Source organism: Lepidochelys kempii, chromosome 7 (genome assembly GCF_965140285.1).
Source record: "Lepidochelys kempii isolate rLepKem1 chromosome 7, rLepKem1.hap1, whole genome shotgun sequence".
NCBI classification, from domain to species: domain Eukaryota; kingdom Metazoa; phylum Chordata; order Testudines; family Cheloniidae; genus Lepidochelys; species Lepidochelys kempii.
The window spans coordinates 95,636,608-95,924,965 of record NC_136386.1 but is presented as its reverse complement, the minus strand read 5'-3'; the positions used below and the strand labels follow the sequence as shown (position 1 = coordinate 95,924,965).

The 288,358-nt window shown below is 42.4% G+C and overlaps 3 protein-coding genes across 3 annotated transcripts; 2 read left to right on the top strand and 1 right to left on the bottom strand.

Annotated features, from left to right (window-relative positions):
• Positions 1 to 54,012: 54,012 nt before the first annotated feature.
• On the top strand, positions 54,013 to 182,730 carry KNDC1 (kinase non-catalytic C-lobe domain containing 1). Its single transcript, XM_073353950.2, has 30 exons — positions 54,013 to 54,226; positions 58,134 to 58,332; positions 64,474 to 64,532; positions 90,899 to 91,045; positions 93,347 to 93,464; positions 94,707 to 95,719; positions 104,757 to 104,871; positions 112,030 to 112,101; positions 112,200 to 112,261; positions 126,693 to 126,851; positions 127,196 to 127,273; positions 130,407 to 130,500; positions 130,698 to 130,860; positions 130,953 to 131,830; positions 131,917 to 132,061; positions 134,705 to 134,796; positions 138,248 to 138,642; positions 161,460 to 161,553; positions 161,665 to 161,762; positions 162,065 to 162,276; positions 165,134 to 165,247; positions 165,972 to 166,119; positions 166,400 to 166,579; positions 173,872 to 174,084; positions 174,388 to 174,470; positions 175,598 to 175,748; positions 178,009 to 178,131; positions 178,252 to 178,311; positions 179,834 to 179,991; positions 180,207 to 182,730. Exons 1-30 carry the CDS (start codon positions 54,137 to 54,139, stop codon positions 180,436 to 180,438), a joined length of 5,745 nt encoding a protein of 1,914 aa, XP_073210051.2. The 5' UTR covers positions 54,013 to 54,136; the 3' UTR covers positions 180,439 to 182,730.
• A 35,350-nt stretch (positions 182,731 to 218,080) lies between these two features.
• LOC140915358 (homeobox protein vent1) lies at positions 218,081 to 220,101 on the top strand. The gene is made up of 3 exons (XM_073354946.1): positions 218,081 to 218,336; positions 218,564 to 218,796; positions 219,742 to 220,101. Exons 1-3 carry the CDS (start codon positions 218,081 to 218,083, stop codon positions 220,099 to 220,101), a joined length of 849 nt encoding a protein of 282 aa, XP_073211047.1.
• A 5,533-nt stretch (positions 220,102 to 225,634) lies between these two features.
• Positions 225,635 to 229,707, bottom strand: LOC140915357 (uncharacterized). Its single transcript, XM_073354945.1, has 3 exons — positions 229,347 to 229,707; positions 228,581 to 228,828; positions 225,635 to 226,006 (listed from the first exon to the last, which is right to left on the bottom strand). Exons 1-3 carry the CDS (start codon positions 229,705 to 229,707, stop codon positions 225,635 to 225,637), a joined length of 981 nt encoding a protein of 326 aa, XP_073211046.1.
• Positions 229,708 to 288,358: the final 58,651 nt, after the last annotated feature.

Sequence of the window (288,358 nt, the reverse complement as noted above, 5' to 3'; positions counted from 1 at the left end):
ATATGAACATGCAGCTTGCAAACACAGAAGAATACATAGGTGGTGCATTGTCAGGACACCTCGGTGAAGTTTTGATAAGATGTAACAACGTCCTGTACGTTAGAGGAGTCGGAGAAGAAGATGGAGAAATGAGAGAATAAGTTTGTATATTTCTAGAAAATAAAGATTCGTTTTTCACAACTTCAAAAAAAAAATAAAAAAGGTCAGCGGCTCATTGAATTCAATGGGAGCTGCCGTTGCGTTGCACCTCACAGGAAGTGTTCAGACCTTTGTAGAATGAGTACCTATGTTTTGACAGAATAAATCCAACAGAGCCCCAGGTCAAGTCTCTGAGAAGAAAGGGTGCTGTCATGCTGCCTGGAGTTGCTTTCCCTCTTCCAGCATTCAAACCGATGGGACAAAGCCTTCTGCATGTTTTCCCCATGGGTGGATAGTGCAATTAACAAATCTGTTGTCCTATGATGGCCCACTTAATTTTGATAAGTGACCAGATAGCAAATGTGAAAAATCGGGACAGGGTAGGGGATAATAGGTGCGTATATAAGAAAAAGTCCCATATATTGGGACTGTCCCTATAAAATCAGGACATCTGGTCACCCTACCTCCAAGGTAGGCAAGGGGGAGTCACCTTTCCTGTCTGAGTTCACAAGTTCAGAGCAGGCATTTTTATAAAACAAACTCATATTTTACCATGTAGCATGTAATACAGACATTACATGAGGTTAATGCATGCAGCAACTTACAAGCATTTTATAGAGTCTAAGCATTTGTAAGCATCCTTACAAATCTAACACTTATTTTGAACAATGTTAGCATATAGGTGAGCTGGTCTGGTTTCCAGCTATGAATTTGTCAGCTCAGCTGATGCCTACAGGCTTGGCAAGGCCTGGCACCTGATTTACCAGAGTCAAAAGTACGTAACTCTAACTGCTTGACAATATTGTGCACCTTCAAATGGAGCTAAAATGAAAGGAAGCCCTTCCTCTGAAAAGAGGGGTAAATTCTAAAACAGATCTAAACTATGCTAAAGTCAAAGGTAAAACAGTACAAACGAGGTTTCCCTGCCTCTTCTTTTTCTGTCATGACTAGAAGTAAGTCAACATAGCAGATTTTAATCATTAAGAAGCAAAGCCAGATCTGTCTGTTGAACAAAATATTGCCAGCCATAACAGTATCTCTCTCTTTTTAATCCCATAAACCCAGTTCAGGAATACACGGAACAAGTTCTTAAATCCATCCCCTATTCAGGAAAGCACTTAAAACCCCTCCAAATGCCACAAAAGTAACCTCAGTTAGATTTCAGCACATGCTTAAAGTTAAACACATGCTTAAGTACTTTCCTGACTATGAATACTGTCTTGAATCAGACCTTAATTCTGAAAAGCTAGTAACATGACACATTTTTCCTAAGGTTGCCAATGATTAAGGCATGGCAGGGAGATGGGCTGTGGATTGGGAAGGTTATTTTTGAGTTATGTTCTGTGTGTTATGATGAGTGTGTACTTTGATCATTCAGAGATGAGTCAGCAAGTCATCATCACTGAGAGTCTAGATGTAAGGTGGGTATGATATCCAGCCCCTTGCTAGTCACGACTCTGAAGCTAAAGTCCTTTATCAGAGTAGTGAGAAAACACATTCAGCTTAGGAATCAGATTTGGGCTCTAAGGCAATCAAACGAGCAGCTCAGCCAAGGCTCTGGGGAAGGAAAGTAAATGCTGGCCTGAAAAATTATGAAATATAAATAACAAAAACACTTCATGTTGGATAAACATCCCATATGAGCATATGCTGAATGGCATGTGAAAAATACACCCTATAAAAGCAAAAGGATATATTTCCCTAAGGCAAAGCCATTTATGACTGTTTGAGACCTATCTTGTCTTTCACAAGACTCTGAAATACTTGTAAATGCTATCTTTGCTGACAAACATTCATTGCGTTAGTGCTGCCAGGACAGAGGGACATGGTTGTCCAGCCTATTTGTTTAGTCAGCAGCTTTTAGTTTTATTTTTCAGTAAATATCAACCTACATTACCATCACTAGGGATGATAGTAATGCAAATTTTATAACTGAACTGAGATATCAGCTAAAGACTGACTTGTTTACAGTTCTTCTAGGTTCTACAGAGCCATCATTTCACTGTAAAGGAGCTTTCCACAGCAATCTGCGGACTTTGCAAACATACCCTGCAAGATGTTTTGTGGGGGAAATCATGTTTTAGCTGCTGGGATCGTAAGGGAATCCCTGCAGTGTTACCTAACCTACAATCATTGGTCCGGTTAATATTTCAGAGGCAGAAGTTTTTTCTCAGTGAAAACAATAGTATTGTGACAAACTGTCATGAGTGCCATGACTGAGGCATTGCAGAGAAGAACGGGAGTACTTGTGGCACCTTAGAGACTAACAAATTTATTTGAGCATAAGCTTTCATGAGCTACAGCTCACTTCATCGGATGCTGTAGCTCACGAAAGCTTATGCACAAATAAATTTGTTAGTCTCTAAGGTACCACAAGTACTCCTTTCCTTTTCGTGAATACAGACTAACACGGCTGCTACTCTGAAACATTGCAGAAAAGGAATCCCACTGAAGCCAGAGCAGCTGTAGCTGAGTAAGGATTACAAGACTGTAGGATATTATATACAGAGTGAAAATATTGTATTTTACGAAAACCAGAAGAATACTTTTAAATACTGTAAACTTAAAAGGGGTCCAGTTATAGAAATTATGAATTTACAGATAGTTTTATTTTAATTATATTCCAGGGGTGCGAGGAAGACTTCTGTGACTGATATGAGATACTGTACATGGAAAACCTACAAATCTCATTTGCTTACAAAAGGTCTGACACTGCAAGAAAAACTCCCATGGAGTTCTGTCTGTGAAAAGTCCTCCAGGTTGACTTCAGTGAGAGACCTGTCTGTATGAAGATTCCAGGAGCTGCATCTTGAAATTTTTAGATTGTATATATGCATATATAGATGACCTTTTTGCAAGATTGGGATTCTATTCTGTATTATTTAAATGCGTAAAAGGTACCTTCACTCTGATTACAGCATATTAAAACAAATGGCAGTATGGTAAAACAGTGTTGAGGGTCTGATGCAAATCTTCACACCCGTGGAAAGTCACAGTTAAGGATAAAATCTGTGCTGATGCTCAATCCTTAACCCTGGCCAAGACAGTACATGAGATAGTATTTAAACAAAATAAATCAGTTTGAGTAAATGACAGTGTCACATGAATTTTTCTGGTTTCTTTATCAAGGTAGTTGGAGTAACACCAAGCACAAACAGCCACAAATGTACATGCACAATTATTGGGATCCAAGCAGCAGTAATGATCATTCTTTCAACACAGCATAAATCTGCGAAGTCAAAATCTAAATAAATCTAAAAAGTAAGCATGGATTTTTAAACAAATATTTGACTATTTTTGCTTTGGGAAGTATTGGGAGATTATAAACATTACTTTAACCTAATTTTTATTTGGTTTAATGTGCTTTGTTCCATGAGGTTCTTTAAAAATTTCTGTTTATGCAGAAAAAAAATGGAAAATTGGTTTTACAACTACATAACAGTTGATAATAACTGATTTGGAATTTCTAAAGCATAGCTTATTTACTCTGTAGTATAAATCAAACAATTCTGATTCTCATGCATAGTAAATATATAATAATAGCCATTTTAATTAATAGTTTCTTAGGGCTAGATCTTGGTCCTTGCTAAGGCTGCTTTGTTCCACTCCAGTGGCACAGAGTAGCCCTATTACTTATTTTAATTCTAGCCCTGGCAAAACTCTCTGAATAAGAAGCAGAGAAGCCTGAATAAGGATGGTCAGATTTGGCCAATTCATTCTCTACCAAAACAGCATGTCTTGTTTCCCTGTCTGCACAGAGAACAGTAAATCCTCCCAGGGTTATTCTCACCATCATTTACAGCTTCGCTTTACTTGACTTCCAATTCTTCTCTTTTGCCTGTTTAATTAAACAAAATAAAATAAAAATTCTACTCCCCACGTCAATCTTCCAGTTTTCCTATGCACAATTATCAACCTAGCAACTTGTCTTCAGCACAGTACTTAATGCCTACTCTTTCTCCCATTGATATCATAAAGAGGTTTGTCATTGACTTCTGTCAGATCAAGAGGAACTCCCTGACCCTAGCACACCTTCAGGGCGTATATAGATGTATCTCACAACCTACTTGTAGTACATAGAAATCTAGAAGCTGTATATGAAAAAGACCTGTTTTCTCATCTAGCCCAGCACCCTGCCACTGCAGGATTGTCCCCTATGGCCAGAGAGCTGGGTCCTAAAGTGGCACATTAGACCTAAATTATGAGGTAGGGACCCTGGAACTATATAGTATTATCCTTCCTCAACCCTCCCACTTCCTTCCCTACCTTCAGTTCTATCCAGTACAATCAGAACACTATCCCTTGAGTTAATTCATTTGCTATTAAATTCAGTTTATTTTACTCTTTCCCCCAAATGATCAGTGTGCCACAAACAGTTGTACAACACTACATAAGTGCAGTATAGAAGCTGTCGAAGGAAAGCTGTAGGTTTTGGCAGCTGGGATAGCTGATATTTAAGGCTTTTGGCATCCAGGAAGCATGGGATGGTAATGAAAGCTGCGATTCTGGAGTACAGTTATCTGGCAATTTGCAAAAAATGGGGAATTAAGTATGTATGTAGCCACATAACTGCATTTTAGACGTTATTGAGTGCAGATGCCAGTGATCCTTGAGGCACTAAAGTGTCCTAGGATTCATTAGTGTAAACAATGCAATACAAAAAATAACTTCTACTATGTTATATGGCAAGGGCTATAAATGGTGATAAACCTTTAATGGCCTGTACCTGGATTAGCTCTGCTATTAGAGTCTGTCAGGTTAGTGGTAGAGATGGGCAAACCAATTTAGGCAAAATAATAACCTAACCACTCTTTCCATGTACAAGCTTGGTACTTATTTATCCCAGTGCAAGTTCTTTGGTATGCAACCTGGTGACCTTATAACCTCCTTTCTTGAAAAATCATGTAGGTATAGGAAAGGTTTCTGGTTTCCTCCACCCCATTTTGCAGGTCTTCCCCAGTCCAGGATCAGGACCCATAACCCTTCTGCCATGGCTTCATTCACTCTCTCTGCACCATTGGGGTTTTCCAGTATTTATACCACGAGAGTGCACCACACTTCTCAAACCCCAGAGCTAACTGTGTCAGCTCCCAACTGGGCTTCCCTGCTTTGAGAGCCCACCTTCATCTTCCAAAAGCCAGGCATTCAGAATTCATTGGGAAAGTTTCAAAACTAAGAAATTGATGGCCGGAGAGAAAAGTTATATTTCTTGGACACCCACCAGTAAATCATCAGCGAAAGCTGACCTCCACAAACAGAAGCTATTGTGCTGTGTTTTGGAAGGTTGTTTTCTGCTACGCACATAAAATAGATTCAGTGTTGTGACCTTAAGGGATTATCTATTACAGCATATGTGGTATGGGCTCTGCATTGCTGTGGCATGCCACACGGAAGACAAAATATTTTTTTCAAATTTGGGGATCTTAAATCTTACTCTGTCATTTCGTAGGGATTTATTTGCCAAGAAATTCTAATCCAGGTTGTGTTGATAGCGAAACTAAAAAGAGATGCCTTTTCTAAATTGCCCCAGCTGAATAGTAAGATATAATTTAATATGCAGAAACATCTGTTTCATGAAACTACAGGGAGGGTTGTATGTGTGCTTTTATTGATGCCTTAGTAGTGATGTGATCAATGGTATTTTGTTAAGTGCAAAGTGGTAGAGAATAATTAACATTATGTGTTCAACTTCTCTCTCTCTCTCCCCTCTCCTTCCCACTTTAAATCTAATTTAATAGTCTAGCTACTAAAGGAAAAAAGAGAGATCCCTTTTCTGGTGCCCTGGATGTGCAGATTTTTTTTTCTTTGTTTCCTGGATGTGAATTTGGATGTGCAGAAACGGTGTTTTGGCAGAATTGTTTTCAATATTTGGTTTAAACTACAAACACCAGAAGGGGAATGTAATAACAACATGGCTCACAAGACTGCAGCTGAGAGGCAATGGAACTTTATGTCCTGGTTTCAGTTACCTGATCTGGGTCAGGATTACTAAGGCCAATGGCCCTGTAATATGACAGAGGTCCGTATCCACTAGCACCACTGGTTACTGTTACAGGGAATAATGCACGAGGGTGTGGAGTGTGATAAGTAAAATACCTAACAACATTGTATATTAATTTGTTCCTACTTAATCATTTTGTAAAATGGCTGGCATTGGCCAATTTTTGGCTGTCTTTCATCTACTAGGATCATCTCTGTAAGTCACCCAACCCCTATCTTGCGGCTTGTTGGTATTCTGCAGTAGGCTGCTGCCATTTTCGTCTTCATCTCCCATTGCTCCAGGAACTAAGGGCTTGTATATGCTTAAACCATTAGAGTCGTGCCACTGCAGTTGTGTGGCTATAGCATTTCTGTGTAGACTCTACCTATGCCAATGGAAGGAGGTCTCTCATCAGTGTAGCTAATCCGCCTCCCCAAGAGGCAGTAACTAGATTGATGGAAGAATTCTTCCATCGACCTAACACTGTCTACACAAGTACTCAGGGGGATTTTTCACACCTCTGACTGATGTAGTTAAACCAATCTTATTTTCTAGTGTAGACCAAGCCTCAGTAAGAAAAATCCAGGAAGTGGTTAATAATAAAGGAGGCCAGTGCTGCAACGCTAATGCAGGCAAAACTACCATTGTCTGCAATAGGGACGTGTCTTTGCAAGGATTGAAGTATTGGGTTCATTGGTGAACAGTTAACCCTGTCATAAATGATCTGGAAAAAGGGTAAACAGTGAGGTGGCAAAATTTGCACATGATACAAAACTACTCAAGATAGTTAAGTCCCAGGCAGACTGCAAAGAGCTACAAAAGGATCTCTCAAAACTGGGTGACTGGGCAACAAAATGGCAGATGAAATTCACTGTTGATAAATGCAAAGTAATGCACATTGGAAAACATAATCCCAACTATCCATGTAAATTGATAGGGTCTAAATTAGCTGTTACCACTCAAGAAAGAGATCTTGGAGTCATTGTGGATAGTTGTCTGAAAACATCCACTCAATGTGCAGCGGCAGTCAAAAAAGTGAACAGAATGTTGGGAATCATTAAGAAAGAGATACATAATAAGACAGAAAATATCATATTGTCTCTATATAAATCCATGGTACGTCCATATCTTGAGTACTGCATGCAGATGTGGTCGCCCCATCTCAAAAACAATATGTTGGAATTGGAAAAGGTTCAGAAAAGGGCAACAAAAATAACTGGGGTATGGAACAGCTGCCATACGAGGAGAGATTAATAAGACTGGGACTTTTCAGCTTGGAAAAGAGACTACTAAGGGGGCATATGATAGAGATCTATAAAATTTTGACTGGTGTAGAGAAAGTAAATAAGGACGTGTTATTTACTCCTTCTCATAACACAAGAACTAAGGGTCACCAAATGAAATTAATAGGCAGCAGGTTTAAAACAAAGAAAAGGAAGTATTTTTTCACAAAATGCACAGTTAACCTGTGTAACTTCTTGCCAGAGGATGTTGTGAAGGTGAAGACTATAATGGGGTTCAAAAAAGAACTAGATAAATTCATGGAGGATAGATCCATCAATGACTATTAGCCAGGATGGGCAGGGATGGTGTCCCTAGCCTGTTTGCCAGAAGCTGGGAATGAGCAACAAGGAATGGATTACATGATTACATGTTCTGTTCATTCCCTCTGGGGCACCTGGCATTGGCCACTATTGGAAGACAAGATACTGGGCTAGATGGACCTTAGGTCTGACCCAGTATGGCCATTCTTATGTTTTGCAGTAGAGAGATGAAGGACTTATAGTCATTTGTAACACACTGGAAGCTCACATCTATGGCAATGCACAAAAAGTTCAAACTTTTGACAGGAAGCTTCAGAACATGGTGGGCAGAGTTTAGAAAAAAAGTGGCTTTCTGGGGTTGGCTGAAAGGTTCTAGTGTAGCAGCCAGGAGGCTGGGTCATTTAGAAAGTGGAGTGAATTTCAAGAAGGACACTGCGCTGCTGGCTCACAGAGACTTGGTTACATGTGTGGAAGATCTTGTTCCTAAAGCTGCTATAGTTACCCCAAGTTCCTCTTGCACTTATCTTTTCTAGATCTCAGTTTAGAGAAACAGGGTGGACAAGTTTGATTCAAATGGGACAGTTATGTAACTAATGTCTGGGACCTCCCATATTAAGAACTCTATGTAAGAAAAAAGAGAGAATTTTCTTATGACAATAGCAGATATTTCTCCCACTTTCCCCAATGTGCACAGGCTCACACCTGACAACTCAGAGGCAAAAACAGGATGAAGAAAGTTTTTGGAAGGACAGGCTAATGATTTGCATATTTCAGCCAAAAGAAGACTTTAAGTAATGGCACAACTTTAATCCTTCAGCACTGTAAATAATTTCCCCAAGAATGTCAAGTGAGATAAATTGTACAGGGAATCAGATACAATATGGACAGAAATATGGACACCAGAAGGAGAGATATTTTCTAACTTGTTTACACTTTAAACTTGATCCATACCATTAAGTGGGAGATTTATTCTGTAGTTTTCCCACTGATATAATAAATAGCGCTGGTCAAAACTTCATAAAAAAAATTCCGAATAAAAAGTGACTTTTTGACAAAATGGAAATTTTTGCCCCAAAAAAGGGAATGTGTTTTGGTACTAGGGTTTTCAATGAAAACTCAATGAGTTTAGAAGAAAAATTTTCATTTTCACCGTAATTTTTCACAGAAAAAATATCATTTCCATGCAGCTCTACTTCTGAAAGATATGGGACACTCCTCTCTCATTGAAGTTTGTAATTATTATAAGATCATTTTTATAGAGCATAAAAGAGGTTTTGCATCAAGAAAGACATTGTTCTATGAATAATTAAATCTCTGGTTGATTGAAGGTAAATGTGGGCTACTGTGTCGGTACAATGGTGCCCCCTTTTAGCCAGGCAGAACGTAGCACCTGAGTCCACTCAGTCTGGTGGGCCTGTCCATCAGTTCCTGATGCCAAGAGAGATCTGAAATCCCTCTCTGTTCTTAAGTCCCTCAATGGGTTGGTAGGCAAAGCCAGGTCCACCCACTCCACTGAGTTTTTTCCAGTTCAGTTCATTATTGTTCCTCATATTTTCAAAGATCCTAGGAAGGCCCTAAATTTAGCTTATTATGGGCCTAATATTCAGAGATTCTGAGCAAAACCAACTCCAGATGAAGTCAATAGGCATTGTATCTGCTGAACCCTTCTGAAAATCAAGCCCTCTGTTTTCCAGCATTAAAAGAGGCCTCCATTCTGTTGGTCCATGTTTCTTAAAGGTGGGCAGAATCCTTGCTGGAGTGGCACATAATATAAATGCTATGGTCCAATTATTTTGACTGACATAGAAAGGTGCAAATTGTCCTCATTGCTTCCTTAAATTACAAACCCAGGATGATTTTTTAATCAGAGGAGTAAAAGAAATAATGTAAAACAAATTTTGGAAATCAAATATAGAAACTTTCACTAAATGGCACCTGCCCCCTCAAAAAAGCGTAACCACGTTCTGCTTACTCTTCGTTTAACACTATGTGTGCTGTACAGTTAAAAAATAGTCATCAGGCTTTTCCAAATATCTTGTGGATAACAGCATTTACATTGAGGCTCAGAGCATTTTATGATCAATCTTAGCAAACTGTGAACTACTTGTACAGACCAATTGTTACTTCCTGAGAACAAAAATTTATAATGGCATGTGATCTCATTGCAATCTAAATCCCAGTTTCTCCATCATCCAAACAATCAAATGGCTTGGTAAAGATTTGATTTGTAGAACTTCCAGACAGTTTCTTGTAGGCATTTCGGCTGTTTTAGGCAGTTCTGTCAACGCTAGTTGCAGAATACAAAACCAGGACATCTGTTATAATTTGAACACACAGTCTGAAATAACATATTTCTGGGAGAGCCATGTACAGCTTGGATTTTCTTATTTGCAATTTGTCTTCATTTTTCAATGAGATAGGGAGACGCTTTTGATACTAGGGTGGGGACTCAGAAAAAGACTGATGGTAGATAAACAGCTGAACATAAGCTCCCAATGCAATGCAGTGGCCCAAAAGGCCAATAAGATCTTTGGCTGTATAAACAGGGATATATCAAATAGGAAAGAGAGGGAGGGTTATTGTTGCTTCCTTTTGCCCAAGAGGCTAGTCCAGGCGTGACCAATCTATGGCTCTGGAGCCACATGCGGTTCTTTAGAAGTTAATATGCGGCTCCTTGTATAGGCACCGACTCCAGGGCTGGAGCTATAGGTGCCAACTTTCCAGTGTGCCGGGGGGTGCTCACTGCTCAACCCCTGGCTCTGCTACAGGCCCTGCCCCCACTCCACCCCTTCCCCTGAGCCTGCTGTGCCCTCGCTCCTCCCCCTGCCCCCCGCCCCGCCGAGCCTCCTGCACACCATGAAACAGCTGATCGGGAGGAGTGGGGAGGCAGGAGGAGGCTCTGATCATTAGGGCTGCTGGTGTGGGGAGGCCCTGGGAGCTGATGGGGGGCTGCTGACGTATTACTGTGACTCTTTGGCAATGTACACTGGTAAATTCTGGCGCCTTCTCAGGCTCAGGTTGGCCACCCCTGGGCTAGTCAAAGTTCGAGGGCCTGGGATGTGCCAATTGCAAGGAGAGATGGATAGAGTCTGGGGTTTTTTAATGCAGTTTTGTTTATTTACAAAGAAAGGACGAAGTCCTGCTCCTTTGAATGCAGGAGGAACCAAGGATAAAAGGAACAGTTTCCTAGGGTACAATGCTAGAGCAGCACAACTGCAGCGCTGCTGCTGTAGCACCTCTATGTAGATGCTCACTATAGCGACAGGAAGGGCTCTCCCGTCACTGTAGTTAAGCCACCCCTGTGAGAGGTGGTAGCTACATCAACGGAAGAATTCTTCCATCAAACTAGCACAGTCTACACTAGGGGTTAGGTTGGCATGGCTTCGGCTCTCAGGCATGTGGATTTTTCGCATGCCCGAGACACACAGTTTTGCCGAGGTACATTCCCAGTGTAGACCATCCCTTAGCTTACGCCCCCAAGCCTCTTTAGTCTACAGAACAAAAGCTTTCTCTCAAACTTTTTCCAGGGTAACACTGGGCTCACTGCCTACCACCATCTTTCTTGCTTTTTGCCTCTGCCTCTGTTCTGGCGACACACACACACACACCCCTGTCCAAAACAATACTCAGCAAAAACTCTTGAGTGGCATAACAGAGCTCCCTTCTCCACTCTTTGAACTCCACAAACAGGTTGAATGCTTCTGAATTTATAAACACCAGTGTGTTATTTACGGGGCTCCCCCACAGTTCAGCAGTACAGCCTTGTGCAGTCATATACAATTGGAGGTAAACTTCCCCCTGAGCCTATTCTCTGGGAAGGCAGAGGGCAAGCTCTCTTTGTGATGTTGCACTGCATATGATTTTATGAAAATATGCTAATGAGTGTGAATATAATGTAACTGGAATATGCTTCATGCAAAAAGTCTCTTGTAAGGTATCATTACAAAGCTTATAATCTACTGAGTGTGGTCATCCTATTTGTATATGTGTATCATTCTTGTATCTGAAACTAGAAATATGAAATATAGCTCTGAGGTCCTATTGTAATTATGCAAAGTGTGGGCCATTAATGGTGGTTTGGAATCTTGATGACTCCAATCAACTAGGACAATTGCTTGTAAATGGCTCTGTTTACTTGGAAGCCTTCCTGTGAGTCAGGCCAGGAAGAATGAAGGTTTGGGGTGTCACAGGACATGTGACCATGTCACCTGGAACTGGAATCCATCTTAAACCTGGTGCTTTTCCATTAGAAGGAGGGGTGGGGACCCAGAGAGACAAAAGATTCCCGCCTTGTGCCAAAGCTATATAAGGGGGTGGAACAGAACAAAAGATGTTCCAGTCATGAGAAATCCCCTAGTTGCCACCTGAGCTGGAGCGAACAAAAACTGTACCAGGGGAAAGAATTGGACCCAGACTAGGAAGGAGCCCAGTTTGTAAAAGAAGCTTATTGGAACATCTCTGAGGGTGAGATTTTATCTGTAATCAGTTTCTTAATTTATTAGTCTTAGACTTGCTTGTTTTGTTTTATTTTGCTTGGTAACTTACTTTGTTCTATCTGTTATTACTTGGAACCACTTAAATCCTACCTTTTATACTTAATAAAATCAATTTTGTTTATTAATTAACCCAGAGTCAGTAATTAATACCTGGGGGAGCAAACAGCTGTGCATATCTCTCTATCAGTGTTATAGAGGGTGGACAATTTATGAGTTTACCCTGTATAAGCTTTATACATAATAAAACGGATTCATTTGTGGTTTGGATCCCTTTGGGAGCTGGGTGTCTGGGTGCTGGAGACAGGAGCACTTCTTAAGCTGTTTTCAGTTAAGTTTGCAGCTTTGGGGCATGTGGTTCAGACCCTGGGTCTGTGCTGGAGCAAACTGGCATGTCTGGCTCTACAAGGCGGGGTTCTGGAGACCCAAACTGGCAGAAAAAATGGGCTCAGAGGTAGTCTCAGCAAATCAGGTGATGGTCCCAAGGGAGTTTCTGTGATCGGACACGTCACACTCTTCATCTTGAGACTCTGTATCCCCTGGTCCCTGCTAGCCTCCCCTGTGTATCTCCTTCCTGTCCTTTAACTGTTCCCAGAAGATGGATTGATTGCTTTCATTAGCTCATCAGCCTGCTGCCTAATTAAGGCATTAAGAACCATCCCCCAGTTATGTCCACTCTAGGGTGGAAATAGTTCAGTACCTTATTGACCATGACCTGAGTACTGGGTGAGCTCTAGGCTCCTAGCACTCTGTCACAGATGGGATCACTTACTCTTTTTTCACTTAGATGGGGGCTTATCTTTAAAATTATGTTAATTAAGGTGAGTTCACATGGCTCAGTCTCAATAAAGTTTTACCATAACCCATAACAAGGTTTCACCCAGCTCATAGCACTATATTACCTCTGCATTTGGTATTTGAATACCTGTGTCCAGTTCTGGTGTCCACAATTCAAAATGGATGTTGACAAATTGGAGAGGGTTCTGAGAATAGCCAAAAGAATGATTAGAGGATTGTAAAACATGCCTCATAGTGAAAAATTCAAAGAACTCAATTTATTTCGCTTATCAAAGAAAAGATGACGGGGTGACTTGATCACAATCTATAAAGATCTACATGGAAAACAGGTATTTGATAAATAGAGAGCTCTTCAATCTAGCAGACAAGATCCAAGGATTGGAAGTTGAAGCTAAACAATTTAGAATAGAAATTAGATATTATTTTTTAACAGTGAGGGTAAATAACCATTGGAACAACTTACCAAGTATTGAGGTTGATTCTTCATCAGTGGAAATTTTTAAATCTAGACTGGATGTTTTTCTAAAATATATGTTCTTGTTCAAACAGGAATTAATTCAGGGAAATCTTACGGCCTCCATTATGCTGGAGATCAGACTCGATGATCACAGTGGTCTTTTCTGGCTTTTTAATCTATGCACCTTCTCCTTTCCTCCCCTGTTTGAGTAAAGGTGGAGATAACATCACATTTGGAGGGGAGTGGGGTTGAATTCTTCATTTCATACCCTAATTATAACTCAGATCAACTAGCTACCCCATTGCACCTCACCCCTATATCTGCCCCATCAAACAACAGTATATGGGCATATTCAAATAATACTTCTGCTAAAATTATTACTAGTGAAATGGTTAACGATGCTAATAATTGCATTTCATTTTCAGGTTTCACAGTTAACACTCCATTACGATGAATTGGAGCAAGTCACTCCTCTCTCAGAGCTGTTTTTCCAATCTGCCTGCATGCTCAGCAGCTATAAGTGAATCAATTATGTTTTGGATCAATTCCATTTGCAAGGTTATCTTCACAACAATAAAGACTTGAGACCTTTTTAAATGAAAGCTTAGATACCGGAGAGTAATTAAGCAGCAGTTTCCAAATATCAGGAATTACATTGACGATTATATGGCCATATAATTATGTCGCATAAAGCCATGATGATTTATTACTACTTGTTACATAGAATTATATTTCTAAATGTTAAATATACAAAGACACTTGTGGCCAGATTTTCAGAAGGGCTGATTCTCAGAGTCCTGTACAAAAACGAGGGTGCATTTCTGTGCCCAATTTACGCACTCCAGTCATTGCGTGTGCAGACTGGATACTTCAGTATGCAAGTGGGCCTGCAGAAACCTAACTGGGCACTTGCATGCATTAAATGCATGCATTAAATACTTGTATTGTATGCACAGTTGTTATCCCTGAACAAATTAGACACTTATTTTACATGAGGCCCAGATCCTCTTTTCTTTTTAAAATCTGGACCTTCAAAAGTTATTGCATATATGGCAATAATTAACACTAATAACACTTGCACATGTTTGAATATTGAGCATTTTTCTTTTTCATACACATTACATCTCTCCCCACTATATCTTTATATATAGATACACACATTCACTGTATTTTTTTAAAAAATAAACATTCTGAGCTCTGCTGTGTCAAGTATTTTTGCTCTTATATCTATTTCTGACCTTCATGGGATTGTTTTTTGTTTTTGTTTTTTTTTTGCTAATTTTATGGTGTTCAGAGAAAAGAAAAAAAATCTAAATTATTCCACTTCATACTTTTCAAAGGCAAAAATTCTGTCCTCGGTTAAAGCCTTTGGCTCTTGGTGTATTTTGTCAACATAATTGCCTTTTAACTTTTACTCTTTTCAGAGGGGATCTGGAACAAATACATGCTGATACACATTTGAAATTCTTCTAATCAAAATAAACACATCTAATATTTGATCTTGCACTTCAGACATTACATTTTTTGAGTTTGCAAACTTTTTTTGCCAAAATTAAATGTTTCAGCCTATTAGGTGCTCACTTCAGTTTGACCCACCTTTAACTGGATTGAAAATTATGCTAATGAGCTATATGGGAAATGGCCTTCAGTAGAATGAGCAATTTGATGATCTCTACTAATTTACTATAGGACAATGGACACATTAGGGAGATTTATTTATTTTGCCTGAGAAAAGACTCGAGGCTAGCTGGTAATCATTTTTTTTAAAATGGAACTGATTGTTGTTCCTACTTGAGATCTTTCATCCAACTATGTTGCTAAAACATGTGAGGGAAGTTCTTCATGGGCACAAAAGTTACTCACCATATTGATTTATATCACATACACATATCTCTGATCTCTCGGTCTCCAGCTTTCTAGCTACTTATTGCTGTAGGACAGAGGTGGGCAAACTTTTTGGCCCGAGGGCCAAATCTGGGAATAGAAACTGTATGGCACGCCATGAATGCTTACAAAATTGGGGTTAGGGTGCGGGAGGGGATGATGGCTCTGGTTGGAGGTGCGGGCTCCAAGGTGGGACCAGAAATGAGGAGTTCAGAGCGTGGGAGGAGGCTCCGGGCTGGGGCGGGGGAGTACGGTGTGTGGGGGGGTGAGGGCTCCGTCTGGGGGTGCGGGCTCTGGGAAGGGGCTGGGGATGAGAGGTTTGGGGTGCTGGGATTAACGGATTCTGAGGGAGGGAGGGGGATCAGGGCTGGGGCAGGGAGTTGGGGCACGGGGAAAGGCTCAGGGGTGCAAACTCTGGGCAGTGCTTACCCTAAGCAGCTACGGAACGCAGTGGCCATGTCCCCACTCCGATGCTCACTCGGAGCTGTGGCCAGGTGGCTCTGTGTGTTGCCCCCTCTTAGGCGCCGCCCCTGCAGCTCCTGGCCAATTGGAGCTGAGGGGGCAATGCTTGGCACAGGGGCAGCATGCAGAGTGGAGCCCCCTGGCTGCCCCTACACATAGAAGCCAGAGCGGGACCATGCCAATGCTTCCGGGAGCAGCGTAAAGTGGCCCCAACCCTGGTCCCTGGCTGGAGCACTGGAGCACTGGAGCAGGGCAAGTGCCAGACCCTGCTCTGTAGCGGGAGCTTGAGGGCCAGCTTAAAACAGTTGATGGGTTAGATCCGGCCTGTGGGCCACAGTTTGCCCACCCCTGCCATAGGAGAACCTGCACATTAGATTTTCATTTCAAAATCTCCTTTGGAAAATTAAATTTTAGAACCATCTCTCTAATATTCTGACCCTGCCAGAGCTGCACATGTGTCTGTGCAACAACAGTACTTGGCCAGGAACACTCCGGCTGCCTCACAGTAGTACAGGCTCCTTAGGCTTCCAGCCTGCTCGTGATCCAGTTCTTCCCCAAACCTTGTTCCAGCCTTGCCTGAGCCCTACTCTGACCATACTCCAGCCCAGCACTTGCTTCCTGACACCCAGAGCCTTGGACTGACTCCCACCAGCTTTGACCTGCATCTGGACTCCAGCTATGATCCTGATTTGGCTTGTCTATGAACACAGACCCACAGCTTGTCACCGACCTCAGTTTGTGCTGCCCTTGGCCTGGTCCTGACTCTACAGCCAGCTTTGACCCTTGTACCTGTTTTTGACTATGGCTCAAACCACCAGGCCTTACATCAACTGTCACAAAGCAGAACTAGACAGCACAGTGATTAAAATGCTGCTGCCGTAGGCAGCTCCCCTATCACTGATGAAGCTACACCAGTTGATAGCAACAGTAGGAAATGTTAGGAGAAAAGTCTAGTGTGGACAACGCTCCAAGTGACTTTACCCCAAAATACTCCCAACAGGCTCCTAGTAACAATCATAGAATCATAGAATAAGATGGTTGGAAGGGACCTTAGGAGGTCATCTAATCCAACCCCCTGCTCAAAGCAGGACCAATCCCCAACTAAATCATCCCAGCCAGGGCTTTGTCAAGCCTGATCTTAAAAATTTCTAAGGAAGGAGATTCCACCACCTCCCTAGGTAATGCATTCCAGTGTTTCACCACCTTCCTAGTGAAAAAGTTTTTCCTAATATCCAAGCTCAACCTCCCTCACTACAACTTGAGACCATCACTCCTTGTTCTGTCATCAGCTACCTCTAAGAACAGTCTAGATCCATCCTTTTTGGAACCCCCTTTCAGGTAGTTGAAAGCAGCTATCAAATCCCCCCTCATTCTTCTCTTCCGCAGACTAAACAATCCCAGTTTTCTCAGCCTCGCCTCATAAGTCATGTGTTCCAGTCCCCTAATCATTTTTCTTGCCCTCCGCTGGAGTCTTTCCAATTTTTCCACATCCGTCTTGTAGTGTGGGGCCCAAAACTGGACACAGTACTCCAGATGAGGCCTCACCAATGTCGAATAGAGGGGAACGATCACGTCCCTCAATCTGCTGGCAATGCCCCTACGTATACATCCCAAAATGCCATTGGCCTTCTTGGCAACAAGATCACACTGTTGACTCATATCCAGCTTCTCGTCCACTGTAACCCCTAGATCCTTTTCTGCAGAACTGCTGCCGAACAATTCAGTCCCTAACAAACAGATTTTCAGTAACACCCTCCCTACACAGAAAGCTCCTAGTAACTGAATATGCCTCCCTGTCCCCCACTAACATGCTCAGCACAACTCCCCATGACACTCAAAGACCCCTTACATTTGGGATTTATTTGTGGAGATTAGCATCAATGTCAGCAAGATTAATTAAATTGTCATGCATCTGAAGGCATCCCTTGATGGAATGCTTTGCAATTCTGGACCCACAAGCGTTCTAGTCATTGGCATTCATACCCAGCAGAGTGTCTGACATTGCCATCAACAAATAATTGGCGATGATGGGGAGTGGAGGAAAGGGACTCTTGAGAGGGGCACTACACTTACCCAGATTCATCTGGACCATTACAAAAAGTTTGGTTCAGCTTAGATCAGGGTTGAACTGATAGGGAAGAAAGGGGAATGCAGTTCTACTTAAATAAAATCAATACATTAGTGTAATCTGGTGATAGGATAGAAGATATGGGATATTCCCCTTATTTGAGCGCTGGGATTGAGCAGGTGCCTGAACTGGTTTTTATCTGGTTCATGCTGCCATTGCTTGTAGCTATAAGATTATGGAATAATCTTCTAAGAAAAGTGGTAGAAGCCCCATCCCTGGAGATATTTGTAAAGGAGAATGGACAAAGCATTCAAAAATGTTTGATAGGGACAATCCTGCACTGGCAGGGTGATGGACTAGAGGACCCCACAACAGGTCTTTTCCTCTATCTCTAATGTCTATGAGTCTATATCAACCAAGAACTTTTGAAATCTTTACTGTTAAATAGTCTTTATTTGCTTTTTTCTTAACTACATTTCACATGTGAATCACAATGTAGTGCTTTGGTGAATGCAACCAGAGCAATTAGGGCTAATTTGTCCCTCTCATATAGGCTCATAAATCCACACATAAATAGGAGTCATGAATTGGTGAAGGAAAATCAAGTCACTCCTTATTGTGTCTTGGTTAACTTAACAATTCAAGAATTTAACAACACATTTCTAACTTGCCTATAGCCTAGTTTTATAGGCACAGTATCACTTTTTTCAGGAATGAACTCTTCTTTTTCTAATTTAGATTTTTTTAAAAATTCTGGAATGTTTGGGGGTCAGATTTTCATTTTTGAAAAATTGAAGCTCTAGCTGCTGGTATTTTGGTAGAAAATATTTCAAATGAATTTTAAAAAAATAACCAAGTGGAAGTTACAAAATATCTGAGCACATTTTCCTTAGATTCCATATTTTTATTCAGCAAACCATAAATGTGACTAGGATATTTTTTAAGCACAGTTGTTTTCACTCTTCCTAATTCTAGCTGATGTTTAGACCAGTGTTTCTTCATTCTCAGGACCACATCACACCAAAGAGATCCTCCCACAGACATACCTTCTTCCATTTTATAGAAACAACAGTTGTAAACTTCTGTGGCTTTTCCTCTGAGCCATGTTGTCCCACAATGCTGCCTTAGAGATTTAATTGTGAAAGTGCATTTCTCTTCTGGGTGCTCTACTCTCACTGTGACACTGCTGTATTCAGGAGGCAGCCATGTTGCAGCTTTCTATGTTATGTAGCATTTCAAGTTACACAGCTGTTCGATATTTAGCAAAGCACTTGAGTGGAGTCAGATTGGTTGGCGAGAAGGCCCTCCACTTGATTAATGGCATGACTACCAGGAGCAATCTTACTCTGCTCAAGCGTCGAGAAATGTCTAATTTACAGAAGATAATGCTCAGAGGCATGATGCAGGTATTAGCATAGTTATCGCCACAGAAACATGCCATTATTTGCATTGCCACTTCCATGCTAATGGTAACATTATACCCATCTTTACGACAAGTCACCACTAGCATGAGCCTTTGTTTTAAAACATTAGACGATTGATTTATATCACTGATATATCATTAACTAGACTAATGGACATACTGTATTTGAACTCTATTTCCCTAATTGGCTTACCCATTTTTAAAATGTTTTCCTCATCATTCTCAGTAATGATGTTGATTCCTATTTGTGACTAAAAAGGTCACTTTTAGAATTCCCTGTACTGTTAACCAAAGTCTTTTAGCCTATTGAATGCCATGTTTGTCTTATATTTCAAAGCCATTTTCTTATCCCTTTGGAGCTGTGCTTGGAGTTGACATTTAAGCTTTGCAAAGTCCCAGAGGTTGCACATTGGAACTGCCAGGAATGGGATCACCTCTTAGCTCTTCTCCCCATTTCACTAAGAAATTGAGGTTGCACATGTTTAAACTGGAGCTCATGGTCTTCCTCATCTGTTCTATTTATTTATTATTGCACTGCTGCACTAACACCTGTGGGACAGGCTCCATTTGTTGTGTGTTTTCTGGCATTTTTGTGGCGCGGCTTTCCTCTCTCACAGATGCTAATGTAAATTTTCTGCATTACCGGTAAAGTATTTAGACACACAGTTCTTCATAGCTTTTTTCCCCCCTCTCTGCCAACTGCATCATAATATTTCAACAACAGCTCGTTTGCTCCTGTAAACAGTTTTAGTTAGTCTGTGTCTTTGTCAAAGCAACTGTTGCCACTGAGCAGTTTGGATCAAATGAGAGCTTTTTGGGGTGCCTAATTTCAGCTTTATAATGTCTCATCACTTTTGCTTATGTTGTGTCTTCATTTTAAAAAGTTCTGTTAACTTTTTCCCCTCATTGTTGCTGTTATCGATTATCACTTTTCTGGGGCAAAAGCAAATCTCTGATTTTTTTTTAAATTCAAGTATAAAAGTCATGACCCCTAATGCTTCTCTCTCCTGGTGTTAGCTGAGCTGCAAATGATGGGAATGGGGAAGACAAAAGAGGGAATGGTGCTTCCATACCATGCTTACCACTTCCCAGACCCCATGGAACTTCTCCTGTGGGTGCTCCCTGATGGGTGCAGCAGGTGTGAAAGGTACGGGGAGGAGCAGACTGGCAGATGTCCACTGTGCTCTTTCCTCCTCTCAAGCCTGCAGGGATATATGCACTGCTTCCCCTTCCATGTCATGAACTTCAGTCCATGGGTTCCTATAGTAGCTATATTAGGGAATCCTGGCACTGTGGCTCTGTGATGGGGTATACAAACCCCACCCTGGAAAGGAAGGGCCCTACTCCGGGCCCTAGTGGCCTCGTCCCACTGCACCAGAAAAGCCTGCACAAGCTGGAGGAGATTCTTAAAAATGGGACCAGAGTAGCTCAGTGGAAGGCAGACAGTGGAGGTGAGCTGACCTACACTCTAAGCTCCTGAGGAGGAACGCAACAGTAGCTCTTGATGCCTGAAGCCTGGCTACAGTGACCTGACCAAGCCTAACCTATGACTTTCTGAAGGTTAGAGACTTTACCTTATGTTTTAGTTGTTTATTTCACCTGGTGGGAGGAGAGGGAATTGGTATGAAGTGATCCAGGGAAGCAGCTGTATAGTACCCCAGGATGCAGGCCACTGGGCCCTGGACTGGACCTCGTGGAGTGGCGGGGACAGGGTTCCTTATCAACCCCTAAACATGGACAGCTATAGAGGCCTATCCCTGATGCAGAGAATGTAGTTGAGGAGAGAAGATAAAAAGGTCTGGGCTGTGAGATCTTGACCCAAAGGGAGAGTGCTGCCCTCTAGCCTCCTGCTTAATCCCAAAGGCTCCCCCATTGTTGGACTCTTGATACATCCCCTGAAAGGGATAGACTTGAACATGTGACCTGGCTGGAGGGCAGAAGCATTGGAAAGACAGACCATTGTAAGGCAGAGTGACAGTAAGAAAAGGGCGATGCTTCAGAAGACAACCCGTCACACCCTCACCGCCACTAGATGGTGCCAGTGGTGAGCATCGCCCTTCACAGGCTCCTACAGCAGTTGTGCTGTCAACAGGCTGCAGGGAGGGCAGTGGCCAGGGAGCATCTGTGAAGGATGGGCAGGGTGTTGGACCTCACACCCAGTTGGAAGAATCAGAAGGGAACTCTGCGAGTTGATATTTGCACTACACCATCTCTTCCTCCCATGTTTGGCAGTTGGGAGAGCTTGCATGGTAAGTTTCACCTTTTTGTGATGTCACCCTCACGGTCTCCCAAAGATCATGCCAGGGACTCTGAGAAAAGGGGTGGGGAAAGGTGAAAAACCTGCAGCCCTCTTACTACGTCTTGTAGAAGCATGGAAGGGTGAAAACAATGTTTTTGCTTTCCATTTCACCTTTAATGCAATGTGTGAGCGATGTGGTACCTAGATTAGCTCCAAAGTGAACATCATAGAGCCTGCATTGATGACAATGGGGTAATGGCCAATATGGGAGCCTGTCCTGCTGAATATCTCCCCTTCAGCCTGGACCCTGGCATTCAGCACATGCCCTTTTCCCGGTGTCCACAATGTAGACTGAACAGGGGTTGAACAAATCATATAGCACCTTGAATTGCTCCTGTTCCACTGGATGGCCACTGGACTGCCAGAAGCAGTGAGCAAGGAATCTGTTGCTGGGAACTTGCATATGGTACCACTGCATATACCAGATGAGGCCTTAAGGGACAGTGATAATTTTCCCTTAGTAAATGGGTTCAGAGAATCCACATGTTTGGATCAAGGCCCAGCCCTCAAGTACTATGTGAAATAAAGTATTTTAACTTTGCTTAAGAAATAAATGTCAGAACATCATGATACTTGTGTGGTCATCTAGTTTATCTTTATCTTCCCTACACTACACTGATCAGTGAATGCCTTGTATAGTTTATCTGAAATGCTCAGGAAATGTTTGGAGAGAATTCTGAATGGAGAGTTTGACAGGAGAAGGCCTCTTAGGGTAGGAGGGAAAGAAATGGAGACTGAAGTATCACACAGGAGTATGTATGCTTCCTATGTCTGCATAAAATGACATAGACTCAGGTAGAGAGACCCAAAATGTGTTTGTCTGTTTCTATGTATTTGAGGTGGCAGGCACTGTTAAAAGGAGCATAGCTGATCTCTGGGTACGACTGTGAAAAAGCTAAGTACTATATATTTCTGCATCCTCTGTCTTGCAAGATTTCCTGCCTTAGGTTTTAGACCAAATTGAATATAATAGTGTGCGTTAAACATTCTTTACTTTATTCAAATATTTCTCTTTGCATCTTATTGCTTGGTTCTTTGACAATCTTTGTAAATGTTCAAATATTGCATTTGAAAAGCTAGTTCATGATTTTGACCATGTGCTCCAAATTGAGACCTGACCCCTTATTCACCTCTAAAGAGCTAGCCACAAATGTCCAAGGGCTAAGAGTTAGCATTTCACTCTTCCATGAAATAAAAGACCTTTTGAATTCTGGTACTTGAAAGTTAAGAAACTAGAGTGTGAAGGGACACACCCTCATTCTGATGGAGAGACTAACAAGCTCTTCTGGGCCTGTTCACCTCTAACATGGCACACGTAGCTTGTTCTGTTGGGATGGGGGAGGAGCTTAAAAGGGGAAAATCTGCCACAGGAATGGGTGGTAAACAGGAGGAGAGTTACTCCACCTCAGAGGCTGCTGCCAACAGATGGGTCAGCTGAGAAGGACACAGTTGCAGGCCTCACTGCCAGTGCTTAATTTGTAATGAGAGGTGTGCTGGGGATCGATCAATTTTTTTACTTTCATAACTGATGTGATAAGACCAGAGGTGCTGGGGCTATAAACTGCCAAGCTTAAAAGTTCCAGTGCTCAGCCTCAGCAAATCCTGGCACAAATTAAACACTGCTCCCAAAGCTGCATGGCCCATCAGCAAAGAACTATTTCTCCAAGAGGAGGGTAGACCCCACTCAGGGGCAATAGACCTTGATTGACCAAGCTCAAAGAACTGAATCCAGAAAGACTGCCTGAGAGACAAGCCACCTTTGCCTTTCTTTGTTTTCATTCAGATTCCCCTCTCATAAGAAAAGAAAGGTTGTCTCCGCTCTCTTGGAGAACCCCTCATATGCTAAGAACTGGAGGAAAGGACAATATAAAGGACTAGCAGTGAGGTCTGGAGGAGGTTTGAGGGAGTCCCTGTCCCCCACAAAGTGTGAAATTCATCCTTGTGCAGTGGGCTAGCTCGAGGCACAACTTAAATCCACTTACACACTATTCTGAAGTTTTAGGTAAGACTTAAATGGTGCATAGGTCTTCAGCTGGATTTTCCCCTCAGAGAGGAATTCTATATTCAGAGAAGAGAGTAGGGGTTTGCTTATTTATTTAAAATAAAGCTTGAATGAGAAATATTTTCCTCTATATTTTGTGACTTGAACCACCTATAATGCAATCAGAAACAGGGTAGATTGATTTAAATCGATTTAATCATCATTTAAATTGGCAAGCAGGAAATCTTGATTTAAATCATTGTGGGTTTTTTTTTCCTAAAAAAAGATTGATTCTCATTGGTTTGGTAACTATTGAAACATGTTGAGTTGCATCTAAATATAGCCTTTGTGCTAAGTTGGTGCCTCTTTTTTTCCAACCGGAAGGATATATGAGATCTTTAAACTTATTTAAGCAATTATATAGCTTAACTTACATTTATTCTTATTCTTAATTTTCATATTTTTATGTTAGAAAATGGTGAATGATGCATTTCTTTTTTAATAGATGATTAATTTTTTACTTGTAACTTATCTCAAGCTCCATTTAGAAGTATATTAAGTTAAGAATGTAGAAACAACATTTCAAAGAAATTAAATAAAACTATGTTAGATGTGCTGGACACATAAGGGAAAAAAAATCAAAATGTGCATATAAAACTAACTGATTTATTGAACAAAGGAAGTATTATCTGTAGGCATAGGCGGTGAGTCCTATGGGCCCATGGTGCCGGGGCACCAGGAATATTCCTGGCCCAGGACCTGGCTCCAGCAATGTTTGGGGCTGGATCTCCCCCTCAGCCCCACCTTCCGCTCCCGGGCCCCACATGTCCCCCAGGCCATTTAAAACAGCCCAGGGCCCCCACTCACCACTGGCAGCGGAGCTGAGCGACTTCCTCCCTGCTCACTCCACATGGCTGCTGCCCCCTCCCTGCAGCCCCTGGGCTGGGTGGGTCTGTGTCCCTCCCCAAGTGCCCCTGCAGCCAATGGGAAGCTGGGGGGGGGGCAGTGCCTGGGGGGTAGCAGCACATGGAGACTCCCAGCCTGCCCTGCCTAGGAGCCCCAGGTAAGTGCTGCACCCCCCCTTTGGACCCAAACTCCCTCCCAGAGCCTGCACCCCCTCCCTCTGCCCCCCTCTGGCCCCCAAACTCCTTCCCAGAGCCTGCACCCTCAGCCTGCACCCAAACTCAATCCCAGCACTTGCACTCCTCATTCCCTCCTGCACCCCAGCCCCTGTCCCAGCCCGGAGCCTGCACACAGCACCCAAACTCCATCCCAGAGCCTGCACCCCTCCCCCTCTCCTACACACCCACCCCTTGCCCAAGCCTAGAGCCTACACCCTAACTCCCTTCCAGAGCCTGCACCCCCTCCCTCTACACTCCCTGTCCCCAAACTCCCTCCCAGAACCTGCACCCCCAGCCCAGAGCCAGCACCCAAACTCTGTCCCAGAGCCTGCACCCCTCACCCCCGCCTGCACACCCACCCCCTACTCTAGCCTGGAGCCTACGCCTAGCATCCAAACTCCATCCCAGAGCCTCTTCCCACACACCCTCTCCTGCCCTCCCAGAGCCTACACCCCAGCTCTCCACACTCCCTCCCAGAGCCGGCACCCAAACTCACTTCCAGAGCCTGCACCCCCATCCCCAGCTCAGAGCCAGCACCCAAACTCTATCCCAGAGCCTGCACCCCTCACCCCCTCTTACACCCCTACCCCTTGCCCAAGCCCAGAGCCTACACCCAAACTCCATCCCAGAGCCTGCACCCCTCCCTCCTCCCCAGAGTCCATATACTCCCTCACAGAGTCCAACCTCTCCCGTATCCTGCACCCCAATCCCCTGCCCCAGCCCAGGGCCTGCACTCCAGACCTCCTTCCCTGATCCAAACTCCCTCCCAGAGCCTTAGGTGGGGGGAGGGCAAGTTTGGGGGGAGAGTTTGAGGGGGGGTGGGTTCTGGGCAGCACCAACATTTCTACAAACCTGCCACCCCTGTCTGTAAGTGGTGGATTGAACTGGTTGTTTCCAGTTGCCATGTCTTTCCAGATTTTAGAGCTAGTAGACTTCATCCTCAGTTACCTAGTTTTTATTCATAGATTAGAAGAACACAAGCTTTCCTGCTTTTCAGCTCCCAATAGGCATACTTAACTTTGAATAAACTAGCCATCGAAGTGAACTAGCTGAATAAAGTGAAATGAAGAAACTACTACATCAAAAGCTGGTTTAACACTTCAACAAATTCTGGGTCCAGGTGCTTAGCCAGTGATTTCCACCAGTTCAGTGGTCTGATTATATTTAAAATTTGGCAGCAAACATGTACTGCTTAATATTATTTTTATATTTAATTTTCAAGATTTTTTTATAGACTATATCAAGTTTAGGCCTTAATGTAGATTGTCAATTTCAAAATTAATTTTAAATACATTTTTAAAAATAAATCTGAATTAAATTTAATTTTTTTTTAAAATCAGACTTTTTAAAAATCAACTTTTTAAGTTTTCTTTTTAAACTTTTTTCTCCACCTGATCAGAAACCACAGTCAGTAATTGAGGGTGCCATCTCCACTCCTGCGGATGAAGGTAATGCTCTGTGACACTAATGCATCTGCTTTTGTAGACAATCACCCTCTACAGGAAAGTTGTTCCTTTCAGAATTCATTCATTTTGTATGTTTATACTTTTCATGGAAAATATATAGATATTCTAACTTGTTTCTCTAGGATAACATCAAGGAAATTATATATTTTCATTTACAAACAAGCTTAGATTCATTTTTTAATAACGATCAATGAGGTCAAAGCATTATATCCAAATGGAGATGTTTTAGTTTTGCAGAATAATTTTTAAGTAGACTTTTCCACATTATAAGTTATTCCTGATATATACAAATCCTTTTTTTTTTCTCTTTTTTTAAGGTATTACATTATTCAATATGTTTTTCTGGTAACATTTTGACAAGAGGTTAGAAAGTGCTCAATGTTCCTATTTCTGGGAATTTCATAATGAAGTAAAAGAGCAGGATGGGCTGACAAAAATAATCAAAGCAGTCTCTTTTTTTTTTTAGGTCTGGAATATTGACTTCTGAACTGTAACCTAATGTTGAAAGAGCTATTCTGATAAGAGCCCATGTAGTTGGAGAGGACTAAAGAGTTATTCAAGGAGATGTTAACTTTTCAGTTATACAACGTTAGAACGCCTAAGTTTTGTGTCACCTGCCAGTTGTCTTTTGAAACAAAAACAAGCACCAAGTCCTTTTTAAATGTATTAACATAATCTTATATTAGCAGGGGCCATGGAAGATTGCTTTCTTCCTCCACCTGTTCCTGACAGGAAGAGTGTGCAGTCTTTTCTCACCAAGGTGGGTCTTGCCAGTTATCCTTTTGTCACATGAGGTTATGCTAATGTAAAGTGCTCCACATGATGCCATGCATTGAAACCACTCCAAAACTGAAACCAGTGCAGAATGCTGCAGCCCTGTGTAAGTGGATTTTCATGTTGGAACTCTATTAAGATAGTTATTATGAATAGTAAATTATGTAGGTGCTCCCAGAACATTGGTGCAGGCACTTATTTATGAATCTCAATGAATAAATAACTACTGGAACATCTAGTAACTGTTTATACATCTGCACATATGTTTAATCTATGCCACTGCAACACTGAGCCTTGGGAAATGTCCTGTGTACAGATCTGAATGTATCCGAGGGAATGCATTTTGCATGGTAAAGTTTAAGAAAGACACCAGAGGAGCTACTGTGTAATGTAAACAGACAGAGCAAAAAGGCTACATGATAGTCCAGGGAGAGAGATTTCAGAGTAGCAGCCATGTTAGTCTGTATCCGCAAAAACAAAAGGCGTACTTATGCTCAAATAAATTTGTTAGTCTCTAAGGTTCCACAAGTACTCCTTTTCTTTTTTCAGGGGGAGAGAGAGAGAGAGACCTGTCAGACAAGATGTAAAGGTGGAGCAGTCACAGAATTTTGGATTGTGTTTAACTCTATTGGTGCCATAGCCAGTGAAGCTTGAGGGCTTACACCTGGTTTACTGCAATGTGCAACCACGGTTATGATATTATACTAACTTTTGTTCATAAAAGTACTGCTCACAGGACCACAGAGGTAGCCTTTCTAGGAGTATATACTTTATATACATATGCAATCGGCATTAAAGTAGAGAGACAAAAAAAAAACTATGGAGAGGGAGGAAATAGGATGTGTATTGTGTCTTTATATCAACCATCTTTTCCAGAAGACAGAGATTAAACATTCATTAAAAGGGTGTGTTATAAATTGCACTCTGTTTCTGTGCTGTCCTCTATTTCACAAGCTACATTTAAAGCTTTTCCTGCTGAGAAATACTCATGAAGAGGGCATGTTAATGAAATATGTTTTGGAATTCTTGATCTCGTGTGTAGCTAACACCCTTGCTGATCTTTATCAAACTATGATAGGAAATTGGCAAGTGGACTGCCCAAAGGGAGATGAAAAAGCACTACAGAGATTGCAGAGTATGGTAGCTGCAATCTAAACCCAGCCACAATTATATTGTTGTTTAATTATTATTTCTTACATGCTGAGGTGTGCCTAGCACTTTGCAAGACAAGACAGAAGATACTATTTGTATCCTGAATGCATTTTGCTATGAAGCACACACACACTGCAGCTGTGCCTTTTTGAAAAACAGAAAGAGGCTGTCTCTTGTTTCTGTGTTCCAGAATTGCAGGGATGTTACCTGGAAGACAGATGATTTACTTTCTAGGGCTGGGTGAAGATTTTCTGTCAGTACTGTTTGACAGAGAACTGGATTTTCAATAAAACAATTTTTTGCAAAAAGTGTCCGCTTTCCATGGAAAATTTCGACTTGTTGTAGCAGGGGCTATGGGTGAGCGTGCTTCCCCCAGTGCTCTGGAGATTAATTTCTTCTGCTGCTCTATGCAGCTAGAGACTACTTCAGCTCTAGCGCTGCATTTTTTCTTCCTCTTCTTCACTATATGTAATTCTTGGAGCCATAATTAGCGCCCTACCAATTTCACAGTCCATTGTGGTCAATTTCACAGTCGTGAGATTTTAAAAAATCGTAAACTTCATGATTTCACCGATTGAAATCTGAAATCTCACGGTGTTGTAATTTTAGGGGTCCTGACCAATAAAGGGGTGTGTGTGGGGGGGGGTTGGGTTTGCAAGATTATTGTAGGGGGGATTGCGGTACTGCTACCCTTACTTCTGTGCTGCTGCTGGCAGCGGCGCTGCCTTCAGAGCTGGGCAGCTGGAGAGCGGTGTCTGTTGGCCAGGAGCCCAACTCTGAAGGCAGAGCCATCTCCAGCACCACTGCAGAAGCAAGGATGGCCTGGTATGGTATTGCCACCCTTACTTCTGCGCTGCTGCCTGCAGAACTGGGCCCTCAGTCAGCAGCTGCCACTCTCCAGCCACCCAGCTCTGAAGGCCGCAGTGCAGAAGTAAGGGTGGCATGGGATGGTATTGCCAACCTCACTTCTGCGCTGTTGCTGGCAGGGCGCTGCCTTCAGAGCTGGGTGCTGGACTAACAGCCACCACTCTCCAGCTGCCCAGATCTGAAAGCAGTGCAGAAGTAATGGAGGCAATACCATGAACCCCCCTAAAATAACCTTGTGACCCCTGTGCAACTCCGTTTTGGGTCCGGCCCCTCAATTTGAAAAATGCTAGTCTCCCCTGTGAAATCTATATGGTATAGGGTAAAAGCACACAAAAGACCAGATTTTAGGGGGGGAGACCAGATTTTATGATCCGTGACGCATTTTTCATGGCTGTAAATTTGGTAGGGTCCTAGCCATGACAGAGTCTTTAAGTCCTGATTTTCACCCTCTATCCAGACTTGTTTTATTTAAGTAATCTTCTCACTAATTAACAAAGATGGGCCAAATAGAGTAGGCCTTAAAAGAAGGACATTTTACTACTCTGATGCCAGGAACAGGTCCTAAATGGAGAGCACTTTATGACTCTAAAGAGTACCAGACTCTAATCCAGGGTATTTTATGGCCCTCTGTTGTGCCTGCCCTATCTGATGAGTGACTATTTTTCAAAAGCTGCGATTACTCCACAGTCCAGGTGAGAGTATATTGGTATTTATTTAGTATGCAAACAGGCCTCTGGTGAATCAGCTGTTCAGAAAACAATTATAACACTGGACTCAGAAGCTCCATAGAGGTCGGGGGGGAGGCGCATTGGTGCTCAAATCATGGCCCCGCCCTCTCTCTGCCCTTTCCATGAGGTCCCGCCCTCTCTCCATCCCTTCCCCCACCTACCACTCGCTCCTCTCCTCCCACTTCCCCCAATTGCTCACCCTTAAGGCAGGTAAAAAGTGATGGGGCCATGGCCCCGCAGACCTCCTTGTTCTGGTGCCCCTGACTGGACTCTTCCTAAATACTGAAATACCTCCATACACCATCTTTCTGCTAGAATAGAAATCAATAGAATCATATTGATTCCCCTCTGTTTTGAGGTTTTGCACAAATTAAGGTACTGGAGTAATAAGAAAGCTATATGATTATATGCCATCTTAAATTCTCCTCTTGACATGTCTCAATAGAATATTTACATTAATACAGTACTTTTAGTATTAGATCCATTTACAGGGCTAATTGATAAAAGCTGATAAGCTCATCAGCCTAACAGCTTCTCTAGTCAAGTGCCTCATTCATATGTCCCACTGGTTATTTTCCAACTACTTAACTACTAACTACTAAAGAACTACTCTTGTACTCGATTGTCTTGTTTCTGTTTCTTCTTGAAATTAAGCCAGGCTGAAATGCTGCATATCTCTCCAGAACTTTAAACTTTCTTTCAGAATGGAATTATTAGGAACAGTATCCTGCTCAAGGATACTCAGAATACTGACATCCATCTGAACTTGTCCCGATATTTGTTCCTAAATGGAATTTCACCTTGAGAACATGCTTTAGTTTTGCTTTACAGTCAAGGAAACACTTGATATTGTGGTGCCTGGCTGCTAAATCTCTCTGTAATGAGGTGTATTAGCCCCACACTGGAAATGAAGGGGTTAAGGAGCAACTCTGAACATTGTTGCCTCTTACAGGGCCCTGGGCTGGAGCCTGGTGGAGTGGGAGAAGCCAGACACCCCTACTAAGCACCCTTGTTATGAAGAGCATGAAAATCCTCATTCACACACACACACACACACACACACACACACACACACCCTTTACAGAAGCAATGTGAGGGTAGACTTTGGAAACTCTGTGCCAGGGATTAGACACCCTCAGCATTGATAGATGGATGGAGGGCCCCCCAAATCATGAGAGTGGGGGACCCAATATCTTCCTTGAGCCTCTGTTACCCCAGAGAGGGATAAGGCTAATTGATGACTTAACGGGAAGGTTGAGTTAACACCTACCAAAAGGCAGACCACCATGGTTGGTAGGGCAGTAACCCAGGAGACATTGGAGGTGGGATGATTGGAGACCTAGGGTCCTAACCACTAGCTGATACCACTAATAAACATCACACTTTCCAACGGGATGAAAGAAGACCAGTCTGTATTATTTCCTAAATTGACATATATCTTTCCTTTTGATGTTTCTAAATACTTGGAAAAATGCTTTCGGGAGTACAACTGCCCTTGAGTGTGGATAAAAATACTCACAATTTCACCAACTTATGTAGGCTGACACTAAAAATTCTCTTTGAAGTGAACAGATGTTTTATAAAGGGTATGTGTATGCAGAAGGAACCTGAGAACTATTCATAATCCACCCACCATCAACTGATAATTTCAGCACAGGAAATCACATAAAGCTAGTAAGATTAACAGTGAGGTATGAATAATGGCCTGGAATTAATCTTCTGTTAGCCCTTGAAAATGCTTTTGGGACAAGTCTGCTTCCTTTTTCATTTAAAGGAATTATGAACCTTTCACCCCTTTCATGAAAATTGCATTTTTTTCCCGTCACTGCTACTTATTTTTGCTTTGTACATCACTCACCAGACTTCTGGGTTAGCTGCAGCCTTTCTCTAAAGTTTGCAAACAAATCCTTGTCAGATCACACCACCAATCAAATTTTCCCCCTACTTCTTTACTTAGCTATGCCAAAGACATTGCTCATTGTTCTGAAAACCCCAACTGCCTTGAAAACAGGTTGTGTTGCTGAACCTGATCCTGGGTATAAACCAGGTCCAATTAAAATAAATGGAAAGATTTCCATTTATGACTTCAGTTGGAGTTGGCCTGGGATATCTTACAGATCCAGAGCTCAACAGACTAACTAACTGACGAGCACTTTACCCCTCATAGCTTCATTGATTTCAACGTGAGTGAAGGTGTCATGTTAGGACCCTGCACAAATTATGTACATTCAAATGGTTAATAAGAGGATGGTGCCCTGATAGGTATGAGAACCAAAGTGTTCTTTAAAACATCATCTTTCTCCCAAGAACATCTTACTGAGTCTTTCTTACCAATGGCTCTGTCAAAGTAGCATGTAATAACAGTCCTTGGAAATGTAAAGTAACTGTCTTTTATTCAGTTGGTTGCTTAAACCAAAGACTTTTAGGCTGCAGCTTTCAAAGGAGTTTAAGGGAGTTAGGTGCCTAACTTCCATTTAAATTCAATGGGATTTAGGCACCTAGCAGTCTAAGAGTATTTCCACACTGTAATTGGGGTGTGTGATTGCAGCATGTGTAAACATACCGGAGCTCACTTTAGTTTAGCTAGCTTGGGTACCAATAGCATTGAGGTGATGGCAGCATAGTCTCTGGCACAGGCTAGCCGCCCAAGTGATTACCCAGGGGCCCAGCACTGAAGCCCATGCTGCTGTGGCTTTGCGGCTATTGGTAACTGAGAAGCTAGTTTATAACGAGCTTGGGTAGGTCTACATATGCTGTAGTCACCTCTGAATGCAGTGTACATGTACCCTTACTCTCTTAAAAAAAACATTAATCTTATTTATATTTCCTTTAAGTGGTCAGTGTTGCTATAATTGTAGCTGGCAGTATCACATAGACAATGACACTGCGTTCACTAATCATGGGTGGACTTTCTTTTCAGCATGCCTCCAGAAGCCCGGGTTTTAGCCTTGTTTCTATATTTTATATATATATATTCACAGGTAAAGTAATACGCCACAGCTTTATAGGTCTTTTTTTCCCCCCTTCAAGAATCCCTAATGCTCCATGTATGATGTTTAATCAGGCTGGTGAATGGGTTTCAAAAAATTCATCACTTATTATTCAGGACAGGGTTTTTTTGGGCTTTTGTTTGTTTGTTTGTGTGTTTAGTTACATGTATTAGTAGGATTGCCATGTTCTACCATGTATCATACAGGGCAGTATCACTGAATGCTGTATTAACTCTCTTAACTGTAATACACTGTATTAACATGTATGCTGTACGTTAATCTTATTGCTTATGATGATTCCTTGTGATGAATTACACTATTTGGTGGACAGAGAGTATAATCAGTACTCTCAATACAATCAGTATTTTAAACCCACTTCTAGGTAGCAAAAAACCTCTTCTACTAAAATGCCCAAGCTTAGTGTCACTAGTTTCACTGTATGAAATGAAGTACAGCTTGTGACAGATAGGCAGTATCTGCACTGGAGAGGGTGGAACCTGGAGCTGTATTGCTCCAGAGGAAGTTCCAGGTTCCAATGCGCTTCGCTTTGCGTGCCTAAGATGTTCTGAATACCCTTATTCCCTCAGCATCTCTCCTGGAGGCATCGCAAGAACTACATACTTAAGAAAACAGAATAAATAATGGAAAACATGGCCCTTTCACATTGACTTGATGCTCTTTTTAATTTGTATGTATGGTGCCCTGTAACTGTGGTGCTGGGCAGCGCCCCTGGTGGCCCTTAGGTCACAATGCACCCAACTGTAGGTCTTAGCCTCTCTCTGAGGTCGGTATAGTGGGACTTTGGCCCTCCAGCTGGCTGGTCTGTGTCGGCTGGCTTGGGATGTGGGGCTGTAAAATTGTGCTGTAGATGTTTGGGCTTGATCTGTAGCCCAAGCTCTGGGATGCTGTGAGGGGAAGGGGGAGCATCTCAGAGCCTGGTCTCCAGTCTACACTGCAGTTCTACAGTCCTGCAGCTTGAGCCTCGCAAGCCCAAATCAGCTGACGCAGACCAGACACAGCAGTTTATTTGTAGCATAGACATACTCTCAGACAGCCTGTGCTCCTGCAAATTCCATCCCACCTTCACTGCTTGTACCTTCTTGGAGGGCTAATCTAGCTGCTAAGCGAGCCGCATCTCAGGGCTGCAATCTAGCTTCTCTCCTATCCCAAGTCAGTACCTCCCTTACCTCTGCTCTTCACAGCTGACATTGGTTGCAAATGTAGTGGAGTGGGGTCAACTGGCTTTCCTTAGCCCTTTCATTGCCAGTGGAGACCCTATCAGTCTCTCTAATCTCCTGGTTGCCAGTGTGGGGCCTTTCTGCCCCATCATGTGCCTTGATACCACTGTGATGGCACAGTAAATATACCTAGATCTTTAGATTATAAGGCCAGAAGGGACCACTATAGTCATCCAGTCTGACCTCCTGTATAACACAGGCCTTAGGACTGAATTAATTTGTGTGTGAACTAGAGCATATCTTTTAGAAAAACATCCAATCTTGATTTTAAAATGTCCAGTGATGGAAAATCCACCACAACCCTTGGTAAATTGTTCCAGTGGTTAATTACCCTTGCTGTTAAAAATGTGCTCCTTATTTCTAGTCTGAATTTGTCTAGGTAACTTATTTTGGAGCAAAATTAATCTGAATTGCAATAAAATGACAAAATAAGTCACCTAAAGTGAGATAAATTTACTTACATGTAATCTTTTCAATTCAGGATTGTCTTTTTGTTGCTTTTACAGTACCTTGCACAATGAAACCCTGATTCTTGGCTGGGGCCCTACCTGCTACTGCAATACAAATAAATAAGGTAACTTATGGCAGTGACACTTATTAATGGTTTTTGAGTGATGAAATAAAATCATGAGCCACACAGGCTATGATTAATGTGCCTTTGAAACCCATTAACATTAAATATCACCTGAAAAGCAAATGGTCCCTGCTGAGAAAACACTTAAGTAGGTAAATTAGTAAGTAGGCCCAGACACGGAAGGAAGCACCAGGCACAGCGAAAGAAGCACCTGTAGCATGACCCTCAGAGAGAACCTAAAGTGTGTGTTTTGGGGCACAGTGTTGGCTGAAAGAGGCTTGGAACTGTGAACAAAGAAACTGCTTCCTGCTTGATTCTTAATGTGTTCAGGAAAACATGATTTTGTTTATTTTTTGTAAATAAACAGTATTACAGCAAAGAAATACCTGAATCCATCATCAATTTTTTTATCCTTTTGGAAACAACCCACAAGACCCCAAAATATTGGCTAACTGCTTGGGTCAAAAAGGAGTAACAAGGCATTAAGATAAGTGAAAAATTTGAAAGGAAACTTAGTGAGTAGTGAACCTTGAAAAAAGCCTTCATGAGTTTTTTCAAAGATCATTTTTAAGTGATGGCTAAACCTCTCGCTTAGAGGCAGACTGACTAATGGTATGTATTTATATTAACGCCTCATATGAGACTATTGCTATGATTCCCCAATCCTGCTGTTACATGCTAATATTTGGGATTGTTCAAAGAAAGGCTCTGTTAAATAGATGCACTAAGTTAAGCACTGAACAGCTAGCATCACATTGTTAAATGATCTATCTTTATAAATATATTATGTCTTTTAAGATAGATGTGAGGATTCAAAGTTTTGTTGATATTAAGAGTCATCAGATTACATTCTAGGGAATCACAGCCAAACAGCAATATTCCGCATATCCAGATAAGAATTAGCTGAATCCTGAGGTTTAGTGGGAAGAAATGAAAGAGTGGCAACTTATTTATCTTCCCAGGTTCCTGTTATGATATTTGAACCATCACTTTCTCTCGGAGCGAGATATCTTTAACTTGCAGCTGTGACTCCATAGCAGATTTGCTGGTGGAGGGTGCCGACTGGATGTGCTGAGTCATTGCATCCCAAGGAGCCCTGGCCAGGACCTCTTCTTGGCAAGTACTACCCCTCCTCACTTTTTTTAATTGCAATGGGGGGAAATGCACCCAAAGGCCTTTCTTGATTCAGTTTTACCCTGTTCCACCTCCTTCATCAAGATGATTTCAGTGACAGTAAAACCTGACATAAAGATAATACTTTCTTGTTCCTATTTGCGAAGATGAGCCTCTTACCATTATTAATGTTGCTTGTTTGTCTCTTTCATAAAGATAAGAGGGGTTGTTAATCTTAGAGATTGTATGCAGTAAACAGTGTACTTTGGAGACACCACTGGGTTCATTCCACTCTTTAAAAAACATTTGAAGGCTAATTCATAAGGTCCAATTTGGCCCTCAGTTACACCAGTGTAAATACAAAGAAGCCAATAGTTTAGGTTCTCACTTGGTATAAATCAGCTTAGTTTCATTGGTTTCAGTGGAGCTACAAGAAGTTACAAGAACTGAAGATCTGGCCCATGAAAATGAGTTAATTTTGGTGTTAATGAGAGCAGAGGTTGTCCATCAGACATGGTGTAGGCAGGCGCCATAGAGATGTCCTGACCTGCAATGTTCTAGTCCACTCCTGGATCCCTTCTGTGCAGACTGATAATCATGTAGTGATTTTGTGACATATGAAAGGGGATGAGAATGAGACCTCCAAACTTATTTATAATGCAACTTGGTACTTTGATGGCTTTTCTATATTTGCAGACCTTAAGGTGCTATAAAGAAGGTAGGTAAACATTATCCATTTTACAGATGGGGTAACTGATAATCATGGTCTTTTGACTACCAGCTCCATGCTTGATGAACTACATCCTAGCTGTCTAATGTGCACTGGGGACTTAGGATCTGGTCCTACTCCCATTGAAATCAATGACAAAACTCCTATTGACTTCAGTAGGGCAGGATCAAGCCCATAGTGAACATGTAAAATCAAGTTTCTAGAAAAGAATGTGGTTGCTCTGCTCCACTATTTATGTGAATTTTGCCAGGAGACTGCTAGACAACCACTCTGAAATTGAGACTGCTGTACTGTATGCCTTCTTGTTCTAGTCTTCTGGATCTTATCTGATTCTACTATGCTTAAATTTTCTCTTCTGTATCTCAGTTTTTATTGATTGTTGCTTATGATTGCCCAAGTCATAATTTGGCTCTCAGAAAATTTGTTGATATATTAGGATACTGACCTTTTCTATGTGTTAAATGTGGCTTGTCTGGATTTTTTATATTCACAAGAATTTAATGTTATACTGAGAGGTACTAGTGACCGCATCAATCACAAGACTCTTTGAGATTGGCTATGAACACACATTTCAATTAACATAACTGTCTGGATAAGTTAATCACAAGCCCCTCACTTATGATAAAAGGGGTTGTGAACTGACCCAAGAGTTTTGGACTGAATGAGTGGAGGGTGGGTTTTGCTGAGCGGTGGGGTGTGGAGGCGCAGAACACACAGAACAAAGGAGACTCAGGACCAGAGTGAGAGAGCCAAGCCACAACCTGTGCACATGGTGTGACCTCAGAGAAGCCTAGAGAGAGGTGAGTCAGGAGTGCAGGCTGAACAAAGCTTGGGGTTATAAGCTAAGAAACTGCACTTTTGGGTTTTGGTCCCTCCTGCATTCAGAGGAACAGGACTATGGTGTGGCGGTGCCCCACCCCCTGAGAAGAAGGGCTGAACCAGGCCAGAGAGGCTATGCAGACCTGCAGCAGCCAATCAGAGAAGGCCTGGGGAGAGCCAATTGGGGCTGGCCTACGCCCTATATAAAGGCTCCCTGGTGGTCAAGGGAGGAGGAATGGCTCCTGAGCTGAAAGGTAGCACCTTGGACAGAGCAGTGCTGGGGAAGGGCAAAAGGAGATGGGGAGCTCCGGCCAAGGAAAACCCCAGGCTGCTGGCCTAGCTACCAAGGGCTGGGCAGGTGCATAGGGCTGAAGGGGAAGTGGCCCAGGGACAATAACAGGGCAAGGGGAGAGAACGAGGGCAGAGAGGCTGCCGCTAGAGGGTCCCTGTGTCAGGACCCAGAGTAGCAGGTGGGCCTGGGTCCCCTTCCCCCTTGTACTACACCTGGCTGAAGAGCAGTGTGGTCTGGTCCAGGCTGTGGCTGGCCCCTGCGATGAAGGGGCTAGACTCTGAGGCTACAGCCAGCCACTACAGCAGGTGCAGATGGTGAACTGCTGATAACACCAAACCCCCAACAGGGGGCTAGACCGGAGCAGAGAGCAGTGTCCTGAAGAGGACACTGCCGAGCGAGGAGCAACGCGGGTCCATATGCCAGCAGGGCGAGAGATGGATGGGACACCACCAGCAGAGGGCGCCCTGCAGAGGACAGAGCTAATTCCCAGATGTGCCAGCGGGAGGCGCTGCAGTGGTGAGTCCCAACCCCTGTCACAAGGACCTTGTATATTCCTTATAAATAAAGAAGGTTGCAGGGAGGTATAGCTTATTTTGCAATAGCTGTTCAGGTCAATTTGCCCTTGTAAGACAAGCCAAGGTTTACAGGAATTTTTGCCCTACATTAATATTCTTATTTCAGTAAGAAGTTATTTTCCCTCACACTTCTCAAGCAATGTTTTTTTGCATAGAACCCTGCTGTATGGCTTTGATTATATGTCCAGGGCCTTTGCTCCTTTTTTAAAGAGAAAATTTGTACTAAGTGGTGTAGTTTATGAATAAAAATTATTTCACATTCTCTGAAACAACTGATGTAAACTCTCTAACTTTTTGAAGAGCAGAAAGAAAGTAATAGAATACACATGTATTAAGGCTGATGTGGCAAATTTATAACTAGATAAAATGTAGTTTTGTAAGTAATAAAACACACATTTTTCATAACCTTGAAGATGCCAGAAGGTTTTTAGAAGCAAATTTATCACCATATCAAGCAGCAGCCAGTACAGAAGAGGACAGCCTATTAGGTGATAAAGCAAAAAAAGAACTCCATTATATGAGATGTCTAAGATCTTTGCAAAAGATTTGACTTGGCGGGGAGTCTGATTGGAATTTCTGATTAACATTTTTTTCTTATTTTAAGCTTTAAAACTTTAAATACAAAAAGAACATTTGATTAAATTCATGGAAAGTTGCCAACTCCCTATTTCATATTCCACATCAGTGAATAAAATTATTGATGGATAATATGTAATTTGTTGGTGTATATCAAGAAACTCATGCATGTTTTCTCTACTTATATACATGATTCATTGAATAAATTAATTTTCTTTATTTAATAATGCAATGAAGAGGAAAAATGGAGGACTGAATACAAATAGACAAAAAGGAGCTATAGTATTTGCAGGGTAATATTTATATTTTCTAGCTTTTGAACAGAAGTGATGTAATTATATAAAATTGATAGAAAAATGTGATAGAAAACTACAATGAAACAAGAGAGCATGCTAACTGATTCAAAATAACTTCTCCAAAATAGAAGCATGATGAATAATGTGTCCAAAACATAAGCATGGAATACCTTAGAGGTTACTGAAATCAATTTGCAAATAAAGAACAACTCATCCATCTTTTCACCTTAGTAAGAAGAAACAGAATGTACACTGTACCTTTATTAGATGCTATAGAGCAGTTTTAGAAGTAACAAACTTTAAGAAAAGTTTTGTGTCTCAAATCAATTCTAAATTACCAGCACTGCAGTCTGTACTGTAAACATTATGGTTTGGGAGGTTGTATTAACAATAATTTTTTACTGGGCTTTTGTATGTATGTCATTTTGGTTGTTCACTATTGCAGTAATCAACTTTTATTTACTTTGATTAAAACATAAACTGGAGAGAATGACCTTAAACTAAGATAACACCTAAACTATTAAGTATCCTTGCAATTCCTATTCTATATAAATGTCTGTGGATAATATATTTCAAACCTCAATAATTGTAAGTTGTAGTTGAGATACTTCAGGCAGCTCTAAGCTGCTTTTCATAGAACATATTTCTCTTATTGGTGATGCCAAGGTTTCATGGGTGATGCTTTGTTTCAGCTGAATGTATAACAAACGAGTTGGAGCTGAGCTGTTAAGTTTGAAATTGTTCAGATTCAAGGGTTTGGTTCTGAAGAGGGAGGACTGCTGTAAAGTTTGGATGCCAGGCTGAATCCAGTTCCAACATCTCCAAAGTTTGGGGTTGGTAAAAATCTGAGGGTTTAGCTCATATTTTTAAAAATACAGTATTCTAACAAGTGAGAAGGTGACGCATTATGCTATCAGCCCATCCTAAAAAAAACCCCCACAATAATAACATATAATCCATAATGATACTTTGCCTTGCTTTAGCATATTTACAGCCATAGATCTTTAGTGCTGTGAAAAGATTGGAGCATTTTCATACCATTTTACAACTGAGGCACAGAGTGCATGACTTGCCCAAGATTACATCGCAATTCAAAGATACAGTCCCTCATAGAATCACTCTGGTCAGTTCACAAGACAACAATGAGGGGTAGGGTGACCATACATCCCATTTTGGCCAGGACAGTCCCTTTTTTAAGCCCCGTCCCGGCCATCCCAACTGTTTTTGCAAAAGCGGGCATTTGTCCCATTTGCTTTTGCCAACTGAATCAGTTGGCAAGAGCAAATGGGTCAAATATCCACTTTTACCAAAAAAGTGGTGTGCAGTGCAGAGGAACGCTGTGGAGTGCGGGGGCCGGCATGGTTGGAGCGACAGCCTCGAGTAGAGGCTTACAGGGCTTGGGCGGGCGGGTGGGGACAGCTCTGCTGGGTGTGGGGGATGACTGCAGGTGGCTGGAAGGAGGGGCTTGGGCCAGCCCCACGTGGTGTCCTGTTTTCCCTTTGGGAAATATGGTCACCCTAAAAGGGGGTCTTTTGTAACCACACTTAAAAGTGAGACAGGTGAAGTGAGACCCAATAAAACTAGGTGGGAAATGGTTTTGCCTCCCACAAACACTTAAAAAATTCTGTTCCACAACAGGATGAAACTGATGTGCTCTTTTTTGGATGGAAGAGGGAGAGAGGGGGTTGGATGAAAGTGTCCACCTCAAAATAGTCAATAGCCTGCTGGTGAGGGTACTTACCTGGGCAGTAGAAGATCCAGGTTCAAGTCCCTGTTCTAGCTGAATCAGGTCTTCTGTATCCCAGGTTACTGCCCTCATCACCAGACTAATCTGGGGTAGGAGTCTCTCTCTCTGGTTTGGTGGGTTTTTTAACCAGAAATTCCATCCTGGACATGAGAAACATTCTTGTTTGAAACTGACCCTTTTCTGGGGGGGGGGAGGAAGTCAGTTTCAATCACCACTTTTTGATTTAAAAAGAATGTGTGGGGGGGAACCTCTGTCAACAAATTCTTGACTCTTTCTAATCCTCAGCTTACTCCACACAGTGGTAAAGATAAAATAATGTTCTGCACTGAATAGCAACGTTCACAGGAGATAAATTGAGAATCCACCCTTTCCACCAAGCCACAAGATTATTTTAAGCTAGGGTTGCAGTTGTGGAAACTGCCATCCCAAAAGTTCATCACAGATATGGGGGTAAAGTGAGGTGTGGCCGACGGTATCTGAAAAATGCCCAAGACCAGGTGCCAACCTTTCTGTTGCAGTCCTGCACCTACTCCTGCCCTTCAAGGGGTTTACGCAGATATAATTTAAATTTGATTGGAACTGAGTAAACAACTTGGTCAATGATACATAAGGAATAGAATCCAGCTCTCTCCCTCATAATTTATTTGGCTCTGCAGAACTAAAAGGAGTAAAAAGCAGTAAACCTATTTTAATTACCAAAATAAGCATAAATGGTTCATTATTAGATAACCACTCTTCAGGGCTGATCAATGCTTTCTGAAAGCTTAATGGGGAAAAAAACAAATGACAAAGGATTCCTTTTAAAAACCCTGGACATTCTAGTGACAGCCTTTTCAGTTGTTCTTGTGTCTAAGTATCTTGTGTGACTCTGTGCTGCAATAACCTAAAACTGCATCACTGAAAGCACAGACTCATTTCATATGCAGATGCAGATGTAGACTAGGCAGGGTGTATCATTACTGAAGTACAGGTTAGGGCCCTATGACTCCAGTCACTGCAGATCCAATGTCTCTTGGGATACTGTCTCACCTCATGGTGGTCTGCCATTTGGTAGGTGTTGACTCAACCTTCCGGTTAGGTCACCAGTTAGCCTTGTACCTCTCAGCAGAGTTTTAAGGAAGATATTGGGTTCCCCATCCACAGATTGTGTGGGACCTGCCATCCATCCATCAACCCTGAGGGTGTCTAATCCCAGCCGCAGAGTTTCCAAAATCTATCCTCACGTTGCTTGCCCACGGGGGGTTGAAATGAGGGTTTTCATGCACTTCATAACAAGCGTGCGTGATAGGGGAGTCTGGGCTCTCCCACTGTTGTTTTGTAATATACAAAGCAATAAATGGTTACTGAGAATGATTAATAGCCAAAGCAAAGCTAAGACATTTCATTGATTGCAAAAGCCATTTGTTGCAAGTATATGAAAGCAATAGAAATTATTGCTATTGTAAAACAAATGAGAAAACAAGAAAAAGGCATCTTTTACTTCTCTTTGGAGGGTGGCAAAGTGCTTTGTACTCTTTCTTAGACTTCCCAGTGACATACACCTTGGAGATGTAACTAGGATCAATGACTCATCAGACACAGCTTTAAATACTGATTAAGTGATGAAAGGCAGATACTAGTCAATGGTGAGACTTTAAGGTGAATTGCTGGTGTGGAATAGGAGTGATATGACTGGACAATGACTGTTTCATGTGCTGATACAGTTTAATTTTCCTGGCTGAAATTCTTTGCTTGTTGCATACTCCATATTGATTAAGTGAGTGTATTTGCTATGTCTATGTCTGCAGCTCAGATACACTTGGCAGAGCTGAGGAGGATTAGGATACCAAGCTGGCTTGAGGCATCAATACCCCAATCCTAGACCAGTCTGCTCCGCGGGCCAAGTTAATGGGCTTCTCCAACAGTGGCCACTGCCCAAATTATTGCAGCCAGGGATCACTAGGGCACAGAGATGCCTCTGCCATACTTTCTTACCCACTATGTTTTCCCCAGGAAAGGATGATTTAGGCATCACTAAGTGGCTCTGTGACACCTAAAGTTCTCCTTATACCAGGGGAATCCTCCCAATGGGCAGCTTTGCATTGATAGAGCCCCCTAGAAGTTACTCCCATCTGACAAAGGCTACTCCAGCAGTCAGGAGTTAGGAGCATGTAGCAGTTCCTTGGTTGTGCCCCCTTTATTTTCCCCCCCTTCGGCTGTTCTCCTACACAAGGGGGGCATATGTATAGGACCCACTTCACTGACCCTGTGCCACTCAGATTCTCTCATGTCAGGGGAATCCCCAGGTAAGCTGGTGTAATGGCACTGCTGGAGCAACACAACACAGAACTAATGGCCCAGTGAATTTGGCCATATATTTTTGGATCTTCATGTGGCTGGCCTTACATGGATGCAAAAGGGGGAGAAATGTGAAAATAGTGATTTCCTATGATTAATGCTTTGGTGAACTACATGGGAGGTATCTGTATTAAATTTATGGCTGTTATATAGATGAATAGGTCTCTGTGGGTTTGATTGTTGTGTTGCTGGCTAAGATTAGCTCAGGGTTAAATCAGTTAAATTAGACTTGGTTAGCCAGGTATCTGCAGGAACCAAAGTCAATGGCTGTAGACCTCTCCACTGGCCAGTATTAAAACAGACAATGTATGTGTGTGGAATCAGAAGTCTGGTTGATCCCATGGGGGCTGGGGACAAGTCTGAGCTTGAAACTTCAGGGGCCTTTAGGCAGGAAATCTTAGAGCTTGAAAGTGGTTAAAAGCTAACCATCTGTGACACAAGACACAGTCTGCAAAAAGTAGCAGGCTGTAAGGTCCCCAGAAATACAGGGTAGGGGCTATAGAAATAAGTTGGGCATACCCAAGTTGTGAGGGGAGTGCTAGCTTAAGTAAGACAATATACATATAGACTCTTGTTTTAACTTTTTTTCTTTGCTATGCTCCTTTGTATAAATAACATTTTGTTTTGATGGAGCTGTGCTGAGTCACTGCATTTACCTATTGGCACTGTAGCCTGGGGATCCTGCCTGAAAGTGGGGTGAATCTCTGGATTCCACTCCTAGAGAAGTGCAGATGTGGGCTTGTTACTTGGGCAGATGTGGGCCTGAAGAAGGTGCCCCCGGAGAAACTGCTTGAGGGGTCAAAGGCACAGCTCACCCTAGAACCATGACCACTTCCTTCAAATGCTAAACAAGGAACTGAATTAGACTGAGGAAAGCAGGGTTTGGTGTTCCTAAGTTTATTTTGGCTTTTTCTTTCTGTGTAGGCTCCTGCCTAGGACATTCCCCAGTCCTCATTTTTCTCACCTGCCTGCTACAGATTTAAAAAAACAATATATCTTTTTTCTTCCTTTTTTTTCCATGATATAAAACAAACTTAGCAAGAATTAATATTTAACACCACATTATAGGTCCAGATGAGTCCCAGAGAAGATCTGGGCAACTTCTAGCTTTAAGGAGGCTTTTATTCAGCTGACTCATTTGGATTATCAAATTCCTAAGGCATAGACTGTGATTCAGTAGGTTTTATGGGGTCTGGAATGGCTGTAGTTTTATCCAAGAGATAATTGCCATTGCCTAATTAATGACCTATCTGAAACACAATGTCTCTTCTGTGCAGTTGATAACCTCCCCTGCCAGAAGGGAGAACTGCACATTTCCCCCCTGCTGCAAGGATAAGGGTTTAGTCTCTTCTCTGTATTTGCTTGTTTTATTTATATGGTGTACATGGCTAAATTCTCTCCTTTGCTTTTTTCCCTATGATGTGTCACTCTAGCAGCACAGTGGGGTCAGCACTGATCTCATCTCCTCGCTGGAGGGGAGTCCCCAGTGGCATAGAGCATAGGCGTGTAACTGATGCATCCATTACCAAATTATCAAGGTGTCAATACAAATGAAGACTTGCATTCAGTTTATAAAAGACCCTACTCTTCACCACTTGCAAGGCCAACTGATTTTGGGGGGAGGGGGGGAGAAGGCCGGGGGACGGGACATTTGACCCTCTGTCACTTCTTTGTTGACTAAAGGTCTCTGCAGAAAGGTTGTTTTGTGATCATACCCTGAAAATGATCACTCATTCTAATCACCTCTGGAAAAGAGTCCCACATTCTAGGATCTTCTACTGAGAACATTCTGACACCTGCTTCTGAGAATTTCTCACTAGGCTTCAGCAGCCATTGAGCTTTCACTGATAGCAGTGGCATTGACAGAGCACAGATGGAGAACCAATCTCTGAAATAGCCATGTACTTATGGGGCCTTAAAGATTAGAGCCAGGCATTGCACTGTAATCAGTAACAAATGGAGAGGCAATGGAATGTGGAGAGCACCCATTTGGCATGAACTCGACATTTTTTTCTTACTTAAGAGGTGAGCTGTTGCATATTACACAAGCTGGAATTTCTTTACACCTTTCGGCTTCAGTTTCATGTAGAGGGAGTTACATGAAGCACAGAAGGTAAGTTCTCACTGGAAAGAAATGAGGAAGCTGAAGGTGTGGGACATCTTAACTTGCTGGCAACAGAGACAAGATATGTGCTACCTGTCTCTTAGTTGCCTACCTTCATGTTTCACTAGGCATAGTTTTCTAGTCGTCATCTTAACATACGCACATTAGCTTCCCCAGCCCGGGCCAGGCACTGGCGAGGAGTGTGATGTGAATGCTGATGCCCCCCGGTTTGCTAATGAACTATGGACATCTGTGCTCTTGAGAAGGGGATTGGAAGAGGGTGAGGGGATTTATATCAATTGTGGAGGACCCCAGATAATTGCATAGTTCCACCAGACTATCCATTTCTTGGCCTTGTAGCAGAAGGGCATTCTAGCAGATCACCAACTTCATGAGCCTTGGATAAACCAATGTGACTGGTTTCATTCTCACATGGGTGGGGGAAGCCTTTGGTTTACCAGTCTTTTTGTGATTGTACTCTAATTGTAGTGACACCATAAATCTCCATAGAAAGTATTTTAAGGAAATAGTTTAATGTGTGAGATATACAAGTGTTTTCAAAATAACTACTGTGCCTGCACATCAGTTACTTTTGCTTTTTAAAATTGAGCTTTAAGATGCAGACAAATTACTGTGAGATGCCATTTTGACAGCAGGCCAGTTACCATCCTGTTAGCATATTTTCCAGTGGGAAATTGCCAAGAGTATCTTGTTACACAAAAGCACACTGTTTTAAAATAATCAGGTGCCACCTTTTTTCAGTGCTTTCAAGTGAACACTACTAAAATGGGTTATAAAGGCAAAGGGATTTATATGTGATCTTATAAAGATCCAATTACAAACTAATTGAGGCAGGATAGTTTGGTGGGGGATTTGGTGGATAAGGCACTAGACTGGGATTCAAGATACAAGTTCAATTCCCATTTCAGTCACAGAATTCCTGTATGACCTTGCAGGTCACTTGATATTGTTAAATTGATAAATTGGTTAGGCTCTAAGGTGCCACTACTACTCCTTTTCTTTTTGATATTGTAGTGCTTCTTTTCCCTATCAGTAAAAAGAAAAGGAGTACTTGTGGCACCTTAGAGACTAACCAATTTATTTGAGCATGAGCTTTCGTGAGCTATAGCTCACTTCATCGGATGCATACCGATGCATTCCCTATCAGTAAAATGTGAAGAGTGACACTTTCCTGCTTCACAAGGCTGTTCTGAAGATAAATCCATACGTAGTGGGCGGGCATTCAGATACTGTGGTGATGGAGGCCATATAGGAAGATAGAAGTTATGGATCTCTTTAAAAAGCAAAAGATATTAACCAGACTTATGACAACTAGGATGGTCTAGTGGACTTTCAGTGGGAGAGAGAGCCAGGGACTCCTGAGTACCAAACTTGGCTCTGCCAAGGATTTGCTTTCTGGGCTCAGGCAAATCACTTCTCCTCCCTAGGACTAATTCTCCACTGAAGTAAAGGGGACTCTACACGTGTTTTGAATTCCCATTGGTAGATTACTTGATCTCTACACAAACAGACTATTGTGCTGGCTCTGTGTATTTGCAACTGAGGCATCAGGCATCTTGCCTCAATGGGGCCTCTTCTGAGGCAGCACCGATGTCAAGAGGGATTTTGCCTTCCATTTTAGTGGTTACTTGATCAGGTCCATGCTGCTGTACTACTTCAGTGTAGAGTCTTCAACACCTGGTCCCCCAGGTGGGGGCATGCTTGTGGAATAGTCTTATTCCTACTATGTGGGGAAGGTAATCCTGAACAGAATTTTCCAGTGCTTTTCAGAAAAGCCCAGTCCATTGAGGCTTGCACAGCCTCAGTTCACCAACCCTTTCAGACCAACAAATTGATGGTTCTATACAATTAGTAACCATAATGGGGTAGGTTTAAAAATTCTAGTGTCCTTAACTCTAATGCTAAGGTACAGCAACACACTATTTACCTTTTTCTATTATGCATTTTCATTGCTGCCATAAAAGCAGCTGCAGTCAGCTATTAGCAGAATGCTTTCCCTTGTCTTAAAGGCTATAATTGCTATAAAGGAGCAGTAGTTTCATAGACAGCAACTGTATTGGAGCATATGGAATTAGAAAAAGCTCTGTTTAATAAAAGCAAACAGTGTGAATAGGGTATAAATAGTACAAACACATGCAATGGCTAGTTGTTTACACTGACCCCCCCTCCTCCGCCTTTGGATCCTGTGGTATCACCCAAACTAAATTAAAATGAGAACTTTAAGACAAACTGCCAGTAAACAAAGCTTTTAAAAATAGAATGCATCATCTAATGCTGTAACAAATGTGTGCTTTTATCTACTATGCTGATGCTCCTAAATTTTAATACAGTCAATTATAATTATGTAATCTATAAAGAATAACAACCAAACAGCTGTAATGAAAAGAAAAAAGTTAGTAATTTACATGAAATACATAACTAGTGACACAATGTGCCATAAAAGTGATATATCAGATTTCCCTCATCCAGCTATTTGTGTTCAGATTATATTTTGGAGATAATTTGTCATCTTCCACCAGTGCATTCTGAATGGCAAGGGCATAGTCTCTTAACTTTTGACAGTGCTCTGCAAGTCCAGGCATTTGAAAGGATGAAGATGTGAGCCCCATGATGACTAAATCGAAAAGGCTTAATGAAGTAATGGTAAACAGAATGTCTTCTTTTTGAATTTGCAGATCATTAAGAACACCCGTGGGAGGGAGGCCGGGAGTTTGAAAATCAGTTTCTCCATTTATCACTAGCTTACTTCATGGTCCTGGTGGGGTTTGGGGGGTTTTTTTTGGGGGGGGGGGAAGCATGGGGTTCCCTACACTACTTAATGGTGCAATCACTAATGCCTAAAACACTGCAGAGGATTCCTGTGTCAGCATGAAGGGGTATACAACACAAATGGCTTTATGGTTCTTCTTTTGATCCTACTTGCTACTAAGGGCTATTTTCCCCTGGGAAAACATGATGTGCTCTTAACCCATTTAGCTAACTCTAGGTAAAATCCTCATGAAGACAAGGCATTTTGTAGTTTCACAGGAGTTGGCAGGTTGAGTTAAAGACTGTGGAGGAGCCAAGCTTACTCTTTAACCTGGACTATATGAGAACTCCCTCAAGGGAGTTCTCTCTATAAAAACACATTACAACCTGCCTTGTCTTCACTGGGATTTCACCTTCAGTGGGTTAATTCAAATTGAGAATGCACCTTTTTTCCTAGGGAAGACACACCCTAAGGGCCATATGACACACTTTCACAGGTGAAACAGTGGGAGGAGCCAAAAATCCCCCTCCCCCCACCAAAAAAAGTGCAACTAATATGTGTGGTAACTTGTGTTGCAGCATGTCACCAAACCAGTTTGTTGCAGATTGAAGTATGTGTGTGTGTCATTTTCTAAGACCAAAATCAAGATAATCTGCATCAGTGACATGCATCCAAGGAAGCATGTCTTAAAGACTTTGCTCCAGTTCCTTAGCTTTGGAGCAGAGCAAAGGAGACTTAAAGTTGCCTCAAGCAAGGAATGGGGCATGGAAGACCAAGACATAAAGCTGCATATCTGGGGCTTTGTCACCCACTCCCCACCTAGGACATAAAGCCCAGAAGCTGCAGGGTAGGGATAGTAGGGCCATCTTCCCAGTTCCCCATTGTCAGCTGCACATCTGTGTACCTACTGAGTTCCTGCAGGGGGTGGAAGCCCACCAACATCTAATGGCCGCTCCCCCAGCCTAAGGGGAGGAGCCACTGAGCCCAGGGCTCAAATAAGGTTGGGGGACAACTAATAAAAAACAGACAGGAGTGAGGTCATAGGGTTAAAATCAAGGTGCTAAAGGGGGACGCTGAGCAGAGAATCCCAAACAGCACCCACTGTTCCTCAAAGGCATCCAGGGAGCCAGTGGACACATCCCAGAGGAACTCTACTCGGATATGTAATCTGAGGGAGGAGCGGAAATAGGTCCCACAGTCACAGAGCTCCTCCCCTTCCAGCATCCTCCTCCTGGTATGATGGATGGCTGCCTTAACCAACATCAGGATGCAGTGACTGTAGATCAGGGGGGTGCAGGGAAAAATGCAGCCAGAACCTAAGGAGAAGGTTTTGGAGAAGCTGGAAAAGGGGCTGCAACCTGATGCACTCAATGTAAATTTGCACCAGAGTCTCCCTCATGCTGCAAAAGGGGTGAGTGTTGGGGGAGGGAGGGTGAACTGCTCCAGGTACATGCCCATGCTCATGGGTCCATGAAGGAGCCACCAATTAAGATCCTTGGAGGACCACTGGAGTAGGGTAGAATACAGACTGTCCCACCAGGGTGCAAATTGTGTAGCTGAGGAGGCAGCCCACCATCTAAAGAGAGCATTTAGAATTTTCCTGTGACAGGGTGGTTTGTTCTTTTAAGGGAAGTAGGGCCTTAGGGGCATCCCACCCCGTCCTGTGGTGTCCCTTTTAAGATTTGGTAACCCAGCAGTCTAGAAAAATGAAAGGAAGATATTAGAAGAGAGGAAACAGTCCTGGAAGAATAGTCTGTGCTCTTCTTGCCATTACCTCTGTTTGGTGTAGTGCTCTCTCTCTCTTCTGACTGGGATAGCTTCAGCCTGAACAGTTCCCTGCCTTCACTGTGTTATTCCCAGAAAAGGATGGGGTCCCTAAGCAAGCTTCTCTTCAGAACTTCAAAATAGAATAATTGCTCACCATTATAAGGTACAACACAGCACTTCCTATTAAAGCCTGTTTTATTATTAAAGTAAAAGTGCTACAGAGAAAACATTAAAAACAATAGAAGAACCTACATGTATGCTAATAAGCTTACCAGCGATCAACCGACCCCTAACATGGGCTCTGGCAGGTGCAGTCCTTCAAAACCCCTCCTGGAGTTTCCTTGTGGTTTCAAATTCATCACTGCTTCAGCTCAGACCAAGAACACAGTCTTATGGGGCCTCAGTAAGCCAAGTCCTTCTAACCCTTCCCTAAGGATGGGGGCCCTCCGTGGACCAGAGGTCCTGTCTATTTGCTGGATCAGGAGGAAGGCAGGGAACTGTTCAGCCTGGTGATGCTCAACTCAGAAGGGAGAGAGATGTGGGTCTCCACCGCAGAGAGATGACAGCCAGGGGAAGACAGAGAGTGGGTGCCCTTGCTGTATCATAGAGGGACAGTACAGATACAGTTACCTTGAACTGTGACATGGGTCTTCAATCGATGTGTCTCATTAAAGTACAGAGCTACTCTAAAAAGAGACTAACAATGACACCTTGACTCCCAATTACTTTGGAACAGAGTGAGCATGTGGAATAAATATTTCCACTTCATGAGGTTGAATGCTTTCTCAGCAGCTGAAGATAGTGTCACTACTGGATTATGTTATCCATTTGACATGTAAGTAATATTATATTGGCAGTATCAGTACCAAACTGGTTCTTAATAAATCCAGCCCAGTGCTCAGACCCTACATACAGAACAACTAACTTATTCCAAATGGACAGCCAGAACCTTTGGCAAGCCTTCTGAGGCAGCAATGGTCAGTGAAATTAAAATTTGTTGAACTGGTCTGAGCCTGGATTTTCTAATGAACCTATCCAAAGAAACTGTATCTACTTTCATCAGAGCTGAAATTGGATATTAAATTTAGTGGGACTACTCCCAGGATTAAGGGCTGCAGGATCAGATTTCTTTGTCTTGACTTTCCCCCCCTTTTCTGTAAACAACACTTCATGGAAGTGTGAGGATTCATTAGTTAACATTAGAACAGCACTTTACAAAATGTAAACTGTGCACCTTTACCTGTAAGGGTAGTTAAACATTGAAATAATCCTAATTATCTGTGATTTTCTAACTGTTCCAAATTGAATGAGGGAAATTTGTGTAAGTTTTTAAATCATCAAATTCAAATAAATCACAAATGATTTGTGACGGGAGTGTAAAAACTGCCTTAATATTGATCCAAAGTGAGGAATTCTTCCTCCAAATGAGAACTAGTACAACTTACAATTGGTTGGGTTATTTGCTTAGCAATCATGTTAGACAATCGAAATAATGACAGGTTTCAGAGTAACAGCCGTGTTAGTCTGTATTCGCAAAAAGAAAAGGAGTACTTGTGGCACCTTAGAGACTAACCAATTTATTAGAGCATAAGCTTTCGTGTAATGTAAGTGGAGGATTCCACACACATAAGAAACTTGTTGCATGACAACAGGAGTAACCTATTTTGGAATGCAATCTTCTATTGTCCTGACTTTCTCATGGTTCCTGATCTTTATCTTGCTGCTGCACTCCACTAGCTGCTTGTGTGGATTGTCCAACACTTCTCTTCTTTGGCTCTGTTTTTTCAACCTGTGCAAGTCCGAGCAAGGGAATCAAGAGGCAGCACAGGCAAACAAAGGCTGCCTGCCCTTCCACACAGCAACTTTAAGTCAGGAAGATTTCCCCAGTCCTTACTGTAGTATTGAGGGTGTAGAACTGTAGTAGTGTGGTGAGGAGAGGAGTGAAATCACAGCAGAAAGCCAGCTTCCAATAATCATGTGAAGGGGAAGTGAGAGAAAAAACAGAACCCCTAAGAAAGCATCCCTCTTTCCACCTTTTAAAGCTTAAATGGACACTATGAGGTCAATGTATATGTTATGGAGAAAGATTTACTAACATTTCTATGATTCCCCATTACCGCTGTCTTAGGGCACTTCTACATAAGCACTTACTGCCCACCAAAGTGGGGTGTAAACCCAAGTGCTTGTGTAGACATGCCCAAAGCTATTGGGGGTAGCCCGCATTACTATAGTACTGTGATGCTTCCTGGGTTGTGAGGCACCTTGCAGTGCCCGCCCTTTGTGTGAGGAAGCCTTGTCCTGCCTGCCATGAGTCAGCTCCCTACCTCCAAAGGCAACATAAGCACTCCCCTCTCAACCTACCTGGGTCTGACATCCCTCTGCACGCTAGCAATAGGCACACTCCCACCACTAAAGCCCCCAGAGCGTCCCCCTCAAGTGTCCAGCCCCTGCCCTGTTCCACTGAACACTCTCTCACTATTCACAGATTCACTGCTCCCAAAGGGATAATACACCCCAGCTTATCAGTTACACCTCAGATCACTGCTCCTCATAACATGCAGCACTTAGAGATAAATGTATAGTGGTAAAAAAGTAAAAGTTTTTTTTAACAGAGTTTCAAGTGATGGCACGTAAAAATATTGGAAACAAATGGTTATTTATAAAATCATAACATGCATTCTGGAGCCTAGACTTGTTAGTTTCTGTCATGCCTTATAGGACACAGCTCACCCCAAATCCTTCCAGCATATTACAGTCAGTCTTGGCTGTGATCTTCCATTCATGAGACAAGCTATGCTGTCAGCTTGCCTCTTCAGTGGAAAAAATTCAGGGTGTTTCCCTGCACCCCTATTTATACTCCCCACATCTATTGTCTTTACCATAAACAGGAGTCCCTGGCTGCTTGTTTTTTTCCTATGTGCTTTCTTGTCAATTTCACAATCTTTTGATTAGTATTTGGCACAGTCTGTACAGTGGCCTCCATTATGAAGAAGACACTTCACAATAAACCCCTGACCACACAGATGGAGAAAAGCATCTCTTCCCTCTTGCTTGCCAGGAGCATGTTTATCACATTCTGCTGACCTGCCATACCTCACATACTTTCAGAACACAATTTTCAGTTCAGATACATAATTCCTTAAACATTATCCAAACATACATTTCACAATTATCATGGTAAGTGGGATGTTGACTCTTGGTAGAGATCTCACAAGCTACCCTTTAATGATTATGCACATATCTGTCCCAAGGGATCCCTCTAAGCACCCAATCTGCCAGTTGGCATCAAGGGGTCCCTGGGTCATAAGTACCTGGATACCACAATCTGTAATGTATTTAGCCTCACAACACCTGTGAGGTTGGGCACTTCTCTTATGCCTATTTTACAGCCCGGGAACTGAGGCACAAAGAGGCTAAGTCACACAGGAAGTCTGTAGCAAAACAGGGACTTGAACCTAGCTGTCCTAACTTGTAGTCCAGTGTCCCAGCCACTTTCTCTCAAGGTGAGGGGTCCCCGGTGGTAGATCAAATTGCAGCAGAGTGTGTGCATTTGCGGGGATGGGACAAAATTAAACTAAGTTTAATTTAATGTCCAAGTGGAGTGAAAGCAAACAGAAAATGTTATCATTGTTAAGGCCCTGATCCCGCAAACCTTTCCCGATCCAGATCCCTGCACTTGCCTGGAGCCCCACTGAAGTCACTAGAGCTCCAGGGTCCACTTCCATGAAGCCCATTGCAGGACTGGAGCGTGAGGTTTGAGGATTGATAACATTCAGTTTCCAACATCAATATCTGGGCTGACGGTTTTGGAAAGCCCTGGCAAAGGGCCAGTCTGCCAGTGCATGCCGCAGGCTTCGCTCTCCGAGCCCGGCAGACCAGACACAAACCAACCCGCGAGCATCAATCAGCCTGCGCGCCGACACCCACCCCGAGCTCCGGCGGGCGCAGAGGGAGCACTGCGGCAGCGGCGCGGCTGGCGGGGCGGGGGCCAGCAGGGGCGGCAAGTTGCTGCCTGAAGTTTGCTCCGCGTTAGTTCGGAGCGGAAGGGGGCTGGGAACGGGGGATTAAAGGGGGGGGGGCGGTGATTCTCAGGGCAGGCACCTGGCTGCGCCGGGAGGGCTCAGTAACCCAGGCCGGAGCCAGCGGGCCGAGGCCCCCTGCAGCGGAGGAGCTGGGGAAGGAGGCGGCTGCTGCCTGGGGGAGCTGCAGTCCGGCCCGCGTTGCTCAGGCAAGGCGCGGCGGCGGCGGCGGCCGTGCCCGTTACTATGGGATCGCTGCCTTAGCGAAGCGGCGGGGGGCGGAGGCACGGCGTGCCCCGGGCAGGGATTGCAGGGCGCGGCACCCCGGGGAGAGGGAGCGGGAAGCGAGCGGCGTGGGTGGGGCGGAGGGCTCGAGGTGCCTGTGTGCCGCGCTGCGGGCCAAGGGCAGGGCTACAGCCCGGGGCCGCCCCGGGGAGCCGCCCCGGGGGGGGGCCCGAGCAGGCGCTGGGAATGAGCCGCAGAGGGCTGGGCTTGGAGCCCGCAGCCAGGCTGCTGGGGTGAAGACTTCGCCTGCCACTTCCTCCCCAGGCGGCATGGAGGCTGTGGAAGCCGCAGTGGCTGGGTGTCCGGAGGAGGTGGGTTGCTATGACTTCGAGCCGCTGCCGACGCTGCTGGAGGATGAGGTGAGTGTGCCAAAGTGCAGCCTCCCACCCCCCTTTGGCAAGAGCGCGCCCTCGTCCCTGAAGAGCTCTGGCTACTGCGCGCACCTGTGGGCGAGACCGACCCTTCCCAGCAGCAAACTGTGGCCCCAGCGCTGCACTTGCTGGAGTAGCTTCTCGGGATGAACTTGTTTGTGTCAGCAACTCCGCTGCTAGTTCTCCGGTCGCGGTGCTGCTGGCCTGCGCTTCCCGGCCTGCCCTTCCCTGCCTTCGGTTGTTTACGGCGGGGCGCTGCGCTGCGAGAGCGGAAAGTGTGGACTTAATGGGGAACTAACCCTGTGGTAAACGCGGACTGGCCAGTCAAGGGGATGTAAATCCACTTCCACAGGGACCCGATCATCTTAACTCAGTTGTAGGGAAAAAGCCGGATTCTCCTACCTTTTAAAAGTTGTGAGGGCAAATTGCTTTTACTCTTCAAAGCAGTAAGTTATAAAGGAAATGTTCTGAACTATCTTTTTCCTGCAGAACTGTAGCATGCAAACATCTCTGGGCAAGGATTTATGATTAGCAGTTATCAAAAGTCTGGGAAGTCTTATTACATAGGAACTAGAGAAATATATTTAGGGGCCATACAGAGACATGTTTCATGTCAATAAGATTATCTTGCTCCCTCTTCCTAATAATCCCAGAAACCTGTGTTCCTAATGGATTTACTCCCTCACACCCTGCTTCTTGATACCCCATATTCGTCAATATGATTTAACTGTTGTATGTCTGCAGACTAATGTCACAAATGTTGGACTATGACTTCATTGTAGCATTTAATAACAATGATTCTTAATCAGACAAAATCACATAAATCCCCTTCAGTAAGCAGCAAACCAGTTTTTCTTCTGTGAAAGCTTCCCTGTTGCCATGTTAACGGCCTTTAACAGGCAGTTGGAAAGGCTGCTAAGTCTGTTTATACTGTTGTGCTAAACAAACATGTAAAGATGGAACTGTCTCTAGTTCTGAGTTGTTGTGTCATACATAATTCTACTCTTGCATTATTGATCTCTTCCTTCATAACTCAAGGAATGATTTGGAGAGTGTTGCTTGCCTGATTGGCTAGCATTTGGATAACATGGACCAGAAATAGTTTAAATAGTAGTTTAGTGATGGATACATTTCGCGCATTGGGTTCAGTTGTTAAATAGCACTTTTCTCTTTCTTCTTACCTCTCTGTCAATTTCAAGGGTAGAATCCATCAAGTGGTAACTGTGAAGAGGGAGTAGCCTAAACCATAGAGAAAGCTCTTAGCAATGCAAATAATAAATAATTTGGAGGAGGGACTGGCTGCAGTTCTTTTCAAGAACTCAAGTAGGATCAGGTAATCCATTTTTGGACATTGTCCGGTGACCTCTGTTTCCTTGAGCCTGTCACATGGTGAAGATTTAGCACAATCGTTTTTGCTCTCAAGAGTTGAGTGTGAATCCAAATCCTTTAGCAAATTGGAAACTAATCGGGGATACCTTTTTTATTCCTCAGACTGAACAAGATTATTGTCTTCTGCAGGTGTATGAATCATGATTCAATAAGTTTTCCATGACTACCCTTTGGAAGATCTCTCAGACTGCTCTCAGGATATTAAGGGTGCTTCCTGACACAATTATTGCATTCTTAGGAATATTCAAGAAGAGTGATTAAAAGTTGAAGACCTAAAAGTGTGGGTGGTGGAGGGGAAAACAACTTCTTAATCTCTTAAAGCTCTATAGAAGAGCTAGGCATTTATTAAATGGAGCTTGACTGCCATTCCTGGCAAGCTCTTAAAAGTCCCCATTTGAATAGATACTCTATATTCTTGTTTTGAGAAATGTCTTTTTTGCTGTCTGGTTTGTCTAAGAATATTCTATTTCTTCTCTGCTCACTCTGTCAGATGCCTCTTTATATTTAAAATGTTGTCTTTCACATTTAAGTATGTCTTATGGCATAGTTTACTGGTGGCAAACATCCAGGTTGCCTCTGGACCACAAAGCATGTGCAGAATCTGCAGAATCTAAGCTTTCATTTGTCTCCCTCAAAGGGTTTCTAACCTCATGATAAAGATCTTCCAAATATGATCTGTGTGATAACACAAGCTATGAGTCTACAGATGACTATAAGAAATGGCTCTAAGAGTCTGAGTTCTCCTTGACCCTTTTATTTCATTGAGATGTTAACTTGAAAGCCTGATGAGCCTTGAACTTGAAGGAAAGATTTTTCAAAAATGCCTAAGAGATCTAGGAACACAAATCCCACTAAAATCAATGTGCTCCTAAATCCCTTAAATGTTTAGAAAATCTCCTCAAGATTTAGCATTATTTTATTTCTGATCCTTTTAAGAGAAGGGAGCATGGGGGTGGAAGAGGAGCCCAATAATATAGAATTGGGAGGTGTTACAGAGAGGGAGATGCTGAAGGAGGAAGTGGAAGAGACAGACTGGGAAAGAGAAGAGAAAGGAGAATCAGAAGACCAATATGGTGGTGTTTCTAACGTTGGGAATATTTTTCCCATTAAGTGATGCTGAATGCAATGATACAGAAGTAACAAATATTAATGACTATGTTAATAAATTTGCCTTTACTCCATCCCAAAAGAAAAACAAACAAAAATCAATTGTTAGATATTTGTAAAATATATGTTCTGTAACCCGAAACCCTTCACTAACTTTTTATAGCTAAACTCAGTTCTAAATATCTGGAATTTTGGAGGTCTGAGAAATGTCAACTACTTATTAGAGCTTTGAGAAAATTGCTACTATGTTTTTTTCCTGACTAAATTGTAATGAGTATGTATCTAGCTTGAAATTTTGCCCAATTGTTTCATTTTTTTAAAGTTGCTTGGGAAAGGCAAATACGTTTCTTGTGGTTACTGCCCTTATCTTGGGGTCCTTATGTTGTGTAGGATTCCTGGAGGTTTCATCACATGACACAATCTTTAATAAAAAAAAACCTTTAATTCCTGGAGATTCTAGGATGATCCTGGGGGGCTGGCAATAGTAACTGTTGTGTGATAATACAGCTATTAGGCATGGCACTTCTAGCCATAAGCTTTTTATCCAAGCAGCTTCCTAAAGCATACAGTCATAGAAGTTAAAAATTGAAAGAGCCTGTCAGATCTTCCAGTGCATTGTCCTGCCAATGTAAAGTTATTCTCTACTCTAAACTAGACTGAACAAAGCAATACAAACTTCTGAATGTCTCCAACAAAGCTTTCGCCACGTTTCTTGGAATTCCCACACACAGCCTAATAAATAGCACAGCTGTGAAGACAGACCGCCTTATTTGTTACCTTGACCATTAGGTAGCACTGGATAAACAAAAACCTGGGGCTACCATCAGGCACCTGGAGGCTGTTTATCTAAAATTTTGACTTATGCCCCTCCCACAAAAAAAATCCAACACAAAACATGTGTTGCACCACCTGAGGCTCACAAAAGAGTTACAAACACTAATTAAACCTTGCAATGGCCCCGTTCAGGAGACAGGTGGGGGAAACTGAGGGAAAAAGAGCTTAAAGTGACTCCCCCAAGGTCACACAGGAAACTTGTGGCAGAGTCGGAAAATTAATCCAAGTCTCCTATGACCCTGTGCCTTTACCTCAAGACTATCCTTTCATTTTAGTGTGGTGCAGGAGTGTCTCAATTTAAATATATTGCAAAAATACCTGTTTTCTGAAGTTAATGTGAGATCTTTGCACAGGTTGACTGTTTCCCTTAAGACACTTTTTGTGCTGAATATGCTTTATATTAAATACTTGAGGGGTAGGAGTGGGAGGTTAAATTCTTTGTCCTAGGAAGTCTGAGAACTTGCTAGAATCACATCAGGTTGTGTATTGTAGATGACATTTGACACAATTAGCTACAAGTAATGTCATCAAATGCAGAGTAATTTCTGAATTCATGTCTTGGCAGGAGAATGTGTCCCTTGCTGATATTCTGTCACTGCGGGATAGCTGTCTTACCGAGCAAGATATCTGGGCAATTTGCCTGGAGTGTAGCCATTCTATGAAGAGCATCTCCCATTCAGCAATCTTCCAGACACTTTGCATTACTCCTGACACTTTGGCTTTTAACACCAATGGCAATGTGTGCTTCATGGAACAGCTCAGTGGTAAGTATTTATGCTTCTAGCCAATTTGTTAAAAAGTATGCAAAGTCATGCTGAGAGCATGTAATAAAACATTATACACTTCAAACTTTGATGTAGAATTAATTAGACTGCAAAGCAGAATTTCTTGATAAATGGTTGAATGGCGGTCCATATAAGCACTCTACATTTACTAGTTATGCTAATATTGAATAAAGGTTTCTGATTGGATTTAGTAAGATCTTGGATCCACTTGTTTTCACAGATTTTTTTTTTCCCACATGAATTTATTGCACTTACATTTTAAACATAGTAAATTATGGACTTGTGCAGACATGAGTTTGCATGTCTGAAAGTATGGGCAAAGCATAATCGGGGTGCTGCTTCTCTCACCACTTAAAATATGTCCATGAAATTACAAGTATGGCTAAAGAAGGTGGGTATTTGGCTGTAGATCTAGCAGTAGAATAGATGTGACCTGATAAAGCTTTCACAGAATGGAGGATTGAGTGGTGTCTGCATGTGGCGGAATGTAAGATCTTTATGCCTCATTGGAAACATGAGGATGCTGCCATTCACAAAAGGACTTATGATTTCATTGTGAATGAAAGTCTATTATTGGATAAGATGAAATCAGCAAAAATCTCAAGAGCCTTAGTCTCTCACATTGCAAGAAATACTTGTGGCACCTTAGAGACTAACAGATTTATTCAAGCATAAGCTTTCATGGGCTAAAACCCACTTGATCGGATGTATGCAGTGGAAAATACAGTAGGAAGAGAGAGATAGATATAGATATATATATAATACGCACAGAGAACATGAAAAATGGGTGTTGCTATACTATAACAGTGATCAGTTAAGGTGAGCTATTGTCAGCCGGGGGGGAACCAACCCCCCCCACACCACCTTTTGTAGTGATAATCAGGATGGCCTATTTTCAACATTTGACAAGAAGGTGTGAGTAACAGTGTGTGTGGGGGGGGGAATAAACATGGGGAAATAGAAGGTAGATCGTGCCAAACCAACCTGATCTCCTTCTTTGAGACAGTAACAGATTTTAGATAAAGGAAACACAGTGGATCTAATTTACCTAGATTTCAGTAAGGCGTTTGATACCGTGCCGCATGGGGAATTATTAGTTAAATTGGAAAAGATGGGGATCAATATGAAAATTGAAAGGTGGATAAGGAATTGGTTAACAGGGAGACTACAGCGGGTCCTACTGAAAGATGAATTGTCAGGCTGGAGGGAGGTTACCAGTGGAGTTCCTCAAGGATCAGTTTTGGGACCAATGTTATTTAATCTTTTTATTACTGACCTCGGCACAAAAAGTGGGAGTGTGCTAATGAAGTTTGCGGATGATACAAAGCTGGGAGGTATTGCCAATTTAGAGAAAAAACGGGATATCATACAGGAGGATCTGGATGACCTTCTAAACTGGAGTAATAGTAATAGGATGAAATTTAATAGTGAGAAGTGTAAGGTTATGCATTTAGGGATTAACAACAAGAATTTTAGTTATAAACTGGGGACGCATCAGTTAGAAGTAACAGAGGAGGAGAAGGACCTTGGAGTATTGGTTGATCATAGGATGACTATGAGCCGCCAATCTGATATGGCTGTGAAAAAAGCTAATGCAGTCTTGGGATGCATCAGGGGAGGTATTTCCAGTAGAGATAAGGCGGTTTTAGTACCGTTATACAAGGCACTGGTGAGACCTCACCTGGAATACTGTGTGCAGTTCTGGTTTCCCATTTAAGAAGGATGAATTCAAACTGGAACAGGTACAGAGAAGGGCTACTAGGATAATCCGAGGAATGGAAAACCTGTCTTATGAAAGGAGATTCATAGATACTGAGGTCAGAAGGGACCATTATGATCATCTAGTCTGACCTCCTGCACATGCAGGCCACAGAATCTCACCCACCCACTCCTGTGAAAAACCTCACCTATCTCTGAGCTATTGAAGTCCTCAAATTGTGGTTTAAAGACTTCAAGGAGCAGAGAATCCTCCAGCAAGTGACCCATGCTACAGAGGAAGGTGAAAAACCTCCAGGGCTTCTTCCAATCTGCCCTGGAGGAAAATTCCTTCCCGACCCCAAATATGGCGATCAGCTAAACCTTGAGCATATGGGCAAGATTCACCAGCCAGATACCCGGGAAAGAAATTTTCTGTAGTAACTCAGATCCCACTTAATCTAACATCCCATCACAGGCCATTAGGCTTATTTACCATGAATATTTAAAGATCAATTAATTACCAAAATCATGTTATCCCATCATACCATCTCCTCCATAAATTTATCGAGTCTAATCTTAAAGCCAGATAGATCTTTTGCCCCCACTGCTTCCCTTGGAAGGCTATTCCAAAACTTCACTCCTCTGATAGTTAGAAACCTTGGTCTAATTTCAAGTCTAAACTTCCCGATGGCCAGTTTATATCCATGTGTTCTTGTGTCCACATTGGTACTGAGATTAAATAATTCCTCTCCCTCTCCAGTATTTATCCCTCTGATGTATTTATAGAGAGCAATCATATCTCCCCTCAATCTTCTTTTAGTTAGGCTAAGCAAGCCAAGCTCCTTGAGTCTCCTTTCATAAGACAAGTTTTCCATTCCTCGGATCATCTTAGTAGCCCTTCTCTGTACCTGTTCCAGTTTGAATTCATCCTTCTTAAACATGAGACCAGAACTGCACACAGTATTCCAGGTGAGGTCTCACCAGTGCCTTGTATAACGGTACTAACACCTCCTTATCTCTACTGGAAATACCTCCCCTGACGCATCCCAAGACTGCATTAGCTTTTTTCACAGCCATATCAGATTGGCGGCTCATAGTCATCCTATGATCAACCAATACTCCAAGGTCCTTCTCCTCCTCTGTTACTTCTAACTGATGCGTCCCCAGTTTATAACTAAAATTCTTATTGTTAATCCCTAAATGCATAACCTTACACTTCTCACTATTAAATTTCATCCTATTACTCCAGTTTAGAAGGTCATCCAGATCCTCCTGTATGATATCCTGTTCCTTCTCTAAATTGGCAATATCTCCCAGCTTTGTATCATCCGCAAACTTTATTAGCACACTCCCACTTTTTGTGCCAAGGTCAGTAATAAAAAGATTAAATAACATTGGTCCCAAAACCGATCCCTGAGGAACTCCACTGGTAACCTCCCTCCAGCCTGACAGTTCACCTTTCAATATGACTCACTGTAATCTCCCCTTTAACCAATTCCTCTTCCATCTTTCCATGTTCATATTGATCCCCATCTTTTCCAATTTAACTAATAATTCCCCATATGGCACTGTATCAAATGCCTTACAGTGGATCTAATTTACCTAGATTTCAGTGTTTCCTTTGTCTAAAAAATCCCTTACTCAAAGAAGGAGATCAGGTTGGTTTGGCACAATCTACCTTTTGTAAAACCATGTTGTATTTTGTCCCATTTACTATTGACCTCAATGTCCTTAACTACTTTCTCCTTCAAAATTTTTTCCAAGACCTTGCATACTACAGATGTCAAACTAACAGGCCTGTAGTTACCTGGATCACTTTTTCCCCCTTTCTTAAAAATAGGAACTATGTTAGAAATTCTCCAGTCATATGGTACAACCCCTGAGTTTACAGATTCATTAAAAATTCTTGCTAATGGGCTTGCAATCTCATGTGCCAATTCCTTTAATATTCTTGGATGAAGATTATCTGGGCCCCCTGATTTAGTCCCATTAAACTGTTCGAGTTTTGCTTCTACCTCAGATATGATAATCTCTACCTCCATATCCTCATTCCCATTTGTCATGCTACCATTATCCCTAAGATCCTCTTTAGCCTTATTAAAGACTGAGGCAAAGTATTTGTTTAGATATTGGGCCGTGCCTAGATTATCCTTGACCTCCACGCCATCCTCAATGTTTAGCGGTCCTACTTCTTCTTCGTTCTTTGTTGTCTTCTTATTTATATGGCTCTAGAACCTTTTACTGTTGATTTTTAATTCCCTTTGCGAGGTCCAACTCTACTTGACTTTTAGCCTGTCTCGCTTTATCCCTACATTTTCTGACCTCGATAAGGTAGCTTTCCTTCATGATCTTCACTGATGAACACAGTACAGCTACTAGATGCATATTAATTTTCTGGTACAATTAAAGGTGATGGTTGCTCTGTTCCCCAGCAGCTTAGATCAGCTGAGATGCCCAGGGTATCACCTAGATCTAAACAACTGGAGGCAGGAAGAGCTCTTAAAATTCTTAGGCTCTGGAATTCGTTTTTCCCTGCCTCCCACTGCTCTGATAGAACTTCAGCTTGACATATTGGACTCTTGTTCACCCAGACGTTTGCCTGAAAGGATGGGTTGGAGAAAGAGATTTTTGGGGTGAGGATTTGTAGCTTTTTAACATCTGTCTGATTTGAAGCCTTCATTTGACATTGAGTCTTGGGTGATAAATTTGTTATACATGTGATCAACTCTAAGAGCATTTTGTAAGTTTAAAAATTAACATTTCTCCCCTTCTGAGGGAAATAACCCAGCCTTTGGAGCCAAATCCCTCAGGCAAATGGGGCAACACCACCAAAACCCCACCATAGTTATACCCCCAATGACTGAGTTGCCAAATAGGCATTAATGCAGCAGCATTGCTGCAATAATCTACTTACAAGCTGTGGTCCAGGCCCAAATCCTCTAATGAAGAGCTTCGCTCCTGGTCTTTCTGTATGGATTTGGCTTGGAAAGTGAAGTGAGCAGCTATGTCGGCGTGCTGGCTGGAGAGGCCCACAAGGGCATCAGTCATATTTGTGGCATGAGGTCAGCAAGCAACTGGGTTGCGTACTTTGAGATGGAGATTTGGTTCTTCCTCATCTCAGAAGATGTTAGTGATGGCTGGGAAGACTTATCTACATGTGCTTGTTCTGTAACTTCTAAGAAGTAATGGACAGAAGGCAAACTCCTATAAGCTTTTATTAGCTGGCCTTGGGAAATCTTTCCTTTGGTTACTGGCTTGGAATTTTGATTCAGAGATTCCAAGGCCAGAAGGGACCATTGTGATCATGTAGTCTGACCTCCTGTATAACACGAGCCATGGAACTTCCTCAAAATAATTCCTAGAGCACATCTTTTAGAAAAATATCTAATCTTGATTTTAAAATTGTTGGTGTTTGGAGAACCCCCACTACAACCCTTGACAAATTGTTCTAATGGTTGTATCCTCGCTGTCAAAAATTTGCACCTTATTGTCCGTTTGAATTTGTCTAACTTCAGCTTCCAGCCATAGGTTTGTGTTATACCTATCTCTGCTAGACTGAAGGTGCATTATTAAATATTTGTTTCCCATGCAGGTACTTAGTGTTGTCAAGTTATATCTTATCTTTCTCCTTTATTAAGCTAAATAGATTGCGCTCTTTGAGCCTTTCACTATAAGGCAGTGGTCTCCAAACTGTGAGGCGCCCCCCGCTAGTGGGGCATGGAGGAATCTTTGGGGGAATGCGGCGGGGCCCGGATCAGCCCCCATTGCAGTGGGGAGGGAGCGCCGCCCTGCCCTACCCCACCCCGCCCCACCGCCAACCACACTCCATCACTGCCTCCAACCACAGCTTTTGGCCTTGGTTCCTGGCCCTGGCCCCAGCTCCTGACTCTGCTCCCTGCTCCACTTCTGGCCACAGCCCTAGGTGCAGCCCCATTCCCAGTTCCCACCCCCAGCCACAACCCCAGCCTTGTCCTCCGGCTCTGTTCCTGGCCCCAGCTGCAGCCCTGGCCTCAGTTCCTGACCGCAGCTGCAGCCGCGGTCTGAGAACTTTCAGGTTCCCAGAGAGAAGGGGATTAAAAATATTAAGTTGGTAGTTTGGTGTCTCAAATAGTGGTTATCTCTTTCTCTGATTTTAATCTTTTTGCTCCTTAGTGGGGAGAGTGATAGTTTGCTGCTTCAGGATGGTTAGAAATAAGGTACAGAAAGGCATACTTCCCTATGTAATCATTAAAGGGTCCTTTTGGTTAGAATTAATAATTCCCCTACAGCACTGGAACCATCAGCTCTGTACAGAGTTGTGTTTGTAGCTTGGAGGTGTGAGAACCAACAGGCTTGTCAATTATATAGATGTTTCATTTTGTGACATCAAACTGTCAAGACGATATCATTGTCAATTTCTTAATCTGGCATTCTTTTTTATAGATGATCCAGAAGGTGCCTTTGTCCCACCAGAATTTGATATCACTGGTAACACGTTTGAGGTAAGTAACAGATAAAGATATAGATCTTGTTGGTATTCTTGGTATTTTTACAATACTGAATGCTTATAGTTTTTCTTCAACATACGGTCTTAATGTTTGTATTTAATGCTCATGAATGGGTATACTATTTTGGGAACGCAGACTATGTATATGTGTATTAAATGGAAATTTCTAGGGAAGTAAAATGGTATGTTAATTCTATATTAAACAATTTTTCACTAACTGAAAATATGAAAATCCTTTTTTGCAAGAACAGTATATTGGTCTGCCTTAAACCACAGCTGGTCTGAATTGTTTTATTTATCCTTCATTGGTTACATTTGTTTGTTCAGAGACTAGCCATGATTTTTTATGACCAAATATAACATTTGTTTGCTATCTTCTTCAATAAAATAATTCATGGTGGGGCAATCAACAATTTTATCTTTGGCTCAATGAAGAAACAAATGGATGTCTGTTGCCTTGCAATCCACAAATGCTCTACCTTGTTAAATTAAATTAGTATTAAATTGTTTACACTAATTCATTAGTCTCCCAAATCAGCCATCCCATAGCAGTATTACAAGAATATTTTGTTTTTGTTACTTTCTATTGAAATTCCTGGATATACTATTTAATGTTTTTTGGCTTGTATTTTAGATAATACCTAAATTGGTTTAATGGGCAGCATGTTTTGTTGTCAGTCAAGATACAAGTAAATCTATTTTGTTTCCACATAATCTAATACAAATAACTTTATTTTGATGCTTGCCTATCTTTTGTATAATTAGGTTTTATAATTCTCTCTTGCTCAGCAAATGTGGGTTTTTGTTGTTTGTTTTTTTTTTAAATGTGTCTGCCAATTAAGCTCTACAAATATGAGGATGAAAAAGAAATAGAAAAATTATAGACTATGGTATAATACAGTTCTGGAAGCTTTAGAGACATGAGTTCCTCTTCATCTCTACCCACTACCATGAACACTTGGCCATCATTACAATTACATAGGCAATCAGAGCTCAAATTGCTTGACAGTCTGTACTTCCAGGTTTTTGCACACTGGATGTTCTTTATATTCTGACTTGTTTTGGGAGAGAAAGATATAGTTGGTGGCTATTTCTTCCTGAGAGGCACTGAAACTTTTTCTCTTTTAGATTGATGTCCCTGCAGCTCTTTCAGGTCAGGAGGGATAAATATTTTCTCTACTCCTTATGCCCAGATAGGCCTCCTACATCTGATCAAGTCTTGCATTCTCATTCCAGCTCGTTGAGGTCTTTTTTTTCCTGTGCAAGCCTGTCTTCTCTCTGAGTCCAAAGGCCTTTACCTCTGGTGAGCTTGGTCTTGTGTGCCATGTGTAAGCCTCTGGCTGGCCAGTGGTTTGGAAGTCAAAGATTTTGAGCTTTTCTGACCCAGCAGTGCTCCAGAATGCATTGCTACTTCCCTGCTGCCAACTCTAGGAAGTCTCTGAACCCTTGAGATGTGAGACTCATTGCAGCTAGAGGTATTGGGAGAGTTTCTAAGTTCTGAAAATCAAATGTTGGAGGCAACTTTGGGATTTGAGAATTGGAGGAGGAGTACTTGTCCTAAAAGTCCTCAATTCTTAGTTTGTTTTAGATGATGTGCAAGCCATTTTTTTTTTCCAGATCAGTTTATCCATGTCTACTAAAAATCCCATAATGTCTGTTGTGGCAGTGCTTAGATATTTCTGTTATATTGAACCCACTGGAGGGAAGGAGAGGGAGAACAGTTAAATATACAAGATGTCTCTTTCTTTGTTACGAAGTTAGAAACTTAAGCAGAGCTCTCATCATCCTGAGCCTGCAGAGGGACAAACTGATGCTCAGTTCTCTGTACTGTACATTCAGAATCATGATGCTTTTAGTGAAACTGAACATTTTCACTCTGTATATGTACCTCGTGTATATACAGCTGTATACTATAGATGCTCTCTTACAAGGGTCATCACTGCAGTGCAATGGTATTTGAGAGAACCCCATTTTCCCCAGTGTACTTGGATTAGGAGAGGGATCTGTATTTAAGTTATGCAAATGTTGACTTTTTAATTGTTTTGGCTATATCTGACATCAATAAATTATGGATATTTAACAGGTACCCCAGGCCTAAAGACCTACCCCCAAAACGTCAAACCTATTTTACAAGGACACTGCTCTGGTTCCAGTAGACAGTGGCATTTCTAGAAAACAAAGTATCAAATGCACACTATTATAAAAGAGGTTGAGAAATAAACTAATTTTAAGGCACTTATTGCTTACAAGTATAGTTTATATTCCTGATCTGGTATTTTGCTGTCTTTCAATATTTGCCTGCTTTTATATTAAAAAAAGAAGGTTTACTCAGCACAGTAACAAAGACCGTTTAGATTCTATATGAACTAATATTGAGACACATTTCTCTTCTCTAAATCAAAAGTTTGACCAACTGTACATTTTCCCAGCTCCCTCTCTCCCCACCTCCCCTTCCCTTGTATCACAGTTTGCTAGCATGGTGATCAGTGAATTTTGACCGGTAAGAGAGGCACAACAGAAATAGTTGTGTTACTGAGAGTTCTTCAATAGATTTGTTTCCATCACCAACTCAGTACAGTAGGAGTTTGCCTTGGGTTAAAAGTGTTGCTAGTTTCAACCGAGTGTCAAATGGCTGTTTGTCCATATCACAAAACTACCCTTCAGTCTGGGACAGTGGGTCGCTAAAGCACAGCCCCACGGTTCTAGAATGTGATCTTGCATTTAGATGCAAGACTTAGATGTCTGCCATCTGTGAACGTGGTTTATAAATTTTTTTTAATAGCACAGCTGTTCATTTCACCTATGTTCCAACTAACTGATCTGTTTAATCCAAATCTGCATGTGCATTCAGCACTTCTTGATTTTTTTTTTCTGCCTATAGCAAGTTTAACATTTAGCACAAGTATTGATGATAACTCTGTGATCTCTTCCTTTTTAAGAGATGGAAACAAAGTGTAGTAGTTTTTTTTATTTTTATATATATAATTTTTTACCCTACCACACTTCTTTTAACTATAGTGAAGTCTTGAGAATAAAATCCCCAATAGGGTATGAGGGCACAGTGTAATGGCAGGGGTAGGAAGTGTGTAGCGGGGGAGTTCAGGGTCTGTGTGATGGGTCTGCCAGTGTGGTCTCAGGCAATATCCTGATGATGCTGTAACTTCTACCAGGCTGCTCTCCCTAGACCTTGATTGGGGCTCTAGCTTTTGTGTCAGCCTGACTGTAGGTGTGCGTCTAAATTTGAAATTCCACACTGTGGCACTTTGGGGTTTAACCCAGACCAGTAAAGGGTTGCGTCACCACCTTCCCTGCAACTCTGAGTGCCTTAAATGCTATGATGCTGTGGCTCACAGCCTTGACACCTACATCCAGAATACAAGCATGCAAGTCACACCCTGGCTTTTACTGCCCACTTACTTTTTGCAAGGTGATCCCAACACCTCCTCTGTCCTAAAATATCCCTCAAACTATCTGCTCTGTAGTGTTCAGCTCACTTGCTGAAGTTAAGTTTGCTACTCCTTTAAAGAGACAGTATTAACTTAACTGGCCTTGACAAACCCTCCACTTCAATCAGAGCACTTGGCTTATGATAAAAATATAACAAGTTTATTAACAAAAGGATATAGGTTTAAGTGATGCTAAGTATAAGGAATAAGGATAGAAATGACTACATACAAATAAAAGTAAAATATGCTTCTAAGACTAAAACTTAATTTAGCAAGCTAGAGTCTTTTGTTCAAAGACGTTTTTCTCACCTATATTCAGTTTTCCAGAGACTTTCAACCAAGGGGGTTGAAAGGTTCCACTTTTCTCAGGTATAAAAGAGCCCTGGCCTCTTGAATCTGCCCTGTAATGGATGCCAAAATGGCTTTCTGTCCTTGCTTATATCTTCCAAAGTTCAATGACCTTGCTTCAGGAGGCAGGAAGGTTTTCAGCAGCTGTGACTTCCATCCCCTGCCAAGAGTGTTCAGTGGCCATCCTCCATTCTAGTTTGCCTGATGGCTTAGTCTGCCTTACATGTAACTGGACCTTCATTGTCTCTGCCTGACAACTAGGCAGGTCAGACAAGCAAATACATACTCCTTTGTCTAGGGCAGATTGGGCTTATACATTGCTTGCCAAATGCATTTTAAGAACAGAATTCTAGCACATATTTGCAACTCATCGTATACACCCTGTATATACACCATGCAATGATTTTTGGAACCAGAGTGTTTCCAGTTTGCATATGATACAGATTATGACAACAGTGAGTTGGGTGTAGTGAGTATGTCAGGTCTGACAAAAGTTGCTGATGAAGTAATGAACCGTCAGTGGGCCACTGTCACATCCACCCTCCAACCCCTATAACTGTTGAAAGTGTGAAGAAGCTTTGTCTTGTTACTTTCCTGTCCTCTCCAAAGCCACCTCCTGGGCTGCTGTGAAATGGAGGATATCTGTTTTCTCCCAAGCTGTGTGTGTGCATGGTGGGGGTACTGGGAGGAAGAGGGAGAAATTACTTTGCTCGTTCTGTGGAACACTTTTTCTGATATGAGGTAGAGCAAGGAATTTTTCTGATACTTTACCCTCCTACCGTTCCTTGTGGTTCCTCTTCCACAGTGGTTAAATGCAGTATGCTTCCTGGTGAGGCTCCTCCAGCAGTAACAGGAAATTCACATGATCCTTGGTAGTTGACTGCTGTCAAGAAAATCTTGAATAATATAAGTGAAACTGATCAGTCTTGTTAAATTGATTCCGCTGCTTGGCAAAGAGGTATTGTAGCTGTCTGTCTCCATTCTCCACAGTTCAGTTTCCTGTATTTTATTCAGAGTTGTCTGCTTCCCTCCATGACAAAAATAACTTGCAACTTTTATTTTGGTTCATTATAATGACTCTGCAATGCTATGGAAGAGGGAGTTAGATTCTGTTCAAGCATAAGATTATTAACAAAGTTCCAGTAACCAACTCTTCTTACTAACATATTCTGTCACTGTTTTGTATTGGTTTTTCACAGATGTACCTGAGGTCAGAATACGAGGCCAGCAAAATAACAGATTTGTAATAAAGTACATCTTGGTCTTTCAGTTCCCAAATTCAGATTGTATGGCTGAATTTGGATTTTCAAACTGGCCTTTTAAGCATATTACATAGTAGTTTACTGTATATGTCTAAATGTGAGATTTGGCTGTTAAGTGACTCATGTTCAAATATTAGGCTATTCATGTTGATCAGTCTGTATCTTTTTGCAAAGAAATGTCATCAAAAGGCAGAAAACTGCATGATCAGATTTTCATAATCCTTTTTGACAGCCTCTTAGTCTATTGGGAGAGCTCTTTCTGTGCAGAAGTAGTTCTGTTTGTGCAGAGAGGTCTAGAAGAAATTAAGTATCAGGGGGTAGCCGTGTTAGTCTGGATCTGTAAAAGTGGCAAAGAGTCCTGTGGCACCTTATAGACTAACAGACGTATTGGAGCATAAGCTTTCGTGGGTGAATACCCACTTCGTCAGATGCATGTAGTGGAAATTTTCTCTTGAGAAAATTAGTTTCTCTTGGTTCTCTATTGACTGGAAGAGACTGAGCCTTGTCCTGGGTCTGAGAAGTCCTCAAACTCTGTTCTAATGGGCAGCTTCCATCTGTGTGCTGAACCATATATGAGGGTAACACCTTAGTGCTTGAGTCGGTGGACATGTTAGGAAATGTAGTTGGAGCTTTAAAATAAAATTTTCATAGAAAAGGACAAATATATTATGTATCTGAGATGAGAGACATTGTATTGCTATCTTCATATCCAATGATGAAATGTAAGGTTGCAAACCTTGATGCTGGATTTTAGCTAGTGGGATCCCTTAAAAATGCACTATTTAATACTATGGCTAGGTCAAATTTGAAACCTTTATTTTCCTTAAGATTCAGAAAATCTCTCTCTTCACATTTCCCCCCCACATTATAAATAAAACCCTGAAGTAAGAGAGATATAATGTCTATATATGTTAGAACATACACAGACTATCTGTATCTTACTTCAGGGTTTTATTTATAGTGTGGAGGGGAATGTGAGGGGATAGGTGGGGAGGATTTATTAATACACTTGCTTAATATAGAACACTAATCTTAATGTAGGGTTCCACAAAGAAACTTGTCCATATTAATCATTTTTCTTTTAGCATTTTAGTGCTGTGTGTTCTACCCAAAAGAATTCAGGTTTTATTAAATCAAACTTGAAATAGGCAACTTGTCAGCACAGATAAATTTAACCTTTCCCTGTTTCAGGGTTGTCTTTGCACCATATGGACCTTGGTGGGATTCTTTTTTATTGATAGATGTGTTGTGTTTTGGGTTCTTTTTTTTTTTTTTTTTTTGGTAAATAGCTCTAATTTTAACTTTTTCCTTGCACAACAAAAAATCTAATTCAGGTATGAATTTGAGAGGTAACATAAATTTTCTCTGCTCAACAGCTGTATAACTACTTTCTAGGTCCCATTCTTACTATGTCGATTGGGAACAAATTGTGTTAGTTAATTAAGAGAGAAGTTTCACACTATAAGAGTCCTCTTGAAAGTAGAGAGGAAGTATTCTGGGTAATTATTGATACATCTAAAGAAGTAGATGTGAAACTCACAATTTCAGAATGAGTTTAAAATTTGAATGTAAGAAGCTTCTAAAATTAGTTTTCTATTTTTTCCTGTCTGGTCTTTCAGGCATCCAGATGTTTTATTGTAATGCTATTCCCAGAAGTGTCTTAATTACTTCTTCTTGGATTACTCTTTCAAATCCTTAGCAGAGAAATCAATGGGGACCTTATTCATCAAAATTTGAGGTGTATGCACAATACTTGCTGCCTAGAAGGGTACTGTCAGAATGGTGGCATAGGTAGCTTTTTCTACATTTTGGCCACAAATGTGCAAATACATGAGTGAATAACTTTACATATCTCAGTAGTCCCATTAAGTCAGTGCATCTAGTTAGTAGCGTATGTAAAGTTATTCAAGCTTAAGTATTTGCAGGCTGAGGACCTCGTGTGTGTGTGTGTGTGTGTGTGTATACCCTTCACAAGAGGGTTTTTAAGTGAAGTGACTGCCTTGGAAAGTGACTAATAGGAGTGCCCTGAGCCTGTGGGGAGCTATGCACAAATTTTGACCTGTAACAGTTGGGGGGGGTTTCAGTCCTCTGTCTCTCCTAAGCAAAAACTGTCAATACACTGAATTGTGTGGTGGCTTTTATGTGCGCTAATGGCAATTGTAGAATGGCATCAAACTAATATTCATTTTGACTTGAGGTAGGATTAGAACTCTAGTTACTGGAGATGAAAGGCTGGCAGATTTACCTTAAACTAAGCTAAGACTGTTTAGTGGATATGCCCCTCCAGTAAACCAAAATACATGGGTTATACTTTTTGTGTGTGAGTAGTAAGACATGTCCGTCTCTCAATAAATGAAAAAAGTGAACTGACCTTTATGGGTTTTACCTTTCAGCCAGCTGTCAATGTGGCTTCCATTTTTATGGGTGCAGTTTTGAGCCCATAGTAGCTGTTTTACTAATTCACTACTGGCACTATATTAGTGGTTAGTTTGGGCCTGAAGTAGACTATGAAGAGATCCATGTGGTATGTAGCGTTATAACTTTTGGTGACATTTTTAGTGTACCACACCTTTTAGTCTTTAGGAGTTTGCCCATCAGTGAGGTCAGCTGCCATTTTGTGAGGCAGAGTTGATTCAGTACATTAGAGGAGACACACACTCTGCTCTGAAATGGAGGTTTATTTTTGTTCTTGGTTTTATTTCCATAATGTAAAGTAAATCATTAAAACTGAAGATACATATTGGCTCTTTGTGCCTGGAAAGCATAAGTCTGTCTATTAATATTTTTTGTCAAGAATTCATTGAGTGCACCAAAATGCAAGTACAATTACTGCTGGTTTTTTTTAAAAAAAGTACATCTCTGAAAATCTGGCAGTAGTTCTCAAAATAACTCCTGTGTGCCCTCAGTGGGAGGAAGAGGTCAGGGGACCCAGTGGTGACAGTTCCAACATCCTTGGTCTGTCCATGATCCTCTTCCCCCCCCCCCCCCCCGCCATGTTCTGCTATGTGGGGTACTCTCGGTGAAGCTTCAGTCCATACTGCTGGTGAACGAGCTATAAAGAGAAATATTTATTGAAATATTTATTGCCTTTCTCCCTCATTGATTCTGCTACCAAGAGGTCCTTTGTACCCCATTTGCCCTTGAGGGAATGTGGCAGTCTGTGTGATTATTGTAGGGACTTAGTGGGATAATGATGGGCACCCACAATTATTCATGTTTGTAAAACTTTTTTTCTTTTTAAATCCTATTGCTATTGTTCATGCGTGACTCCTAATGTTAATGGGGAAAGATTTGCCTCACTGAACAGAGTAGCCTTCTGAAATGTAACAACCATTTTGTATAACTGAGTTGGCTTAAAATGAAAGTGTGTATAGACTAGCCTGGATCTTTATAAATCAAGACACAAATGTCTACCACTTTATTGTACTCCAGGTGGAAAAATCTGAATAAGGTGTCTTGGAAAAGAGTTGGCACATTGAAATATTTTCGTTTTCAATTGTAGATACCACTGTCTGTCCTTCCATATCAATCTACCCACTGCATCCAATCTTGTTCTTCTTCCCCTGCCCAGGGTTGCCAACTTTGTCATATTTAAAAACCAGACACTCTAGCAATGCTGCCTCTGAGGTCCCTGAACCCTGTTTGTTCCTTTTCCCCTCCTTCCCCCCTGTTGCTCGCTGCTCTTCCCCTTTCTCCCCCCAGGTCTGGAGGGACTCATCTGTGGAGCCAGGGCTTTGAGCCGCAGCTGCCTGATGCAGGTAGGAGGTGGCCCTGGCTGAGTAGGGGCTGGTGCAGGTGATGACCTGGCACCTCCACCACCCGCAGTAACCAGACTTTGGGTGTCTGATCAGTACATCTGACTGGATGCAGTGAGGTCAGACTTTTCAACCAGACTTTTCAGTTGAAAACTGGGTACCTGGCCACCCTGCCCCTGCCTCCAGACTTATTCAGATTTTTTTGTTTTTTCTCTTGGCTTTCAGATAAAGCTACTGAAATTAGAGAAATCTTTAAAAATAGAAAGCTTTGTAAATGCATGGGACAATAGAAGTATTAATAGTGAAAAGTGTCAGAACCTTTTATAAGGCCTTAAAACCAAAGGAGCTTGACTCATCAGCTGTGATATTAAGTGAATAAGTAGGGACTACTTAGTTTAGGGGCAATTGAGACACAATAGTATTGTGTGCGTAGAGATCATGGTATGCGCTATGTAATTCAGAAATATATACAATATGTATTCTATAACTTGTTAGTTAAACAACGTTGTCTCATTTCTCCTCCTTTTGTTCCAGCTTGGTTTTTAGACTGCAATGTCTGCAAAGAGTTACTAATGTTGTGCAATGCAAATTGATTGCTTGACATTTCACACAAGAACAAGTTAAGACTTGCAAGCTTTCATTTAGATGTTAGGCCAATAAAAAAGTCAATCTGAGTAGTGAAATAAATTGCATGTAAATTTCAACCACAAGTGGATTATTTGATTACTCCTGGGTTGTAATTCCTTTCTTTCCCTCTACAGAAATATTTTTTTGAGTAAATAGCTTTCAAATACTCTTTGGACACCTCTTCAGCTTTTTGCAAACAAATTACATCTGAATGATTACCAGAGTAAGATTTTTTTTAAAAAACAAACCAACCAACCAAACACAACCTGAATATAGGTATACAACTATCCTACAGTTTGTTTCAGCAATTCAATAACTAGAAAGTAGTTTGTGAGTATTCTACTGTTTAGCATTTTTATTTGCAGACTAATTTTCTATCACATCTAAGGTGCAAAATATATGCTTTTTTTTAATTCATAATACAATATTTCAAAGTAATTACATTTTGCTCATGCAGGAAACTATTTGTTCTCTCTGTTATGAAACAAGACTTAAAAATAATGGGCCTACTTCATTATGTATGATGCTGAGGGACTCTCCTGCAAGAAAATATGCTGGGGCGTTATGCCTTCCATACTAGTTCTGGGTTTTATTTCTGATCTCAGTTACACCAGTAAATTTCCCAAATGGATGGAATTTGTCTGGATGATGCTGGCACAATTGAGAATAGTATCTGAAATCTGACCTTCTGTATGTTTAACTGTTGCATAATCCTTCAATATTCCATAATCTAGTTCCATTGCAATAATATTGGGAGGAAGTGTGGTTTTGTGATTAGGGGAAGGGAGTGGTATCAGGACTCTGGAGTTCTTGATGCAAGTTATTGGGTTCAATAAAGGGGAAACTGGGTTAATTCTAAGGCCTATGCTTATTTACAAAAGGTCAGACTAGGTGATCTAATGATCTCTGTTGGCATTAAAAATCTATGAATTTTTTTCTGAGCATGATCACAGGTATTTCAGCTTTTATTTTAGAAAGCCATGTAAGTCACATGACAGATGATGAAATGTGCATAGAGTTCTTTGGGTATTCATTGCCATCTTACCTTGGTTTGCATAAAGATCCTATGTTTATAACTAAGGCTACATTTTAGTCACGGGTATTTTTAGTAAAAATCATGAAAAAAGCAAATAAAAATTCACGGCCCGTGATCTGTCCATGACTTTTACTATATACCCCTGTCTAAAACTTGGTGGGGGCTGCCCAGGGTGTGGTGGGGGCATGCGGCCTGGGAGGACCCCCATTGGTGCTGCGGGGGCCTGATGGCATGCAGCCCGGGAGGACTGCCGCTGGTGCTGGGGGGTGTTGACAGGGCCGGCAGGCTCCCTACCTGGCTCTGTGCCTCCCCCTGCCCTCCAGCAGCAGAGGGTGTGTGTGTGTGTGTGTGTGTGTGTGTGTTTGGGGGGGGGGTGAGGGTTGGGGCACAGGATGGGGTGAGGCAGGCTCTGGGCAGAGCTTATCTGGGGGCTTCCCGAAGCGGTGACATCCTCCTCGCTCAGCTGCTAGACGGAGGCATGGCCAGGCAACTCTGCGCACTGCCTCTGCCTGGAGGCACTGCCCCCGCAGCTTCCATTGACCGCAGTTGCCAGCCAACGGGATCTGTGAAGCCAGCGCTCTGGGCAGAGGTAGCGCATGGAGCTTCCTGACTACGCCTCCACCTAGCAGCTGAGTCAAGGGGATGTTGACACGTCTGGGGAGCCCCTCAGGTAAGCGCCGCCCAGAGCCCGCCTCACCCCGTCATGTGCCCCAACCCTCTGTCATACCCAAATTCTGCTACTGTATGGGGAGGGGAGGGCAAGACTGCCCCACCAGCGGCCATTGCTACTGGCACAGCGGCTGTCTGAACTGCCCTCGGGCCAGGTGCTTCGTCCTCTGCGGAAGTCAAGAAGGTAACGAATTCTGTGACAAACTCGCAGCCTTATTTATAACCAGTCCAACAAATTGAAAAAACAGGGGTGTGTGTGTGTGTGTGTGTATATACATTGAACATTTCTCCTAATCCTTTCATTTCAAGCATTAGTTTGCTGGATTTATTTAGAAGGATAATAACCATGTTCAGGCCCTCGTTCACAGAATTTAAATGCTTTGCACCATGAAAGTACAGAAATCTCTATGAAACACCAAGCTACTTCAATAATGTAAGGAAACCAGAGAGAGCCAAAATAAGGTTGGATGCAAGTTCCAAAACAAAACAACTTCTGATCCACTTCCTGTATCTTATTATTCATGGCTAGCTGAAAACCTTTGCTTATGCACTGTTAATTTCTATATGGCCCATTCTTTAAATTTGATGTCTGAAACACAGTTGAACTTCAATGAAATCTTAGTACAGAATGTAAATAGCTAATTCATAATTGGAATACTTGAATAAAGATACTGAATGCTTATGCCGTCACCATCCAGAGCTTCCTTGTTGGCTTTTCCCATATTGTCTCTTAAATCTGCAAATAAGAGTTTCTACAGAAGCCTATTTATTTATCTCTGTCAAGGAGTAACACAACAGATTCTTTGTCATGCTCTGTATTTACACATTGTAACTTCAAGGATTGCTTCCTCTCTTGCTCTTCAATTCATACATTCTAAGTCCAGAAGGGACTATTATGATCCTCTGGTCTAACTTCCTACATAACACAGGCCATAGAATTTCAGCCACTAATTCCTGAATCAAAGGCAGTAACTTGTGGTTGAACAGGGGCATATCTTTGGGTGTATTTCTAAATCTTGATATGAAGACTTGAAATGATAGCGAATCAACCATATCCTTTGGTGAGTTGTTCCAATAGTTAATTACCCTAACAGTTTTAGAAAAATTCTAAAAAGGTGCAATTTTTTTTAATTCAATTTCCAGCCTTTGGATCTTGTCATGCTGTTTTCTATTTGTCTTCTAGTATCCAAAATCTTCTCGTTAGGTGGCTACTTAAATTATGATTGTCACCTCATAAACTTTTTGCTGATAAGCTAAGTAGATTGAACCCATTAAGTCTCTCACTATAAGGCATGTTTTCCAGACCCAAATCATTTTATGTACCTCTCCTCTGAACATGCTCCAATTTCTTTTTATTTATTTATTTATTTATTTATTTATTTAATAAAAAGTGGATGCCAGAACAGGATGCAGTACAGTATTTTGATAATGGTCTTAACAATGCTGTACTCAGAAGTAATATCACCTCCGTTTTCAAATTTCCGTTGTTTATACATCTGCCCGAGGGTCATGTTAGCCCTTCTAGTTACAGCATTGCATTGGGAGCTGATGTTCATTCAGTTATCTACTGTAGCCCTAAATTCTTCTCAAGCTGCTTGTTTCCAGAATACAGTCTACCATCATGTAGGTATGGCCTGTGCTCTTTGTTCCTAAGTGTGCAAACTTGTCTTTGGCTGTATTACACCACATTTGATTTGTGCCTAGCTTGCAAAAGGATCCAGATCACTCAATATATGTGAATTGCCCTCTTCATATTTCTCCTCCTCCAGGCTGTTTTATTTTTAAAATAAGATGTCTGCCCCAAGTTCTGGGTACCATAACACAATGAAGTTTCAGAAGAATTAAAATTGTTCCACCATGAATTCAGACAGATACACACCTACAGATACTTCATTCCATACCTTCATTGTTATGGGACTTTCAGCTCTCTCCAAAAACCCTGTTGAATGGATTTTTTAGTGTGCCCAGAAAGTCACCAGGCTATTGGGACTCAAGGTCTCAGAGCCCCTGCAGAGAACTTCCTACCAGCTGCCCCCTTCCTTTTGTAGTGAGGGGGATGCAGATCGGGCACCCCTTCTGGGTGCCGCTGTGGCAGGGAAAAAACATGGTCCTTTAGGAATGCTGGTTGAAGGCCACGTAGAGCTTTATAGGTCATAACCAGCATCTTAAACTCCAGCTGAAGACCAACAGGCAGCCAATGCAGATCCCAGAGCACTGGTGTCACATGCCCCCCTCAATAATCAAGCTGCTACTTTCTGCTCCAGGCTCAGTGTCTGGTTTTTAAAGTACAGCCCCATGGAGAATGAATTGCAGTAGTCAAATATTAGAAGTGATAAATACCTGTCAGACTGCAGCTGCGGATCTAAAATAACCCCTAAATTGTAAACCATAGTAACTGATAGCAGATGTGCTTCCACAATTGAAGGGACTGATACTACCTCCATCCTCTCCTCTGGCAGCTTCCCTCAAGCCACCATCGTCACCTCAGTCTCGACTCAGTTGACCTTCAGCTAGCTCTCTCATCCATCCCTCAGTCTCAACTAGTTGAGGCTCTCAACTGCATTGTCCAAGTCAGAGACCTACAGATGAGTGTCATTAGCATACTGATAACACTGTACTCCTCCTTTTATCACTTGCAAATGTGACAGGGTCAGGCCAGATGGCTACAGGAGAGTGATAGATGGCAGATATGTTAGCTCCAGGTTAAGTAGGTCCCTTTTCCCTGGGTAAGGTAACAGGGAAGGTTCCAGAACAATCAGGAACTTTCTGGAAACAAGTAAGGCAGACGGGCTGATTAGAATGTCTGCAGCCAATCAGGAAGCTGCTAGAATCAATTAAGACAGGCAGGCTAATCGGGGCACCTGGGTTTTAAAAAGGAGCTCACTTCAGTTTGTGGTGTGCATGCAAGGAGCTGGGAGCAAGAGGCGCAAGAAGCTGAGAGTGAGAAGGCATACTTCTGGAAGACTGAGAAGTACAAGCATTATCAGACATCAGGAGGAAGGTCCTGTGGTGAGAATAAAGAAGGTGTTGGGAGGAGGCCAGGGGGAAGTAGCTCAAGGAGTTGTAGCTGTCCCGCAGCTGTTACAGGAGCCACTGTAGACAGCTACAATCCACAGGGCCCTGGGCTGGAACCTGGAGTAGAGGGTGGGCCCAGATTCCCCCCATCCCTTCATCCCCCCCAACTCCTCACTTGATACTGGAGGAGTTGAACTGGACTGTGGATGCCACCAAAGGGGAAGGTCTCTGGCCTGTAACCCCGATCCAATAGGTGGATCAGCAGAGACTGCGGGGAATTGTTCTTCCTCCTTTTCCACATGATGGCCAGTGATGAGGCTAACTGAGTGAATGGCAGATTTGAGCCATGAAAGTGGCCGAACTGTGGGCTGCCGTGAACCTCTGAGGTGAGCAAATCCACCAATAAGTGCAGGACCCACCAAGGCAGAGGAGGAACTTTGTCACACAAAATTTATCAGAAATAATTTAAATTTCTTGCAGATCACTGATAAAATATTGGGCTGAGAATAGATTCTCACTAGAATCCTTCCACAAACCTTCCCCTCTCTCCTCTCCATCTTCCCTTCCACACACATGGTCAGTGGCATGGTACTATAAGCCATTTTGTCTTTCATTATGATGATCGAAATATTTTTTTCTAAGCTAAGGTTAAACCTGAAACTGTCCCCACCTCTGGATTTCCTAGTTAGTCCCCTCTTCTGTGTATCTTATTTGCCTTTTAAGAATAAAATTGTCTGGGTCAGAGGCTGTCCTTATTTTTGTCTGTACAGCCCATTGTACACCATATTGAAGGCATAAATATCCTTTAATATTCTGTGCAGGTTTATTTCCATATATCAATGTGACACAGAGCTGAGAATGAAGAGTAGAGAGAGAGGACATGGAGATAAAATCTAACTTCCCTGGTGTGGTTGCCTGGGGGTGGAAATAATTTGGTGGGTTTTACCTAACTGATTACTTGACAGTGATTGTCTAGTGTTGGACCAAATTTCCCACCATCGAAAGCCTTGTATCCCCTGGAGGAGAGCTTGTCACAGCTTCTTTATAGAGTCCATCAGTACTTCTCTGTATATCTAAGGTAGGGTAGCTATAGGGACACCAGCTTCAAGGCAGCTTCTGTTGACATAAATACGGTGTGATACTTTTCCAGCAAGTATATTTTCAGTCTTGAGTACACCTCATTCCCTAGAGAAAAACTTTAAAGGGTGAAAACTTGCTTCTAGGTTTACATGCTGTTCGAACTCCCTGTATTTTCTCAAACTGTAACGAGGCTTGCATTTGGCCAGGCTTTTATCTCAATCACTTTAAAATGGAACTACCAGTATTTCACAGATGTTGGACACTGATGTCTTGAAGAGGAAAAACCTAAGCGTGCCACTGACGATTCGGAGTAGGGTTGGGGAGAGAGATGTCTTCATTTAGAGAAAGGAGGGCTTTTTATTTTTTGACAGTGCACTTAGAATGTTTCTTTTTACTGCATTGTGAATACCTATCCCACACCAGTTGAGCAGGGGGTTAACCAAAATCTGTGGGCTGAGGAAGCCAGCCCCCAACTCCTCTGCTGGGCATGCTCCAACTGGGACCAGAATATAAAAGGGAGTAATTCAGCACAAGAGCAGACATGTGTTGCAGGCTTCCATCAGGAGAATGCCAGAGCTCCAGTACACAGCAGCCAGCTGAGTTGAGACTCCAGCAACCCGCTGACAGAGGAAAGACAGTGGAAGCCACAAGACCACCAGCACTGGAAGGAAGAGTAAGAAGCAGTGACCACCAAGGTGACCAAGACTTCTGGTGGTTATAGAAGCACCAGAAGTGATGGGTTCAGTCCAAGAGACCCCCTTGGGACTGTCCCCTGATGTGCTGAAGTTACCTCTGAGCCCGTTTTCCAAAACCTTGTTTTGTTGAGCCACACACGCTAGTCTGCTGCAACAAAGACCCAGGTCTAGTCCACGCCCCCAAAGCTGCAGCCTTTAACCAAAAACTGCTCAACAGGTCACCTGTCTCCTATGCCCAGACACCCAGTTCCCAATGGGATCCAAACCCGAAATAAATCAGTTTTCCTCTGTGTAAAGCTTATACAGGGTAAACTCATAAATTGTCTGCCTTCTATAACACTGATCGAGAGAGATGCACAGGTGTTTGCTCCGCCAGGTATTAATCACTTATTCTGGGCTTACTAATAAAAGTGATTTTATTAAGTATAAAAAGTAGGATTTAAGTGGTTTTAAGTAATAGACAGAACAAAGTAAGTCACCAAGCAAAATAAAGCAAAAACACGCAAGTCTAAGCCTAATACATTAAGAAACTGATTACTGGTAAAATCTCACCCTCAGACGTTCCAATAAGCTTCTTTCACAGACTAGACTCCTTCCTAGTCTGGGCCCAATCCTTTTCCCCTGGTACAGTCCTTGTTTGTTCCAGCAGGCATATCAGGTGAAAATCAGGGGCTTTCTCATGACTGGGACCCCACTTTGTTCTGTTTCACTCCCTTTTATAGCTTTGGCACAAGGCAGGAATCTTTTGTTTCTCTGGGTCCCCACTCCTTCTCCTAAATGGAGAAGCACCAGGTTTAAGATGATTCCAGTTCAGGTGACATGATCACATGTCACTGTAAGACCTCCTTCATTACCTGGGAGCTGGCCAACACCTACACAGGAAGGCTTGCAGGTAAACAAACCCATTCACAGTTTGTTGATTCTGAAACACCCTCAATGGCTTCCACTTAATGTGTTTACATCAGTAATACAAGTTTATGTCTTATTCTCCTAACTCCAGACATAGAAATGATACATGCAAACAAATAGGAGGAATACACGCAGTAGATTATAACCTTTGTAATGATACCTTACAAGAGCCCTTTAGTATAAAACCTATTCCATTTACATTATATTCACACTCATATTAGCATATTTCCATAAAACATATGGAGTACAGTGACACATCAGGACCCTAGGGCCCTGGACTGGGATCTGGTGGAGAAGGGTGGACCTGGTTCCCCCTACCCTGGCTGCCCCACCACTGGGACAGCTGATGCCTGGAGGGGAGAAGTTAGCAGTTACGTGGACTTGGGCTATGCTGTGCTGCCCGGAACCACAGGACAGCCCCACTGATGCTGGCCGTTGGACCATACTGCCCTGAGCTGCAGGGCCACCACCTAGATCCAGTCACTTGGACCACCAAATAGCCATTTTGATAACCTCCACAATCCAACACCCTGTAACGGGTTGTACCTACCCTGTGACATCCACTAGCGTATGGAGATTCCATTGAGTCTGATTAGATTGTACTCAAGGTTGGAGGCCATTGGTAAGATGGTGCACTGTAGGCTTTAGCTCCCTAAATATCCATGCAGTTTGCATTTCTTCTCTTCTAAATTTGTTGTGGGTGACCATATTTCTAAGTTCCTTTTCTTGTAGAATTTGTTGCGGTTCTAAGGAAAGTATGTATGCGGGAAGGAGCAGGGTGGTGGAGACAACTGATGGAGCAATGACAAGGACCTCCAAAAAGTGACCCAATAAGGCAGGCTAACTGGCAAAACAGACCCCCTGCCCGATAGATGTGGAGATGTAGATGATTTTGAAATGGCTGTTTGAGAGCCAGCAACACTAGACCCAGCTGCTATAACAGATCGTTTCACAGTTTCAGCTCCAGATGGCGTAACAGCAGGAGCAGCCGCAGCAAATGGTATGGGAACTGGCCACCCAAACTGATGCGCAGCAAAAGCAGTTGGTCCAGTAGATGGCAGCACTGCTGCGGCCAACTCCACTGCCTTTCCTCACCCTGACGGGGCCAGAGGTGGGGAACATTTTGGCAGGGCTCCTCGTGTCTCACTAAGATGAGACCCAGTGACAATCCCGAAGAGTTCCTTATGACATTCAAATGGATTGCCGTGGCTGCCAGACACTGGACTACCCTCTTGGCACCATATTTAACTGCTTGGTCCAGACCATCTACCGGAATCATGAGTAATTGGAATACAGCAATGTGAAGGCTGGCAGTCTGGACCAGGCTGGCATCAGTCATCTGCTGTGAACAGTACCTGCCCTAGGCTAGGCCAGCGTCTCTGGGACTACTGCTAGCAATGGCTGGAACCTGAAAAGCTGTCCGGGATCCAAGTGGTGGAGATGGTGGCATTGGAGCAGTTTACCCACATCCTACCTGGTGTGGGAAAAGAATGGTTGCAAGCCGTGCACCCCTGAGCAGAAGAATAGCCTTACTGACTCTGGCCAGTGCCCTGAGCTGCAAGCAGCCACCTAAATCCAGGCCACCTGGGCCACCAAATAGTCATTTTGATAACCCCCACAGTCTGAACCTGTGATAGTGTACCTACCCCATGAAATGCATTAATGTACAGCTATTCCATTGAGTCTGATTAGATGGTACTCATGGTTGGAGGCGATACATAAGATGGTGTCCCATAGGCTTTAGCTCCCTAAATATCACCATGCAGTTTGCATTTCTTCTCTTCTAAATTTGTTGTGGGTGGCCATGTTTCTAAGCTCCCTTTCTTGTAGAATTTGTTGCAGTTCTAAGGAAAGTGTGTATGCGAGGAGGGGCAAGGTAGGCTTTTGTTGTTGTTCACAGCTGGTGTGGAAACAGTGTTCATATATTGGGCATTTTTAATGCTGTCTCATATCCTTCCTTTTCCCTTATTCCCACCCTATTTATTTATTTGTATTTCAATAGTGCCTAAAGCCCCAATAGTGATTTGGGGCCCTATTGTATTACATGCCACACAAACACATAGTAAAAGATGGTCTCTGTCTCAAAGGACTTACACACAAACTTCGGACAAGCTGCAATAACATGCAAAAGGATCTAATAGGTCTCTTCCAACTCTAGGTTTCATGAATCCTATTATAGAAATTTTCTTTTTGAGACTGGGATTTTTTTTCTCACCTTCCTAGAAGAGCTGAAGTGTCTGAGTGAGTGGCTTCTAATCTATTTTCAGTACCAAGAGTCATTGTTCAAAGCTGAAGCAGTGACCGAAGTGTGGTATGCCTAATTGCCATTCCTTAGTGATTATACTGTACCATGTTGCCACCACTGGCTGAGCACAATTTAATACAGGGTTTTGAGATTTGCAATGAAACTTGCAAAGCAATTCCTATTGCAGGCAGTCTATATAGAGGTTTTTGTTAAAATAATGAATGCATGATGACTAGTAGATTAAGATTTCTTAGTGTCCTGTGATGAAGGATATGTGATCAATGTTTCACATACCTATGGTGATGTGAATCTGATGTCACTTCGCTTACTTGCATTCACAAATATTTTTTCATGAACAGCTTCAAAAAGCTGTTGAATGGTCATTTTTCAAGAAATGTGTCACAGAAGAGCTGAAATTCCATGGATCAACTGGAATTTGATTAAAAGGTTGCTGGACATCTCATTAAACTCAAAGTCCACATCCTGACTATTTTAATCTTCTAGAACTATGCCATTGGATAATGTAGCGTGCGTAGTCCATATAAGTCTATATTTCCAAATGACATTTTGCACACCTACTTTGTTTTTTGTTTGTTAATTCAACTTCAAATGTAATCTCTCCCTAAGACAACAGGCTGTCTTTCACCATGTGTAACTGAACAGGATTACGTTATGTCCCGAAAAGGAAACAGTGCACAGATTTTTAGTTATCATGAAAATGCTGTTATGGTACTCCTCATTTCATGTCATCTTAAGCACGTAGTGAGTTTACTAAATACTAATGTCCATACTTATTCTGGGTAGAAGTTACTGACCATACCCTTTTGTATGTATTTTAATCTCTGAACCTTTCTCTTCAGGAAAGAGTAAGAAATGTACCATATTCATATCCTATAATAGTTTCAGTGTTCATAAATCGGTCTCTGCATTTAACTGGGAATGATTTAACTGGGAATTGGTCCTGCTTTGAGCAGGGGGTTGGACTAGATGACCTTCTGGGGTCCCTTCCAACCCTGATATTCTATGATTCTATGATTTACCTATACAATTTTTGTTAAGAAAAATCTTCAGTGAAAGTTCTTAAAGCCAGTAAGCTCCCAAAGTATAAACTAGGGGCCTACATTTGCCCAAGAACCACCAAATTTGCTGTCCATATCCTTTATAAGAGTGGTTCTTATAAACTTGGGGAAAACGCCATCAAGTGGATGGTTGCAGAAATGCATTCTATTACCATTTTACCCCAGATCTATTTCCAGAAAGAAGTGGTACACTTAATATGTGTAAGTGGCAGACTGCCATATGTAGTCTAACAAAGTAGACACTAGGTTTTAGATCCTTCCTTTGCAAACCAAGTAGGATCTTTAAAGATATTTTATAAATACAAATGGAACATACCAACATTTCAGAGAGCTACTAATATCTCCGACTTATGAAAAAACTTCACAATGGTGTTCTGTGAAAGGGGGTGTGATGCACAATACATATAATTCATTTAAATGAAATACCAAATACACAATTGTCAGTAAAACCGTAATACTACACTACTCTGTATCTGGAACAATGGATGCCTTGTTAAGGATCCAGCAACCCCCTACTCTTCAATTAAAGTTCACAATAAACATTTGAAGTCCCCAGTAATGCCTTCACCAAAATCAGGGAAAACCAAACTTGATGCTTCTAAGGTGAAACATGAGATTGTTTATAAAGAATTAAGGAGGGTAGGAGGACAGTTCTAATTGGTGGATTTTTAAACCCTATGCAGATCACCTCTTAAGCCTGCAGCTTAGTGCTTGAGTGATGATTGCTTACCCCAATCTGTGGCCCAGGGTAACTTATTTCTGAGGGCAGAGAGGAAAGGGTGGTCTCGCACTTGTGGGTCAACACTTTTGTGGATAAAAACAACGAGGAGTCCGGTGGCACCTTAAAGACTAACAGATTTATTTGGGCATAAGCTTTTGTGGGTAAAAAAACCACTTCTTCAGATGCATGGAAGCAGGGGGTTTTTTTACCCATGAAAGCTTATGCCCAAATAAATCTGTTTAGTCTTTAAGGTGCCACCGGACTCCTCATTGTTTTTGTGGATACAGACTAACACGGCTACCCCTCTGATACTTTTGTGGATGGTTGTTCTTAAACCAATCTCAGTCCTGGAGTATGGGCAGAGTACAGGTGATATGGCTGAAGATGTAAGGTAAGTTGCAACTTAATTCCTGGATGATATCACTTCTACAGGTGATACATGTTTTCACTTCTGCTGCAATTTTCTTATGAGGGTCATTTTTATAGACTGTATATTAAGTATTCGTCAGATATAACTGCCTATTCCTTGTTCGGTGTTCGAATTCTATGAATGCAGACACATAGACACAGCAGTATGGGTTAAATGCAGTGTCTGCAACTTCATTTAACTAACTATTAACTTAATTTACAGTCACAGCACTCCAGTGCATAACTACCTAGCTGGACGCTTCCAGTATAAATTTCAAGCAGAGGTATCAAGAAACCCAAATTTGGAGAAAGGTCTTATTCCCTCCTTATCATCTTTACCTCTGGATAGCTAAAGTATCTGCTCTGTGTGAGATAGGAATTTTAAGATGAGAAAAGCCTCAAACTGCACAAGAGAGAGAGTGGCACCCACACAGTTCTAAACTAATGCCCAAACAAATGTTTTTGAAAAATCCCTACCTGGAGTTAAATGCCCTAGATTGACTCATGTTAATTTACAATTGGCACAGGAAACTCACCACAATTTGCAACAATTAAAACGGATGTTTTGAAAACCAGACTCCTGGGGGGCAGGGGGAGCAGCACAGCTGTGCCAATTATAATATGCGGGGGTGGAATCCCTTTCTGACCCCCCTGAAAGGGTGATTGGCCCAGCCCTGCCACTAGAGGACACCTATCTAAAGGGAGGAAGAGGGAAAACCGTATAAAGGGATGGAGCCAAAAGGGTGCCAAACACTGGCCATCCACATCCAGAAGGTGCCCTATATGCCCTTTAAAGGGGACAGGGGAAGCCAATGGATCTCCTCTGTGAACCCAGCAATGATGAGTTGGTGGAGGTGAGGCTGATGGCCTACCCCTACACCCACCTTGTGCTTCCCCATCTTTCCCATTCCCACCAAAACCCCCCCAGAAACAGGGGAGGTTCAGGTGGGGGGAAAAAAGCCATAAGAATATCTTCTCTTTGTACCTACTACAGCATACTTGAAAGGAAACACTGTAATTGAAAAGTAATGTCCTTGACCAGTTTTTTTTAGTGTTCAGTTTACTACTGAAAATATTTGCTTTATTAAGGGCAAATCTTTTACACAGTCAATCTCTTCCTCATTCTTGATCCTGAAATGGAATCTTGTGGATATGTCAGTCTGCTTCTATGGACACTGTTATGGTATAACACTTGTGGGTTTTTTTTTGTTTTTTTTTTTTTACTTGAATGTAACCTGTGCATTCATTTCTCTACAAAAGACATGCTTGATCACTCCCCCAAGGACTTTATGTTCTAAATTAGACAGACAATCTAGTGCATTGTGCATTTAAATTTCATTAATAGGGAATGATCTAGGCTCCCGTCCACGGCCAAGTAACTTGGTTGCTGTGCTGAAAGTCACTGTAGTTTAAATGTGGGGGGAGAGGGTTCTCGGAGCTTTCCGAGACGGCTTTGCTTATGTGTTTATTGTGCTGAACAGCTAATCCGAAGAAGCAAACCTTTCGGGTAGTGTGGGTTGAGGACTTGGAGTAAATAATTTGTCCTTCCATAGTTGTAGCTCTGAAATAAGCTTTTTTTAAAGAACATACTAAGTGCTACAGATTCAGGTAACTTTCAGAATATTGTTACTCTTGTATCTTATTCATTATTTACAGGATGAGTAAGTAGGTGTCCAAGTTATTCCCACAAGTGCTCTCCATATCAAGCTTTTTCCTAACCACTGCTGTATTATTGAGCCTTAAAACTTTATATAAATTGTTAGAATCATACTAAATTCTAAATACCAGAATCTCTTGAAATGTGTTGAGCAAAATATGTTGTCTTGTTAAAATTGATGTACACCAGGTAGAGGAACTAAAAATGCCATTTGGGGTTTTTGTTTTAAATCTTGCTTCATAGAATTTTTTCATTGGTTGTCCCAATTGCTTTCAGTGCTTCCTGAACGATAGGGCTTCCTGCCCTGCACACACTGGTATAAAGTTTCTCTAATATTCTGACACTGTCACTCTAAAGTGAGTGTAACTTGCTTTTATTGAGATTCAGTAATTACACAATTAAATATGGTTTCAGAATAGCAGCCGTGTTAGTCTGTATTCGCAAAAAGAAAAGGAGTACTTGTGGCACCTTAGAGACTAACCAATTTATTTGAGCATAAGCTTTCGTGCGCTACAGCTCACTTCATCGGATGCATAAAGTGGAAAACCAATTTATTTGAGCATAAGCTTTCGTGAGCTACAGCTCACTTCATCGGATGCACAAAGTGGAAAATACAGCTCAAATAAATTGGTTTTCCACTTTATGCATCCGATGAAGTGAGCTGTAGCTCACGAAAGCTTATGCTCAAATAATGGGCTAGTCTCTAAGGTGCCACAAGTACTCCTTTTCTTTTTACAATTAAATATATTGTCAAAGTCTATTGAATGTAAATACGCTTATGTTAAAGACTTTCCAAATTTTAGAGCATAACTAAGCTGTTCTTGTAAAAATGCTAATTTTGAGGAGGGCCATACTGAGACATGCTTTATTGAACACAATGGTGCAGTGTGTTACCAATTATTTGGTATTCATGCATACAGAAATGTACAGAATTACTTTTTTATACTTGTGATTATTTACTGGGTATTAATCTGCCATTTTATACTGAATGTTCAGCATAGCCCCAAACCCCAGTCTATTCCTATGTTCCAAACATAACAATATAAAAAAGGTGAAGGATTTGCCTCAGTATTTTCTTGTTCCTTTTTGGTGGTGGTTGTTCAGTTTCAGGTGTTCTGTTTTCTAAAGAGAAACATAAAATCATTTTTTACTTTCAGAAATGAAGTATCCAACCTCAAAGTAAAGGAATAAGTTTTGATAAATCTTATGCTTGATATAACTTATGCTGGTCACTGGTTTGTAATTCAGTCTACAAAACTGGCTATAAAACTAAATTCTAGGCTAGTGGGAAAAAAAAACTTTCTTCAGTGGAAAAACATGTGCTTTACAGCTGAAAGTTCTAGTACACAAACAACAAGTACATGGCTACACGTTCAGCAGAGTTAGTGACCTAGACTCTGTGCTTCAGAAGACTGTTGTTCCTTGTTTCTTTTACAGCTATTTTGCCTTCTAAGAATGCTACTACCAGCCTGATCCTATAAACATTTACTAAAGGGCATAGCACTTATATCGGGGGTAGTCCAGTCAGTGTTAGTGTGGGATTCATCCCCCTGTTTGGAAGTGTAGTAGTGGTATGGCTAGGAGACTAGTGAGAGTTCAGAAATGATTGCTTCCATTATCTTGCTATTCATGTTTTAGGCACCCAGACTTCTTGTTTGTGTAGCTTTTTACCAGTGACATCAGTGTTTCTCATCTTATCACAGGGATTCTACCAGACTATCAATGATCCTTAGTATACATTGTGCATTTTCTTAGTTACCGAGCACTAACGTTAGTCTGTGCCAACTTTAGTTAAGTGTCTGAAAGAGAGTGAATAGAGCCAGTCCTTTGTGTTTAGCTGCAGTTTCTCCCTCCATGCAAAACTGTAAATATTTTTGAATATTCTTATCTAGACTTATGTCTGAGACTTTCAAAACATGCTGTTTTAGGATGACGTTATTCTCATCCACTTAATAGTGCAGTGCTGGATTCAGGAAAAAAAAAGTGTACTGTTTCTAGGTGTGATGGAAAAGATAGCTAATTGAGACAATCTTCTGCAAAACAGTTGAGTAAATTCTAAGGAATGTTCAGTTCTCTTAGATCAGATCACATGCAATTCACTGACCTAACTTTGTCACAACTATGATGTTTGCTTACAAAAAGGGATGGTACCTCTCAGTTAAGCAAACAGGTCAAGCCCTGTCTATGTAAGTCTGCAGCCCTTATGCAAAGTCAGGCAAGCGGTCCTCCTGGCTTGTACGTCCATGAGTTTGGCTGGAGGAACCTTTTCTAGCTGAACTAGAGGTTCAGGTTTGACTCAGCCTCCTGTTAGAGTAGCTCCTTCCTCCCTTGCCTAAAATCAAGGCAATTCTGCCATTTAGAAAGAGCAGAAAAATGGCTTGGCCTAGAGGACTGGATGAATTATAAAACATGGCGAACTCAGTCAAAACAAGGCAGTTAGACTGACAAGCTCCTGTCTATAGCTTCACTGTGTAGTGTACATTTGGTCATGCTTTTTAATCCGTGAGGGCAATATTCAGCACCAGCAAATGCCTGTCTACATAACTTCCTCCTCCAAAGTTACACTCGCATTCAATTGTATACTTGGTTAGAAATGTTACTATATGATAATAGTGTGCTCTAAACAGAATTTGAAAATACAGTCTAAACCAAATCTGAAAGTGCTGGCTTACTGTTTTGGTTCTTTTTTCTTTTTCTTTTCCCCCCCATTTTAACTAGAAAAATTAAAATGTTTCTCTTATCTGGATTATATGACAAATTTAATACTTTCAAGTCAGATTTTCAGAAGTATTCAGCATTGGCCTAACTCTACTGTTACTGAAAATCAGTGGGATTTTACCATTGAGTGAAGTAGGAGCAGAGTTAGCCCAACACTGAGCATGTTTCAAAATTCTTATTTTGAACTCTAAAATTCTCTAAAACTCTAAAATTCTCATGAGACCGTAAAATGAGGCTATCACATGGATGTTGTATGGCCTGTGTCCGTTTATCTGAGGTGAATTACACCTTTTACCACATTACCAAGGCCTGTGTCAGAAATCAGACTTGGGCACCATAAAATCTTCCCATAGTCTTCTGTCTTGCTAGGTTTCATACACCTAGGAGGATAGAAAGCTTTTGTATGCAAAATGTATCTGATATAAACTTGAATCAACCATCAGAGGTCATAAAAGAAAAGCTTATAAGCATGCAACCTGGTATTTCTTTTTATTTATGTTATAAACATGCTCTTCCATAAAATTGTTTAAAATAGTTCAACTTTTAGACACTGTAAAAATAACACTAAAGTAACACTTTCAGCTTCTGCTAGGATAGAAGTTATCCACATAAAATAAATAGGGATATGGCTTGTTTTCTTTATGGTGAATTGATAAGGTATTAAATAACTTTTACTTTAAACTTCATGCAGGCACATATCTATTCTTTGGGTGCGACACTGAAAGCAGCAATTGAATATGTGACAGAGTCTGAGATGGAATCGGAGTTTGGGCAGGATCTACAGACTCTGCTGGAACAAATGCAAGAAGAGAATCCTGAAGATAGGCCAGATATTGAGGTAAAGTATCTAGCTATGATTTTTTTTTAAATTTTAGTAAGCTAACATTTTCCTTACATGTGTATAAGACATAGAAGATATTTTTAAATTTCATATGTCCAGGTTGTATAATTGACCTGAAGCATCTTCCGAGTTAGAAGAATTCTTTCATTTCCTTCATCTCCAAAGTCTTGGACATAAATGTAGAGAAGAGAGGAGAAATTCCTTGATGGTAATTGTAGTTCCGAGAAGGTTGTGTAAGATGTGGATCCAGAGTCTCCCATATGCACTATCACTTGATACTTACGATTGGTTTCTTGAGAGATCTACTTTTGAAAACTTTAGAAATAAGTAAGAAAAGAGGATATTATACTACAAAGGAACCCGTGTTGTGGCTCTCAAATGTTACTTTGCTTGAAAACAAGAGTAGGGATCAGAGAATCAGGCTTATGGTCATTCTACTTCTGGGCATTTCTGGAGCATTCTTTACTGATAAGTACTATACCTGTGTTTTATTACTGATGAGTTTTTCTGTAATTGTACAGCTGTTTTGGCAAACTGTTTCTGATTAGATGCCTTTTTAACATTCTAAATGTTTGTTTTACCATATTTATTCTTGTTTTATCTGTTTCTAATTGTTTACCAAAGCAATTCGTAGATGTGGCTCTCAACCTTTCCAGACAACTGTACTTTCAGGAGTCTGATTTGTCTTGTGTAGCCCCAAGTTTCACCTCACTTAAAAACTACTTGCTTACAAAATCAGACATAAAAATACAAAAGTGTCACAGCACACTATTATTGAAAAATTGCTTACTTTCTCATTTATACCATATAATTATAAAATAAATCACTTGGAATATAAATATTGTACTTACATTTCAGTGTATAGTTTATAGAGCAGTATAAACAAGTCACTGTCTGTAATTTTAGTTTGTACTGACTTTTTTCTAGCACTTTTTATGTATGCTGTTGTAAAACTACACAAATATCTAGATGAGCAGATGTACCTCTCATCTAGACCTCTGTGTACCTCTAGGGGTAAATGTACCCCTGGTGTATAGGATTTTGCAAAGTTATGTATTCAAAGAATGTGTACATTAAGTATTGGTTCCCTTACCCTTTACTATTTGACTTTCATGCATAGTTTTGCTTTAATTTGTTTACATTAATTTTCCATTATACAGTCCAAGAATACTAGGAGGTTTTTAACTTGATTTTTCTTTGTCAGTGGGTTTCAATTTGTTCAGTATGAAAAGGCTTTACCTTTTCTACCTGCAGTCAAGAGACTGCTATCAGTCCTTTGGACAGATTCTTTCTCTCCATTCTGCTCCCTTTATTATGTTCACTTGCCATGAAGATAGTGGAAAGCACCTGCAATTCCCCTGCTGGGGATTATCCAGTCATGGGACAGTCCGCATGGGCAAAAAACTGGTATGCCCAGCTCCTACATCTTTTTCCCCATACCTCCAATGCAGGCAGGGAAGTGATGGGAACATATATTGTGCTCACAGCTATCCCCAGATGACATATGGCCCCTAGGAGACTGTTGTCAACTGATATAATATAGACCATTCCCCATACTGCTCAATGATGGACTGGTGCAGAGAATCAAAGAGCTGTTACTGACTGGTTGTTCTCAGTTTCTCCTCTTTCTGTCCTCTCTTCTGGGCTGTTCTGAATGGCGCTGTGGGGTATGGAATTTGCAGGTACTCCCCTAGGTTCAGACTATCCGGTTGAAGCCTTAGCTACTTGTCCTGTCCAGTCTGGCATATAAGCAAACAATGGGTCAACCAGAGCCACTTTCTGTAACGCAGCAGGTGACCAGAAGGACCATCAAAGCAGCTGCTCAAAGCCCTCCTGGCACACATCATCACTGTTCCTGGGACTGAGCAGTGGGATGCAGTTGGGAAAGTAGTGCTCCCCACCTCCTCCCCTTAGTGACAGCCAATTTGTAATTAAATAAAAACTTTCATATGAACATAGGCCACAGTTTAGAGCCATTATACTTATTTTCATTTTGAGCATTCAGAGTAAATTATTTATAGAAATTACATTTTAAAATAGTTATCTGTACCAGTCATTTCTAATATTTCCTATATCTAAAACTGTGATATGTGACATTAAGTAATGCTGTAGTAGCCCATGCTAGAAATAAATTAATGTATAGTTAACAATGTAATGTACATACAATATATTGCAAAATGTAGGTCCTATATACTAGTATCTTGTTAGAAAATTACAATGTGCTATGTCTGATAACATGAGCCAAAAATTTATTTACTTTAAATAACCAGTAAATGTTTTAACTTTAATTGTCTACAGAGTATCATATCATTATGTGAAGAAAAACTGAAGTTTGCTTCCTCAAGTAATATTTGTCGAAGTCTATCTGCTGTTGGAAGAAGGGTGCTTTCAATAGAATCATTTGGTACTTTTCAAGGTAAACTTAATGTATTTCAGATTAAAATAATATATTTCAGGAAGTCCAACAACAAGTGAATAGTGAAATCAAAGAACGTGATCTGGAAGTATCATAGAATATCAGGGTTGGAAGGGACCTCAGGAGGTCATCTAGTCCAACCCCCTGCTCAAAGCAGGACCAATCCCCAATTAAATCATCTCAGCCAGGGCTTTATCAAGCCTGACCTTAAAAACTTCTAAGGAAGGAGATTCTACCACCTCCCTAGGTAACGCATTCCAGTGTTTCACCACCCTCCTAGTGAAAAAGTTTTTCCTAATATCCAACCTAAACCTCCCCCACTGCAACTTGAGACCATTACTCCTTGTCCTGTCCTCATCTACCACTGAGAATAGTCTAGAACCATCCTCTCTGGAACCACCTCTCAGGTAGTTGAAAGCAGCTATCAAATCCCCCCTCATTCTTCTCTTCTGCAGACTAAACAATCCCAGTTCCCTCAGCCTCTCCTCATAAGTCATGTGTTCCAGTCCCCTAATCATTTTTGTTGCCCTTTGCTGGACTCTCTCCAGTTTATCCACATCCTTCTTGCAGTGTGTGGCCCAAAACTGGACACAGTACTCCAGGTGAGGCCTCACCAATGTCGAATAGAGGGGGACAATCACGTCCCTCGATCTGCTTGCTATGCCCCTACTTATACATCCCAAAATGCCATTGGCCTTCTCGGCAACAAGGGCACACTGCTGACTCATATCCAGCTTCTCGTCCACTGTCACCCCTAGGTCCTTTTCCGCAGAACTGCTGCCTAGCCATTCGGTCCCTAGTCTGTAGCTGTGCATTGGGTTCTTCCGTCCTAAGTGCAGGACCCTGCACTTATCCTTATTGAACCTCATCAGATTTCTTTTGGCCCAATCCTCCAAGTGTTATGTTCTGTCCCTGTACTCATTTTCTGTTGTTTAGAAAGAAAATATAGCCTATTTAATAACACTTGGATCAAAATATATGTGGATTCTCTTTTATTAGGAAAAAGCCAAACATTCAGTGACAAAAATAAACTTACACTGAACAACTTTCTATTCTGACTTGTGATGACTCTCTCTAAAATTTTGTCCTTTCTGATAAAAATGACATGCTCAGAGAATTTTGTTTTTATAATGTATTTTAAAATGTGCTATGGGGGGCAAAAAAGCTGAAAAGCATAAAAGAAAAGTCTTAGATGAAAGGTTTAAACACTTTTTTAATGTGAACATCTGTTTTTGCATCTAGACAGCTGTGATAACATATGGAAAGGAAAAGTGTGTCAGAGAAGTGCGGGATTTAAATTATACACAAATGAAAAAAACAACATAGAAGGTGATTCCTCTACAGTGGAAGACATGACAGCAAGCTATCACAGAGACCCTTCTGTAGCCAATGTGGCCTTGAATGCAATAGAATGTGGTTTAAAGGAAATGCGAATGGATCTGGATAATGAAAGATCTCAACATTCACAACTTGCAACTGAAGTTAGAAAGAGCAAAGAAGAGGACAAGCATGTAATATATAATGAACAATTTGCTAACGTTGTTTTGGAGACCAAGTCACTTACTAATGATCTAGAGAGAGATATTTTTAAGAAAAGTTTGAGAAAAATGAAAACTTTTCCAAAGCTACCACTTGAAGTTACAGACACAAATAATGTTTTCACATCTCTAACAAACAGTGGACTACTGGTTCATAAAAAACTATCACTAACACATGAATCAGTACCTCTAGACAATAATCAGGTTGCTGCTTCAGAGGGAAAACTTAGTCCATTCAATGTTAATAATCCACCAAGAGTAAAACCAAAGATTTACCAGGTCTCTGATCTTCATTTAGATGTATCTTGTATGTGTACGCAGGTCTCTGGCATGTATCCAGAGGAATATATGCCACCCTTTAATGGTAAAAAGAAAGCTTCTCTTTCATGTAATCATATAGAAGAATGTTCCCATGCTACCTCCAAAACTCGACATATCACTAATACATTAAAAAACCAAGATCAATCAGCTGCTGGAGCAGAAGTGGTAAACAACTATATGGCACTGGAGGACTATATTGAAACTTCTCAAGGATCAAATGAAAATTGTTTATCACAGTTTAATAAGATGGCTTCAGTGTTATCAACAAAAAACAATAAGAATGGATATGGGTCAAGCCTAATTAGTTCTCCAGAATTACTCACTGGTGTGATGAGTACAAACAATAATGAAAATCACTGTGGAAGCAGAGAATCAGAAGTCAAAAGTAATGAGCAGGTAGTAAAAACAAAATCTTCATTATATAGTTGCTGTAGTCATTTATGTGGAGAGGAAATGACTTGAATACCATGTGTTATCCACGTCTTTCCCCAAATTAACATAGCTATATAGAGTAGAACCTCACTAACCTGCATGCTTTACAATTCACATCATGAATTTGGTCTGTTCCCTTTTCTCACCAAAGATTTTTAAATAAGGCCTAAAGTAAGGTGTCCTGATTGCTAAGTCTTCCTCATTTTAACATGTTTCCAGGCTGTACTTGTGTATGCTCACTAGTACATTACAAAGTGTCAGCATATAATTTAAATTAAACTCCATTTGTCGGGATAAAGCACAAAGTGTATTTTGAAGAATTATCTTGGGGTGTTTGTTTTGGAGGGGAGGGTCTTTTTGTTTTTTAGGAGATTCATATGTTTTGCTGACTCACAGAATTCACTAAGTTGTAGTGGACCTTCCAGGTATTAATGAGAATTAGAGTACTTGGGTGAGCTCCTGGCTTTATTGAAATCTCTGACAAACATGCCAATGTCTTCAGTAAGGCCAACATTTCACTCTTTCTTTGTCTTTTAAAGCCACATACATATTTACGTTTATTTCAGAAATGTATAAAAATTCTGTATTCATCTTCCATTCTAAAAGGCCCTTCTTTATATGTGCTACATTACATTTCATAATATGCATGTACTGTATGTGTACATAATTGCATTCTGATACATTGACCAAAAATGTTTTGCTTCTATGAACAGCCAAAAAAAAGGGGGTGTGTGGGGGGAAGAGTTGATTCCATCAATGTACACTATTAGACAGTTGAGGCAACATTGCCTCCTCCCCCTCAAAGTTCTCAGGGTGGACAAGTTTGGTCTCTGACTAGATGGTTTTCTCTTGTGTCACACTTGAACAGTCAGGAGCAATCCATGGAATACGAGAATTTGTGAATACCTACTCCGGTTGTTTAAGCTTCTCAAGTTATGCTGTGACTTGTACAGAGTGAGCATCATGAATGTTCAGTTCTCATGCTTGATTTGCATAATTTTGCCGGGGGGGGGGGTGTATTTTAAAAATAAATAAATAAAATTCTTCTCTAAAGGAAAGATTGATCAACCTGCCTTCCGTAACAGAGTGTCTGCTGCATATCAGGTCTCAACTCTGAGGTATCTACCCCCTCAGCCTGAAAATAGCAAATAACTAACAGATATCTAACTGAAGAGCTTGTGATGCAGGTAGGCTCCTGAATTATCAAAAAGGAACTCCATCTCGGAGATTTTATACCCTCACTCCCACCCCTACCCCCACATTGTTACTGCCTATCAGGATCACAGTGCAAGCTCCATAGGGTTCAGTTCGCAGGGAATTCTGACTATAAACACGGTGTCTCCTGTGTTCTATTCCCCCCATGGATTTTCATTTTCTTGGACTCTTGGATAAGATCTGTTTGTTGCAGGTAATTATTTCAGTTTCTTCTGATCTTCTGTTATCACCCATTTAATCTACACACTCTTTGGGGGATGGAGAAAGTCAGATTGAAAATCAATCTTGTATCTTTTTTCCATGATGAAGTGATTATCAGTTCCTCTGAGTTCCTATATGCCTCATTTATTTCATAGTCGTGTGTGTGTGTGTGTGAATATATAGCGTGCTCATTCTGGACACACATTTAATAAGTGTTCATTACTTTTTACCTCCTCTCTTCTGGGTGATGAGTAGAATCCTTCCCCCCTTGAATTCAGTGACAAAACTCTCATTAACTCTCATGGGGTAAGGATTGCACCTGGATGTTACTCCCATTATTCTAATTCTCAAAGGAATAGTAAATATGATCTGAGCAGAAATGACAGACACCAAGCTTGTGACAAAGAAGGCCACAGATCATAGACATGTACTGTCAGTAGAAGGGAGGGTTTTACTGACTTAGGTTCTCAACTTCCTGTCTTAGTGAACAGTTCTACGTAAAACTTCAGGCTCCGACACACAAACACTTAATGCTCAAGAGACCCTGTTAAAATCCAGAAGCTCTCCTAGGTCTTTGCCTAAAATAGGGTCTAGAAGAAATCCTACTATTTAAGGAGAGGGCCATTTAAACCTACCAAATTATCTCTCTGCAAGTTCTAGGTTTTTTACAAACAAAATATTGACAAAGACCTTGCCATCTGTTCTGTAAGGCATTGTGGCACTGCTCTGGTGACCCTTAAAGGGAATCATTGAGAACAACCTATGTCCAAACAGTTCCTTAAAGTTCTAGAATTAAGCTGTCGTCTTAAGCAGATGTTTTCCCACCTACAGACTAAACACAGAGTTGAGGGCTCTTTGTAAATCCTCCTTTTGAAGGAAGTTATTTTAAAGCTTCTAGCAACTGTCTCTTTGTTTTTAGTAGCAAATGATTTTTCTCCTCTGATTTCTGGCACATGGTAGTCTTTGCCTACAGGCGCTCCTCCCCATTTTTAAAAAACTCTATTCTTACAGAATTGACCGAAGTTCTGTGACATCCTTTGTGCACAAGTGCCACACCCAATTTCACCAGTGTCAGAATTCTTATGTCCTTTTTCCAGCGGGGCCAAAAAAGATTTTTATATAACTTTTTTTTTCTTGGCAATGAACACAAAATTTGAATCTGAAAGTTTTTTCATTTACTGCAAGGGAACAAAGAGAGGGTGTGACTCCAATAAGAATGTACTTTACCACCTTTTCTCCTGAATGGGTAATGCTTATGTGAACAGATCTGAAATGCTACTGTGTACCAGGCATTATATAATAGATATGCATATGTCTTCAAGTGCAATTTTCAACAGAACTGTTCTAGCATCTCCAAGTATTCTCTAATTAGAAAAAATGCTAATTAGTGATTAACCTTGTCCACTCTGGAGAATAGACAGGGTTTTTTTTTCTTATCTGTCAATAGTATTTCTCCAGAGGACAACATCTGTCTGTCTAATATCCTAACCCTGCTTCCTATGTGCTTTACGGCCAATTGGCAGTACTAAAAATGCTTACTTGGTATTGTCCTGCTTCTCCAATGTATCTTGTCAGGGCACTTAGTGATAGCTTGCCATTCCATAAATAAACATTTATTACTTCAAGATTGAGTGGGGATCCTTTATTTCTCTAACCAATTTCATTCCAATCAGGTGTGTCTCATATCTATGCTTTTCAATATTATTTTTTACAAATATGGCTTTCACACCAGAAAGCCACTAACAGGAACCTGGAGGTAGATTATTTTATTGCTCAAACATTTGTGTTCTCTTGGTCATTCATATCTAGTCAAGTGTGACAGAAGTGAAAACCCACCTAGGTAGAGAATGACATTGACTATTGTTTTATCATATGAAATATCATTTAAAGGTAAGAAAATTGTATATTCCCAGAATGGTGCTCCCTAAGAGAGGGCTAATGTGTTACTTATTGCCTCATTATGGCTGTTCATAAGATGCCAGCATATGTTTGCATAATATACTACTATTCTTGGCATAAAAGGCAGGCATAGTTCAGATATTTATTATTCCCAGATGTTTGGGTGTGTAAAACTGGTATCAACAGTGAATTATAAGAATATCGCTAAACAATTTTACTTTTGTTCTTTACCAACATCATTCTCATTAGTAGCCAGACGGGGCATACAATACATAGTAACGAATTTTCACGTTAAAGTGAAAAGTCATTAATGCCTACAATATATATTAATCAGTAATATACAGATAAAATGTTTTATCTGGCACATCGGGAACCGGAAAGCTCTATAAACTGGCATTTCTGATCTTCATTGAAATGCTGATTTACAGTCTGGTTGGCACAGGGCCAGCAGGGAGTTGGGGCGCGGAAATGAGTGAGGACTGCGGGCTCTGGAAGGGAGTTTGTGTGCAGAAAGGGGCTTAGGTGCAGGAGGGCGTGCTGGATCTGGGGGCCGCCCACCTGGGACAGCTCACCGCAAGTGGCGACCTGTCCCAGCTGCTCCTAGGCAGAAGCATGGCAGGCAGCTCGGCATGCTCTCCCTCCCCACCCCAGCCCCGAGTGCTGGCTGCGCAGGTCCCATTGGCTGGGAGCTGTGGCCAGTGGGAGTTGTGAGGGCTGCGCCTGTGTACAGAACTGCCTGCCGTGCCTCCGCCTGGGAGCAGCTGGGACAGGTCGCCACATGCGGAGAGCCACCGGAAGTAAGCACCCCCTTGATCCGGCACCCTATACCCTATCTCGCACCCAGCCCACTGCCCCGAGCCCCCTCTCACACCCAAAATCTCTCCCAGAACCCATGTTTTGCACCTGCTCCTGTGCCCCAGCCCTGCCCCCCTCTGCCCCTGCACCCGAACACCCTACCTCTTAGTTAACTGGCATTTTTTACTTAGTGGCACCCTCCCTTCCCCCAACATGCCAGATAAAACAACTTCTACTGTACCTTCATATTTCTCATCAAAGCTACTCTGATTAAGAAAATGTTTTCTTAAAAACTGGGCTTGTAAACCATTTCTAATATGAAAAGGATACATTTCCAAAAAATTGATACAATTTGAGAATTTCAGAAATAAGTAGAGACAATAAGGATTTTGCACAGACTTATGCATATAAGAATATTGCTAATGGTGCAGTACTAAAGAAGTGGGGATGTTGGATGAAGTTGATATCAACAGCGTAGAGGATTCATAGAACCATAGAATATCAGGGTTGGAAGGGACCTCAGGAGGTCATTTAGTCCAACCCCCTGCTCAAAGCAGGACCTATCCCCAATTAAATCTTCCCAGGCAGGGCTTTGTCAAGCCTGACCTTAAAAACTTCTAAAGAAGGAGATTCCACCACCTCACTAGGTAACGCATTCCAGTGTTTCACCACCCTCCTAGTGAAAAAGTTTTTCCTAATATCCAACCTAAACCTCCCCTCTGCAACTTGAGACCATTACTCCTTGTCCTGTCCTCATCTACCACTGAGAATAGTCTAGAACCATCCTCTCTGGAACCACCTCTCAGGTAGTTGAAAGCAGCTATCAAATCCCCCCTCATTCTTCTCTTCTGTAGACTAAACATCCCCAGTTCCCTCAGCGTCTCCTCATAAGTCATGTGTTCCAGTCCTCTAATCATTTTTGTTGCCCTCCGCTGGACTCTTTCCAATTTTTCCACATCCTTCTTGTAGTGTGGGGCCCAAAACTGGACACAGTACTCCAGGTGAGGCCTCAACAATGTCGAATAGAGGGAACGATCACGTCCCTCGATCTGCTGGCAATGCCCCTACTTATACATCCCAAAACGCCACTGGCCGCCTTGGCAACAAGGGCACACTGTTGACTCATATCCAGCTTCTTGTCCACTGTAACCCATTGGTCCTTTTCTGCAGAACTGCTGCCTAGCCATTCGGTCCCTAGTCTGTAGCGGTGCATTGGATTCTTCCGTCCTAAGTGCAGGACTCTGCACTTGTCCTTTTTGAACCTCATCAGGTTTCCTTTGGCCCAATCCTCCAATTTGTCTAGGTCCCTCTGTATCCTATCCCTACCCTCCAGCGTATCTACCTCTCCTCCCAGTTTAGTGTCATCTGCAAACTTGCTGAGGGTACAATCCACACCATCCTCCAGATCATTTATGAAGATATTGAACAAAATCAGCCACAGGACCGACCCTTGGGGCACTCCACTTGATATCGGCTGCCAACTAGACATGGAGCCATTGATCACTACCTGTTGAGCCCAACAATCTAGCCAGCTTTCTATCCACCTTATAGTCCATTTGTCCAGCCCATACTTCTTTAACTTGCTGGCAAGAATACTATGGGAGACAGTGTCAGAAGCTTTGCTAAAGTCAAGGAACAACACGTCCACTGCTTTCCCTTCATCCACAGAACCAGATTCAATGGTCTGCATTCTCTGAATACAGCCTTCTGAAACTTGCATTGCTGGAAGTCTCTAGTGCTATTTCTGAGAAGCTTAAATAGGCTTTTAAACTTTTTTTAAAATGTCCCACTGCATTCAATGGAACATAAGCATGAGTGTAAACTTAAACACATGCTTAAATTATTTGGGGAATTGGGGCTTTAAGTAAAAAAGTTGCCTCACAGCCATAAATAAGGAAAGCAACACTGCTTACCAAGTAAACTTCATTTTATTGGATTCGGTGCAATTATTTTGCTCAAACAAGAGTATTGAGTATTTTCTGATAATATACATAGTGCTCAGACTTCATAATTTGCACAAGGAGTAGGGAGAATAAAGCCCTTATAGTGGACTCTAGAAGGGCCTTCCTTTTCTTTCCTGTTTCCCCTCTTTCCATAATGACAACATTTAGGCATTGCATACCATCTGGAATAAAAGTAATCTTTGCTTAGGAGTATCTGGATAACAACCACTCAGAAGAAGTAATAGCAATATAGGTAGAAACCAAGATAACCTCATTATGGAACTACAGGATCCTCTATAGCCAGTAAAACTAATACTTCTAAATAACTACAGTACTTATTTCATCCCTGTCTCCAAAACTGAGATCTAGGACACTTGCCAGGGAAGTGTCACTCAAAAGAATACCAATTAAATAAAATTAAGTAACCTGTAACTTGCCTGCATCTTTTCTTTTCTTTCCCCATCCCTCCCACTTCTATTTTTTTCTTATTCTCCCCCTGTGCTTATCTGATTCACTCAGTCACAGATAATTGTGGTATTTCTCTTGTCTGGTATTTACTTTGTTACATCCTTTTCTTTGCTGCTTTTCTCTGAAACAGCATTTCCATTCCTATGATTCTTGTCACCTCTTCATCCATTCTGTTGCCCCCATTGCTTGCGCTCTCTCCTGTGGTAAGCCTTTCCCCTTTGCTACCCTTCTTAAATTCTCTCAACTTTCCTGCTCCAGTCAATGTTCTTTCTTTCCTTCCTCCCTCTCCTTCTCCCTGCAAGTAATGAGAAAGTACAGGATGTCTTTCTGCTCCCCTAGTAACTTTTATGTTTCATATTTACTCTACACATCACTGGAGCCTTAAGGGTGTATGCTATTGCTGAAGCTGAATATGGGGGACTGGGCCATCTTCTTCCTTCCCTTGCCAGCTATTCATTAGCTCCTCGCTGTGGTCAGAACCACTTGATATATGGAGCAGAGGAAGCAGTCAGATGAACAAAAGGAGGAGAGGTAGCATCAGCTTTCTGTGCAGCAACTTTGAGTTCCTTTAGGGGCAGCAGACTGCAAGTATCAGTGAGGAAGGTTTCCTCTCTGCCCTAGCAGCTCCTCTGATGTAGAACAGAGTAGCACGGCCTCAGAGGGAAATGTGGGGAAGTTGGCATCACAGTATTTGTCAACTTGAAAGACACTCTGAGACCAAGCAGCACTCTCACACTGTCTGAGAGTTTCTCCAATTCTGGCAGCTTTATCCCATGACTGAATTTGAAATGTTAACACCTGTGTTAGTTTCAAAGCCTCTCTCCAGGAGGAGGTCATAAGCACAGCTCAAAGACATGTCAGAAGTATCATTGTATGGAGAGAGGAACAAAAATGGTAGCTGTTTGGGACATCAAAAATCCTTCATATCAAATGTTGACCACTTTCAAAATGAGGGTCCTGCAGCTCAGTTAGTGTCTTGTTTTTGCTGTCTGGCGAACTTGGAGAAGTTGGCTCCTTTTTAAATTAGTTTTAGAGAGTGATGTTTTTATGCAGCTGACTCCTCTTAACTAATTAAATAGCTTTCATCAGCTTTTTTCTTTTTTAAAACAAGATCAAGAAACAGAATTGTGGATGAGCTGTGGATGAGTTTTGTATGTGTCAGGCTCAAGAATACTGGTGATGGCAAAATTTGAAAATGAAACTTAACCTGATCAGGTTGGATCACATTGACCTGTAGTGAAGTTAGCTATGCTTTTTTTGCGCAATGTGCTACGTGTGGTGTTTGGTAGAGAGAATCTAACACATGAAAATGCATGTTAAGCGCAAACTACAAAAACATAGCACTTTAAAAAGTTATTGTTGACTGTACATCTTAACAGTTAATACAAAGTTTATACAGTTCACTTTTTAAAGGGATGTTTAAAAGGTATTAGGCCAAAGTATTTACCTACCTTGATGGCTGCCTCATGGTGAAAGTCAGTATACCTGCAGGATTCCAGGTATGAATATAATGTGGCTCCTTCCCCCAAGGCTACTGATCTTTGGTCTGATGAGAATGTTTGTTTTTAGCATGTGTGACTTACATCAAACGGTTGTAACTGCAGGTAGTAAACCTCTGTTATAATCATGAAACTCCAAAGTAAATATTCATAAATTATAACCTAGGAAGTACCAGCCCCTATGAAGAACAGTAAATATTCTCTTGCATTTGTACAATAACATTTCTTTATACTAGGGTGATGGTCAAGTATAAACATCTAGCTTGATAAACAAGCTACAGCTTTTAGTGATACAACATGCCACTGGTGTAAATTAAATTGTCAACAAGTATTAAAAACAAAATAATGTTTTTACTTCAAAATAATTCTGACATTTCTGTTGTCAATGTTGTGTAACTTGTTTCACAGAAGTACAAGAAACTTTGATGAAAACTTTAAGGTAAGACCTATAATGCTAGTGTCAAGATAGATCAGGATTTCTGCTCTTTGTAGGCTAGGCAGTAGAGCCCTGCATGGAACTATTCTTTAATCCCGCTCCTGCTATTATGCCAGCAGGCCTGTGGGACCCACAGGATCCCAGTCGTGCTGCAGGGCTCTACACTAGTCTCATGAAGGGCTCTACTAGGCAGTGTCTCTTTAATTATTTCTGTCATGCTGCAAAGAATCTTTGTATTGTGATAAGCAAGAAGATTTCAAACAGATATACTCCAGATATACTTTTTTCCCCTTCCTGTGAAAGCTAATTTGAATTATGATTTTTTCGGTGTATTTCAGAAGTTTAGAATCCATTCATCTTGTTGTTGTGCAAAGATTTTTCTATGGGGAGTTACCAATGAACACTAGCTGGAATAAAATGCCTAAGCCCAATGCCTTTAAAATGTGTGCATTTAGTTTAAGGTACTTTTTATCAAAACATCAGTAGACACTTTATTTTTAGAAATGTATTGTCTCATAACTTTTTTTCTCTGATTTTATTTTCAGTGGGTCTCTCTGAAACTTCTTTTGTCTCGGTATGGTAAGCCATTGAAAGACTATGAACTCTGGGCATTATGTCATGAATGCTTATTTACTCTACAGACTTACATGGATTATCCAGGTAGTGCCTTTGGGGCCTCTAAATACTCTATATGTATATTCATTTGCATAGATTATTGTTGAATATATATCAGTATTTTTCACTGTATATACCTATTTAAATGTTTCTTCTGCAACTCAAATGAAACCTGAAATTTTAAAATACCATGGTTGACTTCAGTTAAAGAGGATGTGATTTTAAATTTTTAGTATACTTAGAGTTAAGTTTCATGCATTTCATGGGAAGAATATCTCTCTTTTTTACTGAACTTTTGGTATGTCTGAGGAAATGTATAAAGTAAAGAGATTAATTTCCCTGGTGAATCTCTGTGCTGTAACACATGAGGACCTCTAAGTTCCAGCAACCTCCTGGGATTTCATAGTGTTCAGAATCTCCAAAGTACTGTGTGCTGAGGAAATTTTCCCTACCACCACCACCAGATATCCTAGGATCTGACACTGGGGAAATCTTCCCACAGCGGAAACATGAGCATTTAAGGCCCATTTTTACTGCTGTGCCCTTTGGCATAAAGAGGCTGCAGTGGAGGGTGAGGATTTCATGTGTGTCCTGAATATTAGTAGGAATCTTGAACATGTTTGGTCCATCTTACACTAATGATAAACCTGAAGAAGCTCTAATATAAAGAGAGTTTGTTTTTTTGCTTTGCTTTCTGTTTGTTTTAAAAATTTTGCCTAAGAATATTTGTTAAATCAGTAGCCAATGAATATAAACAAATCACTAGTAAAATAAAAGAATTCACAGCATTTTTTAGGATTGCGTTGATTCAGCCATCTTTGTCTTTTTTATAGTATAAAAATATTACAAAGAAAATTAGCTATAAAAGTAGATTTTTGTGCACTTTAAGCTATGCAGCTCTTAAACTTTAGCTATGCTTCTCCTGGTATTTCAGCACCATGGTGCATGCCCCTGGTGTTTGGAAAGACTCCAAATGACTGCATATAATAGGCCAGATTCTAATTTAATATGCCTAGCAAACCTCTGCTACTGCACATATACATTTATCTGGAGCAGCTGAGTTTCAACATACTGATACAATCTGAGATCTGAACTTTGTCTAGCATTTGAAAATTAAAAACTGTTTAAATAAATATTAAAGTTGTGACACAAACCAATAAATGGGAGGGTATGCTTTCTAGCATCATCATTTTTGGGTCTTCTGCCATTCAGTGTGAAACTTTTGAGCCGAATATTATTGTTCAATTTAGAATCATTCGGATAAGGGTGTGTGTGTGTGTGTGTGTGTGTGTGTGTGTATATGACAGGTTTCAGAGTAGCAGCCATGTTAGTATTCGCAAAAAGAAAAGGAGGACTTGTGGCACCTTAAAGACTAACAAATTTATCTGAGCATAAGCTTTCGTGAGCTACAGCTCACTTCATCGGATGCATCCACTCAGTCATCCACTCAGTGGATGCATCCGATGAAGTGAGCTGTAGCTCACGAAAGCTTATGCTCAGATAAATTTGTTAGTCTTTAAGGTGTCACAAGTCCTCCTTTTCTTTTTAGAGTATATATGAACACCTCATTATAGAACTGCTTTAGGTTTCATTTGCTACTTAATGAAAAACTCTTAATCTTACTGATTTTTTTTGAATACCCCCTGCCCAGCACAATCTTAAGAATGATTCATTGTATCCATTCTTGAGTCTTTTTTAAATGTGTATTTTTTAACCTACTTTGTCTTAATTATGGCAGTGAAAGACTGATAAAATGAGGAATGATGACTGTTTAAATGGCAATAGGAATCTGTCTGGCTTGATTAACTGTTCATTTCCAGACTTTAAAAAATAGGTTTCTGTAATTAAATTCATTTTAACCAAAGCTTTTTTTTTCCTTTTCAAATTTGGGAATGGTTTTTAAATACAGGATCTCATTTCAAATTAAGCTTATCCGATATATGCCAGACAGTACATGAAATCATTATGTGAAATCCTATACAGTAAATAGTACTTGCACAGTATACTCCAGTTTGGTACTAGTATGTTGAATGAGGGCGTTGGGTATATTAGATTTCTATACATATTATGTGCCCCCTCCTCAGGTTATCTATTTTGATGTTAACCTGCCTGACTGCCAGAAGTTCAAAAGAGGCTGTTGAGGGAGAAACAGAAGGAAATGAAAAAATAACACAGATAAGAGCTCTTTGATGAAACAATGGATGGGCTTTCAATGGGGATGAAACTACCTGACTTGCTCCTTCCAGGCTAGAATGGTTTACTGTTCCCAAGGGTAAAGCCTGGGATGAAAGACAGTGTATCTAAGGCCATGTCTACACTACCACTTATGTCGCTCAGGAGTGTGAAAAAAACACTCCCTTGAGCAACCTAAGTATTGCACAGCGCTATGTTGGTGGAGAGCGCTCCCACCGACATAGCTACCACCTCTCGTTGGGGTGGTTTAATTATGTCGATGGTCAGCATAGAGCAACTATGCGAGAGATCTTAACCGTGGTGTAGCTGCATCAGTCCAGCTGTGCTGTTCTAAGGTCTCTCGTGTAGACATACCCTAAATCTCGAAGACCCTAGAAAAGGGAGGTGTTTTGGATAGCTAGGGGAGACACCCAGGGTTTCAGTGAAAGCTGACACACACACATGCTGAGAGCAAGCCAGGTTGTTTTCTCCCTGCCAGGAATGGAGTTAGCTGGGCTGAGGGGAACTTACAATGGTCTCTTGTTTTTATTCTTTTCTCTGTATATTTTGTACCTTTGGTGAGAGAATAAATAAAGCTTTGTTTTGAAGATGCTGTTTGTGTCACTGCACACAAGTCACAGGCTTCTGAGGGGAAACTCTTACAGCTGCCAAAACAGAATTGGGGCTGTGTCAACACAGTGGAGAACTAGCGGGGCAGCAGCCCAGAGATCCAATCTGAGTGGTTGGTCTGTGTAGTTCCATCCAAAGTGAGGTGCTGGAAGCCAGACCTATCATCTAAAGTGTGCACTCAAGAGGCACAGTTTGCCGTGTAGCCATGACAGTTACGTAGAAGAAGAATAAACTTTTGTTGGCATGTGCGGGCCCACCTAAATTTGCAGCTTAGTGCTTAACTGACTTAGTCTTGAAGTGCAGTGGAAGAAAGCTGTGCTGCTGATTGAAAGTAAATGCTAGGTCATGCATGTTCACAATTATTAAAATACTTAACTTAGAACTTAACATGTAAATAGCTAATGGCCATGATCCCACAAGCTACTTCACATTTGTAGACCCCCATTGACTGCAGTTGAGACTTGCATGGGGATGGGGTTGCCCACACAGCAGCTTGCAGGATTGGGGCCCAAGTTAATAAAGAGATGTATGTCTGGACCACTGTGACAAAATAAATAGCATATGTATAAAGGACCGTATGTGATTGTGACACTGAAGTATTAGAGTCTCTATTGTAATTCAGACAAGGAAAGAGTGAATTTGCATATGCAGCTGGAAAAGGACATTGCCAACCTGAAAATAGCTTTTCCATATGAAAATGTTGAACCGGTAACCCATAAGGCTATAACTTTAACTGAAATAAATTACAAGAAAAAGTTAGTATGTTTTTTCCCCTGTAGCTTCAATTTGTTTACTTTGACAGCACATTCAGTATAATAGACTACACTGGTTTGTTGGTCAGTTTCACTTCTTGTCTCTTGCATGAGAGTGATGACATCACTTACATACTGCTCTAGGGCAGCTGGTATGGCTCTTCCTGTAGTCCTGCAAGAGGGTGTTCTGCACCAGAGCAGAAGTGAATCTGAAACAAAAGAGACTGCAGGCAGGTGTGTTCATAGGGAGAAAGAGCAATAGTGAACTGAGTTTGTTTGATAGGGACCTTCTTGAGTTTAACCAAAAGACTGTTCTAAACACACATGATTCTGCTGTCTTACTAATATAGTAAAAGTTGTGTTTTCTGGCACTTTATAAACCAGAAAACTCTAGAAACTAGCATTTCGGGGTACCAGATCTGGGCGGTGCTCACCTTGATGGCTCCCCACAAGCAGTGACATGTCCCTGCCACTCCTAGGCAGAGGCGTGGCCAGATGGCTTTGTGTATCGCCTCTGCCCGCAGGCACCGCACCTGCAGCTCCCATAAGCTGTGGTCCCCGGTCAATGGGAGCTGCAGAGCCAGCAGGCAGGGTAGGGCAGTCCGCAGAGCTGCCTGGCTGTCCCTCTGCCTAGAAGCAACAGGGACATGTTGCTGCTTGCAGGGAGCTGCCTGGAACCCCAAAACCCTTCTGGCACCCAACCTCCTGCCCCAAGCCCCCTCCCGCACCCAAACTCCCTCCTAGAGCCCATGCCCTGTGTCAAGGTTCCTCCCCCACTCTGAACTCTAGGGTGGGACCTGCATGAAAACCTCTTAAGCTTACTTTTACCAGCTTAGGTTAAAACTTCCCCAAGGTACAAATTAATTTTACCCTTTGCCCGTGGAATTTCCACTGCCACCACCAAACTTTAACTGGGTTTACTGGGAAACATAGTTTGGACACGTCTTTCCCCCCAAAATCCTCCCAACCCTTGCACCCCACTTTCTGGGGAAGGTTTGGTAAAAATCCTCACCAATTTGCATAGGTGACCACAGACCCAAACCCTTGGATCTGAGAACAATGAAAAGGCATTCAGTTTCTTACAAGAAGACTTTTAATAGAAGTAAAGGAATCACCTCTGTAAAATCAGGATGGTAGATACCTTACAGGGTAATTAGATTCAAAACATAGAGACTCCCTCTAGGCAAAACCTTAAGTTACAATAAAGGTACACAGACAGGAATAGTCATTCTATTCAGCACAGTTCTTTTCTCAGCCATTTAAAGAAATCATAATCTAACACATACCTAGCTAGATTACTTACTAAACGTTCTAAGACTCCATTCCTGTTCTATCCCCAGCAAAAGCAGCATACAGACAGACACAGACCCTTTGTTTCTCTCCCTCCTCCCAGCTTTTGAAAGTATCTTGTCTCCTCATTGGTCTATTTTGGTCAGGTGCCAGCGAGGTTACCTTTAGCTTCTTAACCCTTTACAGGTGAGAGGATTTTTCCTCTGGCCAGGAGGGATTTTAAGGAGGTTTACCCTTCCCTTTATATTTATGACACCCTGCATCCCCTCCCAGCCCCGAACCCCCTTAGTTATTTGGAATTTTTGCCTAACTGGCAACCCCCATTCCCCCAACATGCTGGATAACATGTCTTTTACTGTACTTAAAAACAAAACAAAACAAAACCTTAATGACACACTGTATACAGGATACTCTTGTTATAAAATTGATTTTTTAATTATTTTTTTCAAAAATCAGTATCCCTTTTCATTTTAATGCTTCCTGCCTTTCCCAACGCTGTCCTACGTGTAGGCTCCCCTTCTTGAGTATATTGATAAGGCCATCTTTTCCTCCTTCAGATTCCTTCTCAAATCCACTTTCCAAATAATTAGCTAACTAAGAATGATTGAGGAGCTCAAGTGCATTTAAAACACCCTCTAAATTTATGTATTTCGAACCTGACCCTACACTAGGATCTGGTACTATGGATCCCTGTATGCACATTGAGTCCTTTATTGGGACTTCAATTATTTCCTTTCCTCTTATCCTTTATATGTTGCTTCTGGGTTTTGGCCCAGATCTTATGATTGGATACATGCAGGAAGATCCTTCCACTCTTGCAGAGCCCTCCTGACTTCAGTGAGGCTCCAGGGTTGCCCTGCATGGATCCAATTGAAGGTTCAGGGCCTTAAAATCTAAACTTGTTGGGGCAAGGACAACATCTTGTTGTGTTTCTAAATCACCTAACACAATGAGGTCCTAGTCCTGATGGTGCTCCTGGGCACTGCCTCAGTTGATATAATAAGTAATGGCCCTCCACTCCAGGAAAGCATCCCTCTTCAGGATAGTACCAAGGGATGTGATTTATATCCTATTGAAGACAATGGGACTTAAGCATGTACTTACAATTAAGCACAGTTTAAGTGCTCTCCTGAACTGAAGCCAATAACCTTTAATTTCCTCATTGTACTGTCTTAACCTCCTCTTCATGGATTTCTTGTTAACTAAAGAAGGACTTTTTCACATTTTTCTCAGAACATATTCAAACTTCTCTTTTTTTTTTAGAATTTATGTCATGTAAATTTATTACCCTAATACTTTTTTAATTGGAAAAGAGTTTATTTGATGCTTGTGGACTGAGACAGAACCACATTAATCAGATGGCTTATCATATCAAAGCACATTAAGTCAGTCTGTGTTTAAAGATATCTAATGGAGAGAGAGTTTTACTCATCTGTTTTGCATGGTTGAGTTTTTATAAAATGATCTTACATTCTTAATGTTAAATACAGGAAAATTAGTTTCTTGAGATTTCACCTCAGTTAAAATATTTATACAACTCAAGTATTTTTTTAAACAGAGTAGGGCTGAGGGTCTGGGCCAGCAAATGCTTATGCAAGTGAGAATCTTCTTCAATTAGCTTACTTAGGTAAGTAAAGCTACTTGTGCACAAGTGTTTTCAGGATTGGGCTCGATATCTTAAAATTCCCAGAGGAGTCCTGGATCTGGCTTGCTGCCAAACATGCCTTCAATTCCTTTCCAGATAATGGCCCTTCTAGCTCTGTGTTCAATCTCCTTGACAATATTGCCTCTGCAATTATTGTCAGCAGTCCCAGTTAATTTCACTTTAGAGGGACTTTAGTTGAGCATTTGTTTCATTTAATCTCCACTGTATTGTCACTTCAAGGTTTTTGGGGGAAAAATTCTCGTAGGTTAGTAATTTCATACCTTCATGTTTACCTTGTGAGGAGACTAGGGCAGATCCAGCCAGAGCTGCTGCTTTTGTTCTTGTCTGACATCACTCTTCTGCACTACATGAAAAGAAAAGTTACATACAGTATTGTTATGTTATTACGAAGTTCTTTCTGGTCCTAAAGTCCAACTTTGTCTTGATTTCTTGTTTTTATTCTGCAGTAATAGGACGTCTTTACCTGCAGGTCTGGGTAATTTAATCTTCTTACTTTTTATTAGCCAGTTTGTGTCTCAACTTTAGTTTTTATTTAACTATATCACGCACAAACTTAATCTGTTACATCATTCATGAGACTGTTAATATTAAATATTTTTCAAACAAATTCAGTCATAATTATCCGTGTTAGAATTCATTCTGCAAAGGATGCACTTTGGTATGGCTATGATTCTCTTGTGACCTATTTTGCAGTGTTTTTATGTTTGGACTGTGTGCTGATTGACTGCCATGGAAATGTTCTCTTTGCTGCTCCAAAAGATGAAGGTAAAATAGTAATAAAACCATTTTTTCCTTCTTGTTATGAAAGAGAGGAAAGCAAATATGTGACCTCTTTGGTTTTGTTTTCTCTTCTCTTTTTTTAGGATGTTATGATACATTTTATCTGGCTCCTGAAATTGAAGAAGTGGATTTTGTTACTGAAAAGGTAATGTCATATGATTTGAAGCACGTATGTGAGTCTCTTACATGTGAGTAAATAGAAAAGTAGGACTTGTGACACCTTAGAGACTAACAAATTTATTTAAACATAAGCTTTCGTGAGCTACAGCTCACTTCATTGGATGCATCTGATGAAGTGAGCTGTAGCTCACGAAAGCTTATGCTCAAATAAATTTGTTAGTATTTCCCAAGCATTGAAGTGTGAACCCCAAAAACCAATTTTCAAATGCACTTCCACAAAGCTTGATTTCTTTTAATCCACTTACAATGGAAATGGCACTGGAGGCTACAGCTTTCTATATTATTCGTTTGATGCAGAAAGAAGCACTTCAAAGCTTGGGCTTCAGCCTAGAGTCTCTATGTGAGTACTCTACTGGCAGAACTGTGCTGGTATAATTATACTGCTATCGGTATACTCGTAGAACTCCGCATGTGGACATTTACTCCAAAATAAGTGTCCAGGTGTGGAGTTATATCAGTACAATGAGAGTAGTATAATTATACCAGCATAGTTCTGCTGATAAATTTCTCCATGTAAAGAAGTCCTAAGGAACTCTCAACCCAAAGATGATGATAGTAATGAAGAGCACTATGAGTGCTACTTATTATCTTCATAACAGTTGCAAACAAGTAAGTACTGTATTTTCCGTGAGACTGGTCACCATCTTGTGTCCTTCCTCCACAATCATAGGTTCATCCAATGTTGAGCACAAGATATGGCTTGGTGTGTAGCTCTGGCGAGATCTTTAATGGTGTGTGGCTACACCCCCATGTTCATCCTTATAAAATGATTGTGTGGTATCCAATGCAAAGAATCTGTTGGACTCTTTAGTGAGTCACCCCCTTTCCTTTGGCAAGTTTGGGATTGCAATGAGTTATTGCTCACCTGACTCTGAAGTGGGGGGTTGGGGAGCCAAGAGGGAAAAAAGAACATGATAAAAGGGAGAGACATTTGCCATGCTCTCTCTCTCTTACACCCACATCTACAGACACCACCACCCCAAGCATCTGAAGTACTGATCAAAGGGGAGAGCCTGGCTGAAGAGCAGCCAGCCAGCCTGCGGTGAGAAGCATCTAAGTTTGTAAGGGCATTGAAAGTGTTAAGATCAGCTTAGAATGTGTTTTGCTTTTATTTAATTTGACCAAATCAGGCTTCTTATGCTTTGACTTATAATCACTTAAAATCTATCTTTTATAGTTAATAAATTTGTTTGTTCACTCTCCCTGAAGCAGTGTGTTTGGTTTGAAGTGTGTCAGAGACTCCTTGGGATAACAAGCCTGGTACATATCAATTTCTTTGTTAAATTGATGAACTCATATAAGCTTGCTGCATCCAGCAGGTATAACTGGACGCTGCAAAATGGCAATTGGTTCTTGTTGTGATAAACTGAGAACCTGGACAGCACCAATATTAATGTAGCTTCTATCTGGGCCAGATCCTTGGCCTGGGCAGCAATGCGTGGGTTGTTGGCATAGATAAAACTTCTTGTGCTGTGATGGATTGGTTGATCGTTCATGTAGATGTTGAAAAGTATTGGAGAGAGTATGCTCCCTTGGGATATGGCATTTTTTTGTTGCCACCATTGGCTCCGCTTCCCACATAGTTCAACATACAATCTGTACTAAAGACAACATTTTTATCAGTCATAATGGGGTGGTAATCTTTCTTCATGCTGTATATTTTAGTGAGGAGCCTACAGTGATTCACTGTGTCATATGCTGCTGATAGGTCGACAACAGTGGTGTTGGAACTATTTTTATAGTGGGGGTGCTGAAAGTCATTGAACAAAACTGCAAACCTGTATATCACGGAAACCACTTCAAGTTAGTGGGTGCTACCACACTCCCAGCATGCCTAGTTCCAATACGGCTCTGTTACCATACCATTTTCAAAGCCGTCTTTAATATTTTTGAGCGATGTTCAGCACTTGATTGGTGCATGACTTGCCTGGGTGGAATTTGGTTCACTCTGGAATTAGGTGCTTTTCAACAAGTCGTGGTAGATGGTTTACAATTAGATGCTCATATGGTTTGTAGAAATGACATTATAGTGAAGTTCTTCAACTCCATTGCATACTTTCAGAGATGCCACAACACGTGCTTGTCAACAGATCTTGGGGACTTAATATGAAGCTGAGTATGTGCTAAACAACTTGATTAACTAGTTCTTTGTTAGGTTTCAGAGTAACAGCCGTGTTAGTCTGTATTTGCAAAAAGAAAAGGAGTACTTGTGGCACCTTAGAGACTAACCAATTTATTTGAGCATAAGCTTTCGTAAGCTACAGCTCACTTCATCGGATGCATACTGTGGAAACTGCAGAAGACATTATATACACAGAGACCATGAAACAATACCTCCTCCCACCCCACTCTTCTGCTGGTAATAACTTATCTAAAGTGATCACTCTCCTTACAATGTGTATGATAATCAAGTTGGGCCATTTCCAGCACAAATCCAGGTTTTCTCACCCCCCGCCCCCCCCCCCCACACAAACTCACTCTCCTGCTGGTAATAGCCCATCCAAAGTGACCACTCTCCCTACAATGTGCATGATAATCAAGGTGGGCCATTTCCAGCACAAATCCAGGTTTTCTCACCCCCTCCCCTCCACAAACTTACTCTACTGCTGGTAATAGCTCATCCAAACTGACCACTCTCCTTACAATGTGTATGATAATCAAGGTGGGCCATTTCCAGCATAAATCCAAGTTTAACCAGAACATCGGGCGGGGGGGAGGAAAAAACAAGGGGAAATAGGCTACCTTGCATAATGACTTAGCCACTCCCAGTCTCTATTTAAGCCTAAATTAATAGTATCCAATTTGCAAATGAATTCCAATTCAGCAGTTTCTCGCTGGAGTCTGGATTTGAAGTTTTTTTGTTTTAAGATAGCGACTTTCATGTCTGTAATTGCGTGACCAGAGAGATTGAAGTGTTCTCCGACTGGTTTGTGAATGTTATAATTCTTTCTAAACTACTACATGCTACAAGGGGCCACAGCAATGGTTCCCTCAACCCACCCAGCAATATTGTTAACCTATCCAACTATACTCTCAGCCCAGCAGAAGAAGCTGTCCTATCTTGGGGCCTCTCCTTCTGCCCCTCCACCCCCACGAACATGATACAGTTCTGTGGTGACCTAGAATCCTATTTTCGACGTCTCTGACTCAAGGAATATTTCCAAAATACCTCTGAACAACATACTAATCCACAGAGGCCTCCCTACCAACATTACAAAAAGAAGGATTCTAGGTGGACTCCTCCTGAAGGTCGAAACAGCAGACTGGACTTCTACATAGAGTGCTTCTGCCGACGTGCACGGGCTGAAATTGTGGAAAAGCAACATCACTTGCCCCATAACCTCAGCCGTGCAGAACACAATGCCATCCACAGCCTCAGAAACAACTCTGACATCATAATCAAAAAGGCTGACAAAGAAGGTGCTGTTGTCATCATGAATAGGTTGGAATGTGAACAAGAGGTTGCTCGGCAGCTCTCCAACACCACTTTCATTACCCTATGATCCCACTGAGAGTTACCAAAAGCAACTACAGCATTTGCTCAAGAAACTTCCTGAAAAAGTACAAGATCAAATCTGCACAGACACAGCCCTGGAACCCCGACCTGGGATATTCTATCTACTACCTAAGATCCATAAACCTGGAAATCCTGGGCGCCCCATCATCTCAGGCATTGGCACCCTGACAGCAGGATTGTCTGGCTATGTAGACTCCCTCTTCAGGCCCTACGCTACCAGCACTCCCAGCTACCTTCGAGACACCACTGACTTCCTGAGGAAACTACAATCCATCGGTGATCTTCCTGATAACACCATCCTGGCCACTATGGATGTAGAAGCCCTCTACACCAACATTCCACACAAAGACGGACTACAAGCCGTCAAGAACACTATCCCCGATAATGTCACGGCTAACCTGGTGGCTGAACTTTGTGACTTTGTCCTTACCCATAACTATTTTACATTTGGGGACAATGTATACCTTCAGATCAGCGGCACTGCTTTGGGTACCTGCATGGCCCCACAGTATGCCAACATTTTTATGGCTGATTTAGAACAACGCTTCCTCAGCTCTCGTCCCCTAACGCCCCTACTCTACTTGCGCTATATTGATGACATCTTCATCATCTGGACTCATGGAAAAGAAGCCCTTGAGGAATTCCACCATGATTTCAACAATTTCCATCCCACCATCAACCTCAGCCTGGTCCAGTCCACACAAGAGATCCACTTCCTGGACGCTATAGTGCTAATAAACAATGGTCACATAAACACCACCCTATACCGGAAACCTACTGACAGATATTCCTACCTACATGCCTCCAGCTTTCACCCTGACCACACCACACGATCCATTGTCTACAGCCAAGCTCTGCGATACAACCGCATTTGCTCCAACCCCTCAGACAGAGACAAACACCTACAAGATCTCTATCAAGCATTCTTACAACTACAATACCCACCTGCGGAAGTGAAGAAACAGATTGATAGAGCCAGAAGAGTTCCCAGAAGTCTCCTACTACAGGACAGGCCTAACAAAGAAAACAACAGAATGCCACTAGCCGTCACCTTCAGCCCCCAACTAAAACCCCTCCAACGCATTATTAAGGATTTACAACCTATCCTGAAGGATGACCCAACACTCTCACAAATCTTGGGAAACAGGCCAGTCCTTGCCTACAGACAGCCCCCCAACCTGAAGCAAATACTCACCAACAACCACATACCACACAACAGAACCACTAACCCAGGAACCTATCCTTGCAACAAAACCCGTTGCCAACTGTGCCCACATATCTATTCAGGGGACACCATCACAGGGCCTAATAACATCAGCCACACTATCAGAGGCTCATTCACCTGCACATCCACCAATGTGATATATGCCATCATGTGCCAGCAATGCCCCTCTGCCATGTACATTGGTCAAACTGGACAGTCTCTACGTAAAAGAATAAATGGACACAAATCAGATGTCAAGAATTATAACATTCATAAACCAGTCGGAGAACACTTCAATCTCTCTGGTCACGCAATTACAGACATGAAGGTCGCTATCTTAAAACAAAAAAACTTCAAATCCAGACTCCAGCGAGAAACTGCTGAATTGGAATTCATTTGCAAATTGGATACTATTAATTTAGGCTTAAATAGAGACTGGGAGTGGCTAAGTCATTATGCAAGGTAGCCTATTTCCCCTTGTTTTTTCCTCCCTCCTCCCCCCCCACCCCCCGACGTTCTGGTTAAACTTGGATTTATGCTGGAAATGGCCCACCTTGATTATCATACACATTGTAAGGAGAGTGGTCAGTTTGGATGAGCTATTACCAGCAGGAGAATGAGTTTGTGGAGGGGGGGGTGAGAAAACCTGGATTTGTGCTGGAAATGGCCCACCTTGATTATCATACACATTGTAAAGAGAGTGGTCACTTTGGATGGGCTATTACCAGCAGGAGAGTAAGTTTGTGGGGGTGGGGGGTGGAAGGTGTGAAAACCTAGATTTGTGCTGGAAATGGCCCAACTTGATTATCATACACATTGTAAGGAGAGTGATCACTTTAGATAAGCTATTACCAGCAGGAGAGTGGGGTGGGAGGAGGTATTGTTTCATGGTCTCTGTGTATATAATGTCTTCTGCAGTTTCCACAGTATGCATCCGATGAAGTGAGCTGTAGCTCACGAAAGCTTATGCTCAAATAAATTGGTTAGTCTCTAAGGTGCCACAAGTACTCCTTTTCTTTTTAGTTCTTTGTTGCTGGTCTGAAGTGTTTGATTTGTTCAGTACAGATGTCACCTAGATTGGTGGCTTTGCCATTCTTGAGGGCATTAATTCTGGAGGTTAATTCAGTCATGTGCCCTAAAATTATAATTTTATTATCACCTTGTTGTCTTGCCACTCAAACCACATCTTGGGTTGTTTGTTTGGTGACCTGCCATTCTCTAGGAGTTGATGTGTGACCTGGTCTGCAATAACATTGTAGTGCTGCTCTGCTTCCTTCGATCATTAGTTATTCATACTTTCTTGCTGCTTTGGGTCATGTTCACACTGTCTTTGAGATTCTGCCATGACTTCTGCTTTTCCTCTTTTAGTACAGAGACCAGTTCTTTGGTGGCTGTGATGGTATCCTCAGCAAATAAGTCCGCTTCAAACTTCTGTTTGTATTTTGCATACCAATCCAATAACTCAGATGGTAATCCTGGCATATAATTTGTATTGCAGTCTTGGTGAATATGCGACAGTGTGCACCACTGTGACAAACTGCTAATAATTTTCTGGTATTGGTTCTATCTTTCTTACAGTGGCATTGATGTTGTTGGTGAAGCCCTTCCATTTAGCTTTCTTAAAGTTAAAGCTATGCTGGAATGGTACTGAGTTAGGTTGTTATAGCTGCATTGACCTGGATAGCTATAGGCTGGTGATACGAATGTGGAACCAGACCCACATTAAGTTTGTTACACGAGCCAGCTATGTTGTTGCATGACAAATACCAGATCAGGGAGGTAGCCCCTTTTCTATCAGCTACTGTTGAAAGAACTGGAAGGCTTGGGGTCATGAATTAAGTTCAAGTTGAGTGCATCTGCCCACAGTTCAATTAATTTACTATTGTTATCAGTTATACTATAGCCCTGTTTGATCTCTGTGACTGTTAATCCCTGATGATCACCCATGTTTTGTCATGTTTGAGGTTACATGAGCTAGCAACTGTGAATTGTTTGCATGGCAGCTTGTAACCAGACATAATGGAAATGCCACCAATGTCTACAGTCAGGACTTCAATGTCATTGGTGAGATAGGTAAATAAGTAGCACTGTGGTATTCCTCTGTGAGGTAAGTAAGCAAATGGGGTTAGGTGTAAGAAACAGACACATAAAAAGTCAGTGGCAAGAAACTCAAGTGTGCATAGGTCATTCCCAGTCCCAGGCACTTATCAGATTATGACCTATTGTTTTAAAGTGCAGGTCTGCTGTGAAAAGTGGTGGTAAAAATAGTTCAGTGGATTTGTTTTATTGTTTTCAATAACATCTGTAATCCGTGAGCTCAGATAACAAGTAAGATGTGCATTTCTGATTGTAATACTGCACACTCTTACCTGGCTCTGAGAATCAAAATTAGTTCCTTCCATATTATGCATCAACAGTAATAAAAGGTGATGCAGTTCAAATTATGCTTTCACTGACACCTATGCAAACCCATTGCCTTCAATCTGAGGTGCAAGATGGCATAGAATCTGCAGTTCATACTGTTTTGTCTCTACCGTTCTAACAGACAGCTGCAGCGGCACAGGAGCCATCAAACAGAGCTGTAAACAGGGGAGTTTGAGTGGGAGTTCTGCTGGAGGAGAAGGTAGGCTGGTAGGGGCAGTGTGCTGGGAGAGAAGCTGAGCCCTGAATAGAGGGTGGGGCTTCTCTGAGTAGGGGTCCTATAAAGGTAGCTAGCCAGCCAGTCAAAAGCGGCATAGACAGCTGCAGCCTGCACAGAAGCCAGCAAACAGAGCTGTAAACAGGGGACCTTGAGGGGAAGATTAAGAGAGCCAGGCAGAGGAACAGACAGGCTAGTGAAGGGAGTGTGTGGTGTTCTGGCAATCTTGTGGTGCTCGTTGTGGGTTTGTTTTTCTGTGGGTGGTGGTGTTTTGGTTTGGTTTGTGTTTGCCAGACTAACAGGACTCAGGTGAGAAGGCTATGACAGATATAGAGGCAGCAGCGGTAGTGACCCAAGTAGTGGAAGACACAATGAAGATGACTGGATGTAGAAGCTGCGGCATGGACATGATCCTGGAGGGGGTACCTGAAAAGAGTTTCGTCTGCATGAAGTGCCTCCTGATAGAGCTGATGGAAGAAAAGATCCGAGGATTGGAGATGCAGGTGGAAACTCTGGTTGAGTTTAGAAGGGGATTCAAGCGGATGATGGAGCAAAGAAATAAGGAGGCTGAAGGGAAAAGCTCAGACTTGCAGATGGAAGCAGGACCAAAGAACTCCAAGAGGAGACTGCTGGGTGAGGAAAGTGTATAGTGGAAGCATATGACTAAGAGAACCTGGCAGAGGAAAAGACGATCTAGTGAAGGAGAAATAGAGCTCAGGAACAGGATTCTGGAGTTGGAAAATGAAGAAGGGGCACAGCAGGTGGTCACTGAAGGTGAGAGGGCAAGGAAGAAGAGAAGAGCAGCTCATTCTGTAGGAAGAGGGGAAGAGTCAATGGAGATGATAACACCAAATATGAGCCCCAGGAGGATTCGGGATGGGTTGCAGAGAATTGCAAGGGACAATAGGAATTGAGAGGACTTGCAGCCAGAGGTAACAGAGAATAGACTGAGAGAATCGCACCGTCACCAGGAAAAGGCAAGTCTACGTGACTGGGGACTCCTTACTGAGAAGGATAGACAGGCCTGTAACCAGCGCTGATCCAGAGAATGGAAGGGTGTGCTGTCTGCCAGGTGCTTATATATGGGATATGGACCTGAGGCTGAAGAGGATCCTAACAGGAGCGGGAAAGTATCCACTGATTGTCCTTGATGTGCGAACAAATGATATGGCTAGATTCTTGCTGGAACGTATCAAGGGAGACTATGCGAGACTGGGGAAAACGCTTAAGGAAATCGAGGCTCAGGTGATCTTCAGTGGGATTCTGCCTCTTCCTAGTGAAGGGCAATAAAAGTGTGATAAGATTATGATGATCAACAGATGGCTCAGGCATTGGTGCTATAAGGAGGGCTTTGGGATATATTTGGGAAGCATTCATGGACAGAGGACTTGTTCTCGCGGGATGGACTTCACCTGAGTAGGGAGGGAAATAGACTTCTAGGATGGAGGCTGGCACAACTGATTAAGAGAGCTTTAAACTAGGAATTTGGGGGAGATGGTTGGGAGATGTCCAGGTAATCTCCATACTGGATTTTAACATTGAGAGGAAAGAAAACTAAGTAAGAGAGGATACAGCCGTGGGTAGGAGAATGGACATAAGGAGGAAGGGTAGTGTAGATACCAGTCTAATAGGTGATAATGGCAGTAGAATGTCTGTGCCTAATTGGGTGAAGAAGGTGCGTGAGGCCAAACAGTAAAAATTAAGATGTTTGTACACCAATGCGAGGAGCCTCAGTAACAAAATGGAGGAGCTAGAGTTACTGGTGCAGGAAGTGAAACCAGATATTATAAGGATAACAGAAACATGGTGGAATAGTAGTCATGACTGGAGCACGGGTATTGAAGGGTATGTGCTGTTTAGGAATGACAGAAATTAAGGCAAAGGTGTTGGAGTAGCATTTTATATCAATGATGAGGTAGACTGTAAAGAAATAAGAAGTGATGGAATGGATAAGACAGAGTCTGTCTGGGCAAAAATCACATTGGGGAAGAAAGCTCCTAGAGCATCCTGTGGGACAGTGCTTGGGGTGTGCTATGGACCTCCGGGATCCGATTTGGATATGAATAGAGACCTCTTTAATGTTTTTAATGAAGTAAATACTAATGGGAATTGTGTGATCATGGTAGACTTTAACTTCCCAGATATAGACTGGAGAACAAGTGCTAGTAATTTTTGAGTTTTTGTTATAAACTGGTGACATATCACTTGGAAGTAACAAAGGAGGAGAAGGACCTGGGAGAATTGGTTGATCACAGGATGACTATGAGCCGCCAATGTGATATGGCTGTGAAAAAAGCTAATGCGGCCTTGGGATGTATCAGGGGAGGTATTTCCAGTAGAGATAAGGAGGTGTTAGTACCGTTATACAAGGCACTAGTGAGACCTACCTGGAATACTGTGTGCAGTTCTGGTCTCCCATGTTTAAGAAGGATGAATTCAAACTGGAACAGGTACAGAGAAGGGCTACTAGGATGATCAAAGGAATGGAAAACCTGTCTTATGAAAGGAGACTCAAAGAGCATGGCTTGTTTAGCGTAACCAAAAGAAGGCTGAGGGGAGATATGATTGCTCTCTATAAATATATCAGAGGGATAAATATCAGAGAGGGAGAGGAATTTTTTAAGCTCAGTACCAATGTGGACACAAGAACAAATGGATATAAACTGGCCATCAGAAAGTTTAGACTTGAAATTAGACCAAGGTTTCCAACCATCAGAGGAATGAAGTTCTGGAGTAGCCTTCCAAGGGGAGCAGTGGAGGTAAGACATATCTAGCTTCAAGACTAAACTTGATAAATTTATGGATGGTATGATGGGATAGCCTAATTTTGGCAATTAATTGATCTTTGACTATTAGCAGTAAATAAGCCCAATGGCCTGCGATGGGACACTAGATAGGGTGGGATCTGAGTTACTACGGAGAATTCTTTCCTGGGTGTCTGGCTGGTGAGTCTTGCCCACATGCTCAGGGTTTAGCTAATCGCCATATTTGGGGTCAGGAAGGAATTTTCCTCCAGGGCAGATTGGAAGAGGCCCTGGAGGTTTTTCACCCTCCCTCTGCAGCGTGGGGCATGGGTCACTTGCTGGTGGATTCTCTACACCTTGAAGTCTTTAAACCACGAGTTGAGGACTTCAGTAGCTCAGACATGGGCAGGGGTTTGTTACAGGAGCGTGTGGGAGAGATCCTGTGGCCTGCGTTGTGTAGGGGGTCAGACTAGATGAACATAATGGTCCCTTCTGACCTTAAAGTCTATGAGAAGTAAAATATATAATTTTATCATTAGTCAGGATATATGACTGATACCCAGCAAATCTGTTTGTGTGTATAAGAAAATGCTATGTTTACACTGGCACTTTTCAGAACAGACTCGCACTCTGAGGATGAAAAATTGATGCCTTGCAATCTAAAGGAAAAACTGGTTTTCAATTCTACTTCAACCCAATTTTGACTTGCTGTGGATTTGGCTGTGAATAGAAAAGCTTTTTTTGTGTGTCTGTCACTGGTTCCTCTTAAATTCATCGATTCATAGACACTAAGGTCAGAAGGGACCATTATGATCATCTAGTCTGACCTCCTGCACAACGCAGGCCACAGAATCTCACCCACCCACTCCTGTGAAAAACCTCTCACCTATGTCTGAGCTATTGATGTCCTCAAATCGTGGTTTAAAGACTTCAAGGAACAGAGAATCCTCCAGCAAGTGACCCGTGCCCCATTCTACAGAGGAAGGTGAAAAACCTCCAGGGCCTCTTTCAATCTGCCCTGGAGGAAAATTCCTTCCTGACCCCAAATATGGCGATCAGCTAAACCCTGAGCATATGGGCAAGATTCACCAGCCAGATATCCAGGAAAGAATTTTCTGTAGTAACTCAGATCCCACCCCATCTAACATCCCATCACAGGCCATTAGGCCTATTTACCTTGAATATTTAAAGATCAATTAATTACCAAAATCATGTTATCCCATCTCCTCCATAAACTTATTGAGTTTAATCTTAAAGCCAGATAGATCTTTTGCCCCCACTGCTTCCCTTGGAAGGCTATTCCAAAACTTCACTCCTCTGATGGTTAGAAACCTTTGTCTAATTTCAATTCCCAATGACCAGTTTATATCCATTTGTTCTTGTGCCCACACTGGTACTGAGCTTAAATAGTTCCTCTCCCTCTCCGGTATTTATCCCTCTGATATATTTATAGAGAGCAATCATATCTCCCCTCAACCTTCTTTTAGTTAAGCTGAACAAGCCAAGCTCCTTGAGTCTCCTTTCATAAGTTTTCCATTCCTTGGATCATCCTAGTAGCCCTTCTCTGTACCTCTTCCAGTTTGAGTAGCATTCGCCCAAGACACAGACTTCTTCACAGGCCTCAGAGCTGATACTATGGTTTGAACTGAACAGGAAAATGAAAGTTTTAGCATAAACTGGAAATTTTAAGCATCCTGAGGCCTGCAATCTTTTTATTGGTTTTTAGATTGTTTGAAATTAACTATGTCATATGTATAAAAGTTTTAAAAATTGGAGAGAGACTAGCATGTCTAACAAACTCCAGATTGTGGTGGTGTTTTCTCAGTATTCACACAGCTATTTCACTGATAGAAATTTAGGGCTCATTATCATTTCCCACCTTGTTTGATGATCACAGAATCAGGGCCATCCTTAGGCATACGCAGCTGCCTGGGGCACCAAACTGCCCCAAATTTAATGGTGCCCTGGGCAACCCCGCATGCTGCAAACGCAGCAGCACCAGCCCCAGTGACCAGCCCTATCCCTCGGCCGCGCCCCCACCCCCATGGGCTGCACCCACTGCAAGAGGCAGGGCCGTCCCTAAGGGGGTATGGGGCCCCGGACAACTCCCTCTGCCCCACCTCTTACCCTTCCCCGCTGCTCTGCCCACCCTCAGTCCACCTCTTCCCCCAGCGACCCCGCACTCACCGGCAGCGGCAGGAAGTGGAGCAACCCGGCCCCAGCCAGCTCCCAGCCGCGGTGCTCTGCTTCCCGCCACGGGTGAGTGCGAGGACTGACCCTTTCCCCAATCTCCCCGCACTTAAAGGGTCAGTCCTCGCACTCACCGGTGGCGGGAAGCGGAGCACCGCGGCTCGGAGCTGGCGGAGTGGAGCGGGCTGGGGCCCCTCCCCCTCCCACAAGTGACACAGCTGGGGCCGGGGCAAGGGAAGCGGAGCGGGCTGCTCCCGGCCCCCCCGCTAATCCCCCGGGCCACTCTGGGTCTGTGGGGCCCCCAAAAGTGCCCCCCCAGCTCCTGCCTCCCAGACCTGGGGGGAGGCCTGGGGCCCCACACAGGCCCCCCATGGGGGGGCTGCGTAGTGCACTCAAATGGCTAGGGACAGCCCTGCACAGAATACCTCTTTTTAGGAACATGGAAAACGCAACTCCTGCAATCTCAAATGCAGACTGGCTTTGTTTGAACTAGTGGGGGGGGGGAAAGGATAATGACTCCTTTATAGGTCCTCCTTTTCCTCAGGTGCTGGAGGCAAAGGGTACAGCCAGGGGTGAGGGAGGCATCACCTGAGCAGGAGGGAGAACCAGTGGGTCCTGTGCATGCATGAGAGGGAATATAAACTCTGTCCCTCCACCCTGAGCCCTCTTTCATGAGTGATATGGAGGATGTCTATCAGCTTTGGTATGTGTATGTAACATAACAGATGTTTATCACCTTGATATCTGTGTATCTGTGTGCCTAGCCTTATTGTAAGTGTCGCTTCTTGACATTTTCCCTTGAGGATACTGATTTTCCCCCATTCAGTACATTTCCTTATTTCAGCAGCTAGCTTAAAAAAAAAAAGGACAATGCTTTCTTCATCCATGAATCCTTGGCATAACTGTGTATTTTTAAATAATCTAGACTACTTTTGTAACTTGCTTCTTTTTTTAGACTATTTCCAGTATTTCCAAAAACTTCTGCTCTAAAGAGAAGGCTTGTTGTTTTCCTTTAGATCCAATATCCCTGAATCTTAAGGATGTTGATTTTTCTCTGTACTTTTAGTTAAGTCATCCTGGAAGCAGATAAACTCTTATTAGAACAGTTCAGGACAAAATGGAAATATTTTCCCACTTCCCTGAGATGCCAGGAAATGTTGACTCTAACTGCAAAACTTAGGTCTTGCCCAGGTAGAACTTACCTAGCTTGTACTTCTTGTTGTGTATTTAACAGTTGTGACTATAGTTTGAGAATGTGGGCAGTCTAATGCCAGTCAAAGTAATTGTGCTAGTCAGTGTCCAGTAAAAAAACCTTTGAAAGTCTGTCCTGGGTTGAATGGTCATTTTAGTAAATACATGAACTCTTAGGGTGAAATCCTGGTCCTGCTGAAATCCATGGCAAAATATTAACAGCTAGGTTAAGGTATAAATTCTGCTGCTTTAGTATTGTCAGAGTTCCAGCAACACTGGCAAGGTAGGTATATTCTGCTAAGTGAGCAGAATTTGGCTCTCTGTTTTAAAATATTAACATACTTGGAAATCATTTTATGTCTTTTTAAGGTTCCTCACTCCGGCAACTTCAGGTGGTCTAACTGCAGTTAGCACAATTCCTAGAACAAATTTTCAGTACTTAGTTTTTCTAATTAAATTTATCATCTCTGTAAAGGTAGGATTCATAATGGAAGGCTATAACAGTTTCTGACAATCAGCTATGCTGAATTATAGTGGCCTCTTCTTAAGTAAGTTGCTACTGGCAGCGTTTTGGGGCAGGATCCCAAAGCCTGCAATTAATTTATAATTATGTTTATATGAAAGACCTGCTACAAAATAGGAAGAACATGTTGGTTCCTCGCCCCCCCCCCCCCCCACACACACACCTGAATTCTCTTGCATATATTAAGAGGAAAGTAAGGCAACTAATGAGTGTTGACCCTAGCTTGGAAAACCAGCTGCTATTCTTATGCATAACAGCTACAGTACTTCCTGCAATATGCTGGGGTGTACAACAGCATATTTGAGGGCAGGATGGAGTCAGTTCTTTGGAAGTTCGCGTTTCTTTACAGCTGTCCTTGCCCCTGCATTATATATTTGCTTTTTCAACAGGTCTGTATTTACTGTGTTGCTGCAATTTTGTGGACAGCAGCCAAATACAATTATCCACCTGATCACAAACTAGTGTTGCCAAGGAAACTAAAGACTCTTCTTCTGGATATGGCAAAAAGAAACTCTGAAGAAAGGCCTTCTTTAGCTGATGCAATTAAGGTGACTTGATGAAGCAGTTTTATAATATTAGGTGTTCAGTCATAGCTAGAAACCTATTTAATAATGAATTTGAATATCAAAATATTCATTTTTGGTTATGGCTTGATAGCTCATTAAATGGTAACTGTCACTTTTCTGGTTTTGTGCTTTAATGGTGCCCTTTAGGGTTAATGGATGTGTTTTAATCAATATTGAAGTTGTCAACCAGAGAGTTGGAACAAGTTAATAAGACCTCCTGAATTGGATTTTAAAAAATTTGAATCCTTTATCTTGACAGTGCTCCTCTATTACGTATCTTAATTGAGTGGAAATTTGTCTTAATTTAAAATGTTTCATATTTTTAGGTATGCAGTAGTTATCTACTTGAACGAAGTATAAACAGCAAAAAGATTCTGGCATTTTTGAGTAAATCTGCCTTCAAGGTAAGAGTAATTTTTTTTCAGTGTATTACATTTTTTCCAATTATCTCCATACAGCATGTTCCAGTAAGATTTTTTTTTTTTTTGCTGGTTGTGTAATTCTTTTGTTCTTTCAATTTTGTAAATTCGTGTAAATGATTAGGTGGTTACTCCTGTGGGGACATCATTAATATAAAAGTGTTTGGGTATTGCTGAGGGTGAATATTTTTCATGCCATGTAGGAATATAAAATAGATATGAAAATTGAATTCCATTTTTAGAAAGCTTTGCTGATTTCTAATGCCTGCTTGTAGCTATATATTCTACCAGCTACATTTAAGTTCACTGTATGTGAATAATTGACTTCCAGATTCTCTAAGTCTTCAAAGTAGTGTTGTTAAAATCAGTTCTAAATAGGGCACAGCTTGCCAAGAAGTTGGGTATTCTAATTTAAGGCTAGGACATTGGAGGAGTCTAATGTAGAATCCCTAAAACCCAGTTTAGGAGAGAGCAATTTTTTATGCTTTTGTTGTAGCTGTTGCAATGGAGCAATGAATTTGAATGAAGAATAAATATTTTGAGCCAGTGAAATACAGCAGTGTGTCAGACTTCAGCAAGAATTATATAAAGCTAAGAATTCAAGGAAAAGAGAGAATGGTGAATCAAATATAAAGTTTCACTTCTCTTTTTGGGTGCCTCTCTGCAGAATTAAGTTCTCCCCTCTTCCTGTGCATCCCAGTACAAGAAACATTTGATTTGAGTACTAAAAATATTGGAATCCCAAAGCATTTTTAGATGCTTTAAAACTAGTCTAGGATCTCCGTGTCATACGTGTTGTAATTGTGCTCACGCTCTAATATGGTAACCCCCTGTTTAAACAGAGAAATCTGGTTACTGTATTCTTGTAAATATCTCTGTGAATGAAAACTCACTATTGTAATGATTGTTTTGTTTCAGATATTTACATGGCAAGTATTTGTAAACCTCTTAGTACTTCCTAAAGAGGTACTTCCTAAAAACACAAAACAAACACACACTCAACTCCCTGCAAAATATCTAGTTAGGACCTCAAAATATGGTGATCTACATCAGTCTTCATCTTCAGAATTGTATCTTAGTGAAAGAATAGTAGTTCTCTGTAGTTCTCTGTTTGATTATACAGCTTTAGATCAATTTAATTTACAGCTTTATTTTTGCATTCTATTTAACTCAAATATTCTGAAGTGCCCTCTTAAATATAGATTTTTAACATAAAAAGATAATGAAATATAATCATTAAAATATTGCTTACATGAATGTCATAACAAAAAAGCTTATGCTAAAAATATTAAAATGTTTCATATTTGCATATAAATATACCAATTAACAGATTGCAATTTTCAGTGATCGCATAGCTATTATCAGGAGTGCTAGCATTTTGTACCTAATAATCTTTCTCTGGAAGACTTGACATAGCTCTAAAGCTGCTTCTTATCACTGTAAAGAATTGTAGTGTAACAAAATTGCTTAACCATTGCTAAAGGTCCTACCCACTTTAAGATATCTGCAGCCTTCCAAGTCATGCATGATATGGAAGGCTGTAAACCTGCACCTGTATTCCCTTTCTGTGATCCAACAAGGGCACCCACACTCAGCCTTCCAGCTCCCCAGCTGTCACTTCTTGGACAGAGACATGCATCTTTCTCCCTCCTGACCAGGGTATTTCCACGCTGCACAGTTCCCTGCCTAAACTGTGAATTCCCCAGTAGTGCCAACTGCCTCAGCGGGCCTGTTTTTATCCTCAGAGGCTATAAACCTCTTAATTACCCACATTACGTTTCCACGCAGTTCTTTCCAAGCAAGTACATTTATTCTTAGGGTGCAACCATTATAGAGAAAACATATTAAAAACACATAAAAGAACCTACACAAATGCTAATAAGAAAACGAGTACTTGTAGCACCTTAGAGACTAACCAATTTATTTCCTTTTCTTTTTGCGAATACAGACTAACACGGCTGTTACTCTGAAACCTGTCAAAATGCTAATAAGTTTACCAGAGATCACCCCCACCATCAGCACAAGGGTTCTGGTCAGTGTCAGTCCTTTCAACCCTTCGCTAAGGACTGGGGTCTCCCCTGTGAAGGAAGATCCTGTCTGTTTGCTGGATAAGAATGAAGGCCCTGAATCAGATCAAACTCAGATTATTTATCCAAGAGTCCTTTCTTTGTCTGCTGGTCTCTAGAGAATCCAGTTTGAACCAGTATATGCAAGTCTGTCCAGGTGATGGTGCCTCTCTAAGAGGTATTACAACCTGAGTGAATTTGCCTAATCCCTCCCCGCTGTTCTTAGTTCCTGGAGGGCTGTGGTCCCCCTCCCCCATGGAATTACATACAGTTCCTGGCCTTCAGTGGTACATTTGGTACAATACACATTAAGTAGGATATTGTAGCAAATTGGCATATGTGTCATACTGGACCATGCAATAGCCCTGGCCACCAGGCAATTTTCTAAAACAAAGCAGGATCTGTCCCATTCTTTCTGGTCAGCACTGAGCATGTATATGCCCGATACTCTTATCTTGTGTGCAAATTACAAGAAAAATCATTTTTAAATCTAAGCCCCATCTAGAGTACTCCATTAACCTACTCTTTCTAGCAGTGGTGTCTCAAGCAATGCCTGGCTTCCATGGCCCAGAAAAGAAAAGATTTAGAATGTCCTAAAATTCCTAAATCCTAATAGCCTGCCTCTACAATCTACTGCCATTATTGCCCAGAAACTCAGTGGGCTATTGACTTTTTAGATTTTCCTTCTTTATTTCACTTATACTCATCCTTTCAGGAAACAGAAAACAATACTAACATGACTGTCACAGGGCATGAGTGTGGAATACTGACAATACTGAAAATAGAATTTTCAAACATTCCGTAGTCTTGAATTTGTTTAAAAAAGTGCTCAGTTTGTATGAGCTTGGTACAAATAGTTTTACCAATCACAGAAGTTCTGCAGCCCCTCCACCTTCACCCCCACACAGTTAAATCATCCTTTGGAGATTACAGGTATACAAAGCAATGAAACACTATATTAAAGATAATTTCAGTAATAACTTTCTGAGGACTGTTGGAGTAAAGTACTTGCATTATTTGTTCAAACTATGGAACTCACTTTTTACTCTTAGGCTTTCAATGAAGAAATAAACTCTTCTCAAGATAATGTTCCTTTTGAGTTTAAAAATAAAAGAAACAAAATGGATGCTTCAGTGTCTAGTCTAGGTAAGTAATCCAGTTGTTACATGGTTATTCCTTTGTTCCAGAGTCAGAATTTACGTTATTGTATTAGACTTGCCAAGTAAAGTGCAACACAACTGTGGAAAAAATATCATGTTCCTTTATTTAAACAGATTATTTACTTTGTCTTTGTATTTTATAGGTATTGCTAGTCTTTGACCTAATCCTATTTGTCTTTCCAGGCTTTGTGCCTATTACTAGTGAAAGTAAGCTTATAGCAGTTAAAGGACCAGTGCCTTGTCAGACTTCTTTAAACAGTGAGACATGTACATTGCCTGTTGCATTCACCTCTTCTGCAACTCACTTTAAGCCTATTATACTGCAGCAAAACACAGAGCTAACAAAGTATGTATGTCCTAATACAGTGTAAGTTTAAATTGAAACTTCACACTTAAATCTAACATAGGTGTCCTTACAAAATGCTTTGCTTTTTTCAGAGGGACACACGCATCCACTCCTGAGCAACTTGATAGATATGTACAAAACGAAATCCGTATGGATGGTAACAACAAATCAGTATTTGTAGATGATATTGAAAACCATGCTGCTGAAGAAGTTGTAGCTGCACCTGAGATACCCAAGCGTGATTTAGACATACAAAACCATTCATCCCAAATACCTTCAAATGAGCAAAATCCAAGCAATATGGTTACATCCACAGTTGAATTGCCATCACCATCTGATTCCTTATGCAATTTACAAGAAAAGAACACTTTATCTGCGATTTCTTCAAGCTCCTCAGCTTGTTCTACACCACAGAGGCCGCCTCTTATAAATAACTCCCCTCTCAAACAGGACCCAGAGACAAGAGTGTTAACACTTGTACCAGTACAGTTAGCTGTATCAGAGCAAATACCAAATAAACCTCTTGAGTCAAAAATTGCTTATGATTGCTATAATCATTTGCCTGTACTCCTTTCAAGTACAATAGCAAATTATAACACTAATATAAATCTACAAAATAATTCCTTCCTTTGCCAACTACAGAATTATGAGCCCACTAAGGTACAGACAAAACATGATAAAATGAAAGCCAAAATCTTTAATTTGTCATTGCCTTCAACTAATCAAATTATTCAAACCAGCTATCTAGAAAACAAAGAATGTAATACTGAAGTAGGCAGTAGTTCACCTTTACCAGGACCCACATCATATTCATCAGTGAATCAAAATGCATCTTCTTCCTTCAGTGTAGAAATTTTATCCCAGCTGAGTGGGACAAATGACATTTTATTACAGAAAGCAGTGCATCTTATACAAGAAGAGTTTGCATTTGATGGCTATCTGGAGAATGGAGTTGAAGTTCTTGCTATGGGTATGTATACATTTATCTTTATATATAAATATATTCTTACATACAAAAAACAATCCTAAATAATCATATTTTATTTTTTTAACAAGGTAACTATATTTTCACCTTAAAGGAGCTTAAGTTTGACACTTTCTGTGATGCAGTCTCTGAAAAGTTTTGTGACCTTTATTGGGATGAAAAATTACTGGAGAATCTTTACAAGATAGTAAGTGGGCAAACGATTCCACAAATAGGGTAAGTGTATACTTCCATTCCTTGTGCTTGAGGTCTCATTTAATGCTTTTTCTGGGTCCAAAGTGCATCAGCTTCCTCACAGTCTGTAGCTAAAAGTGGGAAAGAATACATCCTCTCTCCACCTGTACTTTTACTTGTTTCTTGCCCTTTGCACTATATAATCTTCTCCCATTTTAGAAGACTCTTCATGGCTCTCCCCACATCAGACACATCAACCATCTGTCAGAACAGGGGGAGCTCTTGACTTCCCTTCCAGCTCTACATTTTTATGACTCTGTAAATGCTCTGATGCATAGTGGTAGACTTAAGCAGATCCTTGAAGTTAAGCATGTGCTTAAGTGTTTTAATGAAATGTTTCTAACTTAAGCTGTTCTTCATCTCTGCTGTTTCATAGCTGCAGAATTTCTGTATAATGCATTGTCGCCTAAATACTTTTCCCTGTTTGCATAAATTGACTTGAATGGCCTGTGGAATATTCAGTGCTTCCGTTTGAAAGATGCTGTACAGTCAAAATTCAATTGTATTATTCCTACAGTGCAACTTGCACATTTTAGTTTAGTTGTTTGCATTTTAATGTGTAAGCTCAAACTTTCATTAAATACGGGAGAAAAAATTGCATGGCTTCTCCTTCTTGTTTTAGGCACCAGAAATGAATGCAACATGGTTTAGTTTCCTCTGCACAACCTTCTGTAGTTTACAGGAGACTGGAAACTGAGAACACAATATTGATATATACCCTTATGTCGTATTTCATCTCTGATATTATCTGTCTTGTACACAATTAAGCCATTCGTATTTGTTGCAGCTTGTAGAAGAGACATGTTTGTAAAAAATCTTTATTGAAAATCACTGCAGGCAGCATTTAATGCATTCACATAAATAATGTTTTTTCCTCGTGGTCGGGTTTTGGTGTTCCATGCCTATAGACTGGATGTTTGATCAGGAAGTTTACATACCTTTATAGCTGGACTCTAGAACCTTGTATCCTTGAAAGACTTTAGTTCTAAAAGTCCTTTGCTGAGAGAGAGAGAGAGAGAGAGAGAGGATTTGAAGGCATCCAGAGTTGAGGTCTATAAGACCTGCTGGTCTGATTGTCCACGTGGGTTAGGATTTTCAAAGGCCCCTAACATAGCTATAGACCCAGAAACCATTGAAAACCAGTAGGAATTGCTTTCCAAATTCTCATGGTATCTTTGAAAATCCCAGCTTTGAATGTTGTGGAGGCAACATACTCCTCCATTGTGAGTGGATTCTTGAGGTATCTGAATCAGTCACCTTCAGCATGAAGTGTTGATGTGATGTGTAGGGCCTTTGAAAGAGAAAGGAGAACAGAACAAGCATCATCCCCTTCACCCAACAGAAAAAGATAAGCTCAAATTTTGGACCCCAGTGAAGAACTGCCTACAACCTCTTCCTAAGATACTGCATTGCCTATAAAAAACCTTCAGCTGCAGAGCATGGCAATTCCAAATTAATGGTTTAGGCGCTCCTGTGAGTGATATTACCTTTTCCAATACATTTTATCAGATTTCATAATTGAAATTTATGGTAAGATCCTCCCTTGTGGATAGGGTGATGACATGTCCTCGCTTACTGGAATTTTTCCTATTTCATATAACCATTCTGATATCCTAGTTTTCAATATATTCCACAGATGATCTCATTTCTGTGCCTCCTATAACTGCTAGGCAGTTGGTCCAACCATTCATTGGCCATGACTTAGCAGTTCAACAGGAAGCAAAACTGAAATTCTTTCCAAGCTGAATTGCTGAAAGGCATGCATATGATCCCACCAATGTATTAAGTTGCTGTAGAAGACAAACTGGAGTGGGGAAGAGAGTGGGAAGGCAGATGAATAGAGGAAGGCAGGAGAGCAGATAAAAGTGGACCTGCCAAGCCTGTCTTTCAAACCTTGTTGAGTGAAACAGAAAGGTGCAGTTTGGAAAAGGAGAGTGAGTAGTAGTGGTAGAGTGAGGGGGGGGGGGAAAAACAGTAAGCAAAAGATAAGAACCCTGAGAGGGGGTAGAGAATATGCATAGAAGGAAGAAGAAGAAAAATGTGGTAAGAACTGAAGACGCGTGTGTGTTGGAGGTTAAAATTAATAAAAACAGCCACACCTTCAGGGTATAAGGTAGAAAATACACTAGAAGATGGGAGGCAGAATGTGTGGTTTGGGTTTGTTTGTTTAACAAAACCATGTTTAGTTCATCTCAGAATCATGGTTATCCTAAATAGGAATGGCTTGGAGTGAGACTGCTGCCCAAAGCATGACACTATAATGCTGATTGAATCCTGAGTGGAGGACTGCATTGAGACAGTTTGCTGTTTAGTGTAGTACTTTGTTTAAACACAATCTGATGTTCTTGGGATTCTGTTAACCGTTGTGCAGCACAATTGGTACTAAGATAATCACTGCACCTTACCCAGTGTATTTTGATGTTCTTAAAGCCTTTTAAAGTCTTCTTTATAAAATAAAACCTAAAAAATACATAGATATATATTATGCAGCAGATACATGTGACAAAGTTCTAGCACACACAGTGGTTTGATCTGTAAGACCTCATTTTTATATTTAAGCTTTTCCTGATATCAGTATTTAAGAATATGAAATGTTAATTGCTCCCTGTCCCATTTTATTTTCAGCGTAACTGAAACAGATGGTTCACAACGTGGCAGCATGTTCCACAGTTTGAAGACATCTGACAGTTTTTTGGTCAGCAGCAAACAGACAAAGGGTGAGAGAAGAACTTGTGTTGTTAGACGTTTGTGTGAGTTGGGACCCCACCAAGGACTACAGCCTGTAGGGACGGATCTTTATAGAGTGCCTGTAGGACAGCACTTGCCTCTGAACTTGAGACAAAGCAAACTACAAAGTATCTGAAAACGTGTTACTATATGGTGATACCCTGCAGGGTTCTTGTCTACAATATCTAGCCTACATCACAGCAAATGTCATTTAGCAGGTTACCAAATTTAATTTAATTACTTACTGAAGCATGTTATGAATGCTGAAAAACTCTCAAAGTCCCAATTACTATATGTGCTTATATGCTTGTTCTTTTAATAGGTGTTCTAGTGGTGTGCTTTGATGGGGGAGGGAATCTGTTACTATGAGTTAGAACAGTTTCACTGAATCAGTTCAACTCAGTGTGTCAAGTTTAGTTCCAAGGAGAGCTGAGAGCCTTAGTAAATGCTTGTAATTCCTTACAGACTACTGCAGCAATTGAGGGTTAACTGAGAGGTGAACTAATGCTGATTCTTCTCTGAAGTCTCTGATCCTGTTATTGCCTTGTCTGCTCAGCATGGCTCATCAGAATTTAAACGTGTTGTACTGAATAGTAAAATAAGTGGCCTAGCAAGCAACCTTTCAGTTTAAAAACACACACACAAAAACAACCAACCTTTTTACAAGGCAATGTAGGTTTTTTTGTGCATAATTTATCACCAGTGCTACATAATACATCAGACTTAAAATGACCATTTTTTACACTTTTGGTAAAAGACCATGTCATAAATATAAAGGGAAGGGTAAACCCCTTTAAAATCCCTCCTGGCCAGGGGAAAAATCCTCTCACCTGTAAAGGGTTAAGAAGCTAAAGGTAACCTCGCTGGCACCTGACCAAAATGACCAATGAGGAGACAAGATACTTTCAAAAGCTGGGAGGAGGGAGAGAAACAAAGGGTCTGTGTCTCTCTGTCTATATGGTGCTTTTGCTGGGGATAGACCAGGAATGGAGTCTTAGAACTTTAGTAAGTAATCTAGCTAGGTATGTGTTAGATTATGATTTCTTTAAATGGCTGAGAAAAGAATTGTGCTGAATAGAATGACTATTTCTGTCTGTGTGTCTTTTTTGTAACTTAAGGTTTTGCCTAGAGGGATTCTCTATGTTTTGAATCTAATTACCCTGTAAGGTATCTACCATCCTGATTTTACAGGGGTGATTCCTTTACTTCTATCTACTTCTATTTCTATTAAAAGTCTTCTTGTAAGAAAACTGAATGCTTTTTCATTGTTCTCAGATCCAAGGGTTTGGGTCTGTGGTCACCTACGCAAATTGGTGAGGATTTTTACCAAACCTTTCCCAGGAAGTGGGGTGCAAGGGTTGGGAGGATTTTGGGGGGTAAGACGTGTCCAAACTACATTTCCCAGTAAACCCAGTTAGAGTTTGGTGGTGGCAGTGGATATTCCAAGGACAAAGGATAAAATTAATTTGTACCTTGGGGAAGTTTTAACCTAAGCTGGTAAAAGTAAGCTTAGGAGGTTTTCATGCAGGTCCCCACATCTGTACCCTAGAGTTCAGAGTGGGGGAGGAACCTTGACAGACCACATTCATGAAAATACCAGTTAGAAAGCAAATGTGTAAATTAGAGAGGAGCTACAGATGTTGATGATTACATACACTATGTGTGTGTGTGTGTGTGTGTATCACGTGCCTTCTTTTGTGGGGTGACTCACAGAGTCTGCCTCCTTGGGCTGTGGAGCACCATTTAAAGTATGTGTGGGGGCATAGATTTGCCCCACACCTGACCCTCCTCTTCCCCTTCTCAGGTGTCCCCATCAGCAGCCTGACCACAGTCCCCAATCCCATGAGTCCCTCTACCCAGTGGCTCCAGATTTGAGTTAGTGGCATTGTGACTTGGCACCCAGGACCACAGTGAAAGGTCTGAGTGGCACTGTGACACCCCTCCCCCTCCATCATGACAGAGGAGCAGGTGTGCTAAATTTGAGTCAGTGGTGTTGTGACCTGGTATATGGGGTTGTAACGCCACTCAGGATTGGCCCAGCCAAAATATGGTCAAGCTGTGGCCTGGGTGCACCAGAGCCTATGGGCCTATTACTAGTGTTAGCTAAGGGAGGTGTCCTCAACTCAGGTGGTTATGAAACTGTTTTCTGGAGTCTGACATCCATTTCTGCAGGTCAGGTGACTGTCTTCAGTGAATCCATGTGCTGAATTGACTTTTTGAGAGAAAGTTGGCCTGCTGCAGAAGCCACAGCCTCACTCCCACAAACTCCATTCTTCATGGTCTCAAGTTGGGAAACCTCCCAGGCTTCAGTACTCCTAAATGTGTGTTCTTCCAAACATGGTGTGCAACTTCACACTGTGATTGCAAAGCACCCACAAACTAATCCATTTGCAAACTGGAGTGATTTTCCTGTGTGACCAAACGTTGGTTGGGTATGATTAACATAGTGTTTTAAACTCTGCTTTCACTTGTCTTTAATGACAAAGTTCACACTTGCATGGTGTCATAAATATGTTAACCCTTCATACTGGCTCAGAATGAATATGTACGCTGGGCCAGGTTTTCATACAGTGCCATTTTGCTCTAAAACTGGCACACCTGGACCCTGGAGAATTATTTGGGCATATGTGGGCCCAGGAGACCCTCTGGTGGGCATAGTGCTAACATAACGGCTCTTATCCCACATCTCTTCTATGCTGCCCTGTAATAGGAAAGAGGAGTGTGACCAATCATTGACTGTCATTTCAGTCTCCTGGGGCTGTTAACAGCTGTTGTAAGATAGAAAAGGCCCAACACAGTTTAGGGGATTGGTCCTGTGTCCAATATCAGTAAGACCTGCTGAGTGCCAAAGTAAGTTTGGTACCCCAAAGTCCCCTTTGTTAACTTGCTCGGTGTGCAGTTTGGCTCTAGTGAGGACCTGGCCTGCTATGTATGGCCTCTGTGTTCTTTGTAAAGAGCTTTGAGACCTATAGATTATAAAAGCTAAGCACTTATTTACTTGTGAGTGCATATGTTTATGACCCACATTTATTTTTGTGTGCAGCCTCTGTCCCAACCTATATATTTTAGAGCTGCTGTACATGTTCAGCGTGCATCTTTATTGCATTTTACAGAAACTCTTGAAGTGAGGTTTAATAGTTCCACACTTTGACAATATTTTTGACCTTGGGCATTTGAAAGTGTAGTTACATAATATTAGTCTTATGCCCTTTAAACTTATGGGTCACCTGTTTTTTGTCACTCTATTTGCCAGCAAAGTGCTAGTATCCTTGGATTACTCTATCCGGCGGTGGTTGTCATGACAACTGACAGTGCCACAGTTACAGGGCATAGGTGGCTTGACAACTGCTTTTCATATGCCTAGCATTTAAATCTAAAAAAATAAACAGAAATTTAGATATGCTTCTATGTATGACTGTTTGTTTTTGTTCCTTTTAAAAGGGAAAGAGAGACAGGTGGCTTCTGACACCAAGGCAATGCCCACTACAGATATATCATTGGCTGAAATGGACTTGAATGAGCTTCCACTAGATAATTTTGAAAAAGAATTGAGACTGCAGAAGGTTATATTAAGAACAGGAAAGGGTGGAAGTTGTTTACAAAGTAACGATTGTCTCGGTCCTGACTTCATAGAAGAGAATAGAGAACAAGAAGAGGAGACTTCTGAGAATAATTACCCTGTCTCCCCCAGCTCATCTGACTTTCAAAGTTGTAGTCCTGGTTGGAACAGTGCATTCAACGGGGGTGAATGCTTTAGTTCAGAAGTTTACAATTATGTGAAAAAACTTGGAAAGCAGGAAGTAAATCAATCACAAAATATAGATTCAAAAAGAGTGGTAAGTACTTTGATTTATGAAAATTCAAGATGTATTGTAATGCTTATTGATAAAAGTAGGATATTTAACCATAAAAACCAGGAAGTGATGGTCCTCTTTTCCCTCAAAATGTTAAATTAACATACAATCCTTTATCCAAGTAAGCTTGGTGCATACAACATAATATTAAAGCATTTTACAGCATAAGATTAAATTAAATTGATAATCAGATATGGTAGTTCATTACTTTTCTGGAGAAATGGTATATTTTGGTTTCAAAATAAAATCTTGTATAAACTGACAAATGTGGCTTGATATAACTATATGCCAAGTAAAAGAAAGGTAGACAAATCACTTTATTCTTCTCTCTTCCTCACCATTAACATGAGTGGTCTCTTTGTTCCAACTTTTAAAAATTTCTTAAGGAAAAGCTGAATAATTTTGTGTTGATGAAATCTGATATGGTTAATATATTTAAAATACACTTGTTTGAACCTATGATATGCAGATTATTAATTACTTGCATATTTATAAATTTACATATAACAAGCTTCAGCATGTAATCGGCACATCCTACCCAAAGCAGTGGTAGGGGTAGGATATGGAGTGGTAGAAACCTTTGGCAAGAGTGGCTGGCGGGGAATAGCTTGATGTCTGTCTAGGGCTAGCTTGATGAGTGGCTGATGGGGAAAGCTGGGTGGGTGCTGAGTTGCTGGGGGGTAGTTAGCTGTGCCTGGGATTGGCTGCTTGGGTGTGGGTGGGTGAGATTGGTGGTGGTGATGGTGGGACTACTGCTGGTGGTTAGGTGGCTGGTGGGATGGCTGGGGAGTGGGTGGTTGCTGCCAAGCAAGTACAAGCAACACTCCTATATACTTTGTCATTTCTTACCCATTTACATAACATGTTTGTCACTGTTTTTTGCGGGGGGCAGGGGTTGGCCTTGGGACTTCCTAGGGAATTTCACCTGCTTACAGCAGGTCTGAATTGGGCCTAAGTGTCTTGAGTCATTAATATCCAATCACTGGTAAACCCTGCATCTCCATCTGGTTATACAAGAATCTACTGTTCTCTTTGAGACAAGGAAAAAGAAATTGTAAAGGTTTATAGGTCTCAGGTATAAGTTGTAATATAGTGTGGCTCTCCACCCTTGCCATATGAGGTTATGAACATAATGAAATTGCATTGGCCCATTGAAGTCTTTGCCACTTGTTGATTCTTATCTCGTAATCCAAAATGCTGCATTATTGTACAAAATAGCTTGGTAGTTGAAAGGGAGTTGTACAGGAGAGGAGGGATGTAAATTAGATGCCACACTGAAAGCTCTGACCCTCAAAGCAGGGATATCTTTAATATGGAATAGGTTACATGGTCTTTGTGTTAGCACAGACTTCCTTAGATGGCTTGCAACCTAGTTTTAGAAGTAGCATCCCTGACACCAAGAGATTCAGGGCTTGTCTTCACTGTAAACTTAATTCAAGTTTTAACTTGAGTTTTTGGCCTTAACCCAAGTTCCTTCCATACCAGAAGATCTTAATTCAAGTTTCATGGTGCTTTTAACTCAAGTTGGCTGGTCCCTCCGAGGTATAGGCTAAAGCTTGAGTCAGTGTAACTCATCAGCTGCTGACACAACCATTCTGTAATGTGGATGCAAGCTAGCTCAGTTTGAATCCTGCTGCTCCTTCATTGCTTTCCCACAATGCCTTCATGTGCCTCAAAAGGACCAGACTAGTTCTCCCACACACAATTCACTGGGAAAGAATTCACAGAGAAACTCCGCTTACTGCAGCACAAAACCATGGGATATGCCCCCAGAAGTCTTAGCAACACAGAGGATGATTGAGGTACCATTGTGGATAGAGCAGCTTGAGTGTTCTTTTGCTGTGTGGCCACTCGCGCTTAAGAGGAGTAATTCGAATATAGACAATTCTAGTAAACTCATCAGTGAAGACATACTCTGTTGTCTTAAAATGGGTCTACCTGTCTAGAAAGTGCTATTAATCCTGCTGTCTGATTTATCTTTGTTCTTGGCCACTGTGAACAATCTATTGGATTTGTCAATATATTTCTAAATAAATATAACGAAGTGCAACTAAGTAATCAGAAATAACAGCTATAGACCTATTTGCTTCCAAGTAATTAGTTGAAATACCACTTGGTCCACTCTCATTGATGCTTTGGTGTATGTGAAACAAAAATAATAACCTCATTTTAGTTCATTGCAATTAACGCCTTTGTTTGCAGTCTCGGGAGGGAGGTTAAGGATTGGATGAGTGTGGAGGTTCAATTGTCCTCCTTTCCCCCCATGTCAAGGTGCGGGTACATTGGTGAAGCAGCATGAGAAACTTGACCTACGATTGTTGTGTGTTGAAAAAGAAAACAGACTTCTTCAGGGCTGTCAATCTAGCAATTTGGGTATATAATTCTATAGGGGCATAGAATTCTAGATGGTCAGTTAAATACTGTTTGGGTATATCAGGTACAAAAAGAAGAAGAAAAGGATTACATAATCTCCATTGCTCAAAGGACTATTTCCTGACTGCAAAATTGTAAGGAGTTTTCTTGAGTATCTCAAGTGATTTTTTCCCCCACCCCTACCGTACCCCAACATCTGCTTTTTCTTTCCCCATGGGATTTTATAGTTTATTAAGTGATTTAGTTTGATCCAAAAAGATACGATCTCTGCTCTTCTGATTTTTTTTTTCCATATAACTTGCTGGAGTACAATATAAATGAAGCAAGGTTTAAAGTAATTTTGAGTGTGTCCCTTTTAATTTTACTTGGAAAATTAGTGCATATTAGTGTTGCTGCTGATTGTACTACCTGCATAACTGGTAGATTTACCCAAACACCTTCTAACTTGCATTTTCTTTATAATCTATGTGGTAACGTTTATCGTGAGTTAGAAAAGAATATGGGAGGAAGAAGTTAATTTTGTGAGGAATCTTTACAGAGAGTGATACTTTGGTGTCCTCATGTGCCAGCAGTGCCCTTCTGCCATGTACATTGGCCAAACCAGACAGTCTCTAAGCAAAAGAATAAATGGACACAAATCTGACATCAGGAATCATAACATTCAGAAACCAGTAGGAGAACACTTCACTTCAATCTCTCTGGTCACTCAATAACAGACCTCAAAGTGGCAATTCTTCAACAAAAAACTTCAAAAACAGACTCCAGCGTGAAGCTGCAGAACTGGAATTAATTTGCAAACTAGGTACCATCAGATTAGGCCTCAATAAAGACTGGGAGTGGTTGGGTCATTACAAAATTTACACTTAATTTCCCCAATACTAATTTCTCCCTACTGTTACTCACACCTTCTTGTCAACTGTCTGTAACGGGCCACTCTCTTACCACTTCAAAAGTTATGTCTCCTCCCTTGGTATCCTGCTGTTAATTGATTTATCTCGTTAGACTGACCTAACACTTGGTAAGGCAACCCACATCCTTTCATGTATTTATACCTGCTCCTGTATTTTTTACTTCATACATCTGATGAAGTGGGTTCTAGCCCACGAAAGCTTATGCCCAAATAAATGTGTTAGTCTCTACGGTGCCCCAAGGAGTCCTTGGGTTTTTTTGGTGTCTAAGACATTCTTATTTTAACTCTGTTATACTCCATGTATATTGTGAAAAGTATAACAAACATAATGTACTGAGTGTAGGTACAGTTGAAAGTTGAGCAAATGCATCGGGAATAAACATGAGGATCTGTGCATTATATTATTACTTATATTAATTACAAGTAGCTTCAAAAGTATATGGACAGCAATGAGCTGGATTCTGATCTTGCTCTGTTGACTCAGTGGAGTTATGTGGATGTCCAGCTGGTGCAAATTAGATAGGAATTGGGAACTATTGTGTGTCTGGGCCATGTTTACACTACCAACTTTGCTTGATGGAAGTTACATTGGCGTAAAGTTTGTATATTACTTGTGCACATGCATGCTTGGTGGCTTGCGTCGGCGCTTTGTGTAATTACCAAGCGCACTTGTGCCAGTCCAGAGTGCAGTGTCCCATGGGCAGGTATCCCAATGTGCCAGGCGCCGCCCTCTGTCACAATTAATTTTGCAATGTTTACAGTGTAGAAATGAGCTGTGCAGGGAATTCTGGGAGCTCAGTGTCAAGTTCCCATCAAGCAACTTTCTCTATCCGATGGTGCCATCCCTATCCCATAATTTTCACACCTTTTTAAAAATCTGCAAACCACATGGCTTTTCCACACTAACTTTGTAGTGTACACTAGATCTAAGGGTATAAGCAGGGGTAAGATAATGAATTACAGATAATAGAAACACTCAGTATATTATAATGAAAGTCCTGTATAATATCTAGTCAATTTGTAAATAATTTTTTAAAAATTAAACTCAATGTGGACTTTTCCAAATAAGAAATAATGTAATGTGATGTGTTGTGATAGACACAGGGTCAAATTCAGTTCTAGTGTATGTTCTATTAACTTCTTGTACTGTATAAATACCCTTTGAATGCACTGCAAAAGAAAAATCCATTTTCTACGTAATGAATATATATTTTAAGACAATATATCCTGTCAGATAATACATACGTACGGAAGATCTCTAATATGTTTTTAAAGGCACAGAATCTTAGATTAATTATTAAAAAGACTCTATTTGAATCTTTGATGTCTTGCAACTTTTTCTATTTTTTAAAAGTTTTGTTATTAATACACAACAGGATATTGGATTAAAGCCTCAAGCAGCTTTCAGTCTAGTGCTTTTTCCCCTTAATGCCATGCTGTAGTGTGCCAGCAGAATGATTGATTGTTGCTGTTGCATTGACTTTCTGTAAAGCCTGGCATCTTTCAACGGTTGCAAAATAAGGACCTAAAAAGTTGGCTCTAAATAGAAAATTATTAATTTAAATCTTTAAAATTTGCTACAGTATAGAGAGGGCTCTTTCCTAAAATGCTGACTTTCCATGTACTCCCTGAGAAACATCAATGTCAGAAAATTAATTAACACCAATGTCAGAAAACCGTTAGAGTCCTTGTAGATAAAGTTTCTGAAATTGCTACAGAGTTTTAGTTTTATATATGTAAAATATTAAATTAGACTTCCTCTGTTTCTTTTTACATTTTTTGTGAGTTATATTCATATTCTGGAGAGTGTAATATTTAGCTCTGAATCAGTCAATAGCAAATCTGTAAAGCTATCCACCACTTACATCTCCCATCCTTTACCTTTTATTAACAGACAGGAGACAGATAAAATAACAAAAGCAATTGTGCAATAATGTAGCACAATTTTAATTTCAGTATCAGCTACTGACAAGGCAGCCAGTCTTTCCCTGTTGTGGTCAGTGTGGATTTTGCTGTTAATTTAAAATCCAGAGGTTTGTGCCCTGTTTTTTAACAGTCTGCCCTGTTAGGAGCAGGATTGGGGTTAAATTCTTCATTTTAATTCTATCTGTAGCATAGGCACCAATTTCTCCTGGCACTGGTAGGTGCTCAACACCGCCCGGATGTGCGCCGACTCCACCCCTGCCCCTCCCCCATTCCAACCCCTTCCCCAAAGTCCCCACCCCGACTCCTCCCCTTCCCTGCCCCATTGGACTCCTTCCCCAAATCTCTGCCCCAGCCCCTACTCTTCCCCGCCTCCTCCCCTGAGGACACCGCGTTCCTGCTCCTCCGCCCTCCCTCCCACAGCTTGTTACACCGTGAAACAGCCGTTTTGCCACAGCAAGCACTAGGAGGAGTAGCGGGGATGCAGCATGCTCAGGGGAGGAGGCACAGGTTAGTGCAGGGGGGAGCTTGGCTGCTGGTGGGTGCAAAACACCCACCAATTTTTCCCCTGGTGCTCCAGCCCCGGAGCACCCACGGACTCGGCGCCTATGATCTGTAGTATCATTTTATTTCAGCACAGCAAAAAACTATTTGTATCATCTGAAAACTTTAGGGCCAGATCCTTTGATTTAAACGTTGGTGTAAATTACACATGTTGGGCACGTGTTTTGTTTAGGCAAAAGGTGTAAGTGGGGGAAATGTAGTGCAATTTAGCATTAAGCATGTGTGCAAAATGGGTGTAAGTTACTAGTGATGAGCTAAAATGCTGGAAGTGTGGTGTTCCCTTCCCATCCCCTGTGGGGACTTGCCTCAGCCCCGCTGCATGCCCCGAACATTCCTATGTGCCCCTGAGAGGAGTGCGCCTTACAATTTTGAGAACCATTGTGTTACCATGAGTTAACTATTTATGCTAAATAATCTGTTCCACCTTGTATTGTGCTGCAACACTTTTTGAATCCCTTTCCTAGACCTGAAGAAGAGCTCTGTGTAGTTTGAAAGCTTGTCTTTTTCATCAACAGAAGTTGATCCAATAAAAGATATTACCTTGCCCACCTTGTCTCTCTAGAAATCTAAATACTAAGATGAGTGAACTTGTGTGTCTAGTATTAAATGAGGATATTGATATAATAGGCATCACACAAACTTGGTGGATGATTGATAATGGGACACTGTAATACCAGGATACAAAATATATGGGAATGACAGAGTAGGTCATGCTGGTCGGGGAGTGGCACTATATGTGAAAGAAAACCTAGAGTGAAATATAGTAAAAATCTTAAATGAATCAAACTGTACCATAGACTCTCCATGGATAGAAATGTGATGCTTGAATAATAAGAGTATAGCAGTAGGAATATACTACTGAGTAGTTGACCAGGATGGTGATTGTGAAAGTCTCAAGGAGATGAGAGGCAACAGAAATAGAAAACCCAGTGATGATGGGGAATTTCAGCTGTCCCCCTATTGACTGGGTAGGTGTCCCCTCAGGATGGGATTCAGAGAGGAAATTTCTAGACACTATTAATTACTGCCTCTTGGAGCAGTTAGTCCTGGAACCCACAAGGGGAGAGGCAATTCTTGATTTACTCCTAAATGAAGCACAGGATCTGGTCCAAGAGGTGTGAGTATGGCTGAACCACTCAGTAACAGCAAACCTAATGTAATTAAATTTAACATCCTGGTGAGGGGGAAATATCAAAGAAACCCACTACAGTAGCATTTAATTTGAAAAGGAGAACTAGACAAAAGTGAAGACACTTGTTAAAGGGAAACTAAAAGGAATAATGTCATGAGTGAAATGTCTGCGAGCTGCATTGAAACTGTCTTAAAAACACCATAATATTTGCTCAAACTGAATCTGTATCCCAAATTTAAAAAGAAATCAGTAAGAGGACCAAAAAAATGCCACTATGACTAAACAGAGTAAAAGAGGTGGTTAGAGGTACAAACAGGGTCTGAATGAGCTCTCCCTTGATATCTAGTGATGAGCTGTGGGAAAAGACTTCAAGCGCAGACTATATTTGCATAAAACAACCTACTGTGCCTCGGTGCACAGCAGAGGGACCTGCTCTGTCAGAATGATCAATTTGACCGGTATTAGTTTACCAACCACTCTAGTATTTGAATGCAGGAGTAATGGAATGTTGTTATTCTTATTGTACAAGTAAAAGGCTGCGGAACTGATTAAGGGGGTCACCCTCAACTGAACCTCACTTGCTAAGCGGGGTAGGGATGCCAAATGCTGGAGGGAGGGAGAGTAGGGACAGGTGTTTGTAACTGGTGGTGAGGGCTCTGCCTAAAGATTCCTAGGCCTTGGCTAGACTTACAGATGTACAGCACTGGAGTTAAACCCGCCTTCGTACAGCTGTGTAGGGAAAACGTTGCAGTCTGTCCACACTGACAGATGACAGCGCACTGTCATGGCCGCAGCTGCATTGGGAGTGGCGCATTATGGGCAGCTATCCCAGCATTCAAGTGGCTGCAACGTGCTTTTCAAATGGGGGGGTGGGTGGAGTATGACAGGGAGCGTGGGGGGAGAGAGAATGGGTTTTGGGGGGCTGAGAGTATGTCAGCAAGCTGTCTTGTAAGTACAGACCCCCCCCTCCTGTGAGAGGCCTCTCTCACTCACTGAAAGCAAACGGCAGCTGTTTCTTTTTTTCCTCATAGATGAGATAAGCAGCTGCTCACCGAAACGGACCCCAACCCCCCTCCCGCACCTCATCTCTCTTCAAGCAAACGTTAGCTGTCCGGTGCTCCAAACGGAGCCCCCCTGCCTGCCTCTCGCTCATTCAAAGCAAACAGTAGCTGTGTATGTCTTTTTTATAAGCAGCCCCTGAAACAGAGCTTTGAAATGACACTTCCACATCCGGAATTCACAACAAAACAAGAGAGGACGCTTCAGTTAAAAGGAGTATGGGGAGTTCCCGGAGGTCAATCAGTGTGTAATAACGTTACTCCCCGTTTACGCTGGAGCGTCAGCCAATGCACAACAGCTGTTAATCCTCTCGGGGAGATGGAGTACCAGGAGCGCTCCAGCCAGGGAGTTAAAGTGCTCTACGTGCCTTGCCAGTGTGGACGGAGAGTAAGGTAGAGCTCTCTGGGGGGCTTTATTGTGGTATAATGGTGCAAGTGTAGCCAATGCCCTAGAAGCCATTTGGCTCTCTCCTTCTCCACTGTTTAAAGATAGAGCTGATTAGACTCAATTGAGAGTCTTTGTTCTGCTAAGTAATCACTAGAGCTGAAATCACTGATAACCAGGTCTAGCTGCTGTATGTGGGACAGTGCTGCAGTGAAAGAGGCTGCCCACTACCAGCTGAAATCACTGATAACCAGGTCTAGCTGCTGTATGTGGGACAGTGCTGCAGTGAAAGAGGCTGCCCACTACCAGCTGATATCACTGATAACCAGGTCTAGCTGCTGTATGTGGGACAGTGCTGCAGTGAAAGAGGCTGCCCACTACCAGCTGATATCACTGATAACCAGGTCTAGCTGCTGTATGTGGGACAGTGCTGCAGTGAAAGAGGCTGCCCACTACCAGCTGAAATCACTGAGAGCTGGTGTGGGTGATGGAACCTCAGAATGTGACGTCTGAGTGAATGGAGGCGCAGCAGCACCAGAGTGAATGGCACCAGGCGCAGTGGCACCAAAGTGAACAGTGGCGACTGTGAGTCAGATGCAGAGGCGACAGCAGAGCTCAATGACTCACTTCCCTCCAACCCCTGCTTCTCTCCGCTCCCCCCCTCCCCCGCAGGGTGGTGAACTCACCTCTGAACTCTGGACCTTCGCTGACCAAGTCCAGCAACTGTGAGTGGGGTGCAGTGGAGGGAAAATGCAATGGCAGGTTGAAGGAATATTTATTGGACTTTGATACTGCAAAGTGAGAAACTGAGGCAAAGGACATTGCCCAGCATACTCTGGGGTGGGCGTTTGCCTATAGTAACATGCTTTTGAATCATGGTGGTGGTGTTTTCCCAAATAAATGCCATGTTCCTTTTTCCTTTTTATTAAGTTTTCTTTTGTTATACACAGACTCATTGCTTGCGAGTGGGGAAGTATTGTCTGTTAGAGGTGCCATGCGGTGATGGTTTAAATTTTCCCAGATTACTGGGTACGGGCTTTGTACTGTTCAGAGGAACCCCTAGATATTGAATCTGGTCCTTGTTGCTGCTGACTCCACCCGGCAGAAGAGTTACGGAAGGGAAAAAGACATTCTTTGAAAACTGGAAGTCAAATCCTTATGAGGAAAATAGAAAGGAGCATAAACATGGGCAAGTCAAGTGTAAAAGTATATGTAGGCAGGCCAAAAAAGAATCTGAAGAGGAACTAGCAAAAGACTCAAACTAATAGCAAAAATTTTACACACAAACGAATTGCTGCCAAACAGTTGGGCCACTGGATGTCAAGACGCTAAAGAGCACTCAAGGAGGACAAGGCCACTGCAAATGAAGTCTGTGCATCGGTCTTCTCTGCAGAAGATAAGTGGAAGATTCCTCCACCTGAGCCATTCTTTTCAGGAGACAAATCTGAATAACTGTCCCAGAGTGAGGTGACAATAGAAGAGATTTTTGAACAAATTGATAGATTAAACAGTAATAAGTCACCAGGACCAAATGGTATTCACCCAAGAGTTCTGAAGGAACTCAAATATAAAATTGCAGAACTACTAACTGTTGGTTACCTATCACTTAATCAGCCTCTAGTGTAATGCCATTTTTTTAAAGGCTCCAGAGGTGATCCTGGCAGTTACAGGCTGATAAACCTAACCACATTGCTTGAAACTAGTAACAAACAGAATTATCAGACACATAAATGAACATGATATGGTGGGGAAGAGTCAACACTGCTTTTCTGAAGGGAAATCACGCCTGGCCAATCTATTAGAGTTCTTTGGGGGAGTCAACAAGTATGTGGATAACTATATCCAGTTGATATAGTGTACTTGAACTTTCAAAAAACCTTTGGCAGGGTCCCACACCAGTGGATCTTGAGCAAAGTACGGAATCATGGTATGTGAGGGAAGGTTATCTCATGGATCAGTAACTGGTTAAAGGAAGCAAAGGATAGGAATAAATGGCCAGTTTTCACAATGGAGAGAAGCAAATAGCAGGGTCCCCCAAGTTTTTGTAGTTGGGCCAGTGCTATTCAACATATTCAGAAATTATCTGGGAAAGGTTATGAAGAATGAGGTAGTAAAATTAATTGATGATACAGAATTACTCAAGACAGCTAAGTCCAAAGCTGACTGAAGTGCTACAACGGGATCTCACAAAACAGCATGAACGGGCAACAAAATGGGAGATGAAATTCAGTGTTGATAAATGCAAAGTAATGCACATTAGAAAACATAGTCTTCTTCGAGTGATTGCTCATATGTATTCCACAATAGGTGTGCGTGCTCTCCACGTGTACCAGTGCCAGAAGTTTTTCCCCTAGCAGTACCCATAGTTGGGGAACACCCCCTGCCTGGTGCAGTATAAGGGGAGATGCGCGCTCCCCCCCACCCTCAGTTCCTTCTTGCCACCAGTGAAGTTGCGTCGGAACTGCTCTGCTCCAGCTTTGCTGTAGCTCGTCCCCAGAATTGTTCATTCATTCAGTGTTAGTACCTGTAGTTTACTTAGTCAGTGAACCTGGGCCAGGGCATGCCCCTTGCCCCAGGGTTTAAGTCGTGTGGCTCTTGTAGGCGTTCTATGCCAAGAAGTGACCCGCACGCAGACTGTGTGCGCTGTTTGGGAGAAACCCATATCAGCAAAAGGTACAAGATTTGCAAGTCATTTAAGCCTCGGACCAAAAGAGAAAGGGACGTTAGGCTCCGGGCCAACCTGATGGAGTCGGCGCTGACCCCGACTCTGGCATGCTGCTCTGAACAGGTACCCGGCACTGCGGGGTCAGTACACAGCGACCCTCCGGTGCCATCGACCAGTCGGCACTGCTCCCCGTCCATGAGGGCCAGGAAGACTCCCTCTTCGCAGCGGCACCGTGGGAAGTCTGGGACAGAGGCTAGGCCCATGTCGGGCAGTCCTCGATCCCCACTGGGTCCCAGGTCTCTGACTCACATTGAGCAGAGTAGCCCCAGCCCCTTCAGAACAGGCCCCTCTGGATGTCCAGATGCCATCCACGCCTGAAGCCCTCCAGGCAGCCCAGAATGTTATGTCCCTGCCGGTGCCCAGAGCACTGGCAATGTCGGCTCCACGCTCCAGAGGCAAGCCGCTGTTGGAATCTCCGCAGTTGCCTCAGCCCAGTACCGATCTCGGTCAAGGGAATGTTGCCAACGCCATTCACCGCCCAGTGACTGCTCGGGGCAGAGTCCATGTGGATCGCCCTCAATGCCAACGAGACTGTCTGGCTGGGTTCCGGCCAGCCGGAACTCTTGGCACCACTCGTCCTCAAGGAGCAAATATCAACGGGACCACGGCAGGCATCACCAACGGTCCTCGTCTCGGAAAGGGTACCGCAGTCAGTCACGGCATGGTCATTGATCGCCGGCGTCTCACTGTCGTGGGTCCGCCCATCGAGGCCGTTCGCAGAGCAGCTGTTACCATCAGTACCGGTCCTCCATGTTGAGATTGCCATCCCTTGGTCCTCTTAGATCCTGGCACCACCGCTCCTCCCGGTCCAGAGACAGCAGCAGATCTTACACCAGCACAGTCTCCATTCGTAGCCATCCTTCGCTGGGCCGGGCCGGCCAACCCAAACAGCCGGCCCCGCCGGTGCCACAGCAGGTGCAGCGGCACAAAGCATCATGGCCGGCCCAATGTTACCAGTGGGCACCGTGGCCTCAGGCACAGTCCCCGGTGGGAGCTCGCTCGGTGGCCGGAGCTTCAGAAGCACCGTCTGCCTCCCATTCCAGACTCCTGAGAAAGGAGTCAGTGGGACGTACGTCCTCGGCACTGTGCCCGGAGTCCAACCAGGTGGTGGACCCTCCAGTGCTGGCCGACACCCAGAGCACTGCACCGGCCTCCTCGCCCTGCCCAGAGGAGGCGATTGTGGCCCCGCCCCCCTCTGCCCAGCAGGAGGACTTAGGGCCCACCAAGAACTCTTAAGGAGGGTGGCAGCAAGCCTCCACCTCCAAGCAGAGGAGATGGAGGAGCCCTCAGACTCCCTGTTTAACATGTTGTCCCCATTGGCACCTGGTAGGGTGGCCTTGCCTCTCTGAAGTGGTGGCTAAGATTTCAAATACCCTGTGGCAAACACCGGCCTCGTTGGTCCCCATCTCTAAAAAGGCAGAACGCAAGTAGTTTGTACCCAATAAAGGGCATGAGTACCTGTATACCACCTGGCACCCAACTCCCTGCTGGTTGAGTCGGTCAATTACAGGGAATGGCAGGGTCAGCCAACCCCGAGCCCAAAGAACAAAGACTCTCGGAGACTGGACTCTTTCGGAAGGAAAATTTATTAGTCTTCGAGTTTCCAGTTATGAATGGCAAACCATCAGGCTCTTGTGGGCTGGTACGAATTCAATCTGTGGGGCTCCCTGCCAAGTTTGAGGATTCCCTCCAGGAGTGCTATAGGAAGGAGTTCAAGGCGCTAGTGGAGGAAGGAGCGGCAGCCGCTAGGGTGTTCCTGCAGGCAGCCTCAGATGCTGCAGACACGGCCGCACGATCAATGGCTTCTGTGGTGTCCATGAGATGGACATCATGGCTCCTGCTCTCTGGGCTGTCCAGCAAGGTGCAGTCTTCCATGCAGGATCTCACGTTCAATGGGAAGGCTCTGTTTGCAGAGGAAACAGATACAAGGCTGCATGAAATGAAAGTCTCCCACACGACCCCTCCCACGAAGCTCTGCTCAAGTAGGAGGTGGGGTGTCTCCTAGGACTAGGAACGTTAGAGGCAGTGCCCAAGGAGTTCATTGGCAAGGGGTATTACTCCCATTATTTCCTTATCCCGAAGGCCAAAGTGGGGCTCAGGCCCATCCTGGACCTGCGAGGTCTGAACCAGTACATGGTGAAACTCAAGTTCTGCATGGTCTCCCTGGCCTCCATCATCCCTTCCCTGGATCCCGGGGACTGGTATGCTGCCCTCGATCTACAGGACGCATACTTCCACATCCACATATTCGAGAGGCACAGGCGCTTCCTCCATTTCGTGGTGGGACAGAGTCACTACCAATTCATAGTCCTCCCGTTTGGTCTGTCCACTGCTCACAGGGTGTTTACAAAATGCATGTTGGTGGTAGCAGCCTACCTCAGACAGCAGGGGGTTCAGATATTACCCTATCTGGACAATTGGCTTGTCAAGGGCACCTCCCGGTCGCAGGTGAGGGATCACGTGGCACTCCTCCTGTCCACCTGCACCGCCTTGGGCCTGCTGGTAAACAACATCAAGTCCACGTTAGTCCCAGTCCCACACATAGAGTTTATTGGGGTGCTCCTGGACGCAGTGTCAGCCAGGGCCTCTCTCCCATCAGACAGATTTGAGACCCTGAAAGGTCTCATCAACTCCGTCACAAGGTTCTCAGTGACAACAACCAGGGTTTGCCTGCAACTCTTTGGTCACATGTTAGTGTACATGTATGTGGTCTGTCACGCCAGACTCAGGATGAGGTCCCTCCAGCTCTGGTTGGCCTCAAAGTTCTCCCAGGCCACGAACAGGATGAAGAAGGTCCTCGCTGTGCCGGACTCTGTGATCACCTCCCTATGGTGGTGGTCCACCCCAAACAACATGCTCCAAGGGGTCCCGTTCAGGGACAGGGATGTTGGAGCTGGTGTCCGATGCGTTGGACCTAGGTTGGGGGGCCCAGGTGGGGAACTTTCAGACCCAAGGCCTGTGGTCAGCTCAAGATCTGACCCTACATATAAATGTCAAGGAGCTCAGGGCGGTGCGGCTGGCGTGCCTGGACTTCCGCTCGCACCTGGAGGGCAAGGTAGTCAGGGTCCTCACGGACAACATGGCCTCCATGTTCTATATCAACAGGCAAGGTGGGGCCCCATCCTCTGCCCTCTGCCTATGAAGCCCTCAGGCTGTGGGACTTCTGTATAGCCCACGACATCCACCTGAAACCCTTCCACCTACTGGGTGCCCGGAACAAGAGGGCGGATCGCTTGAGCAGGGATTTTTTCTCACAACACAAGTGGTCCCTCCACCCAGAAGGGGTCCACCGGCTCTTCCGAAGGTGGGGAACGCCCCAGGTGGACCTATTCGTGACTCGGCAGAACTGGCGATGCCCCTGGTTCTGCTCCAGGGAGGCCTGGGGAGGGGCGCTATCTCCAATGCCTTTCTCCTGTCCTGGTCAGGCCAGCTTCTTTACACCTTTCCCCCATTCCCTCTAATCAGCAGGGTCCTGGAGAAGATAAAGACAGACAGGGCCCGGGTCCTCCTGATTGCCCCGGCATGGCCCAGGCAGCATTGGTACAGGACCCTCATGGGCCTGGCGGTAGCTCCACCATGGCCATTGCCGCTCCGCCCGGACCTGCTCTCTCGGGAGCAGGGCCGCCTCCTCCATCCCAACCTAGCGGCGCTTCACCTCACAGTGTGGCTGCTCAGTGGTTAGGCAGAGAGGAAAGGATGTGCTCGGAACGGGTTCAGCGCGTCCTCCTCGAAAGTAGACGGCCCTCCACTCACCGTGCTTATTTGGTGAAGTGGTTCCAGTTCTCTAGGTGGGTGGTGGACCAGGGTGTCTCCCCGGTGGCCGCCCCAATCCAGCTTATCCTTGATGATCTCCTCCACCTGAGGGCCCAGGGCCTGGCACCCTTGTCAGTCAAGGCACACCTGGTAGCCATATCGGCCTTCCATCCACCAGTGCAAGGGCACACGGTATTTTCCCATGCTATGACTGGCCAGTCCCTTAAGGGTTTGGACCATCTTTTTCCGTATTCTAGACCCCCGCAGCGGGACCTAAACCTGGTGTTAGCTCATCTCACGGGGCCCCCATTTGAACCACTGGCCATGTGCTCCTGGTCTCTCCTCTCGTGGAAGGTGGCCTTCCTGGTTGCAATCACGTCAGCCAGGCAAGTCTTGGAGCTCAGGGCCCTGAGCTCTGAGCCACCATACATGGTCTTTCATAAGAACAAGGTCCAGCTCCGCCCACACCCCGCATTCCTCCCAAAGGTGGTCTCCGCCTACCACATGGGTCAGGACATTTTTCTACCTGTCCTCTGCCCCAAGCCTCATGCATCTAGTGAGGAGCGCCGTCTCCACATGCTCAATGTGCAGTGGGCTCTGTCTTTTTACCTCGAGCAGACCAAGCCGTTCAGAAAATGCTCGCAACTGTTCGTCACCTCGGCTGAGCGCGCAGGGGGCCAGCCGATTTCCACTTAGCGGCTTTCCAATCGGGTCACTTCGTACATCCGGTCCTGCTATGAGCTGGCAGGTGTCCCCACGCCACCCATTGCGAGGGCACACTCGACTCAGATGCAGGCCTCTTCGGCTGCTTTCGTGGCCCACGTCCCCATCCAGGACAATTGTAGGGCTGCCACGTGGTCTTTGGTTCACACGTTCACCTCGCACTATGTGATCATCCCCCAAACCAGGGATGAAGCCGGGTTCGGCAGGGCTGTCCTCCGTCCTGGGAACTTGTGAACTCCTACCCACCTCCAACAGATATAGCTTGGAATCACCTATTGTGGAATACACATGAGCAATCACTCAAAGAAGAAAAGACACTTACCTTTTCCGTAACTGGTGTTCTTCGAGGTGTGTTGCTCATGTCTATTCCACATCCCGCCCTCCTTCCCCTCTGTCAGAGTTGTCTGGCAAGAAGGAACTGAGGGTTGGGGGGAGCGCGCAGCTCCCCTTATACTGTGCCAGGCAGGCGCCACTCCAGTGGTTGCGGGGGGCACTCCCCCCCACGGGCACTGCTAGGGAAAAAACTTTCGTCACCAGTGCACGTGGCGAGCACGCAAACCTATTGTGGAATAGACATGAGCAACACATCTCGAAGAACACCAGTTATGGAAAAGGTAACTCTCTTTTCCCAGCTATACTTACAAAATAATGGGGTATGAATTAGCTGTTACTGCTCAAGAAAGAGATCTTGGAATCCTCATGGATAGTTCTCTGAAAACATCTGCTCAAGGTGCAACAGCGGTCAAAAAAGTTAATGTTATGAACCATTAGGAAAAGGCTAGATTAGACAAAATATCATAATACCACTTTATAAATCTGTGGTATGCCCACCCCTTGAATAGTGAATGCAGTTTTGGTTGCCCCCTCTCAAAAAAGATTCATTAAAATTAGAAAAGGTACAGAGAAGGACAACAAAAATGTTTTGGGGTCTGAAACAGCTTCCATATGAGGAGAGATTAAAAGGATTGGGACTGTTCATCTTGGAAAAGAGACTGCTAAAGGGGGATGTGATAGAGGTCTATAAAATCATGAATGATGTGGATAAAATGAATAAGGAAGTGTTATTTATCCCTTCAAATACAACAAGAATCAAGGGTTACCCAATGTAATTAATAGGCAGCAGGTTTAAAATAAACATAAGGAAGTCAACCTGTGGAACTCGTTGCCTGGGGATCTTTTGAAGGCCAAAAGCATAACCAGGTTCAAAAAAGAATTAGATAACCCCCATGATCTGGGTATCCGTAGCCTCTGACTGCCAGGGGCTGGGATTGGAGAACAGGGGCTGGGTCACTTGGTAAGTGCCCTGTTCTTTTCATTTCCTTTGAAGCTTCTGGCACTGGCCACTGTTGGAAGACAGGATATTGGGCTAGTTGGACCATTAGTCTGTCCCAGTATAGCTGTTCTAAAAAGGTCCTGATGAAAAATAGGTGTAAACATGGTTTCTCCATGCAAGAACTGAACAGGTTCTTTATCTCAATTTTTACTTATATACTAGACCCGATGGATAAAATGTTAGTGTCAGCTAAAATAGTGGCAGTGTCATTATCTGTTGTTCACCTGCTTCATTTGAACTGATTGCTATTTATCCTTGTATTTATTCAAGATCAGAAGTCTTCTTAATTTATCCAATAGTTTCCAAACATCAAAAGTGAATTTTTCTTTTTCTGACAGTGATTGTGTACTGGTCATCAACTTTCTTTCACTTAGGCACTTGCATTTTTTTATTTAATCAGGTAATTTTCAAATTCATAAATTAGCTAGAGACTTATTTTCCCATTTGTCCATCACTCTGAATCTGATGAATATGTAGTTATAAATCTTTAGCTAAGTGCACAGTGATTTAGTTGTGTGACTCTTATTAATGCTAATGAGCTAAACCTTTGTACACCTGTCAAAAACATACCCTTAGTGGTAGGATTTTTTGCTCAAACTCAACTTCTAGTAAATCTTTCCCATTAAAAGTGAATCTGTTTACCAATCACTTGTTTGGTATATTAGCTGTGAATGATGTGTTTGCTGATCCTGCTTGCTCTGCTCATGGGAGTTCTGTCTAATGCTTTCAGTGAACTTGTCACATTTAAAATGCTTTCTACTTCATATAACTGGGTCACCAATGATTAGCTTTGGACCCAAGTGCAAAAGCTGCCACTTTGAAAAACTGTGGCACACTTCATACTTTAACATCCTTATTTCCTAATGAATGTCTCAGCAGATCTCCTTTTGTGATTCTCTTTGGTTTGGAAGTTTTAATTTTATGTATCTGATAGTAATTACTGTTTTTCTTTCTGCTATGAATTACTTTTCTCTAGTCTACTAATTGCACTTGTACTGTTCCTGTTTTGATCATTAAATGTAAAAATGTGCTCTGACTTTAATGTTCTTGTACTTTTCTTATTCGCAAAAAGAAAAGGAGTACTTGTGGCACCTTAGAGACTAACCAATTTATTTGAGCATAAGCTTTCGCTCAGCTCACGAAAGCTTATGCTCAAATAAATTGGTTAGTCTCTAAGGTGCCACAAGTACTCGTTTTCTTTTTGCGGATACAGACTAAAACGGAAGTTACTCTGAAACTTTTCTTATTCTGTGGCTTGTTTAGCTGTACCATGCTGCTTTGGGGAAGGGTACTCTCTAACCACAGCATATATAACATATTTTTGAAGTGTCATGCCACATTTTTAATTTCTTATATGGCCCATAACTGTGATATATGAATATCTTATGGAAAAATCCTGTGGTATTTAATAGGAAATGGTCACTTTTCTATAGGTGTGTTTGGACTCTATTGCACTCTGTTGGTTTAATCCTTATAAAATTCTATAAGACTTTCCCATAAGCATTCTTGACAGACCACTTCTTTTTCAAACAGTCACCTTAATGGGCCAGGCCACCCATTCAGTCTTCCCTCTTGGTCTGTAACTCATCTTGGGATGATACCTCTCTTCTTCTTTGGTACTGTTGCCTCATTTGCCTTCATTTTTATGGTGGGTAAGGTTGAAGGTCAGACTTCACCTTGAGGAGCAGGTATTTGAATGTATGCATACACCACGAAATTAGATTCCCTTCACGATCCAAGTAATGGTCAATAGAATATAGCCACATTAAGCATCTTTCACACAAATAGCATGTAAAAAAATAATTGTAAATAAGAAATGCTGCACTCATCATATTCTAACATAATAAAAAGTAAATGTTAAGAATCTGAAGAGCTTCTCCTATCACCTTACTTAATCCACCTCTGTGAGAGGCAGTAGCTATGTCTATGGGAAAAACCCTTCCATCAACAAAGCTCTGTCTACACTGGGGGTACGTCGGTATAATTTGGTCACTCAGGGATGTGGATTTTTCAGACCCCTGTGTGACGTAGTTATACCAATGCAAGTTTACAGTGTAGACCTGGCCTTAATAGCAGACTTTTTTTTTTTAATTTGCAGAGTGCAAAGCCCAACAAAATCTATATAACTCTTCAGGGATTTCAGTTAACTTGTATGTATTTTAAATAATGGCTAATAAAGCCCCGGATTCCACTACTTTTCCTCTTACTGCTTTGAAGTTCTTCTCAAATACTAGAAAAGGATCATTGTACACAATGAAAGATAGTAGGATTGCCAAAGAGTCCTTTTTTTTTTTTTTAAGAAACATGAACGTATTTATACTTGGATGTATAAAAATTAAATACCACCTTTTTTTTTCCATTCACAAGACTGTTCTAGATAGTATGGAAAATGTATCATGTTCTTCATCATCTTATTCTAAAGTGCTTGCTAGTGTTTCATTGCCCCCTGGTAGCATGAAGAATTTTGGATATCCTTGTAGCTATGCCCTCACAATGTAAGTACAGTTTCAGTAGTTTGATCCCTCTAAGTCAAACTAACATTCTCTTCCTGAAGCATATAATGCCCTATTAGGGGAGGTCAAGTGGTTAATAGTGCAGTCCTCTGGGGCGCATCTTGGCTTCAAAACCTTTTTGCTTCTGATTTTGAATGGCTTCTGAATTATGTGCTTAAATTCAAATGCATCGTCTCAAGAACAGCAGGATTAATGCACTTGCAACTTAGTGTCATTATCAGTAATATGAAAAATAATAGCTTGAAGGGGTCTCTTGCTTCAAGAAGAACTAGTAAGATTAAAGTAAGGACCATATTATTTTGTCCATCCGGCACTTTTGTTGAATTAAACTATAGTTTTGATTTTTTTTCACCCAAGAAGAATACAAGTTATTATATTCTTAGAAATGCTGTATTTTACTTATATGTTGTTTTTATTCAGTATTTAATTTATGTACTTACCATAGCATTTCCTCTAATTATACCATTTTTGAAATGTAAGGCAGTGTCTCAAAGAAAAACCCACAGTGTCTTAATTATTTTAGGTTTAACAAGTTATAGTATTTCCTATTCACCTTTTTAAAAGTAAACTCTCTCTCTCTCTCTCTCTCTCTGAAAAAAGTGCTTCTTTCAATTGTGCTCTTTAACATCACTTCATAGGAGAATTCAAAGCTATCATGTTTTATTAGTAATCTGAGATAGTCCTACTGGTATAATAGGTGAATGTGGTGTTTTTCCAGGAGCCCCCTTTAATGTCTCTGTTCGGTCTTTATCAGTCTAGGACTCTTAATACCCTTGCTGTAATTTGGGCCTGATCCAAAGCCCAGTGAATCCCAAGGAAAGATTTCCACTGACTTCAGAAGGGTTTGGATCCAGGCCTGTATTATGGTGAAGTCAGTGAGTGTCTTTCCATTACTTAACTGGGATTGGATTGGGTGTTATCTGAGCAGTTTGCATGCTTTTTGTTTTAAATTTGTAAATACATGGGTCCCACTTCTTGGTTGGCAAAGCTGAGGTGTGGTGGAGAGCCTGTGGGTGGTGCCACTTTTGCACTTTGCCCAATCTTGCTACCATTTGGCTTAACTTGGAGGAGCCTTACAGATGCTTTATGACAGCTGGTAATCATCCAAAAAGAGCCATTATACCAGCAAGGGAATAGCTGGAGCACAGCAGTGATTGAGGTATGTTCCCTTCTCTCTGACATGCTCATTACATGGAGCAGGGTGGAAGTTGGAGTGGTGAGTGTCTTAGAGACAGCTACCCTGCTCAGGAAGGAATCGCTGTGTAGCCAGTTACTCTGGCTTTAAAGGTCTGGCCCATGTTCCTAATTACTGGGAACATTTTACATAAAACGTATAGGAAAAAAAGCCATAGTGAAATTAACCACTTGCCCATAGAAATGAAGATCATAAATATATCTAGCATGGGGGTGGGCAAACTTTTGGCCTGAGGGCCACATCTGGGTATGGAAGTTGTATGGTGGGCCATGAATGCTCACAAAATTGGGGATTGGGGTGCAGGAGGGGGTGAGGGCTCTGGCTGGGGGTGCGGGCTCTTTTTTGCGGTGGGGCCAGAACTGAGGAGTCCAGGGTGCGGAAGAGGGCTCCAGGCTGGGGCAGGTGGTTGGGGTGCAGGCTCCAGCTGGGGGTGCAGGCTCTGGGGGTCAGGAGGGTACTCCAGGCTAGGACCAAGAGGTTTGGACGGTGGGACAGGAATAAGGGCGGGGTAGGGGGTTGGGGCACAGGAGGGGATCAGGGGTGCTGGCTCCAGGTGGTGCTTACCTCAAGCAGCTCCTGGAAGCAGCGGCATGTCCCACCTCCAGCTCCTACGCAGAGGCACTGCCCCATCCGCAGGCACCGCCCCTGCGGCTCCCATTTGTCACGGTTGCTGGCCAATGGGAGCTGTGGGGGGTGGCGTGGGGAGTGCCCTGACTGCCCCTCCACGTAGAAGCTACAAGGGGGACATGCTGCTGCTACTGGGAGCCGCAACATGCACGGAGTGGGGCAAGCCCCAGACCCTGCTCCCCAGCAGGAGCTTGAGGGCCAGAATAAAACATCTGAAGGGCCGGATGCAGCCCCCGAGCCGTAGTTTGCCCACCCCTGATCTAGCATTACAGCTTTTGGATAGTTTTGCTCAGGTTGAGCTATAAATCTTGTTCCATTGACCTTCACGGAATTGTGGTAGACTATGGGTGTTCACAATATACCAGTGCATAAGAAATTAATTTAAAGGATAGCATGTTTATTGTTTGTACACGAGGAAGAATGCAACATCACAAATCATTAGGCAAAAAAATGTGCAGAAGTAGAAACCCTGCACACCTCTCTGTAAATACCACTGGGGTGCAGCATCTGACCACGGTAAAATCTTATATACTGATTTTAAGTGAACCACAAATTGAACTTTAGTGTCAGATCAAAAACACCTGGGGACTTTTCAGTGGTATTACGTAAGTCCACTATTTTAAAGAATTTACATGATATATATAGGTTAATAGATGGAATGATATCTTTGTTTTAAAAATATTCTAAACAGCTTGAACAAAACTTACACCTGCCATAAATGGATTCATCTTCCACTGATTTTTAATGAGCATTATTTCTACATATTCTAAGGCTGAATGCAGCCATCTAATTTTTTTTTATTCTTCTTAATATTCTTTTATTTACTATTTGTATTGCTTTAGTCAGGGACTAAGACCCCTGTACAAACAGAGTGCTGTTTAAAACAATAAAACAGTCCCTGCTCCAAAAAACTTACAATCTAAGTAGGCGGCAAGAGACAACAAATGGATACAGACAGACCAGAGAGTGCAAGTAAACAATGAGACCGTATTGGTCAGCATGATAAGCAGTGGTCTTTGTTGTTTATGAATATTGAGTTTTAATTTTACATCAGCCCTATTTGTACAAAAGTACAAAAGAGGCTTGGTGTAACATTCTCTTCTAGCAAAGATATGTATTACTGTTTTTCTTGGTGAATTTCCTGTTCCTATCTGTTGGATGTTCTTGCTTTTGTGTTATGTGAACCAACCTTTTTATTTAATATAATCAAACTTTAATATAATCAAAATTTAATATAATCAAAAATTTATTTAATAAATCAAATCAAGTTGCAGTGGGGGAGGTTTAGATTGGATATTAGGAAAAACTTTTTCACTAAGAGGGTGGTGAAACACTGGAATGCGTTACCTAGGGAGGTGGTAGAATCTCCTTCCTTAGAGGTTTTTAAGGTCAGGCTTGACAAAGCCCTGGCTGGGATGATTTAACTGGGAATTGGTCCTGCTTCGAGCAGGGGATTGGACTAGATGACCTTCTGGGGTCCCTTCCAACCCTGATATTCTATTCTATGATTCTATGAAACTGCTTATCAGAACTGCCTAGTAGTATAATTTAACATTCAAATAAGAATGTTTTCCTTTTTTGATAGGAACTTGAACAAATACTAATGATTGAGACAAAAAATTATAGGAAAACTATAAAATTCTACCAGAAGCTGTTGCAGAAAGAGAGAAGAAACAAAGGTAAAATTACAACTGGTATGCTAATACAGGGATTTGCCTTAAGTCATTTTATGAGAGTATCACAACTGCATCAAAATGTGCTTTTGTGCTAAATGTATTTTACATCTTAAGGTTCTGAGGTTAAAAGTATGTTGCCCAAATTGAGGGGACAGCTACAAGAAATGAAATCCAAGGTGCAATTTCTTGAATTGGTGAAGAAGTATCTACAGGCAAGTCAACATTGAATTCACTTGATTTTTATTTGTTTGTTATACAGGTAGCAATAAATGTAACTGGATGCCCAAGTCAGTATATGAAATTTAAAAAGTTTTAAATAAAAGTCATAATTTCATAAAGAACTTTGAAGAATGTTTGACTGAAATTCAAGTAACTGTTAACTAGTCTTATTAAAAAGAATGACTTTAAATGTGATTGTGGCTTTAAGTTGAAATGACTTAATTTCCTCCAATTTTTCATTTTAATCATTTTTCAATTATTTCCTTTTGCATTGCTTTGACTCTTCTTCACACAGATCATGTATGCAGAGCAGTGGGGAATAGAATCATATGCACTTCCTGTAGTAGTTAACATTACAAGAACTGACATGTTGGACGTCAGCCCTCTGGATGAATTGTCATTGCTCATTTTCTGTAATATGAAGAAGCACCAATATAATAATCAAAACAGGTCCAGGATTCTACAAGCTGGGACACCACTTGGGTTAATGGCATATCTATACTCCCAGTAAGTGGTATTCTATAAGTCCCTAATTTACAGGGCAGAAAAAACATAACAATTCAGTTTAAAAATACAGAATTCATACAAATCTAGCTTCCATAAATAATGTTTGTCAGCATTATATAACTGCTCCTTTGCTTGTGTTAATGGTATGCAGAAATAGTATTTAATTGCTGTCATCAGCATCCAAATGGCAAAAAAGGAAGCCAGATAATAATGGGACTTGTTGTAGGCCTGAGACCTGATCCAGTCCCTCCCCACCATATTAAACCAGCCTTGGGTGATTAGATGGGGGCAACATGATTCCTCCCCTCACACTCTTCCCTGGCACTCTGTTCAGGTTCTTGAACTAGGCGCTAGATTTGGGTCTGAGGCCTAGTATGCACCTAAAAATTAGATCAACCAAGCTATATGACTCAGGGCTGTGAAAAATTTGCATCCTGTATGCCTTAGTTAGGTCGACCTGACCCCCACTGTAGATGCAGCTAGATTGAATAGCTGCTACATCTTCAGAGGTGGATTAATTACATTGACAGAAATACCTCCTCCACTGATGTAAGAAGCATCTATGCTACAGCAGGATAACTGTGCCACTTTCACTGCTGTAATGTTTGAACAGATGGACTGTCATGATGGTATGCAAACTCATGTCTTGGCCGCTGAAAACTATCAGAGGCATCATAGTCTAATGGATATGGCACTAGATTGGGACTTGAGAAACTTGGGTTTCATTCTCAGTTCTATCAATGACTTGTTTAGGACTCCTTTTCCACATCTGTAAAATGAGGATAATAATGCAGATCTCCTTTTGTGAAGTGCTTTTGCTATTTATTGGTGAAAAATGCTACATAAGAGGTAGGAACTATCACCATCTTCCTCTCCAGCACTGGATGAAGTTATTAATCAGTATGAATATCAATATAGTTGTGCGTTTCATCAGCTTCTCTCACAGAGTTTACTCCTGGGGGAATTCTGCCCCACTGCGGAATGCAGAATTTTTCAGAATTTTCCACTGAATGCATCCGATGAAGTGAGCTATAGCTCACAAAAGCTTATGCTCAAATAAATTTGTTATTATCTAAGGTGCCACAAGTACTCCTTTTCTTTTTTCAGAATTCCCTGTTTTCCTGCAGAATTCCCGGCTTCCACTAGGGCCGCTGGATTCCGCAGAGCCCAGCTCACAGTCACTGGCTGGGCTGGAGGCTGCATGCTTTTTGATCCTCATTCTCCCAGGGAAGGGCATAGGAGACCCAGCCAGCTCTGGCAAAGGATGAGGAAGGGCAGAGCTGCACCATACCATGTCTCCCAGTAGGACAGTAAAGAAGTTGTGGGGAGTAAAGGTTCTGGAGGTGCTGGTGTCTAGGCTGGGGGCTACCTTGTGGCTGGGCTCTGTGGGATGTGGGAGCTGGTGTCTTGGCTGGAGGCTGCTGCGTGTCGAGCTCTGTGGGGAGCGGGGGCTGGTGTCTGGGCTGGGCTCTGGGGGGACGGTGTCGGGGATGAGGGCTGCCCTGTGATTGGGCTCTGTGTGGGGGGCAGGGGGTTGGTCCAGGGGTGGCCTCGGGGCTGGGTTCTGTGGATAGTGGGGCGCTGGTGTCTGGGCTAGCGGCTGCCCTGTGGCTTGGCTCTGTGTGGAGGAGGGGGCTGGTGTCTGGGCTGGCGGCTGCCCAAGGCTGGACTGGGGTGGTGGGGGCTGGTGTCTGGGCTGGGGATGGCCTTGTGGCTGGTCTCTGGGGTGTGGAGGGTTGATGTTTGGGCCAGGGTCTGCCCCCGTGGCTGGGCTCTGGAGGGAAGAGGGTGTGAGTGTCTGGGCCAGGGGGTGCAGCTCGGCTCTGGAGGGATGGGAGTGCAGGTGTCTGGGCTCTGGGAGACAACCTCTCTCACAACCCCCTCCAATACCCCCCAAACTGAAACTAGGTTGTTATAGGTCTTTCTTTAACGCTACTCCTGGAGGAATCTTTTTTACTGTTGTCTGTATTGACATACTTGTTGACAGGTATTTTGAAATAAATTACCAAAATAATTGAAACTGGAGTGATTATATTGTGTTGTATTGACAAATAAAATATGCAGAATTTTAAAATATTTTGCACAGAATTTTTAATTTTTTTAGTGAAGAATTCTACCAGGAGTAAAAGTTTTAGCTGATCTCAGTAGCATTATCCAGCATATTGTTTCTAGTGTTTGTTTCTAACCATGGCACATGTAATATTTTAACGATAAAGGAACTAAAGTTTTTAATAAAGAAATATGATGTTCAGGAATTGAAGTTACTGGTTCTTAACAAATAAAAATATGAAGAATAAGAATATTTCAGTTGTAACTAGATCACTTTCCAGAAGAATAGTTCCATATCAAACTGTTGTTTTGATAGAAGTGAAATGTTCCACAGGAAATTAAAATGTTGACGAGCCCCATGCAGAACTCCAGTGGAAACCAATCTGGTTTCTTACCAGCTCCCCTGCCTGCCTCTCTATCATCCTGACTGCACCAGACAAAAAAGATCAGTACTTTGAACAAGAAAATAAGATCTCTCAAGCAGTACTAATTACAATAGCAGCTGTTTTTAATCATTCTAAAACCACAGAATATAGCATATAAAAAATTAAATAAAAAAATAGGAATGTGGAAATTTTTCTAATTTTGAGAAGTCAAACAGTTTAATGTTTAGAATTCCCATTTCATGGGAAATTCCAAATTTTCTTTTTTTATTCCAAAATGGAACTTGTTTTTTAACTTCAGAATTTTCTGTGGAAAGGGAATTCAGACTTTCAACCTGCTCTGCTTGTAACTTTTTTGTTGCTATGCTTTAATACAAGAATAACTATATTATTGTTTGTCTGAAGTTTTTTCTTGTATCACACAGAAATGCATTTTTAGAAGGTTATCTACAACAGTTCCTCTACACATTTCGTTATTTCTGCACACAAGAAGAATTGTTGAAGTTTCTTCTTGATAGAATCAGCAGCACTTTATCCAGGTACAGTAACTTTCTGTGAACAAAACTGTCAAAGTACTAGAGACTTTTCTCCCCACTGTGAAAGAAGTATTTCTAAAAAGAAGCACCTAATTGAGTTGAATTTAGTTTCTTTTTTTAAAAAAAAGATTTTCTTGTGAGTAAAGGAATGTCTGCACTACAAGCGCTGCAGAGGCACAGCAACTATGCTTCTGTAGTGTACACAGTTTCTGCATCGACAGAAGGGGTTTTCCCATCACTATAGTAAATCCACCCCTTCCAGAGATGGTAGCTAAGTTGATGGAAAAAATCTTCCATCAACCAAGTTGCGTCTGCAGTGGGGGTTAGTTCAACCTAACTACATTGCACAGGGCACAACATTTTTCACAGCTTTGAGTGAGGTAGGTAAGACGACGTAAGTGTTAGGTGTAGACCAAGCGTAAGAGTGGAACACAGTGAAAATAGAGTAAGTTCTGTACTGGACAATATGCTCTCTTCCTACTTCACACTGAACTGTGACTTCAGTGGGAGTTTTACCCCAGTAAGTAGCTGGGTATTGGGACATTTTTATAAATGAAACTTTTGTTCCTCTAGAGGTGTAGATGTCAGAGAAAGGGAGACTTTGTTTTTTTGTTTGTTTTAAGTAATACACCTGGCAGCAAATACTTGCACTTCTCTCTCAACCTCTTGTTAAGATTAGACTAAAATGACAATTTCAGTGCACTCACTACCTTTCTCATATTACTAGTGCAAATGAGGATCCCACCTCTCTGCTTAGCAAAATATACAACCGGAGTTTCTACATTCTGCAGGCTTGGATTGAAGACTGTTATAGTGTAGACTTTGCAATAAGATCTGATCTTTTGTGCATGCTACAAGACTTTATTTCTTCCAAGGTAACTTATTGTTATAATGTGTTGTTATTTTGATGAAATCTTTAAGTAAAATGTCAATTAGATCAAATGTGGTTATGGTATATAAGCAAATGCCATTATTAGGACCCTGGTCTTGCTGAGTAAAATTAGTGTGAAAAAATTATGCCTACTGACACTTTTTTGTTGTATGGCTGTAATAAAATATGTGAATTTTCTTATAAATATTAATGCTCTTTACTTCATTATTAATCTTTTGATGAAAAATCCATAAATTGCCTACTAAAACCTACTTTCCATTTAGATTGCTCCATTAAACGGCTTTGGTGAATGTTTGCTGGCAGTGCTTGAAAATGCTACTGGCGGGAAACGTGGCAGTGTTTTCCAGTGCTATAACTGGGATGAGTGGAAGGAGGAGGAAGAGGATGATACAAAATCTTTACACTCCTTGTGCAAAAAGCTCTCTGAAGATGTCTCCCAAAAGGCATGTAGTTTCTTTAGCTTACTTTATATAGAAAGCTGTCTTGTATATTTCTCTTGCAAAAATAAAGGAATATTGAATTTAACACTTTAGGTCCCAATTCAGCAGAGTTCTTATATATGTGCTTAAGCCCCATTGACTTAAAGCTTAGCATGTGCTTAAGTGATTTTCTGATTCAGTAATGATTTGCTGTAGTCATACTAATTTTAGAGGCTGTAAAATGTTTACTTCTGTTCCATTTTTTGTCTCATAATTGCTGAAAAAATATTTTTCCCTAAGAAATTTGCTACTATTGTAAATAACCTATTGTGACACTCAGTACCTCGTGGGAACACCCTGCACCCCCATGTTCATCCTTATGATATGATTGTCTGCAATCCAATGCAAAGTTTGTCATGTTGGGTGTGTTCGGAAGGCTCATGATGCACTGAGCATTGTTGTTAAAGTAATGTTATAGGTTGTAAACTCCTGTATATAGTTATGAGGCTGAATGTGTTCTCATGGCTTAAAACAAGCCCAGGCAAAACTCTCCAGGACCAGAGGGGCACTTCACGCCTCATCAGGGCATGTATGGGACAAGCCCAGCCCAGCCTCACGGGAACAAAGGACACTGGCCTAGGCAGCAATAAAGTATCTGTTGAACTCTCAAGTGAGTCACCCCCCTCCCCCTTCCCTTGGTCAGTTTGGGCTTACTATGAGGTAATGCTCACCTGACTCTGAAGGGGCGGCAGGGCAGAGCTAAGAGGGAAGAAAGAACATGATAAAAGGGAGAGATGTTTGCCATGCTTGCTCTCTCTTCCACCTCCATCTACAGACATCACCACCAGGCGACTGAAGCACCGATCAAAGGGGAGAGCCTGGCTGAAGGGCAGGCAGCCAACCTGTGGTGAGAAGTATCTAAGTTTGTAAGGGCACTGAAAGCGTTAAGATCACTTTAGAATGTGTTTTGCTTTTATTTCATTTCACCAAATCTGACTTCTTTTACTTTGACTTATAATCACTTAAAATCTGTCTTTTGTAGTTAATAAATTCGTTTGTTTATTCTACTTGAAGCATGTCAGAGACTCCCCTTGGAATAGCAATCCTGGTACATATCAATTTTTTTGTTAAATTGATGAACTCATATAAGCTTGCAGCATCCAGTGGGCATAACTGGATACTGCAAAACGGAGGTTCCTAGGGTTGTGTCTGGGACTGGAGATATTGGCTAGTGTCATTCAGTTGCACAATTCAAGCAGCGGCTGGCCAAAAGTGCTCACTCACGTAACTGGGAGCAGCTTACATGCTAGAGGCTGTGCGTGAACAGCCCCCGGGAGTGGGGGTTCTCACAGCAGAGCCGGGTAAGGTTGGCTCCCAGAGTCGAGGATTGGCGTGACCTAGCAGATCACCGGTCCAGGTAACACCAAGGGAATGTCACACCTATGTTAAAAAAAGTTTAAAATGAACAGGAGAAAAAGTGCTTTTTGTCTACGGAATTTCAAAACTTTACTGCACCTTCCTCTTACTCTACTAACTCTCATAAACCAGAATTAGAAGACATCAGCTGGTACAAAGTAACTTCAGAGTCCTGAGAATCCAATAGACTTTGCTTGAAAAAAGCATCCTCACAAGAAAGAGTCCAAAGTGCTTCACAGATCAAATGTGCTAGATGAATGGCAGGATCCCTCTCCCAATAAGCTTACAGAATGTTATTACCTCTATGCAAAAATCCTATAGAATTTAATGGGGGTTAAATCAACAGAGCTCTATGGAAATGACTCTAGATAGTCTATAGCAAAGATGGGGCATGAAGAACAGAGGAAGGGAGACTTGAATAAAAGTAGCAGGAAAAGAAGTGGATTTTTTTGATGTACTCGGAGGAGGAAAAGAAATGGAAATGTACAAGGCTACAGAGCAGGCAGTTATAGTAATCAAGTCATTACGTAACTAGAGGCTGAACTAATATCACAGTAATGAAGTTCATGAAGAAGTGACAATAACTCAAGATACCGAAGGGAGGAAAAGGACAAGTATGCATGAAACACAAAGGTCGGGGGGGGAGGAAGCAGGAGTCTAGAATGAGGGCAAGGATGGGAACTCGGGAACAAGAAAGATAGTGCTGACAGTGACATAGAGAAGGTTTAACCATGCAGTGCATTTTGAACATAGAGGACATACAGTAGGTCTAAATGTCCAAAACTGTAAGTGAGTACAGCTCCCTGAAGGTTATTGGAGATGCACCCTGTGACACAAGGCCTGATTTGGACCATTCTGAGGTGGACATGTCAGAGGCAGAAATTCACAACTAGTTAGTGAGAAGTCTGCGTGCAGGCATAATTTGTAAGTTAACCGTGTAGAGAAGAGAACTCAACCTGTGAGAATGTATAGAGGGAGAAAAGGAGGAGGTGAAAGACTAAGTCCTAGTGGTGCCACCAACTGTGTGGGAGAGGAAGAAATGAGAGTTCCCAAGAGCAAGGCAGAAGCTGAATCCATCATAGAACAAAATAAACCTCCATCTGTATTTTATAAAATAATAAAAACTATGTCTCTATATATTTTTATGGCTACCTAGAAATAAATAAAATGGCTCCATTTATTGGTTTAGTTTTCTTGTTTTTATACGTACGTCATCAAAGCTGTGTACATGCACACTAACAAATTAGGTCTGTTTACTGGTTGTTAGAGCAAGCCTAACATAAATTGGGTTTTCTCTCCACTCAGTAGTTTGTCAGCCTGGACAGCATGGGGCAAGGGACAGAGATTATTATAAAAAAAGTGAAGTCTAGGGAATGTATTCTTCTTCACCAGTTCTTACAGTGTTATGGTAGCCTAAATCTGGGGCCTTAAATTCATTCAGTTTCTCCTTCAGTGAATTAAGTTCACGAGAATAATTCTATCGTCTGAAGAGACAAGAATGATTATATAATACAAATTACAGCTAATTTTAAAATTACATCATATTAACTTATCACTGGCAACTGTAGCTCTGTATAAGTTGGTCAATCATATGATGCATTTCTTGGAATGTCTAATTTTTATATCCTCAGGCACTGAAGTGGTAGGGTAGCAAAGATATTTTAGTGAACAAATAGCATGAACATTTCATAGCAGTAATTCAGTGTGAAACTTTTATGGACAAAATTATGTGCTTTATTATGTCTAGCAATAGCTGTATTGGATACACTAGGAATTTTATATTAAACAACTGTAAGTCTTAGAATGATGCAGCAGCATTCCTCTTTAGATTTTATTTTTCTGGGTAAGACTTGCAATGAATTGCCCAATCCAGGGAAACTAGTAAGAAAGATAAATATAAACTATTGAACTGTTGAGAGCACTAAGACATTTTAATGAAATTGACCTTAAAAATGAGCTAGTTTAAATAATACTCTGATATTTTTTTAAAAATACAGCTTCATTGAATTCCAGCAGCTTTGTACATAAGCCTGATTAGCTGGACATGTTATATTAGCCAACCAAAGCAATATGAAGAAACCAATTTAGTATATCTTTTATGGGACTAATCTTGACGACCAATTACAAAAGCTTTTGGGCTCAAAAAAGGGCTCTTATATAACTCAGGCCTGGCCTACGCTACAAAGCTTGGTCAATGTGAGCTATCTTGTGTTGACCTAGTTGTGCATGCCCCTACACTTAAATTTGTCTCTCACCGACGTAAGCACCCTCTTACAGCAATGCGGTAACGCTATCTCCCAGGGTGACAACGAGCCATGGTACAAATTTTTGAAATGCCTTTTCCTGATTGCCCAGCTTGGCAAGCACACCTAGCAGCTCTCCATTTTTGTGTGCAGCTGCCAAGACGACCATGCCAGCTATGCTCCAGCCTGGAGTAGACAGGAGATACTGGATCTCCTGGGACTGCGGGGACAAGAGGATCTGGAGGCACAGCTTTAGACCAGCCATGGAAATGTGGACATCTGTGAGCAGATTGCACAGGGGATGCAGAAGAAGGGGTATGACACAGATCAGAAACAGTGCTGCATGAAAGTGAAGGAACTTCAGCAGGCATATCAGAAGGCCAGGGAGGCTACCAATCTGGTACTAAACTGCAAACCTACTGCTTTTACAAAGAACTAGGTACCACGCTTGGCGGAGTCCCCACCACCATCCCGCATGCCACTGTAGAGACCTCCAATCCTTGCTGTGAATAGTGAGGACGAGGGGGTTGAAGGACTTGTGATTGGGCAGTCCAGCTTTACTGCAAGCCAGGACCTGTTTGAGACTCCATCACAGTCCAGTCAGCCCCGGCAGTCTAGCACGAGTGCACTCAATGCAGGGGAAGGAACCTTGGGTAAGTGAGTAAATGTATTTCCTATTACAGTGATGTACTGATTGTGCCACCGCTTTAGCAGGACACAGCTATCGATTTTTCATGAATTTACTCATACTAGAAGAGGTAGCGACACAACAGCAAGAGGTAGAGTTATCTGCTGTACAGTTAGGTGGAGGGAGCTATCCAGAGCAGTTTAAAGGAATGTCCCTGGAATCTTCCTGAGAGATCTCAATAAAACATTTTCATAGACACACTCTGTAATACTCTCCTGAAGGTTTCTAGGGATGGTTGGCACGAATGCCGGAAGCTCCCTAGAAATGGGAGGGGCCACCAGTGCCCGGTCTGTGGCCCTGCTCTGCCCCGAGGCCCCACCCCCACTTAGCCTCTTCCCCCAAGGCCTCGCCAGCTCCTCTCTGCCCTTCCCCAAGGTGCCCCCCTCCATCACTTACTCCTTTCCTCCCCCTTCTGCCTTAAGGGCAAATAACGGAGGAAGGATACAGGGAGGAGCTAGCAGTGGGTGGGAGACCTCAGGGGAAGAGGGTGAGCAGGGGTGGGGCCCAGGGAGAAGAGGCTGAGTGAGGGCGTGGCCTCAGGGCAGAGCACAACTGGGACCACAGTTTGGGTGCTGGTGGCCCCCTCACTTCTCAGGAACTTCCGCCAGTGGCACTCCAAAGGCAGCAGGCCAGCGGGCCTCCAAAGGGAGGTGCACAGCATCTGGCATTTCTTGCCCTATCTGGGGAGGTTTAGCCTCCCCAAGTCTCTTATTCCCACTGCCCATGGATGGTAGCCTTATTTCTTCCTCCGTGATAGGACACCTTCCCACGCCAGTCAGCAATAACTTCATCAGGCACCACTGCAGTAAGCAGGCTAGTGGCATATGGGCCCAGGCAGTTTCCAGCACACAGCAGCTGTGCTCTCTATGTTTTTGTCACCCACAGGAGTGATATCTCAGCTCAAATCAGCACTATCTGTGGAAAATGGTGGCAGCATTCCATGCCAGTGCCCTTTACTAATGCAACTCATTGTTTCATGCAACCAAGCAATTCCTCCTAATTTCCCTCACTCCTGGAGGGCCATTACTCACCATGGCTGGAGTTGAGTGGCATTGTGCACAAGCACTCCCAAGCAGAAGTGTCAATAAGCAAGTCTTGTTTAAAACTTATGGGGAACAAGGGAAAGGAGTTCTGTATCTTCACTTTGGCTTTCTGTTGCTACTATACTGACAGCGTGTGTTTTATCTGTAGCTGCTGCTATTGCAGCTTTGAGGGGTACCCTTTCCGCACCCGCAGAATGCCTGAGCCAGGTAACTAGGCAAAAGAAGGGGACTCTGCGTGATATGTTCAGCAAGATCCTGCAAGCCAGGGCTGCATCAGACCATGAGCAGAGGGCCTGGAGGGTGAATATTACAGACTCTGTGAAGAAGGAAAGAGCGGACAGGAGAAAGTCCTAGCAGGAAAAGGAGTGGGAGATGCACCAGAACGTAATGGTGCTTCTCCAGCAGCAAACGGGTGCTGCAGGTTCAACAATCACAGGCTCACCTCCCTTTGTAGTCCATGGCTAACTCCATTAGAGCACCTCCCTACAGCCCCTCTCAACGTTCCATGAGGCATCAGGGGCTGGATCCCTACCCCTACCGCTCCACATCAGGGGACATTAACGACAACCAAAGCTTCACATACATTGACCTGTGGCAGCCAAGTTTGCTCTATGCATAGCTAAAATGAATATGAATGTTCTTTCTGCTGCTTAAGCTCTGTTACATTAAAAACTTAATAAATTTATGGATCTGCTTTTAACTTGCACAGATTGATTTGATTTGATTGATTGATTGATTTGCAGTGTTTTCATTACTTAATAAAATTCTGTTGTTTTGGAAAATAATGCATCTTTTTTAGTTCCCAGCATGTGCTGCAGAATGCCTAGCAGTACTGAAGCACCCATTTACTTGTTGTTGCACAATGTGATACAACTCATAAGATCAGTGACTATCAGTGTAATAACCATAAATGTACAGCAAGTATCACAAAATTAACAAGTGCTTTATTCATAGATGTATACCAAGCACCACAAAATTCCTAATAGGCCCCAAAACAGAGCCCAAGTAGAGCACAGTATACCACAACACATTACTGTGGCTCACTGTTAAAGTGTTCCTTCAAAGCCTCCTTGAGCCATATAACTCCACAGTGATCTCTTTAATAACCCTTGTGTCTGGCTGTTCGAACTCGGCAGACAGCTCTTCTACCCTGGCTGCAACTTTTCCCCCTTTGCCTCACAGATATTATGGAGGGCACAGCAGGCAGCTTGGATTTATTTTTTTTCACTGAGATCCAATCTTGTGAATAAGCAAGGCCAGCGTCCCTTTAGTTTACCAAAAGCACATCCAACTGTCATTCTGCAGCTAGTAGTTGAATCTTTCCTTGGTGCCATCAAGATGGCCAGCATACAGCTTCATGAGCAAGGGGTAGGTTGGGTCCCCCAGAATTGCTATTGGCATTTCAACATCACTAATAGTAATCCACCAGTCAGGAAATAAAGTCCCTGCTTGTAGCTTTCTGAACAGTCAATAAACTTAAAGACGCAAGCGTCATGCACCTTCCTTGACCAGCCAACACTGATGTTGAAGTGTCCGTGGTGATCCACCAATGCTTGCATAACCAAAGAAAGGTAGCCCTTTCTGTTGATTTATTTTCTGGCATGGTGGTCTGGTGTCAAAATAGGGAACCCCGTTGCTTCAAATCCATCCACTATGTCCTGCACACTTGCATGACAATAGTTCTCAAAGTGGATTGTCCAACTCCAGAATGATTTCCCACTGACTGGTAGCAATCCAGCATTGCAAGTTGCAAAACAGTGCAATTGCCACTTGCTTCTCCACTGTCAGTGCAGCTCTCAGTCTGGTGTCCCTGCGCTTGAGGGTTGGGGCGAGTTCAGCACATCGATCCAGGATTGTGGCTTTTGCACATCTGAAAGTTCTGCAGCAAAAGTTACGGCTGTAATAAGCTACTTTTTTCTTGTATAGAGCTTTAACTGGAAACTCTCCAAAGGAAATGGCCCTATTGCACATCATCAGAAAGAAAGACCATACACAGTTGGGTCAGCTTTACCGAAGCCATGCTATTACAGTTCTACAGAAGAATTCTCTGGCTCTTATGCTAAAGCAAATGAAGGAGGATCTCTCTTAACTGAATATAGTGCACAAGAGCTTTGCTGTCAACTGACACTGTTACAACAGGTAAAAAGACTGGATTCTATTGAGAGTGAGAACAAATCAGTGTAAATGTTTGTGTAGTCACCCTTCTTCCTTCCTCCCTCACCTACCCCCTATGTGTAGGTTCGCAACACCTATGGAAAAATAGGCTAGTTTCCTCCCCAAGTCCCTGCAATGTCTGGAGTCACTAGTATCAGGAGTTCTGGTAATGGTTGCTCCTGAGAACCTTAGGGAAGAGAACATAGACGAAGAAAAAGTATTTCTTGTGATACCTAAAATAATTGCCAGGCCTAATAATCACTATGATTTAAATTTTTGTCTGTGTAGGAAATGTTCCATAAATGCCATCCAGTACACTTCCTAAATTCAAGAGCACTTGGTGTCAAAGATAAATGTACCACTATACAAAAGTAAGTGGGTTACTTTTCCTATCCCCACTTCCCTGCTGATGCATTGTTGATTTTTGTATTATACTTTGTGTATATATGGAAAGTGGAAAATGGAGAATCTACAGTGTCTTTCCGTTATTCCTCACTGTGAATTTTTCTTTTTACATTGAATTTTTTCCTTCAGATCACTTGTAAAATGAAGTTCAGCGACCAAAAAATTTTCTTTAGGCCATATTCTCAAGGTGACTTGAAATCCAGAGTAGAGCAGGTCAAAAAATATTTGCTAAATACATTTTTGAAAAATATTGTGATATTTTTCAAGTATATTATGTGGTAATTATATCCATATAGATAGACAGAATTTCATTATTTTTCCATCTTGTAGTACTGATTGAATAATTCATATATATATATATATATATAAATTTTATTGCAGTTTTTAAAGAAAAGTGATTCATACTTTTATTACTTGCCCAGCTCTAATCCAGAATAAATATTAACCTTATCACCAGTTCACACACAATCTTCATTATCCTTGTTTTTGTTTTCATTCATCTTAATTGTTATGTGGATTCAGCTAGTTTCTATCTAGTAATTGTTAATTGCAACAATTAGACTCGATTCAAGGAGTCTCAAAGAAAGGGGACACAAGCTGGATCTTTTGCCCTACCATTTAAAATCCAATAAAAATGCCATCTAGCTCCTACTGTGTTGTAGCGCAGATAGGACTCTCTCTTTTTAATATCTCACTTTTTTATGTTCATGTTCATATTCCACAAAATAAAACCTGGACTAACTTTTTGGTGAGTACGGCCCTTTGACCGCTGTTTATGATGTGAGAAATGCTTTGTTATTGTTAGTCAAACTAAAGAAAATGCTCAAGTTGCGAAACGTGATTTTTTTTTTTTTAAAGTAATCCCATCTGCAGATGTGTACAATGTATGTTGGTACTGGAATTATAAAGTCTACACAGAGAAGAGAAATTAACATATGATAGAATCCCAGCACATGCCCTTTGAAAATGTATTAATCAAGATTGTAACTAAACAACATATTATTCATTTTAAAAATGATTACAATGTTAACATCTTTTCCTTCATGTTTTGTAGCTGTAATGTCTAAATTCCCTATATGTTTGTGTTTCACAGAGCTGTTCCCACTGAATCACTGTCACTTAAAGTCTGTAACCTCTTTCTGCCAAATTGCATACAAGACAAGTACCTCTTACAGCTTTTAAGAAATGCAGACAATATCAGCACCTGGGTTGCTGCTGAAATTGTTACAAGTCATACTTCCAAGGTTTGCTATCATTTTTATTTGGTTATTAAATTAGGCGGTAGTTAGTTATTTGCTATTGTTTACTGCTTCTATATAGCAAACCTACACAAAAAGCCTGAAACGTGCCTGCCAGTGTGTTGGCAACAGTTTATTGCATTGTTGTTGACAGATCCGCTTAGTGTTTTGGATCTGTTCTGGTGGTGGGGTTAAAGACTTGAATAGAAGATAAGAATTCATATACCATGAGACAGCAGATGTTTGACTTTCTGCTATTGAAATGGACTTCTTATCATTGAAAGACTTTCTAACTAGAACTTTGAGAGGCAGGGTGCTGCAGTTCTGCTGCTATTTTAGCTCAAGTAACAAATCCTAAAACAAAATGTACCTTTTTTTTTCCTTCTTCTAATTTCATTTTCTCACATTTCTAGTCTACTTTTAAGGTTGATTGAACTAATACTTTCCTCAAGAAAAAAAATAAAGCTTGATGTTCATTAAACATGAAGACAGGTTTCAGAGTAGCAGCCGTGTTAGTCTGTATTTGCAAAAAGAAAAGGAGTACTTGTGGCACCTTAGAGACTAACCAATTTATTTGAGCATAAGCTTTCATGAGTTACAGCTCACTTCATCGGATCCAGTGAAGTGAGCTGTAGCTCACGAAAGCTTATGCTCAAATAAATTGATTAGTCTCTAAGGTGCCAAAAGTACTCCTTTTCTTTTTATTAAACATGAAGTCATTTTTTGCATTGGTATTTACGTTCTGAATGTCTTAATCAGAAATCTCTCCATTAACTTATTAATACAACATTTTCTAAATTAATCATGATAAAGTCAACAGAAACCAGTGGTCCCATAACAACTCATGGTGGGTGTTGGTAACAACTTTTGTATAAAAATTAGTGGTGACAACAGAGCTCAAGTTCCCAAAGCCTAAGTTTTTATCTGCCAAGCAAATAGCATCACCACTGGCAGTACAAGAAGTACTTAGACTGCTCTTGATGCTTTAATGGTCAATTCCTTTCTGACCATGATAGTAGACCTGGAACTTCATCTGCCCACACAGATTAAACCAGTCTAATCCAAATCCAAGTGGTAACCATACATTTAGTGAACATCACTGTGTGCATAATTTCTTTTCTTTTTATATTGGAGACCTCCCTGGAGCATAAGTCGCCATAAGTGAGAATCATTAAGATAATATCTTCGGGGAAGAGCCAGTTGCTCACTTGTTGGTTTTCTGAAGCTATCATCTCAATTACCCCTCACCCTCTTACTTCTGAACAGAATATTTCTGTTGTGTCTTTCAATTGGCTATGATGGGAGTATTTTTACTTCTCATGTGACGAGAGATGAGCACTGATACCTCGGTAGGGGTAGTGTGTAATGTGTCTTAGAATGATAAATTATGGGAGCTCCATCCAGGTCTGCAAATCCACCACAAAGTGGTAATTCATAAAAATGAGTACCTTCAAAGAACAACAATTACAGGTGAGTAATTACCTTATATTCCTCTGTGTTCAGTCAGAATATTTGTGCAATAAAAAACTCTAGTATAATAACTTTATCATGGACTTTTGATAGCTTCATTAACCTTAAGAGAGTATAAGAGGTTTGTCACCAAACCCCCAAATTGGAATTACATTATAACTGTTACTGTTGTTTTTTTTGTTTTACTTGTTTGTCTATGGCACTTCTCAGAAACCTACAAATTGGAGAGCAACTTCTGCTACTTTTAAAAACAAAGCCTGAGATGGGGTATTTTATCAGAATATGGCAGCCATAACATACAGTTCTCTAATCCTCTGTCAATTTTGAGTATAGTATTATTCAGTTGTTGTAATTTAGCCAATCAGAATGTAACAAAGTCAGTTTATTTTTGCCAACTTTTAAAATGCCGGTTTATACAATTGGTACTACACTTGAACACATTTAGATGAGTGATTTTTATTTAGTCACTCACTTGTTCCCAATTGTTTCTGTCCTTTCGCCTCCTTAGAATTAATTATGTCTTCCCAACCAGTTAAGAGTTTTAGGATGAAGAGTTTTACTGGCAGTAGAGTTGCAAGTTGGCCTTCGGACTATGTCCTCAAATGGAAATAAAATGGTATCCAGCTTAAGTTTCTTCATAGCAATTGGCTTCATGTGATGACTCCCAAACATAATATTTGTGTTAGCTCCAGCAAATTACTATTCGTTATTATTTGTATTACCATAATGCCTAAAAGCCCTTGTCATGGACCAGTGTGATGTAGTAGATTTTAATATATAACTTTATTTTTTCCAGTTGCAGGTGAATTTACTATCAAAATTTCTCCTTCTAGCAAAAACTTGCTATGAACAAAGAAATTTTGCTACCGCAATGCAAATCTTAAGAGGGCTGGAAAATCTTATAGTACGACAGCTACCAGTAAGTGAGGACTTTTGGAGTTTTTTCCCCTGTGTAGACATTTTTTTCTAGCAAAAGTAAGTGTTCCATTACCAAGATTAATCTGAAAAGATATCAAAGCATTTTATTTACTTTTTTAAGGCTTGGAAAATTTTACCATCAAAAGTGTCTGAAATAATGGAAGAACTCAAGGCTGTTGAGGTACAGTATGAGTCTCTCGTGTGAAATACTTATGTGACACTTTGTTGGTTCTTTTTGCAGGATTGAAGCCAAAACACAGTTTATACTGTATAAAAAATTGTTCCTTGTTTAATTACTTCCACATAAACTCGATTACTTTAGAGTTGACTTTTGGGTTTTTCCACCTGCCAAGACCAAAATGCCAACCTGGGCTCTGAAAGTCAAGTTGCATTTTTTTCTGGGTTGCATCTAATTGCCAGAAATTAATATTGTGCAACTAGCACTTAATTAACAATTCTCTTGATGATAGTCAGAGCAGAACAGTTCTCTCTCCCACAGGTATGTTGATGCTACAGAGGTAACAGAAGTAAAAATTATTAACAATAAGAGCTGGTTAGAATTTTATAATGAAATTTTGTCTAAATTTGGCCTATTGGAAAACTGTTGGGATTTTTTCTGTGAAAAGACTTCAGTTTTCTTCAATTTCCTTTTTTCAATAAAAAGGAAAATTAGACCATAACATAAACATCACAGGTTTGCTGTTCCCAGCCAATGGGAGCTGCAGGAAGCGGCAGCCAGGCCCATGCTGCTTTCCGCAGCTCCCTTTAGCCAGGAACGACGAACCACGGCCACTGGGAGCTGCGGGCGGCCATGCAAATAAACGGTATGGCAACCCGCCAGTGGCTTGCCCTGATGGGCCGCAGGTTGTCCACCGCGGCTCTAAGTTCAAGCTCTAGCTGACTTCTAAGGGAGAAAAATGCAAAGGCAGGGATGCTCAAGTCAGAGTCTTACCAAATAGCACCTGGGACTATTTAGCCCAAAACAAAGGCCAATCTACTTACCCACCAACGGACTCAGTAATACCTCAGTTGTCAGCAGTACCCCAGACTGCTGGTAGTGCTATTAAAATCATCTTGGATATCTTATCTTACTCCAGTATTTAGGCTTTTGATGCAAGGCCTAACCCATTGCCACTTTTTAAAGATGACACATACCAAAAGTTAAATGTTAACACTTTCACTCTAGTATTTTGTAAAACACTGTTTTGAATAACTGAAAACAATGGTGGAAATTTTCAGAGCCAGCTAGGAGATTGGCACCCAACTCCTATTAATTTGACAGGGAATTATATGACTGTATCCCCTAGAGCCCTTAAAAAATCTCAACCAACATCTCTCAGTAACTGTCATAACTTTTCATCACTAACGTTTTTATATACTTGTGAAAATGAGTTTGCTTAGCCCTAAGGTGCATTCTGTGATTCCACCTATAACATGTTGGTTGAAAATTAGAAATCTTTATTAAGAACTCCATATGGGCTATCTTCTAATTAAAGTAACTTTTTTTCCATACTGTACCTTAATTGAGCTGCCACCAGGTTGATCAAATGCATTATCTCCTTCATCTCTATTTTAATTTCTATACTGTACATGAAAAAATTACTGTAAAACAAAAATGTTTGTTAAAGACATAAAACTGAGGACTACTTTATGAAGCCTGCTCTGACATTTATCACGGGCTTTCCTTGTGTAAATTATACCAGGTGTTTTTAAAAAGTGACAGTTTGTGTTTGATGGAAGGAGAGAGATTCAAAACGCTCCCTACAATTCCATCAGCCCATGTTCTGGCCATGCATGTCCAACAGCTTGAAACTGGAGGATTTACTATGACAAATGGAGCTCATAAGTGGACTAAACTTAGGTAATTATTTTAATTATACATGTGTCACCTATGTTGTCTAGTGAGTCGTAAGAATGTCAGTACACTTTTGGCAGTTTAAAACACTTTGGTCATTTTGACAACTTATTAAAGAGACAAATACTGTACAAATGAATGCCATGTGCCTTTGAATTTCCTTTTAATGTTTTATTATCAGCACTAAAGCAGACTAATGTTTTTCTCTATTTTCTTTAAAGAAACATTGCAAAAGTTGTGAGCCAGGTTCACGCATTTCAAGAAAATCCCTATACCTTTACTACAGATTTCAAGCTCCAGTCTTACCTCAAACAAAGAATAGCTCATTTTAATGATGCAGACATTTCTGCTTTAGCGGCTGACAACTGTGCCAACTTCCATCAGATACCAGCTGAAAAACATTCCCGAAAAATTCAGGATGCATTGCGCAGAATGAAGGCAACATTTCAATAATTGTTTTCATTTTACCTGCATGTTTAATTCTAACTCCAGAGTATAAAACTGGATGAAAATGGCTTTGGCTCCTGTATCAATTCCCAAGCAAACACTCGAGTGAAAGTAGTTTTAAAACATTAACTCTATCTTAAATGGATATATTTCTTATCACTGAATCATAAAATGCTAGCTAATGAAAAATCTTAGACCTAAGCAATGGGAAAAAAGGATGACTTAGTCTCTAGTATGAAAGAATAGTCCATAGATGATGTCAGAAGAGAAGTAATGTGTAAAGAATCGAATGTTTAAACTTTCAGTGCTGTTTTGGCCTAAAAGAATTCAGATTATAATTGACAAAACATAGATTTTTTTTTTTTATGTAAGCACTGTACATTTGTATCCTGTTGCTACGTATTTGATTTTATGGATATAGATCCTCTGCTAGCCTTACATTTTTGATGGGTTTTGCTTTTGTCTTAGTTTTACATTATGAATGTCAAAACTAAACTCTTGATTTTGAGTGATGGAGAATCTTCCCATTGGACATCGAGACAGAATAAGTAAAAAGGGAAACACTGCACTGTGTATTTTTAATGCCCTTGAGTCAGCCTATTTCCATATAAAACTCAGATCTGAATCAACATTTTACCACTGTGTTGACCTGCTTCTGCCTTCGTGGCCTAATGAAGAGAGTAATTTTTAAGGTTTGCTTGCTTCGTCTCCAGTTGTGATAAGTAATAGTTGTAAAATTTGTATGTTTACATGAACATCATTATGCCTTGTGCTGAGGTTACTTTCCTAGTATTGTAATGTTCAAAAGTATGATAATACAAAATAACTTTGCATCAAGTTTGTAACTGCATCATGCCAAAAGTTGGTATTTATAATATTTTTGCAGCGAGCTGTGCTTATAAAATACTCTGGCAATGAAATGTGCTGCTATAGCTAGAAAGTTCATTGAGGTATCCCAGGCTTATGCAAAATATCTAAAACATTAGCTTTATCAACAAGATACACACAAGTATTTCTGTATTGTTTTCAGAGGGGTGGGGTCTTAATGTTACCAAAAAAAACCAGCTAAAATATACAAGTAAAATGAATTTCTCAGATGATAAAGTGGTGGTGTTTCAAAAGGGAGAAACATCCTGTTGAATTCCCTGGAAATATTCTTGTAATTGGGGTGTTCTCCTGGTCATGTTGACTGTAATGACATTTATTCTGTATTTTTTAGAAAGACTTAAGATCTTTAGCTACAGAAGAAAATGGCTTACTACTAAGAAATTGGGAGATACAATTTACAAAATACGACAAGTGTGCAACACCCTGTTGCTGCTGAATTTGTAAATATTCAACAGAAAATGCATGTGCATGTGTTAAGTTGTGGTCTGTGTCCAATGTTTAAGAGAAAAAGATCCCAATCTGATGGCAATATATGATCACCAACTTCCTGCTCCCTTTTTCCCCAGTCAGACACAGGTGTGCGAATTCTTTCCATTAACTACTACAGTTATTTCTTCACACTGTGATGTATTTTCAACGCAAGGCCAAATTTGTGCTCTGTTACTGGTGTAACTGAGAACACCTCTGTCTGTGATCAGGGAGTTTTTGCATAAATCTTTGTCATTAAGAAGCAATTCTGTGAATCCTGAATCACAGCTAAAGAAGTAAAATTTGTTGCTATCTTTTGATTGTGTTCATATAATATATTTGCAACATACGAAGTACTGTAGTTTGAAGTATTCTTACATTACTACAGTATATGAAGAAAGATGGCAATGACAGATGCAGAATTGCCAGACAAATCTTTTTAAAATATATTATCTATCTTATTTTAATCTGTTCTTAATTATCTTTAGTTGTTGGCTTTTTCTCAATCAAAAAGCTGTCATCCACTTAGAAGCTACATCTTGCCAGAGCAAAACAGCAGTCCATAAAGTGATTGAAGCTCCATCAGTGTGAAAGGCTCAGATGGTTTAGTTGATGCATTTTTATACAACCAGAAGTTTGCTATGGTCAGTCAGATTATTGTAAACTATTTTGTATTTATTTAGCAACTATATTTTTAAAAAACGAAGTGTGCTCTGCACCTGTGTGAGCAAGTTAATATTTCAGTTAAAACCTTTACCTGTACTTATATTGACTACTATGCCAAGGAAATATTGTGTTTGTTTCATGAAAATGACTGATACTATTCAAGCATCTAAAACTCATTTCATACCTTCTACATATTGCTTCAATATATGACACTTTGTATTGCTATAAATGTATAGAATTACTCTTGCCATACTTTTATATGGTAGAAAGTTATGTTCTTGCCAATCAGATATTAAACTTTTAGATTTTGTATTTAGTAAAGATATCATCATCCCAAAATCAGAAATAAAATATTTAATGTAAATAAAAATTGCTGAAAATCATTGTTTCACTGGGAAACTGCTCTTTGGACATTACTATAAGCAAATTGCCTATATGTTGCATGACAGTTTTTCAAATAAAACTGTTTCTAGCCAGGTTTCATTTAGTTGTACTGCTTGTTGTTGACATAAATACATGACTGATTTGTAGGCTGGAATGAGCCAAAGTTTTCTCTTACGTGGTACAGTTCCCACTCACGTGAACTCTCTGACTTCAATAGAAATTGCACCTGTGTAACTGAAAGCAGAATTTGAACGTCCTGTCCAAGGAAAAAGTTCTACACTCCTTACTTAGGCAAAACTCTCATATAAATCAATGAGAAATTTGCCTAAGGACAATAGGATCTGGTCCTACATTCCCTTCCCAATCCTCGCGAAGTTACACGTGTCCATCCCCACCAAGTGAGATTAAATAAAGCCAAAGCCTTTAAAATTGCAGATTGTCAACTCATTAAAATTCTCTACCATACTTTACATGCTAAGAGAAAGCAATAAATATACTCCTAAAGTTCACAACATAAAACTAATTAATTAATGGCTCTATTACCAAAATATATAGGACCAAATCTTCCAGTGTTACACAGTTGCTTTGTGCTGTGCTACTGGCAGAATCTGGCCCTAAAGTTAAGTTAACTGACGGGCTCCAAAAGCTGAAGGGTGATAGTTCCATGATGGAGAGCCAGTGTAGAGGCTTTTACACCACTCCCCCAAGCCTGCTGGTCACATAAAATGGACAAGAAGGTGTAGCCAGAGGAAAGTGAGAGAGGTCAGGACCTCCCTGCACTATGATGATCCCCAGTTGTGTTTTCAGCCCTTTGTGGCTGTTACATAGGGAATGTCTACATTGCAAAGAAATGCCCATCGCTGGCCTGTGTCAGCTGATTCTGGACTGTGGGGCTACAGAGCTGTTGAATTACAGTGTAGATGGTCCAGCTGGAGCCCAGGCTCTGGGACTCCATGAGTGGGGAGAGTCCCAGAGCCCAGGCTCCAGCCTGAGCCCGACCATCTACTCCACAATTACAGAGCCCGATCATCCACAGGTGTTTAATTGCACTGTAGACTTACGCATACCTTACAGCAGTCTTCAGGCTAGCTGTGTGCTGGTGTAATTCCCTTGATTTCTGGGTAGTTACTCCAGACTTACTCCAGTGTAAATCAGAGGTAGATTAAGCCCCAGAAACCCAGGAACACACTGCATTTGTGCAATAAAAACTCAAAAATAGGACACATTAAATATTGAACCCAAAGTCTGTGTGACCTGAAGCTGCTTAATAAAAATACTAGAAAAATAATTTGAAATCTATGCCTGGGAATTTCGTGTGTGTGTAGGCACAAATTGCAGGTAGTCTCCTTAAATGGATTCTTAAATGGAGCAAATTCTTTATATAACCTGACTGAAATCTTTGCTTTTCTGTTTTTTCTGCTTTGTTCCTCCTGTTTTTAATTGGTTTCAGGGGTTCTATTTTGGCTCCTGTTTCTGGTTTTTTATATAATACACAGGCTTAATGCAGTATGGAACCCATTTCTGAATGTCACATTGAAAAATCTACAATTATTTGAGGAAAACAAATAGTAATTTTGCAGTGCTGAATATGCACTTTAAACATACAATGGATATATGCATTGACTATAATGGTGGTGGGATCAGGGTGAAGGTATTCTTCCTACGCTTGCATGATTGTAGCAATTTGTAATGTGTGGAAATGCTCAAGCATCTAAGGAACGTTTCCATCACATCTTTTTTTCTTTCAATTGAAGGGATCAGTTCAGATCTTGTGTTCCTGTGATTAAAGCAATAACAAAACACTTTTAAAGGCCAATTTGTACTTTAAAGGACTCTCCAGGCTTTTGGAAATGAAGTTAATGACAGAAATCTATCAGTCTTCGGATTAATAGGGCACTAATATCCAAGCACAAGTTGTCTCCCTGACCCCTGCAAAAGGGGAGGGGAAGCATAACTTTAAAAAACGAATTATCAAAAATGCAACTTTTGTAAAGGAAAAGTCCCTTCAGCATTCAAAGGAAGTGATTTCATTGTATTGCATTTAGTGCTGTGAGCTGGTATCTCTCTACCACTAGGAGGAGGCTGTGTTGGGTATCTTGGGATGGAGTTTGGTTCAGGACTAGCAGAGTGGTAGGTTTAAGAGCTCTTTGTGTGTGTGATGCGTATTTCTCCATGCAAATTACTTTGTTGTCTCCTGGTCGAGAATGCAAATGTAAACAACTGAAGAAATTCTCAATTAGTTATCTACACGCTACTTAATTCTCACACCGACATCTGCATTACAGGAGTCTTTCTTTATGTGATGACACAACATAGACACAGTGACACACAAACCTGTTTTACTGGATTTTATTGTATTGCTTGCTAAATAAATAAATGTCACTTTATCAAGTGCTAAGTGATCTTGTAATGAAAGCCCGTATAAGTACTAATGGGCGAACTTCTTCTATTAAGCGTGGGAGGTTTCATTTAGTTTTGAAGTGATTTCACATTCAGATTTAATTCACTCTTGTGTACCGGGTCTTTTGTGGTTCAACCTAGTCAACCTCCTGTTGAGAGGTCCTGAATCAGAGGGGTTGAAGAGCTTGTCTGCTTTGGCCTGGCTGCATCTATTCTGGCAACCTCCACCTCATTAAACCGTGACATCTGTCATCTCCAGGAGTTTTCTAGAGAGAAAAGTCGGTAAGGTAATATCTTTTATTGGACCAACTTCTCACCCACCTTGTCTCTGATAACCTGGGACCAACATGGCTACAATGAAACTGCATATAACAATGGAGTTTTCTTGAGGCAGGGTCTTTAGCTTCTCATGCGGTTGTTTTTGGAAAAGGCTATATGCTTTCCAACTGCTGTTGGATGACCATCCTCTTTTATAAGCTGCAGTGAGCACTCACCCTGCTGCTGCCCAGTTATGAATCTGGTATAATTTGTATGACATCCTTGGACTGATAAACAAGCACATATGGTAAGTGGGAAAGCCTAGAAACATAGGAATTGCATGCTGTTTCAGGCCAGTAGTATATCTAATGTAGTACATTGTCTAACTGCTGCACCAGTGCACCTGCCCAAAAAACAAAAAAAGAAATGTAGGTAAGGTAATTTGATTAGTAATTTGTCCCCCAAGCATTATAGCGGAACAGGGAATTGAACCTTGTTATCGAAATCTGTCCAGTGCCCTATGCAAATGTCTATCCTTTTATTCTAATTTTCCTCTTTCATGTTTTAATATTGGTCTTCACTAGTGGGAGGGAACCATTGTGTAAGCTGACTTGATTCTTCACAGGTTAGTGCCAACATAATAAAATGTAGTAAGGAAGCATAGATTGCAATTCTTGAGCAGGGACAAGGAGGGACTGTGAGCCTGAACGTTGTAATGTCTGGAAAATGTGTGTTCTTTCATGGCTTGCTTACACTTAAAATGCTACATGTGCCTCTGCAGAGCTTCAGTGTAGACACAATTTACTCTAGCGGGAAGGATTCTTCTGTCAGCATAGATAATCTACCTCCATGATAGGCCATAGCTAGGCCCATGGAAGAACTCTTCCATTGACCTAGAGCTGTCTACTTGGGGATTTAGGTTGTCTACCCAGCTCAGGGGTATGGATTTTTCACACCCTTGAGCAACTTTGTTATGCCTACCTAATTTTCTAGTGTAGACCAGACCTTAAAGTCCGTTGCTTCACAGAATAAATCAAGGTAAACTCTTGCAAATAGCATTATCATCAAAGATGTAAACTCCACCTCTGATGCACATGGTCTCCATAACAATGAGAACAGGAATCCTTGCTTTGTCCATCCTATTCAGCTTGATTAGGAGTAAATTTAAAAGTATAGTTGGACTATTTGTATGCTAATAGTAAACCCAGCCAATCTAAGGTCCCATCCACAAATCAACACTCCTGCCCGGACTTCAGTTACAATATAGTAAAAGAATAGCATAGTTTTTTGCAGTGGTCTTGGTATCAGACCTTGTGTTAATTCCTTACCTCAGTAATGCTATGGCTCTAGAAAGTCCATCATGTTTAACAGTGCTCTCAGTGGGTTCCCTGATAGCATATTCTCTACAATGTAGATGGGACCCAAGAAGCATTCAGCTGCAGTCATGAATTTTTTGTAATTTCATTTTCTTCTAACCTTTTCAATTTCAAGGAGGGCTTTTGCTTTGCAGTTTTTTCATTGTTGCCTAGAATTGAGTCAAAATAATTAAAATGTCAGAATAGAAGAGCTGGGGTTGGATTTTTGGGTCCATGGATGTTTTACCCATGCAACGGATGGGATATGAGGGTCCATGACCTGTAATCTAAAAACAACAATTTCCTGTGGATAAAGCATTTGAGCAGAGAGACAGTAGAAAAAAGGGCACACTCATGCAGACAGGATGCTGGAATGGGGTGAGGCCCATGAAAGGAAAAGGGCGACTGAATTTAGGATCTCTGGAGAGAAAATGTTGAATTCCTTATACCTCCTACAACTTGTCAACCCAGGGTTAATGACAAACTTAACCCAGTTGTCAAATGCCTTTGTTCAATATTTAGTTCCTCCCCCTATGCTTACAGTTTTTTCTTATTATGAATTTCCTTCTAAATATTCTGTTATACAAGCAGTTGGAAAAGGTGAAATGTTTTGAAGTTCCTTATTCTTGCAGTAGGTACTGAAGAACTGAATATATTTACGAGCCAGTTTCACAACGGCTACAGCAGCAGCATGTTCTCCCCCCCAAATCCTGCTCTGTGTGGCAATATTGTCTGTATGTAAGCATGTATTCTAGTCAGAAGGTGTCACTAGAGAGCCTTGCCTTATAGCTTTTTCAAAACTGTTAAAATGCAACATAGGACTACCCCATAACCAGTATGGAACAAAAAGTGTCTGACCTTCCCAGTGTCAGGCTAAAATCCCTCAATTAAAAAAGAAAACCTGCTGCTGTCTAATTTTGTTAATTTCCATTTTAAAATGAAATATTAAATACAATTCTAATCATGAACACTTTAATGTTTATAGGGCTATGCCACATAATTGCATAGTTAAGTGTGCAAATTACCTCCGTGCCTATTGCTTTGTTAAAGCACTTATTGCCATCTATCAATAATGAGACTAGTCAAAATAAGGAGGCAATGACAACTTTTTTGTTGGAACACTGGAACACTGGAACAAGATGGCAAATTATAGGTATAGCATATAGTGGTGCTCAGAGTTAAATCACTTCTCTCTCCCCATTATAACTTTTTCTCTTCGTTTGGCTGTACCTTTCTCAGGACATGCCTATGGCACACACTTCTGCCAGCAGACCTATGTCATTCAGGATCCCTGACTGCCTTAGCTATGCTGGCAAAATTCTTGGTGTAGGTACAGTTATACCAGCAACGGCCTCAACCCTCCATTCTGCAATGCATGCGTAACACTGTGTCTTCACCCATGATTGTCCCTGAGGCTCCCCCACAGGTGCAGCAATTAGGGTTACCAACCCTCCAGAATTATCCTGGAGTCTCCAGGAATTAAAGATTAATCTTATTTAAAGATTAATGCCACGTGATAAAATCTCCAGGAATATGTCCAACCAAAATTGGCAACCCTAGGAGCAATCTACCCATACACTACTAAAATGCAGGAATGGGGCCTTAAGGTGTACTGGCTTGTGCTGAAATGTGACATGTCAGGGGGCTGGATTTGTCTGACAAAAAGGGTCATTCTTTTTCCAGAGTTACTTGATTGTAAAATAGCGGGGTGTTTCCCTGTAAAAAAAAAAAAAAAGAATACACATGCAACACCATGTGTGCACGTGCACATGCTGTGGAAGTGTTTGTAGCACAAAAGGCTGGCTCCATTACTCATATTACATTTTTTTCACATTCTTTACCAGCCTCTGCAAGCAAATGCTGCCACTTGCCTGCTGCTGTAAATTAACTTTTGCTGCCTTCAAAATAAAATATTCAAAGTGTTTGCAGATAACAGCAATAAATTTACACGCAAAGCAAACATTGTTGGTTGGTGCTTTTTGTGCATCTGTCTTGAAAGAAAATATATATAGTCTATGTTTGTTCTTTCCTTTCTCTTCCCACCGTTCACTCCTTTTTTCTTTCCCTCTTTTAGATCTCTTTTTTTTCCCCCTTTTCCCTCACTGGCTGCAGTGGTTTGGTGATTTTGTTGCTCTCTCTAACACTGAATTCAGTTTACATAATTATTGGTCTCCCTCTCTATTCCCTGCTCCCAGACACCCCTTCTTCCCTCATTAAGTATTTTTTCTCTTCACTGCAGAAGCCTAGGAGCTCCATGTGTGGTTTCTCTTCAACCATCACTGAACTGCAGGTATCCATGCCTTTCCTTCTCCTGAACCCAAGGTGCCTCTTATGTTCTCTTCAGCCCCTATAACCTAATCTTACTATAAGAGGGAGTGTCTCTTCAGACCTAGAGATGTTGTGGGTCTGAAACCCCTATGCATACCAGACTTTTCTCAGCAGGCGGGGCTATATGGCTGCAGGAGCAGACTGCCAAAGCTTCAGGTTTTCTATAGCTACTGGGGGATGAGTATAGAGTGACCAGGAGGGTCAATAATAGTGAGAAACTTCTGAAAAATGTCCCTAGCGCAGACAAGGCAGATGAGCAGGGTTGTAGCAACAAACAGGAGTGTTTAACAAGGTTGAACGTTACCCAAAAAAGTAAAATAAAATCAGGCTTGTATTCCTTTATACTATATCAAAAAGAGGGGAAGAGCAGTGGCTGAAAGGTTTTCTATTCCCCTCAGAAAAAGAGAAAGAGGGCAGAGATGTTTTAAAATGTGTCCACTAGAGTCTCGGGTCTTGAAGACCTTGACACACTATACTGCAGACTGTAGAAGTAGTTAAATGTATGGCATTGCAAGAGACAAATCCTGAGCACAGTGGGGTTTTGTCAGTCTGTTTATAACATATGGGGGGCTCAGAGGGGGGTTAACGCCTATTTAATTCAAATGCCTAAAGAACAATTGGATGAAAAGATATCTGTGATAAAGTTCCAACACTTCTGCTTATTCATTTCAGGTGTGGGTGGTTGCCAGAAATGCCCTTGAGTGCCCCCCCCCGCCGCAATTCCAAGTATGGGTAGTTTTGACATTGCTCAAGAGAGTGAATGAGTGGGAGGAGATAATTGGAAAGGGAAATAGAAACAGAATATGGTAAGAAAGAGAAAAGAATGGGTGGGAGGTGGGGAACCAGAAGAAAAAATGGAGTGAAGACAAGTGAAAGCAAGAAAGATGAGAAAAATGAACTAGAAAGATAAAAGGAAGGTAAAAACGTATTTTCATTTCATATGGCTATATGCTAGCCTATGATTTAGGGGCAGCTCAAGGATAAGATTTATCACTGGGGAGAGAAGAGAAGAGTCAATAAAATGTTTTAATCTATAGGACCAATGCAATTTAAAACAGCACTGGCTGGTATAGACCAACATGGGCACAGGGAGTCATAAATGACCTAAGGAGTGCCAGATCTGGTTGCATGCTCTATTGCTGACTTCCTGTTGCTCAAATGCTAGTTCTAAACTCAAGAAAAATAAAAATTAATACTTTTTTTTTAGTATCTGAAAGAGGAAAGTTACTTTCAGGGGTGACAAATGTGTTACTCACTGCACAGCTATATTTTTGTGTAATAACCTTTTTTTAAAAGGCAGTTGGGTGAGTAACTAAAGAGTATCTTTAATGTTATTCAAGCCACCAAGGAGGATCTATCTTAAGGTACTTTGCTAAATGTAATTTTAGAAGAATTTGTCATGGAAACTTTGATCCTTCAGCAAAGACTGGCAAAACAAAGCAACCAACCATCACCTTGATTTAACATATTAGGTGAAGGAAGACTCTTTTTGTTATCCCTTATAAAAGATGTCAGAGGATGAAAGTGAAATGTGTGGTGTCTCATTCAAATTCCTAGTCCATGTCCTCTGAATTGGTGATAGACCGGGTGGGATTTTTGTGTGGAAGTTTCCTTTTGTAGATACATCTGATGTTACCATCTGAAAACCATTCTAGGTAGAACCCAGTTCCTAATGCATGGATGTGCACGCAGCAATTAAGCCTTGTGTGTATTAGGAAATGGATCCATTTCTGACAATTGTTTTCTTGCTGACTGGTTCCCCCTGAGTCAGCACTGAAATTGTTTAATTGGTAGTCTAGACACACACAAACTAACTCCGTGATTTTGACACTATATGGAAAACAGAGTTGTCCTGGCTATGTGCTAGCATAGAAGCTCTGTCTGCTCCTGTCCCCCCACCCCTAACTACACAACATTAACAGTGTTTAAATACTGTGTTAGCCCAAGAATGTTATAGCTTTTCTTTTTTCTTTGCAGTTTAAACAAAAAAATGCTTGCTACTTTAAAGGAAGTGGTGGATTCTCTGTCTTCTGATGTATTCAAATCAAGACTGGATATCTTTCTGGAAGATAGGCTTCAGCTAAACCCAAGTTTCTGGGTTCAGTGCAGGAGCCACTGGGTAAAATTTAATGGCCTATGATATCCACAAGGTCAGACTACATCAGTGGTTCTCAACCAGGAGTACGGGTACTCCTAGAGGTACTTAGAGGTCTTCCAGGGGGTACATCAACTCATCTAGTTATTTGCCTAGTTTTACAACAGACTGGATTAAAAGCACTAGCAAAGTCAGTACAAACTAAAATTTCATAGACAATTTGTTTATACTGCTCTATATACTATACACTGATTTATTTTATAATTGTATGGTATAAATTAGAAAGTAAGCAATAATGTGTTGTGACACTTTTGTATTTTTATGACTGATTTTGTAAGTTTTTAAGTGAGGTAAAACAGAGTACACAAGACAAATCAGACTCTTGAAAGTGGTACAGTAATCTAGAAAGGTTGAGAGCCACTGGACTAGATGATCTAATGGTCCCTTCTGGCCTTCAACTTTATGTAAAATCATGTTTGAATCAGGGGACAGTACCACCATGTTGCATGACGGACACTTGGCAAAATTACCAGACTTAATGATGGATGGTGGTGGTGGGGCAGGAGGAGGCTCCAGGCTGCAGCAGGGGGTAGGCACGTGGGAAGGGCTATGGGCTATAGGCTGGAGCTGTGGGTTCTGGGGTAGGGCCAGAAATGTGGGGTTTGGGGTGTGGGAGGGGGCTCTGGGCTGGAGCAGAAGGTTGGGGCTGTGAGGGCTCCAGCTGGGGCTGCAGACTCTGGGGTGGAGCTGGAGAGGAGGAGTTTGGGATACAGTCGGGTGCTCCGGGCTGGAATTGAGGGGTTTGGAGGGTGGCAGGGGGATCAGGGTTGGGGCATGGGACAGGGTCAGCGGTGCATGCTCTGGGCGGCGCTTACCTTAAGCAGCCCCTGACATATCCCCGCTCCAGCTCCTTCCCAGAGGCGCAGCCAGGTGGCTCTGTGCAGTGCCCCATCCCTGCAGCTCCCATTGGCCGCAGTTCCTAGCCAACAGGCTGGGAGCCGCAGGGTCAGCGCTTAGGGTGGGTGCCTACAGAGCCTCCTGGCCGCCCCTCCACAGGCAACAGCAGGGACGGGGAGCTGCCTGAGGTTGAGTGCCCCCACACTTGTGTCTGTGTAGGGACACGTTGCTGACCCCTGCTTTGCATCCTGGTAAATTCGGAGGCCCAAACACACTCCCCTGTTGGTTATATTTACAGCATCCCTGCAGGAGATTAGCAACACCAAGAACCTTACAAGAGAGAGGCCATTGGGGCTGATGACATTTTAAGTATGGTTTTGATTTAGATCAGTTACAGGGACAGTGAGACATTTTAATTGTCATCTCTACATTGCCATTTGGTTTATTTCCAGAGTTTCCTGGTGTTTCCCTCAGCGTTTGGTCTGTCTAATGCCCTATGGAGAACTAGCGCTCTTTCTGTTTCGGGGGAGAGAGACCAGACCAGTGACTGGTGAAGGGGAGGTCAGTTCAAGGGCACCTTGTAGCCTTTAGTGAGATTTAAATCTTTTCACCATATTTATTTCCTATGGGCTCGTCCTCAGAACTAACTGGGGCTGGAGAATGATTCCAGGTCAGAAGCCTCAGCGATTTATGAGCGACCTTCACCCTGCAGTCAGGCTGCAGAAGGGAGCAGCGATTTTTCCACCCACTGCCCACCATGCTGGGCTCGTTCGCCGTGTGCATGGACAACGCCCCTGGGCTTGCAGGGGAGAGGCACAAAAGAAGACGAACGGCTTCGCATTTGGCCTGAACGTGCCCTTTTATTTGCCTCACTGCAGCTCTGAGGAATTCGCTGAACCCCTCTGCAGCCTGACTGCATGGGAAACCTGGCACAGCCGAGCTGGTCCCCCGTGGCCCCAGGCCCTTTGCAAGGGGAGGTCCTGGGGCTGCTCGTAGTAAGGGACAAGGGAAGGTTTCCCCAGCTCCCGATCGCGCTGGCGTAGCGCTCCGCAGCTCCAAGGAGGAGGCGGTTTCACCCCCCACCCCCCTCCAGTCCTGGCTGTGGCTGGGAGGAGCGGGGAGCGGCTCCTTCAAAGCTGCAACGCCAGCCGAGATCAAAGAGGTCAGCCTGGCACCTCAGCGGAGCCGGGGGCAGCCCGTGAAGTGCCCTGAGCGGGGCGGGGGCCTGTGGGCTGAGAGATGGGGTGCCCATTAGCTAACAAAGGCCGAGGCTGTTGTCCTTGGGCCCACCACATTATCAGCCGATTAGTAGTCCAGGGGTAATAGCCACTGCTAGGGAGCCTCAGGGTAACGGTGTTGGAAGACAAAGGGGGGGCTCCAGGTACCCTGTGCTTAGACTGGAGCGGTGTTACAGCAGTTTAACAGCTGCTATCCTCTCAGTAACCCTGCAGCAAGCGCCCCCAAGAGGGGGATCTCCCCTATAACTGTCCGCCTCTAGCGCAGCCGCTGCTTCCACTCCAGGATCCCACCGCCCTCCGAGGCCAGAGAATGGGGCACCCAGGTCCTAGGTAGTAAGTTATAGGCCGCCCATTTAGCCCCAGACAAAAGGGCCCTTGGTTTGACTTTGCATTGTGGATCCCAGTCAGTGCCTTTGATCTGCAGGGCTAAAAGGAAGCTGGCTGCTAATATTTTTCAGCAGCGGCGGCGCCGACGTCCCGGAGAGAGCTATGGGCTATTATGTGGCCATCTGCATGAAATATTGGAATCGTCGCCATGAACATGAGTGGCGCTTTTGTTCCGGCACGCTCCGGAGAATGACCACGCAGCTCGGAGATGGGCATAAAGGAGGGACCCAGTCCTGCCCTCGTTCGAAGACCTGGCAGAACTCCGATTAACGCCAAGGGGAGCAGGATCAAGCCCCAAGAAGGATTCTGAGCATAAAGATAAGTCAATTGATGGAAGCCATCTCCTGTCGCGTCCTAAAAGCCACCAGTTAAATATTCAAAACAGGTAGCAGTGGAATGTTGCCACCTGGTACACACACAAAAAGAGCCAAACATCTGCGGAATAGGAAATAAAAATAGAACCACGGTGACTTTTAAAAAATAATACGGTATAAGCAACAAGTTCAGCAGGTGGCTGTTAACTGTTGTAATATTCATTATACCTGGAAGATATCCAAACTATAAATAGGATAAGTAAGCACACTTCCTGTAGGATGTGCATTACAATGTATTTAATATTAGACTTTTCTTCCATCTGACTAGTTTGTGTCCCTTTGCACACTGCATTTAACACACAATCTTTTGGCTGAAACAGTTCCTTTAATAGATTTAAACTGCATTTATAAATATAACTGGTGTTTAAATTTGTAAACAAAACAAACCAGATACATCAGTGGATGCTAAAAGTCTGACAGCTGTAACTTTTAATTCCATATAATATACAATACATTGTGTGCTCTCCAACAACTTACCATTGTAATCATTATTTGACAATGGGCAGGTTAAAAAGAAAAAGGCTTGCATATAAAACACATGCAGAGTCTGGAAAATGGAAATATTTCTCTTACTGGGCCATGGATTAAATAGCTTCATGTCCTAACTTGCCCCATTTGTGATGCACAATAAGGGTGAATCACTCAAAAGGAGAGAGAGAGATTTAAAATGAAGAGTAATGCCAGAAAAAAAATACAACACTTTTCTTTTTAATTTTCAGGTTAATGTAGTCCTAGTGAAAGAAGGTGTCCTACTGAGACTCTCAAAGAAAACTAATTATCCCCATGACAGGTACACAATAGACAGTAACAGTCCACACTTTCCCAACCCTCACTTCCAGAGGCCACCTCTGGTCCACATGAATTAATACAACTTAATGAAGGGACCCAATGTCAATACTATAATTTGTAGCTCAGTTGACATCTCATATTCTTGTCTGTACTAGCCTCCTCCTCCCCTTAACAGTTCCCTACATTCATGTTCTGAGCAGATTTATGTAATACCATGGTTAAATGTTGACACTAGAACTGACAGAAAAATAAGTATGTTTTGTGAAAAATGTTAGAGAGACAAGGTGGGTGAGGTAATAGCTTCTATCGGGCCACCTTCTGTTGGTGAGAGAGAAGGAACAGTTGGTACAACACAAGATCCATCACTCATCCACCTAGGCTCTCTTAACATTCTGGGACCAACATGGCTGCAACAACACTTCATACAACAGTGAAAAATGACATTTTCTGATTTTTTGGATTGAAAAAATCTCTTAAAACTTTTTTGGTTTTGCTTTTCCCCACTGAGAAGGGGGATGGAAAAGGAAAAAAGGGGATAGTGAGACCTGAAATGTGAGGGAGGAAGGAGGGAAAGGAGGCAAAAAGAGGGAGGGGGCTGGAAACCAAAAATTTACAGATAAGGGTGTTTTTTCTTTGAAAGAATTTTAAATAATAGTTATGTGAAGATACTTGGTTTGTGAAAAAGGCAATTTCTCATTGAACTGGGTTTCAAAGAATTTTGGCCAGCTGTAGCTGGCACCCATTCTCACAATTGCTGTCAGAAGCTGAGAAATCTGGGTCTGGGGAAAACTAATGTAGACACATGCTAAAGCCCTGTCTACAACAGAAATGTTCATAAACATCTTTAGTGTGTATGTAATAGCAGTGCTATTTTTACTTATGTTTGAAGCTGTAATGTAGTCTGGGTTTAAGCATTTTAATACTGTTCCAGTTAGCCTTTCTTAGGAGGCAGATTCAGTCTAGCTAGTTTTAAATATGAGTTGAGTGGAGATTATGGAAGATGGCAAATGATGCTTACGTAGATCCCTACCTAAGCTAGAACACAGGCCACAGCAATACTAGGCTGTTGTTTGCCCTGAAGGTTTTGTGGAAAACCTCCCACTTATTTTTTTCTATTTCTTTTTTCAGTCACTTTCACAATAATTTACATTTGCCATTATGCACATCATGTATCCATTTAATCAAGAAAAATGCTAATTAATTCAACCTTCAATAGAATAATTGCTATAAAAATGCCCTTGCTATGGTCCGGTATCCACTCCTCCTTATGTTAGATACACCTAGCCAAGCAAGTTTTGTGTTCCCATCTTTGTTGTAGCACTGGTAAATTTTAAAGTGAGAGATGGGGTAAATATTATCCAGGCTGTAAAAAGATGGGGAATCCAAGAGTTGAGGGCTAGATTGCAGCACTTTGCCACAGAAGCCACAATGAAAATCTTGCCCCAATGCACTAGAAGATGATCTAAAAACATGTACAAAGACACAGTTCCTGCTCCAGTGAGTTTACAGTTTAAGGAGATAAGTGAGGTAGGGATAATGATGCAATCAAATAGAGAAAGCATTTTAAATGTCAAATATATATGTAAATTATATATATAACATATTAAATAGATAAAATGTCAACGATCCCCATCGAGCCAGCACTGATTGGTACAACTGACATCGGCAAGAGGTGAGCCTTGAGGAGTTATTTGAAGGAGAGTGTAGAAGCCTTAATGAGTGGTGCAGGATAGGAATTTCTTGCATAAGGAGCATTGTGGAAGAAAACACAGAGATTTGTGTGAAATGCTGACAAACCAGCAGAGCAGGGTAGGACAGTTTTCAGAGTAGTAGGACAGTGTGAACAAGTAGGGAAGGGCAGAGCTGTGAAGGGTCTTAAAAGTCAAGTTTGAACTTCATGCAGTGAGTTAAGTGGAGGGATTCAAAAAGGGGGGTGATGAGCCAGGAGTACTGGGAAAGGAGACTGCTTCTAGCAACTGTTTTGAATGGACTGGAGGGTGTGCTGTAGATTTCAGGGAGGTTGCAGTAAATAAGATACAACATGATGAGGGTCTGGGCAGGAATTATTGAAGATGAACCCTTCCCTTACAGATTTGATTGATGGAGATGGTGGCATTCTCAACAGTGACAGAAATGAAAGACCAGGAGATGTTAAATTGAAGTGAATGATGAGAAATTCAGCAAGTGTGTCAGAGTAACAGGCCAAGTTTCAGGATTTAATGTAGAAATTGGAAGTGGAAAGATATGCTGGAGTGAGGATGGCTATTGAAATTGAGCGACCAGAGGAGATCCCACAGAAGGAGGGTATAGAAATAAAAGAGCAAGAAGACAAGAACAGTGGGAGAGGGGAAGTACAGAGATCCTGCCCAAGGAGTGTCTGAAGGGAGAGATAAGAATAGAAGGAGGAGAGAACAGTTTTGAAAGACAAAGGAGGATAAGGTGTCAAGAAGCTGCATGTAATCAACAATGCGAAAGCATGAGAGAGGTCAATGCAGATGAGGATGGAATACAAAGCCTGAGATTTAGCCAGGACAGGTATTGTCCTTTCATAGTTATATAATACATATATAAATCTAAAATCAATCATATTACACTAATATGATATGAAAATGAACAAACAGAATAAATCCATAATTACATAAAATATATACATTATCTGTATAATAGAAAATGAGAATCAAGAAGAAGCTGGCCTACTTAAACACTCCAGTTTCACACCCTTCTCTTCCTCATGTCTTTTCCTGAGTCTAGACATTCAAGGTGGGTGAGGTAATATCTTTTGCTAGAGCACAGTTGGCCCAGTAAAAGATTATCTCACCCAGCTTGTTTCTCTAATATCCTGGGATCACCAGCTACACCATCTCTTCCTACATCTGTAATGTATAGTCTGACTGATGCTGCTGCAAGTGGTAATCCCAGTGATGTCAAAAGGCGTCCTGTGCATGAAGAGTGTGTCAAATTGGATTTCATCCCACAGCTAAATACTAATGGCTGTTGTAGCAAGCAAGCACTATGCCCAGCAATAAGATGTGTGTACTGGGCCCACCCCAAAGCCCCAGTCCTGCAATTCGTTTTGTGTGGGGGCAGATCCCATATTGAAATCAATAGGGCTCTGTGAGAGTGCAGCAGTCTGACTGCACAGAGTCAAATCCAGGATCAAGGCTTTAGATTGCCAGCCCTTTGGGGCAGGGACTTTTTCTTATATATCCATAAAGCAGCATGTTCCGCTCCACCCTGTCAAAACAGTCCAAGTAAAACAATGGCTCATAATTAGCTGTTAAAAACATATACATATAAAATGTAACAAACCTAATTTCTGGACTTGTAAAATCTCAAATTTAAATTAGACCTGTGGAAATCTTAATTCCCACTCCGTTGTCTGCAGAAAGTAGAAATTACCAATTCACTCAAGTATAGTATTCTTAAAATATGAATTGAATAAAGTACATTTCTAAACACCTGATTCTTTTAGAGAAAAGCTCTTTAAATTCCCGATTGTCTTTTGAAGCTTCTGTGAGTTCAAGCAATAAGTGCCATTTACATAGGGATAGGATGTAACAAGTATTGTAAATCACTTACAACAGAGTTCACTAATCTATTGGCAGACATTGTGGAGCCAACCCTAACCGAGCTTTGGAAAATGTGTGAACAACATCTTTTGTGGGGGAGACCTGATGGCAATTAGACGATACTTATCTGGGCCTTTGATGTTTGTTTACATACACAACATTTTCCTTGGGGCTCCCTTTATAAAAGAAGCAACCCAGAGAGAGGCATTCTCTGATTCTGCTGCTCAAAAATCCATTCTCCCCTAGTTTGTGTTGGAAGAGAAGACCGCCAGGATGACTAAGGCCCCTTTCTCTGTAGAGTGGCTTTCCCAGAGTAGCCAGGGCACCTATGAACCACAGCAAAGGTCCAGCAGCTACGCAGAAGGTACTCAGAGCAAGACTTTTGCATCACATGGATTGCTCACCCAACTCGGAAATCCAGTCTGCAACTCCAGAACAAACCCACAACCGCACCAAACCGCAAGCCAAACACGGAAGAAGGGTGAAGGTATAAAGACCCTGGACACCTCTTCTAAGAAGGACCACAGGAGTGAGAAGCTTTTGGATTCTTCCTCCTCTATAGGTGATTATAATTGCATGTACTATTGTACTTTAAAGACCATCCCAATGAATGCTTGCCCTTGTTATCTCTTCGGTATTTGTAACAGTGAGTGGAGGGAGGAGAATTGTGCATTATTCTTTGATAAGCGTATTGGGACACAAAGGGTGAAATCCTGGCCCCACTGAAGCCCGTGCGGGTTTTGCCGCTGACTTCAGTAGAGTTGGGATTGGACCCTGGGGATGGTCTAGGTGGCTGGGCATAGGACGGGGGTGGGGACTCTTGAGTTCAATTTCCCCGTTTACCACTTGTTCCAGATCTGACACTGGGCAAGTCATCTGATCTCCCTATACCAGCCTCCAAGAGGAGTCCTTTGGTTTCACCTTGGTAACACGCTTGGAGCGCCTATGGGGCCAAGGGCTATGTGGGGGCCAGGCACTAGCTGAGCCGCAGCTTTGAGAGGGGTTGGGTGCCTCCCTTCCATTTAGGAGATAATAATCGCTCCGGAAAACTGCTGATTTGCGTGCCAGGAAAAGCCTAAATCATCTGCCCGCCGCTGCGTCCTTTAGTGGTGTATAATGGCGGAGGAAGCGTGAGCCCTGCAGCCCCTTCTAGGTCTCCAACCACTGGAGTGCTCTGAGCGGGGCTGACTTGGTTCCTCTCTGTGCCCAGCTGCAGCACCCGCCGCAGCCAAGCGGGCGTGGAGCGCCGCGGAGTCCGGTTCCGACTGGGAGAGCGGCCGGTCGGAGTGCCAGTCCCCCGAGGAGCCCGGCGCCAGGGGCAGTCGCCGCTTGCGCACCGCCTTCAGCGTGGAGCAGATCAGCACCCTGGAGAGCTCCTTCAAGCGCCACAAGTACCTGGGCTCGGCCGAGCGGCGCAAGCTGGCCGCCAAGATGCAGCTGTCCGAAGTGCAGGTGAGCGGGCCTGGCGGCTGGCTGCAGGCTGGGCCGGGCTCTCTGGGGGCTCCTGGGTGACTGTGTTTCTCCTCCCTGCAGATCAAGACTTGGTTCCAGAACCGGCGCATGAAGCTGAAGCGGCAGCTGCAGGAGCTAAGGCCGGAGCCCTTCTACAGCCCCGTCCCCTTCGGAGCCCGAGGCGGGACTCTGCCCCTGCACTATGTCTACCCGGCTCAGCAGCAGCTCCTGGCTCACCTCCCCAGGCAGGAAGCCCTACCCGCCAGCTTCGCCTTCCCAGCACTGCCAGCCTCTGCCCTGAGCCCCGCCAGCACCTACGCGGGGGAGCCAGGCTTTTGGCAGGCGCCCTGGTTTGTGGGCTACAGAGACTCCAGGGCTTTCTTGCTGCCCATTTGAACTCGCTGGGCTGGCCTGTGACTCAGAGAAGGATTTGCACTAACGCTGGCTCCGCGGGGTCGCCTAGGCTTGTAACTGCCTGCTGTGTTTATGATGCGATCCCCTCTTACATAGCGACAGTATTTTATACGGACACTTACATGTGGATAATGGGGTCGAGTATTAATATGATGAGGTATGGTCCAATAAAACCAAACACCTACCAGCTTTCACTCTGCTTCCTTGCACAAGACCTCGGGATCCCTTACTTGCCATAACCCTGAACACAGCCTCTTTCTTTCCTTCCTCCTTCCCTCCCTCCTAAATTCAGGATGTCAACTAATCTCCAAGACCCTGACTCAAACCTTTCCCTTCCATGGGTCCTATATAGATTTTCAGTCCGGGCTGGTTTAATAGTCTCGGCTTGGAGAGCACCTTTTTAGGGAAGTGACTTGAGAGTTTAAGATTCCTAACCGGGAGAAACTCAGTACCCTGCCAAACCACCCAGCAGCCAACAAAGTGTTGAACCTTGCAGTGTGCACACAATGGGTGAAATCCTGTGCTCATGGCAAAATTCCCATTGACTTCAATGGACTTGGTTGCTGTCAGGATTTCACACTGTGTTGCCTTTTAGTGCTGCTGCCTGACCCTTGTTACAGAAGCTTCTGTACTTGCCCTGCTCTGGTTAAAACTGTTACTACTGTAGACACTCCATCATGATCCAGTTTAAATGACTAGGAATGAAATCCTGGCTCCACTGAAGTCAATGGCAAAACGCCTACTGAGTGACTTCAGTGGGACCAGGATTTCACCGTAGGAAGTTTGCTACTGGCACAAACAGGAACAAGATTGTGCCCTGTGTCTTCAACTACTCCCTGGGTGGGTCTGCTTCTATTTTATTTAATCTGACAGCACTAATATATACTGACCATAGGATTCATTTTCAGATTTATTCATGCATCTAAAATACAGTGTTAATATTTGGGAAATCAGCTTCCTACATTTAAGCATACAATGGTAATTCTAAGAGATGGTCCAAAATAGGGCCTGCAGCTCTTATTCACATGAAAAACAAATAGCTACATCAGTAGGATTACTCTTGTAACCTTGAGCAAGGGCTTTCAGGATCAGGCCAATCACAGTAGTGACTGACCTGGAGGAACTACTATGTTTTGCCAAATTAGAAAGGAATGGAAGACAGATTTATATGAGAGGCCCTGATAGTCTGTGGTGGAACAAGTATGACATGGACAAAACTACATATGTGTGTGCATAGCAGACTGGCTAGTGCACTTTACTTTTTAATATTTATACACTAGTGCTACATTTTAAATGTATTTTTGTGCTAGCCAGCCAATTATTGGGGGATACCTTTTAAAAGACCCAAAGTGTATAGACAAATTAGATAGGCAATTTTTTAAAAAAGTATAACATTTTAACTCCCCACCCTGAAAAACACCACCCAGTCCTTTGAGATTTCTTTAATACCAAGTACCATGAAAGGGTAGGGTATTTCCCTTTTTGTTTGTTTGTTTTTGTTTTAACAAATTAACATGCAAAAATAAATAATCCCTTGCTCAACCAAGTGTGGTTAAATGACAATATTAAAAATATAGATGTTCCTGGAAATGTGCTTCTGGGAAGCCTTCTGCAAAATAACACCATACTCATCTGAACTCATCCCACCCAGACTAATCCATATGTACTTTTCTATTTACTATTATCATTGATCCAGCCTTGCAAAGTCTTTGTTATCTTAGACTCCTGTCAGTCTGGGGTCCCATCATAATGATATTTGGAAACTCCATAGCATTAATCAGGTGTAAAGTTGCCTACAATAAAATCCAAAGATAAAGTATTGGTTAGTCTGGCTCATTTATATTTTGCTGTGAGATTCACTGTTGGTTTTTTGTATTTTATTTAAATACTACTTGATGATCACTTTAGATAAGCTATTACCAGCAGGACAGTGGGGTGGGAGGAGGTATTGTTTCATGATCTCTGTGTGTATATAATATCTGCTGCAGTTTCCAGGGTATGCATCCGATGAAGTGAGCTATAGCTCACGAAAGCTCATGCTCAAATAAATTGGTTAGTCTCCAAGGTGCCACAAGTACTCCTTTTCTTTTTGCGAATACAGACTAACACGGCTGTTACTCTGAAACCTGTACCTCTTCAATGTATTAATGTATTAAGATATCTCCAAGGAAGCTTTCATAGGGTAGGTTTCAGAGTATGCTTGTGCTTGAATAAATTTGTTGGTCTCTAAGGTGCCACAAGTACTCCTCTTCATATGGTAGATACCTTATCAGGTCTAAAGCAGCCAAATTTTAAAGAGGGTCCATCAGTCAATGTCTATATGCATTTACATGAAAGCCTCTAAATTTATCTGCTTTATTGTGTCTGTTATATACTTCATGGGATTATTGTTATACAGGCAAAGATTAGAGTAACTCACTAAAACCCATACACTATAAAGTGGGGCATGGAACTCAGCTTCAAAATGCCTTGGATGGGGGTGGGCGGATTCTGCTTTTCCTGCCTGGAAAAAAGTGAAGTTTGAAGGTATTAGTGAATGGCATAAGTAGCCTGCTCCCAAGACCCACCCATTCAGTAATTATTTCCCCACTCTCATCTGAAGGATGGGAAGCCTCCTGGCTGTTAGCCTAACTGGCAGGGAGGAGATAAATCATGGCTGAAAGAAAGGGGAAAGGGGAGACAACTGAAAGAAGGAAAAAAATAGGAGAGGAGAAGGTGATGAAGCAAATAGGAGTCAGAAAACCCGAATGGAGAGGGAGAGCACGCAGGTAGTGCCGCTATGGGAGCGGGAAGGGAAGACATGGGAATGGTAATCAGGAAACTCCATCACCAGGGCCCATAACACAAGTTCACAAGGCCCTGGGTAAGAAGCGACTGCGAGGGTCTCAGATTTCTTATTTTATGAAAATGCCCCCAGGCTGTCTGGCTTTCACAAAACATTTTATGAAGAATCAGGGCTCATGGAAGCTCCCCTAGAAATTCAAACCTGGAGCAAATCCTCCTTCCCATAGCATCTTCTCCCCCTTCACCCCATCCCTTCTCTTTCTTCCACTCTAATTTCACTCAGAAATAGCTGCCCTGCTCACAGCTCCTCCTCATGTACTTTGTCCCTGGGAGTCCATTTCTGGGGTTTGGGAAGGCACCTCAGGAACCCCGCGAGACGCAAAGGAGGAGCCTGCATTGCCTCTATCACTTCCTTCTATTTGGGCTTCTGTTTAAAATTCTTTATTTCAATAACTGGGCTGAGGACTTTCCAGTTCCAGGACAACTGCTCAGTTAGCCATTGCAGTAGCTACTCGTTGCACGGACCCCGAATGACAGTGGTTTCTGAAGGGCAATAAAATAATTGCAAGGGTCTGAGCTATGCAGTAGCTGTGGAATCTGACTGCCTATAAGGTATTACACTTTGCATGTTATCTTCCTCATCTCCAGCACTTCACATACAGGGCAGTAAAGCTACTTCTTCAAACAGCTCCTAGTTAGCTGCCCCTACAGCGCCTGAGGCCAGAGGTGCTGGAACCATTTCTGTAGTGGGGGTGCTGAGAGCCATTGAACCAAACTGTAAATCCCGCATATGATGGAAACCACTTGAAGTAAAGGGGTAGGGAGCACCCCTAGTGTCAGCACCTATGCTTAAGGTCTCCTTTTATGGTCTAATGGGCCTTCTCTTCACAGGAGGGCCCCTTTAGAAGTAGGCTTGAGTTAGAAAAGCAAGAGAATTTGATCATAGTGCAAATAATCACATACAACCATATCTGGTTTTATAATGAATGCACAATACTTCACAAACTAATTAGTAGCAACTGCTCATTCCCAGTTTCTCTGCCCCGACCAGGATTTAAGACTATATCATGCTGTAATGTAACCCCAAGCGTATTGCCTTGCTATGGGGTGCATACATACAATCGCATTCCCAGCGTTCTCCCTTCAACAACAAAATCATAAGGTTGGGATAACGCCACATTGGTCTCGATTTCGTGTGTGTTGCATGCAGGCACATTGTTTGCATGTGTGGAAATTACATCCAGACAGCTGGAAATATTCCTATTTGATAGATACATTTCAAAGTTTAGCTATAAGGGTTAGGCCCGGGTGCATGAAAACGATGCAGCATATCACTGTGCATTGCAATGATTCCTGAACGGGAGTCCTTTTGTCTTTGGCTTTGGGCGCTGGGAGAAAACTACTGCGGGGAAAAAAGGACAGGGCAGAAACACCCTCTCACCACTTAAGAAGGTGCTAATGAGCACTTTGCATAATGACTATTCAACCACCGCCTGAAATCTTCTAGCATTTGGCAACATTAACCAGAAACTGCGTGGCCCGATTTATGCCAAAATCTGCCTGTATGACTGTGAGATAGTTTTACTGGGTTAAACTTCCAAGTGTAATATAGCAACTCTGACATCCACCTGACAAATACCAGTTGTATCTGGCAACAACTAAAGGAAGGAGGAGTACTTGTGGCTAGAGACTAATACATTTATTTGAGCATAAGCCCATGTTCTCTGTGTGTATATGTATCTTCCTATTGTGTTTTCCATTGCATGCATCCGATGAAGTGGGTTTTGGCCCAGGGGGGCTTATGCTCAAATAAATTGCCACAAGTACTCATTATTCTTTTTGCTGATACAGACTAACAGGGCTACCACTCTGAAACCTATTTTAACTAAACATCTCTAGAACAATGATTGAGTTTAAGTGAAACAGGACTGTGCAAATACATTTTTGCCAACAGTCCATTCCAGTTTATTAAGCATGATTATATCATATATGTTGCAAAAATACCGCTCTGTTTTGTTTTTGCAAGTTTGTTTTTCCAGACATAGTGTTTAATTTTTACTTATGAACAGACGGCTGAAGTTTTATAGCAACACGTTTAATGTTTGTAGTATACACTGTAGCGAATTCCATCCCCAAAGAACCCACATCGCTTAATATTTCTGCATAAGCTTGGTTGGGACACTAAAGTGCAACTACTTCGGGGTTAGAGGGAGATGGTCAATTGCTATGCAGCACACTGGACACCAAGTAGACAGAGGAATAAGAGCTGCTGACCCAGTGGCAAGCCCTGTCTTCGCAGCAAACTTTGGGTCCGCGCTTCCAAACGGCCAGAGAGATAGAGAAACTGAGGTCACGCTTTAATACACAAAAGCCTGGACTGATAGCAACTCAAATGTGTGTGAATTACCCTGCAGAGGAGGGTTGGGTGGGTTTTTCCACCAGCAGATTTGAGCAAATCCCTTATTTTGGGCAAGACATCCCCTTTTGTCTCTTTAATCGCATTTGGGTAAGGTATTTGGGGAGTGAAAGCGAGTTCCTTGTGCCTTTGAAAAAGCAGCGCAGTGAAACTGCTATTATTGTTCTACCATCGGCTTTCTTACGACACATCTGATGGGTCGCGGGACCTGCGATGGAGAGATTCGCTACTAGGGAGGAAAAAGCTAGAATGCAAAATCGCTCGAGCAGCGACTTCAAAGTTCCGCTGCCAACCATTTCTGCCCCTGCAGCGTGGGGAACATGATTTAATTAGCAAGGCAATAATGCCAGAGATGTCTGCAACCTGCGCTTGCTTAACCGCCTTTATCCAATTTGGCCAGAGTAGTTTGCCAGGATACTAGAGGTTTGGCCAGAATATTTGGACCCCTGCTGCTCGCAGACTCGGTGGAGCCACTCAAGGGACCGGGTTTCAAACCAGGTGAAGCAATTCCGTGCTGTGTGCTAATCGGGAGAGAGCTCACACTGCAGGGCCATTAGATCTAATTGCTGCCCATTATCTCTTTCTTTGATAGGTAATTAGATGACAATTAACTTGAAAAAGCCCAGAGGGCTTGGAGTCGAGAAGGGGGAGGAGAGACCTTCAGATTTCAGTACATGCTCTGTGCAAAGTCTAACTTTTCCTTTCAGCTGCCTACAAACAAACCTAGTGCAGAAAAGGATTTCTTCTCCTCCCAGAGAAAAAAAATTCTGTGCTATGATTTTAATGGACCCAAAAGTAAAATAATTCTGTAATCAAAAAAAAAAAAACAAAAAAAAACAAGTTTCCTCCTTTCCACAAAGATCTATTCTAACCTAGGTAACTTCTTATTTATTATCTGGAGTAACAGTGTTTTCACATTTGAACAATATACTGTAATGTGTCGGGGTTCTTTGGACGTCCCTCAGCTGTTTTGAGGTGTTGAGTGAAGGATAGACCTTAGGTTAATTACACGTGCCTTACTTTATTTGGTCATCTTGTGGTCATTTAATTTTCGAAGAGCTAAATGAGATTTTCAAAATCTGGTTTTAAAATGATCACTCTCATAATTGTGATGTAATTGCCCAAATAGGGAAATCGACGTATCGCAACATGCGATCGAATTTTAAAATTGTATTTCAAAAAAGGGCGGCATTATAAAGGGGGATATTTTAAAACGACTCCGCAACATCCCCATAATTGTTACCAGTATTCTGCCTCCAGCTGTAAAGAAGGGAGTGAGGGGGCAATGGCCAGGTTAGTGTTCACGGGTACTTCAAATAAAAAGGCATTTACTCTTAAACAAGTAATCTCGTTGATGCCTAATTGACTATCTAATAGCATGTATCAGTGCATCAAAGCCTCGCTGAATAAACTTGTTAGCATTTCTAAGGGGGGCAGTGAGCGTTACAAACAGTGATCAATTTTCTTATCAGCCATACTTAGAAGGAAGCTGCCCCTCTGAGCAGATAACGATGTGTGTGCCTAAGTGAAGTATAGGGATTCATTGTCTCCCATGGAAAGTCTGAGAACAATCAAAGCTGAAGGGGCTGAGGACAGTGAGAGTTTCCCCAGTTCGGGTCCCTTTGATCAGCAAACCCGGCCACGTGAGATGCTCCTAGACTTCTGGCGCCTTTCAGTGGGGTGGGTATGGTTTGTGCCCCATTATGTGCCTGGGGAAAGGTCTATGGGTGGAAATATAACTCTTCTCTCTCAATAAAACTCTTATGCCCTTTCATCGATAGAGTGAATCTTGGTGTGCATTTAAATAACATATATGGATCTCATCCAAAATATATACCCTCCTTTGGGTATATTTCATTTAATCAATCCCCTGTCACTTCAGTGGCCTTGGGTATTGGTGCACCTTAGTCCTTCCTGTTCTCTGACTGTTGCACACAATAATGTAATTGCCTCAGGGCTGTAATACTGTGGCTTAGTTCTGGTTGTTGGTTAGGTGTTGGGGTGGCTGGGTGGCAGTTAGTGGCCTGTGATATATGGGAGGACAGACTATATGAGCTGCTGGGCTCTTCCAGCCATGTTTCTAATGAACCCAACAGCAAAGCACTGCTGAGAGCAGCAAGGGGCCCAGTTTCTACTGGGCTGACTCAGCCCTTCCACACTTGAAAAAGGAAGTATTACAGAGTATGCTATGAGTGACTTTTCCATAGGATAGCCCTGGTGTGTGAACAGTAAGGGCTTTCTTGTGACTTTGGCTGCCAAGGTCACACAGGGTAGGGAGGGTATATGGAGGTCAGCTGCAGTAGCAGCTCCTAGACATATTCTGGTTGTCTTAGATGCTGCTACCCAAGGTTCAGTGCACCACGGCATCAGCTGTGATCAGACAACTGATGCACAGAAAAGGAACCAAACAGAGGAACACTTGGTTTATTTCTTTCATTGCATGGGTCCACCATATAATGTCCTTCTGGGGGATCTTACTGGTACCAAGGCCCCCAAACTAGGAGTTTGCACCAAAGGTCTTGGTCAAAATTTCCCCTCCTGTTATTGCACTATTTGCCTCTTGGCTAGTGTCCTTCACCCTGGAAATGATTGATTTTCTGTAGTGTTGTATGTCTCTAACTGGGGACATCATTATGGAATCCTAGGAGCTGAAACCTGTTTTATATTTGTAAGGTATTACACTTTACAAGAGGGAGAGCAGAACCTCCGAAGCTGAACTTGGAGGAATTAAGTCATTGCATCATAAATATTGATAACATGGAAAAATGGTAGGGAAATATTTTGTCAATAACTTATTTGCATTTTATGTGTATGCAGAGGTTATATGAAAGTTATGGATTCTCTTTTTCAAAACCAAGAATAGTCAAATTTGCATAGTTTACCATTTTTATTCATAAATATAAAATAAAGTGACAACAAAAATCATAGAATTCAGAAGATAGGTACATCCCATCCCATCCTATTGGCTTTAGTTACAAGCAGAGACAATTCTAAGCATAAGGGGTCTAAACAATTGCTTAGGGCCCCAAGCTGCTCAAGAGGGTCCCCTATTAATTATTAGTATGTGTTGAGGGTGGGAGGGGAATATTCCTGTTTAGAGTCCACAGTGGGGGAGCACCGGCACTGGTCTGGTTATAAATTCGATCCCTTGTATGTATTGTAAACTCCTCAGGACTGAGATCTCGCTCCTATTACGCATGTGAACTATTAGTAGTAATGGGACAGGTGGGTGTAGGCCTCCTCAGCTAAAGTGGTAGAACCACTGAACCCAAGCTACTATTGAATTCTGGGAACAACAAACAAAAAATACAGGAGAGGGAATGCAGTCAAAGGTTAATAACAAGGGATCTGGGAGGACACCAAGCAAAGAACCCAAGGCAATGCCCAACACTCCTCAAAGGCATCTAAGGTGTCAGTGGACACTGCCCACAGGAACTCTGTCCAGAGGCATGAACATATAAGGAGCCAAAAGTCCAGAGTATCCCCCATCAAGCTTCTTCCTCCTGGTATGATAAATGGCTGACTTGGCCATCCCCAGGAGGAGGTTGATGAGGAGGTCTTGTGACTTTGTGGGGCCATGGATAGGGTGTACATAGAGCAGGACATGTTAGGAAAAGTGCAGCCAGAACCTCATTAAGAGGTTCTGGAGGACCCACAAGAGTAGCTGTAGCCTGACATGCTCTATATATTTGTGTGCAAGGATCTCCTTCTGGCTGCAGAAAATACAGGTGATGGGAGTTCAAGAACCATGGCAGGAATATGCCTGTGCTCACAGCTCCATGAAGGAGCCACCAGCTAATATCCCTGGTGGGCCATGGGACCAGAGTCAAGTAACAACTAGCCAACCAGAGTTCCTCATCTTCCTTAGATAGCAACATGTCCTGCCTCTGGGTGTCAAGGTAGGACATGTGGGTGAGGAAGTGGATGGTATGAAGCATGAGCATGGACAAGCATTTCCTGGGTATAGTTTGGAGTCAGTCTGGCTGGATGGTGTTCAGTTAGGGTTACCATATGTCTGGGTTTTCCAGGCATTGCCTCTTTTTTTTGATCCTACACCTTCTATCTGGGCAGATTTTTTTCAAATAACAGGCAATGTCTGGGATTTTTGCAGAACAGTCATTGCAGCTCAGAAAGAGCCCTGACTGGTCTGCTTCCTGATTGATCCCTCCCTACATCTACAGGTGATTGGTCCATTCACCTGCAGTCACAGCTGCCAGATCCCATCCACCCAGGCCCTGGGTCCCAGCCTTAGGGTGGGGGGTCCCAGAGGGAGGCACTGACTGATGGCTGGCACTGTATCCTGGGCTTGCGCCAGCCACCCTGCCATCATGACAGGGAGTGACACTGCCCCCCACCTCCAGTGAGTATCCCTGTCACAGATATCCCTTCTAGCACTCCCCAAATACCCCTCTCAGGATGCACATATCCCTCCAGTATCCCCTCCTGCACCCCCAGAGTATCCTTCCCCCCAGTATACACGTGCACACCTCCAGCACCCCCAACTGCAGCTCCCCCCTCCCCAGGCCCTCTCCTTCCCTCCAGCACCCCTCCCACTCTAGCAGTGACCTCTTTTTGGAACCTGAAATATGGTAACCCTATGTTCAGCCAACTGAAGTTGCATGTCAGAGGTGGCCGAGGAGGGTTGTGGAGCAGAGGCCTGATGATGAGTTCTGGTGGGCCAGGGGGTAAGAGGCAGAGGGTGACCAGATGTCCAGATTTTATAGGGACAGTCCCAATATTTGTCCTATATAGGTGCCTATTCCCCTGCCACTCCTCTTTCCACACTTCTCCCCCCTCCCCTCCACCATTCTCATTTTTCACACTTGCTATCTGGTCACCCTAGAGAGGTTGGCAGGGAACACCCTCCCACAGGACCACCTGGAGGAAAGCAAGAGAAGCAGGAGGCAAGGTTGCCTTCACCTACTGGAGCACATGACAGGGGACATGCAGGGTGGACAGCCCCATTCACTGGCTATGTGCCACAGCATCCACCCAATCCTTCTGATCATAGTCCAGGAGGTCTCCAACTCTAGTGGTACCAGCCAGGACCAACCTCCAGTGCACCAAGGGGCACTCTGTCACCTGCTCACCAAGGTGTGGATTGTGTAGTGGGGGCTCTGTGTGGAGGTCCTTCCCCTCAGCTGCCACTGTGGACCCCGTCTCTGAAAGTAGCTTCCAGGGCGTGATAGAAGACTGACTGCTCAGAACTGTCTTAGGGGAGACCCCTCAGCTCAAAGTAAAATGGCTGCCGGTTGTATCAGAGGCAGTGGAAGAAAGCATGCACCAGCATGCTCCATGTGGACTTCCTGCATTGTAAAGCTGTCTCTGCAGAGCCTGAAGATGAAAGGCATGGACTTTGCTGTGGATGCAGTCCAAGTCCTGGCTGACTTCCAGGGGGAGGCTCAGGACCCCTGCAGAGACCCAGTGTGGCCCTGGTCAGAAAAACTCCAGGTTCATCTTCTGGAGGCTGGCTGGTGCCAGAGCATTGACAGGACCAGCTTGTTGAGCATCAGTGCTCTCCCCTGTAGGAAAGGCACCGGAGCGGCCCTGTCCACCTATGCAATTGGTCAGCCGCTCTGGCCTCAAGATCACCCCAGTTCTCCATTGGGGGGGGATCAATGGCAGAAATGTAGACACCCAGACAGAGCACTGGACCAACACCCCAACAGATGGCCCACAGCATGGGTGGGGGGGAGCTAGAATGAGGGCCACCCATCCCCCACCACCAGGCCAAAGCTCTTGACCCAGTGGACCTGGGCAGAGGATGATACCAAATAAATGGGTTGGCAAGTCTCTGCTTTTGCCAGGTGTCCTGGGCCAAGGGTGCCAGAACTGGGGGGTACCTAGCCTGTCCACTTTTCACCACAGGCCTCCCCACCCCTCCTCTTCCCCCCAAGGCTCCATTCCCCTGGCCAGGCTGGAGAGTCTGGCTGGGGAGCCCGGACAGCATGGTGCTCTGAGCTGCAGACCCTCCACCTGTCTGGGGTGGGGGAGGGGCCGAGAGCAGCCCCCAGCCCATGTCCCTGTCCCCCAGGCCCTCTGCCCAGGGCAGGTGGAAGGTCCACGGCTCCCCACAGCTGCCCATCTCTTACTATGGCTGAGCTGCAGCTCCAAGGCCCTGTTCCCCGGCCACAGCTGAGTCAAGGGGAGCTGCAAACCCTCCACCTACCCTGGGAACAGGTAGCTGGAAACCCTCTGCAAACCCTCTACCTGTCCCTGGGCAGGTGGAGGGTCTGTGGCTCCCGGCCCACACTGGCTTTCGTCTTGGCTGGGGGCAGGGCCTCATATGGAAGGGGTGGAGCCTCAGATGGAAGGGGGAGGAAGGGGCCCTGGAGGGGTCAGGAGTCCCTGCTGGCCCCCACACTTTTGGGAAGGCTCTGCCACACCTGTCCTGGGCCCTAAGTCAGAAGTAGCACATCTTCAGAACACGCCAACAGAACCACCCACAAATCCAGCTTTGACATGTCTGTAGAGCAGTGGTTCTCAACCAAGGGTATGTGTACCTCTGGGGGATATGCAGAGGTTTTCCAGGGGGTACATCAACTCCTCTAGATATTTGCCTAGTTTTACAATAGATTACATAAAAAGCACTAGCGAAGTCAGTACAAACTAAAATTTCATACAGACAATGACTTGTTTGTACTGCTCTATATCCTATATGCGGAATTGTAAGTACAATATTTATATTCCAATTGATTTATTTTATAATGATATGGTAAAAATGAGACAGTAATCCATTTTTCAGTAGTAGTGTGCTGTGACACATTTGTATTTTTGTGTCTGATTTTGTAAGAAAGTAGTTTTTAAGTGAAATGAAACTTGGGGGTACGCAGGACAAATCCGCCTCCTGAAAGGGGTATAGTAGTCTGGAAAGGTTGAGAGAGACCACTAGAGCACCCAGCAATCTAAACAAATAGGGGCTAAAATGACTCCATTCAACTCAAGTAGCCCTCTGACTGTTTAGCTTGCTCATTGCTGATACAGATGTGAATGGAGATTTGTTTCCTATTCCAACTTTTATACTCAACTTATCCAGACACAATACCTGACCATGTCTTCCACTGTCGCCAGCTCTCTTGGCTAAATCACCAGGTATTTAATGTTTTTCTGAAAGCTTCAATTGCTGGGATCAGGATAGTGCATGAAAATCTCCAATTTCTTAAAAGAGAGAGAGTCTCTAGTTCTCAGAGCTGTTATAGAGACAGGGACTTAAATCCCTTCCTCTTTTCAGGTGTTTTGGTCTTCTCTCCACTGTGGCCTTTCAAGCATTGTTTGCATTAGCTTGCAATAAGGCTGTGTCTGAACCATTTTTAACATTGTCTGATTTTTGTCTGTAGCTAGTAGATAGTTTTGTAAAGAGATGAGCATTTTTGTTTGTAGAGCTGTGATTCACAATGGCACCTAATTTATATTTAATATTAATACCAGAGTTTTGAGGTGAAAGATACAGAAAGGAGTCATGATGCTAGATATGTTTAAGTGTAGTTAGTCATATACTACAGGTGCCATGGGAAAGGAAATGTGCAAAGATAACATCCACAGAACACTTCAGTAGAGAGCAAGTAAATCTGATTTTCATGGGGAGGGAGAGTATGTTTCAGGATATTCATTTTTTTTTTTTAAAAAAAGGCTAGGACTTTTAAGCTTGGAAAAGAGGAGACATGATAGAAGTATATAAAGTCATGAGTGGTGTGGAGAAAGTGAATAAGGAAAAGTTATTTAGTTGTTCCCATAATATAAGAACTAGGAGCCACCAAATGAAATTAATGGGTAGCAGGTTTAAAACAAATAAAAGGAAGTTCTTCAGTCAGTGCACAGTCAATCTGTGGAACTCCTTGCCCGAGGAGGTTGTGAAGCCTAGGACTACAACAGGGTCTAAAAGAGAACTGGATAAATTCATGGAGGTTAAGTCCATTAATGGCTATTAGCCAGGATGGGTAAGGAATGGTGTCCCCAGTCTCTGTCTGTCAGAGGGTGGAGATGGATGGCAGGAGAGAGATCACTAGATCATTACCTGTTAGGTTCACTCCCTCTGGGGCACCTGGCATTGGCCACTGTAGGTAGACAGGATACTGGGCTGGATGGCCCTTTGGTCTGACCCAATATGGCCATTCTTATGGTCTCAGGGTATGTGTGGTCCTAGGTCCTTATTATATTGCTATGCTAACATCAGAAATGACCAGTAATATTACTAAATGGGACCTATAACTATAAATAGGTCAGTCAGTACCTCTCTCTCTAATATTGCATGAGTGCATCATAATTCAAGCATCTGTAACTGCTGGGCGGGCGGGATCTGGGGTGAGGCAGAAAGAAAATCACTACGGATTCAAAGTATATTAATGTAGCTGAAATTATATCAAAAAAGGAAAAAGTGGTGCCAATACTAGCTGGGTGGAGGAGCAGCTGGGGATACTTTTTACATACAAAACAGTATTAAACCACTGAACCATCCAGACACGTCCCAAACATCACGCTGACTCCTTTGCTAAACCTTTTACTCCTTTTTCTGGCCCCTAGCTGTCTTTGTAGACTGCAAACTCTGCTGAGCACCTCTTCCTGCCTATGCAGCAGGGAGCACAGTTTGGACATGGCTGTACTATGAATAACAATCTACCCCGGAGAGTCTACAATGGGTATTTACTGGATTTATTTAATGTAATGGAAATTGGATGGAAAGTCTCGGTTCTAGAGTGTGCATGAGGTCACTTCACCCACCTGGATCACTAACCCACTCTATGGAGTTACACCCAGAGCTACTCTCTGGAGTAGTACAGCCTTTAAACACATAGCATTACCATGGGCTGTTAGTGTGCTGGAGGGTAAGTATGAAGAAAACCACCTCATGGGGGAAGGACTGGCGGAGGGATAGCTCAGTGGTTTCAAACCCAGGGTTGTGAGTTCAATCCTTGAGGGGGCCATTTAAGTATCTGGGGAAAAAATTGGGGATTGGTCCTGCTTTGAGCAGGGGCTTGGACTAAATGGCCTTCTGAGGTCCCTTCCAACCCTGATATTCTATGACTGCCCCATCTGTCCGCCTTTCTAAAACTCTGCTCCAAGTAACTTGTGAGTGTGACAGAAGAGGTGACTACAGGTATGTAATGGCCAGGAAGGCTATTGAAATGCAGGGAGGGGTGGCTGCTCTCAGCCCAGGCCTTTCCCTCTTTATTCTGTGCTTTTCCCCAGGGTGTGTGTGTGTGCTGACAGGGGCTCTCAGATCGGAATCGCCTGCCAAGCTCCATTGCCATTAGCCACTGACCCCTCTGCGCGGAGAGCCTTTGAAATGGACAGGGGTCCTCTGCAGAGTTAAAGTAATGAGCACGAAGGAGAAAACAAAGCGAGCAGCCTCGTAGAGCAGAGACGCTTCGCACAGGCGGCCCCTGGGATTTGGAGCCTGTCTGAGCCCACCCTGCCTTGCACCCGTGTGTAGCGGTTGCTCTCTTGGCTCCGAGCCCTGCAGGAGCTTCGGGAAATCTCTCCCTTGCTCAGTCACGCTAAAGATCGGCCATGAACAAGCCCCAGCCCTCACTGTTTAAACCGTCAGAGACGGGACCCGGGTGTTTCCTAACACGCAACCCGCAGTGGAGCTGGCTGAGTCCCGTGGTAGAGGTTCCCAGCTTAGAGGTAACAGCAGCTGCTCTAACGTCCTCTGGAAGAGGAAACGCTGCGAGCAGGCAGGTGTGGGGAAGCGGCGTGTAAAGCTCGGAGGGAACTAGCTGGAGCCTGTTCCCCCGCGATAACGCTGCGGGCGAGGCGCGCGGAGCGTCCCAAAGCCACAGCTGTGAGCGATGGGAAACGCCCCAGGCCAGGGAGATCGGGGCCGGGCTCAAGCCCCCCTGCCCGTCCTGGGGCGGAGCGGAAAGGGGCAGCCTGAGGAACCCCGCCCAGCTGAAGCAGCAGAGTTCAGGACTGACCAGTGTAACAAGCCCGAGTCGGGGAGCTGTGGCTAGTTGGCTGAGCGCCTGGCATGATTCAATCACGGTTGTAGCTAACCTGTTTTCTTATGGCGACGCTGCCCGGTCAGGTCATGCCAGGGACCGGGTGTGAGTCGCTATAGCTGGTGTGTTTAATCACAATCGTTTAGTTGTAATACAGCAAACAATGGGGGGAGGCGGAGCCTTTAAAGCCTACTTCTATCTGGGGTTGGAAAATAAATAGAACCCCCCCCCCCAAAGTGTCTTGTTAAGGTATGAATTACAGGGACAAAAGAAAGGGGCGGGGGGGGGCAGCATCCTCAGGGCTGCTGCTGCTTTCTTTGCGCGCACAGTGGAGACCGAACCTGCAAGTTAAAATGCCGGCTGAGCCCACCACGCCCATGCCAGCTCTTCTCAGAAGGCCTTTTTGGGTCCATGTGGCCTGATGTTCAGCATATGCAGCTCTCCAGACCTTCAGTGGGAAATGCGGGTGCTGGGTAAAATCTGCTCCGAGGGCCCTGCTGCCCTCCTACTTGGGTGTAATGGGCCACCCTGCCACTTCGGTCGAATCTCTGCGCTTTGGGAGGATTAAGAAAGATTCTTCCACTCTTACTGTAAAGTTGTGGGCTTTAATGCCCCCCTGCATTTATAGTTAGTATAACTATGATACAGATCAGTCCAAGTTTATAATATGCTGCAGCTCCCTGTGTTAAGACATCAATAGCAGATGATTAGGGCGGAATTGGAAAGGAGCCTCACTCACATACCATTGCATTTTCAGTGAAACTTGCCTTTGGGAAAAGAAGGGGGGATTTATGACCAATAATCTAGTTATAGGAAGAAGAAACAAACACGCAGCTCATTAGATCAGGGTTTATTGAGTCAAATCCTTCAGTTCTGGTGGGCTTCATCGGGGGCTCAGTGAGTTCACTGGAAGTTTAGCCCCTGTAAGAACAGGGCCCTGGTATCAGGATTCAGGGTTAGAGAGGGAATATCTTCTGTTTGCTCTCCCAATTAGGAACAATCTGAATATATGGTGTCCCGGTGTCTTTTATAGCCGATTCATTTGTGCTTGCTGTATGTTTTTCCTCTGGCTTATCTAAACGCAGAAAATGCTCAGTGACAGGTTTTCTAATACCGTTTATGATACTTACAGTGATTAACCCCCTGGGCGGTTCTTAGCATTCTCTGCCCCTTGCATCACAGAGGCGAAGTCATGCTTTATAAATAACGTGTAAATTGGGGTGGTTTGAAGTTGATGAAGTCCTGTATCGCTTTGATCGCTAAACTTCCAGGCGTTGGTGAAAGATTGGCTACATTTCTGGCTAGACAATTGGCGCCAAATTCAAGCTGAGAGGAGTGCAGGGTTCAATTTGTACCCGTTAAACCAGAAACACAGCAATAATACCGCCCGGAGCTGGGAAATCGAGCCAACCCAGACGTTTGACGTCTCCCTACGACCTTTACAATGGACTTGGATTTCTTCCTCTCGTTAGTTTGCAGCAGAAGGGATGCGGGTATTGATAGGGAACGTAGAAGGGATTCTGATAGGAAATCGATCATGACATTTATTTACCACGTAGTAACGTTTTATGTTACATGATTGCTAGACTACCCCTTATTCTCCCCTTAAGCAGGAGTCCCCCTACGGCTTTTGCCGACCCGAAAAATAGTTTGCAGTGTCGTAGCCTGTTGGGCTCAGGATATTGGGCAGACAAGGTGGGTGAGGTCATATCTTTTATCGGGCCAGCTAGAGAAATTGGTCCGATAGAAGATATGACCTCATCCACCTTGCCTCTGAAATATATACTGCCAGTCTAACGAGGACATTTCAAAGGATTACCTACCTGGTAGCTTCATTTAGATCTGCATTTTGAAAGGCAGGGATTGATGTAAAATCTCTGTTATAACAGAGTTCTGGGTTGTGTTAATGGGTGATAAATGTTCTCAGACATAGAACCGGAACTTTGCATGATAAAGATACAAAACCGCTGCTCCATTCACGCCCCTGCCCTAAGGGGCTCCCTGATTATGGCTGTAATGAGATGCGGTTGCTAATGCTTGGAGATCTATGCAATTTAAAATATGTCGTATGTGCCTTTTGTGTTAGTCCATCGATGTTTGGAAGGGACATGATTGAACCCCATCGTTCTGCCATTAGCTGGAGTGTAACTGTCTTTAAAAGCCCTTTTGCTGGTCTTTTGTTCGGTGCGGCTGGAATTGTCCATGCCGCCACTCCCCCCTCCAGGGGAGAATCAGGAGGGGCCCAGAGCAGGTTTGCATTTCAAGGGGGACAGAAACAATCCTGCAGACTCTCTGGAGCCAGGGGCTGCAGACATTTGCCAGACGTGTGAACTCTACTCCTAACTGACAGCTGTTATCTCTTTTCTCTCCGTACTTTGATGTGGATTCACACTTGCAAACGAGCCCGCGGGGGAGGGCCCCCCTATAAATAAATGGAGCCCCCCCCACCCACCCGCTTGCCCTCCCCTCCAGCCGAGCAGCGCTAGCTAGGCCGAGGGAGCTGCAGGCAGCTCCTTCCTGAGCCCAGCTCCTTCAGCCGCCGCTCGCCATGGGCGAGGCCGCCTGCTTCGTGGGCTCCCCGGCCCAGCCTGACAGCGAGGAGCAAAGGCCAGCGGGCAGACCTCACATCTGCTGCGTGCCTCCTCCGCGGGCCCCCACCTCCTTCAGCAGGAGTCCCCGCCTGGCCAAAGTAAAGCCCAAAGGGGGAGCCTCGGCCGGGGGCCAGCTCCAGCCCAGGAGCTCGTGCCGAGAGGAGCTGGAAGACACCAAGCCCCAGGAATTGCCCAATGGCCGAGCAAGTCCCGGTAAGTCCGAGGCAAGCTCAGGGGGAGGTGGTGGCTGGTGCTGGAGGGGGATCTAGGGTCCTGATCCGGCCGAGAGGAAGAGCCTCCAGCTGGTCCGGGGTGGAAGGGCAGTTGCCCAGCTGCCCTGGCTGGGGGAAGAGGGGAGTAGCTCGCAAGCCAAGGGGCCCGATCAGGCTGCTTTGCCCCCGCTGGGCACCGGAGCCCTAACCTACTCTCCGCCTTCGCAGCTCCCGAGGGCGGCTGGGTGAGCGCGGACGAGTCCTCCGGGTACGAGAGCGAAAGTGCCGCCTCCTGCATCCCCTCGCCGCCGGGGAAGGACGAGCCCCAGCAGCGCAGGGCGCGAACCGCCTTCACCCCGGAGCAGGTCGGCAAGCTGGAGAAAACCTTCAAGCGGCAGAAGTACGTGGGGGCAGCGGAGAGGAAGAAGCTGGCGGCCGCTCTTCAGCTGTCCGAGATTCAGGTCAGTGCCCAACCCCAGTCGCCGCGGCACAGAGACAGCCGGTTAGAGCCACAAGCGCCGGGCTGGGGAGCTTTGGGCCGCTCGCTGCTCTTGGTCCCGCTGCAGGGGCGTGTTCAGAGACGCTGAGCCCCTCCAGCTGCCCCTTGGCTTCAGTCAGGTCCCGCGGTGCCTCAGTTTCCCCACCTCACTTGAGCAGAGAGAGCACTCACTGATTCATACTTGTCCAGGCTCTCCATATGTAAAACCGCGCGGGTGCTTAGCATAAAGATAACTGGTTATGATTTCTTGTTGATGTGGACTGGTATTCAAATTGTTACGGCCTTGTTTACAGACAGGGCCTATAAACGCAGGGCACGGCATGTTGTCCATTAAAGAAAGTGCAGGATTTACTAGAAGCCTAATTCCACGTTTTCATGCGTCCGAAGAGTATCTTTAAATTTTCTTAAACATTTGTACTTAATCTTTTTTTAAAACTTAGAAATACAACCGGGATCTGATGTTGATAAATATTCTTTTATTTGATATTCACTTGGACAGAAAACATAGTTACTAAATAAGGCTCCGATCCTGCAAGCACTTGCTTATGCACTGTTTAACAGCTTGAGTAGAATCAGTCAAGGGCTGTTCACAATTAATGGATTTTAAGATTTGGGTGCCTAATATGCTCCCACTGGGGTCAGTGATTTCCCATTGACTGAAATGGAAGCTGGATGAAGCCCCTGATTAGTTCTTTGCAGTAGCTATCTCTGGCAATTGCACACAGTAAATAATAAATTATGAGATTACACAATATGGAAATTTTTCTGCTGATCAGATCAATGCTTTAATTCAAGTTATTTTATACTGTGAGTTCAGTCACAGATGCTCTGAATACATGATAGTTTATAAATTATTCTGTTAGGACCCTGATTTCTTTAACATTTCTTTTTTTCCTCCCCCCCCCAGGTCAAAACCTGGTTCCAGAACCGCAGGATGAAATTTAAGAGGCAAATACAAGACCACCATAATAGCCTCATATCTTCAGATCCCTTCTATGGCTATAAGCAAGGGACCCCACCTAATATGTTACAGGATTATTCCCACTATCCTAGTCCACAACAACAAAGACTGCTGCCTTTTGCTCCTAATTCTGCTTTACAGTTCAACTCTTCCTTTCAAATATATGACTCCCAAAACCCATCATACACCCTTAGGGCACATGATTTCCCTTTTTTCCACCAACATTTTCTACCACAATGCTCTGTCCATCCAGTTATACAGAACAAAATGGACAACAAGCAATTTAATCCTCTTCAAACATTATAACCAAAGCAAAGTGGAAGATATGAGAAAGGTATAATATAATACACTATATATGGTTCACTTGTACATAAAATGTCTGTAGAAGTGTATGTTTTTAATATAAAGTTTAAATATATTCATTCCTAAATTAAGTATAATTGTATTTAATTGAGATTGAATGCTGTTAGTGTCACTCCAGTCCTAATGCTTGGGTTTATACCCATCCTATGTAATTTGAAGGTTACTGATCTGAAGGATTCTGATGGACTAGGCTATCTTCCTTTAGTGTGTGGATGCTTAAAAGGATCTTTTGCTATAAATTCCATATTGACAATTAATCTGTCCACAGGAGGCGAATTCCACTGGAACTACTGCTAGCACTGGTGAGAACCCTAATGTAGATGTGCTGAAAGCAAATTGTGTGCAGGATTAGCCACACAGCCTTACCTACACTAGGATTCACACCAAGTAGGCAAGGCTATGAGATAAAATTCATTGTTTTAGAGAGGCAAAACCAACCGCTGGAGTCCCATACTTGAAAATATTATGCAAACATTTAGCCTATAGCAAAAATCTTATCAACTGTGAAGAAACTATCAATCTGGAGGCTTTGTTATAGTAATGTTGTGCATCTAATAGTTTTTTCTGTGCATATGCAACCCAGAAACCAGATACAATTAGGTTTCAGGTTTGCTAATTGTTGGTAGTAACACTCTGCTTATAGTCAGAAAGCTGGCAATGAATCAATGGCTTCTGATGAGATTATACACCTAGAAATACCATTTCAGTGTTCTATATTGTATAACAAGAACACCCAGTTAGGATTATGTGGCACATTGGAACTAAAAGTTTACAGATTGTCTTGTCATCCTTTCCTGCTCCTGAGTTGGCAGTTATGCAATTTGTGACTTTGACCAAGTCCACTTTTCCTATTCTCATCCAAGTGTTAACTGGCCTGTTTTTACAGCCAGTGAAAATTAAAACTTTTACGCTACTTAAAGGAGTACAATGTACAGTCTTGTGACCTCAGTAGTGCATAATGTTTCTATAATAGGATTCTGTGTAAATTATTGGGGGGTGTGGGGCGTTATGTACAGGAGGGAGCAAAGTGGCAGTCAGTGAATTGTTTTGTGAGCATAAATTACTGCTTTACACTTCCATTGCATCTTCCATCCAAGAACCTCAAAATGTTTTACAAAGGTAGAACATAGAATAGTTGCACTGATTTATATTGATTTAACTCCATTGGTAATTTACTGAATCAAACTTACATTGCTATAAACTTCAAAATGAGTGCGCATGCACAGGCTTTATCAGTTTAAATCCATTACAAAACTTACAGTGGAAATGGTACAACTTTTGTGTGCAGACAAGCTCGTGAAATAGGTATTACTATTTCTACTATGGGGAAAACTGAGGTATAGATGCTGGGATTTGCTTCCAACTGACTTCAGTGGAAATTGCTGGGTATTTAGGCTAATTTTCAAGAGTGCTATTTAGGAAGGTAACATTCTTGAAAAACTTTGCCTTAAAGTATGAATGAAATCCCTCTTTAAATGGTATTTAAATTACAAATTTGGCACAAGGACTTGACAGAGGACTATTGAATGCTCCATGTAACTTTTTAGTAAAGCAATCTTTTTTTGCAGAAGAAACACTTAAAAATTGCTCCCCTTTAAAAATGTTGCTCTTGATATCTTCACTTTTTTTAGTTCCTTTAATAGCTGTACTCATTTCCTCCCTCCTCCTGAAATAACATTCTGGACTGACTAATCTTGGTTGTATGGAGGAAACTGGAGACAAGAGCCCCCTGCTTCTGTGCTAAGGCATCAGTAGAGCCACAATGAGTATGTCTTTGCCTCTAGCATGAAATAGTTTGAAATATTACAGGTCTGAGGAGATTAGTCTAATTCTGGCTGTTGGGCTTGATGTGGAGGTGGCTGGGTTGTGTTTAGTGACCTGTAATAGACAGGAGGGCAATCTGGTGGTCCCTCCAGCCCTTAAACTCTGTGACTACAATGAGAAAAGGGTGTAGCACAACTGGAAAGCCTTGTTAAGGTACAGGCTACAATCATTGAAACTGCATTGGTTAGGCATGTTAGACTCTCCTCCTGCCTCCATGCTTTACTGCAGCTAGTTAACATGGCTTTAGATGTTCGATCTTCATAGGGCTTTTCAATTGTTTGAACTAACCTTGGTTAGAAAACTGGCCCTTTATTGATGGGGGGGGGGGGGAAGCGTGTATTTTTAATCCAGTTAAATACAATTGAAAAAGCCCCTTGAAGCACGTCCCTATACAGCTGCCAAAGTTGTATATTGCACACATGAAACAGTGGTGCTGGCCCTAGGGGTGCTGCTGCATCCCCTTGGTTAAAGTAGGAAAAACAGACACCAAATATATATATGGTTTCCATCATCGGCACCTCACTATAAAAATTGTTGCAGAACCCCTGACATGCGTGCTTGTGTGGATGCAAAGCACAGTGCAATGGGCAGGAAGCCCAGTGTGCCACAAGCTCCTCTGTCCATTGGTAGGTTGATCTAACTTTGTAGTGTAGATTGGGCCACAATAGGGCTTTTTATTTGTGCTTAACATGATTGCAAAAAAGAACAGGAGGACTTGTGGCACCTTAGAGACTAACCAATTTATTTGAGCATGAGCTTTCGTGAGCTGTAGCTCACGAAAGCTCATGCTCAAATAAATTGGTTAGTCTCTAAGGTGCCACAAGTCCTCCTTTGTTTTTGCAAATACAGACTAACCCGGCTGCTACTCTGAAACCTATGATTGAAAAACACGCCCTTTTGGCCCTTGAGATGAGACCTTTGCGTTGCTGCTTCAGCTCTCCAGCCACATTGTATCTGTATCAATGGCTACCGCCAAACATTGCTGCAGGTAGATAGATATAGGAAAGAAACGTTCAATTTTCTTGTGCTGATGCCTCAGCATAGAGGCATTAAGTTCACCCCGAACCAACCCTTTTCTCTCCCTCCACTTCCCTGAAATAAAGACTGCATTTGTTTGTGTGCGTCAGTGCAAGCATATGCTTTCGAAGAGGAAAATCATGATTCTATGATATATGATAAAGAATGAATTTTTCCATTTGCTACTGATTCAAAAAAAATGGGGAGGTGGTTTATAAGCAGAGGAATTAGTTGTGGGTTGACCCAGAATAAAAACTCTTCAAAATTCTTGATGAATCAAAGTATATTTTTGTTGTGGTGTGTTTGTTTTTAAATAAAAAAAATCATTTTGGGTCAAACAAAACACTTAGTTTGAGCTGAAATAATTTTTTAATGTTTTGAAGTTTACTTCAATTTTAGTCTTTTTGAGCCAGAAACATTTAATTTCAAAAATGTTGAATTCAGCCTTGAGGCTTTTTGATCACATTAATATAATAATTCAGGCAAACTGGCATGAATTCACAAAACATGTGTTTCTGAATTTGCACTTTTTGCCAGAAACAAAAAGCTGGGGCAGGGAAGATAGAAACTTTTTGCCTACTTCTTGTTGGAGTTTTCACAGCTCTGTTAGTGTATGCAGTTGAGCAACCTTAACCGATAACCGTAAATAGTTGTTTGTACTGTTCCCATAGGCAAAACAAAGGAAAGGAGTGTTGTGAGCCATAGGTGACCTCTAATGTCAGAATGCTGGTACTTCACAGTCATGACCCTGGATGAAAGAGTTGCACTTCCTTAGCTTCTCTAGGCTAAGGGTATTCATGCAGTAGAGAATCCTTTCATCTCACCCAAGCTCCTTATGTGCTACTTTCCCAGCCATTTCAGGGACTTTCTGTAAGCCTTCCTCACCCCTTGCTCATGGCAGGTTCTGCATGTTTGCCATGGTCCCCTCCACCACATGCCAGAGACCGGTCCTTGTTTCTCCTCCAGTCTGAGTCCTTCCTTACCCACCAGCCCAGTTTTTTCCATACAGGGGTCCCTGCTTCCCTCACCACTCCCACTTTCTCCTCCCTCCATTACCTTCTTTGCCCCCTGCCCATCCGTTTTCTACCTCCAGGTCTCCAGTTCCCACTGCTTACCTGCAAATTAGCTTTCTTGCCCCTCTTCCCAACCCCACCAGCCTTCCTTGTAAGTCTCTCATTTCAGTACCCAGCTGTCCTCCTGGTATGAGCAGGAAGCAAGAGGGCTATTAAGCTCTTTTGCCTGCATCACCAGCTTGTCTTTGTTAGTCAGGTTTTTCTGGTGTTCTATTTTGCATCGCAATCAATAGTTCTGGGCTTCCCAGACCATTCCTTGAAGTTGATCACATAGAGCCTTCCAGAGTTATCATATTACAAAACAACTGCCATGAAGTTGAGAGTAATAAAACAAGTCACCTTTTATTTTAAACACTCATGCTGAGTCAGTTTATATTCTATTATGTATACACAGATACAATTTGTGAGTAACATCCTGAAGTTAACTGGCCTTGAATGACACTTGTAAATGACTAGCTATTTGTGGAATTGGAATATTAAAATTAATGTAAAATGTAAATTTTGCAATGCTCAAATCTTAAATTCACAAGGCACCAAGCAATTATCTGTGATTACACTGCAGAACACATCCTGCAGTCCTTATTTAGGAAAGAATCTCTGAAATAGGAGTTTTGAATAAAAGATTTGGTTCCATGAAATATAAGGAAACAAGTATTAATTACGAGACATTCTGGCTTGCTAGTGGTAGCTATTTCATAGAAAATGGATGTTAGTTCTGACAGTTTAGTTTTCCAAGAAAATATTTAATTACAAGGTGCCTCTACTCACAAATGAACTTATGAAAGCCACAATAGTCCTCCCTAGTCGCATATAGTTGTTTGAACTTCTGTGTTTGCCACTCACAAGCACACACCCTGTTTCAGTTAATTGTTCCCATTACTGTAATTATTACAAGAGTTTCCTTAGAGGTAGTTTGACAATGTTTTTAAAGGGACATTGTCAAGTGTTAATATTTTAACTAGTGAATTCTGGTAAAGTACTAGTCTTAGAAATTAAAAATATCCTATTGTCCCCCCATGCACTTGTTAAACAATTCCACCACCATCCCTGCCACACTCTTATGAACGACGTGAGCTATTTTAATAGATTAATATTTCTACAACTAGGATTCAGTAGGCAACAGTTGGTTGAGTGATGCTGTTTCTGCAGAGACAGTTATAACTTTTGATAAAGTGCTGGGTTATTACAAATTAATAATCAGAGCAAAATCACTCCTATATTCCCACAACATTATTCCCAGAGTTGGTTGATACTTACAGTCTTCATTGAAGTTTTAATGGCAACATGTGTGGGGTTGGGGGAAGAGAGCAGAATTTTTGCAATATCAACTCCTTGCTCTACCATTTGTCAGCCTATTCTAATTACCATTTTGAACCTGTACTTGACTGTGTCCCTTTAAAAACACTGCTTTAAAAACAAAATAACCAGAAAATTAAGTTTTGAAATATTGAACTAATGTTTAATGACTATAATAAAAATAAGTTAAATAAGTACTCTTCATGATTTCAGGTAGTTCATTTTTAAAAAGTTCATTTCGCAGCTCAGAGCACTTTTATTCATGTTTAAGAGGGAGGAAGATATGGTTGGAATCTCAGCCTATTATGATTCTGGGTTAGAGAGACCGTTGGAACTGTAGACTGATAAGAAAATCCTGGAGCAGCAGTCACCAGCAAGGTTGGGGCTGGCACAACTGCCTGAAGAGATTGAGCTGGAGCAGGAGGCAGGAGCAGGGCTGGGCTTGGCATAGCTGGGTGAAGGGAACAGGTCACAGCAGCAGCAGAGGAGACGTTGAACTCCATCCCAGGGGGATAACTGGGTGTCTGGATCTCTGGGTAAGGATAAGGTAAAAGTAAGCCTGAAAAGAGAGCTTCAATCCTGGCATCTTGGGTCTGTCGCTTGAACTTCATACGACGGTTCTGGAACCAGGTTTTTATCTGAAAAATAAAAATCCAAGAGACTATTGCTAATTTATTTTGCCAAATAAAGATGTGCAATGGTTTTAGAAATGCATTAACTGTTGGCGATCACTGGCCAAATTCTGCTGTTACAACTTTGTGAAGCTGGAGCAATTTCCCTGACTTCAGTAAGACTCTCGCACAACAGTCAAAGTTCCCCAAGGATGCAGTTTCATAGCCAATGTCCACAAGGGAGTGATGTGGCCAGAGCATCATGTCAGATCAGCTTTGACTGCCCTAACTCAATGGAGCAGGTAACCATTTTTCAGCTGAATGAACTGGAGGTGGCCTTTCAGTATGAGATCAAGAGAGACTCAGACCCAGACCTTCAGGATTGTAGCTGAGTGCCTTAACCACTCAGCCACTGCACCTCCTTCATACTACAGTACTGGGATCCATATAAGTACCAACAGAGAGAACCGCAGAATTTGGCCCCTATTTTTCAGCAAACTTAATTCAGACTTAATATGGAAAGAAACCAGTTTACTTCAGAGGAAACACCCTGAGAATATTAAATTGTGCAATCATTGTTAGCCTGGAAATTCAGTTAAGGTTCCACTGTAAAAAAAACCAAACAAACAAACAAAAAAAACACACTTAGATAGTATGGCAGTGTGCAGGAAGCTTACCCAAACATTAACTCTGTTCCATGCTACCCTCTTTCCCTCTCAATGTTTTCTGCTATCACATTTCCTAAATTGATCTTTTGTTCCCTCACCACACTATGCTTTTACCATCTTTTTAAGGGATTTTGGGTTGCAGGAGGTTTGCATTTGTAGATAGGGTAGCTGTGTCCAGCAGCACTTGCATTTTGCAGCATATCTTTGGTGATTAATGAATGTTTTTCTCCAGTACACTCTTGAATAATGAAGTGGCCAAATATTTTTAATAGACTGTATGTAATCCTACATAAAGTCACTAGCTATGTGAATTTGCAAACCCAGGTGGACCTTTGTTTCAATAAGACTTTAGTGTGCATTAATTTTAAAATTCAAACTAAAGCTCCTGCATATATTTAAGCATAGGCTCAACTTTAAGCACAACTGCTCCTGCTGACTTAACTGGGCCTAGAGTAGTCTAGTAAAATACGTGTTGGGAGAGTCTGAAAATATAAGCATGCAATGTTATTTGCATGTAGGCTATATGCTGTTCATATTGGGCCAGAGTAAATACAATAAAATTGATTTTAGAGGAGTTGTATCCACTGAAAGCCAGGAATAAATCTGGCTCATTGTTTGTGTTGTCAAATTGATGTAAGAGAGCATGGGGTGACTTTCGATATGCATTTCTGTGGTATAAAAAGTGGAATTTTAGCTATGGTATTTCCAGCTTCTCCAGTGTAATGTGTTTAATTTTCATTGTCTCTTATTGGGGGAGGGGGGAAATTATCTGGTTTTAAGGGTTATTTTTCACTGTGGAGATATTGGGTTCACCCCTATCTCCCATTTAACAAAGTTTGTATCTGAAATTTTTTTTTTTTTAGACAGTTCAGAATTACTAAGTGTCAGACATGTATTTTTAGCACTATAGTGCAACCCCAGACCCCTGCTCTGAGATTTTCTGCCCTGGGTTGTTTGTTTGTTTTTGTCATTTAGTCATTCTTGGTAAGTCCTAAACTCTGCTTTATATTGATGTGTTTTAGACACAACAAATCGTGCATCTTGGCAGCGTTAGACTAGATGTGTCTTGTGGTCCATGCTAACCCTATGGTTCTATCATTCTAGGTGGGGCTCAGAAATTGCAGAACCTACCACTGTTGTGCAGGGACTCCTCGCTTGCAAGCATGGACTTTCTCTGCATTCCCTTCTCCTTCCTGCCTGCTGCTCAGCCCCCCTCCTGACTCCCTTTCCCTTTCTTACAGAGGAGCTGCCCACTGGTTCCCCATGTGATTTCTTGGCTGTTGCTTTCTCTGTTGTGGCCACCTCGTGACCGTAGATGGCCCATGGGCATTGCTGATCTCTAGTCATTATAGATCCTTTAAATCTGAACACATAACTAGGACTTGAAACGATCAAATTGTGCCCAATAGCTAGCCTGTATAAGTATGTATTCCTGTCATGAGTACTCGTCCTCTGTCCCATTCACTTTTTGTAACGCCCATTTGTAACATCTTGTCAAATTAGATTCTGATCTTTTCGGGACAACCTATCCGCTTGTGCGGTGACTAGGGGATTAATAATAGCAATGTTCTGGAGCAAGCATTGACACTATGAGGACTCCACATTACACAAGTGGCGCTGTATAGGAGACACCTAATCCCAGACAGGCTCAGGCGCGTTGAATTAAGCGGGGGGAAGGCTGAGGGTAGAATCCATGTAGGGCTAGTACCGGCCTTAGCTAAGGCTAGTGGAGCTCCAGCCGAGGGACTAGAAAAGGGTTTACAGGAGATCCGAGCCCATGACACTCTCTCTCGCACACTCTTGGCCTCGGTCACAATAGGGGAGCGGCTTCGCGTGAATATATTGTCGCCCCCCGCCCCAGGGAACAGATGCTCTCCTGAGGACTAAGCCTGAGCGGCTGGGCACTCCCAGTCCCGCCCGGTTTGTCCCTCACCTGGGTCTGGGAGAGCTTCAGCACCTTGGACAGCCGCCGCTTCTCGCTGGCCCCAATGTAGCGCTGCTCGCGGAAGCTCCTCTCCAGCTCCTGCAGCTGCGAGGCCGAGAACTTGGTGCGGGGCCGCCCAGCCTGGGTGCCGCAGGAGCTCTCCAAGCCGCTGCCTTCCCCGCCTGCTTCTGCCTCCGCCTCCTTCGGGCTGGACGCGGCGCTGCTTGGGCCACTTTCCTCCTGCTCCCTCAGGGCAGCTGGAATAACGGGAGCAAGGCGTGAGGAGAGAGACCCCCACGACCCAGAGCAGCCCCACCCGCAGCCAGGAGGGGACAGCCTCATGCCCCAGCCGGCCCTGGGCACGTGGCATTCATTATATGCTGAATTCAGCTGGCCAGGGGACACTGACATGGGGCCTCCATGTCCCACCAGAGCCCTTCTCCCCACGCCTGACCTCTACCACGGAGGACTCCTAGTGGCCTCACCACCCGCAGGCCGGCTCAGCCCAGCCGGTGGGTGGGAAGGCCAGGGCAGCATCTCTCAGCCAGCTCTGGCATAAGCGTCCACATGAACTGGAGTTTAGGGCTCAGCTTCCTTAACATGTCTCTGCCCCACTGGGGTCCCCCTAGCCTGCCGCCCTTCCATAGAAAGAGACTGCGATTGTCCCCTAGGCTCGGAGACCCTTTTCTCCCTGGCCGGGACCGACTAGGATCCCGCCCCGATGACTCTTTCTCTTGCCCTACTCCACACGTGGATGGGCAAGGCTGGCACTCACCTTGGTCTCCCGGACTCCGCCGGGCGCCCCCAGGCGGCCTCTCTCGGCCCCTAGTGCTTGGCCTGGTAAGCGCTGGGTTTCTCTTCTCTTGATCGCCGCTGGCGCGGGCTCTGGCTACATTCTTGGGCAGGGACTGGTCGCCCCGCGGCGGGTGGTGCGTGGAAGACACCCCACTTGCAGGTTGGGCTTTCTCATGGCTGCTCTGAGCGAGCCACTCCACCGAGAAAGACCCCTTCTCCATCCTCCGTGCCCTTTGCCCCTTAGAGCTCTTCCTCGCCACAACAGGCCGACTAACCATCCCCCTGGGTCTCCAAATATTTAAAGCTCCTCCGCGACGTGATTTGAAATGGCCCCAAAGCATCAAATGAGGCCGAGAACAAAGGATCCCATTGAGACCCTTTAATCTCCCCTTTCAGGTGATTGTTACATCCGACTAATCTCTGAACACAGTTGTTAACAGAACTCAAGGCTACCTGACCTGGCGCCAAGTTCATCTCGGAATCACCCCCTAATGATACAGCTGGTAATAATTACATCAGGGCCTGCACTTTTGTTTTACTCACTCCAGCTACTGCCGCGTTTGAGCTATTCGATGATTTTAAATCTTTATCTTCGACCATCAAGAACAAAGATTCAGAAAGTACTGTTTGAAGAAAGCTTCCAAGACGCTGCCCCATGGCTTGCCACGGAGCTGGAAATACCCACACTGTCTGCTCCCGTGCTTGCAAAAGTTATTTTACCAGCAAAGGTAAGGTAATCCTGGAAAGGGTTAGAGCAAAGCAGACGCACGGGCCTGGGCAGTAGGTAAACTTCATCAAGAAATTAAAGTTGAAATATTCTTCCCATTATGTAGACAGGTTGTCTAAGGCTGTAGGATATACCTGGCCAGAGGGGAATAAAACACAAGTGTTTGTTGTTTGAACTAGGCGATGTGGGGAACGTAGTTTGATGCAGGTTCCTGTATTCTTACTGATCTTAAAGTATGGTTAAATATATGGCAAATATATGGTCTTACCTACACATTTAAGGCTTGTTCTCGCTTCTAGAGAAATCTATCACTGAAGTCGTGTTGACCTTAGTAGTGCAGAGCAAGTTCCTTCATTAACAGAAGGTCAGAAACCATATCACGCGTGTTCCTTTGTTTGGCAGCATGATCTAATTCTTTAGATCCTCTTGTCGGCGGACAGCAGAGGCAATTAATTTATTGTGATCTTATTTTAGAATTAAACCGGTCAGTGGGGGAATATGTGTCAGGGCCTTGGGCAGAAAAGAAAGGAAACCCTGAGGAAGTAGCTGCTGGTTTCGAATCTAACCGTCAATGTCTGGAAGAAAAAAAAAATTAAGAGAAAAGAAACAGGGCTGGTGCATTTCAAAGTAAACAGCCCTAATGTTTTTATAAAGTAGATCAAAGACAGGGAGTGTAAACTCTGTTAAAGAGGCAAAGTCTGTTAAGGGATGATTCAGATAAGAGTGAGAAAGAGCCACTTTTTACAGTCTGAAGTGCGTCTGGGACAGCAGAGTCCTTAGCCTCGGCAAATACTAGCTCACACTTTTACAGGTTGTTTCAGTAAACAGCCGCCAACTGTATGAGTTTATACAGCCCAGAGATAATGAACTAGCTTATGTTCTTCCACTCCTCCAAGCTGATCTGAACATGTTTGAGATATGTTAATTCTTAGACTTCAAAGGATTTTTGTCAGCCTGTTATGAACGGTACTATATTTGCATTGAGATGGTGAGAGTCCGATAACTCCACCCTCTGAGATGTCTGTTCCCCCCGGCTTTACGCAATTTCCCAGCAAGGCAGTGGCTTTCTCCCCATATAATATAACGCGCTTCACATGATCTTGTGCTTAATGCATTACAGCCTGACATGAGTCAGCAACTTTGAGACCTCTCTGTGACTACCCACCCTGAATACACTTCACAGTTAAATCTCTAGTTATTTTCCCACGGTTCAGTAATATGGAGAAAACCCCGTCTAATTATCTAATTACTAACTCTGCTTATCTTTCTCATCAGCACTGCATATTCTGAGGTAATAAACATGCTGCAAAAGAAAACAAAAGATAGGCCTTTTTAAAATGTTGATGCATTTTACAAAAATGTTAATTGAGCAAATGGCTAGGGACCCTAGTTCCATTTTTGTAGCAGCATATTCCTTTCCTATTGCACTGAAACTGCAGGGTGTGGTGATTTGTGGTAATATTCTCTTGGCCAGTGCAGACAAGGGTAGGGAAGAGCCACGTTATAACCTTTACACATTTATAACACATTTATTAGAGCATAGGCTTTTTATTATGCTCTGATAAATGTGTTAGTCTCTAAGGTGCCACAAGTCCTCCTGTTCTTTTTGCGGATACAGACTAACAGGGCTGCTACTCTGAAACATGTTATAGTAAACTGTTCTACAGAACTAACCATAACCCTCCTCTGTAAATAATCCCTAAGTGGAAAAGGCCTCAAGGTCTATAAACATATATCTATATTAGACCTGGTCAGCAGTTTTTTGTGTTTAATTTTAATTTAAAACAATATTAATTTTAATGAAATTGGTGTAGACAATTATTCCCATTTTTGACATTATCTCTATAGATATGTTTAAAAAGTAAGGAGAAAAAACTGGCTATGACCAAATAGCATGTTTTTATTAGTGACGGGGTGATCTTAATCCTCGTGTGATAATATGGAGTAATGGCTATGGGGGAAAGGAGTGATTTGCCCACGAAAGAAATGTTAACAATATATTTTAAAATAACATAGATCCCAACCCTGTAAGCACTTACACTTGCTTAACTTTGCACCTGTGTGTACTCCCAGTCAACTCAATCCACTACTCAGGTGAATAACTGTTTGCAAGGTTAAGACTTTGTGGCTAATTAATCAGAAAAAAAAAGTTGATGTACAGAGAATGTAAAATAATTTATAAACTGAAGCAAGTTTTGAAAATGTTAGTGGCTGGTTAGACAAAATGATATAATCCAGTAACAATGCAATCATTTTCTTCATGAAAATCCAACAATTCACTTAGGGTGGGATCCACAAAGGACTCAGGTGCTGCAACTTTTCCTCATAGATGCTCTGGTTGTACTCTGGTAAATTCATTGACTTCAGAATCCTCCCAATTTACACAAGTGTAAGAAAGTCACTTAATTAAAACTGTGCCATTTCTACTGCACTCCTATTTCTAAGCACACATGAACATACACCGCACCAGGCCTAGTGCAACTCAAAGCACACATTACTTGTAATGAAATAGAAAATGAAATCTTACTAGTACGGTGTACTAATATTATCTTTGTTTTGTTATATGCACACATGCTTGCTGTATAAAGTGTACTACTCTGCTATAACCTTGTCATCTTTTTTAAAAAAATACTTTTTTATTAGTCTGAATACCCAAAATGAATCTTCCCTTAAGAATTTGGTCTAATATTTCATTTGTTTTGATTTATATATTTCACAATACAAATGAATCTTGGGGCTTTTTTTGTTCATGTTACAAACTTTGACTCACAGGTGAAATAACATTGTTTCAGGCTGATACTATATGAACTTTATTTCTGGTAAGCAAGTCAAAGGAAGCCATAATAATAACTACCACAAACAAACTGGAAGGCGTGGGCAGGGAAATCAATGGAATTTACTGTGTCTACTGCTTTGGGGTAAATACTCAACAAACCTAGAACAAGGGAGGAAATATACATCAAATGCTTTGTATATTATAAAAAAGGCTTTATTTAAAATACAGAACCAAGCTTAAGGCAAAACTCCACATTTTGAAACTACTTTGATGAGGTAACTAATCAGTAAACTGCTAAGATGCTTTAAGTAGACACCTCATGAAAGGAATCCCAGTTGAAGCAGTCATTGCTACTTTGTGTTTTTAACAATTAACAGTTGTCAAGTGTTGTGATGAAACAATGTCTACCTCCAGTATTCAGTATCATCTGTATACTGTATAACAACAAAATTAAAATAGCACAAACTGAATAAGTGTGTGGAATGTACACCGCTGTCCAGGTGACCTCCCCGAGGCAATGCAGCTGAGAGCTTACTATTGTGATCTAAGGATACCCTTTTATAATGGAGATCTCATTAAGGTGCTTAATACTAAGTATTGCTCTGCTTCCTTCATGCTATTTCAACTTCTCTTAATGCAGGATATATATTGTGATAGTAGTAAGCACTGGTTTTGGTCATTGCTTTATTGCATCGTTTGGTACAGTTGCTCTTTGGCATTGCTAACGTTATGGAATATAGTCAAGATCCCAGCTGAACTATAAATTGTGACTATATTGTAACAGGGTCCTCTGATTTAGATGTATTTGTATCGTAGATGGGCCATCGCCTTGCAGATCATGAGAATGGCATTATGAAGCCATGTCAGTTTATAGCAAGAATACATTCTACCTTCATAACAATTTTCAAAGGTGGAAATAAATTTAATTTCACAATTGCAAAATGTGTCCTACAGAAATGAATCAAGGGCCTAATTTTCCATTGCCATCCACCTTGTGTAGTCATTTGGATCACTGTAAAATGATAGCGTTTTACACTACTTTACATTGGTGTAAATGACTACATAGTTGCAAAGCAATAGGGAATCAGGACCAGAGAGGATTTTCAAGTGGTTAAAATAGAGGAGGCTATGTTTGACCCTTTAAAGATGTACTCCTAAGAGGACTGCTAATACCAGCCAGTTTCTGGCCCTGAGTCTTTAAATCTCCTACCCTGGTGTAACTTGTTGGAGTCAATGAAAATCAAATCAGTTGAGTAAAATCGAATAAAGAAATCAATGAAGTTACTCTGGAATGAGATTGGTGCAATGAAGTGGAGAATCAGGCCTCCTAGCCTAGCTGTGCTGCCATATGCTGTGCAATGTAGGCTGAGTGTACATGGTGAGACATAGTGACTTTATGGAGATAGAAAGGAAAAAAAGGTGTGTGGGTTGCAGAAGCAGTTCTTTTCTGCAAAATTGCTATTGTTAAGGCCTTGTCTACACTAAAAATACTCTGCTGGTATAGTTATTTCGGCAGAACCCCTAGGGTAGGTACCACGTACACTGACAGAAGGTGTTATTTAAATAAAGAGTGTGTGTTCCAGGAAGTGGTGGACATATAATTCATTATAAATAATTTATCTGATGAATTTTGACTCTCCTGTTTGCAGAGTGTCTCTCAGCAGATCACAGTATTCTTGAATTTATTCATTGTTCCAAATCATTTGCAAAAACATGACTAAAAATAATTTGTGACCTGTAGCAGGGTTAGATAAAACTTGATCCCATCTGAGCCATGTTTACATTATAAGTTCCACTGGAGCTAAACCTGTTGGCATCTACAGGTCCAACAATTCATAGAGTTGACAAGGCCTACTTTAATTTAGTGGGCATTTTGCCTGAATAAGGACAGCAGAATTGGCCCCATGCCATAATTACCATGAATGATAATGGATGTTTCGCGTGTGAGGTTCTGTGTAGAGAAAGTTTGCCGAGAGACAATCTGTTGTCAAACAAATAATAGCACCAGCAAATAGTGTGAACTCTTCCTCCCAACTCAATTTATCTTAACGAGATTAGGGCTGTTTTAATGCTGCTATTCAGATTGAGGTCTGGTCTACAATAAAACGTTAGGTTGACCCAGCTGAGTCACTGAAGGGTATGAAAAATAAACCCCCTGAGTGACTTAGGTAAGCCAGCCTAACCCCTTGTGTAGACAGTGGAAGAATTATTCTGTCTGCTTAGCCACCGCTTCTCAGGGAGGTGGATTACCTGTGTTGATGGGAAAAGCCCTCCTTGAGGTGTAGGTAGTATGATGTGTCTACACAGAAGTACTACAACCACACAGCTGCAGCTGTGCCACTGTAGCTTTTCAGGTGTAGACAAGCCCTGAGAAACAAAATCCAACAGTAATGAGTTACAGAACATTTCACTGTCAATGGGCCATACATGTGTTACTTTTGACAGTCAGCCTGGTAGACTGTCAGATCAAGGCATGTTATTTGGGGACAATAGAGGGGAGTACTTCTCACATTCCTGGTACACTCCCATACTTGCAGAACTGTGGAGGAGCAAAAGCAGACCATTGGGTCTCCATGTATGCAATAATCAGGAAACAGGTCTGCTGTCTCTATCCTATATCACTTTAAAAAATGATGCCAAGAGGACTGGGGATCCGTGTGGGATTGTATTGCTGATGGCCCTAACCTCCATAGAGCCACACAGGTCTCAAGTTTGGGACCCTAGATTCCCTGCCACTTTGATGAAAAGCAAACCCTGCACTCAAAAGAAGACTTCATTAGAAAACCAGCAGGCTAGATCCTGGCCCTCAATATGGCTGCTGTGCACCAATCTGCTGGTACAAAGCTGCTCCTAAGCCATTTTAGCCAGTTATCTGAATAGGGCTAGCACCTCCTCACCTGCACACAGGACTTGGCTTAAGGAAGGGGTGTGTGGCTGTGCTTTTGAAAATTTGAGCAGCTCTGAGGTGGCTTTACCTAGTAGTGCCAGTGAGCTAAACTAGTCCCAAGACTGGGAGAGCAGAGGTAGCATACGTTCACCTTTGTCTTACTTTCATCGGTGTCTGTACTGAGTAGAGCTGGCGCCAATGCAGGATTTTGGATCAGTGTGTCCGGTCCGCCTACACGGCACGTGAAGGTGTGATTGTAGAGCAGGTGGGCATACCTGTGCTATGTGCCAGGGTTTATACAGCTAGCACAGATAACACGAGTAGGGAAGAAGATATGGCACAGACTTCAGTGAAGATTAGCCACCTCAGTCCATACCCAGGGCTCTGGCAACCTTGCAGTGGGGTGCTTAGCCCACACTGAAGCCTGAGGTTCACTATTGTTCCTTGCGCGGCTAACTAGATTAAAGCTAGCAAAGGTTGCCTACCTGCAATACAGTCTCACCTTCACTTACTGTACAGATAGGCCCTAAACAGTCCTCTACACAGAAGTAGCCTTAAAAGGGGACAGTATAGCCCAAGGTCACTATTTGAACTTGACCAATACACATATTTTAAAAGCCCACTATTTTCATATTCTGAAGTATTGGAAGTCACCTTTTAAACAGATGAGAAATGAAACGCACTACAGCTGGCTTAAGGAGACTCACCGAATAAGCAATTTAAAAGCGTTTGTAACGGCACAAGTTACTATGCATTTGAGAGTAAAAGCAAAATAGAGCAATTAAATCCTTAAAGTCAATCAGATTACCACCTATGGCATGTACACGTATTTGTGTTGGGGGTGAGGGTGAAGACTGTTTAAAAATCAAGTCTAATTTACAAAGGAATGTTAGCTTCATCAATAATGCTTTGTTTATTTGTTGTAAAAGTCACATCCACAAAAGTGTTGATCATGGTGATAATGGAAAACACTTGACTTTTAGAATGATGGGTTGTGTTCATTGTTAGATTAATAGGCCTGCATACTTTTGAACTTTTCCAAATGTCAATGGCAAAACTCTCATTGGGCTATCCTCTCCATCCTGTTTACAATGCAGGGGAAGCGCATAATGTAGGCCTGACTCTCCTACTAAGGGTACCTCTAGATTCAGGAGGAATTTCTCAGTGGGCTCAGAGCCAGGATAGCACAAGGAGTATGATGCAGATGTGGAAGGGCAGCAAGGAGGTAGAGTGTGCTGTACTCTGGCTATTCTTAGCTGGCAGATGATCCTTGGAAACTTGCCAGCTGGTGCAGGCTTGAGAGTCCTGAGGTTGCTCTAACCAGTACCAGATGAACAGAGAATCAGGGAACTGTACCTAGTGCTCTGATGGCTCCCACTTTGCTGTGCCAAGTGTAAAGCCAATGCAGCATCTAGGACACTGCCTTAATTGGAGCAGGATCTGGTCCTTAGAGACAACTTAGAGAGACTTAATAGACTCTATTTTCCAAAATGTAAGTTTTAATTTTTAAATAGTGTTGTAAATCCCTCCGGATAGGAACCTTGATATCACAGTGGTGGGCACATTGAAGATGCATATGTACAGGGATCATGTTTCCCTTTAAATCTGTACCATGCCAAGCACTCTGTCCATGATCAATAAATAATTTCTTTGTTAATTTGTATTACGGTAATTATAGGCTCTGAAAAATATCCATGCCCCATTGTGGTAGACATTGTAATGAATAATAAATGGCAGTTGCTAGCTCTTCGAATTGCAAAAAAGCTGTCATAATGTAACAGTTTTCTTTTAGTACACAGCCAAACAAATCAAACTGAAATAATAGCTGCAAGAGAGGTGTGAGCCTCAGCCACAATGTTAACATGTGAATATTTAGGACTTGTCTAGATTAGGGGAATTTGTACCACTATAATACATCTATGTAGATCTGTACATAAATCAGTGCAAACCCCTAATGTAAACACATTTTGCTGGTGCAAAACAAGTTTACCCCAGATTTCTCTAGTGTAGACGTCTAGATGCCCTGACTTCTAATAGCTTATTTGTTGAAGGAAACATCAGGACAGCCAGAAACTACTAGCAAATGTACTTGTTTGGTGAAGCTCAATGCAAGCCTCAATACAGCCTTGGCAAGAACTGGCACCTGGTCTGTCAGCATCACATGCCTAACTATGGCTTCACACCCTTGATGGACGTAGATACACTGATGTAACTTTTCAGTGTGGACCAGACCCTAGTGTGTGCTAGCTTGTCTCCACAGATGATATTGATCTATTAAAAATACTCAGGGGAAGGCAGTATTCCAACCCCTCACCCCCAATATTTAAGGCTATATCTTCATTGCCAAAAAATAGTGTGTGCGTTTTGTTTTGTTTTTACAGCAAGACAATGAATAGAAATGAGTTATCTTTCTGTAAAATACTAGTGGAGACAAAGCTCTGTAGTTTTTACCATAATGTAGCCAAGTGAGGTCAATCCCAGGATAGGGGTATGAAATTCTCACTCCTGCTACTGCCCGCTCAGTTCCACCATGGCAGCAAGGGTGGGAAAGCTAGTGAAAGAAGGTGTCACTGTCTGCCAGCATGTTAACCACAATGTTGTTTGGAGCCGCTTTAATAATTAATGGATTCTTTAAAAATAATATTAAAATCCATTCTGAGAATGTGCCAACATATTCTCAAACATATGTAAGTAATGCCCACCCCACCGAGATACATTGAGAGCATTTCTTTAAGGAATTGCTCTGTGGCTGATAGGGAAGAACAGATACAGTATAACTTGATGAGGCAGTTTCGATGGTGACAGCACTTTACTGGGGTAATGTGGAAAAGCCTATGTAACTTACTGGGAAATCAAACAAGACTTCCGCAGGCAGCTTGCATTTTCATGGCTTCCTCTTTGTCAGCTTTTGTAGATGTCTTGACTGGATGAGTTTGACCTTGCAATGTGTCCTGTTCGCTGTGCTCCACTGCTTTATTGAATTGCATCTGGTTTATTTTTTGCTGCATAAAGCCTTTTGTAACAGTGCTAAGTCATGTCACTGAGACATGGCTAGTGATCTTCAGTAGAAAAGCTATTAATGGACTAAACATGTGCACTGTGGTTTGTGAAGCGCCCTGTGGCTCAATTGAAATAAAACGAACATGTGCACAAATGGTGCATTCTGCTTCACTAAGGGCAAACCCTGCTATTGCTTGCATTGTTTTAGAGCTTCCCTGAATAGAGAACCAGTGTCATTCTGCTGTGCAAATGAGTATCATGATAATGGGAAAGGAAGGCTTTTTGCTAACACTAAATAATTGACTTTATTAGAATTACATTTAACACCCCCCCCACATAAAGTGAAATCTAAACTCAACCCTCTTGCGTGTCTGCATTTTGAGAAGTCATTAACTAAATGATCACATACGATCTTTTCTCCACAGATCCCCTGCCTTGTTCAGTAAATAAGTAGTTAACCAACATTTCTTCTCATTCATTGTTTGCCCCATACCTGTTGAATACACACCATCCAAAATGTACTGAATACAAATTAATTTCCTAATGGTCATTTGGCTCCAGGTGTCTTACATTGGACCCCTGCCACCCAGAAGTGAGGAACACACAATTAGTGGCCAAATGTGAGCATTTTGATTTTAAGTGACTTGCCCAGCATCAGGAAGGAACACTGTGGTGGAGGCAGGGATTGGCTCCAGTTCTCCAGGGCAGCATTCAACTGCCTTAAACATCGAACCCCCCTTTCTCTTCCTACTATCCCCCTCCTCATTCCCTGCACACCTGTGACTCTGGGTGGGGGTTTCCAGTGCTGCTGGGACTGTGCCACCCCTGCTGCTTTGCTGCTGGGGCGGAGGGAAGGGGCTTGGAGCCCTCTGCCGCAGTCCATCCGCTCTCCGAAGACCACCTGTGGACTGCCTCCACTTGGTTACCTGCCTCCACCTATCCAGCCTGGGAGTGCAGCAGCAGAGATTCTCCAGCCTCAGAAGCACTTGTGGGTACACGTGCCCCCCCCAACCTTCCCAGACTTTCCTTTCCCTGACGTCCTTCAGTTTGCAGTGGGCTGGTGGGCCTCCCCCTGCTTGCTGCTTGCTACTTGTCTCACCCAGCCCCCATTTCGTTGTTTGCAACCTGCCCAGCCCCCTGCCCATTGCTGTTTCTTGCCCTCCTAGCCCTGCCCAGGATGTCCCAGGGTATGGTATCTCCTTTCTCCAGCCTTCCCTTGCTGCTTCCCTTACTGCTTGCTCCCTCCTGCCTCTGTGCACCTGTGCATTTCTGTGCTTGTGAGACCCCGCCCCCAGCAAAGTTTATTTGTTATTCCATTCACTGCACCCCTTCGTGCTTACATCTGCCCTTCACTCTCAGTGAATCCGCGTCCTCCCCCCCCCATGCAACTCCCACTTTTTTTTACTTGTTTCACTAGTCCTCCAGTTTCTGTTTGCACCCTCCTCCCCTCACATGCAGCTTAGTGCGGGATGGGTGGGTGAGGAACTGTGAGCCTCTGTCCCCTCCACCTCCATGTTTCTATTTATTATTCCTATTCTGTTCTCTGGTGGCTGATCCCATCACCTGACTTTGATGGTGGACCCTGACTTGGCCAAGCAAAAAGCTTCCACTCCAATGGCTTTGTCTATGGGGGATGGCGGGGGAGACCCCTGGCCACCATTGTTGCCCCACCTAAGGTTTCTCCCCCATCCGCCCCCAGGGCTACCAACATCTCTGCTAATACCATAAACGCTCGCAACAGCATAGGGCAGCAGGTGCAGGCAGGGACTTCACTGCCAAACCTCCCAACAGCACCATCCAGGGAGCCACCTCAGCCAGCAGAAAGGTCCAGGGGAGGAAAATGGGCAGGAGCCCAGACCAGAAGGTTACTTCCATGGCGTCAGCCACTACTAGTATGGCCCCACCATTGGCTGCAGCTCTCCCTCCCCCTGGTGTTCCTTCCACCAGCTCAGGAGAGGTTTACTCCTCAGCCTCCAGAGCATGGGCCCAGGTGGCCCTGGCCCTGCCTGCCACCCCATCTGATGCTGCCCACCACTCCCACTATTGCTGCCACCACCTCCTCTACCGTCAATGGCAGCCAAGGGGTCTTCCCCACCCTGACTAGGAGGCATAGGGTCCATTGTCTCCTGGTGGCTGCCTTGCTCTGTGTCAAAACCTACATGCAGCTATTGGTCCAGGTGGTGGGGTCCTTGGCCATTGTGGCAGCTTCCAAGCTGTATGGGAAGGTTGTCTTCTTCCTGGGATCAGAGGTGATGGAAAAAGGCATCTCAGCGGGGGGGGCATCCCCATTTGAACACCTGGAGGACCTGGGTGTATTGGTGGTCCTCAACTCCATCCTGCCCTTCCTCCAAAAATTGCCCTTCTGCTTCCTCTCTCCACTTTGGGGAAGCTGGTTCCAACCATCAGCTCTCTCCTGCTGAGCTGTAAGGACCCTACTCTCTGTCACATCCTCTTGTTCCTCCAGCAAGTTACCATCCAGATGCCAGTGGTGCTGTATAGTGGAGGGAGCTTGGAGAGGTCCTTCCAGGTTCCACTCAGGGAGCCTTATGCCAGGTCCACTACTCATCAGGGGAGGCTCGGTGCTTCCTCTGTAAGGCTTCTGGGCACCTCCAAAGGGGCTGTCCTTCAGCCCAGCCAGGAGGGATGATGGGCTCCCTGATGCTTGGAAGGGTGCTGGCCCTGCTACTGCTGGCAACCCTACCTGCCCGTTTTCTCCCTCAAACCATTGATCCCGCTTGGGCACCAGGGGTGGCCTCCCATCACACCAAGCTGAGTGGATGGGCCCCTGCTGCTGATAAAATCTATCGGGTGAGGTCCCTGGAGGAGGGGGTAGCTAGGACATCCAGGAGCTCAGGAGAGGGCCCATCTCAGGAGGAGAGCATCTCCCCCTCTGCTTCCCCATCTCCATCCCCCCTAAACCCCAATCCTATCACCTTTGTCCCTGGACCTTTCCCCCGTCAGCCGACCCTCCAACAATACCACCAAGGAGGGCTGGGTACTATTGAGGGGGAAAGCTCGATAAACTTAAGTCACTGGCCTAGCACCTTGCCCTTGAGGGTAGGGAGGAGGCCTCCTGTAAGATCTCTGGGGGGGCCACTGCTGGACTTGAATCCATGGCCCCCAAGAAAGTCTAATGGGTGGAACTGGCCAAGGAGGCTCTGGCACCGGAGGGGGCCAATACTGTCCCCTCCTGGAGCCCTCCTGGAGGAAGCATTAGCGGGAGACCCCCTCCCCACCTTTCTACCATCTGTCTCCCCATTCTGGCAGGTGGGGTCTCTGAATGAACGTCGAGGAGAGCAAGGCTCTGGCCCCTGTAACCCAGGAGGAGAACAACCCTTTGCCTGAGGGCCTCAGACTGGGTGCTGAGTCCATCATGGCACCACCTCCTCCTTCCCCAGCTTACTGCCTGAGGTGCTGCCCCTGCTCGCATTCCTGGGGCATCACCTCCCTTTTCCACCTATCCAGCTTTTGGCTACCAAGCTGGTTCCAGCAATGGCCGGTGCCGAACAGCCACGGTCAGAGCCTTCTAGGGCTCCAGGGCACGTGCCCCCACCTTCCAAGACAGGACAGTGGCTTCCAGAGCAGCTGAGGGGCCCTGAATCATAGAATCATAGAATATCAGGGTTGGAAGGGACCCCAGAAGGTCATCTAGTCCAACCCCCTGCTCAAAGCAGGACCAATTCCCAGTTAAATCATCCCAGCCAGGGCTTTGTCAAGCCTGACCTTAAAAACCTCTAAGGAAGGAGATTCTACCACCTCCCTAGGTAACGCATTCCAGTGTTTCACCACCCTCTTAGTGAAAAAGTTTTTCCTAATATCCAATCTAAACCTCCCCCACTGCAACTTGAGACCATTACTCCTCGTTCTGTCATCTGCTACCATTGAGAACAGTCTAGAGCCATCCTCTTTGGAACCCCCTTTCAGGTAGTTGAAAACAGCTATCAAATCCCCCCTCATTCTTCTCTTCTGCAGGCTAAACAATCCCAGCTCCCTCAGCCTCTCCTCATAAGTCATGTGTTCCAGTCCCCTAATCATTTTTGTTGCCCTTCGCTGGACTCTCTCCAATTTATCCACATCCTTCTTGAAGTGTGGGGCCCAAAACTGGACACAGTACTCCAGATGAGGCCTCACCAATGTCGAATAGAGGGGAACGATCACATCCCTCGATCTGCTCGCTATGCCCCTTCTTATACATCCCAAAATGCCATTGGCCTTCTTGGCAACAAGGGCACACTGCTGACTCATATCCAGCTTCTCATCCACTGTCACCCCTAGGTCCTGACTCAGTCTTCAATCTGATGCCAAGGTTGCAGATGTCCAATCCATCCTAGCACCCAGGCCCAGTATCCTAGAGGAGCCCCCTGCATCTGCCCAGGTGACCTCTATGCCAAGTGAGGTGGTGCTGCACCCTGGTGGCTTAGCTGCCAGGGATCTTTATCCACTTCTGACCCCTCCCTTCCACCTCCCAGGCTGTGGCTTCCCCTGAGGTTGTCCTCTTTCCTTTCTCAGGTGGTGATCCTTGGGAGGTGGTTTTTGTACTCCCTTTCCTTGCTCCATTCGGGGCTGATGTACTCCCTCCGCCGCTCCTGTGTTGGGAGCTCAGGTGGACAATGCGGAATGGATGATGCTGTTCAGGGGTCAGTTACCACTGAGGAAGGGGTATGCATAGTCATGCTGTCTGGAGTGGCTCACAACTGTGAGTGCCAATCTTGGGTCAGACTGTCAGAAAACAGGGCAGGCACCCCCAAACTGGTGGTATATTCTATAATTAGATTCCACAAAGCCAGTAACAATTGTGCACTCCTGAATCACTATACAGTACCAGTCTTACCATGGAGTCCCAGACAGTCCTCTTAGGCACTCCAGCCTGTCTTGCCACCCAGACAAACTGAACTTTGTGATTAAAAAGGTTACTGAAACGCAAAATCACACCACATCAAGTTACTCCCAGTCCCAAAGGATCAGTCACTTACCCATATCAGTTGGTACTCTGGATCTCACACCAAAGACAGTGCTGACAGCCAGTTCTGTCGTAAACTAACAATAGGTTAATTAGCTAAGAATGAGAGTTATTGAGAGGTTAAAGCAGGTAAAATATAATAACGGGTGAGTCAAAGTTTGTAAGTCCAAAATCATAGTGGTTGATGTAATACACTGCTAGTTTCCCAAAAGTCTTTTCAGGGAACCTCGATGTTTCTGGGGAGTTCCACTTTGCATTTGGTATTTTCCCTGTAAGAGTCCAAACAGTCAGAGAGATACCTGATCATCCCTTGAAATCTATTTTATAGCTTCTCTAGAAAATAATTTGAACACTGTCTTTAACCACCTGGGTTTTGATGAGTAGGAAATGCAGACTGAGTCTGTGAATTCCCATCGTGGAACACAAGGCCCTTGCTTTGAAGTTAGCACTCTTCTTCATTTACATTTCCAAGGCACCATTCCCTTTTGATGGATAATTTAATTACAGGGATATACACAATGTAAAAGGTAATGTAATTGCAAACAACAATCCTTCAATAGTTTTCATGAAGTTTACACATCAAGTACATTCTCATCTTAACACTACCACAGACTTTTGATCTAGGGTTAACTAGTTACAGGGATATACAAAATGTAATGGGATAGCAATCAACAGGTTATAGATCAGTGAAGACAATACCATTAACATTTCCTTTGAACAAAACTAACACTCAAGTGAATTGGCCTGATTACACTACAACACCTTTTGACACTCCTTTGGTTTCTATTAGCACATGAGTCAATTAGCCTGCAGCCCTGTCCTGAGCTGGCACCTGGGCAGGGACATGTGTCCCAGCATGCCCTTGCCCTTAGGCTGCAGAGGTGCTAAGAGGACCCAGATGAAGCACAGCTGGGAGTCTCTGGGCTTGATTCAGGAGGCTACAGAGTTCTGTGCCTCAGACACTTTGTGGGATGAGCTGTGCCAGTTCCTGGCAGACACATAGGGTGACCAGATGTCCCGATTTTATAGGGACAGTCCCGATTTTGGGGTCTTTTTCTTCTATAGGCTCCTATTACACCCCCACCCCCATCCTGATGTTTCGCATTTGCTGTCTGGTCACCCTACAGACACATGTGGCTTCAGGGGAAGGTGCAGTTTGCTCTCCAGCAGTGAGGGATTTCAGTTTCATCCTCCAAGCTGTGAGGGCCTTGATGGGGGAAGGCAAGAGGACCAGGAAACAGGACGCCAGGCCACAGTCTACCAGTGGGCCTGCAGTTTCCACGATTCCCTGATTGCCTTTGGGATCAAATCAACCATGGATTGCTGTGTTGCTCGGTGGGGGCAGGTGGCATTCCTGGCCATGAGGATCCTCTACCTCTCAGATGAAACCCACCACCTTTGCATCACTTCACATCAGAGGCTGTAGGGTGAGTTTCCACAGGTGCCAGGTACTCTGTGATCTTCTTGCAGGAGACTTTCACCAATCCAGATACCAAAGCCAGCTGGAGGCTGAAAAGGAGAGATGGGATGTACTTCAACCACCTCATTGAAGTTTTCGGGTGGGGGGTAGCCACCCTATTTTCCTCAGACCTACAGCCCAAGGTGCTGAGGGCTGCCAAGGCCATGCCAGGATGCCTGCTGTACCTCCGGGTCTGTGTGGAGGGGCTAACTCTCGACCTGGTTAACACATATACCCTGATATCAGGCCCAGAGTGGGTGCACTTCCATGGTGTCTGCCTTACTTGGCACTTTGGATCAGCCCCACTCCCTGCCTGAACAGACTTGGCCCCTCAATAGGTTTGCTGGAGGGGTGGTTGGGCCAAATTTGAGTGGTGGTGGGGGCAATACACTGAAGTTTTGCCCTGCCTGAACGCTGGGGGGACAGCCAACAGGCCAGGGCAAGGAGCAGGCTCGCTTTCCAACCTCACCCTCCAGGCCTCTTCATCCTGCAGGCAGAATCCAACCCTCATCCCACAGGGACCACCCACACTGCAGTCAGGGCCCAACCTCCCATCCAGGGCCTCTCACCCTAAGGAAAGGGGGGGCAATCTCCACAATGCACAGGGCTCCAAAATTATTTAATTTGGCCATGGTGCTTGACTTTATGCTCCCCCAGTTGAAAACCTTGGCCATGATACGTTATTTCTGCATGGGATCTTTCCTACATAAATGCAGTTGTTAGAATTACAAGGCCTGGCTCATTGTTCACACCAGTGCAAAGTGTGTAATGTTTTGAGTGAATTGGCTGTACAGTGCATTCAGTTTGTCCTGTCCATTTAGCTTGAAGGATACTGAATGTTAATTAAGATATGAATGTTTTGGGAGCTCCTCTGGGATCTCTCCACTTTTCCCTTTATTCTCTTCTTTGGAGTGAGCCTATCACTGCCCCTCCTGTGTCAGGGAGAGAGAGTAATTACAGAGAACAGTGAGCCTCCTCCTTCCCCAAAAGAGGAACGTGCCCAGTATGCTCTAAGAAAATAAAGGACTGAGCTCTGTGATGTGGTTGGTATAGGCTGGCTTCTACTAGTATTGCTTATCAGATTTTTTTAAAGTGCTCCTGGCAGAATTGAAAAAGAGTTAGAGGAGTTATAATTGCCTTTCACCCCAGTTATATGAAAACTAGTACAGGCACACTTAGAAGAAATTTGTTTACAACTGTGAAAATGTGCTAAGAGGAGAAAGCTTGCATTCAATTAAACAGTTAAACACTGTTTCTGAGAAGTGAAACACCATTAAAATCAAGTTTCAGAGTAGCAGCCGTGTTAGTCTGTATCAGCAAAAAGAAAAGGATGACTTGTGGCACCTTAGAGACTAACAAATTTATTTGAGCATAAGCTTTCATGGGCTAAAACCCACTTCATCAGATGCATGCAGTGGAAAATACAGAAGGAAGATAGATAGATATAGATATATACACACGGAGAACATGAAAAAATGGGTGTTGTCATACCAACAATAATGAGAGTAATCAGTTAAGGTGGGCTATTATCAGCAGGAGAAAAAAAACTTTTGTAGTGATAATCAGGATGGCCCATTTCCAACGGTTGACAAGAAGGTGTGAGTAACAGTAGGGGGAAAAATAAGCATGGGGAAATAGTTTTACTTTGTGTAATGACCCATCTGTGTCTTTCTGAGGGGTTGGAGCAAATGCGGTTGTATCTTAGAGCTTGGCTGTAGACAATGGATCGTGTGGTGTGGTCTGGATGAAAGCTGGAGGCATGTAGTTAAGTATAGTGGTCATTAGGTTTCCGGTATAGGGTGGTGGTTATGTGACCATCGCTTATTAGCACTGTAGTGTCCAGGAAGTGGATCTCTTGTGTGGACTGGTCCAGGCTGAGGTGGATGGTGGGATGGAAATTGTTGAAATCATCTGTCCACATATCTATTCAGGGGACACCATCATAGGACCTAATCACATCAGCCTCACTATCAGAGGCTCATTCACCTGCACATGAGAGACAAACACCTACAAGATCTCTATCAAGCGTTCTTACAACTATAATACCCACCTTTTGAAGTGAAGAAGATTGACCGAGCCAGAAGAGTAACCAGAAGTTACCTACTACAGGACAGGCCCAACAAAGAAAATAACAGAACGCCACTAGCTGTCACCTTCAGCCCCCAACTAAAACCTCTCCAACGCATCATCAAGGATCTACAACCTATCCTGAAGGACGACCCATCACTCTCACAGATCTTGGGAGACAGGCCAGTCCTTGCTTACAGACAGCCCCCCAACCTGAAGCAAATACTCACCAGCAACCACACACCACGCAACAGAACCACTAACCCAGGAATTTATCCTTGCAACAAAGCCTGTTGCCAACTGTGTCCACATATCTATTCAGGGGACACCATCATTGGGCCTAATCACATCAGCCACACTATCAGAGGCTCGTTCACCTGTGCATCTACCAATGTGATATATGCCAGCAATGCCCCTCTGCCATGTACATTGATCAAACTGGACAGTCTCTACGTAAAAGAATAAATGGACACAAATCTGACGTCAGGAATCATAACATTCAAAAACCAGTCGGAGAACACTTCAATCTCTTTGGTCACTCAATTACAGACCTAAAAGTGCCAATTCTTCAACAAAAAAACTTCAGAAACAGACTCCAACGAGAGACTGCTGAATTGGAATTAATTTGCAAACTGGATACAATTAACTTAAGCTTGGGAGTGGATGGGTCATTACACAACGTAAAACTATTTCCCCATGTTTATTCCCCCCCCCCCCGCCACACACACACACACTGTTCCTCAGATGTTCTTGTTAACTGCTGGAAATGGCCCACCTTGATTATCACTACAAAAGGTTCCCCCCTCCCCTCCCCTTCCTCCCCCCCTTGCTGGTAATAGCTCACCTTACCTGATCACTCTCCTTACAGTGTGTATGGTAACACCCATTGTTTCATGTTCTCTGTGTATATAAATCTCCCAACTGTATTTTCCACTGAATGCATCCGATGAAGTGAGCTGTAGCTCATGAAAGCTTATGCTCAAATAAATGTGTTTAGTCTCTAAGGTGCCACAAGTACTCCTTTTCTTTTAGCGGATACAGACTAACACGGCTGCTACTCTGAAACCTTCATTGTTTGTGAAAGCATCTTTTTTAAATTTAAAATTAAACACTAAATTATATTTCTTAGCATTCTGTCTTGTAAATGGACTTGTCAAGCTTTGGTATCTGAGTTTGTTTGTTTGGGTTTTTGGGGTTTTTTTTGTTGTTGTTGTTGTTGAAATCCAGAAATATTCATGGAGCATCAAAAATTATGCTGCTAGGTTTTTTTCATGGTGTCAGCTGAATGTCCAAAGCTCCAGATAATTTTGTAGCTATATATAATTACTGCTATATTATTTAGAATTGTTTGAATTTCAAAATATGACAGGCACTATTTTAGTACTTTTTTTCTGTTTGGAAGATGGTTTGTGAAACAGTTTTGAGTTGTGAAATGTATTAATTATTCAAATGTGTGTTCTAAACAGCATAGGATGACCCTTTTCACCTTATAGGTTGCTCTTGAATTGATTACTTTGGTTATTTGCTTTTTGTGGTGTATGATTGGTCATCACTTAAGTCATATGGACTTGTTTCTGCTCCCTGATTGGACTACTGAAGGTATTTGTTTGTTTGTTTTTTAACATGTGCGAATAATACATAGCTAATGCTCTTGTTTGGACAAGAATATCCTGGGTCTCTGGCAGTTACGGACATTCATGTGGGTTGAGATTTGTTTGTTGTGGTCTGCAGGATCAGAGTAAGACTCTCCACTTTACTTAAGCCCCTGTATAGACTGTACAGAGGAAGATGAATGTTAGGGGAATATGTGGGCTGGAGAGAAGGCCGCAGTGGGGATGGCCCAGGTGACACAATCCTCAAGTGACTTGAGCAGACTGGCTGTGGCTGGTGTAGTAGCCTTGCACACTAGCCTTGGGTTGCGAGGTGCCATCTCTTCCACTTGCCTAGAGGCCAAATGCTTGAGCTCTGTGTGGAAGGAGTGGATTTCACCCACTGGTTTCCATCGGGCAGCATGTGGATGCAATGATTTGCTCACGTAGATCTGATTGCCAAATCGGGAATAAAGTTTGTAAAAATACCGTGCAATAAAATATTCTATATAAATGTAAGCTAATAATAGGCATTCATGCATAGATCATAAAATATATTCCAATTAAACAAAAAAAGTATTAATAAAAAAATGTGGATTCATGTAACAAAGTTAGGTTTAGATGAGATATAATGGCTTGGAAAATAGATTTTAATGTCTTCTTAATTACATACCTTAAAATGCTTTTACAGGGGAGCTTTGCACAAGTACACAGTGACATTAACTGCATTCCAGCAATTGTAATACAAAACATCAGTCCCAAACCTTGTTATGAATGACCTCTCTTTTCTTTTAGAAAGATAATGGTCTCATCGTGTCCCTGGTGCTGCAAAGAGAGAAACTCCATCTGTAAGAGGGAAAGTTGGACGAAAGATTAGCTGAAGGCCTTGAACTAGCAGACTCCACTAGTCTGCTTGATTTATTAAGGCAGAATTTATGATAATCTACAGTAAGAACAATCAAGTAAAAGTAAGTACAGTTACAAAATGGGAATATATGCAAGTCTTAACAATTAGGCTTAAGATGCCTGGCATTTCAGTGTCTGGTAACACCGAGTTGTATTTTGGTTTTACTGTGAAGATTGATACTGGTAAGACAGGAGGGGTCATGGTTCAAAACAAATATTTCAGTACGGTGTTTTCTAAACAAAATATAAATACAATCACCAGCAAAATGTAGAGCTCAGAATGAGCAAATTGCCCACATCACAAAGCAGTGTGTATGCACTTGACAGCAGGAACATTTCTGTCAGTCAGGGATCAAGTTTCCTTTTAAAGTTTTCAAGAGGGTTATTTATAAATAATGAGAAAAATGATTATGAAGAATACCTTTGTCATTTAAAGTAGGGGCCTATCTATTGAGAGACCATAGTTCACATTTAACTCTGAATATGATTTTTGTTTATATATGCTTGACCTAGCATACATTTTATTGTAGTGTGGCAGCTTATGTTGTTCTTATGAGTTTCCATTTCTATATCTTCTTTCTGAAAAATGTCCCACAGAATGAGATTATGCCTCAAACTGTGTTCATTCCTCATTGCTGTTACATCCACATTAGGTATCAAAACTAGGCCCCAATACTAATGTAATAATGTGGGGAAATCATGACCTGTTACTTTTTCATATTTTATTATGAAAAAGTATTCAAAAAATAAGATTATGTGCAAAATTCTAGAAACACCCTGGTTTGTAATCTTGAAACCCAATGCAAATTACTTTTTCTCCACAAAATTGTTTAACAGGACATAGAATCATAGAAGAATAGGACTGGAAGGGACCAGACATTCAAAACTTTGGGGTGTAAGGAAATCAAAGCTGAGTGCATAATTTATAGTGAATGATTTATTAGGTAAATTGAACATCTCTTGCTTTTGTGAATTGCAAATAACTTACAATGTTTGAAAAATTATTCATTATTTAGAATTGCATAGTTTCTATGAAAAATTATTGCTGTGTAGTTTTGACTGTGAGCAGTTGACTATGAGCGCTGGGCACCTGAAATTCAGGTTAATTGCTGGTTAATTTTTTACTTATGATTTTTCATATGCTATTGTTTCTGTTCATTTTATGAGGTCCTGATTCAGTGTTTAAAATTAAGCACCTGCTCACATGTTCTTTTGAATCGGGCTCTGAATGAGCATAACCTTTACAATTGGTTTTAGGAAAAATGTAAGCAAAGAGAGCCATCTTTGGGAATCAATGGGATTACTCTTGTGAGCAGTGCTGAGCTGCCAAAATCTGAAGAACCAGTTCCTTCAGTCGCTCCGGGTCTTCGGCAGCACTTCAGCGGCACGTCCTTCACTAGCTCCAGGTCTTCGGTGGCACTGAGGGACGTGCCGCTGACGTGCTGCCGAAGACCTGGAGCGAGTGAGGGGCTTACCGCCGAAGACCTGGAGCGTCGCCTGGTGAGTAAAAAGGGATTCTCAAGGGGAGCCTCCCCAGCCGGGAGCTCAGGCAAGCCGGACAGGACGGTCCCATGGGCCAGAGTTTGCCCAACCCTTTAACAACCGGTTTTAAACCGACTTCTAAATTTAACAACCGGTTTGCGCGAACCGGTGCAAACCGGCTCCAGCTCATCACTGCTTGTGAGTAATGTCAAATGCATAAATAAAGATTTCCTGGATCTGGCTCATAGCTGTTTAAAAAATAGCAGCGTATAATCAAGATGAGTGCTGTTCACAAAGCATTGCTTCCACTTTTCTCCCCTTTACTTTCCCTTTTTGGATGGGAGGGGATGTAGGTGGGTAAAATGACATCTTTTGGCAAAGGGAATAAGAAACCTGACACTGATGGTTCAACCTGTTTAAGTACTACTCACAGGAGAGACCTGTGAGAATTGCCCCACCCCCAACCAAAAAGCAGCAGATTCCAGGGAGCAAGAGAGAAATACCTTGAGGACTGGTGATAAGAATTAGGGAGACTGGGCTCGGGGGAGGGGGAGAAGTAGGGGATAAAATAGACAAGAGGGAAAATAGGAAGAGAGCTGACAATTAACTGAGAGAAGAGAATAGAGAGGAAGTGCAGAAGGATGGGGAAAATCCTCCCTGATGTAAGCAACCCTTGTCAGTCACTGTGAGAGGAAAAAAACTGACTGAAGAGGCCTGAGTCACCTCAGCTAGGACAGCCAAAATAGGAAATACATTGCAGCAGACTGATTCTAGCTAGGGTATTGGGGGGGGCCCTGCTTCAACATAACCAAACCATAACTTTTGATTTATTTTTGTTTGTGGTAAACTTAAAATACAGGAGATTTTTTTTTACTCCCTTGTTCCCCTCATGGACAAAACAGGAGTGAGTAATTGTTGATCATTTAGATCATTAGAGCAATTAGAGCTCCTTGACAAATTAGAGGAAGCTTTGGAAAGGGGGTTGTAGTGGAAGAAAATTTCCCCAGCTCTTTCTTCACCTAGTATATCCTGTATGACAGAGAGGCTTGTGCAAAGTGCTCTTTGGGATCGAGAGGCCCAAGAAAGAGTCTGATTATAGGGTTTCTTTGAATGGCTCTGATCTATGCTATCTGTTGCTTGGAGATTAATGATTCCACAGAGTACATGGTAATGCAGATGGAGATAATATACATTGCATGGCATCTTTAAACCCCAGTAACTGGCTGTGATGTAGGTGATCAGTGTCTTGTATCTATAGAAGTGGGCATCATAAAAATCTTTCCTTTCCCTAACAATTGCCCTTAAAAATGACAAATTAAATGAACTCTATGAGTGTAGTCTTGCAAAGGAATTTTGCTAAAGGCTTCCGCTTCATCTTTAAGTCAGGTCATTGTGCTAAAGTATTTCAGCACTCTGAACTCTGCAGTGCTGAAGCATAATAGGACAGTAAAAGACTTAATACTGAATTTCCTTTCCTTTGTATTTTTCAGTCACACCGTTAATATTGCCTTAATGTGTGTTTAAATATTTGGCTAAGCAGCAGATGCCTCTATGCATGTTGTATTCCTCACATTCGTTTATCAGTTTCCCTTAATCCCAGTCTTTCTGGAGATGGGAGGAGGGGAGGGGTTCACTAAGAAGTTCTTGCACCCCTTCCCCCCACATTTTTTTTTTTAAGGCTGGGGATGCCTGAATTTTCTCATCCCCACCGCCCCTACTAATCCCAATAGAAAAGCCTCCATTTCACTTGGCAAAAACAGATTAGTTTAACTCTTGCACTAACTCTGTTAACAATGTTTTGTGTTTTTTCCTGTTGTTTTTTTAAATTAGGGTGACTTAGCTGGAGTAAAGTTTGAATTTAGTAATGTCATGAAGAGACAGGGAATTTTGCTGCAGCTTCTTGCACCTACCTCCTTCTCCAGCCACTACATTCTGCTCCTCCCTCTTCCTACTCAGGCCCCCACCTGGCAACGCAGTTAAGTATAGGAATATGTAATGGCTTGTAAAGGTTAATTTTGGCCACATGACTGGAATGCTAGTCAGTGATATTTGGAATGGTGGGAGTTAGACTGACACAAATGGAGGGATTTTCAAAACTGCCTAAATGACTTTCAATGAAACTTGTACTCCTAAATCACTGAGGTGATTTTGAAAATTCCACCCTGTATTCTTAGATACCAGACCATTTAATGATTTCATTAGCCTCAAAGGCCTGATCCTATGAGATGCTGAGCAGTCATAGCTTCCACTGACTCTGTGTTGGGAGTACTTGGCTTCTCTCAGGACTGGGCCCCTTACACTCTGCCTCTTATTTCCTAGCTGGATAAATGCCTTTCAAAAACGTCTTCTGTACTTTCCACAGTATGCATTTGATGAAGTGAGCTGTAGCTCACGAAAGCTTATGCTCAGATAAATTGGTTAGTCTCTAAGGTGCCACAAGTACTCCTTTTCTTTTTGCAAATACAGACTAACGCAGCTGTTACTCTGAAACCTTTCAATAGACATGTATGAATAAACTGAACTCCTCTGCATTGGTGACCCCATAAAATAGTCAGTGAGAGAAGCATGTTCATTTTTTGCTGCAGGGAGTGCATTACATTGGTTTCTTGATTTTCAAGCTATTACAAAAATCTCAGCTGTTTCATTTGCTTTTTTTGAAAGCTGTTGATCTGAATTTCAAAAGAAAAGAGAGACCATTCCTGGTTTTGGCCCCAAGGTTTGGATTTCTCTCCCTGTTCACATGCACCTCAGTGCTTCACACTCCACCTTTAATCTTCTCCCTTTAATCTTCTCCCCCCTTACAAACATTTTTGTATGACTGCTTTTGGTCCCTCCCACCACACTTTTGTCTCTATATCCTTTAATGGGCTAACAGTTCCCACCTCCCCATGTCTGATTCATTTTGACTTTTAAGATGGTGTTCATTTAAACTATGGGTTTAATTGTATTTTGTGTGTGTGGTTTTAATCATATTGTACATGTGTCTCTGAGCACCCTGGTGGGATGCACTTTGAATATAAAAATATATAATAGTTCTTGCATGAGGGAGCTTTCTACAAGCATCATACCAATTCCATAGTCTATTTAATTGCATTTTTATATTTTGATTTCTAATATAAAACCTCCCCAGGATTTGAGTAGCCCATAAGTTGTCTGGAGTTTCCCCTCTTGGCAACAAGATTGTTTGTTTTTATTTTCATTTGTTTTGCATTCCAGATTTGTTTTCCCTTTTGTTCTTTAATGGTGGTGATGCATTTTAGTTTAATTAAAGTGTTATGAAAAACACAATTCAATTATTTTATTCCATTCAAACATCCTTCAAGCATCTTGCAAATAGTTAAGAAAATGCATTGTTACTAAAATAATATTGTTTAAATTACCTCTGACTCTCCCCTCCACCCAGCCTCAATATGAAATAAAGGAATAATACACAGAGCTATGGGTAGAATATTTTTATTACCCTTTAATATATGGAAAAGAATGACTCATAAGTAAAATGAAAGTTCTCCAAAACTCCACATGCTAAAGGCAATAGAAAATATGGCCTTTTATCTCTATACTGACTTAGTTTAAGTATTAGTTTAAATTAGCCTGTATTGTGTGGCATAATAACAGTACATGTTAGAAATTGAATGCCATGTAATATGACATGGTCCTGTTTTATATAAACATGTAGCAACAAACAAAGTAGTGTTATTAGAATTTGTGATACAGTATTAGGCAAACTTCTGATTTATGATTAAAATATTAGATTTCCATTTCACTTGTAGTATATATCATTCAAATTTATTTAATTTTCTATGAACCCTTTTTCCAGAAAACACATATCTGTATCAAGACTAAATAAAATTAAACGGACATAAAAGCACTGCAATTAATGGCTATTTTCCTACTGAGTGAAAAATTGGAGTCAGGTTACAGGTCACGCTTCCCAAATACCTGTGGATGAAACAAAGGAAAAAGTGAGTTTTATCTTTCTTTACTTGTTTCAGACTAATGGCCTGATCCTGCAAGATGACTTCAGTGGGAGCTGTGTGTTCTCAGCACCATACAAGAGGCACTGGGCATTTTGCAGGATCGGACCCTAAGAACCCTGTGATCCTTATTCCCATGAGTAGTCCCATTAAAGACCACCAGCATTCGTAACAGCGGCATGACTGGTCCTATGGGCCTGATCCAGGGTTCATTGAACTCAATAAAAAGAATCTCACTGATTTCAGTAGGCTCTGGATTGGACCCAAAGTGCCCACTTTTGCAGTCTTATTCCGGTAAAACTCCCATTAATTTAATGGTAGCTTTGCTTGAGTAAGGATTACAGGAGTGAGCCCTAAGCAATGCATTTCTTTAAGAAGGAACCTCTAACAGATTCATATTGATTCTTGTATTTGAATAAATGGAGTGTGCTAAATATTGTTACTCCCATGACAAGAAATTAAAATAAATGTATTAACATGAGATAAACATTCAGCTATTGTAATTGAGTAAATATTATGTAAATTCCTAAAAATTACTATTAATAAGCATTTTTCTACCCTTAGAATTTCACAATTAACCTGTTTGTTTATACCAGGTACTTACTATGCTTTCATTTTTTTCCCCCACATGCCTCCCAATGATGCTTTGTAGAATGAGTGAGTGGTGGAGTACCTCAGTCGCCCCATTTTCCCATGCCCTATGCCTCTTTAGTTCCAATTCTCAAAGAAGTATATGCATAGGAAAAAGGAACAACGAGCAGAATCAAAAGAAATCCAACAGTTGGCAAGGAAACCTAAAGTGTAAACATATATGTTAATGAGAATAGAAATCAGTAATTACCCTTGAAACAGTATCTATTTTCTTGAAATATCCCCCAATGGATACAGGTTAGAATAGTGAGTTATGACTAAATATATCAAGCATCAATATAGTTTTAACAGTATTCAGTATATAGAAAATTAATCAATTTAAGTTAGCTATCTTTAAAAACAAATAGGATGAGGAGTCTGCAGAAGGAAAAAGTCAATAACAATAATTTATCCACAAATCATCTAAAGATGAATGTCAGGTAATTAACAAGATAACATTCTGATTAGCATGAAATCAGAATTATTGCACAATGCCAAAGTTTGGTTGTTTTTTTTTATAAAGCCATTAGATCAGTATCACAAAGGTAAGAGAGTTAGAAAAAACATTGTATGTAAACTGCAAAGTACTGTAAAGCCTTCTCTGCAAACAACAAATAAGACTTACCTGATTAGCCATCTGAAGCTCTGCCTGCATCAGCTTCTTTTTCATCAGCATTTATGCTTTGCTCAAGACCTTGAAGAAGTATGGACAATACAGAGTAGCTGTTTTCATAAGTGATAATCAGCTTGCCCCTTGCCAAGGACTCTGGTGCACCTGCAGGTTGGGTGCACAAAAGCATTGCTCAGTAAAAGTGCTGAAAACTTGGAAAGGATCACTTATGGGCCAGGGGAGGTATGTAAGGGAGTGCAACTGACAAAAGGAATGATTAGAAGTGATGGCCTGAAATGTGCAGTGAGGATGAGAAGTTATCGCTTGTTTTTTCTTTCACATACGTCAATGGCTTGGAAAATGTAAACCTGGGAGAGAACTTCTCGTTCTGGAAAGTTGCACTATATTTTTTTCCCCTTGTGCTTTTTTTTTTTTCTTTTAAATCTCTATCAATGTCCTTCACTGCAAACATGGCTTTAGTGAGGAGATATCAAGGTCTGTGTACAAGGCTTTTCCCTGCTTATCCAGGCACCAGGGAGGCTCCCCTACTGGGTACCAAGGCTGAGAATTCTCTTTCACCATATTTAATCCTTATTGCTAACAAATGCTTTAACCATTTGTTTTCTAGCTGCTTCTTTTCCTTCAGCATGTTCCAACACTTCCTTGATCTTTTTACTCCATCAATTCTTTCCTAAATGTGCCATATTATGTACATATGATGAAATAGATCTTCTTGCAGTTAGAGGAAGGCTGAGTGAACTCATTCAAAATGGATCAGAATGCCACAGCATCTGCAATTTTCCTCACATACGTAGTAACCACAGTACTAATTGTTATGTACTGCTGAGGGTTGACTGTTGTAGTTCATGGAGAGGCACTGTTTCAGCTGCTGAGGATTTGTCTGTGTTCATAAGCGTGGGATTTTTCACTAGTGCACATGAATAACAATTCAGATGAAAGGTCCACAGTGAAGTCAATGGATCTGCTCACTTGAGTAGAGTTATTCATGTGCCTAAGTGTTTGCAGGATCAGGACCTTAATGTTGCAATTTATAAAGGATACTGGATGCTTGTGTAATCCACACACCTCCTGGCTGTGGTGTTCTGTCCCCTCCAGCAGCACCAAGATGACTTAGAGACAGAAAGTTAAGTGAGTCCGCTCTACAGCCTTAACTAAGAGCCAGTTTGTTTTTAGCTCATGCTGTAGATGCTCATGCACTAAGCTCCAGAGGTCACAGGTTCAATTCCACCCGCCGATGTACAGGGTCTGTGGGCGTAACACTTCTATATCAGGGAAGTACCTGATGCACCTAACCTAAAGCTCTTCTCTTTGGGTCAGATTCTGTAATTTTTGCTCAAACAAAGCTCCCATTACTTCAGTTGCAAAGCACTAGGTCCTTTGTTAGTGTGTTTTGCTTAGGAAGAGAAATATGCTTTCCAATTTGGAAGCAATTTTTTTAGCATGAGCCACTCATACAAGTCAGAATGACTATTTTTTTTTTCAACCTCAGAAATATTAAAAAGTCCCAACCTTTTGTGATCTCTGGGCTCAGTTGCTGAACAGCACTCTGGCTGAGCTTTCCCTTGAAAGCTACACATAGGCTGCAGCTAGTGCAGCATAACTTTCTAATGTCTCTAAGGACTAATTATGCCAGTGCTTTACGAGCAGCTTAGTGATCTCTAGTTCGGTGAGTGCACTTCAAAGTCCTACAAAGCCACATGCATGTACTTAACTTCATGCACACAAGTAGACCTGTAAGGTTAAGCATGTGCATAAGTCTTTGTAGGATCATAGCCTAAAGCTGTTGTTTAAAAACAAAAAACCTATTATCTAGGATCCGTGTATCTGCAGGAATGTTTGCTGTTCTAACTCCCAGCATGGCACCTAAAGTCAGTGAGGCTAGAATTGCTGCTGATCCCATGATATATTCTCCAGAGGGCAGAAGGCAGAGCACATACAGCTTTGGATTGCTCATCTCAGCTTTATGCCAGAGCTCATCTGTGAGCTGAGGTCCTTTATGGCATGAAGGAAGACACTTTTATTTCACTTCTGGTGTGTGGGTTAAGGGTTTATTTATGGGTGTAGGGACATTTTTTGCTTGGGAAGTGTGTTTTATTTTTATTATGACATGCTTTGCACTGTCCTACTGTAGATTTTGTCTGAAACCACATTGCCATTTAACCCTTGTAGTTTTAAGGTGTTTTGGAGGGTTATCAGCATGAGCGCACATAAATACAATATTGTTATGAGGGAAAAGATGCTTTTTCGTTTGTTTGTTTTCCAAATCCATGTTGAATGTTGCTGTGCTGTAGGGTTACCATACGTCCGTATTTTCCCGGACCTGTCCAGCTTTTTGATTCTTAAATCTCCGTCCGGGAAGAATTTTTAAATATCTAAAAACGTCCAGGATTTTGCCATTATTATTTTTCCCCAAAGAAGAGTTGATCATTCAAGAAAGAGAGTGAATGTTGATCACTCGAGAAAGTGCCCGCTTTTTCCCCCTAGCTCCCAGCACTTGCGCTGCAAAACAGCTGTTTCGCGTGGCTGGGTGGGGGCGGGGGAACGTAACACACTCAGGGGAGGAGGTGGGTCCAGGGCAGAGATTTGGGAAAGGGGTCCAATGGGGTGGGGAGGAGGCAGAGTTGGGGTGGAGACTTTGGGGAAGGGATTGGAATGGGGGTGGAGTTGGGGCGGGGCAGGGGGGGCAAAAAAATCCCCCCTCCCCCGTGGAGTGGTTTTTTTTTTTTTTGAATGTTCAAATATGGTAACCCTACTGTGCAGCTTTCCAAATAGTTTGTGAGATATAGAGACGTTCATCACTAGGTCACTGGTTCTAGCTTCAGGAAATACTGCACAATCATGAGTGCAGGTAACAATTTCTAACACAAGTACATGGATGGATTGTGCTTTGAGGGTATGGAGGGCTGACACAAAGCCCTCGGCACCACATAAGGCCTGCAGTGGGGTTGTGCTGGTGAGGAATAGGCAAACTGTCTGTGATGCATCCAATGCATCCGATGAAGTGAGCTGTAGCTCACGAAAGCCTATGCTCAAATAAATTGGTTAGTCTCTAAGGTGCCACAAGTACTCCTTTTCTTTTTGCGAATACAGACTAACACGGCTGTTACTCTGAAACCTATGATGTGACTGTTTCCTGTATGCCTTGAAGGGGAATTCCATGCCCATTTCAATAAGCTGGTGCATAGGGGATATTGTAGGTTGGGCTGGGGCAATACTGTGGGATCTGGAGTTACACAGACCTAATAACTCTGCATGGAGGGTGTAGAACAGCAATGCCCATTATTCCACCTATATTCTAGAACAGCGGCTTGTGAAGTGTCTGCTTTGCAGAACAACATTTTCCCTGGGCCTTATTGAATGTGTGAATCCTATCTCCCTCAGTCCCCATGGAGATCATCTTACATAGCCCAATGACTAGGGGGTTCGCTGAGCAGGAGGGTACATTTCACCTTAATGAAACTATCCTTTATAAATGACCTGTACTGCCTTATTTATCAAGAGATTATTCAGTAGCCTACCGTATTCTCAAACTGGTAGGCTCATGATAAATTCCAATCTAATCTCCAACATTATCTCTGAATAGTCCTATGTTCTAAATAGCTGCGAATGGGGAACAGCAATTATTCCCTAGTTAATATGTGAACCCTCCCTTTTGATGTTGCCTGAGAGCAATTGTTAAATGTATTTATTTGCAATGCATCCAAATGCCATCAATGTGTGGATTAGTGCTGGCTATCTTAAATATTTGGAGGTGCATAAAATCGAAGAGATTGGATTTCCAAAAATGGATACTGAGTCAGATCCTGCTCCCATTGAAGTCAATGGCCAAACACCCATTGACTTCAGTGGAAGTAGGATTGGGCCCCATATGTCCAAACTGGGTCAGAGGTTGAACCTCCGATTATCAAGGAGGCACTTTGGAAACCCTATAGGTCTTCTCCAACTCCACTGTCTGTCATTCTGGGTGGTATGTACTGTGGAGCACACATTATTTTTGGCTAGAAGTGAGTCAGTTTGCTGCTGAAAAAGGTTGGCTAAGGTGACTTTATTTATTTATTTATTTTATTTTTAAAGAGAACTTTTTGGTTTTCCAGTTATTGGAAATAAAAATAGGATCATTATACAGGACTTGTATTGAATCTGCCAAGGCTAATGAACCTGGCAAGTTCAGCTTAAAAATTGTAGAATTCTTTATACATTTCATTTTACTCCCCAGAGATGATCTCTTGATTGCAAGTATTAATGTTCTCTGTGTGACTAATTTACAGGCCAGTAACAATGTATATAACAAGGGAGCTTGTGGGAGAAAAAGCTTGCCACTGGTTTAATGGGGCAGTTGAGGATGGCTGTCCAAACTAGGCATATATTTAATTGTGTCCTTCTGTCAGTCCCTTTGAGCTTCTAACCATTTGACCAGCCCTTTTTTAATGTTAACCAGATAAATAGCTCTATTCTGGGTTGCCTATCTAAAACAAACACTTGTGCCCTGTCCCTCCATGCATGGATATTCATGAACAGCTGCAGCAAAGAGAGGGAGTGCTCACAGGGAAATAACTCTTGCAGCTGACATAGACCATCTGGACTGATCCTCCACCAACGACATGATTTATAGGGGTTGAAGCCATAACTGTGGTTGGGATATGATTCAATGTGGCCAGGAGGGCAGCTGGAGGAGGGTAATCAGGCTGGAGGTGTAGTTCTTAGAAACTGGGAATCAAGCAGCAGTTGGGGTGCTTGGGTCAATATTTGATTTATAGACCCTGAGAGGAGGCAGCTGGGAAAATCAGGTAGGGGCCAGGTTTCTAGAATATTTTTCAGAAAATTCCATCTTGTAAAGAGCACGTGGTCAGGCATTGTGCTTCTCTAATGAATATCCCTAATACAGTCTTGACACAGTGATGATATCAGAGTTTCTAGTGTCCCACATGAGATTAGATTAAGGGCCCCAGCTGAGTTAAAGGCTGGGAGAGTGTTCACCCATGAGTGCCCTTTCCATGTTGGTGCCCAGGTGAAGGAGGATAATGGAGCAGCTTGTTCCTTTAAAAGGTATATGAACATCCTCCTCTGATGTTTTGCACTCCTGGGCTCCTTTTCTGAGTGCTCACTGAAGAGGACTATTAACAGAAAAGAGGTATCTGAATGCCCCGCAGTGGATGCAGTTGCATCATACAATGTCCCTCTTCTCTGTCATATTCCTTTTTCTTTCCCTAAATATGTAATGGAATGAATTACCATTCCTCTTAATTCAGGTGTGTTTCTGAGAGGGATTGAAAATGTTATTAGAATGATCTCTTAGTGATCTTTTCTCTTTGATGCTAGTCTTTACATTGACTAACTTAACATCTGTTAAAAGCAGTGTTGCTTGTCTACGCTGGACTTTTAAATTGTGTTAGCTAATACATGCAAATATTACAACTTGAAAGCAATAGTCATTCTCCATCCCTCTGCTGCCTTCAACAGGATGGTTCACCCTTCCTCCTTGGGCATCCAAAATTCTGTCCTTTCCTCGTTCTCCTCCTCCTTGCGGGATCACACTTTCAGCATTACCTTCAGTGGTTCCTCTCCCTCTTTCTGTAGGTGTCCCTCAGTGTTCTGTTCTTGGTCCCTCCTTTTCTTTCCCTAAATTTATTTCCTTTGTGAGTTGTTTCTTTGTGTTTTCGGTTATGTATATGCTGACAATTCTCAAAACTACAATATATGATGCCTCTGTACACACCCTAACTCCATATTTATATGGCCATTGTAAATCAGTGTTGTACCCATGTACACTCTTTCAGATCTGGTCATATATATTATTTTCTTATAGAACCATTGATTTACATTGAACTTTATGAACACAACAGACCTAGGTGGGGGAGGGGGAGAGGACTGAGGCAGGCATGAAAAACAAATCATCTAATTAAAATTGTTTAGGTTTGCCTTGATGCTCATAGGCTCCAGTTGTATTGTTCAGCTTAGATTGTAAACACCCTGTGGCAGGAACTTTTTGTCGCTTTTTATTTCCATCTGGCAACATTCTGCCAAGTACTTAAACAGAGGCTTAACTTTTTAAGAATAAGTCCCACTGAAGTCATTGGGGTTACTTACATGCTTATGCCGGTGCACAGGGACTTTGCTAGATTAGGATCTCTGAGAATTTATGCCGTGAAAAATGCATTGAATGAAAAAGGACTTATATTTGTATTATTTCTGAAAAAAGCATGTAATAATACCAGTGTATTTGCTTAAAAATTGTCCATGTTTTAAAAACAAGGCGGAGTAGGAAGTTCACCTTACAAGTTGGTTCTGATAACGGTTACAAGACACACAGTTTTCCCACTCTTCTTTCCTATTAGATTGTCTTAAATTGCAGCTACACAAAATGTACCCAAATATTTGAAACATAAACAGAAAAATATGCCAGTGACATAAATGCTGATGGTCTAAAGGTCTGGAAGAAGAGTCAGTGTATTGTGTATCTGAAATAACAAAGCTGGCAAACATTTTAAGTGTGAAAAGAATGCAAGATAAAGCGGGTGTCCTTCAAGTCTGTATCTTTCTCGACCAAACAGGGTGAACAAAGTTGACTGTGTGCAAGCTGCAGGAAGCAGCTTGTAACAAAGTGAATTGGAATGAACAAATATGCAGGGTCCTGATTCAAAGTCCGTTTTAGTCATAGAAAGAGTCCTATTGACTACAATCGACTTCAGATCAGGTCCCAAACCCTTATTACATTTGTTAATTTTCCACCGTTAGTGAGAGAATGCATGTTGCTGTACCCATGTTTTACATAACATAATTCAACAGTAAGCAATTAGTACAAATTCAACATAGCTACAAGATTTGATGTCCTAAAACATTAATTACAAGGCAAATTAGCACCTCTGTTCGGTTTTATACAATGCCTGTCACGGTGGAATCTAAGCATTGCACAAAAACTAAAGAGCATAAATGGCCAGAAGAAAAGGGTGGATTTCTCTGTTTCTCTTTGCAGGGGAGTGGAGCTTTCTATTAAAGACCATCTACTCTGGTATATGTTTTTATTTGAAAGGGGTGTTTTTACTAAACACACCCAGCTTGGGCTCAGTCTAATCTCTTCTGGCAAAAATCCCCATAGCTATTCCCAGTGCTCAGTAGTAGGAAACTTGTTCTATGCAGGAGCTGGGTCCCTGTGGAGCATAGTTGTCTTGAGGGATGCAGATGATAAGGTCTGGGGGGTACTTATCATAGAACTGGAAGGGACCTCGAGAGGTCATCTAGTCCAGTCCCCTGCACTCAAGGCAGGACTAAGTATTATCTAGACTATCCCTATGTCTCAGCCTATTAAATACCTTGAAGATTATCTAAAGGAGAACAGGGAAGAAATTAGGCCCCAATCCTGCAAACACCTAAGGCTTAACTCCACAGTGAAGACAACCTGGGCTGTTACTTGGGAGTCAGCCTTCACCCTGCTCCCATCCACCCAGGCAAACCACTCAGCCCAGAACAGGCCAGCTAACCCAGGTATCAGCTAAATCCTGAGTGCCGCTTACACTTGAGCTGGTAACCTGTCCATTTTGCAGCAAAGGCTTAGTTTAAAGCACTTGAGAGCTGATAGTCCTCCATTGTCTTCCCCGTGTTCCTCCCATTGCCCAGAAGGACAAATGAGTTCTCCTACAATTCACTGTGAAAGAATCATAGAGCAGCTCCGTTTACTGCAGTGCTAAGGCCCACAGGATATGGTCCCAGATAGACGAGTGACTACAGCTTCAGTGTGGATGCACTGGAGTCTGACTTTGGAGTGTTACTGCTCTCACTTGAGAGAGGCCAATCTTGGTGCTCGCACTCAAGTGCCAATTCCCCAGACTAACTCAGTAGTGAAGACCCTTACATATATGTAACTTTAAACTTGAGTAGTCCCGTGACTTCAATGAGACTACTCACATGTTTAAATCTGTAAGTATTTGCCAGATTGGAGCCTTATATTGCAGCTCTTTAAAAAGGTACATGTGTAATCAATTAACTTATTTAGCACATACCTTTCATTTTGGCTGGAAGTTTCAAGTTACTCTGTACTGGGATTCATGACCTGAACATGACCATGGTGGCAGGGGGCGGCGGGGAAGTCCCAAGTGTCCAGAATTAAAGCTCACAGTCCAAGTTTATGGAAATATTTAAAGACTGAAACTTCTACGGGCAGACCCTCAGCTGGTATAAATTGTCATGACTCTGATGAATTCAGTGGAGCTCTGGCAATTTGCAACAGGTGAGGATCTGTACCCTTATATCTTAATATAACGAGTTGTCAAGGATGGACCAATTCCTCACTCAGTCCTTGACCAGGCAAAACCCTGATTAATTTCAAACAAGACTTTTGTGTCATTATAGATTGAGTAAGGACTAGCAGGTGTTGGTTACATATTACCATTATTGGTCGGCAAATTTTAAAAAAGGGACAGATTAGATGTGGTTGAGAAATATATAGATTCTAATGAAAACTATCAGAACCACTTTGTCAGCCTATCTTTAGACTTTCTCACAACATTTCTGGCACGTCAGGTTTCCTATCAATCTGGAAATAGATGGAGAATACATTTCCGCTCCCCCCCCCAATGGTATTTTGGCCCTCTTAATTGAACTCCAGGACAGACAGACCTGGCAAGTGTGGATGTGTGTGGAAAATGAAAAATATTGGGAACATTGTAGTTAATCATTTCATAACCTTCCAGAAAGATTCCCTTTGAGCTTATACCTAAAAATGAATAACATTTTGGGAGCCAGGGTTTCCATATTTTTTTATGTACTGATTTTCTAAATCCTTAATAAGCACAAACAAATTCCTGCACTTCAAAGATCAGTCAGAAGAAAATGTGTTCAACAAGCCAAAAGTCCCAAACAAATCTTTGGCATCTGAATACTATGAGAACTTCAAAGGCCTGTCCATATCTGTGTTAGAGGCCAGATCCCCGACTGGTGTAAATCAGCAAACCTCGTCTGGCTTCACTGTGGCTATGCTGATCTATAGCAGCTGAGGATCCGCCCCTACAACTTTCAAACTGTGTTGAGGAAAGAACCACTTTTGAACTGTGCTATTCATGGCTTAAATGTATTCTACAGATTTTTAGAACTGTTTGGCAATTTGTGCAAATCCTGATATTGGGTATTTCCAACATGGGTTTGTCAATAGGGCTTTACAAAGCTGTTGCCTACAGTAAACAAGGTGGTTGAGGTAATGTCTTTTATTGGACCAACTTTATTGGAAGTTGGTCCAGTAAAATATACTGCCTCACCCACCTTGTCTCTCTAATATCCTGGGACCAACACAGCTACGACTACATTGCCGACAGTAGGCCTTTTTAGAAAAAAAATCTCATAAATGCTAAATCAGATCCACTTATCTTTTGTTAACAGTTAAATAGGCTGGGTGCAGACTCCAGATGAAAATTGTGTAGCTGCCACAAACTGGCATGACTTCCTGCAGCATAGCTCACTGCTGTCCTCATCCTCGTGGTTTTCTTTATGGTTTTCCTCTGCATTAGTGGTAAAATTATTATTATCATAGAGGTAAATTCTGCGTCATACTCCATGAATGGACTCACTGATTTTAATAGGCGCGTTTGGAGTAAAGTAATACTTAGCATGAATACTGGTGGCAGAATTTGGCCCTTTGTTATTTCTCTGTTCTTGAGCACTAGCAGTTTCTATCCTAAGAAGTTTACAGATCCTCAGTGGGTATATATTTGCAAACCTCCTTGACGTCATTGGAGCTACACCTATTTGCAGCTGCTGAGAGTCGGGCCTTAAAGTCCCAATCCTGTAAAAAAATTATATATGCTTGACATTTTAAAAGAGAATAGTCTGTCTATTTCAATGAATAATCTGTTGATTTCAATGGGATTACTCACATGAGTAAAGCTAAGAATTGCATTTTTTTTTTTTTTTTGGGCTAGATAAAGTCTGTAAATGAAACTTGCTGGTTTATTCTGTGTCAACAGACATCAATATATCACCCAAGGAGAATTTTCTTCAACCCTCTTTATATGGCCGTTACTTCAGCTGAACATTTTTGATCAATGGCTTATGCAAAACTACTTAACATTTCTGACTACTTCAGTTGTCAGAAATGTTAATAGTTCTACCTAGAATACTACTACCTGAAGAGATATTTAAGATATTACTCTTCACAACAATCTGACTAGGTTGATGAAGTAACCTCCAGGTTTCCGACAAGTGATCTTTCTTTGAAATGTTACAGTTACCTTTAGAAATACTGTAGACAGAAAAAATCCAAACTGGTGGCCTTGAAGAGAGATGAAAAGTTCACATAGTGTTGGTACATGATACTGATATCAAACAAGCTGAGAAAGAAATCAATAAGGAGACAGAATTATCTTCTGACTTTGCAAGAGGGAGTGACAGCAAAATTAACCTTGAGCAATGTTTTTGGAGAATATTATAGTGAAAACAGTGACACAATGTTAGAGTTTTATGGATATGGAGAGGCCAAGAGTTTTTAACTCATTGTGGGTGTCTGCCTTTCACATACTGCACTTTTATAGCATGATACTGCAGTTTTTGAAATGCAAAAGCTTCCCATTTTCTATAGCCTGGACACTGTGTTTAAAATTTCAGGGACAAGTACCATGCCACATAAGTTTTGTCTGTGAATACTGGGTTGGTCACCCTCCTTTTGAAAATCAGGCCTTTTTAAGGTGTCTCAAATTGGGCACCCTAAACATGAGGGGTCCCAAATCACTGGTCACATTCTAAACTGCCACTTTTTTCCTCCTGTGCCACCCAGAGCCGTACCAGGTTTACAATGTCACCAGTGGTGCTGTTGTGCCAGGCCCACGCTTAGAAGGGGCCCATAACGACTACATGCAGCCCATGGGGGGTGGGGGAGCTCCTTGCTTGCCTCCCACCCCTGAGCTCCCTCCCTCGCTCTCCTGGGGTGGCAGCGGTGACTCCCGGCAGGCAGCCCCAACGTGACCCCGGTGCTTGGCTGTGGGCTCCTGGGCATCATCTCGATCCTGCAGCTTTGTGCCGTGTGTGTGTATGTGTATCCTCTCAGCCGCCATCCGGCCAGCGCAGGAGAGGCTGGTTGTCTGTGGCCCCCAGGCATGGGTGGGGGGGCGATGACAGCAGGGCTGGCTGCCCCGCCCCCTGCCATTGGCAATGCCTAGAAACTTTCCCACACACTCCAGGGAGTGGAGGGGGCGCAGCGCGGTTTGGGGGAATGGCCACTTTGGGGCAAGTCCGGGTGCGATGGGGGAACTGGAGGTGATTCCGTGTGGGGGGGCTAGGAGAAGCAGGGGTGGGGTAGAAGGAGGAAGGGGAGAGTCTGGGTTGAAGGTGGGGTTTGGCTCTGTGTGTCGGGGGCAGCAGAAGGGAGGGAGATAACAGCCCTGGGGTGAAAGTGGGGGTGAGGTGAGCAATAGCAGGGATACTGAGGAGAGCCCTTGTGTGAAGGTGCAGGATAATTGTATGGGGTCAGGGGACACAGTAGGAGGGGCAGAGGGAGGAGAGCCCAGGTGTGAAGGTTGAGGTAGGGGCTTAAGGTGGATTGTGATAGCCTTGGTGGTAAAGTGTGTGTGTGTGTGTCTCAGTCCCTTTCTCCCGGGAAAAGATGGGCACCAGCAATTTTCCTCCTCACACTCCTCACCAGTAACTTTACTGTCTCACTTGAAGTCATGAAGTGGGTGGTGAGGCAAAGGGAGAAACAGGCTGCTGTAGCTCACGAAAGCTTATGCTCAAATAAATTGGTTAGTCTCTAAGGTGCCCAAATACTCCTTTTCTTTAGGCTAAAGAAAGTAACTTTTAAAAAAAGTTTGGTAAACATTATTGTACCAAAGTAGAAAATCCAGCGTTCAAAAAATGTATTTATGAACATAATTTTGGGTGGAGGAGATGGTGGTGGGGCGATGCAGGTTGAACTCCATGGACTGCTGGATTCAGGCTTAAGATGGCTCATAAATGTGCTAGTTAAGCCCTTGTGTTCAGGGGGCCAAGCAGGCCCTGAATGCTTAAACAAAAAAGACAAAACTAACAACCAATCCCCTCCCACATAAATAAACCAAATTCAAGAGTATTCTGGTTATATTGATGCGAGCCCAGTTTGTTCTCTATGGGCTGAGTGGAGGTCTCAATCAAGTGTGGCTTCAAATATCTTATTTTGTTTTTGAATAAAGGTTTTCATCCCCATCCCAGCAGTAGCGGGTATGCTATGGCATCCTCACGCCAGACCTACACTCGGAAGCAGCCCATAATGACTACATGAGGGACCACAGATATGGTTTTCACATGTTAGCAGGATCTAGATAAACATTAGGTGGAAGCCAAATTTTTAAAAAATCATATGACCATGACCTGGCAGAGTCTTTACTTAAATGTTAGAAACAGTGCACCTTTTTGGTCAGTGTGCGTGATTTCTCAATTTTTAAAAAACTGTGTTTTAAAGTATGTCTTCTCTGTGTTTAGCAGCTAAATTCTCTTCAGATATTGGGTGCTACTAATTTCCAATAACAAACCAATGAGTTACGGAATAACCTGGCAAGTAATTACAACCAGCATTCTGCAGAGCAGGAAATTCTAGGGTAATTAACCAATAACTATTTGGTGAAAGCAAAAGCTGAAATCTCCAAAAAAATGAGGATTTTATGTTAAGTATTTTGGGGAAAGAAAACAAGCACTTGCTTTCTCCCCTAATACAGAGTTCTTCCACTGCAAGTTATTGGTATGTCTACATTGAAAATTAAGTTGTGTTTTGACGTTATTAGTTAATTATAATAACTATAAATTCAGCTGCAGGCAGGATAGTGGAAGGCTTCAGCCTACAGTTAAACACAATTGGGATAAACATCTATGTAGGGCCTATGTTAGAATCTGCAAACATTAAAATGCAACTAAGTCAAAGACATTAAAAAGTGGCTAGTGATTTTAGACATCTCAACTGCAGATAACTTCTGAAAATCGGGCCCTTTTAAGGTGTTGGTCCAGCATTTTCTGAAAATCATTAAGGCGTTTCTAGGTGGAAACCCAAAAAGTGAGACACCGAAAATCACTAACTTTTGTTCAGGTGGATACATGTGCAAGGAGAAGCTGACGGAAGTTACACCCATCCTGTGACAGCTGAAATAGAACTTTCTCAGCAGAATGGCTAAGATCCAGTGTGTGTGTGTTTTCTTTCCTGGACTCCTCCTTCAGAGACCTCCTCAAGCTTCAAGGTCAGTGCTGTTGGTTTGAATTTTGGGTTAAAATATTATTCTGGATTGGATGGAATAGAATCAAAAACATATTTGGACTGGGGCAGAGCTCTGGTTCAGGCCAGATAGCTGGATTTGAAGAAAAGCCCCTCCAATTTATTAAATAAACTAGAATAGTCTTAAATCCAGAAGCTACCACACTTGGCAGTCAAATACATGTGCTTTATGTAGATCTGTGATTTCACCAGTTGTTTCAAGGTTAATTTTCTTTCTTCCGGGACCTTTAAAGAAAACCTTTGTCAATGAACTACAGTGAGAACCTTTCCCCTTTTGAGGACGGGGGAGGAAAGTTGATAATGAAGACTGAACTATGAAAACTCCCCTCAGTCCATCTGGTAAGTGGTGAGGAATTTTGCCATTCAAATGAAAAAAGAAAGTTGTTTTTGTTTGTTTTCTCACAGCACTTGCCAGGCTTCTACACATTATTAAAACACATGGAGAATGTTACAGTGATGAGGAGTTTGTGTAAGGAGGAGAGAGGGCAATAGGGGACAACAGGTGGGACAAATTAGGGCAACAATACATTTAACAATAAATATTAGATATTACATCCCATCTGGGAGATGCATAATACCTAGAAGCTGCTCAGTATCACTTTGAGGACTAGGATCTAAAGATATAAAAGAATGAATGATGCTAAGGAACTTCAATGAGAACTAATTTTTTTCTCTTGGAATAAGTGTACTCTGGAAACAATTCAGTTCTCACTGAAATTCCCAGTGACATCCCTCTACTTCATTTTGTAGATCCTCTCCCTCAGACTGATACTGGGTAGCTTCACAGCACTTGGACATCTCCTAGGCTAGATATAAGGTCTAATATTTACTTACAAAGATCATGGTTCTGTTCTCTCTTTCTTCCGTGGAATAAATCTTAAAAGACACTCCCATCTAAGTGCTGTCTGCATCTTTCTAATGAGACAATTGTGTGGTCACTTAACTTCCCACAAGAAAGGAAACTGATCTCACACATGTCTCTGCTGGCTTATTTGATGCATGGTAACATGCAAAAATACACCACATAAGTGTAACTGATGTTTACTGAGGGCAGCTGAAAATGGATGGCCACAGGGGTGAAATCCTGGCTCCTCTGAAAACAAAGGTAAAACTCCATTGACCTCAATGGACCAGGATTTCACTCCAGGTTTTCACATTAATTCATTAAAATATTTCAACTGTATTTCACACCATTGCCCACGAGGGGTTTCTGACTCTCCTGCAGACCTAAGCAGGGGTGGATGGAGTTTGCTGCTTTCCTTCTGAGGGGCCCCAACTGCTAGTATTGGGTAAGTACTCATATGCCCCAACAGATCTTTCTTTTATGAGGTTCTATAGGAGTCTATTCTTCCATAACTAGTTCAATGGTAACAAAGCTATTTCCCTCCCTAATTTTTATGTAAGCATAGAGAGAGAAACAAGCAAGCTACAATTTGTTTTCCACAGCTTGGGAACGAACAAATCCCATGCCTGGCACTATCAATGACTGAGAATATATCTAGGTGGCTTATATATCAGCTACAGAAACCCTTTTCTGGAAAGAGGGAGACTGATAAACGAATAGTTTTAAAGAAAAATATTTCTTAATTGTACTATGAACATTTTTTTTTTTTTAACTGCTCTCATTCTTAACTTTCTGCATCAGCTGCTTGGCATGTGGTTTGTCCACCAGATACAACACTAAACCACATCAACAGTGCCTCAACTATCTGATTTTAAAGCAGGTTGCAAATCAGGGAAACAATTTGGCAAATAATTTTGAATTTTCAAAGTATTTTTCCCATTTTTCAGGGTTTGAAATTGACCTGTATCCCATTTTTCATGACATTTTCCACAACATTTTTACCTAATTGTTAAGCCAAATCATTTTTGAAATGTTTCATAGAGAGAGAACCACATTTTCTTATTAAAATCAGATTTTCTGTAAATGGAAAAATGTTGAATAAAATTTTGGTCAAATTTCACACAAAAAGGAAAACCTGGATAATGTTGACCATTTGTTATTAAAAGTTTAATTTTTGAGGAAAAAAAAGCACTTTATTTTAAACAAAAATAATTGAAGAAAATGTAAACTAGCTCCATTAATAATCTTACATCACATATATTTAGTGCCCTTCTTCCTGAAGGATTCCAGAACACTTCCCAAACCGGATGTAAGAATCCCTTTCCCACCGTTGAAATACAGGTGCTGTTTAAGACTGAACAACTAAATTACTGTCCAACAATTTCCCCTCTGCGTGGGTTGAGGAACTTCTGAAGGACTTCTCTCTTTGGCCTTGTCTATTCTAGGAAAATTCATTGCATAAATGTGTTAAACACCTTATAATGTTAGTTGATCAGAGTTAACCTTTGGAGAAAGGGATCCTGTGGTGAATCCTCCCTCCTTTTCCTCTTCTGTTGGGTGAAGTTTGAGGTCTCACTTCCTCCATATGAGGAGGTATCCTCTCTTTGTCTCTTCCCTGCCACATTATAGTTGTACTGGATGGATTCAAAGCTGCATATAGACATGATTTTGTTTTGATGCAGACTATGGTAAAATTATAAAGGAGTGGACATTCATAGAATTTAAGTAGATCATCTTTTTGACCTCCTGTTTAACACAGGCCATTAAATTTAATCCAATCAGCCCTGCTCTGAGCACAATTACTTGTGTTTGATTAAAGTGTAACTTCCAGAAAGGCACCCAGTCTTGATTTTAAAAACATCAAGAAATGGATAATCTATCACTTCCAGTGGTTAATCACCCCCACTGTTAACAATGTGTGCATAATTTCTAATTTCAATTTGTATGGCTTCAGCCATTGGTTCCAGTTATGTTTTCTGAGCTAAAACAAGAGCCCTGTAGTACCCATTATTTTCTTCCCATGAGGGCCTGTACTGAGTGAAGCCCGGGCTGGGAGTGATGAATGCCTAACTTCAGTATTTGTCTGAATATTAAATAACTGGAAATATATCAGTCAACAGGTGTTAGAAGTTAGAGTAAAAAAGAATAGTCCCATGTTCCATTTGATCATTGGTTGCAGTACAGAGTTAGCAATCAGAACCAATATCTATACTAAGCTCTTAACCTCACAATTCAGAATATTACTTTTCCTGTTTTGTCAATAACTTGCTTTTGATTAAAAGGTGTATCGTAATTTCAGTACTGAATTCCTATTAATCATTAAAGGTCCTGTTTCAATAAACATCTTGCCAATTTTCTTCTATAGTATAATTTTTTTTGTTTTAATTTCTATGAGTAAAAGTGGACTAATGTATCAGAAATGAGAGCAGTAGCTTCACTGAGGGCTGTGGCTCTGATTTTAGGTAGGCCTTTACCTAGTCTCCAGTACTGTAGATGCAGTTTTGTGTGCATAACTACATGCAGGTGGAAAATTGAAGGTGTAGCTGTTTCATCATGCAGTTGCACCCAGTTATCTATCTATTTTGCAGGTGCAGTCAGACAGGCAGGGTGATATTGCTGACAAATAGCTGAACTTGCAACTTTGCACCCTTATTTAATTTCATCCATCCCCTTAGAAGCCTTTTTAGAAGAATCAGACCGGTGTGTGCTACTTGAACCTGCAGAACTCAGAAGCTCCTCAACGCACGTCTGAGCAAGTGGGGCCAGGTCTGATAACAAAGAGATAAGTAGGAAAGGAACATAAGCTGGCTGGGGGGGGGGGGGGGGAGAAGTGATCAGTGCTGCACATTGTAACCAGCAGTGCTTCCTCCTAACTTCTGCCCCTACTGTAACTATTCTGGCTCACCAGCCAAACAAGCTCTGGGGATGAGAGAAAAAGACACATCTTAAATATGTCGCTTTGAATATTTTTGGCCAAAAGCCAAATAAAATCAGAATTTTGGCTAAAATTGGCTTTTCTAAATTTCAGTGCAGTCCTTAATAGTGTCAGAAAGTCGTTACCATCTGATTGTTGCTTGGTGGTGAATGTAAAATAATTTGTTGGTATTAGTCCAGTACCAACTGGATGCAGCCACTAAGCACTAACTGATGACTTTGTTAGCAATCTCAGCAGAGATCTGAGAAATGAATGGTCATGGAGTTTGAATGAGCCTTCTTACCTCTCGGGATGGACGCTGCAGGGCAGGGTTGATGCTCGTTGGTGGGACAGTAGGGCAGCTTGTTGCTCCATGCCCTGTACTTGTTCTGTAGCTAAACAGAAGTATGAACATTCCAGGATTGTCTGTTCAACACTTTTCCTGAGCATTTTCACAGCATGAAAAAACAGTGATTTGCCATGTCTCTTTCTCCTATCACATAATCTTTAAGGTCTATCAGATGCACCTCATTAAATCCTTTCTCTTTTCAGACTTGTTAGTATGTATGTTTCTTGTGAATTATTCACAAATATTCAAGCTTTTTCCGAGTAGCCAATTATTCCTGTATATTTCTGCACTTTTGTCCTTTATGATATAGGGAGACTGAGTGACAAGAAAACTTAACTATATGATGATGAGGATTTTTTTAGTTCTCATGGATATTTTTAACCTTGATTTTGGCTGTCGATAATTTTTGCTGTGTGTGTAATTGCTGGATTCCATATCTTAAGAAACAATTATTTATAACGAATGGTATATTAGTTATAAAGGGTTTGCATGATTCATTATTTGTTGCAATGAGGAGTTTCATTGGATTGTAATATCTTGGAACCTGACACTTAGCTCCTGTCTTGTTTCCAATTAGTCATATTACAGAAAACTTTTCCAGTCAAGTTTCTTCAACGGTCTTCGAAAGTAAAATAATTTGAGACAGTTATGAAGTACTGCTATTGAGGAGATCAAACTTCAGGCCTCTGATCATTTTCCAGCTGTAATAAACCTCTAAGATACAGGAATGGGTACTAGACATTAGGCTGGTATGCCACCCAGTAGGTTCTGGGAGTATGGGGAATCATAGAATCATAGAATATCAGGGTTGAAAGGGACCTCAGGAGATCATCTAGTCCAACCCTCTGCTCAAAGCAGGACCAATGCAGGAAGATGGGGGCTGTCAGGAAAAGAGAAAGCAGAGAGCAACTGCTATTACTTCCTAGTGATCCATTCTGCACAAAATGGGGATTCCGTCTGGCCCCTGTGTCCAGCTAGTGTTGACAGGTCGAAACTGGAGAAGGGATTGCATTGTACAAGACCTTTGTATGCATGAGCTGGAGTGAAAAGAAAAAAATAGTGTATGGGGGAAATCTTTCAGGTTTCCTCTGAGAAAACAAGTATATTGATAGAGATCTTAAAATTGCAAAGCAAACACATACATGTGGAATCTGATTTTCCTCTGTGAAATCAGGGTGAATCAGGCCCTAATCTCTCTTTAAATATGTGTCCCCCATCTTCTTTCTATAAATTGTGATTTGACACTAGACAAAGATGATTTATGAGAGGAAAGAGAACAATTGGGAATCTGCTTGGGCCTTGGCAAGACAAAGACCTCAGAAAATATTTTGAATTCCACCTGCTGTGCTCAGATTTCATGCTCCAGAGGCTCTTCTGACTTTTGTAAGCTTGAGTCATCCCTCTTACTTCAGAGCATTTTGACAACTATTTTCCAGTAAAGTTTCTGAGCTATTTTCTTTATTTAATTATCAGGCTAAACATTTGCCTTTATGTTAGTTGATCTTGGGCCAATGCTGGGAAATATGCACTGGCCCTGGGAGCATATATACTGTCAAACTGCTGCAAATTCTGGCAGTCTCCAATGGGCCAAGTTGTATAATCTTCAATTTCTGAAAGTGTTGTGTGTTTAATTAACAATATCTAACCCTCTGTGACTCTAGCGCTAGAATTTACTTCATTTTCACTGAAGTAGCAGTGGTGTCAATCTTGAATTTTTGCCCACATATTGGTGTGGGCTGTAGATTTGCAAAACATGTCTGAGTCTGAAGACATTGCATGGGGACCCAATATGCAGGACAGGACATGAAATCTGCACCTACATTTCCTCCTTGACAATTTCAGTAGTCAGTAATATTCTCAGAAGGTCCATGGGGGTGTTGTGATGACATTCATCTGGGGATGTTCAAGATGAATATTTAGAAACAGAGCCTCTTCAGGATTGCAGCATTTAGGTTTCATGGACCAGTCTGAGGTAATTTTATCTGTCTGACAATAGAATTAGTTTAGTATGCAAAATTATCATGTTTTATATTGTGTATATAGAGTCATTTAAATATCAGCTCAGCCTAATTGGTTAGATCTGTTTTAGCTTTTAATTGTAAAAAAAAAAAAAAAAAAACCCACCCTGAAATGCAGGGATTCATTGTGTTCATTAAGAAATGTGCTGTTAATAGGGCTATAATTTGTTAATCTGAGTATTCATCTGCTCATAAACCCACAGATATTCAAGGACACTTACTGTATTAGGCCCCCATTGAGTGAAGTACCCAAGCATATTACCTTTAAAGAGCATTTGAAGAGCAGTGTGATTATTCATGTCCTTAAAGTAAAGTATGTGCATAAGCTAAATACTTTGCTGGATTGGTACTAGTCACAGAGGTGGGAGGGACTGATCTTTAAGGAAGTTGGGCTCAGTGGCACCTGTGCCTTGTCAGCTTCTTCCCCGGGGGAAGGACTTTGAGACTGATAAACTTGATAAGCCTGCTCAGCTTAATTGGGGAGAAAGTTTTGTAGGGAGCAGGAAAGTTTTCTCTAGTAGAGGCATTTGGATTGTAGAAAGTGCAAGGAAATTCTGGAGTGGGCCCAGGGATGAGGCTTAGAAACAGAGAACCCAGGAACGGGGTTATGAGAGAGGCCTATGTAGGAAGTGGTCCAGGAAAGTGAAGAGGGAGGAGGTCAGAGTGAGTGGATCTTCTTTGTTTACTACAAGGTCCCTGGATTGGAACCCAGAATTGAAGGAGGGCCTGGGTTCCCTATAAGGCTGCTAAGGAATGTGGTGTGAAAACTCCCTGACATGAGGGACAGAAGGATTGTTGGTCCTGGAGTTGGACTGAAGACCCAATGTGAGTTTTCTGGATGTATGTTTGCTTGTGATGGACCTCCATTTGTTAACTTGGAAGGAATGGACTCTTGTGATACAACTTGAGGTCTAAGTCACCTCTGTGATCCAACAATGCTGCAAATTACAGGACCACTTGGGGGACAGAGTGAGTTGTCCTAGGGAAACTGAGACGGATACATCTCTGAAAGCCCAGGGAGATAGGATGATCTTGTTGCATCCTTTATTGACATGCCAGTTTGTAAAGCGAAATCCATGTTGCAGCTTGTAATTATTTAGCAAGACAGTTAGGGCTACATTTTGAATGTGTTGGCCCTGAATATGTGTATGCAAGATTAGGAGCACAACAACATGTCTGTGCACAGAAATGCATTAGATTAATAGATTTTAAGACCAGAAGGGACCATTATGATCATATAGGTCAGACTTCCTTCATAAACAGACCATAGAACCTCACCAGTAATTTCTGCATTAAACTCATAATTTCTATTGAGTTAAAACATATATTTTATAAAGAGATCCAGTCTCAATGTAAAGACTTCATTTGGAGAATCCACAACATCCCCAGGTTAAGTTGTTCCAATGACTAGGTACCATCTATGGTTGACAATTTGTGCCTTTATTAGAATTAGTCTAACTTCAGCTTACAGTAACGCTCCAGAAACTCCCCAGTCAGGAACCTGTTCTTCTGCTGTTCAGTCTCTTGCCTGGTGAGTCCATCACTTAACCAGTCAAAGAAGAAGGAGCGGAAGATCAATACTTTCCTAAGTCCAGGAGAGGGAGAGGTGATGGAACTTCGTCTCTGCAAAAAGCCGAGGAGAGCAGCCTGCATTCTCTTTTATTTTAAACTTGGTTGCTTCCATTAGATACATCGATTGTAAGAATGAGCTGTGAATTGTAATTTGATCATGCTTACTGTTCGAACAATACTTGGACGCAGAATTATTCACTTAAGAAATTAATGAATAATTTCAAACCATCAGTACAGTCAAGAATTTCATGACCTGTTTGTGGGAGATTTGTCAAAAGGAGGTGTGTGTGGGAGAGCTAACTCTATTAAATACATTGTGAATTACTCTGCTCTAATGGCCAAATCCTTTCCAAACAGCTACACTTAGGTGTTTGCAGGATCAGGGCCCAAGTGAGTGCTTCTAATGAAGCCAATGGGACTACTCATGTATCTAAAGTTACATGCATTAGTGTTTACAGGATTGGGGCATTAAACTATAAGCTAAACAGGGCAGGGATACTGATGATAGTGGTGTGTGCGCTGCAAATTCCATGCACATTTGTGGAGCTATATAAATGTTAAAAGCCCACAAGTAGAAACATATTTTGAAGTTTCTGATGTAACTATATCAACACTAGATGGCAGTAGTAGCTAAGTAAAATGGAAAATACTATTTTAACACAAAGTCTACAGTATTCCTGGAGGCTTTATATTCTCATAATTATATTTTAGTGTAGGACCTAGAGATAAACTTGACCACAGAGTTCTGAAGTGTCCAGATCCAGGGATAGGGCTTAGACCCATCTCTTGCTATAGAGTGACTACATAGTTAATATTAATTCTCTTCCACTAAGGCAAGAAAAATCTCACATTTGTGTGACTTTCAGAAAGCTTGATTATGAGCCAGGTAGTGTGTTGCATATAGAAGTGTAGGACAGGGAATACAGGGTAACCTTATCCTGCGGGAGTAAGGTCAAACCGGGGAGTCCAGAGCTAAACATCCTATTTGTGTGCTGGGGATCAGGCTTAAACTTACCTCTATTCACACATGTCCTTTCTCTACCCATGCACAAGTCCTGTTCTGAACTCTTGATACTTACTTATATGAACAAACATCACTGAAGTGTCTGAGTACCTCCCAAGCATTTAACAGATTTACCTCATAATTCCTCTGTGAGGTGGGAAAGTGTTATCTCCATTTACAGTTGTGGCACAGAGGAGATTGATTGCCCAAGGTCTCTCAGGAATTTTGGGGCAGAGCTGAGAATTAAACTCAGATCTCCAAAGTCCTACTCAGTGCCTTCATGACAAGACATCATTATTCCACACTACGCAGGAAATAAACATTAGTGCTTAAGACAGCCTGCAGGGGTGAGTGGGATAGGTGCTCCTGCTGTCCACTGTGAAAGGGCTATACAAATGAAGTTTACCTGTTCAAAATCATCCAGTACAGTGGAAGGAGGCATTATTGTGCAGACTGAGATTTAGTAGTTTATTTAGAAGTCCATTCCATTCTTGCTTAATCCAGACCACAGGGGACTAACAGTTTGGGTTCCTTCCCACCCACACCAAAATAAGCTTTGAGATTCTTCCAGAGAGACACCATATTTCAGTCACACTCCTTTCAGAGACTATTTCTCTCAGCTCCCCTGCCTCCTTTCCCACATATTATCTCTTACTCTCTGGGAATATCCATGCCAAGATGCCAATATTTGGACTTGCCTCCAGGGAGAACTGATTGATTATGGCCACCCACTGTAGAAGAGTGTGTGTGTGTGTGTGTTTAAGTAAGATCACTGTGCTGAGTAGGAAAAAAGGTGAATTATCTTGTATCATTGATGGTCTGTTGGCATTTGTAAAGGCTTTCCATTGATTCGGAGTTTAAGAAGTTGTCAAACTCATCCTGATAAATATTGTTAAATTTTTAATAGTTTCCGCTCTTTCACCTAGAATTTGGTATTTACTCACCATATTCATTATGTGGCTGGGCTGAGCATGAAGTAATCATCAAGTGCATTACTTCTTCAAGGGGGGAGAAGAGGAAACAATTTTAAAAAACGTTCACAGATATTTATGGGATACAGGCTGAAACAAAAGGCCATTAGGAACTCTGCTTAGAGCCCTGAGGAGCCTCTCGAAGAATATTCAGATTATTTTTGTGACTGGCCTGAATAAAATGTGAAAGTCCAGAGGGTTAGATCACCATCTGCCTATTGTTTTTAATGACTGGCCTTTATCAGTATCAGATCACACAAGTCAGGAGCTGGACTAGTGGATATAAAAGAGATAAAGGTCAATATTATGAGGGGGAGAGAAATTGCACTGCTCTTGGTTCTTACTGAACAGCATGTGAATTAACACATCTGAAGGAGTCAGGACAAACCTGTAAACACCAACTGTCGTCAGTGCAAGAGAACTGCAAAACTAATTTCTGCTGCAAAGAAATGACAAATGTGGTAATTGTGGAAAAGAGTATACTGGAGGGAAGGGGAGCCTGAAATCATGAGATGAGGCAACATCAGATGTGATTGCATGGGAACTGGTATTTGTACATGTTTATTAATCAGTAATCATGCTGCCTAAGTGCTGTTAAGGGAAATAAAATTTCAAGGGTGTCTGCTATTGCAAACATGCAGTACAACCCATTTTATGCCCCTGGTAAAGGGGACATAAAGTGTCCACCAATCTGCAGCAGCGGTCCTGTATAACTGTACTCGATCTGGTTTGTGGCCCTGGTTTCCTGCTTCCCTAACAAAGATGTGTGTCACAGAGATCACATGCTAAAGGAAAACACAGGGTAGGGGACAGGGCATAACACAAGTGTGGTTAAGGTGGTGATAGGCAATGTAATGTTACAGTAATACAAATGTACCCCCTATATACACACCCTCCAAAACATTCCCCGTTACTACTGGAAGCTACAATTAATATTGTTAGAAATGTGCTTTATATAATTTACTGAGTCATTATTACTGGGTTTTTTTATTTTTAGTATTTCCAGCTTTCAGTAGTTAGCACTCTAGGAGCTCTGCCTCATGCTCCTTGTTTCTGTACTCTTCTGCTCACTTTTCCTTATTTTTAGTGGAACATCCCTATAAAAACAAACACAAAAACACTGGCTCCTCCCAAACTCCTCCTCCTCTTTCTTCTCTACAAAGACAAGAGGTATGTTATCCCCTTATCAGAAAGGGCAAACACCCATATTTTAGGCTTCATCTACATCCTTCTTTATTGGGGAAACTGTGTTGATGCAGTTTTGGACCTCGGCAGCTTCAAAGGGGCCAAGAGGGTACTGGCCCTAAACTAGCCTCTTGATTTATAAAAAAAACCTTTTTCTTTGCTGTAGAACTCCTTAAGCCCACAGAGTATCCACTATCCACCACTTCACTTAGGTGTCTCCTATGTCCTCATTGTGTAACAACCACTCCAAGCACTTTCCTTTTGCAGTAATAGTGAATGGCATGTAGATAACACTCTTTTATGCACAGATCTCAAGTATCCCCAAGGATGTGGGGGAGGGAAATGATCAGATAGATCACTGTAATCCTTACTGTACAGATGGGGTAAGTGAGACACAGAGGGATTAGGACCCAGATTCTGTTCCCCTTGCTCACATTTGAGTAGTACCTTACTCCATAAAAAGCCCCAGTGAAAGGTTTTACTCAACATGAATAAAGGAGGCGGAAGAATCAAGCTTCAAATAATGTAGCCAACATGCCATGTAGACTCTATCCTTCTCTCTCCCCTCGCTTGACCAGTGTGTGTGGAAGAATGAGTAACCAGGCAGGACTCTGTGCAGGATTTGAGCCAAAGTTCTTCTAGAAGAAGCTGAGAGTGATGAAGTACAGGCTTTTTGCTGTGGGAATTCCATAGTGTGAATAGCTGTATAAGTGGACTTTGAGACAGATGCACTGAGGTAAAAAGTCAGCAATACACTAACTAGTCCTCCTGGAAAATATTCCGCTGATGCTACACTAAATGTTCAGTGTGTGGGTTAATTCAACTACTGTTCTTTGCTCAAGTGAATTCAGAATCTGCAAAAGAAGAGCAAACATTGCCTGCTAAATCTTTGGTACTGAAATAATAAAAATACTCAGTTCTGCACTAGTAGTTTTCCATCTTCTCCAAGTAGCAGCTGAGTGGAAGTCAGAAGTTAAAAGGACGTGGGGCATTCTCTCCAGAGATTCCTCTGTGATGTGGGTATGCTCCCATAGGTTTACACTTGAGGAGATGAAAGCTGAAAGCTAGAGGCTGTTCTTATTGGTAATGCACAGCTTTTCAACTCCCTTCCCATTGAAATCCGCCAGCCCCATGCTATGGGACCCATGGAATTCTTCGGCTTTTAGACCATGTCTTAAAGAGCTGGCTCCCCACACACACTTTCAATCTTACAACAGCCTTGCAGTAACTGTAAAGCTCAGTTACACAAAAAGTTAATATTAGGACTGCTTTGAGGACACAAACTGAAAATAAAACTGGTTTAATAACATGAGTGCAGCTGCTTGGTTAAATTTCTCTCTGTTCTGTTTGGAGTTTGGGTTTTGTTTTTAATGAGTTGGTCTAGAAATCTTCAGGAAGCTACCAAAAGAGTCTTTGATTGGGCTACAACTAACAGGAGGTGGAGGATGGAGAAGTTTCCTATTGTGACACCAGTAGCTCTGTGCTCTGTGAAACACAGTGTAAGAGTCCTGGGCTAGATTCCAGACTACACAGCTGTACCTTTAATTTGCAAATTAATATCCTGATAGTTCAACTTGTTCTACCTGGGTGAATGCCTATGCCTGGCTGGAATGCTGTTGAAGTCAAGTTTCAAGGGTGGTGGTGGGGGCACTAACATGTTATTTGTAAATAAATAATGATATATTTGTTTGAACTGTCACTTCTATTGTACTTTGGGATCTGTTGATGTTTTTATGTAGCACCATTCACTGTTGTATGTATGCACTAATAGATCCACACTTCAGAATAACTGTCCCTTTTCTGAGAATTCCAACAACCAAATATAGCAGGGCTTGGGGGGAAGTGGCTGGTTTGATTTTGTTTCCATTTCCTCCCCCCTCCCCCCATCTTAGTTACCTTTTAAAATATTATAGAAATTAAAACCAAAAAAAGCAAATACTTCCTGGCAATACTATTTTAGTTTCTCCCACTAGAGGGATCCATAAGTTTGAACTGCCTAAATCACCATCCCAGCCAAATATTGCATTTTATTTGGTACAGAAGATTTAGATTACAATGGATCATGCTCCCTGAAATACATTACAAATAAATTTTACACTTTATGAAATTTGGCTACTTTAATGTCATCTCTTCAGAACATGAAGCTAATCAATTTTTTTTTAAGTTATTTTGCTTCCGATGCCTTGTGCACATTTTCAGAGCCTAAGTAAACTTCATGGAAAAGATCTGAACTCATCCAATGAATCTGCTTTGAAGCTAACAAAATGACCTTAAGAAAAATGAAAATGCAGCAAAGCAAGCCTTTGAGAGGGCATTTTTCGAGTCAAAAGGCATCTTGCCAATTTTAGATAAGAAGGCTAAGCACTGACAAGATAACCCTCCTAAAAATCAGTCAGTAATTACCAGCCCTGAACCTAGCAGCAGGAAGTAACATTTCACAGATTTTCAAAATGCAACTTGATTAGCCTTTCAGTGTTAAAATTAAAGCTGTGAGAGCTCAGGGAAATCTGCCTGCTCAGCAAACTTCAGTTTTTGTTTGCTTGAAAAACAGGGAAAAGATTGCTTCTACTCCTACAAGCCTAAGGAGAACTTAATTAAAGACAATGGAAGAATTAAAAACAGGGCTGGTTCTAGGGGAGCAAGCAGGTATTTTGGGGCTCCTGGATGTCACTATTTAATAAATAAAGAAACTGAGTCCAGGGGCTAGTTAGACCCCTGAAAAATCTTGGATTTTAAGAGTTTAAAATAACAAAATTTGGCTACTGTCAGTATTTTGCTGTGATTTATAATTTATATAAAGGATGAAGACTCTAATCTGGTGCTGTTCCACTGCTTAAAGTTGGATAACTTTGTATATATTTTTCCTTTCTGACAATCTGGGGTCCCCTGAAAATCATTTGGGAGGGCAAATGTCCCCTTTGCTCCCCTAGTAGCACTGGGCCTGATTAAAAATAGACAAATTAGGACAGCTTGGATTGTGCCCATGTAACACTGACAGATCCTAGTTGTCGGCGGGCAAGATCAAACCTGGGAACTCTGGAGCTAAATGCAGGAGCCTCTACTGCAGGAGCTAAAAGCCACATGGACATTGGTTAAGGCTGTAAAGTAAAGTTCATTAATCTCACTTGAAGTGGTCTCCATGGCACTAGATGGGGTAGAGCATCACACCCAGGAAGCGTGTGGGTTACAGCTGTATAAACTAGAGCAGCCACAGAACAGTGAGAAGAAAAACAGGTTTCTTAACATGCTTGAACAAAGTGTGCTGAGGGCTCTCTCCCTAGTAAATCAGCCTCTGAAGCAGAACGATATGAAATTGGAGCAGGAGTGGTGCACACACAGGTCTCTGTGTGGGATATATAGATTGTTGCACATAGGCATTAGCTCACAGGCACTCATTTCACTCTACAACAGACTGAGTGTCTGAGACACAGCCGGTAGTACTCCCACTCCTATTCACCTTGACTGTTGGCCAGTACCAGATTCTTAGCCAAAACAGTCTCCTGCCCAGTTGTAAAGAATGACAATGTCTAGACATAACTGAGTCTCGACCTATGGGTTTCACTGTATGCCTGCTGTGCAGAGTCTTTCGTGGTTTTACTTTTTTTCAGGGAAGCTGAGAGAGAGAGAACCCAGTCTGAGCATTATGTTGCACATTTCCTTACCTTTGCAAGGCAGGGATCTTGGCCAATGCAAGTAGCATTACGAAGTTTTCTGGACAATCATATTCTCCAGCTGCCACCCCACTTTCTATTCATATACCGTGGGCCAGATCCTGCAATCCCATACTCTCACACATGGGGTTTGGCTGTGATATACTCTCAGCCCTGAATAGGGGGTCAGTACAAAGCCAATTGGATCAGGGGAGCTATGTGAGAGATTGTGACTGGTGTGCACAGGGGGATGCGGGTTCTGCACTATCCATGAGGATGGGATTGACTTGTTCCCCCCAGTGCTACCATTCTGTGTGCATGGGAGCACAGGAGATGGGGCTAACCTGATGCATGAAGTGAGTCCTGAAATTTTCACACTGGAGTACAATGACTCCCTCGGCGAGATTGAGGGTAAAATCCTATCTTAATTGAAATCAATAGCAAAATTCCCTTTGACTTCAGTGGGGCCAGGATTTTAGTGGCACTGGAACAATTTTTGGAGGGGGGTGCTGCGATGCATCCCTCTTACCTCTGTCCATGCCTCTCACCACCCGTTAGAGCTGGGGCTGGGAGCAGGACCATGGCTCCGGGAGGTGGGGATGTGGACAGGGGTAAGGCAGCAGAGTCTGGGGCCACAGCTATGGCTGGGTGCAGAGCCCCGGGCATTGGACTGACAGCTGGGACCCGAGGGCCAGCAGCAGAGCCCCCGGGCATGGTCCTGTGGCTGGGACCCTGGGGACCCTGGGCATGGGGCCAGTGGCCGGGACCCCAGGAGGCAGGGGTATGGGGCCAGCGGCCAGGGCCCCGGGGCTGGCAGCAGAGACCCCGGGCATGGGGCTGTCGGCCGGGTGGGACCTTGGGGTTGGCAGCAGAGACCCCGGGACTAATGGTCAAGCGGGACCCAGGGCTGGCAGTAGAGCCCTTTGGGTGCGGGGCCGACGGCCTGGACCCCGGGCAGCAGGGGTGCAGGGCCAGTGGCCGGGATGACGGGCGCAAAACCTGGGGGTGCTGCAGCACCCCTACTTCCCACGCCTATGCAGGATTTCAGGTCTAGATCTTAGTTCTTTAGACTCTAGATTTCATTTCACTGTGGCCTGGTGTACCCCTAAAAATTAGACTGACTTAGGTACATCACTCAGGGCTGTGAAAAATTTAATGCCCTCTACCCCATAGCTGGGTTGACCCGACCTCTGGTAAGAATGCAGCTCACCTCTCGAATAGGTGGATTAACTACAGTGATGGAAAAACCTCTTCCTTCAATGTAGAAAGTGTCTCCCATGATACAGTGGCATAGCCCTCAGCTGATGAAGATGAAGAGAAAGTGAGCCAGCCGTAATGGTACTGCCATTAATTTTTTCAGGATGGAAATTGGAAATAATTGCATCCTTTTTTTTTCCTTTTTCTGGACTGCTGATACCATACACTAATACACTCTTATTAGGTATCCAGTTTCTAAGACAACCTTCCAGATAATATAAAAACATACATTAGTTCTATATGTAGGTGGAAGACACAGCTCTTTCACTGCAGCAAGTTATGAATGTTGAATTAAATAGAAAGCCCTTGCCTGTTGGATGTCAAATACAGATATAAGAAAACAAAGTACATTTTAAGGGAAAGAAATGGATTTTAAATATGCTCCTCTTTTATATTTTCCCATGTGTGCAGAGATGAGCCCTTGATTGACTGATCATTAACTAACAATATAATCATGTCTCCTCCTTCCAGAACCTCCCATAAACACACACAGAAGGAATAGGGAGCCAGTCCTATATGCCCCAACTTCCCAGTGACTCTCAGGGTCCTTATCTCACATCTTGACCAGTTTTCAGAGTAGCAGCCATGTTAGTCTGTATCTGCAAAAAGAACAGCAGTACTTGTGGCACCTTAGAGATTAACACATTTATGAACATAAGCTTTTGTGAGCTACAGCTCACTTCATCGGATGCATAGAATGGGACATATATATATATATAAGTTGGAAGTTACCATACAAACTGTGAGAGGCTAATTAGTTAAAATGAGCTATTATCAGCAGGAAAAAAAAAACTTTTGTAGTGATAATGACAGTTGACAAGAAGGTGTGAGGATACTTAACTTAAGGACATAGATTCAATATGTGTTATGACCCAGCCACTCCCAGTCTCTATTCAAACCCAAGTTAATGGTATCTAGTTTGCATATTAATTCAAGCTCAGCAGTTTCTCCTTGGAGTCTGTTTTTGAAGCTTTTCTGTTGCAAAATTGCCACCCTTAAATCTTTTACTGAGTGGCCAGAGAGGTTGAAGTGTTCTCCTACTGGTTTTTGAACATTATGATTCCTGTTGTCAGATTTGTGTCCATTTATTCTTTTGCGTAGATACTGTCTGGTTTGGCCAATGTACATGGCAGAGGGGCATTGCTGGCACATGATGGCATATATCACAGTGGTAGATGTGCAGGTGAACGAGCCCCTGATGGCATGGCTAATGTGATTAGGTCCTATGATGGTGTCACTTGAATAAATATGTGGACAGAGTTGGCATCGGGCTTTGTTGCAAGGATAGGTTCCTGGGTTAGTGTTTTTGTTGTGTGGTGTGTGGTTGCTGGTGAGTATTTGCTTCAAGTTAGGGGGCTGTCTGTAAGCGAGGACTGGTCTGTCTCCCAAGATCTGTGAGAGTGGGAGATCATTTTTCAGGATAGGTTGTAAATCTCTGATGATGTGCTGGAGAGGTTTTAGTTGGGGGCTGAAGGTGACAGCTAGTGGCATTCTGTTATTTTCTTTGTTGGGCCTGTCCTGTAGTAGGTGACTTCTGGGTACTCTTCTAGCTCTGTCAATCTGTTTTTTCACTTCAGCAGATGGGTATTGTAGTTTTAAGAATGCTTGATAGAGATCTTGTAGGTGTTTGTCGCTGTCTGAGGGATTAGAGCAAATGTGGTTGTATCTTAGAGCTTGGCTGTTGACAATGGATCGTGTGGTGTGTCCTGGATGGAATCTGGAGGCATGTAGGTAAGTATAGCGTCAGTAGGTTTCCGGTATAGGGTGCACATAACAAAATTAATGGGGTGGGGGTGGGGCTGAGGGGTTCGGAGTGTAGGTGTTTGGAGGGAGCTCAGGGCTGGGGCAGAGGGTTGGGGTGCAGGAGCTGAGGGCTCTGGCTTGGGAGTGGGCACTGGGGTGGGGCCAGGGTGAGGGCTTTTGGGTGCAGGCTGCCCCGGGGCTGTGGCAGGGAGAGAGGACTCCCCCCAGCTCTCTCCCCACCACGGCAGCTCTGGGGCTGGGACTGCAGGATAGACGCCCCTCCCCTGGCTGCGGCATGTCCAGGCCGGGGCTGAGTTGGAGCCGCCCCTCCCTCAGCCATGGCGGGTCCGGAGCTGAGTTGGGGCTGGGAGAGGGTCTCCGCAACTATGGCAGGTCTGGGCCAGGGCTGGGTTTGGGCCGCACCCCTCCCCCAGCAGGTCCAGGGCTGAGTTGAGGCCATGGGAGGGGCCTCCCTCTCCCGGCCGTGGCAGGTTGGAGGCCAGGCTGGGTTGGGGCTGGGGGAGGGATGCCTCTCCCCCGGCCGTGGCAGTTCCCGGCAGGGCGGGTTCCGTGAGCACCTGCACGGTGCTTAATAGGCTTCTGCATAGCCACGAAGCTTACAGGGAATTTAGACCTGGACTACTGCTATCTCCTGCTCTCTGGCCTCCCCAACACCTATCTCAATCCCTTCAGTTCATACACAATGCAGCTGCTAATGTCATCCTTGCTCGTCATTCTGGCCACATTACATTCCTATTTGAATCCTTTCTCTGGTTCCTCGTCAACAACAGCCAACTCAAGCTTTCTTGTCCTACCTTTTAAGGTCCTTCACAATACTACTTCTCCCAGTCTTGTCTCTTATTATGTCATATTGCTTATCCCCCACTTTTCTCTGCCATTCATGCCAGTCTTGAATGTCCACTTCTCTCTCAAAAGCCTTTGTGCTTTCCTACACATTTCCCTTTGTGTATGGAACAACCCTCATATAACTAATTCTTCTCCTTCAAATCCCTCCTTAAGATGCACTTTTCTTGTGATGGATACAAGAAATCAGCAAATGGACACAGATGATATTGTTAATTTCTTTTTACCAGTAAATAATGGTTCAAATTTGGAAGCATCAACTTGTGTTTCTAGATAGCCTGTGTAACCATTTGATCTTACTTCTACCATCTTTGCCCT

Coding starts and splice junctions, on each gene's coding strand:
- LOC140915357 (XM_073354945.1), bottom strand. CDS start 229,707: ATGCTTTGGGGCCATTTCAAATCACGTCGCGGAGGAGCTTTAAATATT. Junction 228,829..229,346: donor GCGGAGTCCGGGAGACCAAG/GTGAGTGCCAGC, acceptor CCGTTATTCCAG/CTGCCCTGAGGGAGCAGGAG. Junction 226,007..228,580: donor TGAAGCTCTCCCAGACCCAG/GTGAGGGACAAA, acceptor TTTATTTTTCAG/ATAAAAACCTGGTTCCAGAA.
- KNDC1 (XM_073353950.2), top strand. CDS start 54,137: ATGGAGGCTGTGGAAGCCGCAGTGGCTGGGTGTCCGGAGGAGGTGGGT. Junction 134,797..138,247: donor CAGCAGCAAACAGACAAAGG/GTGAGAGAAGAA, acceptor TCCTTTTAAAAG/GGAAAGAGAGACAGGTGGCT. Junction 175,749..178,008: donor TTACAAGTCATACTTCCAAG/GTTTGCTATCAT, acceptor TATTTTTTCCAG/TTGCAGGTGAATTTACTATC.
- LOC140915358 (XM_073354946.1), top strand. CDS start 218,081: ATGGGCGAGGCCGCCTGCTTCGTGGGCTCCCCGGCCCAGCCTGACAGC. Junction 218,337..218,563: donor CAATGGCCGAGCAAGTCCCG/GTAAGTCCGAGG, acceptor CCGCCTTCGCAG/CTCCCGAGGGCGGCTGGGTG. Junction 218,797..219,741: donor TTCAGCTGTCCGAGATTCAG/GTCAGTGCCCAA, acceptor TCCCCCCCCCAG/GTCAAAACCTGGTTCCAGAA.